Below are 243074 nucleotides of genomic sequence, written 5' to 3' on the forward strand. Positions count from 1 at the left end.
CAACTGACAATGCAGTCTCCAGAAACACACTCTTTGCACACATGCAGCAGCTTCTCCTACAGTCCCATGCATAATACTCAGCTCTGTGTTGTGTTTCAAATAGCAGTGTGTAACGCAAACAAAATGAACGTCACCAAGGCTCATTTCCTTTGCTCTACTCTAATCACTCACCCTGTAACACATGCTGATCGTCTCAAGTAGCTATTAGGACATGTGCTCTTTTTTGCCTCTCTAAAATATAAGGGAAATGTGTCAGGCTGTCTCAGTAATTATCACTTGCTCCATCCACAGTACTAAATGTGCTTTCAAATTGCCAAAGGAAATATCGTTTTCTGCCTAGAATCACAGCATGAGTCTGTGTGGCCAGAGGAATTGTTGTCAGAGATTTTATTTGTGTTGCTGTTGTTCTGTAAACCTTGCACTTTCAGGAAAGGGCCAGCTTGTTTTGTTCAAATGTGTTGGTTAGTACTCAGCTATCGTTTTCTGCCTAGAATCACAGCATGAGTCTGTGTGGACAGAGGAATTGTTGTCAGAGATTTTATTTGTGTTGCTGTTGTTCTGTAAAACTTGTACTTTCAGGAAAGGGCCAGCTTCTTTTGTTCAAATGTGATGGTTAGCACTCAGCAGAAATCACTATCAGAAAAATGAGAGGCAAATGGTAACACATTTCAAATCAACAGGGTAGATTGTCCATCCACTCCTGCAATGGGTGAGGTAGTTCCTACATGTACAAAACTCCAATTAACCTTTACCAAAGATGTACTCTTACACACATATCTGCAGTGTTCATGCACTTGTAAAAGTCTCCATGCAGATCTCTCATGCAACTGACAATACACAGTCTCCAGAAACACACTGTTTGCACACATGCAGCAGCTTCTCCTACACTCTCATGCATAATACTCAGCTCTGTGTTGTGTTTCAGATAGCAGTGTGTAACACAAACAGAATGAACGTCACCAAGGCTCATTTCCTTTGCTCTACTCTAATCACTCACCCTGTAACACATGCTGATGGTCTCAAGTAGCTGTTAGGACATGTGCTCTTTTTTGCCTATCTAAAATATAAGGGAAATGTGTCAGGCTGTGTCAGTAACTATCACTTGCTCCATCCACAGTACTAAATGTGCTTTCAAATTGCCAAATGAAATATCGTTTTCTGCCTAGAATCACAGCATGAGTCTGACTGGACAGAGGAATTGTTGTCAGAGATTTTATTTGTGTTGCTTTTGTTCTGGAAAACTTGCACTTTCAGGAAAGGGCCAGTTTTTTTTGTTCAAATGTGATGGTTAGCACTCAGCAGAAATCACTATCAGAAAAATGAGAGGCAAATGGTAACACATTTCATATCAACAGGGTAGATTGTCCATCCACTCCTGCAATGGGTGAGGTAGTTCCTACATGTACAAAACTCCAATTAACCTTTACCAAAGATGTACTCTTACACACATATCTGCAGTGTTCATGCACTTGTAAAAGTCTCCATTCAGATATCTCATGCAACTGACAATACACAGACTCCAGAAACACACTGTTTGCACACATGCAGCAGCTTCTCCTACACTCTCATGCATAATACTCAGCTCTGTGTTGTGTTTCAGATAGCAGTGTGTAACACAAACAGAATGAACGTCACCAAGGCTCATTTCCTTTGCTCTACTCTAATCACTCACCCTGCAACACATGCTGATGGTCTCAAGTAGCTGTTAGGACATGTGCTCTTTTTTGCCTCTCTAAAATATAAGGGAAATGTGTCAGGCTGTGTCAGTAACTATCACTTGCTCCATCCACAGTACTAAATGTGCTTTCAAATTGCCAAATGAAATATCGTTTTCTGCCTAGAATCACAGCATGAGTCTGACTGGACAGAGGAATTGTTGTCAGAGATTTTATTTGTGTTGCTTTTGTTCTGGAAAACTTGCACTTTCAGGAAAGGGCCAGTTTTTTTTGTTCAAATGTGATGGTTAGCAGTCAGCAGAAATCACTATGAGAAAAATGAGAGGCTAATGGTAACACATTTCAAATCAACAGGGTGGATTGTCCTTACACTCCTGAAATGGGTGAGGTAGTTCCTACATGTACAAAACTCTAATTAACCTTTAGCAAAGATGTACTCTTACACACATATCTGCAGTCTTCATGTACTTGTAAAAGTCTCCATGCAGATCTCTCTTGCAACTGACAATGCACAGTCTCCAGAAACACACTCTTTGCACACATGCAGCAGCTTCTCCTACAGTCCCATGCATAATACTCAGCTCTGTGTTATGTTTCAAATAGCAGTGTGTAACGCAAACAGAACGAACGTCACCAAGGCTCATTTCCTTTGCTCTACTCTAATCACTCACCCTGTAACACATGCTGATGGTCTCAAGTAGCTATTAGGACATGTGCTCTTTTTTGCCTCTCTAAAATATAAGGGAAATGTGTCAGGCTGTCTCAGTAATTATCACTTGCTCCATCCACAGTACTAAATGTGCTTTCAAATTGCCAAAGGAAATATCGTTTTCTGCCTAGAATCACAGCATGAGTCTGAGTGGACAGAGGAATTGTTGTCAGAAATTTTATTTGTGATGCTGTTGTTCTGTAAAACTTGCACTTTCAGGAAAGGGCCAGCTTGTTTTGTTCAAATGTGTTGGTTAGTACTCAGCAGAAATCACTATCAGAAAAACGAGAGGCAAATGGTAACACATTTCAAATTAACAGGGTAGATTGTCCTTCCACTCCTGCAATGGGTGAGGTAGTTCCTACATGTACAAAACTCCAATTAACCTTTACCAAACATGTACTCTTACACACATATCTGCAGTCTTCATGCACTTGTAAAAGTCTCCATGCAGATATCTCTTGCAACTGACAATACACAGTCTCCAGAAATACACTGTTTGCACACATGCAGCAGCTTCTCCTACACTCCCATGCATAATACTCAGCTCTGTGTTGTATTTCAGATAGCAGTGTGTAACGCAAACACATTCAACGTCCCCAAGGCTCATTTCCTTTGCTCTACTCTAATCACTCACCCTGTAACACATGCTGATGGTCTCAAGTAGCTATTATACATGTGCTCTTTTTTGCCTCTCTAAAATATAAGGGAAATGTGTCAGGCTGTCACAGTAATTATCATTTGCTCCTCAACAGAAGTAAATGTGCTGTCAAATTGCCAAGCAAATATCGATTTCTGCCTAGAATCACACCATGAGTCTGTGTGCACACAGGAATTGTTGTCAGAGATTTAATTCATGTTTCTCTTGTTTTGTAAGACTTGGACTCGTAGGAAAGGATCAGCTCATGTGATAGGATTTGAAAACTTGAAAAAAAAATTGTAATGAATTAAAATTACATAAAGGTATTTTTTTTTTAGTTTTTTCCAAGTATTGCTGAGCAACACTGAAAAAATATAAAGATGCCTATAAAGTCAAGAAAGAGAAAAGAAAAGAAGCAACAATTATATTTGAAGACGACTGGTAAAAACAAAATAGGAGGCGAAGCGTGTGTTGGAAAACAGAAAAAGTCTTCTGGTAAGCAAACTAAAGAATTTTTAAAAAATATCTTCCAAAAAAAAAAAAATGATCGAAACATAAATTCAAACAGTGTTTCAAGTACAAAACAACAACAGAGTCGACAGCAAAAAGAAAATGCTAATGTAGACTCAGAAGTAAGAAAGAGTAACTTAATACGGAAAATAGATTTTAAAAACATTCGTCGAAAAATGTTTCAGAGAAGAGTGATGTTAAATTTGCTAAAGGATGTGAAAAAGTATAAGAAAAAAAACAAATTTTATAAGAAAAAGAAATTAATAGAAAATATTGTTACCAAGGCATTAGAAATAAAAAAAAACTATTCATTTTAATTTTGAACAGGATGCGTAGATTAGATAAATTAGTCAATGCAAGAAGTCACAAAGGAAAAGAGAAGTAAAAAAACATAACTTTTGTAAAGTGTTCTTAGGAGAATGGAAGCATAGTTCAAGTACTGAACCATTTTTTAATGAAGAGAGTTATCTTCAAAGTAATAGTTTGTTGCATGCAGTTGAGATGAGGTTATGGGGAGACGTCCTAAAGCCCCAGTGTACACTTGGAATTGTAGTAGTATTTGTACTGTGCGTCAGGAATCTATTGATAAATTACGTGACTTTCTAAGAGAATATAGTAAAAAGAGTATTAAACAGAAAATTAAGGTGCTTCAAAGACTAGATCCATGCAGAGTGAGAGAGAATACTGGTTTGCAAGGACATTCTCTGGCTTGTCTATTTAGGAAAGTGTGTCAAAGTGTTTTTCACCATTTTAGGATGCTCGCTGTTCATCATACTGAAATGAGAAAGTTTGTGAGAACATTGTATTTTGCTAAAAGTCCAGCACTAAAGTTGAATGAGTTGAATAATGCTCTGTTCCGTGGATCTGTATCAGATGTAGTGAGATTCAGTTTTGTTACTTTGGTCCAGAACAAGAAAGTGCAGAAAATGATACAGTTATTGATGAAAATGTAGAAGAGAATGTAGAACTTACTGTTAGTAAAAATTTTGATGATGAAATGACAAAATTTGCTATCATCTCTAATGAAAGACCAAATATTACTTGTATATGTTGCCGGAGAAGCCATTACAAAATTCAAACAAGGAATGTTGATCTGTATAAAAAAAGTGAAAATGAAGATAATTATAAGTGGAAAGATTTTGCAACATATATATTTCTTGAAAATTGTTTTGAATTGGGTGAAGATCAGCGTATTTGTAAATACTGTTATAACAAGTTAGAAGAAAATAGAATGCCAGCAAGAGCTGTACATAATAAATTAGAATTGGTTGAAATTCCTCCAGAGCTTTCGGATTTAAATACGTATGAGTCTATACTTATTCAATGTGTCCATCCGTTTCAGACCATAGTGCGTATGGAGCCAAAAACTGGTAAATTACCACCTTCGGATTTACAAAGAGGTTTAAAAGGAAGAGTTGTCTATTTGCCATTGGATTTGAAAAAAAATATGGAAACAATTGATGCAGATACTTTGGAAACTGAACCATTAGTTATTCTGGTTAATGGTGTACCTACGAAGAATAAGAAAATTTGGCAGGAGCTGGTGGATGTACGAAAAGTACAAAGAGCAAATTTGTATTTGAAAAAAAATAATAAATGGTATGAAGCCATTTATATGGATGAAGATGAAGAAGAAATACTAGAAGACACAGGAATACCAACTGGGCAAATAGAAAAAGTGGATAAGTCAAAAGAAGAAGAAATTTATGAACATTTCAGCATACATCCTCTTCATTCTAAAGAAGTTATGGGAAACGCTATTGATCTGTTTCAGATGAAGAAAGCAAAAGGAACTCCTGTAAGTGTATGGGAGGAGAGCTTGGAAGCTCGTTGTTTTCCCCAACTGTTTCCTACAGGAGAAGGTGGACGATATGATGAACGTCCAGTATAGATTCCTGCTTCGGAGTATCGGACTACAAGATTATATGCAGAAGATCCAAGATTTCATCAAAGTATTCCTTATTTGTTCCATCTTTTATTTGAAAGTGACTTGTCTGCACTATCTTATGCAGTAAATCACATTTTAAAAACTGGAGTACATCTACACAATGTGTCTGCGAAGGATTTTATGAACAAAGTGCAACAGCGAGAAGATCATTTGGAATCTCAATTGATCAATCTGATGGCTTGTCAGCATGGAACTAATGAATATTGGTACCGACGCCATGGAGAATTGAAGTGTATGTTACGGAATTTAGGAACTCCTACATGGTTCCTTACCCTGAGCTGTGCTGAGTACGCTTGGGATGATTTACTGGATTTTCTGCGAGAGGCAAATTCAAACATTGAAAACATCCAATACAAGACAGCAGGAGAATTGTGCTCATTAGATCCAGTTAATGTTTGCAGATATTTCAATCACAGATTTGAGGCTATGATGTCCTTCATCTGCAATAAAAAAAATCCACCTCTTGGAGAAGTTGTGGATTTCTTTTGGAGAAAAGAGTACCAAGCAAGAGGTGCTCCACATATTCATATGCTGTTGTGGATCAAGGATGCCCCAAAATTTGGCACAGATGCTGATGAAGCAGTTTTATCTTTCATTGAAGGATATGCAACATGTGCTATACCTAAAAGCACAGAAGAGAAAAACTTAAAAGAGAAAGTTTTACGCTTCCAAAGTCATCGGTGTGGAAAATACTGTCGACGAAAGTACAAGAGTAAAGATAAATTCTACACAAAATGTCGATTTGGATTTTCCACGACCTGTTCTTTCAAAAGGAAGAGTAAACAGTTTTATGTCAGCTGTGCGACATACTATTACAAGAAAATCGCCTAAGAATACCTACAACCTAAGAAGAAAAGAAGAGTCAAAATATATAAATGACTACAACCCAGTCATTTTATCCATGTGGAATGCTAACATGGATATACAGTATGTGGCTGACAATTCTATTGCTGTTGCTCGGTATGTCACGTCTTACATCACTAAATCTGAGAAAACGGAATTGAAGGAAATGTGTGAAGAGATTTCTCACGAGAAGACTGTCAGTAAGAAGCTATACAGTTTCAGTTTAAAGATGTTATCGCATCGAGAAATTGGATCCTACGAATGCTCAGATAGGTTATCATCTGCAAGCCTGTACTCGAAATCCAGAAGAATAATTTGGGTAAGTTTAGGCCTTGCAGGAATGCGAAATCGGGTACTGAAATCTATTCGAGAAATTGAGTATTTAGCAGAGTTCGAACCAGAAAGTACAGACATTTTAAGAACAAACATGTTGGACACATATTACCCACAAAGAAGTCATCACCTTGAGAACATGTGTCTTTATGAAGTGCTGCAGAACTTCATTTTTAAACGGAATGCCACAGAAGATATCAACAATGGAAAATATGAGGAGGGATGTTTGGTGAAGCAAACAAAAGGAAGTTTGATAAATCACCGGAAGCTGAGTTGCGACACTCCTGACAAAAAGGAATTTTACTACTTGGCACTTTTGCAGCTGTTTAAACCATGGCGTTCAGAGGACGAACTACTTGGAGAATTCCAGAGTTATGAAGATTCCTTCAGTGCTAGCAAAGACAGCATAGAATGCAGTACTTTCACAACTTATGTTCAAATGTTAAATGAAGAAATTGAACAAGAAGCAACAATTGCAGCTGAAGTAGCTAGAGACAGTTCTCAAGACAGTCAAAGTTCTGGGACATTCAGTCAAGATCCTCTAGGACAACCAATCGTAGAAAATGAAGCAGCCATAGCCATGAATGAAGTGGAAACAGCTATGCATCAAGCTCAGGAAGAATTAGTAGACTTAACATATTTGGAGCAGCAACTGAATGAAGAACAAAAACAAATTTATGAAGAAGTCAGGAAAAAAATTGATCATGGATTACTACATGAAAAGAAAGAGTGCACATGCACATCATTTGAACCAATCAGGATGTATGTGAGTGGACAAGCTGGAATTGGAAAAAGTTTCTTAATTAATGTAATTAGAAGCTACCTACAGAAGAAAATGGATTCCATTTTGTCTTGTGTTGTTACTGCTCCAACTGGGTTAGCAGCGTATAACATAAAAGGAGTTACCTTACATCGTTTGCTAATGTTACCAGTAGAGCATGAGAATAAAATACAGTACCACAAACTAGCAGGAGAATCATGCTTGGAAGTTTCAAGCATATTGAAGAAATTGAAAGTACTCATTATTGATGAGGTAAGCATGGTATCAAACTTAATGCTTGCCTTTGTGCATTTAAGAATGCAGCAAATTCTGAAGACAGAAGTGTGGCTCACTGGTTAGAGGAGGCAGACCTGGAAGCAGAGGTCAGCCCGGGACCAGGGTTCAATTCCCGGCTCGGCTGGGTCTTGAATCCATAAATGTCCATGGACTCGATAATTCTCGCTCCAGTGCATTCTCGATTCATGGGTTCACACTCTGCGACTCTGGGCAATAGCTTGCTTAATCTCCACATGGGCCCCTCGCGGCGGGATGCCTGGCTTTCACCTTGCGGATGCCCTGCCGGGTTATCTCACAGGGGAATACCAGGACGGGTTCCCTATGCAAGCGCTTAGAGACCGCTTGGTGATTTGCGCTATATAAATTCCCTTACATTTACAGAGTATGACGTGTTATTTGGAGGAAAACACGTCATAGTTTTTGGGGATCTTTTGCAACTTACTCCAGTTAAAGGACAACCGGTATTCCATACTCTTACACATGAAGACACGAAAAAGTTGTTAGGAAGTATAGGCAATGTAAATATTTGGACATATTTTGAGTATAAGGAACTCATTACCAATAGGAGGCAAGCCAATGATGAGGACTATGCAAGTATTCTGAAAGATATAAGAATTGGACTACTCACAGAACATGGCAGAAAAGCATTACAGAGTCAATTGCTGAGTAATTTGTTTACAACAGAAGAAATAGTTCCAGAGACAATATACAAGAAAATTGCTGAAAAAAATACTGTAATCTGCTTAATGCCAACACTACTTGAATGCTCTGTATTCAATCAAGAACTTTTGAAATTGGAAAATGAAGAGATCATAAAACTGGAAGCTGTGGATAAAATTCAACATGAACGAATAACTATTATATTGACAGGCAAATTGGCTACTAAATTGGATTCTCTGGAGAAAAACATTTAAAAAACAGCTGGTTTGGAAAAGAATCTTTATGTGTGTATGAACTGTAGAGTAATTTTAAGACGCAATTTGGATGTAGAAAAAGGTTTAGTGAATGGAGCTATGGGTAAAGTTGTGGGTTTTGTAAAGAACCAGAAAAAAGATGGAATTGAATTCTTAAAAATAAAATGTGATCAGATTGACGAGGTTAAAGTGATTAGTAGTTGTTCAGTTCGTTTTTTGCTAGTGAAAGACTTATATGTACGTAGGAAGCAGTTTCCGATTTCTCTAGCATATGCTGTAACTATTCACAAGTCTCAAGGATTAACTGTTGATAGTGCTTTTGTAAACATTGGGTCTACTGTGTTCAAAGAAGGTATGGCATATGTTGCTTTGTCACGAGTGAAAAAATTATCTGGTTTATTCATGATAGACTTTGATGACTCAAAAGTAAGTGCTGATGCAAACTGTGTAAAGGAGTATAATAGATTAAGAAAAAGCTATGCTCCTCATTTAGGTCAGTATCCTGTGTTTGAAAAACATGTTGTTTGTCGGAAAAGGAGATTTGAGAGTATCTGTAATGAGGATGTACAGAAGAGAAAACAAAAAGACAGTTATGGGACTGCAAGCAAAAAGAAAAAGGACAGTGTGGAAGAGGTTGTTGGTTGTCATTTTGAAAATAGCTCTGGTGTCAACTGCTACGCAAATGTAGTGCTGAATGTTGTATTTTATCTTGAAACTTTGCAAGAGCAGATAATACTAAATCATGAGCAAAGATTCTGTTCTTTGCTGAGTCTCCTTTATGAGAAGCTGAGTAATGATAAAAATAAAATAGAAAGTGCTTGTGATGTTAGAAATCTTTTAGATGTATGTTCTGGATGTACACAGTTTACACAAAATGTCCAGCAAGATGCACAGGAATTCTTGATGTATATACTGATGGTACTGGAAGATGAAGGAGTAGAAGTAGAAAATTTGTTTGGTGTCTCTTATAAATGGGAACATTGTTGTGATAACTGTGTGAACACAAGCAGTAGTAATGTAGATTCTGAAAGGTTCATATATTTACCATTACCAGAAAGTAAAACAGTGACTTTTAGTAAATTAGTTAAAGATGCTAATCACAACATGGAATGTTCTAAATGTAAATCTGAAATGTTGTCAACGTTATTTTTAAAGAAATATGGACAGTATGTAATTTTAATGGTACAACGTTGTAGAGCTGATGGAACAAAATTGGAAACTTTACTAAAGAAGTTTGTTGGCAACCAATTATCCATATCTGGGAAAACTTTTGTTACAGTTGGAATAATTTTTCATGATGGTCCTTCTATAACTTCTGGTCATTTCACAGTTTATCTCAAATGTGAAAAAGGATGGACACTGTGTAATGATTCGCAATTGATTTTCAAGCAACGTTTGCCTTATGATTTACCCAATTCTTACTTAATTTTTCTGAAACCCAAATTTTAAATACTAATATCATCATCGGAAGAAAGCATTATTAAAATTTAAAAGGATTAAAATTGGATATTTCACTCAAAAGGGATTTTAAACTTACCATTTGGCCTTAAGGAAAGGTAAAACAAACAATTGTGGACTTCTTTGACAGATATTATTTTGGAAAATGTTCGTTTGCAACAAGGTTTACAGACGTTATTTTTTGAAAATTGTTATTGTTCTTAAAAGGTATTTTTGACATTTCTATTAAGGTATGTTTTAGTGAGGATACATTTGGGGCTTTTTTAAACAATCTTTCAGATTGTTTTTTTTTTTGCCCGCTGTTAAATGATGAATACAATTGATTTCACTATTTTCAGTGAAAATCAAAACATTCTGAAAACAGCAAAAAAAGGGCAAAAAATTGCTTTGCTAAATATGAAAAAACATGTACTGTTTAATAAAGTGTATTGTTGAATATTAATACTTTTTTTCTTTTTTTCAGAACTAGAAAGAAAATTTAGAAGATGTAATTCAGTTTTCTTTGCAATTAAATAAAAACATTTAATTCTAAATTACTTATTTTGATGGTCAGGTAAGTTTAACATATCTGTATGTGTCACTGCTTTTGTTTCATGCTTCCTTTTCTTCACCTCTCCTTACTCTGCTTTTCTCATTTCTCTTCTCACTCTCTCTTCCTGCTTTACTACTCTTTTGTAACTCCCTCACTCCTTCTCTACTACTCCCCTACCTTTACTACCTCCATCACTAATTTTTCATCCATGTTTCTTTCTCTGTATCCATATGTCTTAGTCTTTTTAACTGCCTTACTCCTTCTCAGTTGTTTGCTCTCTGTCTCTGTATCTGTCACTCTCGGTTTGTCTGTTATACCCTTAATTTCCTTAACATCTCTGGGGCACATTTACAAGCCACCTGCGCCACCACTACGTCACTTTTCTTGACGTACTAGTGGCACAGGGTGCTTTTCCATATTTACAAGGAGAGGATAAGCCTCTCTGTGTGTCTTTTCCTCTCCTTGTAAATACAGCCAATTCAAATGCAGCACTAAAATGAGCTATTATCTTTTTTGGGTACCTATACATAAGTACTGATGCAGAGTTTAAAGTTTAATAGGAAGACTCTCTTCCCTTCATCTGTGAAATGTACACCATCTCTTTTTTAATTACTTTGCCACTCCCCTCTCTTTGTCAGGGAGTCCCTGAAGGTTTACTAAAGGTGAAAGAAATGATTTTTTTTTTTTTTAAAACCCCATTGGGTGCGCGCAGGGTGCGCGCACCCAAAAAAACAACCAGAGAAATAGATTCAAAAAACAAGTTTTTGTGTTTTGATTTTAGGTGGCTCTAAAAAGAGCCCTTGAGTTAATGTAGGGACAGTGGAAGAGAAAACCGAAGAAAAAAAAATAACACAATTATGGCCTTTCGCAAGGATGCTCCTCAAATTTTCTTTGAATGAGATCAATACTGCTCTCACCCAAAGTAATAAGAGTACCACAATCCATGCAGTGTGTACTCATCCTCCCAAAACAAGGACGAATATCCAGAGGTGTGGAAGAAGGTGAAGGCACCATTGCAGAAGAAGTGCTCGCCTGAGCTGCCGAAGATGTGCTCGGCTGAGCTGCTGCAGATGTCGTCGGCTGAGCAGGTGGAGGGTTTGCTCCAGAAGCTTGACAAAAAGTCACAGGATGCATTGCCTCAACGTGCCTCATCATAGTGTGAATACTAAAGGAGTACTTCTTATTAGCATTCCCACGTGACAAAGTACGCTGACACAGTATGCAGGTGACCTTTGGTGCATTCACCTTCTTTTGTCCCTCAGGAAAAGTGAAAAACTGCCATATAAAGGAGTCTTTCTGCTTCCTCTGCCTCTGTCTCTCAAGAGTGTCCTGTTCACTCTCAGAAGGTGGCTGGTGCTCTGCCATTGTCTCACAAAAACAGAGTAGCTCCTTCTCCAAGGGAATCAGGACTAACAATGAGGGGGGTGGGTGTGATTTTGGAAGAATATGGAACTGAAAGTACTTTGAACCAATGAAAAGTGATGTTTCTTGATCACATGACTTGCCATGAGGGGATTGGGTGTGGTGTTGAAACAATCTGAAACTGAAAGTAATGAAAACCAATTAAAAGTGTTGTTTTATTATTCACATACCCGAGGTGCGCGCACTGAGCAAGCTCCGAGCGCGCACGGTGCAATTACGCATGCGCGAACGCGTACACGCGCATGCGCATATGTATTATGCGCGTACGTAACGCGCATACGCAGCACGCGCGTATGCGCGAACGTCAGCGCACGTACTCTACGCGTATAGGGAAGTGTACCGCGTGGAGCACGTACGACGCACGCATGCGTACGTACGCATGCCTACTGGGTGCGCGCTGCGAGCGCGCACTAAAACGTATGTATGCGTACGTAGATAACATACGCCTGCATACATGAAAACGTACGCAAACGTATTAGGTGCGCGCTCTGAGCGCGCACCCTAAGAATTTTTAGAAAAAAAAAAAAGTGGACATAACTTAATAGAAGATATTAACTATGCTGTTCAACTTTATCCAAATTCAAAGTAAAAAAAAAATGAGCCACACCAAATTAAAGGATACAGATAATTTATAAATGTATACATAGGGACATTTTTGAAAAAGAAATATATAAAAAATATAATTAAAAAATTCTAAAACTAGCATTTAAAAAACCTTTGAAATTCACTGAAAAACCATAGGTTTCACACACGTTATAGTTAGGAATTAGCATTTAAAAAACCTTGCAAATTCACTGAAAAAACCATAGGTTTCACACACGTTATAGTTAGGAATTAGCATGTAAAAAACCTTGCAAATTCACTGAAAAAAACATAGGTTTCACACATGTCATAGTTAGCTGGTCATTTTACTCGTAAAAAACCAATGAAATTCCCCCGTTATAGTTAGTTCAGCTAACTATAACTCGCACGCGCGCAATTCACTGCTGATGACGTCACATATTACATCACTCATGACATGGTCAGTGACATCACTCATGACATCACTGATGACATCTCAAATGACATCACTGATGACATCAATAAAGTCCTTGCCTCGAATTCCGGAGTGTGCTGTGCTTTTTCCTGAGTTGGAGGAGGCGTTGGACTCATATATATATATATATTCACTGAAAAAACCATAGGTTTCACACATGTTATAGTTAGCGGAAATTTTACTGATAAAAAACCAGTGAAAGTGCCCCGTTATAGTTAGTGCTGGCAACTATAACTCACGCGACCGCAATCCTCTGCTGATGCTAATACTGTATTTAGACACTTATTTGCCCATGTCTTCTTCCATACATTTTTAGCTATACATATATTACAAATATTTTTTTTTCATAAAGACACATATGTCATCAGCAGAAGATTGCGGTCGCGTGAGTTATAGTTGCCAGCACTAACTATAACGGGGCAATTTCACTGGTTTTTTATCAGTAAAATTTCCGCTAACTATAACATGTGTGAAACCTATGGTTTTTTCAGTGAATTTGCAAGGTTTTTTAAATGCTAATTCCTAACTATAACGTGTGTGAAACCTATGGTTTTTTCAGTGAATTTGTACGTTTTTTTAAATGCTAAGTTACTTTACGCCATTCGAGGCGTGCGCGCCCACTTAACGCAGTTCGTTCCGTGCACGGTTTTTATCAACTTTAATAAGCCCTGTACATTTGGTGGCCTTCGGCCACCAAAAGCACAGGGGGTGGGGTCAATGTGGATAGTGTTTTTTTTATTTTGATTTTATAATTTCATGTTGCCAAAATTTATTTTTTTTTACCTATTAATAAGCCCTGTACATTTGGTGGCCTACGGCCACCAAAAGCACAGGGGGTGGGGTAAGTGTGGATAGTGTTTTTTTTGTTTATTTTTTTTACCGTACGCTTACGGTAAGCGTACGGTAAGCGTACTCGGCGAAATTGCCGAAAAAAAAATAAAACCGTTTTTGCTCTTGGGGGATGTTTGGGGACTCCCTCAACATGACTATTTGGGAGGGAGTTGTCAAAACAGCCCCGTAACATGTTTTTGGCCATCTTGTTTGATAAACAACACTCAGTGCGAGAGACAAAATGGCGGCCGCCGCTTCCTGGTTTCAGCCGATTCGAATGTTTACTAAGATCTAAGAGCCAATCAGAATCGCGCTCGCGCACGCCACCGTACGCTTACGGTAAGCGTACGGTAAGCGTACCGTAAGCGGGCTCAGATATATATATTGATTTAAAGGCTATTTTCTCAGAATCTACTGAACAGATTTACACCAAACCTACAAAAGGCACTTCCTTGACCTAGGGACTACCTCTCTGCCAAATTTCTAGTAATTCTGTTCAGCCGTTCGGGCTGTAGCTCGTTCTAAAGGTCCTATGGAAAAATGCATGGGAAAAACGCGTTTTGGGACCCCCCTTTTATCTCAGCCCCCGCTTGACGAATCCCCCCGAGACTTTCAGGGTAGGAGCGGAGCGTAGCGCCCCACCTATTTTGAGAAATTCGCGAGGATTCATCGACCGGCGCCAAAGTTATTCAAAATAGAATGTTGAGGTTTTCCTATGGAAAAGGGGTCCTAACTATAACTACCTACTGGCGACCGCCAGTAGGTAATATATATATATATATATATATATATATATATATATATATATCCAAAACACTTTTCCCAGCTCTTCCCGCTTCCCATCCGGCAAGTCAGCGAAGAGAGAGTCACGGACACCCGTTTTCTTTGTGGCAAAATCAGGTCTTTATTCAGTTACAGCTTTACGACGCGTTTCGGATAACAAAGTATCCTTGTTCACATGCGGAAGTGCAGTCCGCCAGCAGTTTTTATACCCAAATTTTTTGTGTGTAAGTGCATTCTGTCACGTGATAATAGACATAGACAACACCTTCATTTAGCGCTGGTTACTTGCCAAACGATTGGCAAGTTTACAATCATAGACATGAATGCAGTTAGATTCTCAATTGACAAATTAAGTTGGTCACATGTATAAATACATTGTATATAGCGCCAAAAAATGGATGCATAAATGCCTGGAATATAAAACAGCATACATAAACATAACTTTTATATATACGGTGTATAGTGATTCTATGCAAAAATCCAGTAATATGTGGAATATTTGAGATGAAATATATATGGTATCCTGTGTTTCCCTCGCCTTCGTTACATCGCCATGACCAAGGGGCACAGTTTGGCAGCACTCCACAAAGCAGGACCACACTAGGTTGTAGCTCTTTGGAAATCTTTTTTAATGTTCTTCTTTCCGCACTGTTTTCTTCAATATAATGTGCAAAGTGCAATCAGTGCATCAGAGAAAAACTACATACGCATTTCGGCCAGAAGCCTTTGTCCGGGTCACCGAGTGTAAATTGCATTTAAGGAGGTAGGATAACCCCTCCCTTCACCATGGAAAAAAGAACACACATAACATTTTTGTAAACATCACAATTTCGGAATTTGAAACAAGGACTCCAAGACAAAAGTCGAGGTGAGGAAAGGGTAAGGGTAAAGGCATGGGATTACTGAGTGTTGACTGAACCATGCTATCGAAGGTAAAATACCCATTGTAAATCCATATAGCGCAATTGCCTAAATATGTGGCTCATGTGCTGATAATAAAGTACATATGTTTTTTACCTCTGCATCATGATAATTCTTTCATTTTTTGTTTATTATGAGTTATACAAGGATTTTCAAAATGTAAACAATGTTATTCTTAGAGGTTTCAATGTTCATCTGTCTATCACTGCGAATAAAGTTCAAATGTAAAAATGGCACAATGTTAGAGGTGAACAAGACGTATTGAGTATTCACTTGTATATATGAGAACATTCTAAATATAAGGTACGTATATTTGTGCTCTCTGAGATTATATAGTTTAATTATATAGTGCAAGTGGCTTCTGTTCTTTGAAGCTTCTATTTTCATAAGTCTATCAGTAAGAGTAAAGTGCAAGTGCAAGCAATATCATGGTATTTAGAAATACAGAGGAGACGTATAAGATAATGACTAATGTACATGAATCACATTCAAGATAAGAAGTATGTGTGCTTTTTCTCTCTAGAATCACACCATTTTATTAGAGATCTCAGTTAAAATTTTATAAAGTGCAAGTGACTTTGCTCTGAGAAGCTCCTATGTATGTTTGGTCTGTCAACCAGAGTAAGGTGCAAATGTAATACATCTTATTATATATGAGATAAAGTGGCTGTGCAATGCTTACAGGATGTTTATAACGCCCAAGTATTGCGCTCTTTCGAATGCCCATTATCGACTATCTGTGATCCAAGGTAAAGTGCATGTGCAGTAAAAAGTATCAGGGAAGGTATGTAAGTGAAGGGACTATATATATATATATATATATACAACCCAGTGGCTCTTGCCACTGGGTAGCTATTGTTAAAACCACGTTTAAATAGGAAATAGATTTCCCCATGCAATTTTTTATAGGACAATTGAGCAGCAATACTGCAAAAATGACTGAATGGAATTACACCAAATTTGGCAGAAAGTTAGATCTTTACCCAGAAATTGTACTTTTTGTCATTTGGCATAAATATATTTTGTAGTTTTTTTTTTAGAAATTAAGATTTAAAAATGTATGTATATTTAGAGACATGAATGTTCCACTGATCCAGCAGATCTAAAGGTAAGATCTGATCCGCTGCTACAACATCAACAAAGATTTAGCTGCAGCCATTTTATGACTCAGGGACTCAGTCCCCTGTCCTACAAAAAAGAATTTTAAAAAACCTTTCTTTTTTTATGTTACAGCAGATCCACGGAGGGCCAGCAGTAACACAGTCCCGTCAAAAAAAGAGTGAGCTCCTACACTATTGAAATATATGCCCCCCCAGGCTCATGTTTGCTTGGAGTCAGCGCAAGCATTTATTTTCGAGAGTGGGATGCAACCTCTCATCCCTGAGGGATTTTAAGGGCCCAGGGACCTAATCCCCCTGGCCAATATGCATATTGATGGGGAGGGGGCCTGGAGCCCTTCTCACTGAGCAGGAGCTGCTCATTTATTATGGCAAGGAGTGCCCCATTATGCCCAGAAAGGGCTTTTTAATTATATCTTTGATCCTGGTGTTGCTCCTAGAAGGTGCAGGGCCATAACCAAGGCTTCATTTGAATGTTGTGGGGGGCTGCAGGAATCTCAATAGCCCCAAGTAATATTTTGGTGCAGGGCCTGACCGCAGACCTGGCCCAGCCCCACATGGCACAAGGACAAAGGCTGTGTGCGGTGTGGGGTTGGTCACCTGCGGGGTGGCACAGTGATTTTTATTCGACTTTACAATAAAAAAAATAGAACTTTACTGAAAAATGGTTACAGTGACGTTACAGTTAGGAATTAAAATAATAGCTCACTTTACCTTAAAAGAAACCTTAGAAATTCACTGAAAAAAACCCTAACTAGTTACCTCACATATCAAATCACTCATGATGTTTTATGACATCATTGATTTCACTGCAACATCTGAAATTACATCATTGATAACACTGTGCATGGGGTTGCAAGTTATAGTTAGGGCATCAGTTATAGTTACTTCAGATAACAATAACTTGTGAATATCAATGGTTGTGAATATCCACATTCATCAGAACATGACTGACACTTACAGAAGGATTTGAAGTATTAAAAGCTACATATTCAATGGAGTATCATTACTTTTTTTTAAACACCCAATTACATGCTTGGATCTCCATATCATGTGCAATGCAGGTGTAAAGAGAAACCACATCTAATGACCAGATATAACTTGGTTTCCAGGGGATCTCCCCTATCTTTTATTAAATCAGTGCTGTCTCAACAATAAGATGGGGAATTTAATACTGAGGGCAATATAAAAAAAGGTTTGGATTAAAAGTGAAGGGTTCTATTTTCATCCTGGTTGGCAATTTTGTAGTGCTAAGATAAGGATATGATTCACGTTTTATTTTTTTAACTGGTGCAAAAACTCATTAAAGATTGTTTTAAAGATAAGATCTTGACTTCACCAATTGAACAATGGGTAAACTTTACTCGTAAACTTGTCAAACCCCAGGACACTAAATTTGAAGTTAAGGAGAATCAAATCACACAAAGAGAGAAAAGGAAATCAGATATTAATTTATCTTATACAATTAAAAAAACTGAGAAGGACTCGTAACAGCTTAAGAAGATAGATTACCAATTTCCCGCATAATGACGAATTACCAATTAAATTAAAAGCCCTAAACCAGAATTTGAGGATACTGATCTGGAATGAAATAAATCAAGCTAAGCAAAACTTGTAGTCAAAACTTTTTTACGCAAGTAACCAAACAAATTCAAGGGAATTTTGGAAAACGATAAATGGCTTAGTGAGACCTAATAAGTTAGTGGTTTCATCTACACTAACGGAAAAAGAACGGGCTAGCTTTCTTGTAAATCATCTAAATTCTGATTGGAAAAAAACAATAATAATAAGGGAAGGTACCCAGAGTGGGATAAATACACCAAATTACGACATTGATGGTCAAATTGACATATCTAAATCTCAAGTCACTAAATTAATTACAAAACAGAAAGATGGAGCATCAGGACCTAATGGTATTCTGTTTGCCCTCTACAAAGAAAAAATGGCTTTATGGTCAGAACACCTCACGGAAGTGTTTAAAGAAATAGTACGGACAGGAAATATGCCAGAATCTTGGAGAGGGTCATTAATATCCCCTATTTATAAAAAAGGAAATTGGGCCCACCCTGAAAACTATCGATTAATAACATTACAAGACATAGATGCTAAGTTGTTTGCAGGGATCTTACTTATAAATCTCGCAGAATGGGAAACGGATAATAAGATATTACCTCTGAATCAGACTGGGTTTGTTAAGGGACTTGGAACTACAACAAATATATTAGCCTTATCACTTTTAATGGATAAAACAATTTTAATGAAACAACCTTTGTACTTGTGCTTTGTAGATTTTAGATCTGCTTTTGATTGTGTGCACAGATGCCTTTTATGGAGGAAATTGCAGCAAAAACATATTCCGAAGCAATTGCTAAAACTAATTCAACTTTTGTACACCAATACATGGGTTAGAGTGCGGATGGGGGATGGTCAAACACTAACAAAGGAAATAATAACAACAGCAGGTCTTAAGCAGGGGTGTGTATTGGCCCCTCTACTTTTTAACTTGTTTCTAGCGGATTTAACGGAGGCCCTGGATGAAATAAATGCACACCCGCCTAAAATATCTGGCAAACAAATTTCTAATCTGCTATATGCAGACAATGTCATACTCCTAAACCAAACAAAACTGGGATTACAACGCCTAATAGATCGAATAGCTTCATACTCAAAAGAAAACGGAATGGGGATAAATGAAACCAAAACTAAAGTTATGGTTATCACTAAAAATGTGAGATTAAACTATAAATCCAAATGGTTTCTGGAGAATATCCAATTAGAACAAGTTGAAACATACAGGAACTTGGGAGTAATATTCGATGACAATGGAAAATTTCGCCCACAAAAATTAGATATACAAAGGAAAGCAAATGCTTTGACAGCAGCATTTAGGATTCTGCAGAAATCACTAGGAAATCTTACTTATCGCCCCCTTTTAAAGGTTATATCGGAAAAACTCCTCCCTACGCTGACATATGGTAGTGAGGCATTAGGTGGGAAAGATACTGTGATTATAAACAATGCAGTTTCAAAAACTTTTCAATACCTTTTTCATCTACCAAATAATGCATCGCCTGCACAAATAAGGCTGGAGTTTGGTCTAAATAACCAGTTGTATGCAAGAAAGGGCCAATTTATCAAAGTATGGAACAGGATAAAAAATGATCATGAAAATCAAATGTCTCAGCTACTGTGGCAAGAAATAAATAACAACAGATAATTAAAAGCCTGGAAATATTTAAATATAGCGCTGGAAGAATTTGATGTGACAATAAACAAGGAATTGTTCAAAAAGGCAATCAACAGATTAACAAATCAACTATCAATTGTACGAGATAAAGACCTATTGGCTAAAAGAAAACATGCATGGCCAATAATTAGTGGGTGTACAAAAAAGCAGATTCAAGCATATTTAGAAATACCATGGTCATTAAAAACAAACAAATCTTTATAAAGGCAAGATTTGGTGTACTACCTGGACTATGCTATCTTCCCCCATGGATAAAGTCGGAAGGGGCCACTTTATGCTGATTATGTAAAACCGGAGAGGAGAATATTATTCATTTATTATGTATCTGCCCCGAACTGCAAACTGAAAGAAAAACTAGACTTAACCCCTTCGGCGCTCATGACGGAACGGTTCCGTCATGAGCGTCGGTTGAGCTGTGCTCATGACGGAACCGTTCCGTCATGACCACGCCCGCGCAAGCAGCGCTCAGCACAGCGGGGGAATCCGCCCCGCATGGAAGGGGTTAAGATACTTTTTAATGCGCGAGGAGTAAGGTCATGTAGGCAAGCTTTGATAAGGTGTCTGCATTCTAATGATATAAGTATGAATTCTGCTTTTGTAAAGTTTTTAGTAAGAGTAAGAGCCAAATTGGAAGATCACAATTAAGAAAACATTAGCACAGTATGAAACTTTGTTTACATTATGAAATTGGTATATTTTTATTGTAACTGGTTTAGAATTTGATGCTGTATTTTTTATCTTATTTTTTTTTTTAAATAACAATTTTATTGAAAATAAAAACCACAACATTGCAGCAGTAATGACACTTAAATAACTCCTTCGCAGGTAAAATACACATCCGGACTTTGGAGACAGCAAGCCATACACCCAGGGCAGTATGCCTGGAATCAAATCGAGCAGTAAAACATTACAGAGGTGGTCACATACACATATTTGGATCGGGGTGCTCCCCATACACAGCATTTGAATGGTGGTCTTGAGCTATTAGGTCACAGCGTTTGCCCCTACTTGATCTAGGATGGCTTGTCTCTCCCTACTAAGTTCCACTGTTGGAGAGATACAAATGTCTCCCCGATATTTATTCCATCGCCCCCACTTGCGATCCCACCTCCGCGGACAGCCTCTACTTTTGTAAACCGTTTGCTCCGACACCATGGCCTGATCCATATCTGTAGCCCAGTCGCGCAGCCGCAGCATGGTGTCTACTCCCCACTTCTGGGCAATGTTCCTTTTTGCAATGGCCCAACCCCCCGCCACCCACTCCTGTTCCACCTGAGTGAGGTCTGTATCGTCCCACACATTAAGGAGGCAGAGCTGGGGGGAAGGGGCGACAGGTTTATCTATCGCCCTCACCATCTGTCGGGTGACTTCTATCCAGTATTGCTGGATGTGGGGGCATGTCCATAGTATGTGCAGGAATGTACCTGTCTGGTGACAGTGCCGTAGGCAGAGTGCGTCTGGACGTCTACCCAATGTACACAACAGTGTGGCATCGAAATACACCCGGTGCAGAATTTTGAGTTGCACCAGGCGGAGTCGCATCGGTATCGCCACCTCACGAGGGGAAGCTAGAGCGTCAATCCAGTCGTCATCAGCCATTTCACCCAAGTCCGCCTCCCATCTGGCCCGCAGTTTATGCATTGGGTCAGTACGATTATTAACTAACTTTCTATAGGTCAGGGAGATAGCCCTGCGGTCCATGGGATCCAGCAGCAGCCTGTCCTCCAGAGGAGAGGAGTCGGGGAGGGGGGTGCCGGCGGGGTGAGCGCCGTCGATAGCATGACTGATTTGAAGATATCGATAATATTCTGAGGGCGCGAGTTGGTATTTGAGCTGAAGCTCATCGAATGACGCCTTTTTGCCTTTAATCCATACATCCCCCACCGTAAAGATGCCAATAAGGTCCCATTTATCAAAAACTGCGCAGGTGCTCAGACGCCCCAGACAATCAGGTTCCCAGAGTGGGGTGGCCTTAGACAGCCGCCCACGCCAACCCATGCGCCGCTGGAGCCTGTGCCAGGTTTCCACCGTTCGGGCCGTAGGGCCAGTCAGGTCTAGTTTTTTGTGATTTGAGTATAGCGCCCTGTTGTACCCTCCCTTCCCCAAAAGCCCGTGGTCAGTGCGGAAGCTAAGATCATCGTGGGTGCCGAACACCCACTGGTTGATCGCGATCAGTTGCGCCGCTTGATAGTAGAGGCGTATGTCCGGCAGTCCTATCCCACCGTCGTACCAGCCCATTGTGAGTTTGTGCATTGCGATTCTGGGCAGTCCAGTGTCCCATAATAGACCTCGCAGTGCCGCCTCAATCTTCAAGAAATAGGTGTCGGGAATCTGGATGGGCGTATTTTGTAAGACATAGAGGAAGCGGGGGAGGGCTAGCATCTTGAAAAGGGCTGCCCGACCCAAGAGTGTGAGGGGCAGCATCTTCCAATGGGCCACATCCACCCTGAACCGCTGCAATGGGCCCCTTAGGTTGTGTTCATGAAATAGGGACGGGTCCAGTGTTATAAAAATGCCGAGGTATTGAAAACCCAGTGTTACCACCGGAATGTTATATCCCCTGGGACTATGAGGCGGGTCACCCCAGAGGGGGTACATCTGGGATTTGGACCAGTTGATCTGGTATCCGGAGTGGGCCCCAAAGATATGAAAAATATGGAGTACCCGACGGACCGAGCGCGCCGGGGAAGCCAGGTACAACAATATATCGTCTGCATATAAAGAAATGCGGTCTTCATGATCTTGTGTCCATTTAAGGCCTCTGATTTCGGGGTCCCCCCGGATCCAGACCGCAAGCGGCTCAAGTGCCAATGCAAAAAGAAGCAGCGACAGCGGACAGCCCTGTCTTGTACCACGGCACAGGGAGAAGGTGCTCGAGCGGTGATTGTTAACTGAGACGTGGGCCGTGGGCCAGTTATAGAGTAGTCTGATCCATCCTATCAGCCGGGGGCCCAGCCCCACACGGGCCAAGACAGCGAAGAGATACTCCCACGCCACCGTATCAAACGCCATCCTGGCATCTAGGGCGAGCAAAAGTGCTTCTTCTTGGAGTGTTGCAGCACGGCCCAGTGCCCCGTGAACACGGCGCAAGTTACGCGCAGTGTTACGGCCCGGCATAAACCCCGACTGGTCCGGGTGGATCAATGCAGTGAGATACGGAAGCAGTCGGTTGGCCAGCAACTTGGCCAAGATTTTGGCCTCCACTGTAATCAGGGATATAGGACGGTACGAGGCACACTCGTCCTCAGGCTTAACAGGTTTGCGGATAACCACTATGGTGGCAGTGCGAATATCGGCTGGGAGAACGCCAGCATCATAGCATTTATTATACAAGTTCAGCAGGTGGGGCGCAAGGTTCAGAGCCATAGGTTTCAGGAGCTCTATCGGGATTCCGTTGGGACCATGGCCTTGCCGGACCGGACGTCTCGGATAGCTTTTTGAATCTCCTCAATCGAGATATCAACCTCCATGGCCTCCTTGGCTTGCTGAGAAACACAGCGCATTTCAATAGTGGCAAGGGGATCCGGCGCCCAGCGTGCCTGTGAGTTCTGCGGCGCCGTATATATTTGCTCATAGTACTTTGCGAACGTCTCCGCAATCTGCTGAGGGTCAGTGAGCAATACACCCACCCACTGCGCTGCCAATTCCTTACGTTCTAGCCATGCCAACAGCTTACCGGTGCGCTCACCCAGCTCGTATATTCTGTGCCAGGCCGCCACACTGCGCCGATTGGCCTCCTCAAAGAGCAATTGTCTATAGTCCTGTCTCTTAACATTGAGTAAATGTTGCGTATCTTGGGCAGAAGTATGCAAAACGCCGCTCTCGAGGTGAAGTATCTCAGTTTCCAACTCGCTCACTCGCCGCCTATGCTCAGCCCTGTGTCCCACTATCATGGACAGCGCCTGTCCCTTGATGACTGCCCCGTAAGCGCCCCATAGCGTTACCGCCAATTCCACTGACCCAGTGTTTTCCTCAAAATAGTGATCAGTGTCTTGCCTCAAGGCGTCTCTAATGTGTGGGACTTTCAGAAGCCAGGGCTGAATCATGATGGGGCCAGGCTGCCGCCTCCGACGGGCGCCAAAGGTAGATTTGACCGGGGAGTGCTAGGATATCCCCTGTGCTAAGCTCGTGGACTCAGTGAAGTGTTGAATATGTTGCGCCTGGGTGAACAGGTAGTCGAGCCGTGAGTGACTGCCATGCACTCCCGATTGAAACGTGTAAAGCGTGTCCCGGGGAAGCGACCATCTCCAGATGTCAACCAGACTGAACGCCTCCGTGAAATTGCGCAGCTGCGAACCATGTGGGGCGTCCCGTCGAGGCGGAGTGCGATCTATGACACCGTCCATAGTTAAGTTAAAGTCGCCGCCCACGACCAGGGAACCCTCAGGCAAGGTCATCAAGAGTGTCCCTACATCCGCTAGGGTCTGGCGCTGAAGGCCTGGTGGTGCATAAACGGAGAGTACATTGAGGACCCTCCCTTCCCAGCTACCGGAGCAAGCTACATACCTACCCTGTGGTTCAGACCGTGTTGTGTGTATCACATATGGGCACCCCTTACGTAGGAGGATCCCCACTCCCCAAGATCCTGAGGTGAAGCCGGAATGCACTATCATACGATACCCCTTTCTATCCAAGGCCTGACATGAGTTCCCTATAAGGTGCGTTTCTTGGAGCATTACCAGGTCAAGCCGGTGCCGATGGATGTACTGTTGCACTATACCCCGTTTAAATTTGTCGCCCAGCCCGTTGACGTTCCAGGTCATTAGGCTAAGTCCCTGAGTCACAGCCATGAAATCCCATCAGTAATATCCTAGCCTGGTCGGAGTTCCCATCGCATTGCGGCCCCTCGGTCACCCCCGCACACACCGCACCAGTCCCCAGCTCGCCCCCCATGAAGACAAAGGAGTTAAGGCCCTGCGCCTGTAGGTAAGTATCCCACGTCACATATTGACAAAGAATTACCATTTAGTACTGCTGCAAGAAAACAATAAAAAACAACCCCTCCCAACAATCCCAATCCAACCAAGCGACACCCCTGAAAAGGCATCTCCCTCCCTGCTTCCCTGCATAACGGGACAAAAACCGCCCGCCTCCCCCAACATGCAGAGCACCTGTCGCCCCCCCCTGAACAATGTAAGGAAACGTGTGCCGCCCCACTCCCCTCAAATTGAATAACATCACATAGGATCCGTCCCCCACCGCCCGACCCCACCCCCCGCTAAAGAGAATCCGTAACACCGATTGGACTGCCCGAGCCCCTCCGGGCCAGCACCATCATAACCGCTATTGTCCCACCCGTGATGTTTTAGAAAACAGTGCCAACGAATGAATATACAGTTGAGAGCCCCTCAACGACTGTGAAGGCCAGTCTACTGTCTCCCCACAGTCTGCAATGGGAGTCCACATTGCCGACCTACCAAAGGGTAGGACACTCTTCAGTTCCCGAGGCACACCCATATAAACCACATCGTGAAGGTACCCACTCGATCCCTGCCTCAAGTTAGGAAGGTCCGTTGTGGCCATTCAAAGCACTATACCCTTTTACCATCGTCCAGAATTAGGGTTCCCCAGCTGGACCCGGGGCATCTGAGTCCGGTCATGACGGAGAACGCCTTTGCTGACGCCAATCTTCGGCCCTATCCGCCGCCGAGGGTCCCTTTCTCTTCCTTTTGTCCACAGTGCGCCAGCCATCCAACCAGTCCCAAGCATCTTCCGGGCGAGTAAAGAACCAGGATTTTCTATCTGCCTCCACGCGCAACTTGGCAGGGAACATCATAGCGTATTTAAATTCCTGTTCCCGGAGGGCCTTTTTTACCTCCAGGAAACTGCGCCTTTGCTTCTGGACTCTTAGGGTAAAGTCAGGAAAGAACGTGATGTTGCTGTTCTCAACCGTGACGGGTGGAGCTGCCCTCGCCGTTTGAAGAATAACATCTTGGTCGCGGAAGTTAAACACTCGGGCAAGAAGTGGTCGAGGAGGAGCCCCCGGTCGAGGGCGGCCCCCCGGCACGCGATGGGCTCTTTCAATCGAGAAACACTTTGATAGCCCTCGGGCTGTAGGTGCTTGAGGACCAGGTCCTCAACAAAGAGGTCCGCTGCCTGTCCCTCCGCCCGTTCCGGAACACCAATGATTTGCACGTTGTTCCGGCGCATCCTGCCTTCATAGTCATCCAGCTTCATGGGCGGCACGCATGTCCGCGACCTCTCGTTTGAGAAGGCCAGTGTCACTTGACAGTTCTTTGTTGACAGTTTCCACAGCACCCACCCGGTCGGCAATCTTCCTCACATCCTCCCGGATCAGACCCACCTCGGCGGCCACGGTATCGATCCGAATTTCAAGGGACGCCTTGACAGCAGTGATAGCATCAAGAAGGTCTTTGTTCGTAGGTTCTGTCTTGCTGTCGGAGGCCGGCATCCTGTCCCGGTCACCACCCTGCTGGTGTTGCTGCGCGAACTTCTTCAGTTTGGTCTGCGTCGCCGTTTTGCCGCTCCGCCCGGATGGCATGGTCACCGCTCAGGGGGTGCACCCCCACTGCAGGGCGCAGCCGCTATTCCCCGCCGCCTGCTGTGGAGACTTCCACCCGGCCTGTCGGCTTTCACTGGCTGCACCCCGGCCGTAGGGATCCCCCGCCAAAGTCCAGGCACCCAGCAGTGGGCCACGGATGTGGCCGGCTTCTGTCCACTGCACGCTCAATTCGCCTCTTCAGTGTTGCTACAATCTAGCCTTCCCTGCCCCCTCGGGGTAGCCAGACTCCAGCATTCAGTGTCAATCCGGCTAGCCTGAGTAGTCATCCACTCACCACCAGCGGCCGGTCCCCGCTCGTTGTGTGCACCCAGCACCGTGTCAGCGTCGGGCCCCTCACGGAGACCTTCACCCTCACCGGGTTTTATCCCACAGCCTGGTTCGGACCGCCGGGGCAGAAGAGCCGGAGGATCGTCCCCACCGCACGGGGCCAGAGCGCCAATCGCGCAGGGCTCACCGCCAGTCGCTCCAGAGCGGGACCTCCAGCCCCCGGGGAAGCGGAACAGGCCTCCGGCGCGCCGGAGGCGTCCAGCCCCAAACCGCCGCTCTCCGGTAGAACCAGGCCGCGGCCTCCAGTAGTCTTTACGCACAGTGCCGTCCCAGGGCCACTGCCAGCCCCCTCATTCCAGCCCAGTAGTGTCAGCTTCCACCGGTATCGTAGGGGGCTACCACTATCACCCCTTCAGCTTTCAGGTAAGTCGTAGTGAGGCAATGGCGGCTTACTATAAATCACTTCCTCACCCGGGCCTCACTGCATGCCGAGGTGAGACAGATCAAGGGGTCCCCCAGTGTGCACCCCCAGGACGCCCGTAGCCCTCCGCTTACTCCAAAGGATCACGCCCAGTTTAGTAAGGCCGCCTCGGGTCTACAGGCCCGTGTCTTCATGGTACCTCACTGTCCTTCACGACGGGGGCCGCCGCTCCAACCACCCGCCCCCCGGCACTCACGGACCTCCAAGGACTGTCCCCTCAGTCGCCACAGAGATCCGGCAAGGCTGGGTCTGACAAGGAGCACCACCAGTGCTTCGCTGAAGGCCCCGTCACCTTAGGCCTCAGCCGCGGCCCCGCGTGGCGCCCGATCGGCACAGCAACGCACTCCCGCGGGCAGGGTCACCCGCGAGGTCGCGGTCTCCGGAGCTCCCACGGGTGGATGTCGCCGATCAATTCCAAAATTAGACGGGCAGTAGCCGGGCACCACAGAAGTATTGCGGCAGCACCGGGGCAGGAATCGGGCCAGCAGGGGCGAAGTTATCCAGGATAGTTGGGGAGTGGCGCTCTGCAGTGAAACTACCAAGCGGCCATTCCCGTCGGCGGTTGGCCACGCCCCCCTTTTATCTTATTTTAGTTGTTTTATATTGTAGTGTATATTATGTGTATAATGTCGCATTGTAAGATTTTAAGTACTCAAACAATAAAAAATTATTATTATTTTAAAAAAAAGTATATATATGCAGTTTAACAATTCATTCCTGCAAATACACAATTTTAGTATATATAATTCTCATAATTGATTAATCAAGAAACAAGTGATGTATAACCAGGTGGTTCCAGAACAACTACCCTTAAAGCCACATTATGTGTGTATATGGCAACAAGTACTAGGTCTCCTTAAAACCAAATACTGGATTCCGGCCAAGTGGCCTTTCACCAGGACACATGCTAAATTCAGGCCAAGTGTCCTGACAGAAAATGCACGTAATAAATTAAAAATAACATAAAGTCAGTCCTTAACAGTAAATCAGCAACCGCGTTCCACAATCTGTAAACAATAAATATGTTTAAAGTAATATGTACAAAATAACCAACTGTTGATTGCAGGTTAATGAATGAACTACAAACAATAATGAAATGGTTACTGCTGGTCATTGATACAAACTCTCTAATACCCACGTGCCAAAAAATGTTCAGTTGCAAAGAATAAAACGTATTTTCTATCTTCGCTCGAGACCAAGTCTAAGGCCTGCAAAGTATCATGTAGCTTCATATGTGAACTAAATGTATCATCGTTGTTTTTTTTCTCGTAATTCCATTCTTAATCTTAGACATGCGTGCCTTATTTATGTTACAACTGTCTTAGTCCAAGAGGAGGCGTCCAGTGGAGGAAAGGATACATATTCATGAAAAAAATGCAGAATGTTCACACTTGTTGGCATGCTACAGTGCTATGGTTACTTTTCCATATTGATGTAAAGTGTCAGGCGCAAAAACCTTCTTTTTAAGAAAAAGTCATTTATGTTTTGTGTTTTTGGGGTTTTTTTATCTGGAAGTCATATATTTTTACTGGAGTCCGAAAATAGCAGTCGGTTTCCAGAATTTTCCGCAGCTCAAACACACACACGGTTTTGTCCAGTTCAGTGCTCCTTGGTACAGGCTAGTTCCCAAAAAACGGAAATATGTGGGGTTTCTTCTTTACAAGTTTCACAACATTTTAGCCAAGTGACTCACCCACCACTCTGCATTTAGCGCTATAAAGCGTCTGTATTCGCATTAGCCGAAATGTACCGTAAGTAAGCACAACAAAATGGCAACGTGAGATCTGGGTTGAAAGCCTCAGCGTGAAGCTGGCTACAAAAAGCAAAACAGAGAAGGATGTGGGATTTGAATGTATGTGCGTGTGTGAGCGCGCGGGCGTGTGCCGCACGCCAAGGAGGAAAGGTAGGTGCAGTGGAGACAGAGGAGAGCTTTGTGTCTCTCCCTTCCGCTGCCTCCGAGAGCTCACTATCTCCCAGTGACACGTTGGGCTCCACAGGAACATGCAGTGTCTCTTCGCCTCTGCTCTCCTCATCACATGCATGCAACAGGTAAGGTCTGCTGCGCCAGCCAGCGTCCATGTTATTTTTAATTCGCTGCCGCCTTTAAGTGCAGAGGTATGAAACATAGCGTGCATGTTGCAGTATCTTCTTTACGGTGAAAAACGCCTTTTTTGTTCGTATAAAAGCTCTTTTCATTTAACTGAAAGCAGCAGGCAGGAAAGGTTTTCTTTTGACCTTTTAGTTCTCGTGGTTTTCTTGAATTTTAAAGACCCTGTTTTAAATTAATTTCGAATATTTGGTTTCTTGTGGAGAAGGGAGCTGAGAGAGATAATGTTCGCATTCCTGAGGACAGTATTTCACAAACATCTCCTGTCTCCTTCCCAGATTCCACACTTAACTGGGCTAGACCTCGACAGGCCAGACTTTCAAACGCGCTTACTGTGCCTGGTATGTTAACTCTGCTCGGTGTGTAAAAGGACGGCGCGCCCGGCACGTCAACTCATATTTTCCAACATAAACATGTTTACAATGGGACGGTTTATATAGAAACATCAATGTTCACAGAGTTATATAGCCTGCAGTATGATGAATCTGCGTCTGTTCCGATGAATCGCGTGGAAACCTAAAGTGACATTGCTCAGTGACGCATTTCATGTGCTCTTTTTATTTAGAGTAGAATTTGTTGTCCTTCACTTCTCAAGGCCAAGGTCATATTTAAGCAAGGGTATGTAAATGTTGAATTCAGACGTAGTGATTTCATTCGCAGGGTTCATTTGCATTTTTAATGATTTCTGTTTCCTAAAAAATAAAAATAAACACGTTGTTGCGAAATCATACGCTGTCATACCTATAGATGAAAATCACACATTTCCGTGCTATCTGTACATTAACACAGCTGACTCATGACTGGGTAAACACAGTAGAACTGAGGGGCCATTGCATATACCTTGTGGCTACAGTGATTAAACAGCTTTAAAGAGGAAGGCCCGTTGAAAAAATACGAGAACTGTATGCAGACAAGCCCAAGATTTGTTTCCTCAGTTTGAAAGGCGCTGGATGCACACTTACTGCATTCAGTGACTGTATCAGCTAACCGTGGCGCCCGCTGTGGCGGTTGGAAAACTTTCAAGCAGGTGGGGTGTAAACACTCGGCCTGAACTCGACAGAACAAGCGAGAGTGGCACAATGTTCTCACCTCCTTAAGGGAGGCGTCGGGGGGAGATTCTTTTCCTGATCATTTTTAGAAAATGGTTCCAAAAGGTGCACTTTGTAGCTCATTTTTTTCCAGGAAATGGTCTAAAAATACATGGGTTTTACATGCATACCAAATAGTTTGCGTACACAATTTCAAATGACCTCCGATAATTTTTGGGTCTCACCTGAGTCAATACATATGCTGTTGCTTGCAAGACATTGTGTTAGCTTTCAGTGGGCTTAGAACCTGCCCTTTGCCTACCAGTGGTTAGCTACATCGTCACTCTCATATCCTTGCTTTTCTTTGATCAGCATGTGCTGGATTTATTTCTTATTTATGTGTTTGTCCCTCCCGTGAAGCATGGCCCAAGTACTTGTGAACTTCCACTGCTTTTGCTTTTGGAGCTACTTAATTTTTTTAGGGCTGCTCGGTTGACATCAGTTTTGTTAGATCTGGGGGTCTCTAGTTGGCAGGGTAGGTACCACTGTCCAAGTAGGGACCCTTGCTTCTAGTCAGGGAAAGGGGGATACACTGTTAAGATAACCCCTGCTCACCCTCTAGGTAGCTTGGCCTGAGCAGTCTAGGCTATCAAAGGCAATGTGTAAAGTATTTGTACCAACACTCACAGTAACACAGTGAAAACACCACAGATTTACTCCACACCAGTTTTAGAAAAATAATGTATCTTTACTAAAAACTTCACAAGACCAAATACTACAGACAAACCAACATATAATTCAAAAAGGTTACTTTAAAGATAGTTCAAGAGTTTGCAGAAAGTACTCCAGGATGTCAAAGTCAGTGTCCTGCACAATGCGACTCTCAATGCACAAAATGCGACACTCTCGTGCCCAACAGTACCTGTAGTTGCGATAAGGTTCCCAAAAGCTATAACAAGGAAGATGGCAAAGGCGATGCGATACTCCTGAGATCCTGGGGAGGCTTTGCAGCAGCCCTGCTTCACGCAGCAGAGGTGGATGCGCCGGCTCCGATCTGTAAGGGGAGGATGCGATGACTTTGGCCTTCGTTGCGTAGGTTTCTTAGGGGGAAGCTTCACGCACAGGTTCGATGCGACACTCTTCGATGTGGTGCGATGCGTGGCGCAGCGTTGCCTTCCGGCGCCGCAATTCTCGATGCGCCACGGAACGGGACTCTGCGTCGACGCACGCAGCGATTGGAGACTTTTCACGCACCGGCAGTGGTGCGGCCCGCAAACTGGTTCTGCGACAACCCTCGCAATGGCAGGAAGCTTCACGCTTCGGGACGATGCTCGACGCACTCGGCGATGCGGAGACCCTGCGTGTTGCGATGGTGCCGCGATGAAATTTTCCACGCACTCTCGTCTTGCGACACGCAATCGGATGATGCGTTGGGTACCAGTCACTCTTGTTCACGCTTCTGCTTCCCAGCTCCCAAACACAGCAAAACGACCTCCTGAGGCCCCAAGACTGGGCAAGCACTCCAAGGCAGGTCAGAACTCTCTCAGCAGAGTTCCAGGGGAGCTGGTGGTGAAGTCCTTTTGTTCCTGGGACTTCTTAACAGGGAGCCAGCTCTTCTCAGGCCCTTGGAGATCAGAATCAAAAGAAGGGGACACAGCAAAGTCCTTCCCCTCTCCTTGGCAGCAAAGCAAAACAGCAAGCAGGCAGTCTTCTCCTCTTCAGTTTCTTCCAGCTTTCTCCTTGGCAGAGGTTTCTTCTTAGTTCCAAAGTGATCTAAAGTTTTAGGTGTCTGGGGTCCTCTTCTTATACCCCTCCAAGTCTTTGTCTCTCTTTGTTCCAGTGGGGGGATTCCCCTGCTCAAACCGGTTCCTGGGTGTGCTCTGCTCTGGAGCACCTGGTTCCTTTCAGAGTGAGGGGCAGGGTCGTTAGACGCTCAGCAGGAGGTGGAGCCTTCTTTGTGCCAGCAGAGGCAGAGTCCTCAGCCTGGCCAGCAGGGGGTGGAGCCAGCTTTGTGTTTGTCAGGGACAGCCCTATTCAGACCCAGGGACTACTCCTCCCACCCATCTAAAGCAGATCTCCCTATTCACCCTGCTGCTGACTCATCCAGGCTCCTGGAGCCACCTAGCACATCACCTGACACCAGTCAGCCAACCAGCACACAGGCACACAGGAAGGTTAAACAGGAGAATAGCTACTTTCTAAAAAGTGCTATTCTCACACAGTGAATTTAAAAACCATCTTGCTAAAAAGATGTATCATTAAATTCTGAACACAGAGATACCAAACTTGGATTTTCTATCTTGCCCCTATGGGAAGATAGGCATGTAAACAGCCTTCCCCATTCTATCCTATGGGCAAGATAGCCTCTCAGCAGTGAAAAACGAAAATGGCTGTAATTCACTACCAGGGCATGTTACACACCTCAGTACATGCCCTACCTTTCAGATACACTGCACCCAGCCCAGGGGGGTACCTAGGGCCACCATAGGGATGCCTGACATGTACAGAAAGGGAAGGATAAGGCCTGGTCAGTGGGTGCACTGGCCAGGTCGACATGGCAGTCCTGGACTGCACATAGGCACTGCAAGCAGGCCTAAGACATCATTTTAGCGCTACTCCTGTGGGTGGCACAATCAGTGCTGCAGCCCACTAGTAGCATTTGAATCACCAGCCCTGGCACACTCAGTGCACTTTACTAGGGGCTAACAGGTGAAACAAATGTACCAATCATGGATAACCAATCAATATAATAATTTATACAGAGAGCATATGCACTTTAGCACTGATCAGCAGTGGTAAAGTGCTCAGAGTCCTATTGCCAACAACCACAGGTCAGAGAAAATAACGGAGGAAGAAGCAAAAAGTTTGGGGATAACCCTGCAAAAAGGGCTGTTTCCAACACAACCCCCTTCCAGCCTAAAGCCAGGGTAGACCAAGCGATACCTCGATGGGATTCCCTGCTTAGGGCGATAGAACACGGAAACTGGCCCAAACAGCAGGGTACTATTCCTGTTCTACGCCTTCCTGAACCCGGTTGGATCTCTCCATCCATACTCTCAGGGTCCACCAAGCCAACCCATGTGGAACCCTTCTCTTCACCTGTGGACACCACCTGTGCAGCACCTAGCCTTAACTTGCCCACAGGTGTGTCCCAACAGACAGACAGCAAGCCGCAGTGACCAGTGACACTGGTCAGGGATGAGACCCAGGCCTTATGCCTCTCAGGGCCCTCAAACCCCTGTGGCATCAGAAGGTGGGGGGCAGTAGCCCCAGGTGCTGGGCACCCTTTGTCCACTTCCTTTCCTGTCAGGTCGGGTCTGACAACCTGGCACTGACCGACCAGCCCCGGGCCTGTATCCGGTGGCTGGACAGGAGGCTGGGGTAGGCTTTTCCATACCCAGTCCTCCTCTTCCTTGGGGCTCTGCACCCTCCCACCTGGAGCGGTACCCCCTTCTAGAATAGTCAGGGCACCTGCGGCAGGTGTCCTGCACCATTCACCCACCAGTTCAGGGGTTCTATCCTGCAACTGGGATCCCAGGTCAGGGGGGACACCCTGGACCTGGCCCTCCAACCTAGGGTCTACACCCTCCAGGTGAACCGGGGTCAGAGGCGAGGACTCCCTCCCTTTGCACCCCCTTCCAGAATTCTGCACCCTCCTACTCGGAGTGGTACACCTCCAAGACAAACTGGTAGAGACACTGCTTACAGATGTCCCTCCCTCCAGTTCAGGACCTCTCTCCAGCAACTGGTCTCCCAACCTAGGGTCTAAACCCTCCGGTTGCACACCTGCCTGGCATGCCAGGACTTCTGGGGACTCACACAGTATCTCCCCGAGGGTGACACATGACTCATGTGTCTCGTGACAGTCTGCCTGGCACAGATCTCCCGGCCCCTGTCCACCTGACAGTGCGCGAAGATCCCCCAGGACAGAAGTGGTGTCACCATGGCCACTCCTAGGGGACTCAGCCCTTCTGGCTTGTCCCTGACACACTGGTTCTCCCACTGGGGAACACATCCCCCTCTCACCCCTCAGTCTGGACTTCTGCACCCTCCCAACTGGAGCGGTACCGCCAGACACCAGAACCACTGGAGCTCTGTTTACAGAGGCTCCAGGTTCTCCTGACACTAGGAGATCCTCCTCAAATGGCCTACTAGCACCGTCTAGGCCCCCAACCTGGTGTTCCCTTAAGAAACCCTCCAGGCCCTGAGACTGGGTTTTGGGCACCTTGGGACCCACAGTCCCACACTCACCCCTTCTCCACTGAGACAGGACGTGAGCCCCTACACCCCTCCCACTACACTGGGACCTAACCGGGCTACACTGAACCTCTTCCACCTCACAGGTCTGGAAGATATCTGGGCCACTCCTTTTGGGATCACTCCCCAATGCCTCTCCAGACCTTTTGGCATCCAACCAAAGGTCTGCCTCCAACGCAAGCTCTCTTGAACCAGAGAACTCACACTCCACCGGGTGTTGGCACAGCTCTGGAAAACAGGGACTTAAAATATGCTCTCCAACAAATGAATCACACAGCCCCCCACAGTTGTTAACCAAGCTACCGTTTGCCTCACCCTCCAGTGCCTCACACAAGTACCCCACACCACTCTCCTGAGATTGGCAAGACAGTACCTGACTGTCTCTGTCACACAACTCACACTCTTCTGGGCGGTCTTCACACTCACACACCAAGGTTTCTACCATGGGGGAACCCCTCTCCCTGTACCTCTCATCTAGGTTCAGTAGAGTGTCCCTCCCACCACTAGGAATATGGTCCCCTGTGCCAGTTCCCCAATCCACTTCAGGGACACTGCACTCCACTGGAACTACATCATAAACCTGAACCCCCTGGTGTATGTCAACCCCCTCCCTCAAGTTAGGCGCCACATCTCTGGGTGTTTGTACCTTTCTCTCAGCACTGGATATTACAATCTTGCTGCCACCATCTGAGCTGGACTCCACCTCCAACTCAACAAAGCTCACTTCTTGAGCTAACCATTCTTCTTCAGCTGAGACACTCATGGCCTCAAGCCTCTCGAGCTCCAAATCAAGCTCCCTCATCCTCAACTCATGAGCCAGAAGCAATTTCTTCTCCTCCAAGGCACGGGCATTCCTGCTCTCCTCCGCCGCCTTGTCTACTTCCGATTGCTTCATTTTCATTTTCATTATTTCCAATTCATGGTTTCTCACCCTTTGATTCTCCTCCAACTCCTCTGGAGTGAGCCCCCTACTGGAATGGGAGCTGCCAGCCCTTGAGACTGCTCTGCCCACGGGCAGATCTTGGGGAACAAAACCATTCTCTTCATCTGCATCATCTTCCTCTTGGGCCTCCCAACAGGCCTTCAAGAATCTTTGTAGCACATCCTTTCTAGATCCGCTTTTCACAGGGCAACCAAGGTCTTTGCAGAATTGCTTGAGCTCCTCAACTTTGTACGAATACAAATCCTCAATGGAAAACTCCAATTCTGCCCTCTCACTTGTTGCCACCTGAGACATGATGCTCTTGAAGAGTTACTCAAAAATAGAATCAAAAATAATACAGTATGTGGTTGTCTATTGGTCTGCACTCCTAGTGATGTACACCAATTACTGTGGGTCAAGTACAAATACAAGTTCAATCCTCACCGCTGACCACCAATGTTAGATCTGGGGGTCTCTAGTTGGCAGGGTAGGTACCACTGTCCAAGTAGGGACCCTTGCTTCTAGTCAGGGAAAGGGGGATACACTGTTAAGATAACCCCTGCTCACCCTCTAGGTAGCTTGGCCTGAGCAGTCTAGGCTATCAAAGGCAATGTGTAAAGTATTTGTACCAACACTCACAGTAACACAGTGAAAACACCACAGATTTACTCCACACCAGTTTTAGAAAAATAATGTATCTTTACTAAAAACTTCACAAGACCAAATACTACAGACAAACCAACATATAATTCAAAAAGGTTACTTTAAAGATAGTTCAAGAGTTTGCAGAAAGTACTCCAGGATGTCAAAGTCAGTGTCCTGCACAATGCGACTCTCAATGCACAAAATGCGACACTCTCGTGCCCAACAGTACCTGTAGTTGCGATAAGGTTCCCAAAAGCTATAACAAGGAAGATGGCAAAGGCGATGCGATACTCCTGAGATCCTGGGGAGGCTTTGCAGCAGCCCTGCTTCACGCAGCAGAGGTGGATGCGCCGGCTCCGATCTGTAAGGGGAGGATGCGATGACTTTGGCCTTCGTTGCGTAGGTTTCTTAGGGGGAAGCTTCACGCACAGGTTCGATGCGACACTCTTCGATGTGGTGCGATGCGTGGCGCAGCGTTGCCTTCCGGCGCCGCAATTCTCGATGCGCCACGGAACGGGACTCTGCGTCGACGCACGCAGCGATTGGAGACTTTTCACGCACCGGCAGTGGTGCGGCCCGCAAACTGGTTCTGCGACAACCCTCGCAATGGCAGGAAGCTTCACGCTTCGGGACGATGCTCGACGCACTCGGCGATGCGGAGACCCTGCGTGTTGCGATGGTGCCGCGATGAAATTTTCCACGCACTCTCGTCTTGCGACACGCAATCGGATGATGCGTTGGGTACCAGTCACTCTTGTTCACGCTTCTGCTTCCCAGCTCCCAAACACAGCAAAACGACCTCCTGAGGCCCCAAGACTGGGCAAGCACTCCAAGGCAGGTCAGAACTCTCTCAGCAGAGTTCCAGGGGAGCTGGTGGTGAAGTCCTTTTGTTCCTGGGACTTCTTAACAGGGAGCCAGCTCTTCTCAGGCCCTTGGAGATCAGAATCAAAAGAAGGGGACACAGCAAAGTCCTTCCCCTCTCCTTGGCAGCAAAGCAAAACAGCAAGCAGGCAGTCTTCTCCTCTTCAGTTTCTTCCAGCTTTCTCCTTGGCAGAGGTTTCTTCTTAGTTCCAAAGTGATCTAAAGTTTTAGGTGTCTGGGGTCCTCTTCTTATACCCCTCCAAGTCTTTGTCTCTCTTTGTTCCAGTGGGGGGATTCCCCTGCTCAAACCGGTTCCTGGGTGTGCTCTGCTCTGGAGCACCTGGTTCCTTTCAGAGTGAGGGGCAGGGTCGTTAGACGCTCAGCAGGAGGTGGAGCCTTCTTTGTGCCAGCAGAGGCAGAGTCCTCAGCCTGGCCAGCAGGGGGTGGAGCCAGCTTTGTGTTTGTCAGGGACAGCCCTATTCAGACCCAGGGACTACTCCTCCCACCCATCTAAAGCAGATCTCCCTATTCACCCTGCTGCTGACTCATCCAGGCTCCTGGAGCCACCTAGCACATCACCTGACACCAGTCAGCCAACCAGCACACAGGCACACAGGAAGGTTAAACAGGAGAATAGCTACTTTCTAAAAAGTGCTATTCTCACACAGTGAATTTTAAAACCATCTTGCTAAAAAGATGTATCATTAAATTCTGAACACAGAGATACCAAACTTGGATTTTCTATCTTGCCCCTATGGGAAGATAGGCATGTAAACAGCCTTCCCCATTCTATCCTATGGGCAAGATAGCCTCTCAGCAGTGAAAAACGAAAATGGCTGTAATTCACTACCAGGGCATGTTACACACCTCAGTACATGCCCTACCTTTCAGATACACTGCACCCAGCCCAGGGGGGTACCTAGGGCCACCATAGGGATGCCTGACATGTACAGAAAGGGAAGGATAAGGCCTGGTCAGTGGGTGCACTGGCCAGGTCGACATGGCAGTCCTGGACTGCACATAGGCACTGCAAGCAGGCCTAAGACATCATTTTAGCGCTACTCCTGTGGGTGGCACAATCAGTGCTGCAGCCCACTAGTAGCATTTGAATCACCAGCCCTGGCACACTCAGTGCACTTTACTAGGGGCTAACAGGTGAAACAAATGTACCAATCATGGATAACCAATCAATATAATAATTTATACAGAGAGCATATGCACTTTAGCACTGATCAGCAGTGGTAAAGTGCTCAGAGTCCTATTGCCAACAACCACAGGTCAGAGAAAATAACGGAGGAAGAAGCAAAAAGTTTGGGGATAACCCTGCAAAAAGGGCTGTTTCCAACAAGTTTGCTTCCAGCCCCTCCCTCACATGCTCTGTAGACCATGTTGCATAATGCCACTCATCCCTCCCGCACTAACTAAATCATAGCATGTTTTTCGCCAATCCTCCATTGTGCATGTTGCCCACCACCACACACCCTCCCTTCATGCTGCATCCCACCCCCTCACGCCACCTGTCCTGCTAGCAATAAAAAAAAGTGCTATGGTGTGTCAAGCGCTGGCCAAGTAATAACACTTTTTTTTAGTTAAATTTTCAACCAGGCTTTCCCCAGTGACTAGGCCACAGAAAAGAGGGTGTCATCAATTTGCACTGGTGGCAAAACGATAAAAGGATGGATTTTCCAACTGGATTAGATCTCCCTCGACAAATGCTAAACTACGCCTGGCAGATGTTAACAGGTTGAGAATCTCGGTCCTTGTAATACCCGTAGCAACCATATGGATCACTACCTCAGTATTACCGCTGTCAAGGTCCCACAAACATTGCTGAATGACTTTGTACCAAAGACTCCTGGAGCCTCTGCCTATGCCATACCTCATTAATAGTGCCTTATGTGGAAATACAGTTACCTATTAATCCGTTATAGTTGTAAACCCATCAGTGTCATAAAGCAGGTATTCTTAACTTGTGGTCCGCGGACTCGTAGGGAGTCTGCAACTCCTACTTAGGGAGACCGACACTCTTTAGAAAATTAAATAATATCAGGAGATTATAAAGTATTTATACTTAAATGTTGGAAAATTAATGTTTTAAAATGCTCTATAACTGTGAAGGAATCGAAAATGGAAGCTAAAAATTAAGTTAGTATTATTTACTTGATTTGTGGGGGGCAGTGCAAGTGCAGCAAAGGCAATCTAGTGTGGCAGATAGTTGGTTCAACTGTACCAGCCCTGGAAAAGCTGACAAAAAGAGAGCATTTCCAAGGAGGGAAAAAGACAAAGAGAAACGCTAACTTCTTGCATGTTGCTTCATCTTTTAGAAAAAAAAACTATATTTTGAAAATCTCCAACCTTCCCATTAAATTAAAAAAAATATTTTCGCATATATTTTGTTTGTGAATTAAATCAAATATTTCATAATTTTTATATGTATTGGATGTATACTTGTTTGTGAATATGTGTATATTATTTTGAGGTTCAAGTCATAGAAACTGCTTAGAAGGGGGTCCCCGGCTCCCAGAAGTGATTCAGAGGGGGTCCATAGAAGTCAAAAGGGTAAGAACTGTTGCCTTAAAGATTTATCAGTATTGCCTTGCTTCTGTCAGTAGCTGTTTCTTGAAGCCAGGTGGGACACTCTACAAACTATTAAATAAAACTCAGACAGTTCTCAAAGTGAGCAAAATTTGTCTGTGTTGCTTGAATGTCTTTGAGAAACATTCAAAATGTCTTCTTGGCAGTCAAACCCACAGTTAGGTCATGCTCTTGTGACAATATTCTGAGCTTAATATTGGAATCATTGGGGCTAAAAATAGGTGTTCCCCACTGAAAACTGTATAGTGACAGCTTTGATTATTGAGCAAAATAAGCATCTGTGTCAGAAGGAGTATCATAGGGGCGTTCCTTCCAACTTGCAATTTGGTATGGTATGTTTCAATGATTTGCATCCACAATTTCAGTTGAAAATCAATGAAAAATTACTGACTCCTCAAAGGAGATGATTACTGATTTGTTAAGGAGAAGGGGTTCCATACAGAATATATGGTGCTTTAAAAACAGGTTTTCTGTTTCAGAATGCAATCACTGGGATGGTGGTATGCTGTCCTTTGTTGCCAAGCAAAGGAGGCTGCAAATTGTGACCTGCCTAATAAATATTAAGATGAGTCATGTGATGGTGTGAATAGTTATGATCACTGCCTGTAGCCTTTTGAATCTCTCTTTGAAGGAGTCACTACTGTAGATATTTCTAGTCCATGGGTCTTTACATGTAGTGTCGATTGTCGGCTGTGGTTCCTGTTATAAGTGTTTCCAGGTATGGATTCCCCTTTTAGTAACTGCCCCTACTTAATGGGTAGCCGAGTTCCAAATGTCTCTGAGGAATATGTGTCCGTAGTTGGCCTTATTAGTTACATTTGTCAAAAGTTCTACATGTCCATATTTGTGTGCGCTCACTTAGTATGTGTGCTCCTTAGGTGAATATTTCTCTCCTTGTTGATTTCAGAGCTGCATATGTATTTTTATATTTTCAAGTTGTGTGTGCCAGTTGTTGCATACTTACCCATCTCCAGGTGTTTGCTCCATGAGGTGTAGGTTACCCAGATGAATTGTATTTCTGGGTGTATTTGTTCCTACAATATCACACAACAAAATGATCGTACTATGACAAAGAACACATAGACTATAAATAAGCAAGACCTATTGGCTTTACTGTAGCTTATTTATTGCAAAAAAGTATTTCATTTAGGAAATCTCTCTTCTGGTAAGCAGACATGTCTAAGCAAATGTAATTGTATTTCAGAGGCATGCACCCATAAAAGCATTCATTCAGAGACATATGATGTTATGAAAATCTACAGCTTGCCAGTACATAAAAATGTGAATGCGTCACAAAATGTCAGTAGACTGCATGACCACACCAGTTTATTTTTATGCACTCTATGTAAATAATATCTTTTTTAAGTCTGAGGTTAGCCAGGAGCTTTTGGTTCCACTCAAATTATATGTATAATATACTTAATTATAGGGGATTTCAGATAGCCTTCCTGGTCCACTTGTCCATTAGCCTGGTATAGTGTAACTCACTTTTGTCTTATTCAAGGGGCAGTGGGTTACCTCACTTCAGCCATTGGATAACTCACTGTGAGTCACAGTTTTGTCCTTTCACAGGCAGCGCATCCACGTAGAAAGTTGTTGCTTTAAAACTACTATGGCAATGTGTGCTTTTTGAGTGGATGAATGTACAGCCACTTTCCCAACAATAACGTTTTTGCAAAAAACTCTAACATAACAAAAGAAGCACACTGAAAAAACACAAAAGGCTTTCAGCCAAAGCCAGGCATATTTGTATTGACAATGTTAGTTAATTGTTGGCATCGATCTTCACATGCACTTAGCACTGCGCCAGACCACTACTGTATGCATCAATACTACTGTTACTTTAAAGTACAAGTAACAAATTATAAAATCACTTAATCTGATTTTTTCTGTGTCAACAGTTGCTTAACAACAGAATGTTTATTATTTGAAAGTAAATTAGATATAGCTTTCTAAAAATGATTTTTGACAAATGTAGATGGAATGTTCAAATGAATGATTGTTCATTTGTAAATAACAGGGACAACAATTAACTGGGCCTTGCCCCAAAATTTGTCTGTGATGCTTGAATGTCTTTGAGAAACATTCAAAATGTCTTCTTGGCAGTCAAACCCACAGTTAGGTCATGCTCTTGTGACAATATTCTGAGCTTATTATTGGAATCATTGGGGCTAAAAATAGGTGTTCCCCACTGAAAACTGTATAGTGACAGCTTTGATTATTGAGCAAAATGTCTTAGCAAATAGTGCGCATTGAATATTGCAAGCAACGCACTTTGGGATCTATTTAGGAGATGGTTTGTGTCGCATTTGCACCATGCAACGTGGTACATGCGCAATGCAAACCTAAAGTAAGATTTATGAAGCCACGCAAGTCGACTTTGTGTGGCCCTGAGTGGCTCTATAAATCTGGAATGGGCAAGTTGTTTGAGAGTTGTTTTACTCTGCCCTGAGTAGGCATTCCATGGGTGCTGCGTGGATGTCCCCACGCAATTTCCATGGTTTCTTAACCATTCCCAGATTTACCAGAACTGGAGTACCTGGGAATGGGCCACAAAAATACATCTTACCAAGAGAGGTGACCTCCTGCGGTTGGAGGCACTCAATGTCGCCTCTCCCAGTGAGGACACCCTGCATCAGTTGACTGTCAAATAGCTCGAATACAAAACCCTGGCGAGAGAGAAGACGCGGGCTAGACTACTGCGAACGCAGCACCGGGTATATGAGATGAAAGATAGGGCTGGGAAAATGCTAGCCTGGCTGGAGAGATGAGAGCAGGGAGAACGATGGGTGCCCATGCTGACCATCGGAGAAACGGGTCAGCTCTCTGATCCATAAGACATTGCTAAGACGTTTGCTGACCATCTAGCAAATGTTTATAGCTTCTCCACTGCGTATACGGCCGAGGACTCCCGCCAATTGCTGGCTGATATGGGCCTACTCACACTGTCGGAGTCTGATAGAACTGTCATGGAGGAGGATCTGACCGATGATGAAATATGCAAAGCCATTTATAATATCCAGTCTGGGAAGGCAATGGAGCCCAATGGGGTCCCTATTGAATTTCTTAAATCCACGGCCCAGCGGGTCGCGCCCCATCTGTGCAACATGTATAACAAGAGCCTAGAGAAAGGAGTTCTAATAGACGACCAGCGACTGGCCTCTATTGTTGTTATTTGAAAACCGGGTAAACCCGCTGACAATTGCAGATCCTACCGACCGATTTCACTGATCAATGTCGAGGCAAAGGGGCTGGCAAAGCTCCTGGCCTCCCGCCTGGTGTCAATAATTTCCTCACTGGTCCATGCTGACCAATCTGGTTTTATGCCATGGAGAAACACGGGCCTAAACATCCACGGCATTCACAATGTCCTGGGGCGCCAAACCTTTATAGAGGAAGATGCAGTGGTGCTCTCTTTAGACGCTTCCATGGCGTTCGACTCTATAGAGTGGCCCTATCTCTTTGAGGTGCTGAGGTGCTGAGGCGCTTGGGGTTCGGCCTGAAATTTCTGGGGTGGGTCAGGCTCCTCTATGCAGATTTGCGGGGACATGTAAAGGTTAACAACCGCACGTCCCGGGTGTTCCCATTGGGCAGAGACACCAGGCAGGGTTGCCCCTTATCCCCCCTGATTTTCTCCTTAGTCCTTGAACCACTGGTATCCTGGGTGAGAGGGGACATCTCATTCAGAGGGCTGAAATGGGCGGAAGGTCACAAAAATAAAATCTCGCTATATGCGGATGATATCCTGGTATACCTAGCGTCCCCGTATGCCTCAATACACTGCCACTTGAATATCTTTACAAATTTTGGCAAATACTCCGGGTATGCCATCAATTAGTCCAAATCAGTGCTGTTTGTCCTTCGCGGTTCGGTCCCCCGGCTTCCTTTGGGATGCGAGATTGAAATAGCCTTTGACATATTCTGCTATCTAGGGGTTTATGTTACACCAGATCCCCTTCTTTTTTATAACAAAATCGTGCCGCTCCCCTAGAACGACTGCGTAATGATGTTAAGCACTGGAGATCTCTGTCTCTCTCTCTGCTAGGCAGAGCCGCCCTGTTTAAAATGATGGCTCTTCGGCGATTTTTGTATATCCTCCAAAACTGCCCCTATAAGATCCCAGATTCTTATTTTAAAAGTATTGAAAGTGAGGTGCGATCACTCCCATGGGACAGGGGAGCACCTTGAATAGCGCTGCAAAAACTGACTAAGGGGTGTTATGATGGAGGGATCGCACTTCCGGATCTACGACTTTATTACTGGGCCTCGCAATTAGTGGCTGTCAATCACTGGCTATACTGTTCACCGATGGACCCAACGTACATGCTAGACAGTTACCAGATGGGAAGAAAGGGGTGCTTGGGTGCTCTATATATGAAGACCCGGAAAGGTAGGTATGTGGGCCCTACTGCTCAGACGGTTGGCATTTGGCATCAGGTAACAAAACGATTGGGGTGGACCGGGGTATTGACTCAGGCCACACCACTGTGGTCTACTCCGCAGCTTGGGCTTTTGTGTTATCAACTAGGCTTTGACAAATGGGACACAATCGGAATCTCCACAATAGGCCATTTAGTAAAGAAGGGCAAAATCCTTACATTTAATGAATTACAGCATAAATTTGACCTGGCTCAGGGGGAGATATTTCGCTACCTGCAGATTCGCCACGCACTTACAGCTGCTTTACCAGACCTAGGTAATCTGCCGGAATCGTCTGCCCTAAAGGACCGACTGCTCTCTGAGCCCATTCCGGACAAAGCTATATCACTGACGTATCGCAAACTTTGTAACAACCTGCCTGACTCATTTCAGGCTCTGAGGGATAGGTGGCAATCCGATATTGGCCATATTGAGGACAATGACTGGCAAACGGCACTGATGTTCCCATGGAAAGCAGCCATCCCTCTTCGTTTTCGACTAATCCAATTAAAAATTCTCCATAGAACATATCTTACGGGGGTGACCTTAGCAAAAATGAGAACTAGACAGAGTGCTCTATGTTTACGCGGATGTCATCAGGAGGCTACCTTCTATCATACTATGTGGGACTGTCCACACATACAATACATATGGGATGGGGCAACGACACACATGCAGGATGCAACGGGGAAACAACTAACACTCACACCACCGATGGGGCTCCTTAATATTTGGGAAGTGACTGACCTCACAGAAGTAGAACAGCAGTTTGCCACACTAGGGTATACGTTAGTCAAGAGACCAATTGCAATGCGATAATTTTTGGGTCTCACCTGAGTCAATACATATGCTGTTGCTTGCAAGACATTGTGTTAGCATTCAGTGGGTTTAGAACCTGCCCTTTGCCTACCAGTGGTTAGCTACATCGTCACTCTCATTTCCTTGCTTTTCTTTGATCAGCATGTGCTGGATTTATTTCTTATTTATGTGTTTGTCCCTACCGTGACGCTTGGCCCAAGTACTTGTGACCTTCCACTGCTTTTGCTACTTAATTTTTTTAGGGCTGCTCGGTTGTCATCAGTTTGCTTCCAGACCCTCCCTCAAATGCTCTGTAGACCATGTTGCATAATGCCACTCCTCCCTCCCGCATTAGCTAAATCATAGCATGTTTTTCGCCAATCCTCCATTGTGCATGTTGCCGACCACCACACACCCTCCCTTCATGCTGCATCCCACCCCCTCACGCCACCTGTCCTGCTAGCAATAAAAAAAAGTGCTATGGTGTGTCGAGGGCTGGCCAAGTAATAACACTTTCTTTTAGTTAAACTTTCAACCAGGCTTTCCCCAGTGACTAGGCCACAGAAAAGAGGGTGTCATTAATTTGCACTGGTGGCAAAACGATAAAAAGATGAATTTTCCAACTGGATTAGATCTCCCTCGACAAATGCTAAACTACGCCTGGCAGATGTTAACAGGTTGAGAATCTCGGTCCTTGTAATACCCGTAGCAACCATATGGATCACTACCTCAGTATTACCGCTGTCAAGGTCCCACAAACATTGCTGAATGACTTTGTACCAAAGACTCCTGGAGCCTCTGCCTATGCCATACCTCATTACTAGTGCCTTATGTGGAAATACAGTTACCTATGAATCCGTTATAGTTGTAAACCCATCAGTGTCATAAAGCAGGGATTCTTAACTTGTGGTCCGCGGACTCGTAGGGGGTCTGCAACTCCTACTTAGGGAGACCGTCACTCTTTAGAAAATTAAATAATATCAGGAGATTATAAAGTATTTATACTTAAAAGGGAAATGTTGGAAAATGAATGTTTTAAAATGCTCTATAACTGTGAAGGAATCGAAAATGGAAGCTAAAAATTAAGTTAGTATTATTTACTTAATTTGTGGGGGGCAGTGCAAGTACAGCAAAGGCAATCTAGTGTGGCAGATAGTTGGTTCAACTGTACCAGCACTGGAAAAGCTGACAAAAAGAGAGCATTTCCAAGGAGGGAAAAAGACAAAGTGAAACGCTAACTTCTTGCATGTTGCTTCATCTTTTAGAAAAAAAAACTTTATTTTGCAAAGCTCCAACCTTCCCATTAAATTAAAAAAAAAAAATTCGCATATATTTTGTTTGTGAATTAAATCAAATATTTCATAATTTTTATATGTATTGGATGTATACTTGTTTGTGAATATGTGTATATTATTTTGAGGTTCAAGTCATAGAAACTGCTTAGAAGGGGGTCCCCGGCTCCCAGAAGTGATTCAGAGGGGGTCCATAGAAGTCAAAAGGGTAAGGACTGTTGCCTTAAAGATTTATCAGTATTGCCTTGCTTCTGTCAGTAGCTGTTTCTTGAAGCCAGGTGGGACACTCTACAAACTATTAAATAAAACTCAGACAGTTCTCAAAGTGAGCAAAATGTGTCTGTGATGCTTGAATGTCTTTGAGAAACATTCAAAATGTCTTCTTGGCAGTCAAACCCACAGTTAGGTCATGCTCTTGTAACAATATTCTGAGCTTATTATTGGAATCATTGGGGCTAAAATAGGTGTTCCCCACTGAAAACTGTATAGTGACAGCTTTGATTATTGAGCAAAATAAGCATCTGTGTCAGAAGGAGTATCATAGGGGCGTTCCTTCCAACTTGCAATTTGGTATGGTATGTTTCAATGATTTGCATCCACAATTTCAGTTGAAAATCAATGAAAAATTACTGACTCCTCAAAGGAGATGATTACTGATTTGTTAAGGAGAAGGCGTTCCATACAGAATATATGGTGCTTTAAAAACAGGTTTTCTGTTTCAGAATGCAATCACTGGGATGGTGGTATGCTGTCCTTTGCTGCCAAGCAAAGGGGGCTGCAAATTGTGACCTGCCTAATAAATATTAAGATGAGTCATGTGATGGTGTGAATAGTTCTTATCACTGCCTGTAGCCTTTTGAATCTCTCTTTGAAGGAGTCACTACTGTAGATATTTCTAGTCCATGGGTCTTTACATGTAGTGTTGATTGTCGGATGTGGTTCCTGTTATAAGTGTTTCCAGGTATGGATGCCCCTTTTAGTAACTGCCCCTACTTAATGGGTAGCCGAGTTCCAAATGTCTCTGAGGAATATGTGTCCGTAGTTGGCCTTATTAGTTAAATTTGTCAAAAGTTCTACATGTCCATATTTGTGTGCGCTCACTTAGTATGTGTGCTCCTTAGGTGAATATTTCTCTCCTTGTTGATTTCAGAGCTGCATATGCATTTTTATATTTTCAAGTTGTGTGTGCCAGTTGTTGCATATTTACCCATCTCCAGGTGTTTGCTCCATGAGGTGTAGGTTACCCAGATGAATTGTATTTCTGGGTGTATTTGTTCCTACAATATCACACAACAAAATGATCGTACTATGACAAAGAACACATAGACTATAAATAAGCAAGACCTATTGGCTTTACTGTAGCATATTTATTGCAAAAAAAACATTTCATTTAGGAAATCTCCCTTCTGGTAAGCAGACATGTCTAAGCAAATGTAATTGTATTTCAGAGGCATGCACCCATAAAAGCATTCATTCAGAGACATATGATGTTATGAAAATCTACAGCTTGCCAGTACATAAAAATGTGAATGCGTCACAAAATGTCAGTAGACTGCATGGCCACACCAGTTTATTTTTTATGCACTCTATGTAAATAATATCTTTTTTAAGTCTTAGGTTAGCCAGGAGCTTTTGGTTCCTCTCAAATTATATGTATAATATACTTAATTATAGGGGATTTCAGATAGTCTTCCTGGTCCACTTGTCCATTGCCCTGGTGTAGGAAGGTGGAATCTGACTATATGGTTGCCTGCAACTTTTTGCCTGGTATTTGGATGGTTTTTGACTAGTCTGGCTGGGATCCTGCTATCCAGGACCCCAGCCTATCTGCTTCCTCCCTAAAACTGATGTGAGTACCCTAGGTACATATCAATTGAATACTGAGGACACCCTATCAGCCCCTTGTAGATGGTACCCTAGGTACCCAGGGCATGGGTACTTCAGAGGCCTACCAGGGGCCGCAGCACTTATTGTGCCACCCCTGGGACAGCCATACCAAATGACACCACCAGACCACTACTGTAGTCTGGGTAAGGGGTGCTTGCACTCCTTACAGGGATACAGGCATCCTGTATCCCACTTATTACAACACATATATCCTCATAGGTCACCCCTAAAGCAGGCCTTGCGAATCCTACAAGGCAGGGTGCTGAGATATGTGTGAGGGGGGACCCCTACCTGAGTAGGGCCCCTCTGCAACCTTCGTAAAATCATTGCTGGGTTGTTTGTAGTGTAGCCATACCATATACTCTTAACCGCATTATAAGTATATTGCAATTGCGTGATAACTTGAGAATGGCTACACAGAACCATATCATGTTTGGTGTCAAATATGTAGGAATCATACCCCCAATCCAGCCATGGGACTGAGGGCATGATTCCTCCCTGCTAGAGGGGCGATATGGGAAAAGCGGCAGAATTTAGACACCAATTTAAAAGTGCACGCGTAGTACAAAATGGATGCTACCCGCCACCCACACGGCTCTGGCTGCCTGTTGCTGGGCAGAACTCCAGCCACGGCAGCTGGACAATAGGGATCCTGTTGCAGGGAGGTGTTCCCACCTCCCCAGACAGACTATGTGGATTGGAACTGGGTGGGTGCACCATAGGATACCTTTCAGAGTTGCACATAGGCTTCTCCAGTGCCTACATTCTGCATACACCGCCTGGAACCGGTTCAGGGGCATCCTGTCCCCTGCCCTGGCGGGAAACACACAAAGGGGAGAGGGTGTAGCCACCCTTTCCCGCCTGACCTCTCATTGGTGGGCTCTGATCTGGACACTCCCCTAATCTTTGGATAAAGGTGAATACTGGGTCCCCAGAGCCTCAGATTATTCTTGAACTTCACAGTCTTGACCTTCGACTTGCTGCCGCACAGTTACCTGAAGAAATCTCCCTTGGGGTAAAGGAGTTACCCCCCTGCCTGGCAGTCACCTGAACCACTGCAAGTGACCCGGTTGGAACCTCGCTGCTCCTTCGGACATCGATTACTTTTTCCTACCTTGAGGTGGGTTTCCAAACATCCCAGCGGCCAGTGAGTGTACACAGCAAAGCTCTGCACCGTGGACCCCATGGGTGCCGAGATCCCCAATACCCCAGGTCACCAGCCACCTCTTGCATAGCACCCGACCTCGACGAGTGGGGAACTTGTGCTTTGGCCCAATATTCAGACAACCTCTCAGCATCATCTGTGCCAAAGATCGATGCCCTAGCCCGCTTCGGCGACCAGTGGGTGCACCTTTACGCACGCCAAAATGCTGCCTCCCGCAGTCCCTTGTCTCTCGACTTGTGGGCCCTAGTGGAAGTCAATTTTCGATTCCGAGAGTTCTCCTGGCTGCTCCAGGCCTGTTCTTCAGTCTCCTTGCTGGAGACCTCGCTCAGACCTCGTGGGCCTGCACCAGTAGCTGCTTTGTGTTTCTTGCGTGGGTTGCAGTTGCCAAGGCTTAGTGGATCCAATCCGGACACTAATACCGCAGCAACCCTCATCCTTTGTGGTACAGTTGCCCTCCAGAAGCTGGCCTTCCTTGACACCTCCTGGACCCCGTGGCTGACGATCCAAGCTACACCTCTTCCACCTGGAAGCACCCGACATTGAAGAGCTCCTTCTCTTGAGCCCCCTTGTCACTGTGCCGTGACCCAGACTCTGTCCCCTCTGCTTTCAGGTCCTTCTCTACAAGATCTACATTTTCATTCTTCACGACAACGACAACGCTTTTGGCTAGCAGCAGTTCTTCACGTTTTGCCATTGAAAATCAGCCCGCGACCCGACATCGAAAACGACCTATGCACCCGGCTTCCCTGGGGCAGGTAACAGTGGTACCTCGGTACTCTCGTGGGTGTGGGCCCTTCAAAAGCTTAACTCTAAAGTGTTGAACTTGAACTCCTGCTAGAAGTGTTTTTAAACTTGTAAAATTCAACCGCGACATTCTCCATAGGCTATAATAGAGATCCCGACAGTAACTGTAGTCACTGCACGCGTCTCCCGTGGGTCCCCTTCCTCACTACCTTGGGTGGTTTCACAAGGGGCCAGTGACCCTAAATGCCCTAGGCATTGTCTGTAGAATTGTCGTGGTTCTGATACCACTTTTTTGATATATGGTTTGGTCCCCCCCTGGGGCCTAGTGATTCCAGTGCTATTTATTGTAACTATCAATGCTTGTTTAAATTGTATCTTCACCTCTAGCCTCATAAAGAGACTAGTGGGGTTATTCCTAGAATAAATACATATATTTTATGTAAATACCTGTGTGGACTACTCTTTCATTTGGTTATTCAAGAGGTTATCTATGGTAAAACAATAAGTTTGTTATAATCAAGAAGAGAGAGGAGAACTAAAGAGGCTAGTCCGTTTCCCCAGTTTATATGTTAATAATCAATGAGAACTAGCTCTTGTTTAAATTGTTTGTATGTCTGCGGGTGGGGGAAAAACCATTAGGCTTTTATGAAGGCCCTCACCCACCAACCTAGTTGGTGGCATGCTTCATCATTGGGCCCCAGCCGAGGTTCCGAGTGTACCTCAGGTGTGCTTCGACGCCAGATTACTGCGGAGCGGGTTTTTTTGGTTCGTGAGGGTGCTGTGGGTGTGCTCTGAGTGAGGTTTAAAATACTGTCCTGGGTGTCCCAAAGACTGTTTTAATGGTGAGCCCCAGGCAGTCAAAAAAAACAAAGGCTATCGGACGTGCACGGTAGGCTTATGGCCTCCGACGTCCTGTGTGGTCAACTAGTTTCAGCCAGGCCTTTTCTTCTACTGGCTTTCGTCAGTGTGGGGTGTTACAGGGGTTGTTATGAGTTTGTCAGTGCCCTGTGTGTAAAGCACACGCTACGGTGCTTATATGTGCAAGAGGTGTTTCCTCTCGGGTTGTACCTGTAGGGGGTAAAAAAAGGGGACAGACATAACATTTAAGTAAAGGCTCCTAGTAGTGGGCTAAAAGCTTATAGTGAGGCCGTACTAAGTGCCTAGAGGTGACCACGGACAAGGCAGTAGTGTTGGCGTCAGTGGCGGGCAGTGAAAGAGTGGCCGGTCTCACAATATGCGTTATTGTGTGTGAAATTCGGCCTATGTACTGTAACCAGTGTTGGTAAAAACAGTAAAGTGGAGTTGCTTACACCTGATTATAGTGAACAACTCAGCATGGAGCTCAGCCGGGGGCCAGGACCATGTGCACTCTAAATAGGGGGAAGAAAAGGAAAAAGGCTGTTGGGGGAGGTGGGTGATATGCACCCAACAAGGTAACGGTAAAAAGGATTCACACACAGACACGGCCGGGGGCAGCATGAAAGGTGGCTGTACCGTTAGCTTGAACAGAGAAAACTCTACCCTTGCAATTTAGTGATGTACAGTGTATCATACATAAGGTAAAACGGAGAATGACACCCAGGTCAGATTGAAGTATTATGGCATACAAATACTTGAGAACACCCAACTGAATAATTTAACTCTTTTATTTATTTCATTTGTTAGTGTCACTTTTTATAGTACATAAATAGAATTTGTTAATTATTTATACAAAAATGGTCACAATGAACAAAACATAAGGTGCATTGTAGCAAAATATAAATGAATAAAGGTGTTGAACACACACAGTTAATATCAGAATTTTATACAAAAAGGAATATACCACAGGGAGTAATACAAACAACAGGTTCCCAGACGGGGGAGAAAGGTAAAGGAATATTCTTTGATCAGAACTGCATACACTCAAATTCAAACAGCTCACATTCATACAAAATTTCAAAATTCATCCAACAACAGACCAAAAGACTCTTGTGGGCCCAACTCAAAGCAGTAACATCAGTGATCCCACGATATTCCGATGGTTTTTCTGGATAAATGTCGAAACACTTATCTAGGGTACATAATCAGTGGGGATGGAGAGGGCCCAGCTAAACAACGCCGACGCGCGTTTCGTTGAGACAACTCCAGCTCATTTAGCCCCTTTTTCCATTCCTACGCAGGTCCCACTCTGTGTGGGTTTTGTTTTTCTTACGCCCTGAAGAAGGTGGTACTCCAGAGCTGGAGTACCACCAGCTGGAGTTGTTGGATGAATTTTGTAATTTTGTATGAATGTGAGCTGTTGAATTTGAGTGTATGCAGTTCTGATCAAAGAATATTCCTTTACCTTTCTCCCCCGTCTGGGAACCTGTTGTTTGTATTACTCCCTGTGGTATATTCCTTTTTGTATAAAATTCTGATATTAACTGTGTGTGTTCCATTATTCCCCTTTATCTCTACCCATATTACGCTATTAGGGGTTGCCCTTCGTTCTTTGTGTACCGTTAGCTTGGTCAAGTTCAGGTACTTACTGCGCAAAGTTGCTGGACCCTCAATGAACCTGTTGTCCAGGCAGAGGCTCCGTGAGAAATGAGCTTCAGTGTAGAGAGCGCTTAAATACCTGTGGGAAGGGCCAGGTGTTGCTTGTTAGCTGGGTCAGGTGTTCTGGCCTGGGCACGAATCATGGGGCGTATTCAGCTTCCTGTTGTCTTGAGGAGGTGCCTGTAGTAGAGGAAATGGAAGCAAGACTCGCATGCAGGTGTATGTAGCGCTCTCTCTGAATTATTTCCAAGGTGCAATTGGATGTCTAAGTTGCTAACATGTGCGTGCAAATCTGCTGATTATTTAGGGGAGTGCTAACCCATTAGGGGGAGTCGCGCTCCATCTGTGCACTGCAAAGGGGGGCACCCTCTCTATTTAAATGTAAGCGGCAACTAGGCGGGGCTAAGAAGGTAACGTGTGTTCATGTGCAGGGATGTTGCTGCATATTGGCCCTGCTAAAAAATGGGGGTGATGAACCCACTGTGTGGGGGCTCATGAGTATGTGTGTGAAGGGTACACCGTGGGGTCATTATGGTCTTGTGTGGGTGTATACCCTGGCACAGTGTAGTGGGTCCAGGCAAGGAATCAAGTTTAGATGCCCTGCCGGCTGCAGTAAGGTTCACAGGGCATCAGTTGGCAGGATCTGATGCCGTCCCTTAGATTGAGAAGTGGGGGGGGGCCTCATCTGCTGAGGCTGTTCCACGGAATATTATCATTCAGTCCCTCCGTGTGGGTGGACAATCTGTAGATCCAGCATTGTTCTTTGGACAGTAGCTGCTTCTCGTTGTCTGTAGGGTGGACAGGGATCTGTTCAATGACCGTCCATCTGAGGTCATTGGTGGTATGTCCAAACCTAAGGAAGTGGTCTGTGAGTTTGCTGATAGTCTTCTTGCACCAAATCGTACTTCTGTGTTCAGTGATTCTGGTGCGTATTTTTCTCGTGGTCATCCCCATGTAACGGAGCTGGCATGGTCATTAAATCAAGTACACTAGATTGGTTGAATTACAGTTTGTGTGCTTACGTTGGTGCCATGTTTTTCCGGTTTCCAGATCGAAGGTTTTGGTATGTGTCGTGAGGTGGCAGATGCTGCAGTCGCCACAGGGATAGTGACCTGTGACTTTAGGGAGGTTCCACACTTGATGTAGTGTGGGGTTGGTGATGGTTTCCGTGGTTCTCAGCCGCGTGGAGATGAGTTGATCCCGTAGGCTGCTCGATTTTTTATAGGCGAAAAGGGGCAGGTCCCAGTCTCGTTTGCCCCTGTTGATGATTCTCCAATTTGTCTTGATGATTTTAGCCACTGTATTGGAGATAGGGTTGTACGTGGTGACACAGGCCAATGGTGTTGTTGTTTCTTGACGGGTCGGTGTTTCCAGGAGGGCATCTCTATTTTGGTTCTTTGCCCGTTTTTTGGTCCTGTTGATGATCCTTGTTGGGTAACCCCATTGTTGTAATCTGTGGGAGAGGTCTGTGGCCTGTGTGTTGTAGTCCTCCTTATTGCTGCAATTGCGCCTTATGCGTAGAAATTGGCCATAAGGCAGGTTCTCCCTTAGTGGTCGTGGGTGGAAACCTTCAAAGGCCAGTAGTGAATTTCTAGCCGTGGGTTTGTAATATGTGGTGGTTGACAGTTTACCATTGGCGGCCTTGATCAGTAGGTCCAGGAAAGGTAACTGGTCTTTGCTGCTGGTGTACGTGAAGCGTAGGTGGGGATCACGTGTGTTGAGCCAGGTCAGGAAGGTCTTCAAGGATTCCTCCGAGCCTTCCCATATCATGAGGACGTCATCAATGTATCGACGCCAGAAAAGTATTGATTCCGTGAACGGGTTGTTGGGCTCGAGGATGTGTGACTGTTCCAGGTGGTAGACGTATAGTCCCGCCACGTTGGGAGCAAAAACACTGCCCATAGAAGTTCCGTTTGTTTGGAGATAGTATGTTCCCTCAAATTCAAAAAAGTTTTCTTTTAATGCCAGTCTGGCGCAGTCTAGGACAAATTCTCTTGGTGTGGTGTGTTCCCATTGTGAGTTGGTCAGAGTTCTCTCTAAGACCTTGAGGGTGTCATCTTGGGGCAGGCTTGTGTATAGGCTTTCAATGTCCAGACCCACAAGTAACTGGGTTGTGGGGTTAAAGTCTAGGTCTTGAAGGAGGGACAGGAGATGTTTGGTGTCCTTGATGTACGTGGTTGCAGCTTGTACTAGAGGGTTAAGAAAAAAGTCACAAAACCTGGAGAGGGGCTCTAGGAGTGAGTTGCAGCCTGAGACAATCGGCCGTCCCGGGGGTGGTCTTGTTTCCTTGTGTACCTTCGGTACTGTGTAAAAGTACGGGCTTGTGTGTTGCAGAGGAAGGTGGCCTCCTGGTTGGAGATGTGGTTGTTATTTGCAGCTGTAGTCACCAGGTTGGTGATTGTTAGCTTAAGTTGGTTGGAAGGGTCGCTGTCAAGGCGTCTGTAATTATGGTTGTCTTCGAGGAGTTTCTGGCACTCTGCTCGGTAAGCCTGGGTGTCCTGAATCACAATCCCACCGCCTTTGTCGGCGGGTTTGATGGTAATGTTGTCATTGTCTCGGAGGGTTTTCAGAGCTGGCCGTTCTTCTTGAGATAGGTTGTTGTAAGTCTCTGTTTGGTTGTTTTTCTCTACTTCATTGTAGACAGCCTGCTCGAAGGCAATGATTTCTACAGGTATACTGGAAGGTAGAGGCATGAATGTTGATTTGGGTCGTAGACCCGTCTCATTGGTTTCCCTTGTGTCATTGTTGGTGTCTTGTCTTTCAAAAAAGGCACGGAGCTTCAGCTTCCGGAAGAACTCAGCTAGTTCGGTGTGTAGGAGGAATTTGTCAACTCTCTTGGTAAGGACAAAGGAGAGGCCTTTATTGAGTACTTTTTCTTCAGTAGTGGTTAAGTCTATGGAGGATAGGTTGAAGACCAGGGAAGGTGTGTCTAATTCCCTGGTTAGCGGCTGGCATGCCACCAACTAGGTTGGTGGGTGAGGGCCTTCATAAAAACCTAATGGTTTTTCCCCCACCCGCAGACATACAAACAATTTAAACAAGAGCTAGTTCTCATTGATTATTAACAAAACAATAAGCTTAACACTCCTTCAAGACTAGCCTGAAGGCTGCTCTCCACAGCTACCACTAGGATAGCTTTCTTTAAAGGTTGTCTTTAACCTATCACCTTAAGAGTCGAATTGGACTGGTGCAAGGTGGTCACTATAACTAGTGACCACCAGTGGAGAAGTGTGGCTCACTGGTTAGAGTAGGCAGACCTGGAAGCAGAGGTCAGCCCGGGACCAGGGTTCAATTCCCGGCTCGGCTGGGTCTTGAGTCCATAAATTGTCCATGGACTCGATAATTCTCGCTCCAGTGCATACTCGATTCATGGGTTCACACTCTGCGACTCTGGGCAATAGCTTGCTTAATCTCCACAATGGCCACTCGCGGCGGGATGCCTGGCTTTCACCTTGTGGATGCCCTGCTGGGTTATCTCACAGGGGAATACCAGGACGGGTTCCCTAAGCAAGCGCTTAGAGACCGGTTGGTGATTTGCGCTATATAAATATCTGCACATTTACATTTACATATGCCAGGCCAACTTCTCACATTGGTGTGCAGCGGTTGGATTCAAGCTTGCCATTGTTTTACTAGATAACAAATTGAATTTCTAAAGTGAAAGCCACTTGGTACTAAGGTACAAATAAATTTAAGCTTAGAATACAATAAGTTCTACTGAACTTAGGAGTTGTGTGTAGAGGGCTTAGCACACCTTGACTACAACTCAAGAAAGGGTTCAGTAGGCCACACCTAGTGTAGGTAGATACACCAGTACCACTACACTAGAAATGTCTTCAGGTTCAGGAGCCCATAAGGCCCTGGAAGGACCCTCAAGGGTCCCAGTCGACAAGTATGACCACCTCTCTTTTGCAGAGCTTAGGGAGATGTGCACTGCTAGGCAACTGAAGACAAACAAGGGTGCCAACACTCAACGTCTCAGGGAAATCCTGCTCATAGCAGACTTCAAGCAGACTCCAGTGTCTGAAGGGGTAGACAGGTTGGGTGGGCATCCTGCTGAAGAGGACACCCAGGTGGTGGACTCTGATGAGGACCAGGAAGAGGAAGTTGAACTTGACCTGGATGATTCAGACCATTCACAACATGGAGGTGATGGCCCAAGAGGCACTCCCTCCATCCCTAATGGGAGAGTGGTGGATCCAAAAAGAAGGAACATATCCCCCTCAGAGGGGTCTAACCATTCTGAGAGATCCAAAAGGACCTCTGCCTCTTCTCAGAGAAGAGAATTCTCCCAGGAGAGGAAATGCAGACTGATCCAGTTTGAGCAAGCCAAGCTTCATCTCAGGAGAGAACAGTTAGCATTAGACAGGGAGTCCCTGGAGCTTCAGAAAGCTTCAAGAAAATGGGGTCCAGAGACCCTTGGTGGCAGTAATAATACCCCTAGAGTTAGAGAGAAAGCTCCTGACAATAGGAACCTGCATAAGATTGTGCCCCCCTATCAGTCAGGGGATGATATCCATAAATGCTATCCATAAATGCACTTGAGAGGGCCTGTAAAGTTCAGAGGGTCCCAGTAGAGCAGTGGGCAGCAATCTTATGGCTCTCCTTTGCAGACAAAAGAAAAGACAAGCTCCTCTCTGTCAGAGAAGAGGATGCAGATGATTATTATATCTTGAGAGATGCTTTGATAGATGGGTTTGGCCTAACCACTGATCAATATAGATTAAAGTTCAGAGATACCCAAAAAGCACAGAATCAAGATTGGGTAGACTTTGTGGATTGTGCTACCAAGGCTCTGGAAGGTTGGTTAAATGGCAGTAAAGTAAATGATTATCAAGGATTGTACAATCTCATCATGAGGGAGCAGATTCTTAATAATTGTCAAAACTAACTCTTACACCAGTACCTGGTGGACTCTGATCTGACCTCCCCCCAAGAATTGGGTAAGAAGGCAGACAAATGGATCAGAACCAGGATTAGGCCCAGGAACCAAGGTGGTGACCAGAAGAAAGATTCTACAAAGCCCAAAGAGAAAGGTGGGGATAATAAAACAGAAAAATCCCCTGAAGGGCCCCAAAAATCCAGTTCTGGGGGTGGGTCCCAAAATCCTTCCTCTTCCAATAAGAAACCATATTGCCATGTGTGTAAGCAACCTGGCCACTGGAAAACTGACTCCAGTTGTCCAAAGAATGGCAATAAAGAAAATGTTCCTCCCATTGCAGCTCCAACACCTCCTGTTACTACTAGTAGTAATCCCCCAGGTGGTGGGAGTGCACCCAAAAACCTAGTTGGGCTTTCTTGGGGAACCCAGGTGGACTCTGGCCTAACCAGGTCCCCTACACAAGCAACTCTAGTCTGTGATGGTGGCATGGGGTTTGCCAACTTTACCATGAGTCCCAATATCTTGGGCAGGTACAGACAAGAGCCCATGATCAATGGTCAGAAGGCTGTGGCCTCCAGGGACACAGGGGCTAGTGTCACCATGGTGACAAAGAGACTAGTGCCCCTAGAACAGCTTTTACCTGAGTTTAGCTACCAGGTGACCAATATTGATGGAATTAGGACAGACCATCCCATGGCAGTGGTAAATCTCAGCTGGGGAGGGGTCACTGGCCCAAAGAGAGTGGCAGTGCCCCCAACCTTACCTGTAGATTGCCTACTGGGGAATGACCTGGAAATCTCAGCCTGGGCTGAGGTAGACCACAATGCCCATTTAAGAATGTTAGGCATCCCTGAGAGAGTGGATGGGACCCTTAGGGCCTCACCTCCACCCCAGGAGGAATTAAAGGGAGTGAAGCCTGAAATTATGGATCACTCCACCCAAACAGAGAGCATAGGGGGTGAGGAACCGCCCTCCCCCCACCAGACTAAAGGTAAGGGTCAGCATTCTAAGGGAACTGATCCTGCCCCTTGTGAAGTAACTGCCCCAGAAGTGGTCAGGCCTGTCCTGGCCACATTCTGATTGCAGGGGATCCTTCCAAGGTGGTACCCAGTATGGAGCAGGTATCCTGCCCCTCTCTTCCCTGCCTCAGTCAGCCCAGGGCTGCAGAGGTCAGGGAGGTCAGTGGACCCCTAGTGGACCCCTGTCCAGAGGAACCCCCTCATCAGCAGATTAGGGACACCCAGCAGAGTAGTTCTAGCCAGGTGACCATTCCTCCACAAACTGAGGGATCCCCCTTACCCCTAGGTACAGGTACCCCCCAGATGGACTTTGTTGGGCACAGGGAAACCTGGATCATAGTTGCCCCAAACTTTCCAGTGCCCTCCACTATTCCAACCAGAGGGACCCAACCCCCAGCTGTAGGCAGCCAGAGGTTGACCCTTAGGGCCAGATGTGACACAGTCATGGACAGAAAGGCTTCCATGGTGACCAGTGACCTGTGGAGGTTGAGACCACCCCAAATAGGGTCTCACTTCCAGACTCAGACACCCCACCAGCCTGCTTCTGTCCCAAAACCCAATACAGGTAATTTCCCTAGACTTTGGAGAAACTCTAAAACCCCTTGGGGTAGGATTTCCCAAGTGGACCATGAGACAGGGAGCAACCATGCTAGTGCAGGTTCTTCCTTATATGGCCACTCAGGAAATGAAGGCTTATCTGGACAAGGTTAGTGTTGTAATCCCTTAAGGTATATGTTTCTCATGTAATGGTACATCCCTTCTTCCCCCCCCTGCCTGCCCCGGTTGGTATGTCCTGATGAGAGTTCATGATAGAATGTTGAGATGTGGCCAGAGAGCGGATGATCGGATTAAACAATGTCACATCTTACCTTGTGTACGTGTCATTTTCATTGAATACAACACTGGCGACGACCTGCGAAGGGGGTAGCTGATCATCTCCCCTTTGTTTATCTCTCATGGTTCCGGACATCTTGTTGGAGCACCCGTTAGCTGCCTTTGGTCTTCATTCCCGGCTGACCTGTCCATACTTACAGGCGGTACCGGCAGTCTTTCAACTCCGCTTCACACAACTTCGAGGACTGCCTGCCTTATGAGGCGCTTCAAGTGTCCTTTATCTGCACATGGGAAGCCGACTTTGGGGGCTATGTGAACCCTCAAATCACCACATTGCCTAGTCACCTCAGAACTTTTCCTGCGGTGCTCCAGCACCTTTCCTTCCGTGTTTCCTGCTACGGAACTGTTCATTAGCTGCTTTCAAATGGCTACCCCCGACGTCATAGTATCCTGCCTGCAGTGGGGTGCCCGCAGTGCTTCATCGGCAGGACTGTGGGGATTCCTCCGAGGCAGGGCGCCTGCTTCAAAGTCGTCAGTGCCTGTGTGCCGGGTGCTGGCGTTCCTGTCAGAAGCAAAGGCTCATGGGCGGTGATTCTTCCTGTTGAGGTTTCCTGCTCCGCCTCCGGTCTTCCTTCATCTCCGGCGCACCATTTCGCTGAGGGCCGGTCCGCTCCAATCCAGCTTCCTCATTAACCTCCGGCGCATCAACCTCAGAGAGCCGGTCCTCCTGTCTATCCCCGGCTGTTGCTGTATCGGATCTTCACGGCGTCTACAGTGATACAGAGTCTTCGCCCAAGTAAGATCCACCCTGTGTCTGCATGTACTGAGTGCCCTGAGCTCGTTCGTCTACACTGTGACACGCTCACATGTGCGTGTCATCTGGGGGGCTTCATCCTCATTCAGCGTTGTTCATGGTGATGCGCCCTCATTGTGTGCAACTTATGACCTATCACCCAAGTTGGTGCTGCGTTCTAGTGTTTTGCCACCCGGGTGGCTGTCTCACCCCTTGTGTGTTATCTCTGTGACACACACACACTCATTATCACTCTTCTATCGGGTTGTGTAAAGGACTGTTCCTTTGTGTTTGTGCCATCTGGTCCCTTTTCAACAGCATCTTTTGTGTTGCCCGTTACCTCACACTCCAAGATGGGTACTCCAGGGATGAGTCAACCACCATCTTTCTTAAATGAGTGTGGGGATCCCGAGATTCATTGGAAGGATTGGACCAAATTTTTGAGTCTTACCTAATTGCTATGGGGGGAGAAAAATGTTCTCCTTTGCGCAAACAACATATTTGGTTACATAATTTAGGCATTCATGGACGCAAGGTCTATGAAACCTTACCTGAACCGGAGTTGGAGGATGAGAACGATGCTGACGTTTTTGATATCACACTCATGAAATTAGAGTTACATTTCGGGGACAAAGTCAACGTTGTCCTTGAACGCCACAAATTCTTTAGCCGAGTTCAAGGGAGGAGTGAATCTATTAATAATTACATAGCTGCCCTAAGAGGTCTCACCCAATTGTGCGAATTTGGGAATCTCAACGATTCCCTCATAAGGGATCAACTAGTTAGGTGTACTAACAGCGGCAAAGTTCAAGAAAAGTTGAAAAACTCCACTTTAAGAGATGCAATTTATATCGCACAATCAATAGAACATACCGCTAAGTGTGTTAGAGAGATGAAAATTAAAGAAGAGGTAGTGGCGTCGGTTCAGTGTGAAGCGTCCAAGGGTGAAGTACTCAAAGTAACCAACAGAGAAGGCATTAAGAGTGTACCAACCAATAATGCGAGTAAGGAGGGCCATGGTTTGAAATGCTTTAGGTGTGGCAGCAACAACCATTTGGCCAACAGTCCCTTTTGTTCGGCACGCGGTGTCATGTGTAAAAAATGCAACAGAAGAGGACATTTAGCCAGGGTATGTAGAGACGGGGCAAGTAGTACTACTAATGTTGTTAGCATTAGTGGGGAACCACAGGCAAGATTCATTTATCAAATAAAAGACAGTCACGAATCATCCAGGCCTAATTATCCAAAATGTGTTATACTCATTGACTACAAACCCCTAGAGATGTATGCAGACTCATGTTCCCCATTTACGTTAGTAAACCTTATAGACTTTGAGAAATCTCTTGGTTGCAACAGATCTACCCTGGTTCCTCTTGATATATCGCCCGAAGGTTACACCAGAGACCCCATTTCTTTGGTGGGTATGGTTAGTAGTCACATAGACTTTAAGGGGAGATCCATTGTGGGTAGGGTGTATGTGGTTGAGAGAGGGGCGAATCTTTTAGGATGGCAACACCAGAAGGAATTGGGAATCATCCTAGACCCCAATGACAAAAACCAAGTCATTTTAGTAGACATTCCTACCAGCAATAAACTCTTGCAAGACGCTTTTCCTAACCTTTTTACTGAGAGGTTAGGTAAATTAAAGGATTTCCAACACAAAATCAAAGGGAGGAAAGGCGCGAAACCTGTAGTACACAGAGCACGACCTGTACCTTTTCACCTTAGAGAAACCCTCAAAGCCGAACTTGACAAATTGTGCGACATCGGGTCATCCAACCTATAGAAGCATCCGAATGGTTGGCTCCCCTTGTCCTAGCCTCTAAAGCCAATGGGAAGGGTATCCGCATCTGTGTGGACCTGCGCAGTCTCAACGAGAATATCTGGGTAGAGAGGTTTCCCCTTCCCAATATAAACGAGATGCTAAGCACCATGGGGAAGGGTTGTTTTTTCTCGGTCATTGATCTGTCGATGGCCTACCATTAAGTTGAGTTGCACGCAGAATCTAGACCTCTGACAGCGTTTTCCTCGCCGTTTGGGGCCTACATGTTTATCAGGATGCCGTTCGGCCTTGCCTCAGCGGCTTCTATTTTCCAAAAGGTAATGCAACAAATTTTGGAGGGCGTCAGCAATACCCTCTGTTTCCAGGACGATATACTTATGTATGGGTCGACGGAGGAGGAACATGACGTCATCCTTAACACAGTGTGCCAAAGACTGTCTAGGGCAGGATTAACTGTGAAACTTGACAAATGCAAGATCAAAGTAACTTCTGTAGATTATTTGGGTCACACCATATCCAAAGAGGGCTTCAAGCCGAAGTACAGCTTAATTCAAGCTATCAAGGATGCCCCGTATCCCTCTAATAAAGATGAGCTAAAATCTTTTCTTGGTCTGGTGGAATACATGTCCAAGTTTGTAAGAAATTTCGCTGATTTATGCGATGGATTGCATGAGCTCCTAAAAAAAGATAAAGAATTTTTATGGGAGGAGAAACACAACAAGATGGTGGAGACAATAAAGAAACGTATTCTTGAATCACCAGCTTTAGGATCTTTTGACCCCAAGAAAAAAAACATACTTACGACGGATGCATTCAATAAAGGTTTGGGAGCGATGCTTTCACAAAGAGGAGATGGACAAGAAACGGTTATAGCATTCGCTTCACGATCTCTCAACTCCGCAGAAAGGAACTACTCAGTCATTGAAAGAGAAGCGTCAGCATGCTTCTGGGCAGTGAATCATTTTAGATTTTTCTTGTGGGGGATACAATTTGTTATACACACGGACCACAAGCCTTTGACTTTTATGTTCTCATCCAAAAGTGTGCATAACAATTATCCACGCATAACGAAGCCTAGAAAACTACTGCTTCAAGGTGGAATACCTCCCAGGTCCTGAAAATGTAATTGCTGATTACCTATCCAGATCACCACTCTTGGACTATCCAAGTGAGGATCAGCTAGATGTTCCAATTTTAGCCATGCACCTCCCATCGTTAAGTAAAGAAGAGTGGGATGAGAATGTGAGGAAAGATAAAGACATGGGTGTCCTCAAACAGTTCATCCTCAATGGGTGGCCTGAGAGTCGATCGCAGGTTCCAGATTCAGTCAAAGACTTTTGGGAGGTAAGGTATGAACTTTCTTTGTTGTCGGATGTGATACATCGAGGGAGTAGACCAGTCCCACCTAAGGATCTGAGGAACAAAATAATCGACCTAGCCCATGAAGGTCACTTAGGCAGGAGCCTCACGAAAAACAAGGTCAGGGGTTGTTTTTGATTTCAAAGAATGGACTCTATGGTAGAACTCAAGGTTAAGGAATGCATTAGCTGTGCTAATAGTGACAAAAGTAAAAATCCACGCAATGCTCCTTTATCCCCTGTTGAAGTTCCGGAAGTTCCGTGGACCAAACTGGCAGTGGACTTTATTGGTCCCATGGACATTCTGGGTCCGCAAAAAAAGTTTATGTTCGTCCTAGTATATTACACCTCCCACTGGGTTAATTTTAAATTTACATCCTCTACCACGACAGGCAACCTCATCTCACTTTTGAAAGGTGTTTTAGTTTATGAGGGCATTCCAGCCACATTGGTGACAGACAATGGGGTGCAATTTACTTCAGAGACAATGAAAGCATTCCTGGAGGATCTGAACATAAGGCATGAAAAAACTGCACTCTATTGCCCTAAGGCTAATAGTTTAGTAGAGAGGGCAAATCGGTTGGTGAAAGACCACATCCAATTGGCCATCACCAATGGGTTCAATGTTGAAGATTCCCTAAGAGAGTGCATTTGGGCATACCACACCACACCCAATCTCATCACAGTAGTGTCTCCCTTTGTTTGCTTGAGTGGGAGGGAACCCTGTACCAAAATGAATCCATATTGGTTGGGTGGTGGAAAAAGGGTAGTGCCTGATCTAGAGAGGAGTAAAGAGAAGATTCACCAACACCAACAAAAGTATAAAAGTTGGTATGACCAGAGACATGGGGTCAAGGACCATGAGTACAAGGTTGGTACCACAGTGGTCGTCAAGAAACCCACACATGTGCAACCAGGGTTGAGCAAGTATCACGCTCCCCAACGTGTGGAAAGATACGGAAAGAATGTGGTTCGCCTAGAAAATGGACAGACTTGGAGTAATGACAGACTTGTGGTCTCATCTTAAGTGTATTGCACTGCTTGTCTTTTTGTTCCCTAAATAAGGAGATGTGTTGTAATCCCTTAAGGTATATGTTTCTCATGTAATGGTACATCCATTCTTTCCCCCCCTGCCTGCCCCGGTTGGTATGTCCTGATGAGAGTTCATGATAGAATGTTGAGATGTGGCCAGAGAGCGGATGATCGGAATAAACGATGTCACATGTTACCTTGTGTACGTGTCATCTTCATTGAATACAACAGTTAGCCTTATCTCCTTTTGTTTGGGGGGAGTTATGTAGGAAGGTGGAATCTGACTATATGGTTTCCCCCAACCTTTTGCCTGGTATTTGGATGGTTTTTGACTAGCCTGGCTGGGATCCTGCTATCCAGGACCCCAGCCTATCTGCTTCCTCCCTAAAATTGATGTGAGTACCCTAGGTACATATCAATTGGATACTGAGGACACCCTATCAGCCCCTTGTAGATGGTACCCTAGGTCAAGGGGAAGAAGACGAAACCAGGTCCATTGGGCAGATCAACAACTAGCAACCTCGTCCTCGGGTTCGAGAGAGACTCCAGTGGTCCCGAGCACGAGCACAACTTAGTCATCAATCTGTCTAAGAAAGTTCTTACACAAGAAGAAATGTCCCTCTTAAATAAAGGTTTAGGGTTTGTTCCTTCCTTCAGAGGCGATCTGTTCTCTATAAATCAAGAACTTGCTCTATTTTTCAGAAAGATCCGTTTGAATTTCTTCTTCCGAACAGATCCTGATACCTGTTCTGATGATCAAGACCTCAACACGGGCTTGCGGAACAAATCAACATTCAATCCTTGCCCAGTCAAGTTCCTTTACAGGTACTCACATATGAGAAAGCGGTGACTGCACAGGTGTTAATCACTTGTACAGCGGAAAGCCGTCAATATCAAAATCTCACAAAGTCTGAGCGACAGGCCTTAAAATCTCTCACTTCTGATGAGACGATCATGATCAAGCCGGCAGATAAAGGTGGTGCCACGGTAATCATGGACACCACCGCTTATCGCACTGAATGCTTGAGACAATTGCAAAACGTACACTTCTACCGACCTCTCACTGAGGATCCCACCAAAAGATTACAACAGACCATTCAGATCATGGTAAATGAAGCCAGCACCAATGGTTGGATCACTGCAAATGAAGCCCAGTACTTGGTCAAATCCTCCCCTATTGTTCCTTACTTTTATATTCTGCCTAAGGTGCACAAGAATGTGAGTCCCCCTCCTGGTCGTCCTATTATCTCTGGACTAGGGTCCCTCTTGGAACCTTTGTCGGCATTTTCAGATCATTTTTTACGTCCTTTGGTCGCCAAAATGCCTACGTACCTAAAGGACACCAAGGACATTTTGATCCTACTCAAAGATTTATCCTTTGATTGTGAGACAGAATTTTTAGTCTCATTTGATGTAGAGTCACTTTACACATGCATTCCACAGGATGAGACATTGGATGTCATCGAAACTCTCCTGTTGGCTAATCCACCGGACTCCATCACTCCAGTTTCGTTCATCATGTCATGTGCTAAGTTAGCCATGAAAGAAAACTTTTTTCAATTTGAGGAACAGCTGTTCCTACAGGTGTCAGGCACTTCGATGGGGAGCATTTTTGCTCCTAGCCTGGCTAATCTGTATGTTCATGTCTTTGAGGAACAGCATGTGTTCGGTACCAGTAATCCATACAAAGATCAAATAAGGATATGGAAGAGGTACATAGACGACGTGTTCGTACTATGGCACGGACCACTGGCTTCATTGTTGGCTTTCAAGAACTGGCTAAACAATTGTGACACCTTCTTAAAATTCACCTGCGAGTACTCCAAGACCCAACTTCCCTTTCTGGACATATTGATAACCCCCACTGAGGGTGGCTTGAGCACCGAGCTGTACAGAAAACCTATGGCGGTGAATGCCCTTTTGAAATATGACAGTTTTCATCCACGGGCATTGCGGGACAATCTACCTTTTGGTCAGTTTTTGCGCTTAAAAAGAAATTGCTCCTCAGATGATAAGTACAAGGAACATGCGAGCAATTTATCCAAACAACTACTGGCCAGACATTATCCCAAGCAATTGATCCGTAGAGCTTCCAAACGCGCCGCAAACAACAATCGTGAGGCTCTACTAGAACCTAAGGTCCCTAAATCCTCTGATAACAGGCTCACCTGTGTACACACTTACTGCAAATTTTCCAATCAAATTAAAAAAATCATCTTGACGAATTGGAAAATTTTGAACATAGGAGAGGTTAAGTTGCCGAGACCTCTCTTTGCTTTCAAACGCAGCAGTAATATCAGGGATCAACTGGTACACACCCGCCCACGGACTCATCAAACAGGCACTCAACATACCCTGTGGGGTCTACCACCAGTCGTAGGACACTACCCATGTGGTTCCTGTGCGGCTTGTTGCCATACTTCTGTGACTAAAGAGATCGACATTGGCACCGGCAGGCCGTGGACCCTTAGAAGTCACAGTAACTGCAACAGCTCTAATTTGATTTACTTAATAACATGTCCGTGTGGGTTACGATATGTTGGAATGACCACCCGTCGGGTAAAAACCCGAATTTTGGAACACAAAAGCACCATACGGTGTGGCCGTTCTTCAACTAAACTCACCAACCACTTTCTAGCAGTCAACCATGCTCCAAATGACTTACACTGGACAGTCCTTGACAAACCTTTCATACCTTCCCATCTGACAGATTGCTCTTCCTTTTTGTTTAAACGAGAGCAGAGGTGGGTTTACACACTTAACACGCATGTCAAAGGACTGAATGATGACATTCCTTGGTTGTCACTGTGATTTTCATACATTCTGTCTATTCCTAGTCCCGTACTACTTTACACAATGCACATGGGATCAGCCAAGAGAGTACGTTATGTGCAGGTCTGATTTACTTTTGTCTCTCGCTTACCATGTTTTCTACTCCTGTTGAAGTTAGTGCTACCTAGTGCTTGCCCCTTTTTGAACTATTACGTCCGACTTTTTGGATTGATTGAATATTTTTCATTGTCTCGCTGTTTTAGGACATCCGCTGTTTTCATGCACATCAGCACGTTTTGGCTTTGTTTTTTTCAATTTTTACACACCCTTTTTGGCGTTAATTATGTTTGTTCTGTGACGAGCATTCGCGCGTCAATTACGGAGCTAGTGCCTTTACAACTAGATTTTCTCCGTTTTCGCCAAGTGAGCTGGCGTTAAGCTCAATAGCATGAGCTAACACCTTTGTTTCTTCTTTTTTGCATTCCCTAACGGATCTAGTGTCTATCTAACTAGGATCTCTCCGTTTTCGGCATCTTACTTTAGTGCTCAGCCTAGAAACACAAGCTAGCACCTTTGGTCTTCGTGTACAGTCCCTTTAAGATAAAACCGCTTCGATGGCTGCATCACCCGTTGCTAAGACTACAAGCACAGCGCGGTAGAGCAGCTCAGATTGGTTTCTTTATTCTTGGTTATTTTGCAATGGGCTTTTCTATTGGCCACCGTTCGAAGACATTGACGCTTCTTATTACACGTTTACCCGTCCCGCGGGACCTCCGGCTTCAGGCTCATTCCAGCCCCGGTTCCCCGACGGATAGGTAAGCGTTTGGAGTAGCTCTCTGTGACTTTTTGAATTTACCGTATATTCACTATTTCTTTTGTAAGTTTATACTTAGTTGTCTCTCAGGCGGCTAATGACTTTTTAAGTACCTTTGGTTACTCGTTTTACATATCACGCACTCGAGTGCAAAGAACACTGAGTCCATTCCTCTATTGAACAACTTTTTGAATTAACAGAGGTTTTCTTGATTTGTCCTAATTGATTGTCTAATACAGCGAGAGTTGTTTGTAGCGCTTACAATGTGAAGAACGTGGCATTCTCTTTGGTTCTTCTCATAAACAGCACTTTGTGCATTTAGTGAAGATATCGGTCTCCCTTGTTTTTAGTTTATTAGTCCACATTCTCGAACATTCGCTCATGAGATGTAAGTACCAAATTCTGAGTAATCTTACATCCCTTTTCAGAGCGGTGTTCCCTTCCTGAGCGGATGCCAGGTGGAGGTTAGAGTCCCACCCAGTGCTTACGGGTGAGTGGTTTATGCAATTAGCTATTAAGTTTCAGTTTTTTACATTTGTATCACTTTGCATTTGGAACCAACTTGTTCTTACACTGAGTTCTCTTTGTTTAGGTGATGTTTGAGATGACAAGGTGACGTACACCCTTCTAGCAACTATTGGGTGTTCACAGTATCCTTTTTTCTGTGTAGTTATCACACAGTTTTTTTCATTTTGCAGTAGCTATTGTGGTCCTGATGAAAGCCGAGCCCATTTAGGCGTTTAGGCTGAAACATGTCGACCTTCTCTCATTGTTCAACACCATGGCCTACATTCGACTAGTGGTGTTCACGTTTTTAATCTAGCTTCGGCACGGTTGTGTCAAGAGAATCTCCCTTGCCGTCCCGTGACTAGTTTTAACACACTTTCACTGCACTATCAATTTGTCAGCACTGCACCCCTCACTCATACGTAGCTCATCATATGTGGATTTAGTCTATCCTTTAGTGCACAATCAAAACATCCCTGAGCTCCTCCCTCTCATAGAGGGGGTCGTAGCCCCCAGAGAAACTAGGATTTTTCTCTGGGAGGAGAATCCCATATGATGAAGCATGTCACCCAGGGTGAGTGAGGGATTACGTCCTTAAAAGGGATTGCCCTTTCACTACGTGAATTGGGCTTTTGTTTGTCATTTATACACCACCTTCTCGTTCTTCTTTTTTTTTTTTCCTTTTTGGTGATTTTAGACCTCAGGGTTCTTGTTGTTACGGAAAAAGGGTAGTGCCTGATCTAGAGAGGAGTAAAGAGAAGATTCACCAACACCAACAAAAGTATAAAAGTTGGTATGACCAGAGACATGGGGTCAAGGACCATGAGTACAAGGTTGGTACCACAGTGGTCGTCAAGAAACCCACACATGTGCAACCAGGGTTGAGCAAGTATCACGCTCCCCAACGTGTGGAAAGATACGGAAAGAATGTGGTTCACCTAGAAAATGGACAGACTTGGAGTAATGACAGACTTGTGGTCTCATCTTAAGTGTATTGCACTGCTTGTCTTTTTGTTCCCTAAATAAGGAGATGTGTTGTAATCCCTTAAGGTTTATGTTTCTCATGTAATGGTACATCCATTCTTCCCCCCCCTGCCTGCCCCGGTTGGTATGTCCTGATGAGAGTTCATGATAGAATGTTGAGATGTGGCCAGAGAGCGGATGATCGGAATAAACGATGTCACATGTTACCTTGTGTACGTGTCATCTTCATTGAATACAACAGTTAGCCTTATCTCCTTTCGTTTGGGGGGGAGTTATGTAGGAAGGTGGAATCTGACTATATGGTTTCCCCCAACCTTTTGCCTGGTATTTGGATGGTTTTTGACTAGTCTGGCTGGGATCCTGCTATCCAGGACCCCAGCCTATCTGCTTCCTCCCTAAAATTGATGTGAGTACCCTAGGTACAGATCAATTGGATACTGAGGACACCCTATCAGCCCCTTGTAGATGGTACCCTAGGTACCCAGGGCATGGGTCCCTCAGAGGCCTACCAGGGGCTGCAGCACTTATTGTGCCACCCCTGGGACAGCCATACCAAATGACACCACCAGACCACTACTGTAGTCTGGATAAGGGGTGCTTGCACTCCTTACAGGGATATAGGTATCCTGTATCCCACATAATACAACACATATATCCTCATAGGTCACCCCTAAAGCAGGCCTTGCTAATTCTACAAGGCAGGGTGCTGAGATATGTGTGAGGGGGGACCCCTACCTGAGTAGGGCTCCTCTGCAACCTTCGTAAAATCATTGCTGGGTTGTTTGTAGTATAGCCATACCATATACTCTTAACCGCATTATAAGTATATCGCGATAGCGTGATAATTTGAGAATGGCCACACAGAACCATATCGTGTTTGGTGTCAAACATGTAGGAATCATACCCCCAATCCAGCAATGGGACTGAGGGTATGATTCCCCCCTGCTAGAGGGGTGATATGGGAAAAGCAGCAGAATTTAGACACCAATTTAAAAGTGCACGCGTATTACAAAATGGATGCTACCCGCCACCCACACGACTCTGGCTGCCTGTTGCTGGGCAGAACTCCAGCCACGGCAGCTAGACAATAGGGATCCTGTTGCAGGGAGGTGTTCCCACCTCCCCAGACAGACTATGTGGATTGGAACTGGGTGGGTGCACCATAGGATACCTTTCAGAGTTGCACGTAGGCTTCTCCAGTGCCTACATTCTGCATACACTGCCTGGAACCAGTTCAGGGGCATCCTGTCCCCTGCCCTGGTGGGAAACACACAAAGGGGAGAGAGTGTAGCCACCCTTTCCCGCCTGACCTCTCATTGGTGGGCTCTGATCTGGACACTCCCCTAATCTTTGGAAAAAGGTGAATACTGGGTCCCCAGAGCCTCAGATTATTCTTGAACTTCACAGTCTTGACCTTTGACTTGCTGCCGCACAGCTACCTGAAGAAATCTCCCTTGGGGTAAAGGAGTTACCCCCCTGCTTGGCCGGCACCTGAACCACTGCAAGTGACCTGGTAGGAACCTCGCTGCTCCTTCAGACATCGATGACTCTTTTCTACCTTGAGGTGGGTTTCCAAGCATCCCAGCGGCCAGAGAGTGTGCACAGCAAAGCTCTGTACCGTGGACCCCATGGGTGCCGAGATCCTCAATACCCCAGGACACCGGCCACCTCTTGCATAGCACCCGACCCCGACGAGTGGGGAAGTTGTGCTTTGGCCCATTATTGAGCCAACCTCTCAGCGTCATCTGTGCCAATGATCGATGCCCTAGCCCGCTACGGCGACCCGTGGGCGCACCTTTACGCACGCCAAATTGCTGCCTCCCGCGGTCTCTTGTCTCTCGACTTGTGGGCCCTAGCGGAGGTCAATCTTCAATTCCAAGAGTTCCCCTGGTTGCTCCAGGCCTGTTCTTCAGTCTCCTTGCTGGAGACCTTGCTCAGACCTCGTGGGTCTGCACCAGTAGCTGCTTTGTGTTTCTTGCATTGGTTGCGGTTGCCAAGGCTTAGTGGATCCAATCCGGACACTAACACTGCAGCGACCCTCATCCTTTGTGGGACAGTCACCTTCCAGAAGCTGGCTTTCCTTGACGCCTCCTGGACCCCATGGCTGACGATCCAAGCTACACCTCTTCCACCTGGAAGCACCCGACATTGAAGGGCTACTTCTCTTGAGCCCCCTGGTCACTGTGCCGTGACCCAGACTCTGTCCCCTCTGCTTTCAGGTCCTTCTCTACAAGATTTACATTTTCATTCTTAACGACAACGACAACGCTTTTGGCTAGCAGCAGTTCTTCACATTTTGCCATTAAAAATCAGGCCGCGACCCGACATCGGAAACGACCTATGCACCCGGCTTCCCTGGGGCAGATAACAGTGGTACCTCGGTACTCTCGTGGGTGTGGGCCCTTCAAAAGCAAAGTGTTGAACTTGAACTCCAGCTAGAAGTGTTTTTAACTTTAGTCACTGCACGCGTCTCCCGTGGGTCCCCTTCCTCACTACCTTGGGTGGTTTCACAAGGGGCCAGCGACCCTAAATGCCCTAGGCATTGTCTGTACAATTGTCGTGGTTCTTATACCACTTTTTTGATATATGGTTTGGTCCCCCCCGGGGCCTTGTGATTCCAGTGCTATTTATTGTAACTATCAATGCTTGTTTGAATTGTATCTTCACCTCTAGCCTCATAAAGAGACTAGTGGGGGAGACGCTTCGTGAGGCTTGCCAGTTGCCTTGTCGCCGCCAGCACTGCAAGAGGGACTCAGGCTCCCAGGTATCAGCGGGGCCCAACACGGACCAGTGGCCACTCCCCTATCAGCGGGGGCTTCATCAGCTGCTCACGCCTCCCGCTTCGCGGAAGAAGCTTTGTGAGGCTTGCCAGTTGCCTTGTCGCTGCCAGCACTGCAAGAGGGACTCAGGCTCCCAAGTATCAGCGGGGCCCAACACGGACCAGTGGCCACTCCCCTATCAGCGGGGGCTTCATCAGCTGCTCGCGCCTCCCGCTTCGCGGGAGACGCTTCGTGAGGCTTGCCAGTTGCCTTGCCGCCGCCAGCACTGCAAGAAGGACTCAGGGCCCAAGAAGGACCAGTGGCCACTGCCTCCACCAGCGGTGTGTATTTAGTGAGAGAGGATTCCCGCTACGCGGGACGCGCGCGGGCGGCACCGGGCGAAGCTCGGGCAAAGGGCGGGCCGTTTGTGGCTGTTAGGGGCCGGAGGAGGCCGGGCAGGGCCACCCCCCTGAGAGCCGGTCCATATACCCCCTGCCATAGTTGACCATTGCAAGGTACTGTGATTTGTCATACCCCCATTATATCCGTTTGCTGGTTCTATTGACTGTATTGATACTCATCACTGGCCATTTGTGCTGTTATCTGGGATCATCCCCATGGGCAAGAGGAAATGCACAGAGGGAGGGTTGGTGACCTGCAGCAAAAGAGACAAAAAGGCTAAAAAAAACTATTCATGCCGCCATGAACTGTGTTTTATCTCGAATAGAGGACATTGTTAATGATTGTGATGAGTCGCTTGGGAGCGGGACTACCGATGTATTAACTAAAGGGGGGTGTAACACGCCCAAGCCCGCTCCAAAAAAAGGCAAGAAAATGATTCCCTCTATGTTCACTAATCATCATTACAAAAATATTATGCTTGCATCGAAGCCCACTGATGACCCCCCAGCTATTGTGGAACAGACCATGGCAAACGAGCATGTATTTGCACCAGATTTAGATAATTATGAGACCCTCCCTAATCCCATTTTATGTTCTAATAGGTTTTCTTTATTAGACCCTAATCCCGGCAAGCCCAGTTCGTTTTCCGAAAAGGCGCTTTCAATTTCTCCCAGCCCTGTCGGTTCACCAGCTGGTTCTTTAGAAGAACTTCAGGACAGGATTAAAAGGCTGGAAGAGTTGGTTGTAGTACTTAGCAGAAGGGTGGAGACCCTTGCTTCAGGTCAAGGCATGCCCCAGGTACTTCCTGCCCCGTTGCCTTCTTCGGGGCTTATATCTTCCCCAAAGTCATGTGACCGGGCCCCTCTCACTTGTCCCCACCTACAAGACCCTTCGGGTCCACCTAAAGGCAGGGCATCAGGGGAGGGCAATAAAAAACCAGCCCCTGCCTCTAGGTCCTTTGCCGAGGTGACGCGCAATCTGGCCTCCAATAGGCTGCTGAATACATACCCTCAAATTAGGCCCAATATCCATGCTACCCCTTCTTTGAAAAGGGGTGAGCACGGCCTTTTTTCCCGCTCTATGGCTGGTGGCCTTAGGCCTCATTACCCTCCTGTAAAGCCCACTGTTTTTATGACGCATGTCCCGAAATCGTACAATCCAGGGGGGTCTGAAGGAAGTGAGTCACTGCACAATAAAGTTATGCACTGGTTGAGGCACACCAGAGGATGTAGATCTATTATTAGAGATGACATTATGAGAGTGCGCCGGCTGTCTAGGGTGGACTCGCCATTGGATTGCGTGGAGATTGAGTTTACAGATCTAGCCCTGGCGGAAAACCTAATAATGCTTGAATTTAGGACATCACCTCCCGCACACTCCTCCATCCAAATTCGTAGAGCCCCGGTTTGGTCAAATTCTAGTGAATAGGATGATTCTGGCCTTAGACAGGTGGATTGACTAACCAACCCTTGTGCAATCTCTCTTTCACCAATTCCTGATTGTCCCTCTTTGGAGGGAACAGGCTTGACCCCCGCCTCTTTTCTAGACCCCACAGGAGCTGGACCAGCTGACCTTGTGACATACGGTGTAGCTCCCGGGGGGGGCTTAGATGGTGGATGCTTAGCACCCGCAGTTTCCTCATCCTTACTGCACTCCCCGAGAGTTATCCAGTTCTTATCATGGAATATCGCTGGTTTAAAAAGAAACCTTGTCGATCCCGAGTGGAATGAGTTTATTAATAAATTTGATATCATCCTTTTCCAGGAAACATGGAGCTTGGATCCTGTCCACAGATCTGGGTTTGCCACTTATTTTGTACCAGCGTCCAGTTCTCCGAGAGGACGCCCCTTGGGGGGTCTTTTAATTTGGGTGAGCATTGATTTGAATTGGTCAATCAAGCAAAATACAAGTATGTCCCAGGACATTCTTCATCTATCTACTGTTGGGATAGAATTCCATCCCTGTTTAGAAATTTTTAATGTATACGCCAGAGGTTCGTCAGGTGCACAACCATGCCCCACGTTGTTAATTCTCGAGTCTGAACTCTCAGCCATCCGTATTGCCTCGGGTGTTGTAGTCGCCGGTGATTTCAACTGCACCTTTGAGCCCCTTAGCGACGACAACATCTTGGGCACGGATGAGGCCGACTCCAGGCGAGGTATTCCTCTGGTCAGCCTTTTACCTCTTAAAAAGTGGTCAAAAAGGGCCGTGCAGATTAATGCCTTGACCCTGGAGTTCAATCTAAGGGCAACAAATGGCAGAACCCGCTCAGACACCAGGGGAGCACCTACATTCATTAGAACTAGGGCCCCATCGCGCATTGATTACATCTTGCTGGATGTCGAGCTGTGGCCGGATCTCATTGATAGGGAAGTCATCCCTAGGCATGAGAGCGATCACAACCCGTTAACCATGCAACTCAAGAGTGAGATGTTTACTACATCCATTGAGCCTATTAGTGCCCAGACACTCTGGTCTAGAGAGGTCGTCCCGTCTAATTGTAATAGACGGCTCAAATGGTCCGTAGTCGCCAAACGAGAGCTGGATTTGGGTAATATCAAAAAATTGTGAAAGCCAGCACAAACCTAATGGAGCTTGGTTTAGATGGTGCCCCCAATGCTTTGCCAACTAAGAGCTTTAATGAGATCTACTTGGAGACCATCACCAAGGTGGGGGAGTTTTTTCGATCTAATACCAAAAGGGATCGCAAAACACCCCGACCACATACGGAAAATCTGTGGTTTTCGAGCGACTGCAGGGACAAGAGACAGGACCTAGTTAGGGCTTTAAAATAAAGGGATCAGTCATCTATTACTCATGCGCGAAAATCTTACTATAGCTCTATTAGAAAAGCTAAGCGTTTATGGGACGAAAACCACTGGCAGGACTTGAAGTGCCCTGCACGATTGAAAGACTCTACTCGGTTTTGGGACCTCATTAATATCAGTACAAGAGGTGGGGTAGACCCAATTCCAAATCACATAACTGGGCATCAGTGGTTCGACCATTTTGCTGGCCTATATTCCCCGGGTGAAGAGTGCCCTCCGGAAAATAAGGGCCCTTCACCTGAGCCCTTAGTCCCCTTGAGGGGGGGGGGGGTCAGTTTAGCCTAGGAGAGATCCACTCAGCCATTAAAATGATAGCGCCGGGCAAGGCGGCCGGACCGGATGGTCTCCCTGGAGACCTCCTTCTATATGACAGAGAACTCTGGGCTGAGTTCATTCTTCTAACTCTGAATAACATAGTAATTGGGCATCCAGTACCAGATTCCTGGAAGGTGGTGGCCATCTTCAAAAAAGGTGACAGAGAGGACCCTGCCAACTACAGACCAAGTAGTTTAATTGATGTGATCCAAAAAGTGGTAGGCAGGGTCATCCTAACCAGGATTAAAGCCTGGATCAATGAAGATGGTATCCTGTCACACTTCCAGGAGGGATTCAGGCAAGGGGTCGGAACCATTGACCAGGTTTTCAGATTCTGTACAATCTACTGGAAATCCGTCATTATTGAAGGGGGTAGCCTCTATTTGGCATTTATCGACCTTAAAACAGCCTTTGACTTGGTACCCAGGTCAAAATTGTGGCAAGTCCTGGCTGATCTGGGTATTCCCCCCCTAATTTTGGACCTCCTTAAGCGGCTTCATGAGGGTAATTTCGCGAGAGTTACGTGGGGGCTTCAGGGCCAGATGACTGAGAGAATAGCAGTAAGGAGGGGTGTACGCCAGGGTTGTGTTTTGGCGCCGACCCTGTTCTCTCTCTTCATAAATGGGGTGGCAGACTATTTGAGAGATGACGGGGCCGACGCCCCATTCCTGAGTGGGGAAAGATCACCCTCTCTGCTTTTTGCAGATGACACGCTGCTGATCTCTAAGAGCCCTATGGGTCTCCAAAAACTATTGTCTCGCTTCATGGAGTTTTGCAATATTAGGGGTCTTAAGATTAACACATCAAAAACCAAGCTAATGGCCATGTCCCCCTCTAAAAGATTTAGGAATAACATCAGGGTGGACAACTGTAATCTGGAGCTTGTGACCGCATTTGATTACCTTGGGGTGAGGCTTAATAACAAGCTGAATTGGGCCCCTCACCTTTCTAAAATGCTCCTGAACCACAAACGAGCCACAGGAGCTATAGCCTGGCATCAGAGGCTATCATATAGCCGACCAATAGCTGCAGTAACTATGGTCTACCAGGGGAAGGCCTTATCAGCTTCTCTCTACGGGGCGGAACTATGGGGATTCGATAACGTAACAGAGCTGATAAAATCGGAAAATAAGTTCTTTAGAGATATTCTTTCACTCCCCCAATCTACACCATTAGTTCCTCTTCGCAGTGACCTTGGTAGACACCCTATAAATGATGTGGCAAGGCTGCGCCCTTTACTGTACTGGGTCAGGCTTAGAAGGTCTCCGGACCTAAGTCAGTATGCCGCGGCTCTGAACGACTTACTTCATCTTGGAGCATGCCATAAGATTCCGTGGTTATCCAAATTAAAAAAACTGGTGCTGGAGCTAGGTTTGGGCCAGTTTTGGGAGAATCAGCAGCCACCTCCCAATCCCATTGTAAAAAAAATCTACTGGGATTGGGTTAATGCTACTACTTTGAGGTCACAGAGAGGTTCCCTTACTGAAAAATGTCTAAGTGTTAAACCTGCTTCCAGTTTGGAGATGCTGCTGGACCTTATTAAATCCCCCATTGATAGGTCACTTTACCTCAAATTAAGGTATAGCACACTCCCACTACATGAGTTTCAAGCAGGGTGGAGTGGCGGGTCGGAGGTTGCTAAGGGTTGCCCGGGCTGTGCATCCACTACGGAATCTATTGGCCATTTTCTGTTTGCCTGTCGTGCCTATAAACAACCGAGGTCTAGATGGCTGAAACCCATATGCGTCAATCTGGGATGCAGGTCACATTTGGTGGCCTTGCGTATTCTAACGTATGAAACGACAGTGTCCAGGATCATCTGTGGGACTACTAAGTTTCTGGGCAGGGCTTGGAGGATAAGGCAGAGGCTTCTCGAGAAGTACCACTAATTGTGTAAAACTCCATCCTTCTTACCTCTGCCCCACCCCCCCCCAGCCCCTAAGTGAATACATCTGTTGTCCCATTTTTTGGGGGTAATGAATTACGTTGTTTTAATTATGTTGATATTTTATTCTTGTATATACGGGGAACCCGTCGTTGTAGTGGGTTCTTTTTACTCATTATTGTTTTACAATGTTTTATACTTTTATGATATTCTTATATATCGAATAAAGTTACTACAACGACTAGTGGGGTTATTCCTAGAATAAATACATATATTTTATATATATACCTGTGTGGACTACTCTTTCATTTGGTTATTCAAGAGGTTATCTATGGTAAAACAATAAGCTTAACACTCCTTCAAGACTTAGCCTGAAGGCTGCTCTCCACAGCTACCACTAGGATAGCTTTCTTTAAAGGTTGTCTTTAACCTATCACCTTAAGAGTCAAATTGGACTGGTGCAAGGTGCCCACTATAACTAGTGACCAGCATATGCTAGGCCAACTTCTCACACCTGGTATAGTGTAACTCACTTTTGTCTTATTCAGGGGCAGTGGGTTACCTCACTTCAGCCATTGGATAACTCACTGTGAGTCACAGTTTTGTCCTTTCATAGGCAGCGCATCCACATAGAAAGTTGTTGCTTTAAAGTATCAGGGACTACTATGGCAATGTGTGCTTTTTGAGTAGATGAATGTACAGCCACTTTCCCAACAATAACGTTTTTGCAAAAAACTCTAACATAACAAAAGAAGCACACTGAAAAAACACAAAAGGCTTTCAGCCAAAGCCAGGCATATTTGTATTGACAATGTTAGTTAATTGTTGGCATCGATCTTCACATGTACTTAGCACTGCGCCAGACCACTACTGTATACATCAATACTACTGTTACTTTTAAGTACAAGTAACATATTATACAATCACTTAATCTGATTTTTTCTGTGTCAACAGTTGCTTAACAACAGAATGTTTATTATTTGAAAGTAAATTAGATATAGCTTTCTAAAAATGATTTTTGACAAATGTAGATGGAATGTTCAAATGAATTATTGTTCATTTGTAAATAACAGGGACAACAATTAACTGGGCCTTGCCCCAAAATTTGTCTGTGATGCTTGAATGTCTTTGAGAAACATTCAAAATGTCTTCTTGGCAGTCAAGCCCACAGTTAGGTCATGCTCTTGTGACAATATTCTGAGCTTATTATTGGAATCATTGGGGCTAAAAATAGGTGTTCCCCACTGAAAACTGTATAGTGACAGCATTGATTATTGAGCAAAATGTCTTAGTAAATAGTGCGCATTGAATATTGCAAGCAACGCACTTTGGGATCTATTTAGGAGATGGTTTGTGTCGCATTTGCACCATGCAACGTGGTACATGTGCAATGCAAACCTAAAGTAAGATTTATGAAGCCAAGCAAGTCGACTTTGTGTGGCCCTGAGTGGCTCTATAAATCTGGAATGGGCAAGTTGTTTGAGAGTTGTTTTACTCTGCCCTGAGTAGGCATTCCATGGGTGCTGCGTGGATGTCCCCAAGCAATTTCCATGGTTTCTTAACCATTCCCAGAATTACCGGAACTGGAGTACCTGGGAATGGGCCACAAAAATACATCTTACCAGGAGAGGTGACCTCCTGCATTTGGAGGCACTCAATGTCGCCTCTCCCAGTGAGGACACCCTGCATCAGTTGACTGTCAAACAGCTCGAATACAAAACCCTGGCGAGAGAGAAGACGCGGGCTAGACTACTGCGATCGCAGCACCGGGTATATGAGATGAAAGATAGGGCCGGGAAAATGCTAGCCCGGCTGGAGAGATGGGAGCAGCGAGAACGATGGGTGCCCATGCTGACCATCGGAGGAACGGGTCAGCTCTCTGATCCATAAGACATTGCTAAGACGTTTGCTGACCATCTAGCAAATGTTTATATCTTCTCCACTACATATACGGCCGAGGACTCCCGCCAATTGCTGGCTGATATGGGCCTACTCACCCTGTCGGAGTCTGATAGAACTGTCATGGAGGAGGATCTGACCGATGATGAAATATGCAAAGCCATTTATAGTATCCAGTCTGGGAAGGCAATGGAGCCCAATGGTGTCCCTATTGATTTTCTTAAATCCACAGCCCAGCGGGTCGCGCCCCATCTGTGCAACATGTATAACGAGAGCCTAGAGAAAGGAGTTCTAATAGATGACCAGCGTCTGGCCTCTATTGTTGTTATTTGAAAACCGGGTAAACCCGCTGACAATTGTGGATCCTACCGACCGATTTCACTGATCAATGTCGAGGCAAAGGGGCTGGCAAAGCTCCTGGCCTCCCGCCTGGTGTCAATAATTTCCTCACTGGTCCATGTTGACCAATCTGGTTTTATGTCACGGAGAAACACGGCCCTAAACATCCACGGCATTCACAATGCCCTGGGGCGCCAAACCTTTATAGAGGAAGATGCAGTGGTGCTCTCTTGAGACGCTTCCATGGCGTTCGACTCTATAGAGTGGCCCTATCTCTTTGAGGTGCTGAGGCACTTGGGGTTCGGCCTGAAATTTCTGGGGTGGGTCAGGCTCCTCTATGCAGATTTGCGGGGACATGTAAAGGTTAACAACCGCACGTCCCGGGTGTTCCCATTGGGCAGAGACACCAGGCAGGGTTACCCCTTATCCCCCCTGATTTTCTCCTTACTCCTTGAACCACTGGTATCCTGGGTGAGAGGGGACATCTCAATCAGAGGGCTGAAATGGGCAGGAGGTCACAAAAATAAGATCTTGCTATATGTGGATGATATCCTGGTATACCTAGCGTCCTGTATGCCTCAATACACTGCCTCTTGAATATCTTTACAAATTTTGGCAAATACTCCGGGTATGCCATCAACTAGTCCAAATCGGTGCTGTTTGTCCTTCGCGGTTCGGTCCCCCGGCTTCCTTTGGGATGCGAGATTGAAATAGCCTTTGACGGATTCTACTCTCTAGGGGTTTATGTAACACCAGATCCCCTTCTTTTTTATAACAAAATCGGGCCGCTCCCCTAGAATGACTGCGTAATGATGTTAAGCACTGGAGATCTCTGTCTCTCTCTCTGCTAGGCAGAGCCGCCTGTCTAAAATGATGGCTCTTCCGCGATGTTTGTATGTCCTCCAAAACTGCCCCTATAAGGTCCCAGATTCCTATTTTAAAAGTAATATAAGTGAGATGCGATCACTCCTATGGGACGGGGGAGCACCTTGAATAGCGCTGCAAAAACTGACTAAGGGGTGTTATGATGGAGGGATCGCACTTCCGGATCTACGACTTTATTACTGGGCCTCGCAATTAGTGGCTGTCAATCACTGGCTATACTGTTCACCGATGGACCCAGCGTACATGCTAGACAGGTACCAGATGGGAAGAAAGGGGTGCTTGGGTGCTCTATATATGAAGACCCGGAAAGGTAGGAACGTGGGTCCTACTGCTCAGACGGTTGGCATTTGGCATCAGGTAACAAAACGGTTGGGGTGGACCGGGGTATTGACTCTGGCCACACCACTGTGGTCTACTCCGCAGCTTGGGCTCATGTGTTATCAACTAGTCTTTGACAAATGGGACACAATCGGAATCTCCACAATAGGCCATTTAGTAAAGAAGGGCAAAATCCTTACATTTAATGAACTACAGCATAAATATGACCTGGCTCAGGGGGAGATATTTTGCTACGTGCAGATTCGCCACGCACTTACAACTGCTTTACCAGACCTAGGTAATCTGCTGGAATCGTCTGCCCTAGAGGACCGACTGCTCTCTGAGCCCATTCCGGACAAAGCTATATCACTGAAGTATCGCAAACTTTGTAACAACCTGCCTGACTCATTTCAGGCTCTGAGGGATAGGTGGCAGTCCGATATTGGCCATATTGAGGACAAGGACTGGCAAACGGCACTGTTGTTCCCATGGAAAGCAGCCATCCCTTTTCGTTTTCGACTAATCCAATTAAAAATTCTCCATAGAACGTATCTTACGGGGGTGACCTTAGCAAAAATGGGAACTAGACAGAGTGCTCTATGGTTACGCGGATGTCATCCGGAGGCTACCTTCTATCATACTATGTGGGACTGTCCACACATACACTACATATGGGATGGGGCAACAACACACATGCAGGATGCAACGGGGAAACAACTAACACTCACACAACCGATGGGGCTCCTTAATATTTGGGAAGTGACTGACCTCACAGAAGTAGAACAGCAGTTTGCCACACTAGGGTATACGTCAGTCAAGAGACCAATTGCAATGAAATGGGGGGCAGCTGACAGGCCATTGACCAGACTCTGGGCGACTGAAATGGACAAGTGCATGACTGTTGAGAAAGAAGTGTATAAATCTCGAGGATGCCCCAAGAAATGGGATTAAAAAATTAGGCGGGTGGAATGGGCACAGGGTTGACTTGTGTATATCTCCATTTGTCAAATTAGAAATGGTGCGGCACAATGGACAATTATCGGATTCGCTAGACTGAGTGAGCTGTACTCTCTTTTGTCATACCTATATGATGTAACATATTCAGAGATATGCAAAATGATGTTCTATGAACTTTTACAGATTGAATTCAATAAATAAAACTTTTTTTTTTTTTAAATCCCTTTTTGGTGACATACCAAGTCAATTTTGTAAGTCTGAAAACATTTTCCACCTCTCAAAATGGGTTCTGCGACCCATACCGAATTGCAATTCAGAAGGAGTATCATAGGGGCGTTCCTTCCAACTTGCAATTTGGTATGGTATGTTTCAATGATTTGCATCCCCAATTTCAGTTGAAAATCAATGAAAAATTACTGACTCCTCAAAGGAGATGCTTACTGATTTGCTAAGGAGAACGGGTTCCATACAGAATATACGGTGCTTTAAAAACAGGTTTTCTGTTTCAGAATGCAAGCACTGGGATGGTGGTATGCTGTCCTTTGCAGCCAAGCAAAGGGGGCTGCAAATTGTGACCTGCCTAATAAATATTAAGATGAGTCATGTGATGGTGTGAATAGTTATTATCACTGCCTGTAGCCTTTTGAATCTCTCTTTGAAGGAGTCACTACTGTAGATATTTCTAGTCCATGGGTCTTTACATGTAGTGTCGATTGTCGGATGTGGTTCCTGTTATAAGTGTTTCCAGGTATGGATTCCCCTTTTAGTAACTGCCCCTACTTAATGGGTAGCCGAGTTCCAAATGTATCTGAGGAATATGTGTCCGTAGTTGGCCTTATTAGTTACATTTGTCAAAAGTTCTACATGTCCATATTTGTGTGCGCTCACTTAGTATGTGTGCTCCTTAGGTGAATATTTCTCTCATTGTTGCTTTCAGAGCTGCATATGTATTTTTATATTTTCAAGTTGTGTGTGCCAGTTGTTTCATACTTACCCATCTCCAGGTTTTTGCTCCATGAGGTGTAGGTTACCCAGATGAATTGTATTTCTGAGTGTATTTGTTCCTACAATATCACACAACAAAATGATCGTACTATGACAAAGAACACATAGACTATAAATAAGCAAGACCTATTGGCTTTACTGTAGCTTATTTATTGCAAAAAAGTATTTCATTTAGGAAATCTCTCTTCTGGTAAGCAGACATGTCTAAGCAAATGTAATTGTATTTCAGAGGCATGCACCCATAAAGCATTCATTCAGAGACATATGATGTTATGAAAATCTACTGCTTGCCAGTACATAAAAATGTGAATGCGTCACAAAATGTGAGTAGACGGCATGGCCACACCAGTTTATTTTTTATGCACTCTATGTAAATAATATCTTTTTTAAGTCTGAGGTTAGCCAGGAGCTTTTGGTTCCACTCAAATTATATGTATAATATACTTAATTATAGGGGATTTCAGATAGCCTTCCTGGTCCACTTGTCCATTAGCCTGGTATAGTGTAACTCACTTTTGTCTCATTCAAGGGGCAGTGGGTTACCTCACTTCAGCCATTGGATAACTCACTGTGGGTCACAGTTTTGTCCTTTCACAGGCAGCGCATCCACGTAGAAAGTTGTTGCTTTAAAGTATCAGGAACTACTATGGCAATGTGTGCTTTTTGAGTGGATGATTGTACAGCTACTTTCCCAACAATAACGTTTTGGCAAAAAACTCTAACATAACAAAAGAAGCACACTGAAAAAACACAAAAGGCTTTCAGCCAAAGCCAGGCATATTTGTAATGACAATGTTAGTTAATTGTTGGCATCGATCTTCACATGCACTTAGCACTGCACCAGACCACTACTGTATACATCAATACTACTGTTACTTTTATGTACAAGTAACAAATTATAAAATCACTTAATCTGATTTTTTCTGTGTCAACAGTTGCTTAACAACAGAATGTTTATTATTTGAAAGTAAATTAGATATAGCTTTCTAAAAATGATTTTTGACAAATGTATATGGAATGTTCAAATGAATGATTGTTCATTTGTAAATAACAGGGACAACAATTAACTGGGCCTTGCCCCAAAATTTGTGGGGCCATATATTTTAGAAAGTGCTCTGCACTGCATATGAGGGGTACCTTGGAGAGAGCGAATATGAGTTGAAACAGGGTGCACCCCTGCCTGGTGCCCCTTTGAAGGGGAATCAAGGCGGAAAGGGCACAGTTAACTTTAATGCAAGTCTACGGGACTGCATAGTTGGCCAGCATGTAGGCTACCATTTGTGGGTCCAGCCTGGTCTTCGAGAGAACCATCGAAGAAAACCCACTAAAAAGCCTTCTTGGTGTCTAACGAGGGAAGGATAGTCTTAGTCGTGGTGTATTCTTCCGACTCCACAACATTTACCACTAATCGTATTCATTGTCCCTGGCCTGCCTGTTTGTATGAAGCCAGACTGCCAACTAGACAGCAGTAATGGCCATACTGAATGCAGCCAAGTAACTAAGATAGAAGTAAATATTTGAACATCAAAATTGGGTAACATGAAGGGCCTTTAAAAGGTGTGGGCTAATGGATCCTTACCAGTTTCAGTAATAATGTGGCGACTAATTTTGTCATGGTTGGGGTTACTGTTTTAGTAAGGACAACGGAGTTAAAGACCCTGGAGAGCTGCTCTATAAACAGTTTGCAATAAGCCTTATAGAAGACTTAAACTAGTCATGGAGACCCGAGGTCTAATTGACTTTTAATTGTTGTATGGCATCTCTCCCCTCATCCGGAGTGATAGAGTCCTCCAACTCACGAAGAAGAGTGGGGTCAATATGAGGTAGGCTACAATTCCACAAGCTGTGGTCCAGGGTGTTTAGCTGATGTAGATTGCACCCAGTATAAGTGGTGTAGTAGGACGCAAAAAGATCAAAAACTTAGGAGGTGTCTGTGTGGGGTGTGCCTGCATCATCTTTGCTAGAGGAGATATGGTTTCTCATCCATTTCTGTCGCAACTTATATGCCAAAAATCTGTTGGCTTTATCTCCCTTCTTGTAATATTTCTGATTAATGTAAAGCAGCTCCCCAGCCGTGTCATTCATATACTGCTGCTCCAGCTCTCCGCAAAGGTGTTCGTCCTCCCTACAAACTCTATTTGAGCTTGTTGCTTTGTGTTGGGCCTAAAGCCAGGATAATTGGGTTTCCAGGTCCGCCATTTTAGTCTCTGCCAATTTAGTGAATGTGGACTTTTTTTATCCTTTCTTCCATGAACACTGCTTTAGCCACGCCCCACAGAGTAGCACATAACACTTCTCCAGAATCATTCACATTGAAATAGTACTCTAGACATTCCTGTATGGAATCTCTCAGTTCCAGATCATGAAAGGCAATTTCATTAATATACCAGGTGGGGGCCACATGTTCCAGGGGGACGTCTACATTTAACAATAGGAATTCTGGGGCATGATCAGACAGAGTTTGGTGCCAATGTTCGCTAATCAATTCATGGTTAGGAAATTAGGAAAAAGCTGATTTGTGTATGAGTTATATGAACGCTGGAGTACTAAGTATAATCCCTCTCTCCACCATGTGTCTCCCTATAGATGTCTAGTAGGTTTAAGTCTCAAATACTTTGAGTTAGCGATGGAGTTATGGGTATGAGTTATAATGTGCCAAAGAGTTGTCGACCGTGGAAGTCAGGACTGTGTTTAAGTCACCCCGAATAATTAAGTACCCTTTAGCAAAGTTTGTTATCAGTGGTAATATTGAGCTATAGAATTCATCCATATGATCATTGGGGCCATAGATGGAGAAAAGCTTAACTATGTAGGAGCCCACTTGGACCCTCGTGCCCACCGCCTGCCCTCTCTCTCTGCCTATGTTATGATCAATGTTAAGGGCAAACCTCGCCAAAACAAAAGAGTCACCCCCTTGGTCTTCGTGCGGCTAATCACATCGAATTGAAATGGGTACCAATATGGTTGGAGATGCAATGGGCCTGTTTTTGGTACTTCAATAGTACAGAGGGGGCCTCAGCCACTTTTGCCGCCACTTCTGTACTAAAGATCACTCTGGCCGTAAATGTGCACCTGCGTGATCACAAAGGAGGGTTTTATCATTTGCTAGGAAGCATGGTCCCATGCAAATGAGGGAAACCTTTTCCTCTTCACCTGCCCTATATTGCAAACATTGGAACACAGGAATTGAGCCGACAACAGGTGGCTTGATTGTACTATTTAGACATGGTGTAAAGTAAGTGTGACCAAAAGGGTGCCCTCTAAACTGGAAAAGGGGGTCCCAGGGACCACCTCCATACAGACAGGTGCAGTCACTCACTGGATCTGATTGTACAGGGATATTTAGGGCAGGTTGCAACCAGCACAGTAGATTGTGGGGTGGCTGCTTCAAACAACAGATCCACCTTATCACTAATTTACAGCAGGTTTGCAAGTACAATGGTAACAGGACACTTGTTGTGATACTAGGCACTGTCCTGTTCTGCACCTCGTGCACTAACTTAGCCATAGAGCAGAGTGGGACAGTGCACAGTAATTCTAATGCACCCTCAGGTGTCCACCAATGCCTGCCCTTTTTACATCTCTGATGGGAATAGTCCCTGGTGAAGGCAGGGGACTGGTGAGTGGTGGTCGTGTTAGACCTCGATGAAGACAGTGCTTCTGCTTGGGTCTAATGAGGGCCATAAAGTACAATGCATTTGAATGTTTTTAATTAGTTTTCATCTGGTTATCTTACAATAAGATCAAGATTATGTTTACTGTGGTCACAAGGCATTATTTTTGGTTTTGCCCAACAATGCAGATCCTCCATATTTGATATTTACACTTGATATTGAACAGTTATAAAAGTGCCAATATAAAAACTATTACTACTTTTTGGCAGGAATAATTCCTCCTCAGCCAGTAACACCATAACTCCAGAAATCAAGCTCGGCATTATTCTTTCCTGTTTGAATTTGTGTTTTTTTCATTAGTTTTGCTGTAACATGAAGTCAACTTTTATTTAATGGCATAATATACTTTTTGTGATAATTAATTAATATTGTGCTTTTGCAGAATAGCAATGTATAATTTCACATTTTTACTATATAGATCCATATTGTCATAGCAGAAATAAGAGCAGGCATGTGAGCCAAGTATTTGCACCTTGTGTTATGCCAACCATCAAATTGGAATGCATTTTCATAGTAAATACAGAGGGCCGGAATTAAAGTTTGTGGAAAGTTACTCCATCACAAATGTGATGGATATCCCATTCACATTTTTACAAGTGTTAGGATATAATGCACTTGTGGTAGGAAGGACAGGACATCTGTCATCTTTGTCATGGAGTAACCTGTCCACGAAACTCTAAACCAGACCATGAATTTGGAGGTATTGTTCTGTAAAAATGTGGAGCTATTCAGCAACTTTCTCAGTTTTTACCACAGTTTTTCAGAAGATGTTTCTGAGGAATATACTGCCAACAAAAAAAATTACAGCATTTTCTGGTAACTCATACCTGTAGTTGCTAAAATGGATCTGCAGGCTATAAAATGTTTAGGGGAAACATACATGACAGATTTATTACTGCAAACTTTTAAGGCAGAGATGATTGCCACGTGTTCACTTCCTAGAATGCATTCTGTTTAGCATGGTAGCACTAGCATTCAGCATCCTCCCCATGGGTTGTCTCCTATCTCAACTCTGTGTTTGTGGAACCATCTAGGCTATTACATGCATAGAACCGTGGGTATTTGGGTTCTGAGGTGACATTGGAAGCCCAGTGGGGCTGTGAATGATGGAGAAGGAAATGTAGAACTTTTGGGTGGGATTCACAAGCTGCACTTTCTGGTATGTTTGTAGTACTACATTAGTACTACAAACGTTGCTACAAAGTGCTATTCACAAACTGTTCTTTTGTAGTAACTTCCACTTTGAAATAAGTTTACTACTGTTCAGTATTAAAAAAATGCACTTTTGTAGTAAGTCAGCACTACACATTGTCAACCACTGGAATTGCAAAACTCTCAAATGAAAATGACGGAGGTAGGAACTTACTACAAAAGTGTGAGTTAGTACAAAAGTGCATTTTGTGAATACCGAAAAGTAGTAAACTTATTTCAAAGTGGAAGTTACTACAAAAGAACAGTTTGTGAATAGCACTTTGTAGCAACGTTTGTAGTACTAAAAGTAGTAAACTTACACAGAACAGTAAACTCACTCAAAAGTGTAAGTTACCTTTGTGAACAGGGTCTAAATTTGTAACTTTGTTGACTATATAAAATAATATGATGGCAGGCAAAATAAATACTTTTGTTAAGAAAATTAAGCCTTTTAACTACTCATATACATGATATCATGATATCTTCTTACTATGTGTATAATGAAAATGTTCTTTTTTAGGAAGAGTTTTCTTGTTTTCATTTGTACAAGAGCAATTTACAAATGCTATGTTATGCTTTTTGCATACTGATCTAGGTTTCTTAGATATGCACATTCTCAAAGAGTCAAACTCTGTGTAAGGTCTTCTACAGGGCACAGGGAAGTAAGAATGCAGCATTAAAACCGAGAGGACAGTCTTCAGAACCAGCTTCAGAACACCAGCGCAGAGAGTACTGTCATTGGCCCTGCAAATGTCCGCGTAAACCCACGTGCCCGCCTGGGGTGAGCCTGGTCAAGGATGGCTGTGGATGCTGTAAAACGTGTGCCAAACAGTCAGGAGATGCCTGCAATGAAGCAGATGTCTGTGACTCCCACAAAGGACTCTACTGCGACTACTCAGCTGACAAGCCTAGGTATGAAGTTGGAGTGTGCAAATGTAAGTTTCTCCTGAAAATGTATATCCTCACTCAATATTTGTGTACATTTATAGAAATCTGTATTTATTTTACACTCAAATTAATAATAGGTACATCTACAATGTGTTAGATTGCTGGATACTCTGTTCAGCACGCCTAGTGGCCAATGTAGTGATTCTACTTGAGAAGCAGTTTTTCCTAGATGTTTGTTAACAGGAGTAATGTTTATTTCACACTGTTAATGCCATATGAGGTACTGTTCTTTAGGTGTAGTGTCCACTGGCTTGCATAAGTTTCAAAGTCATCCATCTAATTGGACCTGAATATCTATGCGACAGCAATAAAACTTTCGGGTGCCATAAAGGATTTAAGATGTGATTCTCTATTAAGACTGGAATGGAGAAACTGCTCAATCCTTTTCAGAAGTAGCTTCTTCAGTTGAGTCGCCCTTCTTGACCTAAAGAGATGGCAGAAACATCACCTTAAATCTGCTAACAATGGCAGGAAATGGTAACACCTGCTTGAGTAGATGAATACCCATAAACTTGTGCTTTTTTGGATATTCACAAACTATTGGCATGAATGTTTTAGAATAATATAGTATTATATTATAATGGAACAGATATGGCCTAATCACCAAAGCTTTGGCACTGGGGGACCAGGTTGGAGTCCCAGCATTGGTTCTACATCCTGTTATTCTGTGCAAATTATTTAATTTTCCCATACGTAAAAAAAGGTAAAACAATTAATCCGACATTGTGTAACCTTGCGTAATGTAATCTGGTGCTCATGCAAAGAACTGTTATGCCAATGGTCCAAGTTCATGCTAAATAAAACTGCGAGAGAATATGTATATTTCCACTCTGGATATGAGATTTATTCCTGGCACGAGTAGAAGTAAGTAAAATTCATCTGATGTAAGTGCCAGTGTTTTCCAATGGAGAAAATATTTTCCCCAACGATAAACAAAGGAAATCTTAACAGGTGCATGTTGTGGTGTTTTTGGAGGAGGTGTTATGCTGCAAGGCACAACTCTCAATTTAATTAAGCCCAAAATTCATCAGAAAAGCAAACAGGGCGTGGCCGAGTCGGGGACCCAAGGGGGCGGGCGTTGCCTGAGTTCCCAGGTCAGGCATCCCGGTACCACTGCATAATCAGTTTTGCAGAGGTTGCGGTTGTCGGTCACAGTGGTTGAGACCAGTGTTCCCAGCAACGTGCACGCCCGTTCGCGCGCCCACGTCGGATCCCCCGAGCGCGCAGTGCTGCGTGTAGAGCGCGCATCCACAGCACACCTCAGGAGAGCATTTGCGCCGCCGCTTTTAGAACAGAAGCGGCGTGAAAAATGGTAATTTCCGGCTTGTGGTCGCTCCTGCACTTGCTGTTTTTCCTTTTTAATGGAGCGCAGCTGGGGGCCGTTTGTGGACCATTGTGAAAATATTCCTGTTAATTGCAGCACCGTCATGCGCTGCCATTAACATAAATATTTTCACAATTGCCCACAATCAGCCTGCAGCCGAGCTCCTTTAAGAGAAGAAATGCAGAAAGTCCAAAAGCATGACGTGTGCTTTACATTCCTCCCCTGCGTATCCAAGAAACCATCTTCAGAGCGTATAAGTGAACTATGATTATCAGTTTTAAAGAGTGGAGTAACCCTCGCCTTGGTAGAGCCAGCTCTGTTCTGCAGAATCTTGCTCTGATGACCTTGAATAATTCTTAAACATATTATTGCAAATAGCATTCTCCTTTCATTTATTTAATCTGGGTAATGTGTGAGAATGTGTTATAGAATTTTTTTTACAAATGTGGTTTTGTTTCATGCAGCATCCATAACAAATGTTTATTTTAGATTTAAACAAGATCTCGGATATGAGAAATGGGAGGATGTCACAGTGATTATTTGCAGTAGTATTAGTAGGCTTCTACTGTGTTACAATATTGGAAAAATACATCACTATCCCTGAATTTTAACTATAAACACATTTGGAATTTGAACCAGTGTGTCTGTGCACTGTTTGTGATCTGGCCAAAAGGACATGAGAAAGATTAAACTGGATCATAAATTCAAAGCTGATCTGCACAGAGGCCCTCAAAATACGTTTGACCGAGGGCGCTCAAAGTCCTTAAGATGTCCCTGAGCTGCCACTGTGTAGTTAGTTAGTAAAGAAGAGGTTCACTGGCACTGTGGAATGAGGCCGGTTGCCCCGTTTTCCTAATATATTTATTAGTGTAGCTTTGTCGTGGTTGCATATGCTCTGCACTGCACTTTCTCATTTCAAACATGACACAACCATTGTACGCCAGTCACCAATACGAAGGCCATCCCCCTGGCTGGACTAGCCTTAGCAGGCATCAGGCGTTTGCCTGGAAGGCTGGGGGTCAGTTATGGAGCAGTGGGGGCCAGTTGTGTTACTGGGGGCAGTTTTGCAGCGATGCTGCAATTTGGGCCCTCAGTAACAAAAGCACCAGTGCTGGGGACTGGGTTTAAGCAGTAGTGCTTGACACTTGCCCCCCCCCCCCCTTCACCCCACCTCTGGTGGGAGCCAGTGTGGCAAAATTGCCAGCCTTACTTTGGGTTCCCAGTCCGGCCCTGCCTGCCCCATCAAACAGGCCTCCTCCGTTCCAGTACCTAGGTCATTTATCTGCACAATCAAACAGGAACTCCAGTGTCAGAACCTCTGTCGCTACACCCACACACGCGGTCGGGTTCTTGGCGCACATTGCTGTGGCTGGAGCGCACAGAGACCTCACAAAAAATTAGAGGGAACATTGGTTGAGACTGTGGGGAACCAAAGCAGAACTGTCAGAAGATTCCATGCCAACCGCAGAGGTAACTGTGCCGGTAAGGGTGCGGTCGTGGTACGCCTGGGGTGGAGACCTGTACGGCTATGGATGAGCTTGTGGTGGGAGGCTGAGCCTGAGTACTCTTGCCTCGCCCCCATCCTGAATCTCCGCCGAGGCAGAGAGGCCTACTTGGGGCAGGGCTGTGGTGAATTAAAACCTCTGCGGCGCTCACATAGATATCGGCCGAGACCTCGAGAGAGTCCTCTCCCCACGGGCAATCCCCTGAGGGATTTCATGATTAAGGACCTGCTGAACAATCTAAAAGCTGCCAAATCTAGTTGCTTGGCTGAAACTGCAAAAGATGTACCATCAGGGGATGGTGCCCCCAAGGATGATTTCTCATCACCTGAAAAAAAGGGGGACATTCAATCTCTCTTGCAATGCATGAGGAAGGACATTGCAGCTATAAATGAAAACTTCACAAAAGTCCTCACATAGCTTGACCATTTGTTGAAAGGAGTTGAGAATCATCGGGAGGTGGTGGAGGCAACGGTGGCACAGCATGATCAGGATAATATAGCCTAAAGGGCCTCAGCACTGGAATCTCAACAGCAGGACCTTTCCAATGCCTTGGAGGATTATGAAAACCAATCCAGCTGCATTAATATCCAGATCCTTGGCATAAGCGCCATCATCTCGAATGCTGGGCTCGAGGGCCATGTACAAGCCTGGTTTCAACACATACTTCAGGACACCATGTATACAGACCTCACTCTAGATAATGCACATTGTGTTTTCTCCTCCTACCAGCAATGAAATCACCTTACAGCAGATGAACTTACCAGGGCCCACTTTTACAAAGTCAAGTAAAAAATCTTGCACTCAACCACGAAGCTAAATTCCATTACCATTATGGAACAATGCTTTTTATTGAATACCGCCAGACTCAACACAGCTAGCTGCCTACATCCTTTGGCTGGCAGAGCTTAGTAGTGCATAAGATGATACACAGCTTTGCACCTGCAACCCAGGGGCCGGCAGCGTTGTGCGGATTTTGAAACCAACTCCTTAACAGTAAAACGAGAGAAGGAAAGAAGGAGAAAAGTAACAGTAGGAGAGAAGCAAACCTAAAGAAAGACCAACTTGTCCCCCTCCCTCCACCCCACCCCATCCCCTCCGCATCTGGGTTACCGGGATGCAGCTCCCATGACCAGGGTTATGAGAAATCCCGGGGTAGTCAGCCTCGTAAGGAACAGCCTAGGATCTCATTGTGACCCCCTTCGGGAGTACCCATGGAATTTGTAAGTATTTTGGACATGTTAGTTACAGAAAATCACTAAGATTTTAATAAACGGGGCCCACAACTCCGGGTATTGTGACGCATTGTTGTACGCCACCATAGACATACGTTCAGTTGCCAGGGCCACCCATAATATATGCAGCCACAAAATCTGGTCTGGGATTTGCTCTGTTTCCCACTGTGCAAGAATTGCTTGCCTGGCGGCATTTAGGGCTAACGCCATTTGTCTCCCTCTGATTGAAGGCAGGAGGAATGGCAGGGGGTTGGGCAAGCCCAGAATCGTATATGCAGGAAAGCAGGGAGTGGACGTGTCTAATGTGCTGTCAATTCTGGACAGGACCCAATCCCATTATCAGGTCAGTTTGGGACAGTGCCACATTAGGTGGAGGAGAGAACCCATTTGCCCATAGTCCCACCATCACTTTTCAGAGCATCCTCTTTGCCATCTATGGAGTCTTTCAGGGGTTAGGTACCAATAGGAAGGGAGTTTAAATACAGCTTCTGTGCCTGACGTGTCATGTGCTGTGTGGTGCGCCCTATAAAATATGTCCTCCCATTCTTTGTAAGGGGGCGCCCAATTTCTTCTTCCCATCGGAGCTGGCCCTTGGTGTTGGAGGCACTTGCATCATCAGAGAGGAGAGCATAAATGTCTGAGATAAGAAGTTTGTCCCTGTCTGAGCATATTAACCATTTCTCAAATCAGGTTAGGGGTGGGAGGTACTGTGTTCATAACCCGGGGAGGATATCCAGTGTCTAACCTGAGCGTAGTAAAGCAGATTGGTCTCTGGTAAGTCATAGTCCTGCTGTATCTGATTGAAAGGGATGATCTCCTGTGGATCAAAAAGTGAGCCTATGCGTTTGCAGCCCTGATCTCTCCATCCCCGGAGGGAAGTCAGGATTGTCAGTGATCGGTGTCATTGGCGAGGGGAATGTTGTGAGACCATACTTAAGAGCCATCGCATCCCATACTTTCATGGTTGTGGCTGTCACCGGTGATGAGTATAGCTCCCAGGCTCTATGCTTACGGGGTAGCCAGACCTCCCTCCATATATTAGCTCCTGCGATGGTCTGGTGCATAAAGGACCAGTGCTTCTCTGAGAGCAGGCAATTCGATTCCACGACTTATAATAGTTGTGCGGCCTGAAAGTATCTCAGGATCGGGGGAGTGCTAGGTCACCTTCTACCTTAGGTCGGATAAGTTGTTGTTGATTGAGACGTGGTTTCTTGCCATTCCTTACAAACTGATTGATGGGGAATTGGAGGTTATGAAGGATCAACAGTGATGGGGTTAGCGGTATAGTTTGGAATATAAAAAGGATGCGAGGGAGTATTGTCATTTTAACCGCTGCCACACGTCCGGACCAGGACAGCCCCAAACTACCCCAGGATGAGAGTGTCTTGTTTGTCTGGCCAAGCAGGGGGCCATAGTTGGCTGCCAGGGTCTTCGCTGGGGTAGATGCTAAAGAGATGCCTAGAAATGGTATTGTCTCCTCTGCCCATTGAAAGGGGAACTGCTTTTGCAATGTTGCTGGGCAACTGAGAAGTTCAGTGTCTGGGATTTCTGTAGGTTGACCTTAAACCCTGAAACTTCGCTGTATGCTTTTTTCTTATCCATCAAGAATGGGAGCAAAGTGGACGGCTCTGTTAAGGACAGGATGATATAATCAGTGTAAAGACTAATAACATAACATAACATGTACTTTTGTATAGCGCACGTATCACCCGAAAGTCTCAAGGCGCTGACTAACAGATGTATATTGTTACCCAACTCAATGGTACTCATTTTATCGGCCTCAGATGGTTGAAAGGCTGAGTGGACCCGCCGGGATTAGAACCTGTGACCATGAGGTCGAAATACAGGCCCCTACAGTGGATGCATTTGTCCACTGCGCCACCAGACCCGGCTGTGTGTCAGCCCCCATGCGGATCCCGGAGACCAGGGTGTTGTCCCTGACTCTCTGAACCATGGGCACCATGTATAGTGCAAATAAGAGTGAAGAGAGGTGACAGCCTTAGTGGGTTCCTCTAGCAATTGGGAACATAGAGGAGGATGACCCGTTTACATGGACCAAGGTTCTGGGGGCGCTTTGTATGTGGCATATTCCAGCTATAAATCTGTCACCAAACCCAAACCGGCAGAGAGTGGTTAATAAGTAGGGCCAGTGGATGCGATAAAACGCCTTTTTCTGTGAGGATGGAGAGGAGGATAGCTTCCTTTTGCGGTCGCTGGATTAGGTCAGTGAGTTGAATGAGGCATTTTGTGTTGTCTCCACACTGTCTCCTCTGCATAAAGCCCGCTTGGTTGGGGTCTATCAGCCCTGGCATAATGGGGTTTAGTCGGGCCGCAAGAATGCCTGAGAAGAGTTTGGCATCAGTGTTAAGCAGCGGTATGGGCTTGTAGGCCCTATAGTCCTTGGGGTCCTTCTGTGGCTTTAGGATCACAGAGATGGAGTCCATAAGCATAGAATCTGTAAGGAAGCTGGATACTGGGAAGGAGTTACACAACCGAGTCAAAATGGAGCTAATTCTTGACAGAAAGTTTTGTAAAATAGCTGAGTGTAACCATTAGGCCCTGTGCTTTAGAGGGTTTAAGGCGAGCAATAGCTGCTACTACCTCATCTATATGTATATGTTGGTTGAGCTGTGTCGCGAGTTCCGGAGGGAGGGAGGACTGTCAAAGAAATTTCCCATAGATAGGCCTCTGCATCGTCAGTTGGGATGTCTAGGCCTGCATATAGCATGCAGTAGAAATCCTTGAAGGCCTCAGCTATCTCTAAGTCCGTGTGGACTTCTATCCCATTGCAGGTGCCAACGGAGCCACGACCCCGGCCATTGTCTTGCCGTGTAGCTTATGAGCCAGCATTCGGCCGCATTTGTCTCCACTGATATAGAATTTGTGCCTGAGTTGTAGTAGGATGTACTCCACCTGGTCCTATTCCAGGCACCTGAGGAGAAGCTGCTGCTTTTTAAGCTCCCTCCACACCCTAGGGTCCCCTGTGCATTTGTGGATGATCTAAAGTTCCGAGACCACCTGCTATAGGAGACGTCCTTTTTCTTGGTGAAGCCTGTTTTCAGCCGCTGTGATAGCGAATAGCTCACCCCTAAGTACGAGCTTAAGCACCTCTCATAGGGAGGATGGACAGGTCTCATTCTTGTCATTGTGTCGAAGGTATTCTCCTATCATCATGCGAATTGCCTCGATAGTCTGCGTGGATTAAAGCATAGCGTCTTGTAGGCGCCAGAGCAAGGCCCGGGGTTGCGTAATGTTCATTTGTGTTGTTTAATGCGATCGGGCATGGTCTGAAAACGATCACGGTTCTATGCTCGCCTCTCTGACATTGGCTGTAAGGGCGGGGGATGTGATGAAGTGATCAATTCTGGCGTAAGATTTTTGGGTCGCTGAATAATATGTATAGTCTCTCGCAGTCGGGTGAAGGTGTCACAGAGCGCCCCGTCAGCAAGCCACTTCAGGCCGGCAGTTGTAAAGGTACCAGACTGGGAGGAGCGCTGATTAGAGCGATCTAATACAGGATCCATAACCAAATTGCGGTCCCCCCCACCAGAATGGTCGAGTCAGGGGAAGTGAGAATAGTTGCCAGGGTATTAGCGATGAAAGGTTCTTGTCTGTCTTTGGGTGCATATGTATTGACTAGAGTGAGGGTGAGGGTGCCCCATTGTAGTCTGGTCACCAGCACTCTCCCTTTGATATCAAGGAATGTGGAGATAGGTTTGCCATGGAACTTTGAGCCAAAAGAATGGTGACCCCATTTTTTTTCACTGGGACAGAGGGAGCGCATACGGGGAATATCAGTGGCCAAAAGGTGTGTCTCTTGTAATGAACATATGCTCCACTCTGACTGTTCCAGGAAAGAGAGAACCGCTGCATGTTTCACGGCGTTGTTCAGGCCCCGAACATTTAAACAAACGCAAAGGTCTTGCATTATATGTCATGGGTCTGGATCGTATGCGTACTGCTGCCCCATATGAGATACCTATAGGGTACACTATGTGCAAGAGTAAGGGGGCATGGCTGGGGACCGCCGCATCGACTTAGGTGGCAACAGTGGTGCGGAGGAGAGAAAATAGCAAGAGGACAGGAAAGACCCCAGAAAAAAAACATGATAACAGAGAAAATAACTCATCAGAGTTGCCAGGGGGCAACATTCAACGGCGTCTACTGCCGGAATCCGGGTGGGAATTTTGGGGACTCGTGGTTACAGTCAAGACAAGGCAATGGGAAAAAGCAGTCCTCTAACACCCTGGTCCTTCCGACGCCACCATTCTAACCTGTAGCAGCTTCTGAGAGAGTAGATTCGCCCAAGAGTGCTTGCAGGACAGACTGATGTTCCTTGGATATGGTGTCTGGATCCGGCTTCATAATACTAAAGGTGCCTTTGACATGTTTACAGTCCGGCTTCCTTTGTCACCTGCAATCCTGGGAATGGACCGGCATCTGAGCTTCATCGTGGTCATCGATATAGAGCAAGGTACAAGCTTCCTTGTAGGATCACAGCTAGCGCAGCACTACCCTGTAATGAAAGATAATCCTGAAAGGATGGCCCCAGGAGTAGGTTATGCCTAGCTTTCGCAGGTGCTCAGTGACTGGGCGATAAATCCTTGCATTTTTGGAGGGTGAACCGGGTGAGGTCCTGGTAGAGCACCAGCGAGTGCCCTCGAAACTGGAGGGTGTGGGACCCTCTTGCTTTCTTCAGGATGGCCTCCTTTTTTTTAAAATTGTTGACACACGCCAAAATGTCCGCAGGCGGGTTCTTTACTGGTCTAGGAGGTCCCATCATGTGTACCCAGTCGATCTGCAGTGATGATTCCTACAGGCAGCCCAGTATATGTAGAAAGAGTGCTGTGACAGGTTCGGAGACTTGCCCCTTCCACCAGCGCTGGCACTACCCGTATGAAGATGTTATTCCTGCATGATCGTTTTTCTAAGGCTTCGTTGTGTGCCTGTAGGTCCAGGTGCTGTTCCTTAAGATGGAGAACCTCTTGTTGGAGCCATTCCATCTCTTCTCCCCTGGTCATTTTGCAGTCCTCCATTGCTGCCACTCTGTCTCCTATTTCATCCAGATCGCTGCGGATCTCATGTAAGTCTGATGCCAGCTTTGTCTTCATGGCCTGGAGATCGCCTCTAAGTGACGTGAACAGTGCCTCCACCTCTAAGTGACGTGAACAGTGCCTCCAGAAAAGACTTTGTGACGTGTCCATCTCCATACACTGCATCTGTCTTAGGCTCGCCCACTGCTCCTGGGTGCTTCTCATCCGTTGTCGCCCCTCTTTGCTTACCAGACATTTACTGGAGGGAGTGGTCTTTCTTTTCTCAGATTGACGACATGTAGCAGAACTGCCTGCGCCTGCTGTCCAAAGGTCCTGGTGGTGAGGAGTGGGGTGTAGCCTCTTGTTTTCCTCGGGGGAGAATCGAGATGCAATCTCCGTGAGGTGCTCTGTCCCCTCTCCTGTGGATCAAGGTAGGTGGGCTCTAGGCTGCACCTCCACGGAGGGGTCGGGCCCCAGTGCCCCTGGTAGTTGCCCTCAGCTACAGCTCCTAGGCAGGGGGAGGGGGAGATGCATACCCTTCAACACCACAGTGGTTTGTAGTGGTTCCTGTGGAGGAGGCCCAGAATGTTGGCGCAGGGCCTCAAGGACTCCAGAGATGATGTCCAGAAGGGGAGATATTGTGGATGCTGCACTTTTCCAGTTTCCTCTACCTAGTGCTACGTAGTGGGGCCGATGCAGTACTACATGGCTGGGGATGTGTCTCCTCATCAAGGGTTTTAGGTAAGGGAGACTGTTCTGGTCCTTCTGCACATGTGTCCGGTCCCTGGCAGGCTCACACAGCCCTGTAATACTGTCTCAAGGACTAATTAGATCAGCCCCTGCTCACACATTTGCCACACTGAGAAGAGCCAGGCACCGTCTGCCGCCGAGGTCTGCAATCCCTCCTTTGGGCCGTACAAGTAGGGAGGATATCGCTACGCCAATGAGGGGATGCACACCCACAGCTCCAGGCTCACCCTCAGGCCTGTTTCAGCCAGCACAGGCCTCACCGGGTGGCATGCGATGCAGGCCCGTCTCCGCACTCCTGGGGGCTCTCACCCATGCCCCCGTGGCTTCCTTTATGTCTCTGTGAAAAGGGGGGGGGGCCTGGCCACTCCCTTGGTGCCCACCCTGCTCTCCTCACCTCGGAGCCCACTCTGGGATCAGAGCGTGTCACTGGAGACTTCTTTTTTTAGCCCTGCTTCAGTGCCGGGGGGCCCTCAATCACTTTGTCCTGGGCCTCTGGGCTTGCCCACCATTGCTTGTCAATGGGGTGGGGGCCGGCTCCAGGTTCGGCGGGGCACCGGCCGCAGACTCACGCAGTGGCCGCTATGTCCTGTCCGCACCACAGATCCCTCAGCGTCTGCATTGTCGGTCTCAATACACAGCCGGGGCACCGCTAAAAATTGTTTCCTTGTCTCTTTGGAGGAACAGGGCCCCAGTGAGAGCAACTGGAAGGGGGCTTCTGGGCCGGAAAAATGGTGCTGTGGTGGCGGCGGTACAGAGAGACCAGAGAGAGCGTCTCAGCCGTCCGCCATCTGCGGACACGCCCTCCCATTACCTTTAGAGGTGTCACCATTACCCTGTTCTAGGAACTATTGGTCCAAACTTGGGCAAAGTGGCACAACTTCAAAGAGGTGCTCCTGCATTTATGTAAGAGGATGATCTTTTACCACTGGGGTTTACTGCTGCGCCTTATCTTCACTATAGACAACAAGCAGGTCACCGCACAGACACCAGACACGGCACAAGATTTATTACGTACTGCCCCCTGTCCGACGATGGGCAGAGACCCTTCAATCACTTGAGTTCCCCAAAAGTGACCAGATGGCAGCAGACCCAGCGGAGGGTGACCCAAAAGACACCCAAGGCAACTTCCCGCTGGTGTGACAGAAGAGTAGACTGGCCTTTGGCAGAAAGTGACTGAAGGGGTTGTGGAAACTCCTTTTGGAGACCTCCTTGGAGGGTGGTGATTTTGCAGGAATTCCCTGGGGAGCGGTGGCCTAGCATCCAGCATCACCACCTCTCCCCCCACTGGGGCTAATGTGCCGCAATTGCTCGCCCGTATGGTGGTGGCTGCTGCCTGGATACCACAGCCCTCCAACCATATCCTTTACAATGTCGACCAAGTGGTGGGGCGGGGGCCCCTGGTCTACCTCAGGGGCTGCTCCTTGAATCAGGCGATGAATACTGCTTAGCCTCTATTTCATATTTTTTCCTTGTTTGTAGCTTTGATTCCTTGCTATTGTTTGGTTTTTGTTCTGATGTTGTTTTTTTTGTATCTTCTGGACTTCTCCAGGGTGCATATGTCTTTTTACAGCAACCATGACATGGCTACAGGGTGCTCGCAGGGGATTGTTGGATACACTACTCTCAGTGGGGCTTACCACACAAATAATGACGCTGGTAACAATAGGGCAACAATTCCATCCTTTAAGTAATGCACCAACTCAACATAGCCTCACTGAGTATTCAAGGGTTGAACCCCGCAAAGAAAAGGAAGGGGTTCTTAAAATGGCTCTACATAAGGATGTAGGTTTTTTTTATGATACAGGACAGACACCTCCTCCCTTCTGACACTAAGAGGCTCCAATCATATTGGTACCGACTTCAATTCCATGCGACTAGACCAAATGGGTGACTCTTTTGTTTAGGGGAGGTTTGTCCTTAACCATTGATCGAGGGTCAGAGTGGGCTCCTACATAGTTACGCTTTTCTCCACCTATGGCCCCAATGATCCTATAGATAAATTCTATAGCTCAACATTACCACTGACAAAAAACCTTGCTAAAGAGGACTTAAGTTTATTGGGGAGGAACTTCACCACAGTCCTGAATTCCACAGTCGACCGTTCTGTGTCACGTTATATCTCATACCCATATATCCGTCCTTAAACCAACGTTTTTTAGACTTATACTTACTAGACATCTGGAGGGAGACACATGATGGAGAGAGAGGCTATACTTTCTACTTCAACGTTCATAAAACTCATACACAAATCAACTTTTTCGTAATTCCCCAACCACTCCGACCATGAATTCTATCAGCCACCGTTGATACCCAAACTCTGTCTGATCACACCCCGGAATTCCTAATATTAAATGTTGCCATCCCCCTGCAACATGTGGCCCCCACCTGGTATATTAATGAGATAGCCATTCAAGATCTGGAACTGAGAGATTCAATACGGAAATGTCTAGAGTTCGATGTCAATGAGAATGATACTGGAGAAATGTTGTGTGCTACTCTGTGGGACGTGGCCAAAGCAGTGTTGATGAAATAACTGATAAAACACATGTCCACATTCACTAAATTGGCAGAGACTAAAATGGCAGACAAGGAAAGCCCAATTATCCTGGCTTGAGGCCCAACACAAAGCAACTGGCTTGAATAGAGTCTGTAGGGAGGTCTGAGACATTTGCAGAGAGCTGGAGCAGCTGTATATGACTGATGCGGCTGGGAAGCTGCTTTACATTAATCAGAAATATTACGAAAAGGGAGATTAAACTCTCAGAGCAAATAGATTGTTAGCATATACATTGCGACAGAAACAGATGAGAAACCATATCTCCTCTAACAAAGATGATGCAGGCATACCCCACACATACACTCCTGAATGTTTTTATCTTTTTACGTCCTACTACACCACTCTATACTGGGATCAACCTTCATCAGCTGACACCCTGATACGATTAGTGGTAAATGTTGTGGAGGTAGAAGAATGCACCAAAACCACGACTATCCTTCCCTCGCTAGACACAGAAAAGGCTTTTGAGCCGGTCAACCGGCAGTTTCTTCTGCAGTCCTCTCAAAGACTTGGCTGGGCCCACATATGACAGCCTACATGCTAGCCAACTATGCAGCCCGAAGACTTGCATTCTAGTTAACTGCACCTTCTCTGTCTGTATTCCTCTTCAAATGGGCATCAGGCAGGGGTTCACCCGGTCACTACTCATATTTGCGCTCTCCATGGAACCCCTCATTTGCCATATAGAATCTAATTCAGAGATCTGAGGGGTTAAAGTTGATGATGAACACTACAAGCTAGCACTTTTTGCCGATGATATCCTATGCTTTCTGACATGGCCCACCACATCACTGCCACACCTTTTAGATGAGTTGAAACAGGTTGCGTCTGCTTCTAATGTCTGCATTAACTATGCGAAGTCCATGGGCTTGTGAGTGGCAGACCCTGCCAATGCTTCTCGGGTCTTGCTTGCAGCCACTAGCTTGTCATGGGATGCCGCCTACCTGTGCTATCTTGGGATCCTTTTCATAAATTCCACCTGCACACTCTATGACTACAACATACCACCTATACTCAAGGCCCTACTCAAAGATGTATACCACCGGGCTAGGCTCGAGATCTTATAGCTGGGTCACATCAACAGCATTAAAATGAATTATCTGCCTCGACTACTGTAAATAGCCCACACTCTGCCTCTGTGGATCCCCAGAGAGACTATACTCCAAAGCCAAATACAGCTGATTCAATTAGTTTGGTCAAACTCTACACCCAGAGTACCTATGGCTACCCTTTATAAGCGAACAATGATGGGGGTTGGGCTTTCCCAACATAGAATTTTACGTCCATGCCTCTCAACTCCAGCCGCCTTGGATTGGCATCACCTTTCCTATATTAAATCTTGGGTACTTCTTGAACAAAGCTGCTCCACCTGTCCCTTAAATTATGTCATGTAGGTGAGACCTCTGGCAGCTTCCCAGCATTGCAGCCACCACTTTACTCAACTGCCACCCACCTGAAACATTGGAACAGACTTTATAGCCACCGCATACCCCTCCCCGCTATTTCCCATCACAGGGAACCCTGAATCCCCACCGAGTATGATGGATATTAATTTTAAGATCTGGGGAGGGGGCACCCCCCTTACTAGGGGACTTTTATTGCAAGGGGAGCTCTATAGACAGGCTTGTTTGGACAGCAGCGGCTGATTCATCCTAATTAACTTCTCCACTGGGCAAACACACAGACAGTGCCGGACAAACGTAGTAAGCCTAAAACCTCTCTGGAACATCTGTTTACCCATAGGTCCACGAGGAAGGGCATCACCCGTCTTTACAAGGTCCTCTGTGGACTTTCCTCACCACAAAAACATGCCTATCAGACATGATGGGAGCGGGATTTAGGCGTCCCATGATTAGATGACATCTGGGCAGCTAAGACCTCCATTTGTTTGAACATAAAGCTAATTCTTACAAAATTCTCTCTACATGGTATTTTACTCTGGTATGACCTCACGTCAGGATAGGTATATCTGATATCTGTTGGAGGGGCTGTGGAGCCCAGGGCACATATTTCCACGTATGGTGGCAATGTCTCTAGGTAAAGCGCTTTTCCAACAAATCGTCCAAATTTGTTCAGTGACACTGCCACTGGACCCACTAGTGAGTGCTCTTACTGGGGGAGGCAGGAGAGAATTCAGTCTACTCTTATACTACTCCCAGGGGCAGACTGCTTACCCTCCTTCTTTTTGCAGCACGATTAACAATAGACCAGGAGGCATGGGGACATTTTTGATGATGGTGGAAATTTTCTTGATGCTGTTAGAGCCCACGTCAAGGTGATCTGCAAGAACACTTGGTGTTCCATATCTGCTGGTGCAAGCATCTTAGGACATATTTAAACTTGTCTTTATCTGTGGTGTCTTGACTTGTTCTCCGTTTGCGCTCCAATTGTTTAAAGTGGTGTTTTATCAGCAGGAGTTCCTCTGTATACCAGCTGGTCTGTGGTCGGGCTCTTGCTGTTGGGGTGTGCTTGAGGGGAACTAGTGCATAAGCACATGTAGTGATCCAGCTGTTGAGCTTTTTGATGGCTTTCTGCAAGTGCTGGTGTGCTCAGTCCGGTGAGTGGAGAGGGCTGAAGCTCACTCCTCTTTTCTGATGCTTGTGCAACTGCATTGGGAGGGTCCAGTCGTGGTAGGACTGTGGTGGTGTGGGATTGGTATGCTGAAACTGAGGAGGGTGTGGTCTGTCCAGGTCATAGCTGCTGGCTTATCAACTGTGATGTTGCTAATTGAGTAGAAAATTGGGTCCAACTGTGTCCCGCAGTGTGTGTCATCTTCAGGTCTGCATAAAAGCTCATTAAGTGGATTCTGGGGGAATGAGTGCAGGAGGAGGTGGGCGCAAAACTAGTAAAGTCACTAACTGAAGATATTTGATGGGTAATCCAGTGATGCCATTTCCTGTGCAGATGGGTGGTGGGAAGTGCAGTGATGTGACTTTCTGTGCACCACGTTCACGAAGGTAGTGCACCTGAAGGCATCTTTAAATCAGATAGTGACTTCATCTCCGGGCTTATGCTGACGGTCTTGTCTGGTTATCTTGCAGCCAGCAGGGTTGGCTGTAGCGAGGTCTAGTGCAGAGGCTGGGTTTAGCCATGTTTCCATGTTGAAGAGCAGGTCCGGATCGTGGTTGTGCAGTAGGTCCTATATCGTGGCATGTTTGGTGAGTAAGCAGGCCTTGATGCGCATGCATGAGAGTGTAGCATTTTCTGTGGACAGTGAATGGTCTGTGTGAGCATGAGTAGGTAGCTGGCTTGACGAACTGTGAGCGAGTGGTTTGCTGGGTGCTGTGATGAGAGTAGGGTGTGGGAGAATGCATGAGAATTTGCAGAAGGCTCATGTGTCCATATTGTGTGGTATGGCAGCAGTGCAGGCAGCCACGGCCGTGGTTGAGACCATGGAGGAGAGCGGTATGGTAACAGTGGGTAAGGGAATGACCATGGTTCCTGGTGCTTGGCATGATCTAGGTGTGGGTGGGTGCAGACATGTTTGCCTTTGGTGCTACTCTGGAGCTTCTGCCTGCACCCGCTGTGTGTATCTGCTGCAGGTCTGCACTGCAGCTGCCATTAAGAAGGTTCTGGTGGAATGAGTGCAGGGAATGGTGGGCATGAAACTAGTGATGTCACTTCCTGTGCAGATATTTTATGGGAAATGCAGTGATGCCACTTCTTGGGCAGATGGGTGATGGGAAGTGAAGTGATGTATCTTCCTGTGCACATGCATGATGGGAAATGAAGCACTCTTGCTTGGCTTCTTTTAACGATGGTTTTGGCAGGAAACCATAACTGTTACTTCTGGTGCATTTGGACGATGGCAAATCCAGTGATGTTGCTTCCTGTGCAGAAGGATGATGGTAAATGAAATTTGTCACGCACATCGGGGGACTTGAGGCTTGGGGAAACACGGGGTAAAGGGTATAGGTGGTAGACCTAAAAATCAATTATAGTATTTGAAGAAAATCTTGTTATCTGATAGGGAAAGTCATAGGCCATTCTGAGAGCAAAGGGGATAAAACTGTCACTATTTGAGAGCATCAAAGCATTGACATTTACCTATGCACCCAAAGCAGACACACCTTTCTTGGAGAAAATGTTATAATGTAATTTGATCTTTAGAATTCTTCATTAACTGTACTTAATGACCTTCAACTTCTATTTGCTTCAATGAAAGATGAATGCAGCACCTATGTTTTTCAAATACAGTCTATGGTAGAATATCCACTATCTTCTTCACGTGTTTCATATGCATTTCCTATAACAGAATTAATACACAACACCAATTGGCATGCCCCTACCTTTATTACACACAATGGCCAGCCCTACCAATAGGCCCCTATCTCAAAAGGCATCCTTGCCACAATGACATAGGTCCAAGGTTCAATTTTATCAGTATGATTGAAAATGAATAGAAAACACACAAATGTTTTTACAGAGGCACTTGAATGTAAGCAAAATTCCATATTATTTATCATGGGTTCTTCATATTTGTATCTGGCTCCAACTTTTATTAAATATCTAATTTGAATTGTGCTGTTCAATCTATTTTAAGTTCATATTTTAAAAATGAGAAAGAGAAAAAAGAGACATATGTATATAAAGCAAAGTAGAGAACAATCACAGTCTGGTCGCTCGAAAATCACATGTGGTCACTCTAGAATCAATCAAACAATGCTCGTAAATACTCTAACCACTAGAAACTGCTCTGGGTAGCATCCCAGCCCATTGATTTTTGTCCACTGTGCCACTCTAGGCAATTCTGCCTTATGCAAATAATTACTGACCCCGCTCCTCATGAGATCAATCTATCCCAAATTAATAGGCAAAGCCCACCCAGAAGGCAACACAAGCACCTCCAGACCGTTTATGGACTTTTAAGGCCGCATCAGTGAGGGGAAGCACGGATCCTACAGCACAGGCAGCAAGGGCCCCACATCTGGCATACTCATGGCCACTTAAGCCGTTATCTACTAACACAAAAGGTGTTTGGAAACAATGCTTGCAATCTCCTCTAGATCTCTTTAGGCTAGTCAGTACTGACCCTGCTCCTCATGGCAACAGTCCACCCTGAACTGCCATTATGTAACTCCCTAAGTGGCTTTGGGTATGCCCAGACATGGGTCCTTTGGTAACTAGACATAATATCGAAAAAAAAATATCGAGTAGCCAGAATATCGAGTTTTTAATATCGAATGGACAGAATATCGCCTTGCAAAAATATAGTGGTGAAGGATATCGAAAAACAGGTAAGAAATATCGATTGCAATAATATAGAAGTAAGTAATATCGACAGTCATAATAAAGTTGTTAAAAATATCGAATTTTTTATAGTGTTTTAAGTGTTAGTATATGTGTTAAAAGTATGGATTAATACTGGAATGTATGTTAGGATATTTTTAAATTAATGAATTTTATGTTTTTTTATTTTTTTGTAATTTAATTCCGTAGCGGGTAGTGGGTTTATAGGGGAGTAGGGTGGGAAGTAATTTAATTATAGTACATTAAATAATAATTTATAGGAATTATTAATTATTTTTAATTTAATTTTCCGTTTTACTTCTGTAGCGGGTTGTGGGTTTATAGGGGAATAGGGTGGGAAGTAATTTAATTATAGATTATTAAATAATAATTTATAGGAATTATTAATTATATTTAATTTAATTTTGCGTTTTACTTCTGTAGCGGGTTGTGGGTTTATAGGGGAATAGGGTGGGAAGTAATTTATTTGTTATTAGTTAATTATTAATTGGTATTGAAATTAATTGGTTGTTGATGAATTATTAATTGGTAAATAATTAGTATTAATTGGTAATTAATTTGTATTAATTGTTTAATTGATAATTATGTTAATTGTATTCATTTAATATTTGTAGCGGGCAGTGTGTTTATAGGGGAATATGGTGGGAAGTAATATAATTGTAAATAAATAATTATTTAATTTATTTGTGTATATTGTTAATTAATATATCTTTAATTTAATTTTGCGTTTTACTTCTGTAGCGGGTTGTGGGTTTATAGGGGAATAGGGTGGGAAGTAATTTAATTGTTATTAGTTAATTATTAATTGGTATTGCAAATTAATTGGTTGTTGATTAATTATTAATTGGTAAATAATTAGTATTAATTGGTAATTAATTTGTATTAATAGTTTAATTGATAATTATGTTAATTGTATTCAATTAATATTTGTAGCGGGTATTGTGTTTATAGGGGAATATGGTGGGAAGTAATATAATTGGAAAAAAATAATTATTTAAATAATTTGTGTATATCCGTAATTAATATATTATAAATTAATTATTAATTGGTATTATTTGCATTTATTAATGTTTGTTATTGAAAAACAATTGTTTGTTAATTAATTATTAATAGTTAATTAATTAAACAAAAATGTATTGGTATTTATAAATAATCAATTCTTGTGTGATTGGTAATTAATTGTAATACTTGTTTTTGTATTAATAATTAATTATTTTTAAAAAAAATACATTTATTATTTTCTCTACTATTGCACTTACGTGAGTGGGAATAGTAATTTTTACCCCTACGCTATCCAATGCTTTCCCTATTATTGCACTCTCTGGAGTGTGAATAGAAATTTTTACCCTCCCGCTATCCAACACTTTCCCTACTGTTGCATTCTCTGGAGTGGGAATAGTAATTTTTACCCTACCGCTATCCAACGCTTTCTCTAGTGTTGCACTCACTGGAGTGGGAATAGTAAATTTGACCCTCCCGCTATCCAACCCTTTCCCTACTGTTGCACTCTCTGGAGTGGGAATAGTAATTTTTACCCCTACGCTATCCAACGCTTTCCCTACTGTTGCACTCTCTGGAGTGGGAATAGTAATTTTTACCCTACCGCTATCCAACGCTTTCCCTACTGTTGCAGTCACTGGAGTGGGAATAGTAAATTTGACCCTCCCCCTATCCAACGCTTTCCCTACTGTTGCACTCTCTGGAGTGTGAATAGTAATTTTTACCCCTACGCTATCCAATGATTTCCCTACTGTTGCACTCTCTGGAGTGGGAATAGTAATTTTTACCCTAACGCTATCCAACGCTTTCCCTACTGTTGCAGTCACTGGAGTGGGAATAGTAAATTTGACACTCCCGCTATCCAACGCTTTCCCTACTGTTGCACTCTCGGAGTGGGAATAGTAATTTTTACCCCTACGCTATCCAACGCTTTCCCTACTGTTGCACTCACTGGAGTGGGAATAGTAAATGTTACCCTCCCGCTATCCAACGCTTTCCCTACTGTTGCACTCACTGGAGTGGGAATAGTAAATGTTACCCTCCCGCTATCCACCGCTTTCCCTACTGTTGCACTCTCTGGAGTGGGAATAGTATTTTTTACCTTCCCGCTATCCAACGCTTTCCCTACTGTTGCACTCTCTGGAGTGGGAATAGTAATTTTTACCCCTACGCTATCCAACGTTTTCCCTACTGTTGCACTCACTGGAGTGGGAATAGTAAATGTTACCCTCCCGCTATCCAACGTTTTCCCTACTGTTGCACTCTCTGGAGTGGGAATAGTAATTTTTACCCCTACGCTATCCAACGCTTTCCCTACTGTTGCACTCACTGGAGTGGGAATAGTAAATGTTACCCTCCCGCTATCCAACGCTTTCCCTACTGTTGCACTCTCTGGAGTGTGAATAGTAATTTTTACCCCTACGCTATCCAATGTTTTCCTTATTATTGCACTCTCTGGAGTGGGAATAGTAATTTTTACCCTCCCGCTATCCAACGCTTTCCCTACTGTTGCATTCTCTGGAGTGGGAATAGTAATTTTTACCCTCCCGCTATCCAATGCTTTCCCTACTATTGCACTTACTGGAGTGGTAATAGTAAATTTTACGCGCCCGCTATCCTACACAGAAAATATTGAATATTTTTAATTAATATCACGTTAAGATATATGTATTAATTGTTTTTTTTACTTACTTTAATTATTCATTAATTTTACTGTTATTTAAGTATTTTTAAGTATGTGTCAGTTAATTATATGTATTATTTCATTAATTTAACATTACTTTTAAAACATTTAAAAAATTCGATATTTTGACTAACTATATTATTTACAACGATATTTTGGATTCGATATTTTTGTAATTTCCTGTTTGGAGATAGGACTTCGATATTTTGGTATTCTATATTTTGGCATCGATATTTTTGTAAGTCTATATTTTTGTAGTCGATATTATGTCAGTGATCCGGGTCCTTTGTTTGTTGTGCAACAAGATACAAGCTATATCTTACAGATGAGGCCTAATAAATCAGAAACTGGTCTGGGGTTGTGTGTGATCCCTTCTCGAGGGGTCCTTGATAGGCAGTTCGTAACCGACTGCTCCCATGAGGAGGAGGGTTGCTACTGATTTGTATAAGTTGGGCCTTTGTCTAAAGCAGAAGAGTAGTTGAAAATTGATGGGTTGGAATGCTAATCTGAGCGACTGTCATTGGTAGGGCTATTTGAAAGCATTCCTCCTACCCCATTTTGTGTTTATTATGTAATGCTTTAAATCATACAATGCAGTTCAGTGGCATATATAATCTAGGTTTTTTTTCACCTCTTTGAAATAAGTATTTATGATTCCAGGTATTTGTCGTTTTATATTATTTTGTTCAAAAATATGTCTTTTGAAGTTGCCTATAGTATCTCAGAATGTTTTAGGTGTCTGACTTCTAAATGCAATATTGTGGAGAGATGGTCCACGTTTTCTTTTTCCCTTAACAACTGTTATTCTCTCTGATTTTTGCTGTCAAACTGGTTGCCCTTTTTGACAACAAGTACGTTTTTACTCTACATTGAACAGCTCTTTAGCCATTTGTTTAGAATATATTTGTTAAAAGACGTTTTGCCTGACCCATCCTGGACAATAAAGCACTACAAGTCTTGTAAATGCAGTAAATAGGGAGCTTAGTGGGAGATTGTGTGTTTTGTCTTTGAGAGCAGGATGCCTGAGCCAAAGATTCCGGTTTCTATGTCAGTCAGGTTTGCACTTGAGACCTGGCAGAAGCATTTAAAAATGTCTTTTGCAAACAAAAAACTCAAAGAAAAATTGTTTATTTCTGTTTAGAACACAGGTGTGAGATAAATGGCTGAACATGACAAAAAGTGAATTTTGAGTGTACTCTCCATATCTAAAACAAACTTTCATGCATTGCAATAGAACCACTTCCTTTGTTGATCCAAGACGCGCATTGAAGCAATACCTAAAGGGTGGGTGACCCAAATGAGCAACTAACTGAAGGAGAATGACCCAAAGCCTAATCTCTGTTTTTTAGATACAGTAGATCTTACAGAGACCTAACCTGCCAAGCCAAACCTAAAGTTGTCAGTGCTGCCAGGGTTATTCCCAGCTTACATTGATTCTGGCCATTGACAACTTCAAGGTCAAGGTTCTAGTCACTGTTGAATTCACAGTCAATGTCCAGGACCCCGTTGTTTAGACCTGTGTCACTTTCACCCTCAACTTCAGACGTTCAGTGTTGGGTGATTAGCATAGAGGGTCTCTATCTTCGACATTCAGGGACCCATCATTGAGTGATTTTAAATGTCCAGAGAATAACACCTCTGATCATTCTCTTTAACCTCAGGAAATGGAAAATGACCAAGGTCCCCAACCAGAAGATTCTTTTCCTACAGATCCAATATATTCTTTTGGCTGACCATGGCATCTCACTAAGGAATATTCAGATAATTTGTGATGTCTCTACAAAGGGAAAGCAAAAGATTTGATGGTTGCTATGGAATGTTAGCTATGTATAAGAATGCTGTGAATGGTGTTCTATTCATATTCTTTGGAATGTTTTAGTGGCAGTTACTGTGTGTCACAGGGTGTTGCTGCTGGATAAACCATTTCTTCTGTCAAGATCTGCATGCATCCTGCCTTTAATCACCAGACATTTTGGCGACTAGCTGGCCAGGCAACCAAGCAGCCTAATCCTGATGACAACGCTCTCAATTGCTATCTCATCTAAAACAAGTACAGATGTATGAAGATTTCTGCTTAACATACTTCCAGCCTACATCTATTGGCATTTTCACCCCACAGCAAGTATTGTTTTCATGGTTGAGCCACTTGGCACTGTTATTTCTTTGTTTTCAACCACCCAAGTATAATCAGCATGAGTCTATACGCTCGATTGCCCATACACACTCACTTAGCTGTGTGCACTCACTCCGCTTCCAGCGAACCTCATGTGCCACCGTTGTACTGATTTGTTTTGCCCTCATGCCCTCAGACATCGTATACAACTATACAGCAAAGAAACCATTTAAAGATCACATCAATTCTTTAACTCTTCAGATACTCACCATACAATTCCTGATGTTTTCTTCCACTCCTCCTCACTCCTAGAATCTGACCACTGAGTTGCTTTGTCTGCTCAGACACTCTAGCCTCTTTTATTTTTCTTCACTTCTGCACCACCAAGTGGACTTGCCTACATTTACAGAGACTTTCTGCTTAACTCTGTATGAACTGTGGTAACTTTGTAACTAAAACCCTCACTTATAAGAAAAAAAAAAGTTTTAATCAAAGCATTGTTATACCACCTAGTTTTTTTATTCTTTCTGGAAATCCTCCAGTTGAATGGGAGGATTCGATCAAAACTTTCGAGAACTATTTAAAGGCGCTGAATGGGGTAGAATTTCCTTTTATCAGAAAAAAGAGCTCTTCTTCTTAGGTCATTCAGTAAAGAAGGTCAGCATATATTTAAGTACTTAACTGCAATGCATGATCACCAAAGTAATCAGATCACTGGCGAGTATGAAGAAGCAAAATTACACTTACAAACCCGTTTTGAAGAGTCAGTAAACATTGTTATGCTGCATCATACGTTTTACACTCAACCACAGAAACCTAATGAATCAACTGATGATTCTGTGAGTAGATCATGAGAATTCGTAGACAAGTGTCAGTTTAGACAAATGATTGAGGTGTTAATAAGTCACTAACTAATTGTGTAGTGCTACAACAAGAAAATAAAAGAACAACTTTGGGCCGTGAGTAACCCTTTGCTTAAGGATGTCGTAACTATAGCCAAGGTGGTTGAGGAAAATGAAAGTGCATGAAGGGAATTCAATCATTACAGTTAAGAAATGTGGCTGAGGTGGCTGATCTGCATGATAATTTGGATCAGATTAACGCTGTGGGAAAGAAACCCGTTTTTGGTTTTCAAAGCATCAAAAACAAAGGAGGAAATGCTAGACCAATGGGTGTGTCAAATTATGCAAGATAACTGTCACAGTTTTGCGTCACAGATGGGAAAGCCAGTGCCATCTGGCAGATTAAAGAAATTACCATGCTATAGTCAAAGAATGCCATAAGTGCAGTAAAAAAGGACATTTCGCCAGAATGTGCAAAGCTGTGGACAAAGCACATGTTTCTGTGGTGCATGAGGTGAAGGAAGATGTAGAACACAAAGTGCTGATGGTTGGTGCTAGCAACATCAATGAACTTGATGGTGAGGCAAAGAGGATAATCTGTCCAAGCACCATTTTTAATATCAATAGTAAAGAAGTGTCATCAATGGCGGACTCAGGATCATTATTTACCATAATAACAAAACAGATTTTTGATGTCAGCTGGCCTGATGTTGGTCTCTATTCAACTGATGTTATGCTGAAAAGCTACCAAGGAGCAGACATAGGAGTGGTAGGTTTTATTCTAGCAACAATTATATTCCAAGGTCAAGAAATTGTGGGAAAGCTCTATGTGGCAGATTTTGGACCACTGATGCTAGGCTGGTCGCACCAATATGATTTGCATATTATTGTTAATCCAAGATCTGTGAATCAAGTGATGGTAGTAGAAGATGCAGAACTACACGCCGTTTTGAAAGTTTAGCAGTTGGTTTTTGAGAATAGAGTGGGTTTGGCCAGGGGATATGTCATAAGATAATTGTGCAGAAGGGTGCCATACCTGGCAGGCATGTTGCAAGGAAAGTTCTCAAGGTGGTCAGAACAGAGGTCAAAGCCATTTTTTTTTGGATCAGTTGGTTGATGACAATAATGGAAGCTATGGAAGCTGCCAACTGGATCTCTCTGCTGGTGATAATGAAGAAGGCTGATGGCTCATTAAGCTTCTGTGTGGAGTGACATAGTCTCAATAGGAACATTATCACAGGCTATTTTCCCCTTAGTAACGTTAATGAGATAATATTGTTACTGTCTGGAGGCAGGTATTTCTCAAAACTGGATTTGAGGAGTGCCTGCCATTAGATCATGCTACATCTAGATTTGAGACACCTGACAGCATTTATCATGTCTGAAGGTATGTTTCAATAAAATCGGTTGCTGTCTGGTTTGTCATATGTTGCAAGCATCTTCCAAAGTTTAATGGCAAATAATTTAGCTGGTGTTAAAAATGTTGTTCTTTTCCAAGACAACATATTGATCTTTGGGGACACCGTTTCTGCTTGCAGTGAAGCTTTGCCTGAGGTCTTGCTGCCTATTGCAAATTTGGGGTTGATGTAAAGAAAAATGTAAATTTTTGTAACAGGAGGTTGAGTATTCTGGATATCTCATCTCAGGAGATGGAGTTATGCCCAAATTGAACCTGGTGAACCTAGTAAGTGTTCTTGTGAATGCTGATATAGCGGATGACCGGGATAAACTACGTCTGTTCATGGGACTGTTGGAATATTTCTCTTAATTTGTGCAAGATTTTGCCCATAAATAAGAAGCTTTGAGAATATTGTTATGGGAGGGGAACAAATTCATTTGGGGGGAAGCTCAACAGACAGCTTTTCTTGAGTTAAAAAATAACATTGCCAATGCGGGGTTCTAGTCCTTTCAGGTTGGTCTTAGAACTATACTGATGGTGGATGCCAGTGGAGTGGAGATTGCAGCTGTGCTATCTCAGGTACATTGTGCTTCTGAGAAAATAGTTGCTTTTGCTTCTTGCTCGTTGACAGGAGTGGAGAAAAACTATTCTGCCATCGACTGATAGCCACTAGTTGCTGCATAGACCATAGACCACAAACTATTTTCACAAATGTATTTGGGGAACCAAGGTTATTTTGAGAACTGACCACAAACCTTTTCTCAGAGTCTTTGAGCCTTCAGGTCCACAAAAGTGTTCTAGGCGTTCTGTGAGACTGGCAGTGAAATTTCAAGAGTACGATTACATTGTGGAATATATCCCAGGTTAGAAGAACAAACTGTCAGATTGTTTGTCCCATATGCCGGATAGGGCAGCAGAGTAATGTGACTTAGAAACAGAGGAAATGGTAGCCAGTGTATTGGATGTTACGGAAGGTTCAAAAGGTATTGTTTCCAAAGTAGTTTGAATGGTGGGGATGGATGAACACAATTCACTGAAGTATGTGGTTACTTTAATAAAAGGGGGAGTCAGGCATGTAAGTATCCTACCGTAATTGAGTTACCTTTGTGTAGAAACAAAGTGGTGATGAGGGGTGACAGGTTATATCGCCATTTGAGGTAAGGTTTAAGTTGATTTACTTGGTGCATGAAGGTCATATAGGATAAGTGTTGACTCTTAAGAGATTGAAAGAAAACTTTTGGTGGCCATCACTGGATGGACAGGTGAAAAAGTGTGTGAAGGAATGTCACATTTGTCGTAATTCTGAAAAATGATTGAAGTTAGTTTTGGGAGCCATAAACGACAAGCAACATGTGTGTGAGGCCATTTTGGTTGGCAAAAAGTGTTTTTAAAGTTTATCAGCCCTTTTAGTTAGTTATCTGAATATGAAAGGTATGCTGCTGTCATTGTGGATGCAAAGTCTAGGTGGGTTAAAGTTTTATTTATGAGGAATGTTACCACTAGGTCTACTATTGCAATGCTGCGTGAAGTTTTCAGGAGAGAAGGTATACCAGCTTTATTGGTAACTGATAATGGGACCCAATTTACGTTGATGGAAATGAATGAGTTTCTGAATGGTATTGGTGGGAAACATTTGTGTAGCTCTTTCTGTAATCCTCAAGGAAATGGTCAGGTGGAGAGGGTTAATAGATTGGTGGCAGGAACTTTGAACTGGCTTGCAAAGCGGGTTTTATCATTCAGGATGCTGTTAAGGATATGATGTGGGGCCATCGGACTACTGTAAATGTGAAAATGGGGAAGTCGCTTTTTGAGATGATGGAAGGAAGACAACCAGGTACAAAATTGGTTCCTTACTGGGTGTGAGATTTGAATGTGCATGCGAGGAATGTGAAGGCAGCACAGGTTCCTGTGAAGGAATTCATCAATGTGGGGGATTGGGTAAATGTGAAACCAGGTGGTATGGTACATGGCTTGTCCAAGTTTAAAGTTCTGTATAAGGTGAGAAAAGTAAATGATAGTTGGGTGAAGCTGAAACATAGTAAAACCTGTAATTTAAGAAGAGTGGCGTTTCAGAAGAATAGTTTGAGTCCCAGTCATGGCGAAAAGGAAGGGGAAAGTAGTGGTTGGCTGTTGATGCATACCTGTGAATTTCAGGAAAGAGATGGAGGTGAGAGAAGGAGTAATGTGAGTGTGGATGCTGCTGTTGGTGACTTTATTTCTTCTGCGCATGGCCATGGGTTTTCTGTTGGACGCATGGTGAGATCTCGCAGACAGCTGGGGGGGTTCGGAGATTTTGTGTGTAACTCATTTAGTCATGTGGCATGCCGCTCATGTTTCTTATCAGCTTGTTGGTGTTTGTTGGAGAATCTTGTATGTGGTTTGTGTAGTTTGTTTGTTTTTCATTTTCCATAGGGTGGTCCCTTTTTGTGTGTTGTGCCTATGTAAAAGTGAGTTGTAATGTTTTTTGTTCTTTTTTGTTCTTGGGAAAGAAGGGGATGTGTTATATTCTTAGTAATGGTATTAATGGTTGCTATGGAATGCTAGCTATGTATAAGAATTATGTCAATGGTGTAACATTCATGTTGTCTTTAGAATGTTTTAGTGGCAGTTGCTGTGTGGTGCTTGGCCTTAGGTGTCACAGGGTTTTGCTGCTTAACAAAACTCTTACTTCTATCAAGATCTGCATGTAACCTGCCTTTAATTACCACACGGATATCAAGATCTAATCAACTCATCATCTTCAAATATGTGACTGCTACATAGAGATACATAGTAGCCATAGAAAATCTAAAGTCTCATGAGCATTCTTGAGATCATATTCCTACAGTACTGGTCTTTGTTTTGCTGTGATGGAAATGTTTTAGACACCTTCTTTCTCAAAATAATCTAAGCAGAAGCATGGTACAAGACTCTAGATCATGGCCCACTCTACTTGTCAAAGAATGCTTGAACACATTCACTAAAATTGGTAAAGAAATGTAAGAGATTCATCAACATCCTTGTGAGGAAGTGCCCCAACCCCCCACCCCTAAAACTCAACTTACCTCCTGTTTCACCCCCATGGTCTCCGTTCTTCCTGGATACAGCTGACGGCATCGGGGGCTGGAAACGCAAGCCAACATTAAAAGTGGACTTTGTTTCACCTTCGCAGGATGGGTGTGCATCGTCACAACAAATGGGCCAATCAAGGAGCGGGGGTGTGCGACAAAAGGGCCAATCCGCTGCCATAGAAGAATAAAATAAAAAAATAAAAGAAGGACTCGATCGAGAAGGAGGTGGGGAAGAAAGCAGCCGTGGAGAAAGGAATGACGGAAAGAGACGCCACCAAGGAAGGTGCCGCAGGAGAAGACCCGAATACAGGAGACGCTGGAGCCAGGGAAACCGCAGTTGAGTGGAGGTTGGAGTGGTGGTCATCGGAGGATGCCCAAGAGCTGCTGCAACTCTGGAGTGTTGCGGCAAGAGGCGGTATGTACGACCGAAGAGGGTGAAGGTTGGGTGGTGGGCTGAGGGACAAAGCTATTGCTATCTCACTGTTGTGATAATTCTTATTTCCCCTCTTTCTTTTCTTCGAGTATCATGATTCTTTTGCGAGACACGACCTCTCGCTACCTCCCATCACAATGCTTTTTTTTCCCTTTTCTTTTCCTTCATCCGCTCCATAAGGCACAACAGAAGAGAAGCTAAGAGACACTCTAAATTGGTTAGTCAGAAATCTAGCCACTGGGCACTCAACAAAAGACCCTCATAGTCTCACGTGTATGTTTATTTTCCTTTTTCTTACCACTGCATGATTCTCCCACTTGGGTGTGGAAAAAAGGATATAACACCGAATCCACTACAACCAAACTTACCGCATTTTTTTGTTGTTGCTCTTCTTCCTCTGCAAGCCTCCCGGGACCCCCTCCAGAATACCAGAACACCTGAAAGAAACCAGAAAGAGAACTAAGCGCAAGAACTACAACCTTTTGTCAAGACTTATTTGGAGAAGAACTCCTAATATTTTGTTTGTTTTGAGAGAACACTTGTGTACCTTTAACCTGCCTTTGACAATAAAACGCCCCAGTATTACACCGATACGGCCTCCTCGCTTCTGTTTCTGCCCGTCCCTCCCACAATCCTCCACTCTTCTCGACACAGACAGAAGGCAGAGAGAAGTGCAAAAAGAACAATTTATGGACAGAATGCTGAACAATATCATACATTCACCCCAGTACAAAGATCTGGGCCTAAATCCATGTTTTTTGCTCCCAATGCCATTCCCGTTTAGACCCAGCCATATTCAAATCAATCTTGACCCAGTTCACCATGGGAAGAGTCCAGCCCGAACTGCCAGGCCAGGTCCTGCCTGGACTGGTAACAAGCATCCAAGGACCGGTTGCGGGGTTTCAACCCTTATCAGCCAGGCTAGCTTGACTGCAGTGGCATGTAAAGCACGGGACTGACGTCTAGACATACCTGTCCCACTCGGGGTGACAAGTGCAGAAAGAATAATTGATGGACAGAATGCTGAACAATGTCATTCATTCACACCCAGTACAGAGATCTGGGCCTAAATCCATTGTTTCTTTGCTCACCATGCCATTCCAGTTTGAACCCAGCCATATGCAAATCAGTCTTGACCCTGTGCCTCATGGGAACAGTCCAGCCCGAACTGCCAAGCCAGGTCCTCCCTGGACTGGAGCCAAGCATCCTAGGACCTGTTTCGGGGTTTCACCCCTCTTCAGCCAGGATAGCTTGATTCCAGTGGCATGGAGAGCACGGGACTCACGTCTGAGCATACCCGTCCCACTCGGGGTGACAAATGCAAAAACAACAGTTGATGGACAGAATGCAGAAAAATGTCATACATTCACCCCAGTACAGAGATCTGGGCCAAAATCCATCGTTTTTTTTGCTCCCCGTGCCATTCCAGTTTAGACCCAGCCATATGTAAATCAGTCTTGGCCCTGTTCAGGCAGAGAGAAAACACATGGCAAAAACAGGGGAAATATTTGTAGCTCTACAGGCACTTCAACAGGAGCAGTAAAGGACCTTTTAAATCTGTTCAACAAATGGCAAAGTCTTTGACAAATGCCAGTAAAACAGAGATGGCCTAGGAAAGATTACAAAGTTTGCGTACTGTGCACAAAATAACTATTTCTGCTACAGGGCCTTGTAAGGATTACTGGCCTTAAATTACATGCACAGCCCAAAATTATACTCATTGCTTTTTCGAGAACCACATTATTTTGATCACTGGTGAATCCTGCAATATCTAGAATGAGATCTGTTACAGCAACACTCTAATCAAAAGGTCATTATAGTAGAAAAGAAAATTAGGCTGATCTCAAGGCTTGTCAAAGACTAGATGTAAAGACATTGGTTGAGTTCCATTCTTGATTGTCAGATTAAAGGGTGATGTCTTCAAGTGTCACGAAAAGTAAGTTCCAAAGACGATTAAAGTTGTATTTTTGCCACAGACATTTGCTCCAGAGCTCCAACAAACTTGATTGTTCTGTTAACCTCACAGCAAAAATAAATATTGATACAGAGTAGCACAGTGAGAGTCTCTCTCTCTGTCTGTCTGTCTCTCTCTCTCTCTCTGTTGAGCAACTCTGTTTCAGAAGTGAGAGATTTCATATTCTGGCACCAACATTTTGTTTGCTGGTACCTCGTTCTTCTGTGGCATGCTTCCCGAACTTCGCAATATAGTCCTGGCCCCATGATATATCTCCGTACAAAACATTGCTGTCCAGAGATTTTCATTTTTGATTTGTGTTTTTGTATTATTAGAGAAGCAATCTAGCTTGGGTAGACATTGCTAATACAGGCTGAACTTTTCTGGATGAAACATTTTTAAAAATGGAGAATGTGTTGCAGTGATGATGTAATATTTTAGGAACCATGAGACCTATATAGTTCATTTTTGTGTCAAAACATAGGTTTTGGGGTTCCGGTAGTCTTAATGAGACAGAAAATAACTCCTCAGATCAACCCTTCGTTCATTTTCCAAAATGGCGGCTATAATATAGGAAGAAGAGACATGTGTAGAAATAAAAAAAATAATAATCCTTTAATGTATGCACCAAACAATGTTTATGAACTGAATATGAAAAAAAATTAAGTTTAATATAGCTGTTTTAGGCACATTTTCATAGTTCACTTTATTTGTTTTGGCAATTGCTTGTGGTAAATTTGCAGAATGTTGAACATTTGAGAAGAGCACATCGACAGGGTAATTTTTTGGTAGCACAGGTTTTGCAAGTACATGTACATGTAAGTTATGTGGGTAGAGGCTTTAGAAATTTCGTAGGTTTCAGCACCCCATCCATATCTTCCCAACAAAATTCACACTGATCTTTTTTTACACATGCATGATCCAAAACAATTACTCATCTTATGATCAAGTAGAATGCTCTTTTTAATGTGTCCACACCCAGAATATGATGTCGGTGGAAGGTCACTTAGCGGGACTGATCTCTTGAATGCCCTGTACCAAAGAAGTCCAAATGCGTCACAGTCAGAACTCATTTTCCACACATGCACAAGGTATTTTTCTATGTCTTTAAAGTCACATTCTTCTTCTGACTTTTAAAACCTTCATGGGCTTTAGCAGCTAAAGCTCCAAACTTTGTTTTTTGTGCCCATAGTTTGCCCATAGTTTCAACACCCGTAAGAATATGTGCCTTGATAAGGAACACCGGGCATCTCTGGGTCAAGTTTCTTGTACAGATTATGAAGCGGGATTAAGTGTCTTTTCTCACTTATTCCATAACGTATCCATAACTCTGACAATCCTTGATTTATGAATATTGCAACAAATCTAAGTAGCACAATAATTACATCTGTGTCATTTGACACTACAATGACTTGATTGGAACCATTTCGAACAGCCCAATCAACATGTGGCACAACAAAAAAGGTCAGCTTCCTCCAATTCTCTGTTCTGGAAGCCAACTATAACGGCTCAGAGTCGCAGTCTAAGACGTCATTGCCATGCGACTGATAGACTAGACGATCAAACCCAACCTCTACTTAATGGAAAGCATAATGTGGACTGGAAGGACCACCAACACAAACAAAGGAAACAATGAAGTGGTAAATAGAAAACTAGACCATCAACTGACTGGGTGAGGCCCAAAGGAAATAAAATGATCAAAAGTGATTGACAGTCGTCATGAAGGACAATGCAGACACATAAAAGACAATAGAATAAATAAAGTAAACAAAACTATGAAAAGGAAAACTGACTAATCAAATGTTTCTGTTCGGCGTCCTCAAAGGCATCATACAGTATTCCTACTAATTGTTCCTAAGTCTATTTGTAAAATTCCCCTGTAAATCCATCTTTGCTAGAGGTTTTATTGTAGGGGAGATGTGCAATTGCCTCTGCTAATTCCTCGATAGATGGCTCTCCCTCCAGAAGTAGTTTGCCATCTGCATTGAGATATGGCAAGGTTAATTTGCCCCAAAAAAACGATCCTCCCTGATCTGAGGTCTTGTTATTTCTGGGCAGTCTAATGTTTTATAATAAGCAGCAAAAGTCCTGGCTATTGCTTGCAGCCTCCTGACCAAGTAGCTTGCATTATTTTGTGTTGCAGAAATAGATACCATCACCTTCCACTGTCTAAGACTCATCATTAAAAAGCAGCCGTCATTTTCGCCCTGCTCATACTGTTGTGCCTTTAGCCTACATAGCATGTATTCTGCATTAGAGTTGTAGAGATCACTAAGCTCCATCTTAACCTTCTCCAACCACTTTCTGATCTTTACTGTTGGGGTCGAGGTATGCTCATATGTCAGTATTTTAATGTTGTGTTTTATTGCAGCTTGTTTTTCTACTCTCTTTTTTGTTGCCTATTGCGGAATCACGCATGACTTGTCCCTGAATAGTAGCTTTAGTTCCAGCCAATAAAACTTGGGCTGAAGTAAATGATCCCTTATTCTGTTTGATATATGTGGTCAGATGCTATTTATTCATTTGGATTTTTCCAGAGGGCATCTTATAGTGTGAGATATTGAGGCGGCATGGTTTCCAATTGGGTTTGGAAGATGCCAGTCTGAGCAGTGATGGACTGGAGTCTGATCTGTGATGGATACCTCCAGAATATCGCAGTTCAGTACCAGTGGCACCATTGGGTGGGGCATCAGGAAAAGATCCAATCTTGATTTCATGCCATGTGCCAAAGGGTGCATGAGCATCCATATGTCTATGATGCCTAGGACGTCCATTATGTCTATGAGGAGTGTCCTAAAAATATGTAAAAGTTTTATATATAAGTTTTTAACATTACATTTATTTATTTATAATGCTTTAATTTAGCATTCTTTCCTATGGGGTTTTATCACTAATCGATTATTTGCTATGGGAGATTGTTGCAATACTTGTGGTTAGCCACATGTGGTGTTGGACATACTTCATCTCTGAAGTGGAGTGATTTATTACTGTTTTAGGTCCCTCTTTGGCTGTAGTAACTATAGAACTGCAGTTTGTGAGTAGCAAAGGACTTACTTCTTTGTGGGTTGGTCGGTGTCTCTGTAAATCTCTACCTGACTGTTCATAACCCCCTCCTTACTCATCCTTAAAGCCTATCCAAGTAAGGATAACCCAAAAAACACATTTGGGTCAATAGCTGAAGGGGGATGACTCCAAGCATATTCTATCTACATCATTATTTTCATTCAACATTTGCGAGTATTCAAGGCGTGAGCTTTCCCAAACATGATAAGTGTCTGTAGCAAGATCTAAGAAAGATGCTGCAGAACTGCCTAACTAAATATACACAGTTTTCCACGTTGAGGCTTATCCGCACTCTTACAGGTAACACACAAGGTGCATGAGAACTAGTAAGCAAATCCTACCTTTCCATCATGTAAATTAAAATGTTGTGATTTAGAAGTAAGGTTGTTTATCCCTACAATACAAAAGCAGATGGGTCCTTAGCCGAAGATGTACAATTTTCTTTAAGAATCAAGCCCTTATAACAATATATGGTTGAAATCAGCTGAGTCTAAAAAAGGAGAGGGGACTTTGAAAAAATAATGGGTTTTCGTGATGGAGACCTAGAAAGGTGAATGCCTGCCCTCTTGAGCCCTGAAGTACCAAGGTGAGGTTGCAAAGCAGTCTGAGATTTTTGCACATGACGTTTTTGCAACCCCAAATTTATTTTGTGCTGCAACTGATGTACCATTCTGTTGCAGTGTAATAATGTGATTCACAGGGAGTCACTGAATCTCCAGCTCCATTAATATTTATGAGGTGGGAGTTCTTTTGCAAATCCCTGCAAATGGTTGCAAATGCAGTGATGGAGGTCTGTTAGGGACAACAGACAGAAAAACGAAAGCAGGTGGAATTAGCAACTTTAAGTACTGGGATAAGAAAACTAGTTCTAGAGGATGCAAGAAATTTGCAAAAAAGCTAACAAAACACATGGCAGTTTGTTGGGGGGTCGCGTCGCAAGGAAAGAAGTTTAAGAACATCAGATCCTGTCCCTGAGTACAGTCTCAGGTATTTTGAACATTTAATATGGTTCCATGGATTCCTGTGTTATGTTCAAAACCAAGTATCTTATAGTAGGTTTAAGAGTATAAAGGTCACTCTATTGGTATTTCTTATTTGGTAAAAAGTGTTTGTTAGAAATGGGGATATCTAGTTGGCAGAGGTAGGTACCTTTGACCAAATAGGGACCCTTGCTTCTAGTCAGGGTAAGGGGTATACACACTTTAGATAACCCCTGCTCACCCCCTTGGTAGCTTGGCACAAGCAGACAGGCTTATACCAAAGGCAATGTGTAAAGTATTTGTACCAACACTCACAGTAACACAGTGAAAACACCACAAATGGACATCACACCAGTTTAGAAAAATAAAATATCTTAATCTAAACTAAACAAGACCAAAAGCTACAAAAATCCAACATACAGTTACTTAGTAGAATGTCTTTCAAAAGGTTGTTGCAAAAATAAGCTTGTAGATGATAAATGCGACACTTTAGACTCAAAGTACCTGGGATGCGCAACGCAAAACAAACAAAAGGGGCGCAGGGAAGGTGATGCGTCGATTCTTCCTGCGCTCCAGTTCCGATGTGACAAGATGGCGCCTCGATGCGTTGCGATGATCCGGTGCGATGCAGCAAAATGGTGTCTCTGATGCGATGCAACAACGTGAAGGCGATGCGTGTATGCCCGACGGCCATGCAGCGAACTCGGTGGTTTCCTGAGCCGCGACAGGCCCTGCGACGTGCTTCTCCGGTGATGCGATGGCGATCAGCGGTGACGGCGAAACGCTTCTTCAGCGATGCGACGGCCATGGGATGCGCTTCTCCGGTGATGTGACTGCGAACAGGGCAGCAGTGACACGCTTCCTCGATGATGCGACAGCGGCTGCTGCGGCGGCGTCACGCTTCTCTCTAATTGCGTCGTGCTTCTAACTCTCAAAAGCAAAAAGGCCTCACACACAGTTACAGGCCTTCCTGGCAGACTGGAACTCCCAGCAAGAAAGCTCAGGGAAGCTGGGGTGAAGTCCTTTTGTGCCTGGGACTTCAGAAACAGGAGACCAACTCTTCTCAGGCCCTTGGAGACTTTTCTTCAGATGGACACAGCACACAGCAAAGTCCTTCTTCATGCAGGGGACACAGCACACAGCAACGTCCCTTGGTCCTCTCCTTAGTAGAAACATCAAACTGCAGGCCAACCTCAGACACACAGCAAGGGCAGTACTTCTCAGTCTCTTCAGCTAATCTTCTTTGGCAGGGATTCCTCTTGATCACAAAGTAGGTTTGGAATCTTTTATATCCTGTGTTTCCACAACAGAAGGACAGCTCTTCTCAGGCCCTTGGAGACTTTCTTTTCAGGACACAGCACACAGCAAAATCCTTTCTTCAAGCAGGGGACATAGCACACAGCAAAGTCCTTCTCCTTCCTTTGGCAGAAATAGCAACTGCAGGCCAACCCCAGACACACAGCAAGGGCAGTACTTCTCTATCAGCTCTTCAGCCTTTCTCCTCAGCAAAGGTTCCTCCTTGATTCCAAAGTAGTCTAACTTACAGGGGTTTCAGCTCCAATATTTATACCCCAAAAGTCTTTGTTCTCTATGTGTGAGGGCACCTGGACCCAGTCCAAACCAGTTCTGGGTGCACTCTGCCAGTGCACAAACTCTTCCTTTGTTAGTGTGGGCCAGGGCCATCAGAAGCACCGCAGGAAGTGGAGCCAGCATTGTGGAAGGCAGGCACAGCCCTATTCAGGCCCAGGTGCTACTCCTCCCACCACTCCAAATGCAGATCAGCCTATTCAACCTAGTGCTGACTCACCCAGACTACTGGAGCCACCCCTGCCACTCTCAAACCAGACAGTCAATCCACAAACAGGCAGAGGCACACAGAAAGGTCGAACAAGAAAACAGCCACTTTCTAAAAGTGCTATTTTCAAACACCGAATTTAACAACCATCCTTCCTAAAAGATGTGTTATTAAATTCTGAGTTCAGGGATACCAGATTCCAATTTTCTATCTTGCTACAATAACAATTTACACACAGAGCATATGCACTTTATCACTGATCAGCAGTGATAAAGTTCCCAGAGTCCTATAGCCAACAACCACAGGTCAGGTAAAAGTAGGAGGAAGAAGCAAAACAGTTTGGGGATAACCCTACAAATAGGGCCATTTCCAACACAGTTCTTAGCTCACTTTTCATCTGATTCAGTTATAGTCTCAGGACTAGCAAAATGAATGGAACTGCCCTGCTCTTGACAACTTTTTACGATTTTATGTAACATAGCCATTTAGAGTTAGGATGGAAATCCTAGCAGACCTCGATTACCCCTCTGTTTAGGTCTACACGAGGACGAGATCAGGCAATCACTACAGGAGCGGGGAAAGCTGCATTCTATCCTGCAAGTAGGAAGCACGCAATTCTTGATGGTATGAATAATACAGACTACTCTGTGGGAGTGCTAGTTACCATCTACAAAATCTGTTTTCCTTGACCTGTAAAACTCAGGTATCAGAAAAGCCCCAAACACCTACACAGTAATACACTGAAAGATCACACTTCATATTGCATAATGAACCCATATGTGGCAGAGATTTGCAATCCACTCTGGACGCAAAGTTAAAAACATTAGCCTATAGGGATATTAAAGACCTTCTTAAGAACAGGTGGGGAGCCCAGCAGGTACTGTTATCAAAGATGAACCCCTAAGAAAGAGAAGGCCTTGACCTTCCAAAAAATATGATTATTAATTAGACAGGAGTGGGTCTTAGTGAAATTAGACCCTACTACCAGGACATAAAATGTTAATAGTTTTTGCTCAAATCTCTCCTTTAAATGTTGTTAATGTTGTTAAGGCCGTTAGTAGTGCCGGCCTTCAAAGCGGCATTATATACACACAAATGGGTGGAAATGAGTTTGGAACCCACCCGGTTTATGTCCTGGCACATTTTAAATAAGACGAGTTTGACATCATTAATATATATAACAAACAAGATTGGTGTCAACACATAACCTTGCCAGATAGCCCTATCCAGTCTACAAGACTCACTGCCCTCACCCTGGATACCATTACGTACCTCGGTAAAAATGTCACAATGTAAGTGATGCAAAAAAGTTGCACTGTCTGTGAAGACCCCCTTTTCACAATGAATGAGCAAATACATGCTTTGAAAGTAGGGCACTTACTTCCTCAAGAAATAGGTGTGGCTTTGCAAATCATGTAGATATTACTGCACGACTCACAAACGTCTCCCTTAAGCAAAAGGGGCAAAAATAGAGGCCAGCTTTGAAGGACAACCTTTCCTTTAAGACGCTTTTCATTAACACCTTGGGTGCTTTGACACCTCTCTGTCAACGACGCAACCAATCAGGTGCGGCTGACTGGGAGGTCAGATCAAAGCACCCAGGCCTGGAAATCCTTCTGGACCTGGCACAAGAGAGATTGCCGCTGCCCGCGTCCCACGCAGTGGGACATCAGCAGGGCAGCTTTCTAGTGGCCGCCCGTCGCAGCCTTCCCCCTCCCCCTTGTTCTGCCTCGCGAGCGAGGCCGCGCCCAGGGAGGAGATCTCCCAATGAGTGTGCAGGTAGGAGGCGGGCCGATAGGGGGCGAGGCTAGCCCCCCCCCCTACTTAGGCGTCCCTCTCACCCAGTTCCTCCTCTGCATCCTGCGTGCCGCTCCTGCCCAAACACGCGATTTGTTTCCCTCCTGGCCGCGCGAGATGTCTTTGCGCCGTCTCCCGGACACGCTGCGGTCGCTGCCCCACTGTACCTGGTGGTCTCGCGTCGGCCGGCGCGGTTTCTTCACTCCCCCCGCTTGATATGCGGTGTTTGCAGCACACTCTCGGGCTGCATGTTTCCGGGCCAGGGGGTCATCAGCATGCGCGGTGAGTTTTGGGGGGGCAGGGAAGTTCTTTTGGGTCTTGTTGGGCCAAGAGCATTGATTGTATTGCGGGCGGGCGGTGGTGCACCTACCGTGGATGCACGGCCGCCGCCGCCATGTTTTAGGATGATTACTGCGCCAGTGTGAAAAGGAAGAGCGGCTTCCTTCATAATGCCCTGCCCCGCCGCATGTGTGAGATCGCGGGTTCAACCGCAGAGGGCACGCCGCTTAATCGTGCGATGGTCGTCGTCTCCTGGTCATGTTGTCTCTGCGGGTTTGTGCTAAGTACCGTGTGTGTCGAGGTTTGTGGAGAGCGTGCAATGGGATTCATGGCTCCGGCATTTGCATCGGGGAGGCATTGCGGGGGTGCTGTTCGGTTACATTCATGCCCAGGCATGCGACCACTGGTGGGGTGAGCGCTGGAAGCTGGTCATTACAGTGTTGACTGCGCGAGCGCAGTGTAGTCGCACCCGTGTCTGCACCCCCCATGTTGAGTCCGTTCGCGGAGGCATGTTTTGGTTGAATTTGGGGCCCAAGTGACCTTCTGAGTTCTGGGGCGGCGCGGAGGGCCAGACACCCTGTTTGTGGAGCATGCAGATGGCACAGTGTCGGCAGGCAACAGGCATGGCCTCAGGTGTTTGTGTTGTGTGGTTGCGGGATGTTCTGGTTGCACTGTCGTTGATCCATGGCCGCCGCTGGGGTTCTGGGTCTGTCGTTTGTGACACTGTGCGGTGGCATTAGATGCTGAAAGCTGTGTGAGGTAATCGCAGGAAAGCACACCTTAAAGAACTTAAAATGATGACTGTATTTTATGTTCTTTTTCTTTCAAATGGGCATTTAATTCTGTTTTCGGAGGCTGAAATAGCAGCAAAAGAGAGAGGCCGGGGGGTTAGATTCACATCACAGGCAACTCGACCTTTGCTTTCGCAGTCAAAAAGAGATGGTGAGCAGCTTTTAGGAAAGAGTCTCTTCTCGTCACACGGGTCGGTTTCTATTCATTTATTGACATTTAAAAATGCTGAGAAATTTGAAAATGTGTATTCCATTTGTGCAGATGCTGCTACCTAAGTGCAACCAACTGTTAAAAGGTGTTTGCTCACGAAAGAATTTAGAAGTCAGGAAAACGAAGATGGTTCATGCTGTCTAACGCACGCTTTTCCATTTTCTGCTAACGGATTTGGTGTTGATTGGTCTCCAAAGCAGTTGGCACTGTAGTATTTTTAATCATTCATACACTGTAGGGTGAACGATTTATAAATAGCAAATCGCTGCGGCGTTTGGCAGACTGAGATTTTCGGCCTGAGAACCGTGCGTGGGAATTTCACGGATGGCCTAAGCGAGTCACTGGCCCCATGTGGCTGGGGGCTGGGAAAGCGACGTTTGCATTGTGGAAATGTCGATCATTGTCTTAGTGTCGCAGCGGGGGACTGGAGCCGGTCTTAGGTGTAGTGGTTGTTTGTGTGGGACCACATGCTTCGTGAGAGCGCCGGGTTTTGGGCGTTCACGGGGCCTTCGTTAGCTAAGGTTTTGTAATCTCAGCGAACTAGTCATCGAGCATAGGCCTGTATTTTTCACGGGGCCACTCATTGAAATGTATCTGTTTGGTTGGGAAAGTCCAAATATCTTCATGTCTAACAGCGAATGAGAACAGCACTTGTCCTTCCTTCCATGCCACCTTTTGGTGGTCTTCAAGGCTGTAGCATTGGGTGTCGGCTCTTAGAACGTGCTGTATGTCCAGGCCAGCACCCCCCCCCCTCCCCCCCCCAGCAGCTCCGCACTCAGCACAGGCTCATCTCTGCTCTGAGCCTCCAGTCTTGCCTGGATCTTTCCAGGGTCCGCGCCAGCGGCTCGTTGCTGCTCAGAGGCGATTGCGCTCCAGCCTGGTGTCGCACTGTAATTCTCCCGGTTTCTATCATTTATCGTCCCCCCTGCTATTTTGTTGTCGGTTTCAATTTTCAGGTGTAATTCTCCTATTTTTAGGTCTCGCCTGACCCAGCGCATGCGCTGGTCTGGCGAGACTGTTTGTGCGGGCTCAAGACAGTGCTACCACTGTAGCCTAGAGCTACAGTGCTTGTGCGCGGGCGCGCGCGTCGCGATTTACCGCGATTACTTTCACGTTTGCGGCCGTGCTTTGATGTTTGATCGAGTTCACATGCATAGTGCAGGATACAAACCAAATCATTCCCGGCAACTAAGTAATTTTCCAGGGATACCCAATGAAACAAGATAAGCTGTTTACATAGATGGACGGCAGTGATCTGGCTTTGTCATTCGAAGTCTGCGGCGTGCCCTTCACCTGTTTCGGATACTTGGGGTCCGTAACGAGTTATTACTCACACATAGTTTCAGCATGAGCACCCCCCCCCTGTGCCAGCTGGTTAGTTGATAGCCCTGGCCTGGACTGACACAGCCAGATCTCTACAGCAGCCGCCTGTGTCTCCAAATACCGTAAAATACGTTCTGTGTGACACCATAGGTGTCCGGTGGCAGTACTGTATTTTCTGTGACTTCCTGGCTGGCCGAATTGTGCGAGGGTAGCGTGCTTGGTCCTTACTAGATCAAAGGTGGAGACGGGTGGTGTCGGGGAGGGCCTTGTCACACTAAGCTACGTGTGAGTGGGTGGCTTGGGGCAGGGCACCACCTCTTATTGTTCACCCCCGTCGTTGGGGACAGGCTTCCAGTTAGCACTGTTGTCAAACATGACGGCTTGCCAAATCAGCATGGTTTTCAGAGTCTGATGTAAGATATAGGCTTTGTTGTCCAAACATCATGCTCATATTTGTCCCTGTTATGTATTCCTTATTGCAGCCCACACGCTGGTGGAACTACAATCCATGCAAGCAACCTATGGGGCAGTTTCCCAAGCTCGGGTTGAGTTAGTGGTCTCTCTTAACTTAACACCCTACACTGGTAGGAGTGGCGCTATATAACGAATTCAATGCATCTGAGAGTGTGGTTAGGGAAACGTGGTCAGTATTAACTTTTGGTATTTCTTGCCCTGCGCAAATGAGTTCATTTCTCTCCAGTTCCCTGGGAAAGGTTTGGGGGGCCAGGGTGACATATGATGAGTCTGTACTCAGTACGGTTTATGTTAAGCGTTTGAGAAACATATGGTCTAGTTTCTATTAGTTTTAGCTTTTGCCCAATGGTAGTTTTCGTTAGCCAGATTCGGAATAGCTGATATTGCAGGACACTAGAGGCGGTTGTGTGTATGTCCAAGTTGGGGAAGGTTTTCTTGTGATACAGGCAAGCTTGCATTGTGGTGCACCACTGCTAATTGCCTCCGGTATCGGCCCGGCATCATCGTGCATAGGCACGCACTTAATGGGAATAAAACCCACATTTCTTATGTCCTTATGCAGTGTCGTTTGAGGGCTAGTGGTTTTTATACAACTTCAAGTCATGATGATGGTAATTTGTAGAGACTTTTATGGGCAACCCCCCTTTATGCAAAATGCAGCAACCAGTCTAATACCTACATGAGACTCCTGCGCCACTGGTCATACATCAGCTTTTCATATGTACACATGTAGGGCTTCATCTTGGTGTAGTCAGTTAAATTAAATTTTGATGGGCAGTCGTGCCTGCACTGCACGGTCACAAAAGTCATGAGGCCGCTTCACTCAGCCATGTCTCTGGAACCATGCAATGCCGTGGCTCATTTTGTATATCCTTGGGCCGGCCACATATTCCTTCATCCCCACCATGCTTTGCTGATTAAAGGAATAAAGTCGCATGTTTTTAGCTCAAACAGAGCAACAGTTACCAATTGCAATGACATGGGTTCACACGCACTGGAAGGCCCTTTACATAGGTTCTCTGGTATCTTTGTCCCAAAATCCAGCATTTATTAGGGTTATCCGGTACTAGGGGGGAATCTCTTTGGCAGTAGTTCCATGCCGGTAGGTACGAAGTGACGAAGTTATGTGTCCCAAGTGGTGCAACAGGATAAGGGAGGGTATATATATATATGTTATCTTGGTAGCAGGACTACAAATATGTCAAAGGTTCAGCCTAAAACCCAGTCTCAACCGAAGTGCAATGGTCAGCTTGTAGAAAGGTGTAACACGGAAATTGATCTACCAAGGTTATTATTGTGATTCCACGCTTAAGTCAATAGATGCTGCTGTCTTTCATCTTTGCCTTGCTATTCGAAAACAGCGGGTGTAATGTTTCTTTCAAATCACAGCCACAGTGGCAGCTTGGTCTATACAGAAAAGTCAGCAGCCTGAGCTGTTTTGAGACCAGCTGTAGGCCTGGGTCTGTGTGTCATACATAACATCTTGAAGGTATTTATTAGTGTGAGTTCCACGCTTAAGTCAAGAGATGCTGCTGCCTTTCATCTTTAGCCTTGCTATTCGGAAACAGCTGGCGTAATGTTTTCTGCAACTCACAGTCATAGTGGCAGCTTAGTCTATACAGGACAGTCAGCAGCCTGAGCTGTTTTTGAGACATGCGGAAGGCCTGGGTTTGTGTGTCATACTTAACATCTTTAAGGTTATTCTCCCTGTTCCACAGGGAGGCAAGGGAAAGCCCAGAGTGACGTGGTCTACCGAGACTTAGCCTGGCTTGCCTCTTCTGCGACCTTTTGAAGTTCGTTTATGTATTGTATGAAGGTGACAGAGGCTGTCACTGTTGTTTGATAGGCACCAGGGCCAGATGACATTTAAGTGCATTGTGTGTTGGAAACTAAGGAGCGGGTCCATTTAGTAAGCACAAGGAGCACGGGGGCGTTTCTCGCTCTAAATGGAAAGTTGAGACGACCCAGTTAAGTTTCAGTGCAAGGCTACATTTGGTGGGGCAATTCCAGGCGTAAAGCATTTAGCCAGACAGCCCTGGGAATTAGGCAGGCGTACGATCAGCTAAGATTTTGTTCAAACTGAGGGAGAGCATATCGACCACAATTAATTGTGGAACCAGAAAAAGCTTTACAAAGCAATGCTGTAGAGTTCTGGTAGAATGCTGTATGGATAGGCTTCAGGGATAAGGCCATGACCTTTCTGGAAGGGGCATTCTTCTTCGACCTGCGTCGAACTGGGAAAGGAAGTAAGGCGGGCTGGATAACTCTTTATTCTACCTGCGTTGGCACATCTTGCCAGGAGTGATTGTCAAAATTTTGTGCCTTCAGCCAGCCTGGGTTAACACCCATCCACTCCAAGCAAATTGTTCATGGTGACATTGTGCCGCATTTACACAGCCCAGTATTTGGCCCCTGGGGTTGTCAGTGTCGTGAATTACTAAATTTCACTGAACTGGAGGTGTGGCCGGGTTTTACACTAGCAGAGGTTTGGGAGTGCAAGCCTCCACCTAGGGGGTGGCTGGCTGAATTTGATGAACTACTTCAAACGTTTCACAGCACTGCAGGTGGGAGAGTGTCAATGACCTGTGCATACTTCAACCAGACACCCCAGAATGAGTGTCAATTACCTGTGCATACTTCAACCAGACACCCGTGAATGGCATGCCCTCATCTACATGGTAATAATTGAGAGAGCAGAGAGCGACCATACCTCTTGAATTTTGCACTTAAACTTTCTAGTAATGGAAGGGGCTTAACACCTTCTGAAATAAGCATGCCCAGAGATGTGCTGCTCTCCACTGACATTTGACAGGTTAATGGGCAAGGCTAGCGGAAAAGCCAGATGTATTGTCATTATTTAAGGCGGACGTGACCCAGGTATTGGCAAGATAGAGACACTGCCAACCATGAGGATATGAACGAAATCATAACTGGGGCTCACAACAAATTATTTGATAAAATAAGAAGTTTCCCTTTCAAGCCACGATGTCGGTGCCACGACATACCTATAGCACAGCAACACCGGTATAACAAGGACTGTAGGCAAACCTATTAACTCATTTCAGCAGCATTAAAGTCCAAAAGCTAGCTTCTATTCAACAAGCAAGGAAATTGGATACGCTGTCCCAGTGGAGAGTAAGAAAAGATTGGGATAAACAGCGGGACTAGTATAAGACTCTATCGTCCAATTTAATGTAACTTAATCTGCAAGTAGAAAGGCTAAAACGAGGAGATGTTGCTAAGATATGGGTCAGTTTGTAGTAAACAATAGGGTAATACGATGTGAAAGGAAGCAAATTTAGGTACCCATGATGTCAGCTTGTGTCTATATACGTAGGTAACCTGGTTAACCCACACGTTACCTTCACCCTGCTTATTGTGCTGTAGCTGTTGGGAACACAATTCCAAGCCAGGAAGGCACCTAATTTGGCCAATTGAAAAATCTTAATAGGATTGCAGGTCCATAAGCGCCTATTTCACCAATGCCTTGTTACCCATGCCATATTTTCCAGCCTGAGAAACAGATTTAGGTGTTGCTCTTCTCGCTCAGCCTTTCCTTGGAGCCAGGGAGGTGGGGAGCGTTCACAAATTTGGGTCCTCGAGCTGAGAGATGTATTCTTTCGCAGCTCAGTCAGTCATATTGGCTTTATCCGGAGTCATGGTAAAGAATGCGTCCATTTAGCAGTTACGTCAAAATGTTTTGTCCTGCTGAGAAATCATGCAATCCCCGCAGCAGTAATTCAGGAACCATGACGCTATCTATACATCACCTTTGTAGACAAAGTGGAAGTTAAAGCCTTCGTGCTAGGATATGAAGGGAATCGATGGTTTGACGAATTCAGCTATGGTTCAGTTCTGGCTCCATATGTAGGTGCTAGATCTTCCCATAATTATGTTAGGAAGATCTGCAGTGGCATCGCTAAGAAAGCTAGGAACACCAGTCACGTCTAAGCTGAACGGCAGCGGGGCCAAACGATATCCTTTGTTAGTCTGCCCTGGGCTTCTGAGTAATGTTGCAAATTAATGCCGGCATTTACGGGTTACAGTACAGGACCCATAACTTAGCCCACTAAAAGCTGGCTCGCAGGGGCAGGGCACCTATAACAGCGAAGGGAGGAAGGGGGGGCTCTGGCAGCGACGGTAGCCTCCCCAGAGCTGTGGCGGAGTTACAGGGCGATCTGGAGGCAGACGGGTACAGTAAGGGTACCTCTGCGACAGGCGGTACAGTAAGGGTACCCCTGTCCGGCACAGTAAGGGTGCCCGAGCCAAGGTCCAGGAGCCGAAGGGGGTTCTGGGAAGACCGCGACGGCGCCCCGTTAGTCCTTCGGGCGGTTGGGGGGCCTGACCAACCGGGGGTGTGCCACAACACGCTCCGCCCCTGTCAGAAGGGGCGGGAGTAGGAGACAGATCACGTGACCCAGTGGATGATCTGAAAATAAATATGTGCCGCACTGCCGGGCATCGACCCACCGTGCGTGCTGGCTCACCAGGCGGGCGGAGCAGCGAGGGGCTGCTTGCCCTGGATCGCCCGTAAGATAACCCATTTATCGTCATACTTATGTTGTATGAAATAAACCTGCAGCAGTTCTTCACCCACAATGAAAGTGTCAGTGTAATCCTTGGGGACGTCTGTGCATGCGTGTTGAATGAAGCGGATGACGGTGTGGTCACTATGCCGCTGCCCGCGTCCCACGCAGTGGGACATCAGCAGGGCAGCTTTCTAGTGGCCGCCCGTCGCAGCCTTCCCCCTCCCCCTTGTTCTGCCTCGCGAGCGAGGCCCCGCCCAGGGAGGAGATCTCCCAATGAGTGTGCAGGTAGGAGGCGGGCCGATAGGGGGCGAGGCTAGCCCCCCCCCTACTTAGGCGTCCCTCTCGCCCAGTTCCTCCTCTGCATCCTGCGCGCCGCTCCTGCCCAGACACGCGATTCCCACCCATTCCACTTACCCTGCGTGGCAGAGACAGCGCGTTATTGGAATGTTTTAATGTTTCTCTTTTGCGTTGCAGGCGGAGTTACAGGGCGATCTGGAGGCAGACGGGTACAGTAAGGGTACCTCTGTGACAGGCGGTACAGTAAGGGTACCCCTGTCCGGCACAGTAAGGGTGCCCGAGCCAAGGTCCAGGAGCCGAAGGGGGTTCTGGGAAGACCGCGACGGCGCCCCGTTAGTCCTTCGGGCGGTTGGGGGGCCTGACCAACCGGGGGTGTGCCACAACACGCTCCGCCCCTGTCAGAAGGGGCGGGAGTAGGAGACAGATCACGTGACCCAGTGGATGATCTGAAAATAAATATGTGCCGCACTGCCAGGCATCGACCCACCGTGCGTGCTGGCTCACCAGGCGGGCGGAGCAGCGAGGGGCTGCTTGCCCTGGATCGCCCGTAAGATAACCCATTTATCGTCATACTTATGTTGTATGAAATAAACCTGCAGCAGTTCTTCACCCACAATGAAGGTGTCAATGTAATCCTTGGGGACGTCTGTGCATGCGTGTTGAATGAAGCGGATGACGGTGTGGTCACTATGCCTACAGAGGCCCTCACCTATAGTTGCAAAAAAAAGCTTTTCTTGCAGCCTGTGTCTTTTTGCTGTTGGTGATGATCAAAGCACCAAGCGCAGTGACGCTATCAACTGTGCCCTAGCCACCTATCTGAGGAGCTGGGTTTTCCGCTCGGAGCCCTCTGTCCTCCCTGCATAAGGACGCTGTACATGGGGCTGTGAATCAGACTACCAGTTGTGCTGGCCTGAGGGAGACGGCTGTACTGGACGTTGTGGACCTTATCCGTTGCCCTCGAGAGTGGGCAATACTTGGTGGTGTGTGCCTGGTCTCCACTGGCCCCACACTGTAGGCATGTGTACCGCCGTAGCACCGGGCACTGCACCTGGCCATCTGCGCCTATCAGGACGTGGGTGCTGTACAGGTTTGCCATCTCCTTGTTATTGCGACAGAATAACAAGGAGACTTGCAGTTCAGGGGCAGGTTTCGGGGGAGTGCAGAGACTCCAGCTTGGGGGACCTCTCCCTTGGAACACCATGGCACTCCCTCCTGACTCGTCGATACCACACTCTGAAACTTCCTGGTCCTTCTCTGCTTTGGTGATAAGAGTTGTAAGGCCCAGTAAGAAACAACCTCATGCGCTGTGTGGCATCGTAGTGCTTGTACAATAAGTGCTATGTGCTTCTGCTTTTACAATAATAAGTGCAATTTGATCCCTCAATGTGCTCCTCAGTGCTCTTCTGGACTGTGCTGTGCTCTTTTGTGCAACGTTAGCCCAGACTCTATACATCCTAGAGAATTGCTGTCTGTGCTTCGTTTAGTCTGTGTTCCTCCTTACTGAAATGTGGTGTGTTCTCATGTGCAGTGTTTCCTCCGGTCATTTTCTTCCGCGTTAAGCTCCTGTGCTCCAGATCAGCTATCTGTGCCTTCTTAGGTCATCGTACTACCCTACGCTGTGTATGCACTGTTTGTGTAATTCGGGTAGAGTATTTACCCAGGTCGTGCAAAACATTTGTTTGGGCTCGTGTTTAAAGTTGCGCTCCTCTGCCGAGTTAGACAGCACTCTTTCGCACCAGTACAGTCCACAGTAAGTGAGAGCAAAGTTAGGAGTGCTATAGTCATGTGAGTTAACACGTATGCTGAAGTTTTTTGTAATCTTTAGTTAATGAGTTAGAAGCCCGACACGCCAGTTCACACTTTCATCCTTCCATAGTGCGATGATAATTTGATTTTTTTTAAAAGGGAGTTAAAACGATAGACGATAACCACTGGAGCGCAAATGACTGAAGGCGAAAGATCGAGAAATGGCTTGTGAAAGAGGACTTGAAGTTAGCCTGGCCGGCTGTATGTAATATCATACGTCTTTTTGTATGCATCAGCCTCGTTTTGTTTCATTTAGTTATCTTAATTAGAATGTCAGCAGCCTTTGCCGTGCCAGAAAACATTGTGGTACGGTTTGAAAGGTGTAGAATGTGGACCTCAATGCAAGGTCAGAAAGCCCCCTTCTAACGCTTGGGAGGCATTAAATGAATTCAGGGAGCCCCCTTACCGGCGCTGTTTAAAGGTTATATTGTGATGGCAGGAGGTCCAATTGTCATGCCAACAAATTTTGTTTTATTGCTAGAAAGTCGGAGAATGGTGGCAGATGATCCTTCTCTGGTGTCACGATCCCCATGTCAAGTCAGAAATCCTTGTGTTGTTGTCATGACGCTCTCGTCATGTCAAGAAGACCCACTGTGATTGCAGTAAGGCTTTTTGTGCAGGCACAAATTCATATTGTTACATCAGTTTTTTTGTGATGTCATGAAGCGTTTTGTAATGTCATGATCTCTATTAGTAAGTTAGGAGACTTATTTTGATGGAATAAAGCTGCCTTATGCTGTTATAGGCTATTTTTGTATTAGAAAGACTTGTTGTGATGTCAGAGAGCTGCATTTGATAGCAGGAAGATTTATTGTGATGTCAGGAAGACCCTTTGGGTGCTGAATCTGATTACATTATTACAAAACCATTTTGCATAACTAGAAAACCCTTTTATGATGTCAGAAACTCAATTTTTAATACCAAAAACCTGTGTCAATTACAAGAGGCTGATTCTTGATGGGTGCTCGATAATTAATAAGTCGTTTACCCAGGCCTTTAAGTGACATTGTATTTCTCCTCTCTAATGTATTTTTATAGGAATTATAAAAATATTTATAGAATGAAAGCATGTTACAGCATTTGTTGATTTAAATGTTCATAAGTCATTCGCAGTAATGTTTTATGCATTCCAGTTAAATTCTGTGCATTCAAACCACGTACAAAGCTTTCTTTGCCCTTAAAGTATTCTGCAACCCTGTCATATGCGATGCATCCAAGCCATTTATAGCTGTTTTATTCTGCACCCCTGTCATAAGTTATGTATCCAAGTGATGGGGCGTGAACAATCCAATCTGTTTATGTCACCCAACACGAGCAGTTCAGACTTTATTAATCCCAGAAAGATGGTAAACCTTTAACATTTACACAGATTTTTGCAGAAGGCATTCATTCGAGCTGTATGGGAATTTTCATGTGTAATCTTGGGGAGCAATTTACATATTACAGTAACTTGAACAAATGAATGCAAGAAGATACGGGCCATTTTTTTATGTGTTTAATATTTCAGGACTATATGTCCCCACTGCTAAATAAGCCTTGCTGTATCGCTGCATTCATTTGCTTTAAAATGCACCATTTGCCAATCTTTTTTAAATTTCTTTCTCAGGCGAGGGACTCTCCCTAGACCACAGATTTGTCCATTGAACTTGTTCACATCGCTAACTAGTGTTTTCTATTGGAAAGGGTAGAGACAAAGCAGTCTTGCTTAGTACCCTGCCCCTCTTCAGAAGTCAGACTTGCTTGGCAACCCAGAAATTCTCTGAAATACTGTATGAGTTTTCTTTTATGAATGCCTAGAAGAACTGAATTTTTAGTCCATTTATCACAGAAATAGTGTTGAAAATCGCACCAAAAAGATGCCAATTTGTAAAAAATGTTTTTCACGGGGGGAAAACCCCCCTGAACCCCTGTTATTGCTATATATTCTTATATACGTTCATTCGGTCTACATACGCCTCACCAGTTCCAAATTCCACCAGCCGCCACTGTAAGCAGCAGGAAACATCAGGAATTACTTGGTTCGGAGCTTATGCGTAGCTGAGTTTTGGGTTTTTCCTTCCATGAGCCTCTTTGTCATTTCTGAATTAGAGGGAAGATTTGGGGGTCAGTGGTAGAAAGCTACCAATCGCTATTTTCAGTCTTCATCATCATGTGTCCACACTCACCCTACTAGTTACAGAATGACCAATGTTTTGATCGGTTGCCAGTAGTCGGGTTCATCACACACACAAACACACACATGCACACACACACAAGGGGTGAACATGTACTTTACATATACCCATGTTATATCATCATCCATGATATTACACCATCTATTATTAATGACTTCACTGGTGACATCGCATGCAATGAAAAACCCAATTAGCAGCTTCATATCAGCACAGAAAAAAAGCATGGAGAACTCGGATGGCCAGATCGTATCTCTAAAGTTAGTAGGGAATTTTCCGTAAAGGATTATCTCAGACTTCTCTTTGTTACACTTAAGTTGAGCAGCGGCTAGCCACTTAAATACAGAGGTCAAGCAGTTTTTTGCGAAGAAGATGGAGTCCGTGCTTTTACCCCTTGTGAAAAGGAGCTGGGTGTCGTCAGCGTAGGCAATGATTTTAGCCCCCAAGTTCTCAGCTAGTTGGACCAATGGGGTAACGTAGATATTAAAAAGAAGGGGGCTAAGGGAAGATCCCTGGGGGACGCCTGTGGCCACTGTCTGAGGGGATGAAGAGGACGGCGGAAGCCAGACCTGTTGCATCCGCCCTTCTAGAAAGGACCTAAGCCATCCCCAAGCAGTGCCTGAAACACCAATCTCGGCAAGTCGAGTGAGCAGCAGTGAGTGTGGAACCGTGTTGAACGCTGCCGACAGGTCAAGCAGAATCAATGCTGCCCTCCCACCGGAGTCCAGACACTCCCGAATGGCTTCTGAGATTTCCACCTGGGCTGACTCGGTGCTATAAGAAGCCCTAAACCCTGACTGGGCCAGATGCAAGAGGCCCAAGCTTTCGACGAACTCTGTGAGTTGTTTGGTCACCACCTTTTCGCACACCTTAGCCAGACTAGGCAGAAGGGAAATGGGACGGTAGTTCCCAGGGCTGAGAGGATCAAGAGAAGGCTTTTTTGATAGGGGAAGAATGTTGGCCTGCTTCCAGACTTCTCGAATGATTGGAGCTGTACCAAACAGATGGTCAGCTATAGATTTTAATGCAAATAAATGATGCATGGATAGCGTTGGCATCCCTCCCTTAATAGATCAATATACAGAAGTGACTGGCATAGCTCAACTTTAAGATTCATGCATTTTTTCGAAATTAAATGCATCTGTAAAGCCGCAGCATTACCAGTCTTAGCATCAAGACGCCCTTGCACAAAATACGGAGAGAACAAAGGTCGGCGCTGTTCAATACTCAAGTAATTGATAGCCTTCTAGACATAAAAGTTAGTTGCAAGATTGCTGTACCATTGTCAACGTCCACCTATCCTCCCAGAGGCTATATATAGGAAAATAATCTAAATTTCGACATCGAGTTCACAGCTGTGGAAAAGTGTACCCACAGTGCTTTCTCTGATGTCATTTACCAGGTCAATGATGATGTAAAATGTGACATCAACAGTGACTATACTGGGGGAGGAGCCAAGATGGCGACCGGAGCAGACGCTTGAGCGCCCGGCTCCGTCGGCCCTTGGCCTCGGACTATCATCCTGATTCCCATCCTCGCCGATTCTCGAGGTGAAACGTGTGCGACGACGCGCTATCCATGCCGCCGCTTCCCCGAAGTCCCAGCCCGCCCGGACGCCGGAGTTCTTGGTGCTTTTGTCCTCCGCCCTGGACCCCTGTTCCATTGTGGCCTTTGCCGGCCCCCTGGAAGCTCCGCAGTCACCGGACCCGCTAGCGCAAGCCCGAGCCCCGCGGTCCCGACCTCACCTCACACCACGGACTGTCGCCAGATGAGCCTGGGGAGGGACGGCCAGACACCTCCTGCACCCTGCGTCTGAAGGGCTGGGGCTGTAAGGTAAGCCCCGGTGCGGCGAGTCTCCTGCCCCGATCTGTGGACCGCGCTGTGGGAGGCTGCCGACCCCCTTCTTCTATTGCCTAGTCGGCTGCAAAGCGAACCCGAGGGAAGGGAGGCGACTGTTGGCTTTCTCTGTTGCGGCGCAGACCTGAGGGGAACTGACTTCTTGCTACGACCCCCCCCCCTGGCCATTGTACCGTCCGGCGGTAAAACATGGCGTTGTTTGCCTGCTCGCGGCTGGGGGGTGATACTCCGGTCTTGCCCGCTGCCCGCTTCGCCCTCCCTCCACCAGACACCAGCTCCACAGTGCCGTCCCGGATTGCTGCCGATGTGGGGGTGCAGCTTCCGCTGACATGCGGCTCCGTTCTGGCTGTCCTGCGGGACTTTCGTCTACAAATGTGTGCTCGCTTGCAGGCACTGAGTGAGCAGTTTGACTCCATGCTGTCGGCTGCGGGTCGTGAGCGCTCCGTTTGTCATCAACACGGCGTGGGTCTGCCAGTGCTTTTGTCCTCTTGCGGGGACACAACGGCTGTGTGTGATCGTGCTACACTGGTGCCTGCATCTGGCTTTCCCGGCACCCAGGATCAATTGCTCTTCAGCTCAACAGCGGATACTTTGTTTCCCCGTTCATTGCTGCCTGCTTCATTGTTGCCTGCCTCACCGCGCCTGCAAGAGTATCCAGCTGAGCAACACCTAACCTCCTCTAGGAATCGTTCACGGTGGCCTACTGCTTCTTTTCTGTGGAACTCCTGTACTCTACATGCCATGTCTGGACTTTATGTGGTGCACAAAGGGACCTCTACAGATGGTCGGCGGCCATTTTGTGATTCTACTTCACCATCTTCCCCCAAGCGGCCATATTGTCTTTGTCTGCACGGGGTGCGGGGCCTTCATGTAGGGGCTGGCTTAATCTCAAGCCCGCGATCGGGCCAGGGCTAGACTGATTTATATCGCCATGGTTTCACGGATGGGCTGGACGGGGACTGGAACTGTATGTCTATGTTGTGCGCACTCGTCGCGATCCGTCTTCCGTCATTTAAATTGTTGTGACAACTCATTTTCACACGACCGCTTTTGGTGTAGTGGGTTCTCAGTGTGTGGAGGCCATAGGGGGCCGATGGTTCAGGGCGCTCTGATGATACGTAGGCTCCTCCCCACTTTCTTCTTTTTGGGAGTTTAGATTGGAATAGTCCTATTCTTTTCTCACCCCCTTTATCATAGGTGTACTGTTTTCTTATCTTTTTTCACTCTATTCTTACTCTCTCTCTTGTCTACATTTCGGGTTTATTGGGCGACAGGCACTATGCTGGGGGGGGGGGCAGGCCGTAGCCTCCGCATTGGTGTAGGGTGGGGGGGTAATTTACTGTTTCTAATTAGTTCTATGGGCCTTTTTTTTCTTTTTATGTTTCTGTACTATACTTGTTTCGATTCTGGGTCCGGGTGTGGGGTTGACTGAGTGGGGGCGGCACTGGAGGGGTGCGTAATTGCTCATGTGACTATCCTGTTATATAACTGCATTGCCTCACTGCCTGAGATTTTACTTCCATTGCTGTTTTAATGATGCTGCTGCTCTCTCGTGTGGTGAAGATATCGTGCGGACTCGAATCTCCTTGGTTCTTACTCTTCACTGATTTTTTTCCTGATAAAATTATTTTGAAAAACTTTAAAATTAACCTTCACTTCTCCTCCCCCTGGTGTCAAGGATCTCTCCAGTGTATAATTCATAAATCGTTGCTAATCTTGACCGTTGAAGCACAGGGGCCGTAATGTTTGTATCAGTGCTTAACCGTATCGTGGCCGGCCTGAAGGTTGTAGGCCCGTATTTGTTCTTTTAATATGCACGAATAAAGGTTTTAAAAAAATTTAAAAAAAAATAAAAAAAAACAGTGACTATACTGATGAGGTAATTTATGATACCATCTGTGATGTCATGTGTGAGGGCATGTGTAGCATTGTGGGGATGTGGTTGGTTGTACTGCTTCTCATACCTATGAATTTTGAATGATCTTTACATATAGGTTGGTAACCATGATCAGTTGAAGATGTTTCTGCCAATTATATTTGTTATAATGTGTGCTAGTCACTGATCTGCACAAACAACTATACCATACATTAGAAGTGTTGTTCATTAAATTTTGATAATGTTTAAGTTACATTCCTTTACCAGTGTCATTATTTTATCGGCACATGTTGCCTTTTTGTGCCCAGTGCCCCAGCTACCTTCTCTGTCCAGTGCACCGGTATCTGCTGCACAGGATATTGGACCATGCTCAGAGAGAATTAAACACAGGGTCTGCCCTTTGAGAACGCCCTGTTACCTGAATCTCTTCCCCACCACCTAGTCGACATATATGCAAGCAGTGGTCGGTGGGCAAAGGTCTTGCCCTCTTCCCAGTACCCATGATTCCAGTGGTCTCTTGCACAGGCTGCGAACATTGTCAAGGGTTGGAAAGTTAATTTTTACATTTACCAACGCCTGTATTTAAAGTTAGAAAAATATATTTCATATGCCCTTTATTGTAACATAATGCTGGTTTGCTAACTGTGTGTTTTTGCCTTTTCTCAGATCTGCTAGCAGTAGGCTGCGAGCTGAATGGGGTGCTTTACCACAATGGCCAAGACTTCCAACCCAACCCCCTTTTCAAATGCCTTTGCGTGAGTGACACTATAGGATGCACCCCAGCCTTCACAAAAGAACTGTCAGCAAGTCAGTGTGTTGCCCATAAAGGTGTAAGAAAATCAGGCCAGTCAAAGTGTGACCCAGAGCTAGAAAAGAACCAACAGTCGGTAGGCTACAGACTGATGCCAGGTATGTATGTTCAGTAAAAACAGGATGTCATTTTTGTGTGTGCAACTAGAACACAAAACAGCAAAAAAATACATAAAGGGCCTGTGTATCGAATATAGGTGGAAAGTGTTACAGTGAAGAGTTTATGTTACTGGTTTCCATCCCTTGGAATTTACACCTGTACATAATTTACATAGCATAATAGCTATCAGTTTTCCATAAGACTTCCATTGGAATCATTGAAGTGCGAAAAACTCTTCTGTTTGTGAAAAGCTTCCGCCAAAAAATTGCTATAGAGAAAAAAGCTATCTTCCTCTTATGAATGCTGCCTACTTGTAGGATGAAAAGAGGTGATTAAAGTCATGTGCATATCTGTTTCCAGTTTGTCCATAAAATGGCTGTCCGATTATGGGTTGCCTAATACACTCTTTCGGAAAAATGGAATCAAAAATATTAATGATGCGAAAATATCTTGAGATATGTTGTTGTGGATGTTAGTGTAATACATGGAAGGATGGATGGATGGATGGCATGTTGTGTGAAGGTAAATATAAAGTGCTGTTTTCCTGTTTTATTTCCCCTGTTATACTTATGTATTTGCTTTATATTGATATGTCAGCGGTTTGTTGAGCAAAAAAAATCCCAAGGTTTCTCTATTGCTTTTCGTGAATATTTCATGCACTTCATGTTAGGGACAGCACTGCCTGCAGACAACTGCCAGTTGACTGTCACACGAGGCAGTCTAGTAAGAAGTCTTTGTAATGCCTGGAGCGCAAACTTAATGTGTGGCCCACTAGATGCTTTTTCGGTATTTTCCACGTGCTATATTCACTTTCTAAGTATTATTAAGCAATCTCAGCTGCGAGCAAAGGTTTAGTGGTGCAGTGAAGGAAGTGGCCCAATTCGGGTCACCCGGGTCACTTACAACCCCCTATATGCCTTCCTAATAAATGAAAAGTCGATCAGACAGTAGAGAATACAAACCAGTTAGTTTATTGCTACTACGCTGCAGCGGAGCCCCGTCTGACCTGTCTCCTGAGATGACTGCCGAGTGGTCTGATCTCCCTCTACACTGTAACACAAATTATACAATCCAACACCTCTAGAGTCCCGCCCAAACCAGAATTTTCCAGCTCAGGCCAAGGTGAACAAAGAAGGCACATAAGATGGGCAGTGACGCTGGACTGGGAACATTCTATCTCGGTCCCAAGGCTGTTCGACAGCTCTCTACCATGTAAAGCTGTGGGAACGAGTGTATCTAATCCTAAAGGTTTGCAACAATGGATAGTACATTCATTAGTACAGCAAAGCTTCAACCTTGAAAAGTATAAGCTGGAGGCGCAGGACAGCCTTTCTGCAGAGACAAGCATTTATGAGACAGACACTCGATCTCTGTTACAGAAAAACATGGCATCAAAAAAGATGGTGTCATGCATGCTAACTTAACAGAATAGAGGTTTGAGCATAGCAAAGGGAACATTTTAATCATGTGCATCATGTAAATAACATTTCAAATCTAACAGACCCTCCTTTTAGCATGCATGGTAAGAAGCTTTTTTGGCGCCATCAGGTCAGGGTCTTTACAATCCTAGAACTGAGAGAAAGGGAATATGCACACATGCAATCAGTATTCAAAGATCCCTTCGTCTACGTTTAATAAATACTGACTACGTTGCATCATCATTACTCTTGCATCAGAATCTCTCCACGGGGGCTTGGTACGCGGCTCAAACATTGATGCACAGCATGCAGAACAAGCAGGAAGGCAGTGGATACACAGGCAACATGTCAGAATCAAACCAGCTATGACAATGAGGAAATTAAGGATCTTCTAACCTCAAGTGGCAAATAAACCCCAGAACCAGCCTGTAAATGACCAGCAATCATTATCTTGGTGTATCTCTGATGCTATCTTATGCAATTTCTGTACGACAGTGTATACAGTGGGGGCGTGGTGAGGGATATATACACAACAGCTACTACCGATGACACGACAGGCCCCACCCCGGTCAGCCAGGATAACGTCTAAAACCTTACGGTTTTGAAGAGCAACAAGTCTTGTAACCTGGACCTCTACTGCGATGTTGGTCAGTATCCCTGCAGTCATGTTAATGACTCCTTCCACCACCCTTGTAAGCCTTCTAATATTGAGACTATTGGCTATGGGGCCCCAAATGGGTATGATGCCTTTCATGGCATCCGTGAACTGCTGCAACGTGGTGTCTGTCTGATCAATGTCATTGGTGTTAATCATTCTCTTAGTCCAGGGCACAGGGGCCTCTTTTCGTGGCAGATGATGATCCTTATTATAATTGGGAGGCGCTATATACATGGGTGGCAGGAGGTAAGAAAGGTAGCACCTCCCTGCCACCCTTCAGGAAGCCAAACATAACCATGGTGCCCGCAAACAAATAAACATTACGCGGCGGGATCAAGGGTGGACTTCTCATTACTCTCAAATTATAAGTAGTGTTGCATCAGCTCTCCCCCACCTCTATGTCTCCTACCCCCTAGACACAGAAAGGGGCCATAACGTCCACCACTGACAAGGGTATCGGTTTGTCCTCAGTAACGTTGCGGGCCTGGAAAGACTGGTAATATTCTGATGAATTGAACTGTAGGATATTATCTCTCTCTACCTGAGATCAATTCCCCCTCTCACTCCCTTGAATGCCTGCATGCAAGAGATCAGAAACAACCTGCCAAGCGGCTCTCGGAATGTGGGGGCACCAGGGGGAACTCTATGCTGAAAACACACATTCTGTGTCGCGGTACTAGAACTAATACTCTGTCATTCCAATATGTCAGCCTGGGGAAAGGAAGCGACCATGCTCAGCAAAGCAAACCACCCCTCGCAGCTATTACCATTTGACAAGGGCATGAATAACAAATTCTCACTTTTATGTGTCTCAGAGGGCAGTAGTCCACATACCCAGTATTTTGTCATATTGTAAGCAGCATGCGCCTGATGCAACGTTTGAATGAAAACATTATCTTTCTAAGACTTTCTTTGTTCCTCCTTGTGAGGAGCCAAAGTAACAAAGATATGTTCAGGGGGATAGGTGTATTGCCAATTAAAGCATTTGCAGGATATTTTTCCTCAAGGTAGTCTGTCACCCCATGTACCTATATCAAGGAGATCAAGGTAATCAGCACAAACACAACCTTGCTTCTAACAGACCAGTTGGACCAAACAGGCCCATTTTGCTCAGAACGCGGAGCAGTGAAAGACTGCTCCTCCTCCTGAATGGAGCGCCCAAAGGGATGCATGTATTTTTTTCTCTATTCACACAAAAACAACAGAAAGATCTTACACTTGGAGCCAAGCTGGAATGAACAGGAAAAAATAAATAAAAGCCAAGGCAGTATACTTTTCACTAATCGTTGGCACTTTTGAGCACCGGCGGTGGAGCTGTTCGTCCAGCTCGGATCCGGATCCCACGTTGCAGGGCAAAACACCTTCTTCTCGGAAACACTGTCCACTTGCCCTGTTCGGTGACTGTCCAAGCACTGCAACAATGACTCTGTCCCTAAACTATCGTTGGTACCACAGGCAAGGTACACGCACTCTATTCTTCAGCAAAGCAGTCCCTCCCTACTAACCTGACAGCCCCTCTGGTGCACTGTTCTTTTTACGGGGACGCAAATTGTATCTCAACACTCCAGGCACAGTAGGGTCAGAGAACAAGGGGTCAGGCTCAAGGGGACCAGGGGACAAGGAGGTAGACTCAGGCAGATTGAGTCTCAGTTGGAGGGGTCTCAATCAAAGGTGGGCCAGCAGGCTGGGACTCCTCGATGGCCTTAATTTCAGGTGGCACCGCTTCAGTCAGTACTGCTTTACTTTCTTCCTCTGACTGTACCCACGTGAGCCGGGCGTCCGAGAAAGAAATGAACTGTGGTACTTGCTCTCCTTCACAGTCCTCGACACATTGATCATAAGGCAGCGGAAGGGGGACCCGCTTACAATGGGTTCTATGTATCCAGTTTTTCCGACCATCGACTTTCACTGCGGTCCTAGTGGCTAGAAGGACCTGGAGAGGTCCCTTCCAGCATGGCTCCAAGCTGCTCCTCTGAAAGTTCTCGATCAGTACCCAGTCTCCGGGTCGAATTTCGTGACCAGGGGCCTCTGGATGCTGCTGCAGGGTCTCAGCGAACTGTTGGTGAATAGAACACAATTTTTTGTCAACTCATAAAGATAATCGTTCAGTAAGGGGTATTCTATCTCAGAAAACGTATGCGGCCGCAGGACGCCCCAAACATCCGCCGGGCGGCCGAACACGGCCTCGTAAGGGGACAATCCTGTTCTAGAGTGAGCCGTGACTCTCGCTGACATTAATGCTAGGGGCAAGGCATCGGGCCACTGCAATCCTGTACTTTCTTTGATCTTGGCCATTGTTAACTTGAGAGTACCGTTGTACTTCTCAACCAAGCCTGCTGATGGGGGTGGTTCGCAGCATGGAACTTCTGCCTAATGTGCAACCCATCGCAAACCAACTGGATAACCTTGGCATTAAAAAGGCTGCCGTTATCACCCCAAATCCAACAGGGCAAACTAAAACGAGGGAAGAACTCTTTCAAGAGTACCTTCGCAGTTGCCATGGCGATATTCTCCTTAGTGGGGTAAGCCTCAACCCATTTACTGAACACACAGACAACCACCAATACGTATTTCAAGTTATTGACCCGTTCCATCTCGATGTAATTCATATGGAGAACCTCCAAAGGGAAGGAAGGAGGTGCAAAACTGCCAACAGGAGTGGGAGTAGCCTTTCCAGGATTATACATTAAGCAAACCATGCTATACTTTACTAGGTGAGCTGCAACTTTGGGGATATTGTCATTTCACCAAACAGGGTCTAACAGTTTACAGCTACCTTTCGCACTAATTTGCGCTGGTCCATGTGCCGTGGTGACCACAGGGAGGACGTACGCATCCGGCTGCATCTATCGCTGCTTCCCGGATTTGTCCGTCCAACACCCCTCTTCGTTCAGGGTAGCCGTACTCTCCTGCCATACTGCTAATTCTTCAATTGTTGCCTCACTTTGGATCTCCTTCACAATCTTTAGGGTATCCTCAAACATCCCATTCTCAGGCACCCATCTAGCTGGACCCGCCGCAAACATCCTCTTCATTTTAGTCCAAGCTGTCTCCTTTGCTGTATGATCCGCAAATACATTTTCCCTCCCAACATCATCTGTGATTGCCTTATGAGCACTGCACTTCACTATTGCTAGTCTCTTAGGGAGCATCAAGGCTGACAAGAGTCTGTGTATTAGGGGGCCATTTTGAATCTTAATGCCATGGGACGTGAAGAACCCCCTCTCTGCTCAAAGCCTCCCAAAATTATAAGCCACGCCAAACGCATACTGACAGCCAGTCAGTCACTCAACTCGCAGGCCCGAAAGGAGGGCCACACGCTCTGCAGCGTGGGCTGATTGGTAGGGAACCTGTGATGTCTCAACTACAGTGCATAAGCTGCCATTGTTGTACCATCTGGTAACTTGAAACAAGAGCCATCGACATATAGCTCCCCTTGGGGTTCAGATAGGTGAACATCAGTCAGGTCTACCCATCCCTTCGTCTCTTCCTCCGTGCGGTAAATGCAATCATGCAAATCCGCCTCCTCACTCTCAGAAGAGAAGGGTAGTCACGTGGCTGGGTTCAAAGTGGCACATCTTTTTATGGTGACATGTGGTGCAAACAGGGTCAGCTCATAGCCAGTCAGATGTGCACTGATAAGGTGCTGTGTCTTCGTTCCGTTCAAAAGTTTGTCCACAGCATGCGGAACCATGACTGTGAGATCAGTATCACGGACGAGCCCTGCCGATTGTCGGATAGAAATGGCCACTGCCGCGGTCGCTCTCAGACAGCTTGGGAGGGCTCTGGCGACGTTGTCTAGTAAAGCAGAAAAATAAGCAAATGGCCTTTGCTTACCACCAAAGGCCTGTGTTGACAGAGAGCGCACAGCCAGCCGTTTCGTGTACATACAGCACGAACGGCTTCCTGTGGTCCAGGGTGCCAAGCACAGGTGCAGAGCAAATCGCGGTCTTTAACTGCTCGAAAGCATGCTGACAATCATGCATCCAGGGCAGGGGTTCATGCACATCAGTACGAAGTAATACCTATAAACGCTCGCACATCTGACTGCGTCTTAGGGATGGGCATTTATAGCAGCCACAGGCTCAGATGTTAGTCTCCTTCCACAGTAGACGAGGACACTTCATGTCTATGTTGTGCCAAATGTTGCAGCAATTTAACTGTACTCTGTTTGCATCCCTCCTCAGTGTCGGAGGCAATGAGGAGGTCGTCCACATACTGGAGCAATACGTTACACGAGGGAGTCCAACTGGGCTTTCAAGGCTTGACTATATATACTGGGACTTTCAGTATGGCCCTGAGGAGCTAGACAGAATCTAAAACTACTGCCAAGCCAGGGAAAAGAAGAATAAATACCTGCTTTCTGGATGAATGGGAATGCTGTAGAAAGCATTCTTCAAATCAATGATGGAGAAATAGGTAGCAGTGGAAACTGGCTTGGGGCGCTAGAGGGCGCGCACGCAGTATGGCCGCGCTTCGGTGAGGCTCCTGCTGCCTGGACACGAAATCCTACAATTATCCTGCTTTCCCGGTCGCCTGCCGGACCGTGACCGGGTGTACATGTGGCTGCTGGGCCCTGGCGGCCCGACTGAAGTTTTGAAGCCGAGAGCCCATCGAGGACGTAGGGAGACGCGTTGAAAGTTCCACCGGGCCGGTGGCTGAGGCGATGTGGTGACGGCGGCTGGATTCTGAAGCCACGCGAGCCCGGTGCTGTGCACGAGGCAGATGGGCCCCGGCCTGCCCCCTGGCTGCTGAAGCGACCGTTGCTGCGGTGAGCGTGGGGATTGTAGGAGGTGCGGAGGCGGCGAGGTGCGGAGGTGCGCTGGAATCTTCCTGTGCCTGGATTGCCCCCCCCCCCTGCTGCCGTGTGGATTGCCTGGGCCCTGTGGCGGAGAGCGGAGATCCTCCGTTTTGAGATCGGGCGGTGCTGGTGGCTGGTGGGGGCTCCCTGCGTGGCGCCGGGGGTGTACCGCCCCCCCCCCCATCCGGGACTGGAGAGACTGCATTGCTTGGCGGTTGGGGGCCCCCCCCTCCCCCACCTGCTCTGCCTGGGTGCTGCTGTCCCGCCGCCGGGGTTGCTCTGGACGCCCCCCCGTTCCTCCTGCTACAATCACTGCAACTGGACTCTCTGGCCTCCCGGAGGTGGCGCTGGGCCGCGACTTCGACGGTGCCGCTGGTGGAAGAGTGATATGCCGCGCTGGCCTGGCGCTTTACGGACTGAGCTTGCACTACTGCTGGGGACCCCTGGGGCCTGCTCTTTGACGACTCCCCCTGCCTCCCCTCGCTGTGGCCTGGAGGCCCCACTGCTGGTGCTACTCTGGGGTCCCAGGTGAGAGGGCTTCTCTGCGTGGGCTTGCATCCTCTCAGTACGCGAGCGGCCGGGGCCCACGTCGGAGTGCTGGCTGAGCTTGCCCTTGTGGCGGTGTGGACTGTCGGAGCGCTTGCCTCCTTTGCTGCTCCGGCGGTGCTGGGCTGGGACGGCGTCCGCACCGGCGCCTACCGGGGCTGAACTGCCCTTTGCTAGCCCCTGTTCCCGACCTGCTAGCTGCGGGGACGGCCTCGGCTGCTCTGGGGTGTGGGCCGGCCCCCCCACAACGAGCCCGCTATGGGCAAGCATGACGCTAAGCAGGCGAAGCTGTCGTTTACTGCCCCAGCTGCGAAGCCGGGGCTGCGGAGTGCGCTGGATGATGGAGGCGCACGGGCCCCCCCGGGGCTGGACGCGGACACGGCCCCACCGCCAATAGATATGCAGCAAATGATACGGGAGATGCGGCAGGGCTTCGCCACGGTGGTGGATAAGGTGGACCGCCTTACATCCCGAATGGATGCGTACGCGCAGAAAATCGATGCCCATGAGGAGCGCCTTGCTGAGGCTGAACGGCGGATCTCGGAGAACGAAGATGCGACCGCCTCCCACTCTACACAGCTCAATAAAATGGACAATGTCCTGCGCATCATAGCTGCTAAAAATGAGGAGTTGGAAGCCCGCAGCCGCCGTAATAACATCCGCGTGGTGGGTGTGCCAGAGTCCACCAACACGGGGCGCATGGAGGATTATGTGGAGAAGATCCTCATTGCCTCTATCGGCGCGGACGCCTTCTCCAAACAGTTCATCGTGGAGAGGGCTCACCAGTCACTTGGCCCGCGACCGCGTCCCGGCGCCCCACCCCGGCCCATCATCGCGCGGCTCCTGAACTACCGCGACCGAGATGCTGCGCTGCGGGCTGCGCGGGCGAACCAGAATTTGTCCTTTGAGGGTGTCAACTTCACCGTCTTCCCAGATTTCACGCCTGTTGTGCAGGACCAGCGTCGCAAATTTGTTGATGTTAAGAAAAAGTTGAGAGCCCTCCAAATCGACTATGCATTGCTTTACCCGGCGAAGCTACGTGTCACCCATCAAGCGAAGCAACATTTCTTCACGAATCCGCAGCAGGTGGAGGACTTTTTGAAATCTCTACGGAAAGCGCGTCGTGACCGGCCTGATGAAGAAGAAGTGGCCCCAGAGAATGAACATTGACTGCCAACCTGGGAGTTAACGTGCTTCCTTCCCTACATTACTGTGCCACTTCTCTGTGCCTTTCCTGTTTGCCTGCCCCTGTGAGCCACTTGATGGGCTATGTACTGACTGAGTGACGGAGGCCCGGTTACGTGCTGGACAGGGATCGGTAATGTATGCCAGGCACCACCCTTCTCCCTCCCTCTTTGACTATGGTGGGTTACGGGCAGGCAAGGGTGGATCTATGTGCCCTCTGGATGTCCCCTGTAGGGTGTACCCCCTGGACTCTATTGACTGAGTTGCTCCTGTTGAGCTTATTGGGGGATTTGTTGGGTGGGGGGAGGGTAGACATTTCTGGCGAGTTGGAGTTGCTTCAGTGGGTGGGGGGCGGGGTGGTGGGAAGCGGGGTTTTTTGGGTAGTCTTGACTAAGTTGAGATGTGGGTCTGTTTTAGGGGCGGTAGGGTGGGACCTAAGGTCAAGGTGCCTGAGGACTGAGTACCTCGCTTCCCCCTGTTGCCCAGCACTGGAGCCTGGTGCTGGAAATCTGCTAGAGCGGGCAGCTGGGTTGGGTTCGGGACCCTGGATGGTTCTTGATGTTGTTGTTATGTTTGATACAACTGTGTTCGGGACGCTGCCGTTCAGGGCATCAGTCCACGCTTTTGATGCTTCTTCGTGGCGTGGTCCCCTGTGGGGGTGTGGTGATTACCCATTTGCTAAGGATAGATTCGACCTCGGCTTGACTGGTGATGTGGGCGGTGGAACGCTTGTGGTTTGGTGCGTGGTGTGTAGAGCAAATCGCGCGTGCAACAGATGGGGGAAGACTGAAATAGGCCCCCCGGCCGCTGCACTTCCTACCTGTTTTGAGTCGACCTAGCTATGGGGGACACTGATTTGAATATACTCACGTGGAATGTCAGAGGCCTGGGGGACCCTAGAAAACGAAGAAACGTCCTCTCCTACTTAGATCGCCACGCTATACACATTGCGTTCCTCCAAGAGACCCATTTCCGTGCGCAGGCTGCCCCTACCTTTGCTGGCAGGTGGGCGAAATGCTCTGCCTTTTCGTCCTATTCCTCATATTCCCGTGGTGTTGCTATATTAGTTAAACGGACTACCCCCTTCGTGCTGGCAGGCATGAAAAGCGATGCCCAAGGCCGATACTGCCTGATGTGGGGGAGACTGGGCCATAGAATGGTTACTCTGGCCTGCTGCTATGGTCCCAATGTAGACGACCCTGCCGCCTTCGCGGACCTCGGTGCGGATATAATAGGTGTGGGTACGCAGCACCTCATCCTGGGGGGAGATTTTAACGTCACGCTTGCCCCGGCGCTAGATAGGTCCCACCCGGCCCCGCATCATTACACACGGTCTCGTGAGATACTTCTGGGCATCATAGCGGAACACAGGCTGATTGACGCGTGGAGACACCTCCATGCGGACGCCCACGAGGGTACTCATTTCACGGCGCAGGCGCGCTCCTGGGCCAGGCTCGATTACGTCCTCCTGACCCCACAATTTCATGCGGCGCTGATTGGAGCGCAACACCTTCCGCGTACATTCTCGGACCATGCGCCAGTGCGAGTCATGCTGCGGGCGGCGGAACTAGGCCCCCCTCTGGCGGCCTGGCGTCTGCAGCCCACGATACTTCTCGATGCCCTTTTTCAAGAGGAGCTGCGGGAGGAGTGCTTGGCTTTCTTTAAGCGCAACAAGGACTCTGTGCAAGACGTTGAGACTATATGGGATGCTTTCAAGGTGACCCTTCGGGGTCTTTGCATTGCCAAAGGATCGGGGGTACTGAAGAGCATTATGGCACGCCTGCGCTCCTTGGAGGATGACCTTCGGGCGCTGGAGACGTCGCTTGCGACCAACCCTGACGATGCAGGGCTGGCGAGCATTCGGGACAAAATTTCTGAGTATACCGCGGAGGCCACCCGGGAAGCTATCTTTCGAGGCAAATACTGGGTTGCCCGGAGTTACGGTGAGGGAGAGAGGCCGGGGAAAGCCCTGGCTGCAACGATGCGGCTAGTACGGCCGCCCAATACAATCATGGAGATTGTAGGGGTGGATGGCACAAGATACAGTGAGACCGCACATATCCTCAACGCATTTGTAGCCCACTATAGTGTGCTCTATGCGTCCACTAGAGTTGGAGAGCTCCAGCTGCATGATTACCTTGACGACGTGTCCCTGGGGTGGCTAAGCGATGCGCAACAGGAGTTTTTGAGCTCCCCTTTTGAGCTAGACGAGGTGAGAGAGGCCATTATGCAGATGAGGTCAGGTAAAACCGCCGGACTCGACGGGATACCCATTGAATTTTACAAAACCTATATTGACTTTATGGCCCCAGTGTTGAGAGAAGTCTACGAGGACGCATTGGAGGTGGGGCATCTCCCCCCATCGATGCGCATGGCCCTCATTACATCGCTCCTTAAGCCAGGGAAGGAGGCTAGCGACTGTGACTCCTACAGGCCTCTCTCCCTCCTCAACTGTGATGTGAAAATTCTAGCCAAGCTTATCGCCAATCGAATCAATCTATTGCTCCCCAACCTGATACTGCCTGACCAGGCCGGTTTTGTGCCCGGTAGGGCCACGACGCATAACTTGCGCACTTTCTTTTCGATCCTTAATTCTGTGCATGAAGATCTGCCCATGGCAGCCGTGTTCCTGGATGCCACGAAAGCCTTCGACTCCCTTGAGTGGGACTACCTGTTCCAAGTTCTGGGGCGCATGGGCTTCCCGGCTATATTCATCTCGTGGATTAAATTACTGTATACTGCCCCTAGGGCCAAAGTCTTAGTGAATGGGAGGTTGTCCTCTGACTTCCCCATTACCAGGGGCACCAGGCAGGGCTGCCCCCTTTCGCCTCTATTATTTGCTTTGGCCATGGAGCCTCTGGCGGCCAAACTGCGGCAACACCATCATGACAAAGCACTTCGGTGCTTCCAGAAGCAGATACTTGTATCCATGTATGCCGATGATATCACCCTCTATGTAAGGGAGCCGAGGGAAAATCTCAACCCGATCCTCCGCGAATTCATTCGGTTTGGCGTGATTTCCGGCATCCAGATCAACTGGAGCAAATCTTGTATATTTCCCCTGACTGCCTCCACTGGCAGATTTGTGCCCGACTTCCCCCTTGCCTGGTGTGACGGGGACTTTAAGTACCTGGGCATCCGCATTGAAAAAGACAGAGAGGAACTTATGAGGGCTAACTATGGGACGGCCATGTTCCGCATTACAGATTCCATCACTCGGTGGATCACCCTGCCCCTTTCAATGGCTGGCAGGTCCTCACTGATTAAGATGGTGATCTTGCCGCAGCTACTGTATCTTTTCTTGAATATTCCCTTCTATCCTGGTGCTTTTTTCTTTCAACAACTCCGCTCGGAGCTTACCAGACTAGTGTGGGGCGGTAAGTCCCCCCGGCTCCAGTGGGACGTCCTGATCAGGCCCTTTGAGCAGGGTGGCTTTGGCATTCCCAACTTCGAGCTCTACTATCAGGCAGCCCAGGCGCACTACGCTTACTACTGGATGCGGCAGCCCCGATATATGCCCCAACTAGCGGCTGAACATTGGTTGGCCCACCCCATTCCCATAGAAGGCGCGCTGTACATACCGGTGACAGGCAGAGATAAGACGCCCACGACATTGATCAGTACGGTGACTGCGTGGACCAGGCTAGCTACCGCTCCAGAGCTAGACATGGTGTACACGCCGCTCCTGCCTCTTGTTTATCATCCCAACATGCCCCTGCTGCAGGAGGCGGGTTTCCGAAAATTGCTTCAATCTATTCACGTGAAGACGTGGGGCGACCTGTATCACGGCGGCACGTTCCGGTCCATGGAGCACATGTATGCCACCATTCAGCCTACTCCCAACGATGTCTTCTTCTACCTACGCCTGCGGCAGGGGCTGAGGGCTCTCATGCCCTGCTTCCCCCAGGAACCCCCGAATCTGGCTCCGCTGCATCGTATACTAAGTGATGACACTCCAGCTAAGCTTGTCTCCAAAATATACCGATCGGTCCACTCCTCCATGCAGGCGCCAAGGTTAGCAGCCAGGGAGAGATGGGACCTGGAGCTAAGTGTCCCGTTGACGGATAAACAGTGGCAATTCTGCCTGATGCAGACGGACCGCGTATCCTCCAGTAGCCGCCTCAGGATTATCCATTATAAATACCTTCATAGGCTCTACTTCACGCCCGCCAGACTTCACAGATATCGGCTTCGCAACAATGACAATTGCGACAGATGCCGGGCTCCGGGTGCGGACTTTCTTCACCTGGCGTGGGCGTGTGATGCAGTTCACCGCTATTGGTGCCGGGTGTTTGAGGCGCTCTCCAAGATGATCGATACAGTATTGCGGCCCTCTCCTCTCCTGGCCCTGCTGGGTTATGTAGAGCCTATACAGGCGGCGCACCGTAAATTCATCGCGCTGGCCTTTCTGCTTGCTAAAAGGAGAGTGGCGTGTCGCTGGGGCAGAGGCAGGGCCCCAAAATTTAAGGATTGGTTGAGAGATCTCGTTTACTGTCAAGATCAGATCCGCACATACTCTGAGCTCATGCCGCCCAGGTCGCGGCCCGCTGATATATGGGCCCCATTACAATGTTATCTCCTTGCTGGGGCGACAGCCTCGGATAGCAGCCAGGATGCTGAATGAGCTCGTGCTGAGGGGTGCGGCGACTGAGGATGCTTGCTCGAGATTGGGTCTGAGATTTGCTGGCATTGGTCGCGCTTGTGGCGTGGGTCTCTTCTCTGTTCTATGGGAAGAATGTGTCGCTGTGGAAGGTGTGGTGTGGGTGCCCCCCTCTTCCCCCCCCCTCCCCCCAGAGGGGTATATACTCCTTGCAATGATCTCTTGGGTTCCGCACTTTAGCTAATGTTTTGCAATGAGGTCTGTATTGCTGTTCGCGTCACCCCCGCACAGAATATGTCTCCGCTACATCTTTCTGGCCTTCTCTGTATCGCCCATATTGTGATATGTGCGCATTGGCGCTCCTTGTAACACAGCTGTATGTTTATTTTTGTCTTAAACTATCAAAATAAAATTAAAAAAAAAAAAAAAAAAAGAAAGAAATAGGTAGCAGTGGGGGGAATCATTGTCAGGAGGGCAGTGATGTCAGGGACGACAGGGAACTGGGGAATGACTATCTTGTTCACAGCACGCAAATCAATCACAAAACGATAAATATCAGGGTGGTCATCCGGGGAGCCAGAGGGTGCCCTTTTTAGAATGGGAAGAATAGGGCTGTTGCACACATTAGCAGTCGTCTCCTCAACCACACCAGACGCAATCAAGTCCTGTATAATCCCCAGAAGCACCCGTTCCCCTGCCTGTGGTATCTTATGCTGGGGAAGACGAGGTAGGACAGTGTTGTGCTTAACACTGATGGAGACCAGAGGTATCTGCAACAGCCCTACGCCTGTGTCACCCATAGCCCATAATGTCATCTGCACCTCACTAAACTCAGCAGGAAGAGGTTTGTCTTTGGACAAACATTGCTTGGAATTCACCTCATTGGGTCCAATCGTCATATAGACCCCATCCAGGGAACACAAAATAATCACATGTAACTTCTTCGACAGGTCCAAACCCATTAGATTTTCCCCACAATTTGATGTTAACAAGAAAGGCGAGTCTGAAGTAAAAGGACCAATAGTCAAAGCCAGAGGCTCGGAGATGGGGCTCACAACTGGTATGCCTAAGAAGCCTAACAAAACATTATTTTGGCTGACAGGGCTGCCCCAGGTACTAGTGAATGAGAAACAGAGTTATTCATTGCACCTGTGTCCACCAAGAATTTTGTTCGCTGAGCCCTGCAGACCAGCGGTGACACAGGGTCCTCGCTGGTAAACAGGGATCTGGACTGATTCCCCCACCCTACCCCTGTCTGTCCTAGCCGTGGTTAAGTCCAGCTACTTCGTCCAAGTCATAATCATCATGGTAATATTGGTGTCCCCTTGGATCATCAAAATAGTTCTGCTCTGACCGCCCTGTCTGTTCCTCTCTTCCCCGGCTCCCGCCATATCCAACTGCTCCTCTGTCACTCCCGCATGAGCCCCACCCTCTCAGAGCCTCAACCCTTTGCAACAGCGTTGGACACTCACTTGCCCCTCCTCTTTACAGTACGCACATTGATTTGGTCCCACAGGCATGGAGATCCGGCTAGTGCGGGGCAACTGCCGGACCAATACCTCTACCTCTGCCACCAGCCAGGGACACCTGCTGCATCAACACCTTCGTATTCAAGTCTTTATTTTTTTTATCCACCCTCTCCTTCTCTTCGTTCTGCCTGTGCTCATAATATTGAGCCATGCCTAAGATGACTGATGGGGAGGAGGGAGTCCAAGTGCTTTCCGAAGCTTGCAACCAAGACGCAATCTCGGGAAGCAGGTTTGTAACAAACCTGTTAACAAACAATCAAATACCTCCATCCATTGACAAATCCTGTCCACTAAAATCCAAGAACACCCCTTCGAACTTGGTGAAAAGAATTAGACACACTATCATCCTTCTTCTGGCGACATGCTGTCAACTTATCCCAGTCCACTCTCCTCAGTTGGATCAAGGAGTGCATATACGTGATAATAAGGCCCGACAATGCTTCTATCTCAGCTCTGGGTTTGTCACCAGGCTTCCTCTCCTGATCCCATGCTCCAATCTCTTTCCAAGTGCCACCCAACTCCACTCCGTGGTCCTGTGTGTGCACCTGCTGCCAGTACCGGCACCAGTAAACCGGAATACATCTCAATGTCGGCCAGCGTCATCACCATGGAGGATGCAGCCTCTGTCAGTTCTTTATAATAGGTAGTCGGATTCTTTCGGGGGTCAGGCAACTGGGTCTTAAGAGATAAAACCTCACACCTTTTCCAAGGAGTATAAACCCACTGTTCCTGAAAACAGCCTTCTACCAGCTGTCTGATGGCCTCGTTCTGTCGGTTTCGTAGCTCCGGTATCTCAGGGTGGTAAATGGGATGCACCTCTCTCATAGGGAACTGGGACACTGCAATCGGACTCTTTTGGATCAACCTGCCTTGATATCCAATCAACGTGGTAACATTGCTGAAAACATCATTAGGAGCCATACATCTAATAGCAGTGAAAAATGCATGTGTGTCTGTTACACAGTGTTATACACAATGACCCCCTACTTTGGATAGTGGCTCATACTTCCAAATTGTGCATCTGTACCCTACTTTCAACACCAAGTGTGTGACAGGCCCACCTTAGCTTTGTGAGCAGCATTAGAATGCTTGCCTTTATGGAGCACCAGCTAATCCTTCAGTGACTTCAGTTTGGCATTCGTTTGTCCACAGCCAGGGTATGTAAACACAGCCATGTTGCATGCCTTTGAAAACAGGGAAATCAGTTTAGTTGGATGGGCAGAACAGCCCAACCGGCTGGGGTGGGCACCTGAAAGAGTGTCTGTGTGGATACTTACTTACTCCCTTAGAAAGACCCACCAGGGGGTGAAAACCGTAGACCTTCTACTAGGCAGGTATATGTGCCTACTCTGCATATTCATTGCCCTACTACATATCCCACATTAGGTTTGTGGGAGGGTTAATGGGATTCTCCTCATTTACATGTGCTTCACCCCCATTCAAATGAAGGAACAACCCTTTCGGACTGGAAAGGTATTTTAAACAGTGAATGCATGTTTCGTACCATAAAAAGTGGCAAGTACAAATGTTGCAATTTTGGTATTACAAGGAACAATGGTAAGTTAGAATAGGTATAGAGATACAGTGTTACAATAAGTTTCACTTAATCAACTTTCCGAATTTTACGAGGAGCCAGAGAATGTGTTCTCCCCTTTGTGCTAAAGCAATGGATGCATCATAAATGATGTGTATATATATATATATATATATATGGTATTCAAATTATATTGTAAATAAATCAAATAAACTATTGCAGAAACAGTTGAGAAATATGTGAATATGTGAAGGTGCTCCTGGTGACGGCGCAGCACAAGTGACAATGATGACCAAATTATACAGAGCACAAACAATATATACACTATCAGAACTGGCATCCGAGGCTGATACTCCCCAACCTTTTTGCCTTCTCCCGTTCTGTTTTGCTACATTCATTTTTGATGGCTTTAGGGCTTTGTGCACTTTATCACTGCTAACCAGTTCTAAAGTGCTTGTGTTTTCGCTTCAGCTTTCACTTCAAACCTGATAAAATTGGCCTACAAACTAATTGGTACTTTTACTTTACTTTTAAGTCACTAATAAATAGTACTACATGTACCCTTGGCCAGTAAATTAAATGTTACTAGTGGGCCTGCAGCACTCCTTGACCTACCCACTAAAGTAGTCTTTTATAAATCCTCTCAGGCTATAGTACAATTTTGAAAACTGCCATTTCAACCTGGAAAAATAAACCTTTAGCCAGGCCTAAACCTTCATTTTTAAAACTTATATATCAACTCTAAAGTAGGCCCTAACCCTTTGAGGGCAGGGTAGATAGTTTTTAAAAAGTAGGACATGTGGGTTTAACATGTCCTGGCAGTGAACAACTCCTAAAGTCACTTTTCACTGTTGCAAGGCCTATCTCTCCCAATAACTAACACTGGGCTGCCTTATTACATTTAATAAGTGCTAACTTTGGCTTGGGAGCAGAAAGAGATATGCCATGTTCACTCATAATTAATTGTAATTTAAAATAGACTTTAATGGTGAAGCCCCACATACACTTCCAAGGGCTTCACCTCTCACATACACAAGGGAAGCCGACACCAGGCCTGCCTTGCCTTTTGTCACCCCAGACGGTTTGGAGCCTTGACAGTGAAAGAGGAAGAATTTTCCAGCACCAGATGTCAGAGTAGGGCAGAGAGTCCCCCCCCATAAAAATGCTGACATCAGGTATAAATATTGGACCTCCAAAGTATCTGAACATTCCTGTACCTGTGGAAGTTACAATAGAATGACTGCCCTACTTCCAGAGGACTACCCTGCTGCTTGAAGGATTGCCTTGTCCGAGAGTAAAGATTGGACCTGTCTGCTTTCATCACAGGCTACCCAGAGTGACTCCAAGGGTCAGTTGGCTGACCTCTGTGTCATAGCTACAGGGATACAATACGCTTCAGAGGCCTACCTGCAACTGCCCAGCTGACCTGCTGACCTGGGCCTACCTGAACCTGCCTTAGTCCTGCTGGCCTCTGATGGAGTGAATACTGGTCCCCAAGAGGTGCTTACCCAGGTCCCAGACCCTTGTCTGGCATCAGAGTGTACTCCTCCTACAAAAAGGTGAAAATCCTGAAGTTTGGGCTCCTCATGATTGTGAATGTACCCATTTGTGCCAAGACTCTGCTACCCGTGATGACTGGCAATGCAAGAGCTGCACTTCCCACTACAGCAACGCCAGCACGCGATGATTGCCAATGCAAAGCTACAGCATCGACCATACTTCTCTTCGAGCTACAGTGACAACTGTTTGCAATGCTTAGCATCCTACTCGCGGCCTCCTCCACAATGAACGGAACTCTTCGCAATGGACTTTGAAGGTTACTTTTCCGTAGGATTAATCTCCATCATGGTTGGCCTAAACGTGTGACTTTCTGCAGGTCTTGTGCAACCAGATTACTGCGAGTGGCTCTTTATGCTTTTAAGCACTGTTTTACTAAAAACTTTAAAACTGAATAATTCTGGTTTTATCAATTAGGTTTTTGTCATTATGGAATAATTTTATTTCTTTAAATGTACTTTATTCTTCTAAACTATTTTGGGATTTTTCTTGCGTTATATTTTCACTTTACTACTGTTTGTGTGCTGCATAAATAATTTACACAGTGCCTCTAAATTAAGCTTGATTGCTTTGTGCCAAGTTACCAGAGGGTAAGCACTGTTTAATTTAGTGACGTTTGTGGTTCACCCTAATACGGATTGGGGCTGTTGCCTGAATGGGGCTCACCCTCCTCCCAACTAATAATCAATTTTCCTACATATTCCCTTTCATAGACCTAACTACTAGAACATCATTTTATCAAAATCCAGACAAATACTAGTTCCAGATTGTATGTGGTCCAGCAATGAATGAGTGGCTAGGATTATCAGGTTGTTGAAGTTTTGATCCCAATAAATGATTTGGATGGGGTCTTCCTCCGGACAAAAAGCAAATAGCTACCTTACTGACAAGCATAGGTGCTAAAAGATCATGCATCCAAGGAACCAGTAATCATGACTTTGAAATCAAGGAAAATCAATTATGGAGGCTCATTCTACACTTGAGCATTCTCACTTGTTCACAGCGGGGAGCTGTCTTGCTGATGAGCCATCAATTGCTTTTCTTCTTGTCTGACTGACAACAGCACCAAGTACACACATTCAGCAATTGACTCCCAGGATAGTTAGTCGAGTAGTCCAAAAATTCTCGGGCATGTAGCATTGGTGTAGAGACCCAATCATATGATAGAACTCAGTAAGGACAGTCCAGTCCCATGCTTACGATTTATGAAAAGGCAAAAGTACTTCAATAGAGCTATGTAATACAACATAGATCATGCAAGGGAGCACACAGTTTAATGAGGTGCTACAGGTAAGGCAATAGCGCTGCATGAAGGAAAATAGAGATGCAGGCTTATAGTGTGAAGCATGAGCTCGCTATTCTATTTGTGACCCACAGGTCTGTTTCTTAATGGTACCCAGTGTCATAGAAGCTAGAAATTAGTCCCACAGTATCTGAGTTTCACATGTTTCTGAGTTGTGTTCAGTCAGTTTTTACCTTGAAAAGTGAAGCAGGCTCACAATTATTGGTCCTTGCTGGATGCGCAGCATGTGTGAAGCAGTTCCTTCTGTCTTGGCACTGCCAAAAGAGCCCCAGATTCACCGGGGGGTGCTGAAATCTCTGATGGTGGAATGCAGGCCCTAACACAAACCTCTTCCTGCACAGTAGGTGTGACAAGCCCACCACAGGTCACTAGTGAGCTAATTGGGGTTATGGGCAGGCCAAAAGTTAAGAGTGGTTCCAATATGTGTCATAGTTCTTGGTGGGCCAGCATAAGGAAACCTGACAGAGGTGGTCAGGCTTCTATTTCGTGATGCGGTGTACCAGGTTGACAGTAGAGAAGCAGGAAGACTCAACTCACTCCAGCCTTCAGAAGGCCTCATATGGCATCCTTTCCCAATGGGCTGATCAATAATAGCAGTCATGCTTAGGAACTTTGGTGCAATGTGCCAAGCTCAAAAATTGGGTGATGTAGTGGCACACCCCAGCACTCTGATCAGCTCCTGAGACGTCCCCTATTGCAAGTCAGCTCTTCTTGGCAACTCCTTTTTCCAGAGCACTGTAGTTTTTGAGGCACCAAATGCATTTCCTCCTATGTTTGTGAGGAAGTGATTCTAATATTGAGAGGAAGTACCAGCTATTTTGTTTAATGTGCTGTAAGTGTGGGTAGGGTCTAAGGCAAGAAGGAGTAAAGTGAGTAATCAAGAGAAAGCGAGAGGAGCAGGAATCTGAATCGTGTTGCACTTTTAAAGCCAGTTTGTATTTTTTTCAATCAGTCTGTTTGAAATCTTTTCTGAGTGCCTCTTTTGAATAAAGTATGAAACACTAACTTGATTATCAGTCTCACACAGCACATGATGCTTTTATGTTCCAAGAGATGTGATCCTATTTTTTGATTGGTCATACCTATATATTTTAAATTGCGTGTATCTGTGATGGCGGACATTATATCCTCACGGTGTAGATTGAAATCTAAAGTAGTACTTTTTAAAAATTTTATACAAACACTACATGATCTACAAGGATGGTATCTCACTATTGCTGGTAGAAGGAAGGGGTTTGGGACGTGTATGTGCAAGTTATTCACGAATACTCTTCCTTCATATTTTAAAGGTAAAACATGGTGTCAAATATTTTCTGTCCCCAATTTCAAGGCTCTAATGTTTGCTAATTGTCTTTTTAGTTTGTGTGATAGTGTAGAAAAATTGTCATATGCATTAGTGTGTAACTGTATTATTTTCGGTAACCCGCAAAACCAGTATCCAATTATTTTTTGTAGCCTGTTTTCTAGCAGATCTTAGTAGTAGAAGTAGCAATCTCCAAGCTTCTTGTTTATTGCCAAGCCTTATAAGCAGTGTCTCCATACCAATACCAAAGCTGATTCTTTTTCTATGTACAGATTAGGGACTGGATAGATATTGTTTGTTTTTAAAGTATGCACATAAGAATTGTCTAGGCTTGGTGAACAAGGATTGTCCAGTGACACCTCACCTTCCACTGTAAATAAAAACATTTTCAAACTTGAAAAGGTTTTTGGTCAAGGCCATTTCCGCACAATCCATTACAAAACTGATAGACGTGTAACAAGACCACTCCAGGGATAGGTGTCTAACAAGACCACACCAGGGTACTTATGAATTCACCAATCACCTTTACTGTGGGTTCCCATGGAATTCTGATGTGAAGAGACTTTAAATCTAGGCTGATAATTATTTTTGAAGTTGTGTTCTATTTGATCATTTGAATCACATTCAGAACATCTGTGGTGTCTTTATGATAAGACAGAATCTGCTCTACCTCACGCCGCAAAATTAAGTCAAAGAAGTCACAACATTTTGATATGTCTTCTAAGATAGTACCAATTAATGAGACTATTGGTCACCCACAGAAACAATTTCTGAATCTGTGGATCTTAGGGAGTATGTAAAATTATAGAGATCTTATCAATCAGAAAACAGTCTTCTTTTTGCGGTTTCCTTGAGACAAAAGCTGTTAAGCCCCAAGCTGGCCTTCCCATTGTTAAATGCTTAGTCGCTGGACTGCAAAAGGTTTCGTATCAATGAAGAGTTATATTTGAATTTATATTATTAGTTTGATATCATGTCAATAGGGGAATACATTCCATTTTTATCTCAACATATCCATTAAAAAAAATAATGCATAAACATTCATAAAATCACCTATGGAAATATACTATATTTATGAACAGACATATACCTCTAAAACTGGACATCTGTAAGGGCCTGATTTTGAGTTTGGCGGTGTGGGAGCGAGCCGCCACCCCACTGCCCGCGCCCACACTGCCAAACCTCACCGCCGGCCACCCGCCATATTACGAGTTACCTCGTGATCTGGCGGGTGGTCCTTTGGCATTCCCAAGGCGGTGCCTATTAAAAAGGCACCAAAATGTGAGTGCCAAAGCCTGTTCCTACAAGGCATGGACTGTGCAGTCCATTCCATGCAGGAAAGGTGGTGCATGCAGACTGGGGGCACACCATGTCCACCCTGATTGCATCCCAGAGCCCTAAGGGAACAGAGGGCCTACAGGGCCCCCTTTGTTCCCTTTCCGCCAAAGTTTTCATGGCGACCTTGCCACCATGAAAACTGTGGCGGTGAGGAAACTCCAAATATGCTTTATTGTGCCGCTGGAGTACCACCAAGCATATTGGAGCTTCTGACCACTGCACCACCACCAGAGACCATGAATCACTAGCGGTTGCGGCGGTCCTTTTGCGGTCCAAACTCCATACTCCTAATACAGTGATCGAACCACTGGTGTGGCGGTACACGGCCGCCACTGCACCTCCACCATGAGCTTGGGGGTCCAGTAGACTGCCAAACTTGTAATTAGGCCCTAAGTCACTAACACTTGTGCAAAGTACAATCATCCCAAATGCTCTAAAACAGGTGGGAACAAGGTGGGAACAAGCCTCAAATCCGTGTTAATAAGAAAAGAACAAGTAAGATCTATAAAGGTAATTACAACACAAACCGAACCCCAAATACAAGACCAGGGGCTGTATGAGCTATCAGATGCCATGTTCTAGGATTACCCTCAGGTATGCACTATAGATGGAATTGTGCAGATCAACTGAATTTGTTTATAGACAATTTGATTATAACGTTATAATTCATGTAGCCGAAAGGGCAAATCTTTTTTACAAAGAGCAATTATCTCCTAAAAATGCACGTTCTTCAGTTTTGGAAAATGAAGGTCTGATATAATTTATATACGCAAAAGGGCCAGCATTTTGTGCAAAAAACAATCAGCACATAAAGAAATTCACATTCTTCAATTATAAAGAATGAAAAGCTAATATAGACGAAAAAAGGATGAAAAAAGAAAGCTTAGCTAAATGCGTGCATGCACTAGTTACAGCCATGAGAAACCACACATAAGTAAAATCATTTTCATAAATATCACAAAATCATATACCTCAAAATAGTCAAGGTAGCTAACTTTTCAGCTACTACTGACAAAAATGGTCCTAAAGCACAACATACAATCATATAATTGCACTTTAAAATTATCCTCATTAAATCATTGATGCCTCATGCCTGCAAATTTCTCAAAACCAGCAGTAACAAGGTTTGTCTTGTTTGATCAAAGTGTATACAGAAAACAATTATATGCAAGGGAGTCAATGCAGCAATTAGACAAAAGGGGCAAATATTTTCTATCTCGGAATATATGATCCCTTTCCACCTGATAAAGGAAGGGACCTGACCCAGCCTTGCCTTCAAGGCTCACCTCCTTACATATCTACTTTTTTATGTTATGCAGATAAGGCTGGATCAGGCCACTATAATCTGCCTTCAATAAATGCTGCAGATTAGTTCTTTTACTCACATCTCCTAGGTCGCTATTGCGCGAGTACTCTCTAATCAGACACTTTATTACTCATTTCTGTTGGAATGTAGACATGTATAGGGCTTCATACCATGCTGGGAGATTCAGAGAAGATTTTAATTTCCTGAAGGTTAGCAACCCATTGACCAACATACTTCTCATGCAAATGGGAATTTTATAATATGCCTCAAAGAGCCTTCTTCTAATTTTAAAAGACAGGCCCAATAATTAACCATCCACTTTTTATATTTAAGTAGAATGTAAGTGAGGCCCAGCTCTAGCCTCTAGGCACTATTCACTGAGCCTCTAGGTAACCTCAGCCATGTTTTTCAGATATTGGTCTCAATAGTTTGCAAATGCTTAATATTCTCAGCTGCCATAACCTCATAACCATAAAGTAAAACATTTACGATTTTCGCGATGTACGTCTCTCTGAAGACTTCTTCCGACTTATGGCCCAGGGTTAAATCCACTCTTTGTAAAGCAACAGGGATGGACTTGGCACACGATTCCTGGAGGTCAATATGAGCTTTAAAATGTAGATTTTGATTAAAAAGAAAGACTAGGTATCTATATTTGTTTACTACCTCAAAACCCCTCTCAAACACCACTTAAACTTTATGGGGCTACCTCATTCCTTTAAAAAAACTATGACCTTAGTTTTAGACGTATTTATTTTCAAGTCATTCACCTTACAATATTGAGAGAAAGAGTCCAATTGCCTCTGCAGACCCACCGGCGTCAGATCTTATAGCACCGTGTCATCCACAAAAAAGAGAGCAGATACAGCCTCCGTTCCAAGTCTAGGCGGGAAAGACCAGAGCTGATTAAAGCCTACCATTGACTCCACTATATAGATTGAAAACCAGAGTGGTGCCAAGCTGGACCCCTGCCTAAGACCAGTAGGGGTAAAGATGTTTTTGGACAAGGCCCCGTTGCTTGCCCCCAAGTTCCACTCTAGTCCACGAGTCATCATTCAATTGAATTATCAACTTCAAAAGTCCTGGGGGGCAGTTCCATCTGGCCATCATTTCCCAGAGTAGAGTCCTGTTTAGAGTGTCAAGCGCTGTTGACAAACCGATGTAAAATAAATAAAGGGACTGTTTCCTTTTCAGGGCGCATTCTTCAGCCAACAGGTTAAATATCAAGCAGCCATCCGTGGTTGAATACCCTTTACAAAAGCCCTTTGGGCCATAGGTAGAATTCTAGCCCCACTCATCCTGTCTTCTAATAATCCCAGCAGATGCAGCACATACATTTTACCAGGGATGTCCAACAGGGTTCTCATATGATAATTCGAAGGCAGGGCTCATGGAGAGTTGGGAAGTCGAAGTTTCAACATTTTAATAGGCAGATGTGTAAGTTATTGCATCATCTTGTTTCTGAAATTGGTCCCAACCAATTAGGTTCCAGGAACACCATTTTATTGAGTCAATTTAGTGGTATTGTCTGAGCCGTTAGTTTTTTCACCAGTTTTGTTACAGTAGAAGATGGAATTTGGGTTAGATGCTATTGAAAGCCCATTATATTTATGCATTTATGTATGCATATGGTATCACAGTTGTTAGTCTGCAGTCTCATGGAGTCCTGGCTGTGGGTGTTGCGAGAACCACCAGATATGGTCAGTTTTCCTGCAGAATAAGGGATGTGCTGGTCATGATGGCTTTGTAAATAGTGCCACTGGTTTAGAAGATGGTGCAGGGCAGCAAGGGGAGCCAATGGAGTTCCATCAGGTATGGGGGGATGTGATCAGATTTGTTCAGATTCTGGATAAGATGTTACATTAGGTCCTGGATGAGACATTAAGTAAAGCCCCTCACCCTGGATGAGATGTCACTTGTAATCAACAGTAGTCTTGCTGGAGTGTATTGCTGTTATCTGTTTTAATCTGCAAATGCATTTCCATGAGTAAGTGACTGACTTTATTTAATCTCCTTTGTACTTTAGTACTTCTGGACCAAATATTGATTTAAGGGCTTCCTGTTTCGTGTCTTGCTGAAGTGAGATAATTGCTCTGTGATCCTTTGTTCCAACCTACGCTGAGATGTTTTACTCTCCCTACATTGATCATTTTCCATTCTCTGCTGAATAGTGGGGTTGTGGAGTCTGCTGCTGTTTTTCGGAGTCCTCTTTTTCTGGTTGGGGAATTAAGAATATGGAATAGAGTTCATGTTTGGGCTTTGACACCATGATTCTCCCTTCAACAAATATGTGCTTTTGAGATAAAAAATCTAACTCTGTTTTACTAGTCAAAGTTAATTCTGTTGATTACTGGTTTCTCCGAACTGAGATGGTAAAAGGAAACACTGACTATTGATGAGTTTACAAGTGAATGATGTGGTTAAGTTCTAGTACTTGTAAAATATTAAATCGCTTTAAATAATCCTGTGGACTTTTTGAAATATAATGGAGAGTTAAAAGTATAGTTGAGTATCTTAATTGAGAATTAAATATAATCTCATTAGTGCAAGTCAGTTGAGTTGTTAACGTGTAGTTTGCCTCGACTAAGGAATTGTATTTTGATTGCTCTTCTTCTTCAATCAATCATGGTGATAGTGCTGTATGGGCAGATATCACTTGCATGTTTTCGATAACCAAGGACAATGTGAACAAACTGGGTGCAACAATAATAGTATCTTGATTTTTGCTGGCTGTGTTATATTATGTTGATTGACTTCGATTAAGACAAGCAAAACTGGAATTGGTTTTCCTTGGCATTGCATCCATTTTGGATTTCGATAGCACAATGATATCGTCTTGATTTTTGAGAGCTTGAACATACTGTATTGACTGCCTTTATTCAAAGCAGGGAAATGGAATTGGCTTGCTTAGGCATTACATCTGTCTGGAGAGTCAGTTTTGCTTACTTATGGATCCTTTCCCAGACTTTGTCTTATAGTAGTTTTGAAGTTATCTATAGGTTTTGCTATTTTGCCTGATACTTTGAGGTGTATGTTTAGTGATTTTATTTTTTGGGGTACAGTTTTTGTTGTGGGCAAAAACGTTTTTGGTACAATCTGTAGTTTTTAACTGATTGTGGTGACAAGGCTTACAGCAAATTCTACACTAAACGTTCAATTAAATATTAATGTCATAAGAATTTACTTGTATTTAAAAGCCCTTTTAACAAACAAGAAACACTATGCTCCTGTGTTAATGGAAACTGTGCCAGTGTTGAAAGTATTGAGATACAAAGGCATAAAACAGACTACTACCATTCTGCAAGGATATTAAGTAAGACGTTCAAAATAGACTCAATTTTAGTCTGGAACATAACTTTCCTCTAGTATATGTGTTGTTTATGAAACAGTCTCTTCCTTGAAAAGCTTTATGGAGAATGGAGGGTTGAGAAGAGTGGTACGACCTTCAGACTTCGTCTGTCTGGCAGATAGACTGCTCATTATTGCAGAATCAGCTGAAGCGATCCATCAATTGTTTCATGATATATTTGATTGCTAATGTCTTTTGTAGAACCTTAAAACCCATAAATCTATTCTCAGAAGCCAAAGAAAGGAAACACTTCATCTTTCACAACTCCTAATGCATTAAAGATTGTTGTATGCCTGGCTTTGCTGCACACATTTACAAGACTTATAGCCCAGTAAGAGAGCCCTGAGGTTTAATGTCACAACTAGAGAATTAAAGGTTTATGGATATTGTCACTTGGACCCATGAGTTGGAAAATTCTCTCTGATGAAGACCAGCTCTAAAAACTGCAAAGGGTCAGTTGAGCAGGTTCCTAGCAGTGGCTGTCTCTGAGATAGTTGAGAGGCGGTGTTGTGCTGGCATTGGTTCTGTCAGAGATGCTACCTAAAATGACAGAGATCCACTGTCTGTCATAAGTCTCTATATAGACAACGGGTACTCATAGTATGGCCTGCGGGCTGCCAGCGGCCCGGCAAACCTTCCTTGGCGGCCCACGGACCTTGCAGACATCGTACCTGTGTTTTTTTTTGTTTTTTTTAAAGTGTGTCAGCAAACACCGCCGGTTGCAGCAGCGCGGACGCCGAGAGACTCTGCTCTATGGGGGCCGGGCTATTCCAGCAATAGTCAGAGTGGAGATGCAGGGGCGCTAAGAATAGGTGAAATATAGCAAAGCCTCATTAACAAGTAAATGGTCTTTTAAAGACCTGTGAAGTACTCGGGTGCGGCTGTGTGTGTGCCCGGGAAGCTTTCTCAGACCGGGCTGCCACACACGCGGAGTGAGGTGACAGAGGGTGACAGAGGACAGCAGGGTGTGAGAGCCTGGTGAGGTGACGGAGGGCAGCAGGGAGTGAGAGCCGGGTGAGGTGACGGAGGGCAGCAGGGAGTGAGAGCCGGGTGAGATGGCAGAGGGTGACAGAGGGCAGCAGGGAATGAGAGCCGGGTGAGGTGACAGAGGGCAGCAGGAAGTGAGAGTCTGGTGAAGTGACAGAGGGTTGCAAGGAGTGAGAGCCGAGGGAGGTGACAGAGGGCAGTGGGGAGTGAGAGCCGGGTGAGGTGTGTATTAAGAGCCTGTGATGTAATGTTTCCCGCCAGCCTGTAGTCAGAGGGTTAAGCAAAGGCCAGGGAGCTCAGGCCTCTGCTCTCACAGCACAGCACACATAGGCTCGCCGCCAGTTTGGAGCTATATATAATTGATGCATGCATACCTACACGGACGGGTGACTGGCGCCAAAGGGGGGCTTTGATCTGACAGCTCGGGGGTGAGAGTCATAATTAAAGCCAGCGACAAATGTGACCCCAGGCCCAGTGGTGGGACACAAACCCCGCGAAGCAGCAAATTCAGAGAGAAAACTAGCTGGCTTTTACATTACACAGGGGGAGGGTGGGGGGGGGCTGTCTCTGGGCTCGTGACAGGGACGTGTAGACACAGTACGTGTGCACTGCCCGAGGCACAGAAACAGAGACAGATTGAGACAGAAACAGACAGAGACAGATAGAGATAGAAACAGACAGAGACAGATAGAGACAGAGATAGACGGAGACAGAGACAGATAGAGGCAGAGACAGGTAGAGACCGGGACAGACAGAGCTAGATAGAGGCAGAGACAGAGACGGACTGACAGAGGCAGAGACAGATAGAGACAGACAGCGATAGAGACAGAGAGAGAGAGAGAGAGACAGAGATAGAGACAGAGTTAGAGGCAGGGACAGATAGAGGCAGAGACAGATAGAGGAGGAGACAGACAGAGACAGATAGAGGCAAAGACAGACAGAGATAGAGACAGACAGAGATAGACACGGAGACAGACAGAGACAGGGACAGATAGAGGCAGAGACAGGGACAGTGGCAGACAGACAGAGAGACAGAGGGAGAGAGACAGGGACAGACAGACAGATGAAGGCAGAGACAGGGACAGACAGATAGAGGAAGAGACAGCGAGAGACAGAGACAGAGCGATGGAGATGGAGATGGAGAGGGAGAGAGAGAGGGAGAGGGAGACGGAGGGAGAGTGAGGGAGAGAGAGGGAGGGAGAGAGATGGAGAGTGAGGGAGGGAGAGGGAGGGAGGGAGAAGGACAGAGAGAGAGGAAGACAGAGGGAGAGGGAGACAGAGGGAGGCAGACGAAGACAGAGGGAGGGAGTCAGGGGGACACAGAGGGGGAGAGGAAGACAGACAGAGGGAGACAGACAGAGGGAGGGAGACAGAGGGAGGGAGACAGAGGGAGGGAGACAGAGGGAGGGAGACAGAGGGAGGGAGACAGAGGGAGGGAGACATAGGGAGGGAGAGAGAGAGGGAGAGAGAGAGAGAGGGAGACAGAGGGAGGGAGACAGAGAGAGGGAAACCAGAGGGATGGAGACAGAGGGAGACAGAGAGAGGGAGACACAGGGAGACAGACAGAGGGAGGGAGACAGACAGAGGGAGGGGGACAGAGGGGGACAGAGGGAGGGAGACAGACAGAGGGAGACAGATGGAGACAGACAGAGGGAGACAGATGGAGGGAGACAGAGAGAGGGAGACAGAGGGAGGGAGGGAAACAGAGTGAGTGAGACAGAGGGAAACAGAGAGAGAGAGACAGAGACAGAGGGAAACAGAGAGAGAGAGAGAGACAGAGAGACAGAGAGAGACAGAGACAGAGAGAGAGAGAGAGAGAGAGAGAGAGAGAGAGAGAGAGAGTTGTGTGTCTGGTGGCTCAGTGTACGAAGGCGTCTGCTGCAGGGGCCTGTGTTCAACCTCATGGTCACAGTCTTTTTTTGCTCTAACCCCGTCCCCTCCCCCACTGCCCCCGCCCCCACCTGTGCGGCCCTCGGCCACAAGCCACACTGTAAATTTGGCCCCCGAGAGAAGGTTTGTGAGTACCCATGATATAGACCCATGAGACTCTTCGAAAATGGTGACAGAACCATATCTCATTACATTGTCCCACCTTTCTCTGGTCTATTGAGAAGAAAGTGTGGCTGAGCAGATGTTGATCCTTCATCTATCATTTGACCACACTTTCAAGTCTATGGTGACTGGTGGGAGGTAAGAATGACCCTTTCCCCACTTTCCTGAGACCCAGGTAATGCAATGGAGGCTGGTATACTGGCATTCTCATAAATGACATAGCAGCAGTAAAGTAACAGTGGTTCACCAGATTATTATTCCATTCTTCACACTGAAGGTTTAATTAATTAATGTGTTAATTTTTTTTTGTTCCAATATCTTTATTGTTATTTAAAAAGAGTTAATACATTTATAATATAATGCAATACAACATAGTTTTATGAGATATACAATAAGTTAAAATCGAATAAATATAGAATCGAAAATAAAGTTCATAGCAGAGAATTTTGCAAAGCATGCGATTGCCTACAGGTCTCCTTGACGCCTACAGACCTGATGCCACACCACAGCTACTAATGAAAGATTGGAAAAAAAACCAAATAATTGCCAAATAGCCAGGTCTTCAGTTGTGTACTGAATTTTAGCAGATTTTACTCTGATCAAATGAGTAAAAGAAACTTACATCAGGCTTTAGCCAATAAATAGGCACAAAATCAGCTTCAATGCTGTGTTGTTCATATTCTAGGCACTTGTAAAGTAGAGGCTGAGAGAGAACATAGTAGTCTTGGAGGAAAGTAAACACAAACAGCTGATAAATGAAGGAGGGCAAATGTTATTAAGAGCCTCAGAACAAATACAAAGACTCATAGGGACATATATACAACAGAACGGCGGAGCCTGGTGTTAAGCCATAATTAGTAACGCCTTTCTCCGACATTATGAGAACGCAGGTATGTGCCATATTTTTTTTTTAAAAAGCGCACCCCTGCCTTAGCCCTAGCGCTGGAGCAAAGTTTAGCTGACTAGTGCCAACGCAGGCACCCATGTACCATAGTGCAAGGGTGCCTGGGTTACAGGGAATGATTGTTCATGTGCAGGAAGGTGTCCCTTCCTGCACATGAACAATCACTAATGGCGAATTGTAACTTCTATGTTTGCTGCAGAATTCAACTCGTCACTATCTAATGATTGCTCATGTGCAGGAACGGACACCTTCCTGCACATGAACAATCACTGAAGGCGATTTGCTCTTTCTATGTGTGCTGTATGTGTGCTGCAAAATGCAGCCCACGTAGAGAAATTAATCATTTCCCCTTGTTGCGCCAGTTTAAGATCAGGTTCTCCATTGTCTTATTTTTGGCGCTGAATCATATTTACACTAGCCTTGTAAAAAGGGGGCAACGTCAGAAAGCAATGGGTGTTGCAGGGGGACGCACACTGCAACACCCATTGCCTGCCTGTTTCACGCTAAGTGCTGCATGGATAGGGGTATTAGTTACAAGACACGGTTACGCCATTTTACGTGGCTTAACGCCACCTTGTAAATAAAGCAAAGGTGTTAGCGCCACCACAACGTCAAAACAAGCATTGGCATAGCCAATAGGTCTCACTTTTGGGACCTTATAAGTATTTAGTTATGCAGCACAATATCCTTTGTGCAACAACATCAACTGTTGCATGGCTAAACATTTATAAGGTCCCAAAAGCGAGACCTATTGGCTATGCCAATGCTTGTTTAAAAAGTTGCGGCGCAGTTAAAACAAAAGGTCCAGAGCCTGTGTCTGCTCTTAGCTTCGTGGGTTCTTACTGCTAATTCATCGAATGAGTGGAAGAGCTTTATGAATGGGTCTGGTTCTGGAAAGAGATTGAGATTTCTCTCTGAGAAAGGCCATCGGCAGCTTAGCCTTTCTCCCACAGAGTATCTTGAGGTGGATGTCGGCAAACAGATGAAATGACGAGGTATCATGATCTTTCAAGACTCCAGGTGAGCACCTGTCGCTAACATGTGCTAATGGCCGAGCTGCTGGGCCTGAAGCTGGAAGATTTGTGAAAAGAGCTGCTCCTAAAATCTCAAGAAAACCTGACAAAGACGTTGGGAAATAGTTGAGAAATGTCAGCTCCGAAGAATTACACAAATACTGGGACATAGTGAAAAAGAAACGGATATTACTCTTTCCTGTGGCCCCGTATGTGCATCACTGATGTAACTTCTTGTAAAGACGTCATCATTCAGTACCAACCGGACGCCGGTCACTAGGCCTGGGCTAAAATTCCGTTCCGCTCGCGGAAATTGCGATAATTTGACATTTTCGCGTTCCGCGGAGAGCGCGAAAATGTCAAAATTTCCGCAATCCGCATTTTACCGAAAATTTTTTGCTTGCTCGCGCTGTAAAATAATACATTCTCGCGTGCGCGCGATCGCCTCACCTGAATCCCCGCGTTCGCCGACAAGTTTTCCCGATCCGGTCGCGTTCTCCACGAGATGTTGGATTGTTGGTAGCAATTTGCGCTGTCTCGCGACAGTTCGCGCCTGCAGTAATGTCATTCGTCGCGCGATCACGTCTTTCTTCTTGCGATCATGCACCGCAAGACAAGTGAAAACAAGATGGCCGCGCCCGCGAGCAACCGCAAGGGTAAGTTGGCGAGCCGCGACCACGCAGAAAATACCGCGAACGAGCGGGAAAAAAACGTCTGCATCTTCGCGATATTTCCCGTGTTTGCGGAGATTTTTTACATTTTCGCGATAATTTGCGAAAGTAAATTTCGCAAATTCCGCCCACCCCTACCGGTGACTGGCTATTGCTGAAATAATTTGCACCTCATACCGGGATGAGGATTCACTCAAGGAATATGTGGGAGAAAACATCCATTAGAAAGCCATTAATAAAGGCCATTTCATAGCAACTGCTTCCACCCTTAAGGAGATGAGGGAAATGTCATTTCAGTTGTGAGAAGCTAAAGAAAAACACGAATAAAGTAAAATCTGAAAGGTATGGCACAACATCCTTGCGTAAAAGGGGCTGCACAAAACAATAAAACTAGATAAGGTCGAAAAATGTACTTGCAAAACTTAATTAAAAATACTTTGGACGTGGGCACACAGCATGCCCTATTAGCAAATAAACTGCAAGCAAGCAGGGAAGGCACCTTTGTGACTTAGTGACGAGATCAAAAAGCATTGGCATAGCCAATAGGTCTCGCTTTTGGCACCCGCGATTTACTTTTAACATTAAAAGTGAAGCGCAGGTGCCGCGATTATAAGAAAAGTAAAGAAATAGATGTTTTTTTCTTTTTCTTTACCTTTGCATGCACTGGGTCAGGCGAGACCTAAAAAGGAGCTAGGATCCTTTTTCTTCAACAGTATGGGTAGACCAAACCCCACAGCGACAGTGGTCACTTAAGCTATAGCCACTGAAAGAGGCCCTGTGCCATGTGAGAGATCCGAAGGTAACCGTTCTAGGTCAAATTAAGAGAACATTTGGGAAAAGTGTTAACATCGGACTTAAACCATCCAATTCTATTGTTCAATAGTTTCCTTTTTACAGTGATATGCTGTCTCCTATGTAATTACACACTCTGCAATCATGCATTGCAGCATCATTCCCAAGTATTTTACACCCCAAATATTCCATCAATTCTCTCCTATGTGTGCTTCACTTAAACTTGCAGTTCAAAAATCAATAACCCACTTCAGGCAGAGAAATCAAAATATTACGATTTTAATTAATAACGTGCAACACTTTGTGAGCACTGCCACATGTCTTCCATGGCACCCGCTAGTATATCAGGCATCATGATTTGATCAATATTTCTGCTAGTTCAAGTTTCAGATTAAAAAACAGAAGTGAATGAATATGTTGTGAAGTATCCGTGTTATTTCAATTCACACTGTGAACACGGTCCACTGTGGACATCAATTACAAGCTGTTAGTGTTCAGGTCTTAGCTAAAATAAATCCAGTCTTTGACACGGATATAAGACTGCTTTGATGCACATCTGTAGCATTGAAAGAGAGCACTAGTAACACATGCTTACGTTTAGTTTCCTTCTCTGGCTAAACCTGCAATTTCAAGCATAAGTACCCAACAGCCCATATTAATTCATCTGCCAGCGTGAACTGAAATATCTGTCGGCAATCAGCAATGCACGCAAGTCAGCCCACCGACTTCAAAAACTAATGATACAGCCAAACCAGACAACACCAGCAGGAGGATATTTGAAATGTGGCATGAAAGCAAGAGCAGAGAAGGTTTCAAAGGGCAGAGCAGAGACCATGAGATCACAAACAAAAAAAACACAGGCCTACCTGTATATTTCCGTACGCGTCAAACAGCACTGCCAGGTGATCTACCCTATAATTTGCAACCTAGCTCTCAAAACAAAACTGGTCAACAACTACATGGTATCAGCCACAAACCCTTGTAAATCCCCGGCGCAGTCTCTTGACTCACTTCCTAGAATTTAGACGTCAGAAGAGTCAGAACACAATTTCAGCAAGCTTTTTTCTAGGCAATCACTCAATGTATTAAATGACTAAAGAGTCTAAATCGACTACTGTGACAAACTCGAAATAAACATGGAAGCAACATAAAGCAACTGACGTAGGCATGGTTGCTTCTTCTGTATCTCTGTAAAGTTCCACTAGGATCATTGAAAATTTAAGTAGGACTCACAACATTTAACCAAACTTCACCTCTAGTGCTCATAGTTTGATCAAATGAAAGTGAGGATTTATCACGAGACAAAAAACAGCATGAAGATAAAATGGCAGTTCTCATGCCCCATGATCTGGAGAAGAACTTCAACAAAACTAGAGCTACAAAAATGATTTATGAAGATTAGCTCAAGTTTGGCCAGTGCCATTAACAGAGAACCACTTTTATTTTTTATTTATATACAATCTGCAATTGACTTTTTAACTTCCCTATGACGCTGCATTTTTACAAGAATTGAGAAGCTTACGATATGGTTTCCAAAAAAAAATAAGAACCACTCAAGGACACCACACCAAGGTACTGGCACGTCCTTTATGATGAGTAGATGTTGTGAAGTCCAGAGCAATCAATACACTTGTATCAAATGCAATCTGAGTTTTGTACTATAAAGAGACTTCCAGATACACACATAGCAAATGGGTATGCAATGTGGTGGCGTGGGTGCAAAGTACTTTTCAAGGACACTTTAACCTCAGTGGAGCAATGAATACAAAACTAAATAGTCAACAGCAAATTTATACGGGAAGAACCAAAGAGTGCTGAAAAAGGCTACAGAAGAGCTGTCTTAAAAAGATAAAGGGCATCAAGAAATACATTTGGCATCAACCAAAAGGGGATTATGACACCTTAAAAAAGATCTATATACGAGCATAGACAATGCCAATAGGTCTGGCTTGAAAGGAAAGTTGCATGGTAATGAGAAGCATTACAAGTAATCAGCATGGGAATATATATGTATTTGTGTGGAAGCAACAATCTGTAGAATATTGGTGTAGGTTAAAAGGTCAGGTGACCATTGCACTGTTAATCCACAAATAAAGATCCATGTAGGTTAATGGCTACCTCCTACCATATGTGCTTCTGCCAGAGGAAATAACAAAATTATCTAGTTATCTAAGACCCTTTAATAGAATTCCAATGTCATGAATGTGCCCCTGAAAATTCAAGCTCAGGCAGCTGGATAAACAAAATGATCACAGCTGTGTGGCGGGCAAGCGCTTTTAAGGAAACCCACATCTTCTGCCCAATCAAAACTTACTCCTGGTAACCAACATGCAGGCAAAGCCAAAGTCCCTCTCTAGTGATGCTCACATAATTGTCTGGCGACAGCTGCACTGTCAAGTTACACCATTAAAAGCAGCATACAGAGTGCTGACAGCCTGGAACACCAGAGTACAGAGGAGTAAAGACTCGCCATGATGGAGCAATCACGTCAATCAAGAGTCAAACCAGGAGACTGTTTACACCAAATTAGGGTTTGTAATTCAGCACAAACTCCGGTGGATGGCTGTAAGCTACCCCCACATTTAGTCTCCTTTCGCTGTTGCCTAAGATATGCTAATCACCTTTTTAGCCTCTAAATGATCTGGCATGACAAGTTAATGCTCAATTACATGGTAGCCTATATCCTAAACATTCTAGAGTACAATTGTATTGATTAACCTTAAAAATGCAGTCTTTGTCTCAATTAACCCATCGACTGGTTGGTTTTCTGCCACTGCATGGCAAGTCGCTCAGCATTCCAAAAAAATCATCAATTTCTTCTTTGACATGAATTACCAAATATGCAACCTCTGGCTCCCAATTTATTTAATGAGAATCTAGACAATTTCCATTCTTAAACCAAATTAATACAGACGTTTGCACCTTTTCTGCACATGGGGTGCAATCCAGCAGCAGATACTTTGCAAAAAATAACTTAGTTAATTGCTGTAATCAGCCGTTTAAAGAGGTGACCGTATGGGCTAGATAGTGAAAACATCCTCATTGCAGGGACTAGGGAAAAGATGGATTTGGTCTTCAAAAGGGGACTAAACATTACATGCTTAAATGTCTTTGAAACAGAGTGGATAGAATAATTTCTTCATTGTCATGATACCATTTGTATTTTATAATTAACACATAGTAGTTTGAATCACAAACACTCCTTTAAGCCTCAGTTATTTCAAAAGTGCACATTCGAAGAATCATATACATGTTGCTTCAATTTTTTAACAGATCAGTGTTCTAAAGTACCTCTTATTGAACTATGTAATATAAAGAATATGAAATGTACTATTCTGTATTCTACAGCTATTTTTTTACTGGAAGGAGGTGCTACACAAAAGCCACAATGTGCCTTTCTATGCTGCATATTGGGTAGGGGTGGGAGAAATTCATTTTTGCGTAGTTATGTGAAATTTAATGAAAATTAAATAAGATTGAGCAAAATAGAAATTCATTTTTTAGCAGTATATTTTATCATGAAATACGTTGAACAGCTGCTCGTGTTCTGTTCATGTGCATTTACGGTAAATACATTTTTACTGCGAATGGAGAGTTATTTACACAAGGTGCCATAATTCACATAATCTTCTGAATTTCACATAACACCAAAATAACAAAATTACATCCAGGACTAATATTCAGTCAACCCTTCCACATAATTTCGTTATCAGAGGAGCACATGAGGGAGACATAAAGAGTGCACTCTTCTAGAGTGTTTATATAAAAAGGGGAAAAAGCATTGGCATAGCCAATAGGTCTCGCTTTTGGCACCCGTGCTTTACTTTTAACATTAAAAGTGAAGCACGGGTGCCACGATTATAGGAAAAGTAAAGAAATAGATGTTTTTTTCTATTTCTTTACTTTTGCTATAATCGCGGCACCTGCGCTTCACTTTTAATGTTAAAATTAAAGCGCTTGCTGTGGTTACAGGGCGCGGGTGGGTGAGCGGTTTTCAGTGAGCGAAGCGCAACTTGGGGGGGGGGGGGTGGAGATCCGAGACTATACTATAGATCGAAGAATGTAATTGCTTGTTTTGTTCTTGGTGTTCTATTCTATCTTTTCAAAAAACACAAAACGAAAATTGTCCTTTGCGTTGTATCTCCATGTAACTCTGTGCGGTAGTGGCTTCTGGGGTCACAGAGCCCTGCCTCTTATGTGCAAATGACAAATAAAATCTGTTGTTAAAAAAAAAAAGTAAAGCGCGGGTACCGCGACTATAGCAAAAGTAAAGAAATAGAAAAAAACATCTATTTCTTTACTTTTCCTATAATCGCGGCACCCGTGCTTAACTTTTAACATTGAAGCGCGGGTGCCGTGATTATAGGAAAAGTAAAGAAATAGATGTTTTTTCTATTTCTTTACTTTTGCTATAATCGTGGCACCCGCGCTTTACTTTTAACGTTAAAAAGTAAAGCGCGGCTGCCGCGATTATAGCAAAAGTAAAGAAATAGAAAAAAACATCTATTTCTTTACTTTTCCTATAATCGCGGCACCAGCGCTTTACTTTTAATGTAATTGAGGCGCGGAGAGAGGCACGCAAAGCGCGCGCCCGCGCACATGCACTCAAGCTCTAGGCCAGCCATTTTTTAAGCCCTTACTAAAAGTCTCGCCAGACCAGCGCATGCGCTGGGTCAGGCGAGACCTAAAAAGTGATGTTCTGGTGGTGATAAGCCCTTGTAAATATGCCCATGCATAACACATTTCAGACTGGAACCTTTGCAATTTCTCAACCTTGGTGCCGGCAAAAAACCATTTGGATTGATTCCAATGGAGAATTGACTGCAATATAGACTGTCAATTGGATGTAAATGAGCATTTCTTCAATCTTGCTGCAGAAAGTCAACAAGAATAATGGACTATACCTGCTCACTGAAAGAGGGTTTACTGTAGCTTTTTTAACAAAGGAACCGCACATGCAGCTGGAGTTCACTCCTACACCACCCTCCACAATACAGGACCAGTGTACTTCAATGACCAACTAACCAACTACAACTCTACCAACCCTCCAGACAGCCATGGTCCACCTCTCTCTCCTTCACATGAATCCCCTGCATCCACAGACGCAAGACAGGAGGGCACGCCTTCTCCTTCATCACCACCAAAAAATGGAACGAACTTCCTCGACACATTAGGACTGCCACTCCACTTCCCATCATCTGAAAGAAACAGAAGACCTGGATGTTCAGCTGGGAGCACCGCTGAGCCTTCGCTCCTCTTCCAGTGCCTGAATAAGGCACATTCTAACAGTGAACAGGGTTGGAGATGTACTCATGTTATGTTATGTTATGTTAATAACACTTCTATAGCGCACAGCTGCCCCAGCCAAGGGGCGTCCCGGCGCTTAGAGAGAGGTCCCAAACACAACACAGCTGTACAAGGGCAGAAGAGCACTGGCAACTCTCTATCCAGGGTGAGAATGGGTAGGCAATACCCCCTAATTTGGAGGGTTTGTAGGCGAGGGTGTTTTTAACGGGGAAAATTGGTTTCCAATGGAGACAATAAATCAGTGTTACCGTGCATTTGTACTACTGGAACGTATTTAAGTATGTATTAAGTTAGACCCGCTACATTTACAAATGTGAAAATGTCTTGGCGTAGGAGGAATTTGAAAATCATAAAGGAATTACTCCTTGGAAATTGCTATTTTCGCATCTTCCCAGGAGTGCTCCTGGAATCCTGTCTTAATGCCAAAATAGTCTCAAATGTAGTTGAAATGTTGTACACCTAAGTGAGCAAATTTCCAACTTTTTAGAAAGCATGGGAATAGCCTGGTGATCACGAAATTTGTTTTACCCTTCACACAATGCATGCTGACAGAAGCTGCTTCAAGGCACACAATCAAATGCTAAAGCTTAATTTATAAGTCACATGTTACTGGGACTGCTCTAGTTCCAGTTTGTTGCTCAACAGTTTTGTTTTTTATAATGATTCAATAAGGGGGGTGCACCTTTAATTGTTCTGTTGAACTGCATTGTCTTCCACAGAAAACAATTTATTTATGCATTTCAGCTCACAAGGTTCTCCCTCTTGTGCGGAAAAACAAATGCCTGGTGCAGGCAACTCCATGGACCATCTGCTCCAAAACCTGCGGCTTTGGGATATCTGTTCGGGTCACCAATGAGAACAATAAATGTAAAATGAGGAAAGAACAAAGGCTGTGCTACGTGCGACCATGTGACCCCAGTACTTTCAAACATGTAAAGGTAAATGATTAAAATGACCGTCTATGTTGGGCTACAAGAGTGCCCGTGGCATTTAGCCAGTTAAATGCATCCTTCTGTCGTAGGATGCCCTAGGCATTTTTTAAAAGCATGCAAAGAGGGCTGTGGTCTGCACTACTTAACTGTTTTCCTGTATATTCCCCTTTAATGTGAATTCACTCAGTGGCAACTATAATATCTGTAACTACTGTTTGTGTGGAAAACATACGCGAGGTTGCAGTTCGCGCTTCTTGTCCCTGGTGCCTTCCACGTGACCCCGAGCGTTCCTATTCAATTGCCGAACGTTTGTTTTTAGGTCTCGTGAGCCAAAGGCTCGAAGAGACATTTTATATGTGGGATTTTCAAAGTGCTACCCAGTCTTTTGGCTGGCCTAAACCTTGAGTGCACGAGATCACATGCACGTGCACAGCTGCTCCTCTGCTCCTCTGCTCCTCTGCTCATTGCATTCCCCCCTCCCTTCTCACCCAGCCCTTTGATGCTCTGCTCGATTACTTTCCCTTTCGCCGCTTTGACCCTTGCATTCCCCCCTCCCTTCTCACCCAGCCCTTTGATGCTCTGCTCGCATCTCCCTCCTCCCTGGGCGTGAAGGGAGACAGAGCCATCCTGCTTGATTGCCGTGTCTGCGATCACTTTAATGAAATGCAGCGCTCGCTCCCCTGCTTTCACTAGGCCCGTTTGGCTTCCTCGCGTGTAGATTTTATAAAAGCTTCCTCCTCCCCCTTGTTAACTATGTGAGTTGTTCTTAAGCACCGTTTTCCAATGAAGCTCTTTAATTGGCGGTTAAGACACATGCAGGGATTTTGATGGCTAACTTGCATGAGAATGCATATTTTTCTGCAAGAGATATCAATAATTCGTGTCAAAGTGTGTTATACGATTTTTTCAATGGACAGGGTCAGGCACTAAAACTGTTTCTCTTAGTCCACCGGCTTGCGATAGTTACAAAATGTACATTTTTTTCAGCTTCTGTGTGAACAGGTACATACATGGTAGAGGTAAATATAGTGCCAAATTTGCACACACAAAAATATGAGCGCTAGGGTATCAGTAAGATTGTCACTGTAGTTTGCACCACCCACTGCCCCTGTCAGTGCTGTCAAATACCAGTATCCGTCTCCTGGACACGCTAGTCTTTTAGTGTATATTAAATTGATAAACTAATGTGTTCTGCTAAATATAGGCAGGCACCGCCACAATGTGGTGGGCTGTTATACAAAAAGGCCGGTGTTAAGAATTACATGCTGGTGCCAAACACCAGCATAAATTAAGCACTGGGTATATATGTCATTCCTTTTTAGCCACCGGTGGATTTGGAGCTATCCAAGCGGCGAACTGCTCAGGTGCAGGTCTTGCATTGACTTCCCGGAGGGTCGGAAGCCCCCTACCAACAATTGACAAGTGGAGTGTTTTTTATCGGCATGTTAAACAAATGGGAATGGTGTTCTAGGGAGAACTGCGAGAGCAATAATTGGGCATTATAAACACCAGTCTGTGAGGAGCAGTGGGCTGAAATCGGAGATTACTTTTTCTAGGTCATGTACTCTAATGCGGAGGTCACTACCACAGGGGTGAAGACCAAATGGATGTCACAGAAGTTAAGTCATGGCGTTCTTGTTTCCTACTAACAGAGGAAGAAAAACCTACAGTAACAACCGTTGGCAAAGTCAATTGTTCTGACTTTACAGTGCCAAAGTTTGCAAAGATATATCATATATTGGATTCTGTTTGCATGTATTGCATGAATAAATGCTGTTTAGGACGTTAAAGTTAGATTTATTGGCTTTTCTAATGCCAAGGGAAAGAAAGAAGCAGAAAAGAGCATGAATATAGGAAAGGAAGAATTGCATCGGACCAACAGTGTGATGATTCAGGCTAGTTTTCAAATGTAAAATGGTCTCTCATGCGTTCCAATGGAAGCACTTCCCGGAAAAGCTGAATGACACACCAAACATCCAATGGCATGAGCCAACACAGAAATATTCCTCTGGTTGGAGGCAAACCCACACACATTTACGATACCGATAATTCCAGCAGCAGCTGCACTGTCAAGCCAGACCTAATAAACGAGTTAGGAGATATAGAATAGCTAGTGCATAATTCTTACTCGTGAGTAGAAAGCATATAATACAGTAGACCGACATTTCAACAATGAAATGAGATAAGCATGGAGTAAGACTTCAACATTAATAAGCATGAAATTAGTCATTCTAGATACAATGTAAATCGTTTGATGCAATTAGTTCTGAAAACTACGAGTAGCTCTTGACTTTGATATAGTCTGTCTGAGTGAGTGATACAGTATCAGCTAGTTTATCCAATAGCTGACAGATAGAGGGGCATCGGAGACACCATTGCAAAGAGGAGGGAGAGACCCGCCCAATTCATGAAAAATTGCATCTTTTTCTTTGTCAGATCTCAGCCTAGTATAATCACATCATGCTACTAGCACACATTTATTTTATTGTATCAAATTTCCTGCAGCCGAATACAGACAGAAGAGCATTCAGCAAACATGTGGGCCATATCCGCCTACTCTTCACAACAGCAGGGGAATACCGAAGATGGCCAAAGCTTACGCTTGAGCAATGAAGAGTTTACTATATCTGAAGATGGAGACTGAATGGATTGATAATACTATAATTCTGAGGTGTAGTGTTTTGCTGTTAGAAGTGGGAAAGACTTATCTTACAGGAAGGGATTTGTACCCCTGTAATGTATTATAGACAGAACCATATTTATTAAGAGGGTCACGCCAAAAAACTTTGTTTATGGTCCCTAGGGACACAACATGAGTGCAGAGCCTCCATCTAGCACCAACAATACAGATAAGGCATTCATTTGCTTTTTCCAACTAACAATATACTTTTTCAGTTACAGGGAAATTTGCTCACCCTATCAAAAACCTTCTAAATCATCCTCCTCCTCATAATATTGTTTACAACACTTTCAGCAACAAATGTAAGGGATCTAAATATACCCTAAAGATGTTTTATGATTCATTATAACATTTTACATTGGCAGGGATTCTGCTTTCAGTTTTCACAAGTGTTTAGATATCTGGCCCATGTTCTTGAGTACACTGGTAAAAACATATTTTGATTTTCTATCCTCCACTGATTTACAACCAGTAGTTAGAGTTTGGTAGAAGCTGGAAAGGGTGGCAGACGAGAATCTTCAGAGGGAAGAATAAATAATTTTGTGTTTCACTTATCCACCATACAAATAAAACATCACATACCTTCAGGTATTTCTAGTTCATACCATGGCTTAGATTTGGTTAGACTTTGTGCCAGTTATAGCGTGATGCAAAGCAACACCAGCGACATATGCTATTTACTCTTCGGCCAAAAAGGTGTTTTGCACTGGTAAGGTGAATCTTTTCACAGTTCAAAAATCACCTCGTCCACATAGCACCATAGGGGCCTATTTGGGCAAAACAATGCAAACACCCATTGGTTTAATGCAAAGATCAACCTACTAAGATAGCTGACTGGGCTTTGCATGAAAAACGAACGCCTACTTGAAGGAGGTGCAAGTGTGATCATTTTCCAAAACACAGCCCACTTTCAATCTAGGCCTCTGTCTTCCAACAGATTTTCCACCTGATAATACTTCACCTTATGAATAGCCTTTCAGTGCCTGAAATGTTACCCTCATCAATAGCTCTCCAACTCCACCAGGTGGCGCCACAAGACTCCATGCGCAGCTTCATTCACCCTTATGTGGAAACATAAGGTTATATATGACACCGGCTTGTGCACTGGCATCAGTTACTTGTACATTTTCTGTGACCAATTGAGGCACATAAAAGGACACAAGAAAGTATGCAAAACCTAAGTAGAACCTAAAGTTTAAATAATTTGTATTTTTACACCTGGAAATACAATTGATTAAACAAAATGTTTTTTATAATTCAGTACATATATCTTGATTATTATCTTTTGTTCTTTTTAGATATGTATTAGTAAAATATAGAAATTATCAACAAAGGTATTGGGATGCACACCATTTTTCTATTCATAGTTCATCCATGTTTGTCCTCAATCATCGTCCAAGGGTGCGTGTTCACTGGGCTACTGCCTTGCCCTAGGTGGCAAATGGAAACTAAACTCTGTAGTAAGGGGCAGCATTTTGGCCCCATCCCAGTCGCACAGCTAAATGTATATATACAACTTTTCTGTATATACTGTGATCCATTATATTCCTTGTACTCCATACTTTTCGCCGCTTTTCACTACATCAATCACATTTATTCCACATGTCGGGTATCATGCTATTTTCCAAGCTTCTCGTGCCCATGAGTTTAGTAAAATATAGGACATTTGTTCCCCCTAACAAAAAAAGAGGCTTTTAGGCTCTATTATGCGGAGTAGTGTAAAATAGCAGGTCGGTAGGATTGAACAGTCCAATAGGGTTTGAGTACCTGTAGGGCCACGGATACAGGATATTTAGGCTTTTGAGGAATTAATACAGGTTTGAAAACAGCTACAGAACAGCAGATAACAAACTTTTTATTATGCATGGTACTAACTGAACAGGGAAGGAAAGAAATGAAAATATGGGAGGAAATAGTACAGATACAAATACTGTTATGGAAGATAAGTAACTTATGCTTCTGATACACACTTTTTCCCAGAGATTCCTTACCTTATTAATAATCCCAAAGCAATACCACTTGTCCCGGTGGTGGTACCCAGCATCCAAAAGAAGTCATGTATTAGAACCCTGAATGTTCTGCACAGATATGAAGAGAGAACCAAGAGTTCGCCCAGTAGATATCAGTACGTCACTATTAAGTGCAGGAAAAGGCATCACCCCTTGTGGAGTGTAGATTCATGCCAGCAGGAGGATCTTCTTGGCTAAGGTGGTGTAACAGATATTTATACTGAGGCTGACCCAACATGAAATCATTGATTAGAATTAATCACTGGTTAATAATATTTCATAAATACAGAAAAACAGCTTGCGGACGCCCTACTCACCAGAATTAAGAACAGTGAGGACACATTAAACACCCAAATAAAGATCACAGTTTTTAAGAAGAAACTGGAAGAAATTAATAAAGAGATTGGTGAATACAAGGATTACCTTATGCAGAGCAAGATCAGTAACCTACAGAGAGACCTAAAAAATAATTTGCATGAGAGAGTATATCCGTATATTAAAGATGATTATAAGAAACAACCAGACTCAGAAGCAGGATCATCAAATAGGAGTGACTCAGGCTCATCCTACTCAGATCAAGAAGGTTGGTCCAGCGACAACTTATCTAAGAGCTGGTGAGGAAAACAAAGGTGCAGAAGAGGCATGGGGTACAAGCCCACATACCCTCCATTACAGATGTTTGCCTGGCCAGGACAATATGGCCCCCAACAATATCAAGGACCCCACTCAATTTCACAACATGCCATATTTCCAACCCAACCAGAACCAGCAGTATTTTTTAGGATGGGGTGGCAGATGAAACGGCAAACAAATTCAATAGTACGACACATTGAGAGAAGGGATGAATATGAGGAGCCAGATGAGGGACCAAAAAGCAGGACCGAGCTCTCTGTAGACCTAGTGGTCAACCTTACGGATGAAGCACTGACACCCGATGAACTGGCATTCCTCAATAAAGGACTCGTTATGTCCCCCATATCCTATCCTAACGAGACTCCCGTGGCGGATGCCTGACGGAGTGAGCTATACTCAAGGAGCTTTTTAGTAAATTGTTTTTTGCACTTCTTTGCGCGCTGTTTTTAAACTGTATTTAAATTGTATTGCACTGTGTCTTACACTCGTGCCACTGTTGGGAATTGCTCACTGCTATTCTCTCCTGAGGCGAAAAGCCGGGAGATCTCTCGCTGTACTCTATTATTCTTTCGTGTGGGGGACTCGGCTTCTCACCTTTTGGGGGCAGTTGTGTACCTCGCTGCAAATCTTGTGGCCGCGCCGCTCTTCCCCTGCCACCTCTCTGCCGTGCTTTTCTGGGCGCCCCCCTCTCAGCCGATTTGGAGCGGAGGGATAGACGGGGTGGCTGCGCACTAGTACGGCGGCCATCTTGGGTGTGGCAGGCCTGCTAGTCGGCGGACTAGGCTTGCTGCCTCACTGGCGGGAAGTATAAAGTTAGCTTCCTTTTTGGGCTCCGGTCAGACCTATCCTAACGAGACTCCCGTGGCAGATGCCGGACGGAGTGAGCTATACTCAAGGAGCTTTTTAGTAAATTGTTTTTTGCACTTCTTTGCGCGCTGTTTTTAAACTGTATTTAAATTGTATTGCACTGTGTCTTACACTCATGCCACTGTTGGGAATTGCTCACTGCTATTCTCTCCTGAGGCGAAAAGCCGGGAGATCTCTCGCTGTACTCTATTATTCTTTCGTGTGGGGGACTCGGCTTCTCACCTTTTGGGGGCAGTTGTGTACCTCGCTGCAACTCTTGTGGCCGCGCCGCTCTTCCCCTGCCACCTCCCTGCCGTGCTTTTCTGGGCGCCACCCTCTCAGCCGATTTGGAGCAGAGGGATAGACGGGGAGGCTGCGCACTAGTACGGCGGCCATCTTAGGTGAGGCAGGCCTGCTAGTCGGCGGACTAGGCTTGCTGCCTCACGGGCGGGAAGTATAAAGTTAGACGGGGATGGCTCCACGCAGCGGACGCGAGCAGCGGATGCGCCTTTCCCACGCCAAAGGAGCGCCTAAGGAAAGCCCGTCTGCGCCCGTCAGCGTCCCGGAAGCGGACGGATGCGGACGGGTTGGCGACCTTCGGACGCTGCACCAGGGAGGAATCCAAGGTTACTCTGCTGCACAACTCTTGGGCTTAAGACCGTTAATTAATAGAGGCTGCATCATCCATGACCAATTATTTCAGGGTAACTTCCTTAGCACTGGCTGTGGGTGGACATTAAAGGAAGTGCGGACTGAGATGGGCTCCGCGGTGTCTGGGCACCACGTCATTTCGACGGTGGAGCGGGGTCCCTCTGAAAGCTATTTCAGCTGCGCCCTTCTAAACACTCGGTCTGCGTGCAAACATGCTCAGGATCTGTTTAATTTTCTATCTGATTCTAATCCCGCCTGCCTTTTCCTGACGGAAAACTGGCTTGGCGAAGCATCAAGCCCAGATGTAGCGAATGCCCTGCCCTCTAACTATTTTATGCAGCGGAAAGACCGACGCATAGGCAAAGGAGGGGGAGTGGCTCTGGTGATAGAGAGACGCTATGAGTGCTCCATCGTACCTACAGAAGACATTTCTGGGGCAGAAGCATTGGGTTTCTGTCTGACACTTTCACCCGCTCAATCCTGTGCAGGTCTGCTGGTCTACAGACCCCCAGGTCCTATTGGATCGTTTCACGAGGAGCTGGACTCAGTGATTTCGGCAATGAGTGTACAATTTAAGCACTTTATTCTCCTGGGCGACTTTAACATTCACTTTGATATAGCGGATGCTGCGGATACCATCAAAGTTTTAGACATCGCTACTCCACTGGGCTTGTCACCCTACGTAGTGTCTCCTACTCACAACAAGGGGCATATATTGGACCAGATTTTCTCTACCGTGCCTATTGCAGTGGCGCCCCCCTTTCCCGTGTTATGGTCTGACCACCTACTGGTGATTTTTCATATCCAGTTTAAAACCACTGTGACGATGAGAGGCAATGGGTGTCAACCCCGGATGTCGCGTGCTCTCCATCGAGTAACACCGGATTTGATTGATCAGTATCTGCTAACTCACCCCTGCTCCTCGACGGGTGACTTAGAGGAGGACCTAGTCCGCTTTCAAGCGTGGCTCATGCAGTGTTTGGGGGATTTGGTTCCGCCTGGGTGGACTTCTAAGAAACCTACACGAGCGTCAGCCCCATGGTTCACGCCTGCGCTCAATTCCAGTCGACGGCTCTGTAAGAAGGCCGAAAGAGCATGGCAAGCAAACTATCTTGAACCACTGAGAGAGGCCTATAGGTGCTGTACTAAGGCCTATCACAAAGAAATCTATATGGCTAAGAAAGCCTACTTTGCTCGAAGGATTGAGGAGGCCACTAACACCAGCAAAGAAATCTTCTTGATTGTGAAGGAATTTACATCACCAGCCTCCGTCACTCCGAAGTGCTCTTTTTCGGAACCTTGGGTTACGCAACTGGCAAGCTTTTTTGCTAACAAGATCAAAAGCATCCAGGCAACTTTTCCAGCTGTTGTGTTAGGGGGAGTGTCTAATCCAGAACCCCTTTCCGTTGTGTCTAACTCGGGACAGCCCAGTTTGTCGATTTTTCCACCTATTGATCCTCAAGTCTCACTGGATTTTCTTTCTAAAATTAGATCTGGCTCTCCGCTGGACCCCTGTCCCGCTAAGTTTCTAGCCAAAGTGGCTCATTTCATTAACCCCATTGTTAATCCGATCTTAAATCGCTCATTGGAGACAGGGATAGTGCCGCTTGCCTGGAAACTGGCGCTGGTTCTTCCTCTTTTGAAGAAACCCTCTCTGGACCCTGCCATCCATGCTAATTACCGGCCTATCTCTCTGCTCCCGGCCCTGGCTAAGGTGGTAGAAAAGCATGTACAGTCCGTTCTCTCTGACTTTGTTGAGTCACACGGTGTCCTGCATTATACCCAATCCGGTTTCTGTGCGAATATGAGCATGGAAACGGCACTGCTGGAGGTGGCGGAGGCCATTAAGGAGGTCCAGGACTCAGGAGGGAAGGCACTGCTGGTGTTGCTTGATCTCTCGGCGGCGTTTGACACCGTTCCACACGATCGGCTACTGGCCAGACTCGTGGAGATTGGCGTCGGGGGAATGGTGTTCAGATGGTTTAAGTCCTTTCTTTCCAACCGGCAACAGACAGTCTGGGCTCCTCCGTACTCGGCGGCAGTGCCGCCCCTGGAGGAGGGAGTACCACAAGGGTCGATATTAAGCCCCACTCTTTTCAACATATATATGTCCCCTTTGGCGGCGCTGGCTGAGTCTTTTGGAGCCCAGATTGTCTCATACGCTGATGACACTCAGCTTCTTTTCACATGTGGAAAGAATATGGACTTGCACGGAGACCGCATTAAAAGTTGTCTGGGTGAGGTTTTTGCCTGGTTTCAATGTAACCAGTTGAAATGCAACTCGGACAAATCCGAGGTTATTTTTTTTGGCTGTCCTCCGAATCCCTGTTGGAAGTCCTGGTGGCCGGCGGACATGTTTCCTCCTTCCGCTGTGGCCTCGGTGGCTAGGAATCTTGGTGTTAGGATGGACAATTGTCTTACTCTTAAACCACAGATTATGAGCCTGGTAGGTCAGTGTTTTGGGATACTGAAAATGCTTAGGAAATTCCTTCCTTTCCTATCCATTTCCCATAGGAAAATTACGGTGCAGGCTATGATAGGTTCAAGGCTGGACTATGCTAATATTCTCTACCTGGGTCTTCCGAAGTTCCTTCTGTCACGCTTGCAGGTAGTGCAGAACTCGGCCGCACGGGCAATCTTTGGCCTTGGCCATCGCTCCCATGCGGCGGGACTGTTGGAGTCCCTTCACTGGTTGCCAATTCAGAAACGCATTGAATTCAAGGCTCTCACCATGGCGTTTAAGGCACTTCATGGCACAGGTCCCCTCTATTTGAGGAAGAGAATTGGTTTTCATTTGCCTTCTAGAGCCTTGCGTTCGGCGTCATTGTCTTTGACCACGGTCCCGACAATTAGGCGTGCCCGGATCGGTGGGCGGGCTTTTAAATATCTTGCACCCCGGGCCTGGAATGCCCTCCCGTTGTCCTTAAGGAAGTGCGAGAGCTTACTGTCATTTAGAAAGGAGCTCAAAACGTGGCTGTTCGGCCATTAAGTCCCTTCTTTCTCGCCGGGGCTCTGCTGGTATGGGTCTGATAGCGCCGGGACACTCTGCTTGAGTAGCTGAGCGCTCAATAAAACACCTGATAACATAACATAACATATCCCAGATTGAAAAATTTAAGAGAAGATGCGTATTGAATGAATTCTTCAGAAAAATCCGAGTCAGAACCTATTTTGAGGGCAACCCCCTTTACAGAGGCAGACACTGGTTTTACCACTATGCAGAGGAAATCCAACTTTAACCCTCCATCATCTATGATGCCACCAGAAGTAACCGCATTTGAGGATGCGGTCGTAAATGAGGTGGAACAATTACAACCTAGGAGAGACGTCTTCTATAACCTCAACAGAAGGCAACAGGAGGCGTTAAGTAGGGGTGGGCGGAATTTGCGAAATTAACTTTCGCAAATTATCGCGAAAATGTTTAAAATTATCGCAAACAAGCGGAAATATCGCGAAGATGCAGAAGTTTTTTTCCAGCATGTTCGCGAGATTTTCTGCATGGTTGCGGGTCGCCAACTTACCCATGTGGTTGCTTGCGGGCGCGGCCATCTTGTTTTGAGTTGTCTCGCGGTGCATGATCGCGAGAAGAAAGACGTGATCGCGCGACGCATGACGTCACTGCGGGCGCGAACTGTCGCGAGACAGCGCAAATGGCTGAACGCGACCGGATCAAGAAAACTTGTCGGCGAACGCAGGGATTCAGGTAAGGCGATCGCGCGAGAATGTATTATTTTACAGCGCGAGCAAGAAACAAATTATCGCCAAGCTGCGGAAACCGGAAATTTTGACATTTTCGCGCTCTCCGCGGAACGCGAAAATGTCAAATTATCGCAATTTCCGCGAACGGAACAAAATTTTCGCCCAGGCCTAGCGTTAAGATAATTGAGTGGAAGAACGAACCTTGTGATAAACCAGCAGATAAAAGTGGAGCAACCATTATCCAAGACCAGAAAAGCTACAGGGAAGCCTACCTGGCCTTACTTTCAGATACACAAAACTATACTAAACCTCAAAGGGATCCTACAATACGTCTGCAAAAAAAGATTGCGAAAATCACGGAAGAAGCATTGGAGAGAGGTTGGATATCAAAGAAGGAAAAGGAATTCCTCAACACAGCTGAATCCAGAACACCACAGTACTACACCATTCCAAAGATCCATAAGAGCATAACCCCACCTCCAGGCAGACCCATTGTGTCTGGGATAGGATTGGTTCTAGAACCTCTTTCCTAGTACACGGATTGGTTCCTACGCCCATTGGTCACACAGATTAAATCCTATGTGAAAGACACGAAACATCTAATTAACATCCTGACAGATAATGATTATGACCCTACACAAGAGAGGATGCTATGCTTTGATGTAGAGGCTCTGTACACAAGCATTCTCCAAGAGGAGAGCCTACGCGTCATTGAAAACATATTCCGTACACATGAGTGGCCATGGCATGCACCCATAGACTGGATCGTGACATTGATGCATATAGCCTTGACTGAGTGATTGTTTCAGATTTGAGGACCAACTCTATTTACAGAAACATGGGACTTCCATGGACAGCACTTTTGCCCCAAGTATTGCATGCCTGTACATGAGCCAGCTGGAGGAAGAACATATCTGGACCAACAATCCCTTCACCAATGAAATTCGTATCTGGCGGAGATATATAGATGATATCCTGTTAATATGGCATTGTGATGAGAAAAGCACTGAGACATTCGGCGAATGGATAAACCAACTAAACCCATTCCTGCGCTTCGCCATGACGACTCATGATACAAAGGTATCATTCCTTGATGTAAACATCATAGCCAGAGATGTAAAACTGGAGAGCACTCTTTACACTAAACCCACAGACCAAAATAGCCTGCTTCACTTTAACACAACACACCCACAATCCCTGAGAGAAAATCTTCCAGTGAGACAGTTCTTAAGGATCTGTAGAAACTGCTCAGACCTGGACAGCTACAAGGAGGAAGCAGACAAACTCACCAAGAGACTACAGGAAAAGGCACATCCCAAAAGGATTATCGAACGAGCGTGGAAATGATCTCATAATACTTCACGCTCTGCCTTACTTGAAATTAATCTGAAAAAAAGAAACCAACTCACTGATATGTGTTACCACTTATAACTCATCATCAAACATCATAAAGAAGATAATAAATAAGAAGTGGCACATCTTGATCTCAAACCAACTGGAGTTTGAGAAACCTCTTTTTTCTTTTAAATGTAACAAGAGTATCAGGGATGCATTGGTCCACACTGGTTGCTGGAAAAACCGACAAGACACAAAAATGACCCTCTGGAACAAACCACAAGTGAGGGGACATTATCCACTAATAACATCTTTTTTGAAAGGAGTATGAGATGGTTTGAATTCCGTCAGATGACAATGTCAGCCGGTAGACCTGGACCACCAATAGTGCCCGTGATTTGGAAATAAATACATTACTCGACACTGTCTATTAGTACATTTGCACCATGAGTAATGTCCTCTATTGGCAATATGGTATACTGTACCCCGCCAATACTCTTATGTACAGTACAGCAAGTGATGGAGCACTGGACACTAACAGCACTATCTGATATCCCATACCAACCAACTATATGCCCGTGTCTCATTTTGTGTACATTTGTGTATTTTTGTATGTTCTGCTTCTTTTGTAGCAAAAGTCATAAAGAGAATCAGCAGTAATATACGGCGTCATCAGATATGCCTACTACAAAGGTTTAAAGAAAAACCTTTTAGGACTGCATGCCCCATGCAACCATGGGAGTTTGTAGTCCTTGTCTACTGGTCACACGAAAACAGCCGCTGCAACAGTGTCATATCTTTTCAAACAACAAGAGGACCCAAGTAAAGACAGCCAGGGACCTCGGGAATCAATTATTTTGTGCTACAATGGTCCCTAGGGAGGTAGGGATAGAAAGTAACAAATGAATACAGACCCAATCAGTGCTCTATTGGTTAACTTATCCAGCCGGACAGAGGTTCAATATTTAATTTATCAGCAAGTTTTCTGGATATAAACAAACACAAATACTGAAAAGTGGGACACAAGCCTGCATCCTACTAAACAAACATACAAACATAAAATAGGGAGAACATTTAAGCGAGGCTCAGGCAACGCTTACGGTTTGTTTTGATAAGTAGTATGAATTTTAAGAAACAAATCGCAAGTAACGTCTCTACACAGTTAATAATGACATCACATTTAGTGCATGAGGCCTTTTAAGGTGTCGACGACGTTTCGATCCAAGTGAGCAATGCGTGGATCATCTTCAGGACATTATATTAGCATGCTTGTATATAAGTGCCTAAGATAACTGTAAATTAGACATAGGCCAAGAGAAGGGAGGAAGAAGACATAAGGAGAAAATTAGGGGGGTGTATATCATAGTTATACAGGCTCCAGAGAACACAAACTAGTCTGAACAAAAAAGTTTTGCTTCAAAGAATTATCAAGACGCATTGGTAAAAAACAGTGGTAATAATGAATCACGTGGCGCAGTGAGAAGGAGTAAGTGACTGAGTGAGATAATAAGTCTTGGATTTAGCGTGACTGCATACATTTAATGCTTGGTCAAAACAATAGTGGCATGTCGATAAGGTATCAATACATTCAGCAGTATGAGCTTTTATGGTAGTAAACTAGCATTTTAATAAACAAGAAAATTGCGGCTCAGTGGATACGTGGAGGAGAAAAAGAGAGAAAATGATCAAGAATGTCGCAGTGAGTGAGAAGAAAGGTTCTGTTTCGGGTATTAAACCATATTTAAGCATAAAAACACGGCGCAGTGACTGGGTAATTTAAAAAGGACAAGAGGATGCTGTAGTGAAAAGGTAGGAACTCTAGAATGACCGCCGTGCTTGGCAGACAAGGGAATGTAGCAGCAAGAGGATAGGGGCTCAGAGATAACCGCCTTGCGAAGCGGACGGGGTTGCCGTGGTAGAGGATGAAAGAAGATAGGCACAGAAAGATCCTTACTTGGGGGAGTCCGAAGGGCCTGCATGAGACTGTGGGTGTGACAACACCGGATGCTGGAACGTCCGGGCTCGGTAGGGGCTCCTACGGGAGTGGGGGAGTAGCCAGAATCAGCGCCAGTGAAGAAGCGGGAGTGCGAGGAAGAAAGTGTGTGCGATGATGCTTACTGGCCGTCGCAGATATGCGGTACTGGCAGGTCGAGGATCAAGGGGCACTTCAGGAGGGGCTGCGTGTAATAAGACTTCGCGATGGCAGCGAGATGGCTTGAAAGCAATGAGGGTGTTAGTTTGTACTGGAGAGAGGTCATGTAGTGTGGCGGATGCACAGGACAGGGACTCACCTCAAGTAAAGAAATTGGAGGGATTCACGGGAGTGGAGCCACAGGCGTGTGCTCGGACGGCGTAATGACCTGGAAGGAACTGACAAGGGGTCAATTCGGCGGACAGCAACTGGGAATTGAGGAGCTAAAAGAGTGCTGTGGAGGCGTGCTTACCAATAGTCGATGAATGCGCCGTGCTGCTCAGGGGGTCAGCATCCGGGATAGCGGAGGGAAAGGTGAACTAAGGCTTTGCTTCAAGTAGTGAGAGAAGTGCCCTGATAGGTCGGTAGAGTCATGTGATGGAAGTTTATCAGAAAGTGAAGAAGGGCCTGGAAGATGGAAACGGTGGCCATATTGGAGTGGGGTGAGTTCCATCGAGTGAGTGTAGGAAGACTTGAATTGAGTGCGATGAAGAAAGGGTGAAGGCGGGTGGGAGGACAGAAAAGAAGAATGGGTGACATAATTCCGTGACAAAGTAATAATGGCTAAAAACTTTTTCAACAAAATTGTAGGCTAAAAAACCTATGAAACAGAATTACATGGAAAAATCTGCGAGGGGGCAGACCAAGTTCAGTCCTTGAATTTAGATAAGACTGGTCCAGTCCTCAAGGCGATTCAACCCTGTATGTAAACTGTTGGTTTTCAAGATTCGCTTGAGTTCTTCTTTGTTTAGAAGTTTGCCAATGTCACCTCCCCTTGGCGGGAGTTTGACCACAGTTATAATAGTCCAGCGAATATCATCCTCGGAATGGCCATTTTCAGTGTAATGTTCAACCATAGGTGCATTGGGTGTCTTTCATCATATTCTGCTCCGCTGTTGGCAGATGCGAATGCGTGTTTTTTGGGTAGTCTGTCCGATATAGATTCTGTTGCAAGGACAAAGGATCGCATATACAACATTGCATGTGTTACACTTGTTAAATGTTTTTAATTCACAACGGATATTCTCAAAACAAAACTCTTTGCCTTCAATTGTAAAATCACATGCAGTACAATTTACACATTTCGCGTGTCCTGTGAGGGGTTGGAGCCCCCAGTGATCATTTAGGGTACTGGGAGGTTTTTTTGATGGGTAAGGATGCACAGACCAGGTGATCTTTGATATTTTTGCTTTTCCTAAATGCAAACATAGGGCATTCTAGATTCAGCGTGCCCGCATTTAGTACATCCCAGTTTTTTAGAATGGATTTACGTACAGGGTTAGAGACTGGGGAGAAGGTAGTGACACAGACCAAACGATTTTGGCATGGTCTTGTTTTGGTTTCAAGCAGGACCTCACGTGGGCAGTACCAAGCATGTTTCATTGCCTTACGGGCCAATCTCCGGGTATAACCTCTTCTGCTAAGTTTGTTGCGTAGTAGCTTTGCCTCGTGGAAGTAATCCTCCTTTAAGGAGCAATTCCTTCTAATTCGTAGGAACTGGGAATACGGTAGTGAGTCACGTAACGTCTTGGGGTGATGGCTGTCATACCGTAATAGGTTGTTGCGTTCTGTGGGTTTGCGGAATAGACTGGTGATGAGTACACCCTCTCTATGTGTGATGTTAAGGTCAAGGAATGGGATTTATTGTTTATCCCGTGTCAATGTGAATTTTAAGCCGCCACAATTGTTATTAAGCCAGTGTAGGAAAGGCTCTAGGGTTTGTTCAGTGCCCTGCCAAATCATGAAAATGTCGTCTATATACCTCTTCCACTGTTTAATACCAGTATGGAAGGGGTTGGTGGCAGACAGAATGTGCTTCACCACCAAGGAGTCCATATACAGTATAGCTAGATTTGGGGCAAAAACAAAAGACTGTTTACCACCTAAGGAGAGTAGTGCCCCATATAATATACATAAACAGGGTGGGATACTTTTTCGTTTGGCTAGTACTAAATAGGAGGGCGTATCCCTCCATCACCTCTTCCAAAAAGCGGAAGCACCTCTCCACCCTTCTGACTTGAAGTAAGGTTTCCCCCACCCCTCTCTAGGTCAAGACTTATCAGAATGTACATGAATGCCAGCAGGAGGATCTTTCTAGGGTTAAGTGGTGTAACAGATCTTTATACCGAGGCTGACCTAACATGATATAATTTTGTGACTGCCTTCTCTTTATTGGATCTGGCAAAGTTGACAAACAGCTGCTTGTCCACTCTGTTGAGTCGTGTGTGGTCAATATAATAAAAGAAAACAGCCCATCTGGGTTCAGGAGGAAAGAACGATTGAAGAGGAATGGACTGATACATAGGAAAGACCGATTAAACCATTGGCCAAATAGATGAGCACGTTGAAAACACCATATTGTCTGGTTAAAAACAGTATATGATGGATGGGACTGCAGACTGTGTAAATCGGCAACTGTGTTAGGGTAGCGATTGCCCCCAAGCATACAGTCTCCAAAGAAAGTAAATGAACTGAGCAAATATGTAAGGGTCCAATAGCGAAGTCATAACGAAGGTTAGCACCAAATTCAAATACCTCAGCAGAACATTGACAGGCTTTAGAAGAAACCTGTATAACATACTCTCTGTAAAAAGAAACGACTAAATAAATCTGAAATAAGGCTTAGCCAGAGAAGTACCTGAAGGTAGACAACACAGCCAAATACTCTTTCACAGAGGAGACTTCCAAGTACTGTTTGGCAAGAGAAAGCTCAAAGTACAGAACATTGGAGAAACAAGACTCAGAAGGGTTCAAACCCTCTGACTCGTACCATGGAATAATTTTGGACCAGGAGCTCCTATAGATCAATGTTATACCAGGTTTCTGGGTAGCCAGTGTAACATTTGCCACCTCCAGTAACCTCAAATTGGCAATGCTCATACTCCACATACACAGCTGAAGCACCTGAGGATTGGGAGAGGGGGCATGACCATTCTGCTGTGAAAGTAGGTGTACCCTGAGCAGCATTAGACGAGAGGGATGTATTCTGAGTTCCAAGAGATTTAGCATACCACATCCTTCTCATCCAATGTGATGGGATAAGGATAAGACAAACTCAGTGATATGGATTTTGTGCTCACTATGCAACTGGCACCAAGCTACTCCTGATTGATGAGCCCAATCAGGAAAAAACATTCTTGAGTTGCTTGTATTACAGTTCAGGGAGGACTTAGCCTGGCAGTTCAGGATGGACTGTTCCTATTGGAGCAGGGTCAAGACTGATTTTCATATGACTGGGCCCAAACTGAGGTGACCTGGGAGGCAAAAGAACAATGGGTTTGAATGGTACCCTAAGTGATTGCCGGTGGTTAACCAAATTGCAAGCATTTCTCCCATCACCTTTTACGTGATTGGTGTAATTCTCTAAGTGGTGGGCATGCCCAGACATGGATCCCATGCTCAATGTACCACTGGAACCAAGTTGCTCCTTACTGATGAGTCCCAGTCAGGGAAAAATTGGTTTGTTGGTTGCTGTATACCAGGTAAGGGAGGTCCTGGCCTGGAAGTTCATGTTTGCCTACATGTGTAGCCTTATTACTACAGCTTTTGAACCTGCAGGCAAACCTGTCAAAATAACCCTTTTTTCATGGAAGGGAACCACACTTTTCAATAATAAATAACTCACCCCTTATACTCCAAAAGTTATTTTCATTGTAAAAGCGAAAGTTCAGAACAAAATCATAACCCTGCTATCTTTGGTTTGGGACAAGCTACTGAAATGATTCAACCACTATATTTATGTTTATTTGAAAGCCAATTTACTGGTCAAGTCCGATTTTAATAACTATTTCAGAAAAATAACTTTTAAAAAGTTAGAGTTTCTCTGCCTGAATCTCCAGCAGGATAATTAGCATTAGCCTGCCAGCAGATGGCCCCTATTAGTGGTTCCCCAAAAATAGAAATCTTGCCCAAGTGAAGGGGGGGAAATTATTTGCCCAAACAAGTGGACTTTGGTGGCCATGACATTTGAATTTTCACACTCAGACCTTTTCCTGCCAAAAAAACAGATTCTGCAGGACCTCGTCCATAGTGTATCCAACTTGCTGAAAACAAGTTGCCTCACTGTAGGATTTCAACTTCCATTTCAGAGACTAAGTCGGAAGATAAAATCTTAAAGATGACTAGCTTGGTGTATCCGAACTACATTGCTTCATTTTTTCTTAGCACTTTTTGTCAAAAAACGTTGAAAATTCATATCTCCGGTTCCGTTTATTGGACTGTAGTGGTTTTGGTGTAATTGTTCCAATTAGTTTTTCTCATTTTTCTATTTTTAGAAATTAGGTGTGGGATTTTCATTTCGTTTGAGTTTTGACTTTTTAATTGTTTTTGTAATACTAAATCCTTCACAAATGTTTCCTTAGGTAAGGCTGTCTGCTCTGAGTCATATCTACAAGGTCTTGAGCCCATCTTCATTTATTGAAATTCTGTGTTGGATCTGACAGGATTTTAGATTTAGTACTCGTGAAGGACTCACAGCCTCACCAACTAATAATCCATTTTCATACACTGATTGATGGCTTGTAATTATGCCATAATAGACTGATGTTTTATAATTATGCCATAATAGACTTTGCTTTTTAAACCAGTTTTTATTAAATATGATATTAATTCTTGAATGCAAGTCCAGGAAGTTTTAAATTATATGCTCTTTTTACATGCGACCAGCGCAGAGGGAACATTTTTAAAGGCTGTAAAAGATATCAATTTTTTTTAACGGTATTAGTCTAGCTTTACAAAATGTAAGTCAAATTGTATGTTGAAGGACTGAACTGTAGGTTAAAGATGTTTTCTGGATTACAGTCTAAATAAACTTAAATTTGAACTGAAATATCAGTGAATTGAGCTACTTCCATTCTAATATGGTCAACTCATGCCCAGTTCAATTGCTTCCATTCTTGTCCTTTCGCTGGCATAACGACATTCAAGCAGCTAACTAGGGGAAAGCAATTAGTTAGAATTAAAGCAATATCATTCAAATATAACAAATGAACAAAGATGTCACCATAGTGGAAAAGGAAGAACCATTCTGAGGATCCTGGTAGAAAGCTGGTATTTTTTTTCCCACTGATAATATGTTGCATGAAGAATAGTTCAACATCAAAACAATTTTTTTGTTGCTTTCCAGCTCAGATGGCAAAGCAAACAGTAATGCTGAATCAACGGAATCATCTGTAGTCGTCTCCCTTTAATTGAGGGGTCATAAGTAGGTGGAAGCCGAGACAAACGAGGAATAGAGCATAATAATAACATAATAAAGAAAACAAAGTTAAAAATATCTTCACTTGATGCCTAGGTACTACTTGTTATGTAGTGTTGACAAATAGGGATATGGTACCTCGAGCCTTTTCTCTCCCACTCTCCAGGAATATATAATTTGTTGATGAAACCTTGAACAAATGCACAGCATCTGTCAAAAGCAGCAGTCTCTCTTGAACTAATTTACAGGGCTGGCCTACAGGGCAATTAACCAGGAAGTGCCCAGCGGGCTGGTATGACAGGTCAGTGTGTAGACCAGGTATTGGCATTTTGTGGGCCTGTTTTATGGTCTTCCTGGTCTTCCTGGTCACTTTGCACTGTTGATTTCCCTGATTTTAAAACAAACATTCCCTGCTGCAAGCTAAAATTCCGCTGTAGGATGGCATGTTACTTCACTTTGAGATGCAGTAACCAGTGGCTTAACAACTTTGAGTGGGTATAAGTGCTATGTTCCTTGTCCTTTTTGACAATGTAATTTAGATTTTGTTCTGAGTTCTTAAGCGGCAGCACTTTTTCTTTACAGAAGCTGTCTGATACTTATGCTCACTCAATAGCCTATATTCACCTTGATTTGGATAGATAGGAATACATGGAAAAATATTATTGATCACTTCTATAAGTGGACATTTTTTTCCATTAATATTGTAGTTTATAGACTACAGTGTAATTCACTTAGAGCCCGATGTAGGTAAAACCGAAATACCGAGTCCTTAATAGCGAATTTTACCGATTCACTATTAAAGACTCGCAAAATTGAATATAGGTAGGAATTGCTAAAATATTAGCGATTCCTTAACATTCCTTAATAACGAATCCAAAATTGAGATTAGCTAATAAGGAATACCTACCCATTCATTCCTATGGACTAGGAGGCCCATAGGAATGAATGGGAAGATATTCACTATTAGCGATTCGGTATTAAAGAATGGCAAATAGCGGGCGCAATTTCAAGGGTGCCAGGGTGTCAAAAGGACACCCTGTTGCCCCCCTGAAATGTGCATGTGTGCACATGTGGCGCACATACATGCCCTAAGGGCATGAATGTGTGCCACATGGCACTTTAAAAAAAGTTAAAAAGTGCTTTTTTAAAGGAAATCGCTAATCACCACCAACTTGAAATTGGTGGTAATAAGCGATTCCTTAAGGCTAAAGTGCACTTACTTTGTGCTACTTACATTGCATTTAAGGAATCGCAATTCCCGATTCCTTAAATGTAAGAGCAAAATAAGGAATCGCAATTTTGCGATTCCTTATTTTGCTAGTAGGTTTGAACTCACCTACATTGCTCGCAGCCAAATAGCGATCGGTAACGCTGGAATTCTGCTAATTTCAGCGTTACCGATCGCTATTTGGCCACCTACATCTGGCCCATGGTTACTTATTGTAAGTTAACACTTTCGCATTTTTTATTTTTAGAGATTGGAATTGGAGTATTTGGATATTCGAAACCACTAATATTTTGGGGGAAACATTTTTCACTTGGGGTGTTTTCTAGGAAGGAAAGGTAGTACCGGTTGTCAGGTCTACAGCCTTTTAATTAGGTTCACAAATCAGGGAAGTTAATAGGATTCTTACAAGGTAGTTTCACTCACAATGACACGGTTTGTACAATGCTTAGCCATGCACTAGAATTAAGCTTGGGCCTAATTGACAAGTTACTTACGTTTGGGAACGCCTTTCTCGTAGAGACATGATCTAGCTGCAGATTCTTTACCTATGCATTTCCCAGGCATCAGAATGGATCAGGAAGATTTTTCTTCAAGCAATACCCTTGCGTGCTGGTAGGTGGCATCGGTTTACTCAGCCTGATGTCATCCGCATCACCTATATAGGCACCACCTCAGTGCACTGACGACAGTTATTTTTCATGGCTTTCCATGCCAGGAGCACATAGTCATGAAGTGCACTGACATTGGTGTGCTTCTGAACAACTAGCGCCCTGACCTTAGAAACCTGTACGCAGTGCGGGGAGGATGGGTGTGTCGGTAAGGAATATGCGGCTAGATCATGTCTCTACCAGATAAGGCATTACCGAAGTTAAGTAACTTGTCCATCTGATAGAGACATTTAGCCGCAGATACCTTACCTTTGAATAGATAGCCAAGCAATACCATCCCCAGACGAAGGAACTATGTACAAGTTTAGACAAGGAAGTCCTGCAGGACAGAGGGCCAAAAAGGCCTTCCCTTCAGACTTGAATTGTCTAGGCAGTAGTGTTTGGTAAACGTGTGCAGGGATGCCCACTTTGCTACCTGACAAATGTCAAGGACTGGAACACCAAGTTGCAACATCGCGGTAGCAGCCTTAGCTCTAGTGGAATGAGAACTTAAGCCTTCAGGAGGCTGCTTCTTGGCCAGAGCGTAGTAGATTCTTATGCAGAGGACAACACATTGTCCGATAGTCCTTTTTTGTACAAATTTGCGCAACTGGCAGGCGTACACGGTCTTGGTAGCGGGATGCCTAGCTGCCAAAATAACATTACCGACTTCGGAAGGAAGGTCTAGTGCTGTCAATTGCCCCTGCTCAATCTCCATGCAAAAAGGCTTAGAGTTTACAGGTTTGGGTGGATGACCCTCCCATGCTGCTACGACAGAAGATCCTATTGAAGGGGCAGCCTGATCGGGGGATCGATGCTTAGTTGGAGAAGCTAGGGATACCAGACTTTCCCTGCCCAGTCCGGAGCGACAAGAAGGAATTGTGCCCTGTCGCTCCTGAACTTCTTGAGCACTCTGGACAGGAGTGGTATTGGCAGTAATCCAAAACTACAGAGCTCTTAGTCAAGATCTGTTATGCACACCCACACATAACCTGAATTTAACAATATATATAGAGGAGATTGAATTCACGTTTTATGCACCATTAGGAATAACAAATTGCCTGGAGATAGACTAAAGATGATGCTCTCTGCTTTGTAAGTATAATCTATAGGACAGCTCAGTCCTCTGTGGATACACTCTCCTTTGATGATACTGCCTCCTCTGTGGGTACCATCTATTAGATAGTCTCCTCCCAGCAAATACGCTCCCTGTCAACGTGAATTTCTCAATGAGCTGCAGTTCCAGTAGTAAGATGCCAAATGGACTTTTAACAATGCCCCCCACACCTAATCAACAGCTACCCCAGCTACAGTGAATCACACACAAATCATCAGTTCTCCCTTGCACCTGTCCCACATTATTGTAGTAAGTGCCAAAGCAAACCAGGCACCACAAACTAATAATGAAATGAAAATTTGTACCACGTACTACTCCCCCGAAGGTATTTAGGTGCCCGAGGTTTTGACCGAAAGGTAGCAAGGAAAAAACAGAAACAGAGAGTTAGTTATTGAACAACCAGGTTTTTAAAGATTTCCAAAAAGACAGAAGGTCAGATAAGTCTTGAGAGAGATTGGCAGAGAGTTCCAGAGTCTAGCTGTACCCACTATCAAACTCCTTCCCCCCCAGCAAGCTGTTTTGGCTTCCGGGACAACAGGTTAAAAGCGGATGAAGATCGAAGATGTCTTGAAGGAACATATTGACAAAATGTATGTATAAAATTATTTGGGCCATGCTCTAGCAGTGCCTTGAAGGCAATACACAGGGACCTGAATTGAAATTGTTTTTTTACAGGGAGCCAGTGCAATTGTGGTAAAAGATGGGATACTGATTTATATTTTGGTACTGCAGCAGCAGTCGAGTGGCTGAATTTTGCAGAACCTGCGATTTATTCTAGCATTTAGTCAGAATATTTAAAAATAGAGCAATACAGCAATCAAGTTTTGATAATATTATGGCGGATAGTACAGATTTCCTTAAGTCCAGAGGAATGAATGGAAGATCTTTCCGGAGAATTTTTATTGCTAAAAACAGGAGGACGTTATGGTGTTGATTTGACCTTCGAAGGAGAGTTTGTCATCAAAGTAGACTCCCTGATTATTTGCCTTCGCGACCGGGGTAGGAAGTTCTCCGATCTCTGCAGGCCACCACATTGGTGACCAAAAGGAGGTGTCCTTCCTGAACAGGAGAACCTCTGTCTTACAATGCATATCTCTGTCAATGCAATCATAAATAGCCCACAGCAACCCTTGCTTTTCTGATCAGTGTTTTAATGCGCCTCACACTTGGACCACATCACCCATAGTTTACAAGAGCACTGCATAGGCGTGACAACAAGCCTCACATCAGACTTGTTTCATACCTTACTAAAAGCAGCACTTCATATTGTGGTGTCACAGAGGGCCTGTGGCACAGAGTTCTTGGCTGGGCACTTTCTGGGAATACACAGCACCATGAGCCTTCAAAATGTGCTTACAAGAGCTGCTGCTCAGCCTGTGCTCTCCAGAGATGATGTGATAATTGTGGATGTGGATGTGCCAGAGAAATACATTGTAACAAGCCGGGACCAGAGCAGGTTTCCTTGGAAAACCAAGCCACCTTTTCTCTGGGCGTGGCTCTCACTGCAGAGAGGTTACAAACAATTAGCCATGCTGAAATCAAAGCACCTCAAGCACTGTTCAAAGGAGCTAAAAAAGTGTGAGAATGAATTTTAGTGTGGGAATGTGGAGGATGAGCACTGAAATGCATTACAATAACGTCTGCATGCCTGGTAGTTGGCAGATCTGGAAACGCTGTTGTGCTCGGAGGTGGGACCATTCACTAAATGTATTGCTTAATTCCCATATTTTAAAGAATCAGCAAAGCCTAATTTCAGCCCAGAGTCACATTTGAATAACCAAAAATATTAAAACATGACTTGTTTGCATGGATGTATGGCCCATCTATCCACTGGTCATTTGCTCAGTGGTCGAAGCCATTGGAGGCTGGTTTTTAAAGGCAGAGGTCCACCAGTACTGGCCACTTTCTCCAGCTCATACAGGCAATTACTGCACACATGAGAAAGAGAGTGGATAGGAAAGCGAGATGAGAGAATAGGGAGTGTGGCTGGTTTGAACATTTTTGCCATAGCTGCTTTTCGTTCCCAGTCCTTTAGCCAGAGGGATTTACAAACTGGAAAGGAAGAAAGGATTCAACAGATGAACAAGTTACTTACCTTCGGTAACAATGTATCTGTAAGAGACATACATTAGTTATAGATTGCTTACCTTAGAATTATCCCCAGGCGGCAGACTAGATCCGGGGAATTTTTCTGTAGCAGTACCCCTGCGCGTCGGTAGGTGATGTCGGTCCACTCTGCGTTCGCCGTTGTGGTCGCCGGGATGAAGTCGCGGTGTCTACTTAGATGCCGCCCCTGTGCGCTGACACAACTTTCCACGCCAGAAACACAGAGCCATGCAAGACACTGACCACTGGTGCACAAAACTAGAGCCCTGGAAGGGAGTCCCTTTCCCTAGAAGTCAGATCGTGGAATAGGGAGGATGGGTGGGGAGGTAAGGAATTTATAACTAATACATGTCTCTTACTGATACATTGTTACCAAAGGTAAGTAACTTGTTTATTTGAAAGAAACTATTAGTTATAGAGTCCTACCTTAGAATAGATACCCCAGCAGTGGCAACCCCAGAGGTGGGTCTGCGAACTACATTCACACCAGAAAGTCCTGCCGTCTCTCCGGACTTGGCCATCCAGGGAGTAATGTGCTGTGAACGTGGGCAGGGATGCCCACGTGGCTGCCTGGCAGATGTCAAGCAAAGAAACTTCACGTCACAAAGCAGTAGAGGCTGACGTCGCCCTGGTAGAGTGGGCGCTTTGATCCATAAGACAACCCATCACGATGGTACGTTTGTGCACAGCCCGACCTTTCTTGGCGCCCACATAACCCACGAAGAGTTGACAGCGGACGTTTTGGGTCCAGACAGTAGAGTCTCTCCTCCTCTTTGGAAGGGTGCGGAGGCAGGAAGAAGGTGGGCAATGTGATGGTCTGACCTATGTAAAAGGGGTAACCACTTTGGCCAGAAAAGAGGGCCAGTGCGAAGGACCACTTAGTCCAGAGGAACTGCAAGAAAAGGAGGCTTAGAGGAAAGAGCCTGAAGCTCACTCACCCTGCAAGCAGAAGTGATGGCAAGCAGGAAAGCGGTCTTCAAGGTAAGAAGATGATGAGGACAATTATGAAGTGGCTCGAAGGGAGCACACATAAGATAAGTAAGAACAAGATTCAAGTCCTACTGGGGCATTACGAGAGGGGAGGGAGGCAAGAGATGAGTAATGCCCTTTAGAAATCTCTTTACATTCGGAGACTTGAAAAGAGAAAACTGATACGGAAGGCGCAGAAAGGCAGAGATAGCCAAAAGGTAGCCTTTAAGAGTGCCCAGAGCAGAACCCTGATGGGCCAAAGATAGAATGAAGAGGAGAACCTCTGAAAGAGGGACAGACAGGGGATCCACAGTCCTTGCTTTGCACCATGCGACAAATTTGTTCCATCTACAGGCATACACAAATTTAGTGGAGGGATGCCTGGCTGCCAAGATGACATTATAGACTTTGGGGGGGGAAGGTTGAAAGCTGTCAACTGTTGCCACTCAATCTCCACACAAGGAGATGGAGGCTGGACAGGTTCGGGTGGAGGACCGTCCCCTGCTCTGTGACAGAAGATCCTCCCAAAGAGGCAGTCTGATCGTAGGATCGATGGCCATGCTCAAGAGTTCGGGGTACCAAACTCTTCGTGCCCAGTCTGGAGCCACAAGAATGACTTGGGCACGGTTGCGCTTGATGTTCTTCAGCACTCTGGGCGGAATTGGTAAAGGCGGAAAGGTATATAGGAGGCCACAATTCCACTCGCGACAAAAAGCATCGCCAAGCGAGTGCCACCTTGGAAACTCCAATACTCAACAATAGGGCAACCCACTCAACCCCAAGGAATTGGGTATAGTATATCAACACAATAATAATCCTTGAGGATTTATTCAGCTACTATTAATTATTTGAACAGTCACCGTGGTGAACTTGATTTATCAAAAAAACTCAAGTATAAACAACAAAATACAAAAAAGACATAGTTCATTCTTTTGTATTGTTTTTTATCTGAAATTAATCTTTTCTAGAATATTTCATTGATTTCATGCACAAACGTGCGTAATATACACAACAAATTTGAACATTGGCAACACAAACTACTGTTTCAATAAAAAACATCAGCAGTAGTTATTGACACTTTTCCTCTTAAATATGTACCATCCACAGTTGGTCATATAACACAAACCATTGGTTTCAATAATTATAATGTATATAAACATTAAATGGCTTTTTCTTGTATCAAAACAGTGTCAAAGCGTCGACGTTTCGGTCTCCTTATCTGCAAGATTATTCCTCGAGACCATCATCAGGACAAAAGTTGCACCATGTATCTAATGTAGAAGTACATACGTATAAATAACAGATAACACACATTTTTATTTTTAAACAAATAACTCATAAATTTCAGCACATAATTTTAATTTTACATATCCGAGTTCAACTTATAGTATTGTCACTACAGTGAAGGAAGACAGGTCAACAGGTGTGTCCCAGTTACACCACCCAAAAGGTGTAGAGATACCCAGTCCCCAAACGATATGGCCACCAAAATAATATGTGAACCACAATGTGAAAAAACATAAAACACAATCCATAGTGCCACTAGTCTACCATCACAAAACACCATGAAGTGCATCTAACACTTATATAAGGAAGACTTGTAAGTACTTACTCCCTTATTCTAATTCTTACTCTCGTTATCCTGTCTTGTATTTCACGGAAACACTAAATATCAAAAGACAGCAACGAATGAAAACGAGAGAACAAAATCCTCAAACCCAATCACCTAAATCAGAGACAACAAAATCAAAATCAAACGCCACTGAAAAGCAGCCGTTTTTACTTACTAAGAAGCAGCCGCTTACATCTGTGTTTCTATACTCTGAAACCAAGTAGAACACAACATCAAGTTGTTAAAAACGCCAAATTTTAAGTTGTAAAGAATCTGACCAAAGGCCATCCATCTATACTCCCTACGTGCTACATTTTACGGGAGTGACACTTACTTCGTTACACACCAGGTCAGCTTCTCTGGTTCAACTCGCCAACACAAGTCCGAGCAACAAACTCGGGTAAAGGCGGGAGTTATTTATAAACAGGTGCCGTGGAAACTCCAACGCGCAAAACTGCTGACACTGTGCGTTGTCTTCGGTGGCGAACAGATCTAACCGATGCTGAAAAAGACCTTGCACCACCTCCGAGTGAAGATGCCATTTGTGATCCACCATGCACCGGCAGCTGAGTTTGTCCGCCCTAGCATTCAGAGAACCTGCTGGGTTTGGAACCACCAGGGACATGCACTGATGTTCCAGCCATGTCCAAAGGCGAAGAGCCTCTTGACTTAGGGTCCACGAGCCAACCCTGCCCTGTTTGTTGCAGGACCACATGGCGGTGGTGTTGTCTGTGAACACCTGCACTACTCTTCCTTTGACAGAGGTAAGGAATGCCTTCAGTGCAAAACTGATTGCCCGAAGCTACAAAAGGTGGATGTGGAGACCAGACTTCGCCGGAGACCAAAGAAACCTGATCTTGCCTCTCACAGGTGGCCACCCCATCCCAGGAGTGACGCATCTGTCACTACTGTGAACTCTGGTTGGGGAAGAGAGAGGGATCTGCCGCTGACCCAATCCTGGTTTGTGAGCCACCACTGCACTTGACGTGCAGTCCCCTCCGAGATCTGGATGATATCGGAAAGATTCCCCTAATGCTGCACCCACTGGAACTTCAGGTCCCACTGAAGAGCCCGCATGTGCCACCTGGCATGATCCACCAGCAGGATGCAGGAGGCCATGAGGCCCAGCAGCCTCAGGGTCATTCTCACCAAAATCTGGGCTAGAGGTATCGTAGCCTGAATATCCCAGACTCACTGCTCAGGAGGATAAGCCCGCAACTGCGCTGTATCCAGACCTGCTCCGATTAAAAGGAGTTTCTGAGAGAGAATCAGGTGTGACTTTGGCATGTTGATAGGGAACCCCAGCGAGGGCAGGAGGTATGCCGTAGTCTGGAGGTGGGAGACAACAGCCTGGGGCAATCTCGCCTTCAACAGCCAGTCATCGAGCTAGGGGAAGACTGGAACCTCTGATCTGCGCAGATGAGCTGCGACCACCGCCATCACTTTTGTGAACACCCGAGGGGCACTGGTAAGGCTAAAAGGCAGCACGGTAAACTGAAAATGCTCGTGGTCTACCGTGAACCGTAGGTAACGCGTGTGGGCTGGCAGGACGGGGATGTGGAAATAGGCGTCCTGCAAGTCCAACGCTACCATCCAGTCCCCCATGATCGAGGGCCGACAGGACCTAAGCCAAAGTGAGCAATTTGAACTTCTCCTTCCTGAGGAAGCGGTTGAGGGCCCTGAGGTCCAAGATAGGACGCAAGCCTTTGTCCTTCTTGGGTACCAGCAAGTAGTGGGAGTAACAACCATGATCAACTTCTGGCACAGGGACCCTTTCGATAGCTCCCTTGGCCAAGAGAACTACAGCTTCCTGGCAGAGAAGGGCCACATGATCCTCCGACATGCAATGGAGTGTTAGTGGCATGGGGAGGGCTAGTCTCTTCGGACTATCTGAAAAACTCACCTGTCCGACTTGATGTTTTGCCAGTGGGAGAGGCGATGACGAACCCTGACACTCACTGGCCTCTGGTGGCCCTGAAAGGTCAGACTAGGAGGTTTTGGAGGCTGCTGCAGGGGTGGCATGGGTGGACTGGCCTGCCCACTGGCCCCAAAACCTGCGTTGCTGGGTCCCTCGTCAGCAGCCACGCAGAGGCTGGGTAACTTGCGTGGCCCTGTGGATTGGGTGGAACATGGTGGGGCACCCTCTACGAAAGGGGCAAAAGGCAGACTGCGTGGGGCGAGAGGTGGCCGTCAGGCCCAAGGATCTGGCCGTAGCTCTAGAATCCTTGAAGCGCTCGAGTGATGAGTCTGCCTTGTCACCGAACAGGCAATGACCATCAAAGGGCATGTCCAGAAGGGTGGATTGGACATCCCCCAAAAAACAGACGTCCTCAACCAGGCATAGCTCCTCCAGGCTACTGATGTGGAAACTGTTCTTCCCCCAGAGTCAGCGGTATCCAGCCCACACCAAATGGAGACCTTAGCTGCGTCTCGACCCTCTGCCACTGCATGGGTGGGAACGGCCCACTCCTCCTCCGGGCACTGTGGCAGAACATGCGCAACCGTATCCCACACCGTATGGGTATAACAGCCCAAGAGGCATGCGGTGTTCACTGACCGCAGGGCTAAGCTGGTGGAAGAGAACATCTACTTCCCAAGGTGGTACAGCTTCTTGGATTCCCTGTCTGGGGGAGCAGTAGGGAATGCGCCGTTAGAAGATGAGGCTTGGACCACCAAGCTCTCGGAAGTAGGGTGTTGGGAGAGGAAAAGTGGGTCGCCCGGGACTGGCGGAGGCGTCGGGAAATCATCCTGTCCACAGGTGCCCCTGTGCTGGGCTTGGACCAAGTACTCAGAAGGAAGTCGGTGAGGGCTTCATTAAAAGGCAGCAGGGGTTCCGAAGAGGCCGCTGATGGTTGAAGTACCTCTGTCAGAAGGTTAGTCCTGACTGCCACCGTAAGAAGCTCCAGGCCCAAAGCCTCAGTCACCCTACGCAACATCACTGCATACAAAGCTCCCTCTTCTGTAGCTATGGTAGGTAGGGAGAGCATGCCAAGTTCCAGGGAGGTATCCAAACCACTGGCATCACCCAGTTCCTCTCGCCAGTCCGGCTTGTCAAGCTGGTCAGATAAAGGGTCTACAGACCCCTCCCAGTCCTCCTCACCCTCCTCTGGCTGCCACTGCGGGCGATAGGGAATGCCAGGGATGAACAGCAGTATGAAAGTACCATTCGGTGCTGGTACCAACATTGAGAGACGTCGATCCGGCACCGTGTCCAAGTCGGGGGTGAGGCTGGGTTCGACGCCAGTTGGGGCCACAACTGACATCGGGTGCGTCGTCACTGGAATCGGCGCCAGGTAACGAACCGTGAGGTCGACCAGCGCAGATCTGGATCCGGACCTAGTCTGCCGGGCCTGAAGGAGCGCCGGCGGAGACGGGCTGCCCAAAAATACTATGGAGCGCTTCGTAAACAGCTTGAAGCTGGGCAGGGGGACGCTCCAGCTCCGGGAAAAGGAGGGAAGCGCAGAGCTGTCCCAGAAGTGGGCTCTGAAGACGGATCCAGAGAGCAACGACGCTCCGGGTCCTGCATCTCGTCAGCCGACGGACAGGGAGAAGGCGAAGAGCGACGATGCTTCTTGACCTTCTTCTTGCGCTTCGACTTACCGAGGGGTGTGAAGACTTCGATGAGGAGTGGTGGTGGCTCTGTGACCAGTCCTGAGACCTTCCTCTTGACCAGGACCTCGAACAACGCGGAGCGGACTGCCGGGTCACCAAGAGCTTTCGGGGCCGCACCCGCAAGGAATTCGGATTGATGGCCCGCATTCGGAGCACGAATTCGGGTCGTGGTCACGCTCCAGGCATTAGAGGCACACGAGGTGCGGATCCGTGACAGGCACCGATTTGTGACAGGAGTCATACGGCTTGAAGCCGGTCCGACCATCGGAACATACCTCATGCTACCAGGAGTCGAATGACTCAAAAAAAGATGTTGAAAAAAGTTTCGTCAAAAAATGACTAAGGGCAACCTTCTCTCCGGATCTGCGCTGGCTGGCGTGGTAAAAGAAAGAACTGACATCAGCGCGCAAAGGTGGCGTCTAAGTAGATGCTGTGATTTCATCCCGGCGAGCACGATGCAACGACGGATGCGGAGTCGACCGACACCACCTACCGACGCCCAGGGGTACTGCTACAGAAAAATTCTCTGGATCCAGTCTGACACCTAGGGGTAATTCTAAGGTAAGGAATCTATAACTTTCAGATTGTGAAGTTAATGTGTCACCTAGCAATGGTATAATATAATATATATAATATATAAGTGTACGAAGAGTATTACACAGTTCATCAATTTTTTTTAAGTATAGCTAGCTGTGAGGTGAACAGGGAGCTCACACCTATCTTATTGTATGTTATACAATGTTAGGGATGTACCTCCTCGTCACATAGGTAAAACATTTTACACCAAAGATATTCACTATTATGATGGTTATTCAAACACACATGATCTGCAGGAAAAGAACATATAATCAAAAAATTAATCACTATAATATATATCAAGATTTATATGCACACTTGTTCAGGGATCGCCCCCCACCCTGCGGAATTTCCCTTTGAGAGCAAGAGGCTTCGATGACAATATTGTCGGATTCTTAACCCTCCTTCACTCTAGTAAAATTAACTTACCGGTTTAGGTCTCTCTTGACAGTACAGATGTCTGTACAATATTTTGTTACCAATTTTACATACAGAGGGTTTTGACTCCACCCAAAGGAGTATCACAAACTCCCCTTGTGCTCTTGACTAATTGGATTGTCATTCCACCTTCCTTTGGGGTTTATAAGGAACATTTGTGCATCTCAAAAGCATACTCAATCATCAAGCTTTTTGTCACATTCAAATATGTATCACCTTTGTGCATGCTATACAGCCCTACAGGGCCATACACAATACCTTAAAAGAGGTTGTGTGCTTTATATGTTTATGAAAGTGGCCAATTGAAATTAAGAGAATTTGGAGCCACAATTCAATAATTTCAATAAAAGACTCGACCAAGTTTAGTGCAGTAATTCCTCAGGAAACAATTCGAACAAGGAGACAGAGTGGCGAGCTATGCTTCTAAGAGCCTTACCATACAATCACGTGACTAATCAGCGAATCTTAATCCACTATTTCTAAAATCCGTTTTTTGATTAAACACATCCCTGACCTGACGACCGAAGAGTTTATTTGTTCAAGCACGAAAGATTAATTCTGAAGGGTTCTATTTATAGTGGTATGTTTACATCAAACATGTTTTGCTTTTATTATAGATCCCAAAAGGAAAAACATGTCAACCCACATTTCAAGCAGCTAAACCTGAAAAACTGGTTCTGTCGGAGTGTTCCACCAAACGGAGTTACAAACCTACCTACTGTGGCGTGTGCACAGACAAGAGGTGCTGCGTCCCCAACAAGTCCATAATGATCACCGTACAGTTTGACTGCCCAAAAGAAGGGTCCTTCAAGTGGAAGATGATGTGGATCACATCATGTGTTTGTCAGAAAATATGCACTGATCCTGGAGACATGTTTGCTGAACTTAAATTTATGTAAAATGCCAGATTATTGCTACCTCTCTAAACCGATCACAACATGCTACCTGACGTTCGAAACCGGAAACGAGGATGTAAACATTCTTGTTGCCCTCCATTATTTTGTATAAAACAAAAAGAAAATTATGTGTGTTTGTTGTCACTATTTCTCTCACTGTTTCTCCTTTCATTTCCTCCTTCTCAATCTCAAATTATTGTGCCTGCTTTCTTGCCTGATTCTCTATTCACTTTAGTTTAAAATTTCACCTTCCATGCTTTGTCTTCTTATATGTAGGCAATGTTGCCCAGAGCAGGCAGCTACAGACCGCGACATAGCTATCAATGATGCAGCAGGTGCAGTGGTACCTATTTTACTACTGAACGAGCAGACGGGGGCGGGAACATTGTTCTTGCTTGCACTTAGGCCAATGGCACCTTTACTGCGCCACCGGCCACAGTGGCCAATAAGCACAGCTAAAAGGGAGGCAGCTGAGGATAGTAGCAAACAGTGTATCTGTAGTGGAAAATAAAACTCTTAAAGCCTCTTTGACTCACCAGGTAGAAGTGAATGATAACTCAGGACGAAACTCAATATAAGGTGTGTGTATTTTAGTAGAGTATAACACAAACATCAACAGTGTAATTAAGTTTGACTGTCCAGTCCAAGTTGTGGGCTGCCTGACACTGTATAATAACTCACAATATATTAAGTGTGTATATTATCTACTGGCGGTCGCCAGTAGATAGTTATAGTTACAACCTAGTTTCCATAGGAAATCTCAAAATTCTATTTTGAATAACTTTGGCGCCGGTTGACGAATCCTCGTGAAATTTTCAAAACTAATGGGGCGCTCCGTTCAGCTCCTACCCTGAAAGTCTCGGGGTGATTCGTCAAGCGGGCGCCGAGAAAAAGGGGGGGTCCCAAAACGCGCTTTCCCCATGCATTTTTCCATAGGACCTTTAGTCGCAGCTACAGCTTACAGCTTGTGGAGCCCAAATCTATAATGATGCAGGGTACAGGAACAAAATGTAGCTGATCAAAATGGGTAATTTGTAGTAATGACTTGGAGCTTGAATTTGGACGTTGGTGGACAGGATACACGGTCATCCGCCTGCCTCATTTAGAGACAGGGCCTTAAGAATTCCACCAACAGAGCTGCTGTCAACAAAAAACTTCCTCCGTCGGCCCAATGGAATTCAGGCAGTGGGAGGAAGGACTATACACCACCCGCCCCAGTTAGGGTGGATGGTGTAATGTATTTTCTTTTTTTCTTTACTGTTTGTGAGGGACAATAAAAAAAACTATAATAAAGTCCACCCCTAGCAGGGGAAAACTCACGTTTTTCAAAAACACATTTCTGCTTTGGGAGTTTGATTTTGGAAAACAAAAAAGTAAAAAGTTTGGTGCGGCCCACAAAATCGACCGTGGCCATCCACCGATCTTTTAGTACACTGAAAAGAACCAGCTTGATGGCGTTTCCTTTCAGTGTTCAGAGATGACCACTGGGCGAGCAGTCATCTTTAAATTTGACAGACAGTAGTAAGATTAAGAGTAGGTGTAAGCAAATGTGAATGCCAGCAAATGAGAGCAAGTGAGAGTCAAGTAGTGAGAAAAGAATGAGAGTGAGTGAGAAACTGTCTATGAGAATGAGTGAGTGCAGGTGAATGAATGTAAGTGAGAATAAGAGAGTGAGAATGCAATGTTGTGCTTGCAAGTCTGCAGTTGTCCCTAGCACACTTAAGGAAATATTGGCTTACAGACAACCGTTACAAAAAGCCGCCACTAGTATGTTGGAGGTAATACTTGGCACTGGTGTGTTAGAGGTAATACTTTGAACTGACAAACTACAGGTAATACTTTGCATTGGGATACTAGAGTAATGCTTGAGTAATAGTTGTATACCACGGCAAAATGCTGGCACTGGTATACTGAAGGTAATTCTTTGCATAACAGGCATCTGTGTCAAAATACTGACACTGAGATACGAGAGGTAATTCTTGGTGTCTGGGCCACAAAAATCAAATGCTGGCGCTGTCATAATGTAGGTAGTTCTTGGCATGTATGAGGATACCAGTTCATATGAAAGAGACACAACAATGACAAGGTGCTGACCCTAACAAACTAGAATTACTTTTTGACACAAGGTTCACCCATACTATGTGGACAACAATTTCAACATTCTGACACTGTCATATTGCATGTCATTTTTGGCATAAGGAGGCACTCAGGTGGCGACCATGACTAAAAGATATCGATTACATAATGGATGTAATTATGACAATATGTTTTGGAGAAAAATGGTCTCGACTCCTTTGAAGGGTTTCACTAGTTTGGCACATGATGAAAGGACTAGTGTTAGAAATTAGGTCTCTAGTTGGCAGAGGCATGCACCCCGTCCAAGTAGGGACCACAACACTAAAAGATAACCTGTGCTCACCCTCTGGTAGCTTGGCACAGAGCAGAAAGGCTTATCTAAAGAGGCAATGTGTGAATAATTTGTACAACACACACACAAATACAGTAACGCCAAAAAACTAAAAAATACTCCACATAGGGTTAGAACAATAGATTATATTTATATGAGTAAAACAAGACTAAAATGATAAAAATTAAATAAGTAGAACCAGAGTTACGAATTTTTAAAGAATAAATCACAAAATGTTTCTTAGAAGCAAATAGCACTTGGGGGTTACTTGAAGTCCCACTGGACCGGGGTAAATCCAAAGGGCAGGCCAGCTACAGGACTCATGCAGGTCTTGCTAAAAGAGTACCTTGGATGGCGCAAGTGTCGACGTCTTGATGTGTCGGTTCGGATCTGCACAGGCGATGAAGGCATTGGCGACAAACCTCTTTATGATGCAGGTGCTACATCTTCGTCAAGCCGCACTGTCCGTTGCCGTCGAACCGCACAGTCCATCGAAGCAATGTCATCAATCGGCTCCTGCAGTGAAGGGCAACGTGACGATTCCGATTGGTGTAAAGTCGGCACTGAGTCTATTTTGATGGTTCTGAACAGCTTGAGCTCACTTTCAAGGGCCCAGGACTGATTTAACACCACTTGGCAGAATGCAGGTGCTGTTACAGAGTTGTGTGAAGTCTTTGACGGCCCTGAGACTTCAGAATTTGAGGCAAGCCAGCAAGGTCTTGGAGTCACTATGGGTTCAAGTGAGATGTTTCCGGTCCTTGTCCTCAGCAGGGTAGACTAGCAGGCAGCACAGCAAAGCAGAAATGCAGGTATTTCAGAGCAGCAGTCACGCAGAGCAGCAATCCATGTAGCACAGCAGTCTTTACTCCTGCCAGAGTTTGTTATAGGTCTAGTTGTGTAATGTTTGATAGGGTCAGAGTGACAGTACTTATACCCAGGTGTACCTTTGAAGTGGGGGTGATTTCAAAGCAGGCCCTTGAAGGGCACAGGTCCTCCTTTCTTCCCAGCCCTGATTCCAGACTATCAGTAGGGGTAATCAGCCCTTTGTGTGGGAAACAGGACACTGCCTATTCAGGTGTAAGTGTCCGCTCCCACTCTCTCTTCCTCCCCAGGAAGAGCTATCAGAATGCAGATGAGTTATATGTGACACCCACCCTTCCTCTGTTTGTGGCTGTCTGGAAGGGAATGCACAAAGTAAAGCTGTCTCTCACCCCACACATGTATTAGAGACAGGCTGCCAAGGACACAAAGCAGTAAAGTAGAGAAATGTCCACTTTAAAAAAGGGACATTTCTAAAATAGTAGTATTAAGTCCAACTTTACCATTAAAGATGATTTATCATTACCATTCCAAAGATAAAAAACATGATGCAGCTACTCCTTTCTGATACAAGTCAAAAGAAAGGAGGGAGGAAGAAGCAGAGGTTCAATAAGCTTCCAAGAGGTACTGGCTATCTATCAGAAAGGGGGAATGAACCACATAAGTTTCAAAACCAAAGTCTCAGAACCTTTTGTCTTGGAGACCTTCAACCAAAATGTTCACAGACTGCGGTGTATATAATCTCCCCTTATTGTGGTTCGGTGGATAGCGTCATCATCTTGTCTAGCCACTTGAGTGTCCTGTTCTGCAAGTGACATTAAAACCTCCACCAGGAGGGAGACTGTCTGGATGTGAACAGCAGTGAGTGAATTAAAATAATCTCCTACCCTGTAGGAGATTATTTTAATTAGGGAAAAGAACAGGATAGGGATAAATCTAAAAACAAAGTAGTGATTTGTGGATGAGTCACTAGTCCAAGACACCTAGTGGTCGGTTCGACATGTTTCGGCCTGGAACAGCCCCTACGGGACTAAGGCCTTCATCAGGACCAAAGGAATATGTATGGAGGCGTTATACTTCAGGGCTTCGCGGATAGTGTGTTATTAGTGAGTGGAAGTACTCACCCATCTCCATCAGTGAGCACAATTTGCTCAAGACGGAACGTGTTTATAGGTGACTTTTTCAGGCATATTACTTAAATATTTCATTTGCATCATGGTGTTGAGAAATGTAGGACAGGAGTTTGAGCTTGGCTTTAAACTGGCACAGACGGGTTTGAAAGGCTGTGGGAGTGGCACAATCAGTGCTGCAGGCCCAGTAGTAGCATTTAGGATACAGGCCATGTGTATATGGTATACCACTTTAGAAGGGACTTGCAAGTAAACTAAAGAGGTGAACTGTGTATAAACCAATGTTACCATGTTTAGGGGAGAAGCATATGCACTTTAGCACTGGTCAGAAGTGGTAAAGTGCTCAGAGTCCTAAGGTCAACAAAAAGTAGGTCAGAAAAATAGGAGGAGGAAGGCAAACGATTTGTGGTGACCCTTCAAGGAGGGCCATTTTACAACAAAAAGTATATTTAATGACTCCTCTTTCAAAGTCTATGACATGTGGGCAAGTTTATGGGAAAATTCGACTTTAAAATGCTATATTTGAATCCATTATTTTGCTAAATGTTCACAAGGGGAACACTGCCCAAAATGTCCATGAAGAATTTAGACTCACACTCTTAACTCGCTTGCTGGAATTAGATCCAAGTATTATGCCCCATCACTTTCATTGGCCACCAGGCACCACTTTGTGTCACAGTAGTACAGAAAAGTATACTGCTATTAACTCCAGATTTATCTTAATAGGATACAAATTTTGCAAATGGTTATATAATGGAGCAAATTGTCTCAGCACCAAACTTATATTAAGGATTGTACTAAGCATTCAATCACTCCTCCACTCACATTTTGCCAAAAGCTTTTTCTTTCATTATAATGTAAGGATAATTATTTGATAATTGAAGACAAATTCCAAAGGAACTCCAGCACCCTTCCCTCAATACCTGGCACACTCTGGACACTCTCTGATGACATCATTTATACTGGCCTCCTGGTGTCTCCTGGCCAGAATTCCGCATTAATTAGAAGTCCTTTTCTTTCAACACTATAGGGTCTATTCAAGGCTAACCATACTTTCGTTCATAAAATGCTCCCTTGCATCTTTAGTTGTGCCTCTGTCCTTAGCTAAAGGTGTCAGAACGAACTGCTGATTCCTTGGATCCAGCAGACTAATACAACTTTCATCCAGTTCCCTATCTACATCTTCAGCCACATTTAATAAAGAGTTTAATATTCGTGACTCATTCCAGGTAGGCTTCTGTCTATAAATTAAGCATCCTTGGTCATCGATGACCTGAAGTTCCAAATCGATGGCTTTGGCTCACTGATTTTATTGTATATATATATATCAGCTGCTTTAGATGATATTGATTCATCCCTTATTGTCAGATAAACCTAGGGATTAGAGCCACACATTTTCAACTACTGGCATTGCCCTGCCATTCTCTAATTATCACCTGTAGACTCTTGCCTTGCTACTACTTATTGCATACATACAGCACCAAATATCTCATGCACATCAATGATATCCATATTTTTTAGAAATTTCCCTGCCTCAACTTGAACTTGTTTTCCAATGGCCAATTGGGGGAACGTCCAAACACATTCTCAAATTAAATGCAATTAAATCGAGCTCCACTTGTCAGGAATTCACACATTGACCACATTCAAAGCCTTTGGCAATGGTTAGACACCTATGCATTTTATTAGACAGATGTTTATACTACATGCACAAATTAGCTGCTTTTATGCTCTTAAGTTATTAAAGCACATCATCATTTTCCACTTCTTTAGTCATCAAATTGCTGCTGTTAATAGGTTAATCTCATCCAATTTAGATGATTATTTCCTTAGCAATTTCTCAATAATATTCAATGAACTCAGAAGGCAGCTGCCTTCCCTGATTGATATTCAGTCATGTAGTTCAAACTTCACATTCAAATTTATTTATGATAGGTAATTAAAACAACTGAATAAAACAGTTATAAAAAAAAAAATCATAAACATGCAATTAAAAAAAAACTATACACCCTAAAATGATTAATTTTCTGTAGATTGTGCCAGCTTTTTTGGGAAAAAAATTCTTAATTTTACAGAGCGAAGGCTCAAGCAAACATGAAATGAAGATACTAATGCGTGCCTGGACGCGCGGAGCCCCATCTGATTGAACAATTGCTTAAACCAAGCTTGTCTCGCTGATGCCACAGCGGGACAGGAACACAAAATGTGCTATATGATTTCTGTTTAATACCCGCGCAGTTAAAGCTGCAAGCCATTGGGATTGCACCACTTGGGCCTAAGGACCAAAGTTGGAAGTCCTCCCAAGTGATATAACAAACGGTTATTGTCTGAGAAATATTCACTTATGTAATTTTAGTAGAGTGTAGACCAGGTCCACTAGGAAGTCAAAGTACTGCACATGTTAAAGAGTAGAATAATGCAATAGTGCACAGTGAGTGATAGTTCAGAGGAAAAGTGCATCAAAATCATATTGCGGAATACAAAGACTATACAGTAATGGCTATTCAATCTAGATTGCAACAAAAGTGCTTTCAATAACAGGAGAAGAAATTGACATAGGAGATTGTAGATCAGGAAAATTAACAAAAGATAAAAAGGAGAAACAAGTTACTAATTGCACCATTGCAAGTATCTGTTTTATAACAGTGTTAAAGGTCTTTCCTGGAGTTGGAGAATGTGTGCATGAAACGGAGAGAGCGTTACAACAAACAAATGATGGACGGAATGCTGACAATGCAGACATTCTCCCCCAGTCAAGAGATCTGGGTTAAATCCATCGTTCTTTTGCCCACTACACCACCCCAGTTTAGACATGGCCAAATGCAAATCAGTCTTGACCCTGTGCCTCATGGGAACAGTCCAGCCCGAACTGCCAAGCCATGTCTTCCCTAGACCGGAATCAAGCATCCTAGGACCGGTTTCTGGCTATCAGCCGTCATCAGCCAGGATAGCTTGACTCCAGTGGCGTAGTAAGCACGGGTCCCACGTCTGGGAATACCCATCCCACTTAGGGCGAAAGCGTTACAACAAACAAATGATGGACGGAATGCTGACAATGCAGACATTCTCCCCCAGTCAAGAGATCTGGGTTAAATCCATCGTTCTTTTGCCCACTACACCACCCCAGTTTAGACATGGCCATATGCAAATCAGTCTTGACCCTGTGCCTCATGGGAACAGTCCAGCCCGAACTGCCAAGCCATGTCTTCCCTGGACCGGAATCAAGCATCCTAGGACCGGTTTCTGGCTATCAGCCGTCATCAGCCAGGATAGCTTGACTCCAGTGGCGTAGTAAGCACGGGTCCCACGTCTGGGAATACCCATCCCACTTAGGGCGAAAAGCGTTACAACAACCAAATGATGGACGGAATGCTGACAATGCAGACATTCTCCCCCAGTCAAGAGATCTGGGTTAAATCCATCGTTCTTTTGCCCACTACACCACCCCAGTTTAGACATGGCCATATGCAAATCAGTCTTGACCCTGTGCCTCATGGGAACAGTCCAGCCCAAACTGCCAAGCCATGTCTTCCCTGGACCGGAATCAAGCATCCTAGGACCGGTTTCTGGCTATCAGCCGTCATCAGCCAGGATAGCTTGACTCCAGTGGCGTAGTAAGCACGGGTCCCACGTCTGGGAATACCCATCCCACTTAGGGCAAAAAGCTTTACAACAAACAAATGATGGACGGAATGCTGACAATGCAGACATTCTCCCCCAGTCAAGAGATCTGGGTTAAATCCATCGTTCTTTTGCCCACTACACCACCCCAGTTTAGACATGGCCATATGCAAATCAGTCTTGACCCTATGCCTCATGGGAACAGTCCAGCCCGAACTGCCAAGCCATGTCTTCCCTGGACCGGAATCAAGCATCCTAGGACCGGTTTCTGGCTATCAGCCGTCATCAGCCAGGATAGCTTGACTCCAGTGGCGTAGTAAGCACGGGTCCCACGTCTGGGAATACCCATCCCACTTAGGGCGAAAAGCGTTACAACAAACAAATGATGGACGGAATGCTGACAATGCAGACATTCTCCCCCTGTCACCCCGAGTGGAAAGGGTATGCCCAGACGTGGGTCCCTTGCTCTCCATGCCACTGAAATTCAAGCAAGCCTGGCTGAAGACGGCTGAAATGCCAGAAACCGGTCCTAGGATGCTTGTTTCCAGTCCAGGGAGGACCTGGCTTGGCAGTTCGGTCTGGACTGTTCCCATGAGGCACAGGGTCAAGACTGATTTGCATATGGCTGGGTTCAAACTGGAACGGCATGGTGAGCAAAAAAACGATGGATTTAGGCCCAGATCTCTGTACTGGGGTGAATGTATGACATTGTTCTACATTCTGTCCATCAATTGTTATTTTTGCAATTGTCACCCCGAGTGGAAAGGGTATGCCCAGACGTGGGTCCCTTGCTCTCCATGCCACTGAAAATCAAGCAAGCCTGGCTGAAGACGGCTGAAATGCCAGAAACCGGTCCTAGGATGCTTGTTTCCAGTCCAGGGAGGACCTGGCTTGGCAGTTCGGTCTGGACTGTTCCCATGAGGCACAGGGTCAAGACGGATTTGCATATGGCTGGGTTCAAACTGGAACGGCATGGTGAGCAAAAAAACGATGGATTTAGGCCCAGATCTCTGTACTGGGGTGAATGTATGACATTGTTCTACATTCTGTCCATCAATTGTTATTTTTGCAATTGTCACCCCGAGTGGAAAGGGTATGCCCAGACGTGGGTCCCTTGCTCTCCATGCCACTGAAAATCAAGCAAGCCTGGCTGAAGACGGCTGAAATGCCAGAAACCGGTCCTAGGATGCTTGTTTCCAGTCCAGGGAGGACCTGGCTTGGCAGTTCGGTCTGGACTGTTCCCATGAGGCACAGGGTCAAGACTGATTTGCATATGGCTGGGTTCAAACTGGAACGGCATGGTGAGCAAAAAAACGATGGATTTAGGCCCAGATCTCTGTACTGGGGTGAATGTATGACATTGTTCTACATTCTGTCCATCAATTGTTATTTTTGAAACGGAGAGAGAGCATGAGGAAGGTATGTTCAGATTTTTTAGACAGTGTCAGAAAGTGATTGGAAGATGGTATGTTGTTTTCTAAAATTGGGGTTCTCAAATCAGATGAAGTCTAAACCATGCACTGCGAGTTCCCCTCACACAATGAATAGCTTACAGTTTAGATATTGACATACCTTACGTGTACTGCTCTGTAGACCAAAGAGAGTTTTGAATACCCATCAACCATTAAAAAAGGTAATTTATCAGTATCGGTTTGGAGAGACATTGTCAAATCAGAGGTCCCAGAGATAAGCTTTGAAGTGACACAAAGAGTTACATTGAAAGCAGTTAATTTGGACTTTGGGAAACAAGTGAGAAGAGATTTCCTATAATCCAATCTTGACAATACTGGTGATTGCTCAACAGAATTGAATATATTTTTAGGTCAAGCCTGTTGCCATCAATAATACCACGTTTTACCAGCCTCCTACTTACTGTTGGCCCAGTCTGATGTTGCTTTTCTTTGGTGCCTCCTAACTCGTTCACTTTGGCCATACATCATGTCCGTTCAAGGCTCAGTCGCACCGGCCAATCACAGTTTCCTTACGCATTCCCTCTTCAGATGCTGTGTGGGAGAACTCTTTTTTACTTTTTGCAGTACTCTTTGCAAAACAGGTGAGGAAAAACTCCACTTGTCGCAAAACAAGTGAGGAAAACGCGTTTTCATTTGAATATTTAATTTTTGCATTATGTCTGCTTTTTAAAACAATAATTAACTGTGGTAAAGACCCTCCATGGCCACCACGCTTCACATTTCAGCACACACTCATGCACGCATAACTTTACTTGCATTTCCTCAGCAAAATGCCATGTTACAGTTCCAGGTGCCTTTGATCAGTGCTGTAGCAGTGCTTTTTAATATTTTCGTCGGTAGCCAGCAGCAGAGGGATTTGAGCGAATCACATCGGGTCCGGAAGCAGTGTCCTTCCTGTAAAGCGGTGAGTTTGCAGCCCCCCTTTTTAGGGATGACCCTGCTAAATAGGGGGTCATTACTCCTACCCCTGGTTGGCACCCGTTGGTCCGGCTCCTCCGGCCTCTTGGTGTTGCGGGCTCATATATGCAGCGCCATCGGTCAAGACTGTAAGGTGGGGAATCAGAGTTTCCTACGGTTATCGGACTGTCAGCACTGGTCGGTGTTTCATTGTTGGCAGGCGGCTCATGCGCCGGGTCCTTGTGTTGCCCGATGGAACCGTTTGCCTGGTGGCACATTACCGGTGTGGGCATTTTCGTCCCACTCCCCATTCCAGTCCGCTTCAGGGGACTGGAATGTTTGTCTGTTTGGGTAATGGAACCGTTGGGCATGTATAGCACTCCGATACCTTTGAGTTGATTTGGTGCTAAATGAAAACTTCAGAAAATCCAAAACCTAACCTTGCTGTGTTGGGTAAATCATAGCTTGTGATGCTAGGCACATATGTCTGATCCCGCTCATGCCAGGGGCCTTTTAAATTGAACAACAGGCCCAAAGTGTTTTCACCAGGCAGAAGTCAGCATCCGATATGCAAATTACCTAGTAACATGAGGCACGTGGGTTGTAAACAATGTATATGACCATTTGTCATGTACCCAGTGCTCTATGAAAGTGCTATGAGACCTTCGGGTCGCGTTCACTCTACATTCTGCATTTTATAATAGTTTTGAAGGGGGAGTTTTGTAATGCTCAATAAGGGTGTTTTGTTAATCAACAAGATGAAAGTGTTTTTGCCATGCAATGCAATAGGTCTCGCATTTATGAGAGTTTGAGCCATTGTAAATGACATTGCCTTTTATTTATGTGTTGATTTTAAAAACATAAATAAAAGGCATCATCATTTACAAAGCCAATAGCATAAAACTCGTAAATGCGAGACCTATTGCATTGCAAATGCTTGTTTAAATTTGTACTGAGTTGAAAAGGATTCCTGTGCACGAGTCACTCTCCACTGGCTCACAGTGGGCTGGTGTATTCAAATTAAGGTATTGGGAATGCTGGGAAAGGCACTTTATGACACAGCGCCCAGATTATTAAATATCAATTTTCATCATTATTTGCCCTGCCATGCCCTACGCCAACACCTACCATTCAGGAGTTCAGAGATACCAGAGTCAGCGGAAGCAGCTTGCTTAGAATGTGTATGGTCCCTGCACTGCTGCTCCGAGCATGGTTCTGTGAAAGTGCATAGTTGTTGTCTTAATAATAGTAGACAAAGAGTTTAAATGGTCTCTAGGATGGCTGTGAGTGTGTGGCAGAGGAGGAAGTACGGGCCTGTAGTCACATACCTGAAAGGCAGGTTCTTTTAAGCCCTAAATCTACTCATTCCAGATTAATCCACCACAGCCAAACACAACCAACCACATACTGTGAAACCAGTCCATGCCACGAACATGCTACTCGGCATCACGACCCGGCCTTCAGACTATTATGAGCCAGTCAAACCTGTTCTCAAAGATGTGAATTCGAGAGCAAACTCTAGAATTTAAAAGGCAATCTGCAAATAAATAGGGAAAACACCAAATACACATCCAACTGAAGGGTTTCACTTAGTAAAGAACAAAAGGTGAGGGTAGGGGCGGTCAGACAAACACGATTGGGCCAGCCTGATGCAACAGAACAGTGGACAGTTTAAAAACAAGAATCAGCAAAGCTAATAGGTCTAGCCCATGGGTGAGCTAATGACTGGCAATCGGTTGGGGGTGACTAACAGGGGGTGGGGAAGGGTAATGAGTGGATAGCGGGATTATTTTAAAACAGTATAAAGCAGCCAGTACTGGCTGCTTCATTAAGTTTTTAGGTCAAGATTGCAGAGACGGGGAGCAGGGGAGGTGGGAGAGGAAGAGAGAAAATGGGTAGGAATGGGAAACGAGACAGTGGGAAGGAGATGGCAAGAGAGGAGAAAAGGGGAGGAGAGAAAGAAAAAGAGAGCAAGGATGTTAGGGGGAGAGAGAGAAAGATTGGAAGTGGATCAAAGGAAAGGAAAATTATAGGAAAAGAAAGTATGGGAGTGTGGCATCGGAACAAAGCTGTTGCCAAAAACAAACAAGCATTTACAATGTAATAGGTCTCGCATTAATAAAAGTTTGAGCTATTGGCGTTCCATTATTAATTGCAACCCCAATAGCTGAAACTTTCAGTAATGCGAGACCTATTGCATTGCAAATGCTTTTTTTTTTTTCAGCTGGTAATTTTACCTGTTGTGGGTTTGGGTTGCAGCAGCTTGAATGTGCATGATGCAAAATATCTGTTGTTCAAGGCTGGCCTTTTATCTTTGTCATATGCATGTGACTCGTTATGTCAGTGTTTCGTTCTCTAAGCGCGCAGTTTTATTCTGTACCGATTACGCCTGATTGCAAGACACACCAACAACAGAGCTCCACGCAGCAGCAGACAAGGCTGCATCATACCACCAAATGTGTTCAAGATCAAAAAGCTTGTTAGTAACAGAGCATGTTTGCAATAGAGCATGAACAAAAGCATGAAACGGACGTGATGCCTCTTACTTTTGATTTGTATCGGATAGGTCAATGGGAGCTGGCATGAGCAGGAACGGTGCAAGTTAATACAGTGCAAGTGAAATGCGCACCTAAAGGAAAAATAAAAAAAACCAAAAGGCCGGAAAGTGAAGGTGGTAAATCAAAGCTACAGGCAGGGTGAGAGAGAGGCCGGGGAAGGGGTGGAAGATCAGGAACCTGGACGACGTGCACCACCTGAAATCGCAGAGGCCGCCCCCAACGGGAGCATCGAGGGCCAGTGCCATAACAGATGCCGAGCCCCCGAACAGAACCAGTTCTCGGCATCTGGAAGCGCCAAGAGAGCAGAAAAACACCAGCACCCCACCCCCGCTGCGGCCGCCAGAGAGGCACCGCCCCCCCGGCCAATGGGGGCCCGGGTGCGCCATACAAACCCCCCAATGAGGGGAAACCGCGAGTTGAGGGGAAACCGCGAGTTGGGGGGTAAAGTGCTGGTGGGGGGGGATATAAGCCCCTATCGTCTGGAGCGGGGAGCAGCATCAGCGAGGAAGTTTTGAAATGCCGCAGAGGAAATGCCGCCGACCGCGGCCCCCGCAGGAGGCCACTACAGCGGTCGGCGCCCTAGTGCCGCCGGGGCACCGGTCACCCCTCCATATCCCCTCCCAAAGGGAGGGGGCAGGGACGCCGGCCGGTGTCCCCCTCTCCTCGTGCTTGCCCGGAGGTGACGCACAAGTGCGTCACTTCCTGGCCCCTGTGGGGAAGGGGAGGCTATTTAGCCTTCCCCCACCCACCTGGCAACCTCTTTGTTTGCCCAGGACGCCGCACTCGCAGGATCGTCGTTCGCGTCGTCAGGGTCCTCAGAAACCTGGTGAGTCTTGATGCACCCAACCCCCGCCCCGGCCCTGTCCCTGGGCAGTACCAGGTGAACGGGGCCCTGTGGCACGGATTGCCACGGGCGGGAAGAGCCCTAGATTAGCTTGGCGGTACAGAGTGCGGCGTTAACGGGGAGCAGCTCGAGGCCTGGCGTAGCATTCCAGGTGGCCAGCTTGGCGGTACAGAGTGCGGCGTTAACGGGGAGCAGCTCGAGGCCTGGCGTAGCCATCCAGCTGGCCAGTCTGCGGCCTCAATCTTGAGGGTTGGGCCTTTGGACCCACGGCCTCCCCACCACCCTCGCTATTGGGTGTTATAACAGAGAGGATTGGTCCGTCGGTTGCGCTGCCGCCTCTGGTGCAGGAAACCACGGTTCAAGTCTCGAGGTCGCGTCCACATCCTGTGATTCGGTGCAAATCACTTAAGCTCTCCGTACCTGAATGTGTAATGTAAATATGGCGTTAGGCAAAGCGCTCCAATACTTTCGGGTCGAGTTGCAGGAAACCACGGTTCGAGTCTCGAGGTCGCGTCCACATCCTGTGATTCTGAGCAAATCACTTAAGCCCCCCGTACCTGAATGTGTAATGTAAATAAGGTGCCATGCAAAGCGCTCCAATACTTTTGGGTCGAGTTCGCGCTATCGATACTCCAGAGAGTCCTTGCGACGGGCATTTATGTGCACAGACAGGTCTCCGCTCCTCCGGCCGACAAAGAGGAGAAATGCCGTCTATGGGGCGGAAACGCTGACATCACAGTGCTCCTTGGAGCTCCGTGTGTTGCCTTTGTGCACCCTACATTTCACCGCGCGGTGCACTGTGCGCCCGAAATCCTTTTTCTCTAAACGTGAGATCTGGACAGGGCACTTTAAAATGGCTGCTCTCAGATAATGTAAATTCCCATCTGTAACCAACATTAATTGCGAAGTCAAAGAGAAGCTGCGAAAACCCCATTGACTTTTCCACCGATGCTATCAGTGCGAGGGGCAGACCAGAGGACGTCTCCGGGCAACGCATCGAAGGGGGGAGGGGCAGGAAGGATTAATTACCATTAGCCAGGTTGCGGAAGAGTCGAGGGGGCATTGATGTCTCTCTCTCTGCCCGCGTTATCTACTGTGACCTGATACGGACTGGATTGTACTTGAACCGAGCACTTAATTCAAAAGCTCTGGTTGCCAAGGAAACCTCATACCTTTTTACTGTGCTGTACGCCCCTGGCCCACCATGACTCAGGGCGCGTTGCATCCATTGTCCTACACAGCGACCCGTTGCCCACTAAGGATGGCAGGCACCTTCACTACAGGCCCCGCTGTGCACTTACGTGTCGGGGAGAGGAGTTGGCCTGACGGCTAGGGCGGTTGACCTCGAACCCGGGGAACTGGGTTTGAGTCCCGGCAAGGACGCTGAATAACCGGTGATTCTGGGCTAATCACCAATGCAACTGGTGCTAGGTAAAGCGCTCTGATACCCTCATTTTCCTGTGCCAGCACCCCGGGGTGTCAGCGTCTTTGTGGCAGCGGCTGCCCGACCTCAGACCTGGGCAACGGGTAGGTTGGTTGGATGGTTGGAAACTTGTAGGTGGTTGCGTTCGCCATCGGGTAGTTGAGGCGAGTCGTCCCCCCCCCCCCCCAGTAATGCACTCGCCGTCGTCGGCCGGAGCTCGCAGAAGCGGCAGGCTCCGTGGATTCCTTGGGTAGGCCGAGCGGAGGCCCATTACGCTGGGCTTGCTGTCATAGTGAAGCGTGGGGCCGAGTTGGGGGGCTGTGGAAAGGGGGCGGCCTGCAGTGGCCTGCCCCCATTTCCAAACTGCCTAATTCATTAATGATCCCCCCCCCCCTTTCAACCCACGCCGGCGTGGTGGGGTTAAGGCTCGGGCCCTACACACTGGGTTAGCCAGGCCGTTGTTTGGTCGAGTGCAACGAGGCCTTCCGTTCCCTCAACATAGCACGATTGGATGAGCCCGCGCAGGACCCCCCCACCCAGGGCTTATCACCGCAGTGCTCAGCGGGAAGTGTCCCAGGCCCGTCGGGGAGGGGAATAGGCCCGTGGCGCCTACCCCCTGGCGTGTTGCGCTGGTTGAGAAGTAGGGGGGCCTAACGGCTAGGGTTTGAATCGCGGCAGGCTCCGTGACGGTGGGCAAATTACCCAACCTCCCTCGTGCCAACAGAATTCAATGGACCCCGCAACTGGTCACGCATATTGGAGCCATGGGAGGTCATGCGGGGGAATCCGGTTTCGAGGCGCACCACGGCCTGGTCACACGATGCCACGCAGGGGAATAATGCTGCCATGCGGGTGTAACAGGGTTTGAGTGCGGGAGGGCTCCGTGATTATGGACAGATTACCGAATATTTCTCGTGCCCAACAACATTTACTGGGTTCCGCAACGGGTCACGGACAATGCTTCCATGAGTTTTGGTACAATGGGGCCTCGCGGCACGTCTCACCCGGTTTGTGTGGGCTTGGCTAGAGCTCATCCAACGTCCTCTCCACCCCCTCGCCTAGCGAGGAGCGCTCTCCCTCCATTGCATTATGGGGCGTCGCCGGACGCACGGGGACCTCGGGCTAAACTCCCCGGCGCTTTTCGACCGCCCTATTGCGACCAACACGGTGCATAGCGGCCGAGGTTTCAGATTGCGATGTGTGACATTTCCATATGCACCGTCTCGTCCCACCGCTGGCAAAGGTTAGCGCTGATGCGGATTTCTTTTCGCATAGGAGGGAGAGCTGCGAATAGGGCTTGCAAGAGCCTCGTTAAGTGCGCCGCTACCTTCGGTTCGAGCTCGTGCGATATAAATATGCGTCCGGGGCTACTAGGAGTCGCGCGGTGGGGGAGACAACTGGGCAACTTGTGTGCACCTGCGGTTTCGAGGCTTCCTGTCTTTGAAAGACAAAGCGCCTGCACGCCAGGTGCTTTTAGCCGGGGCAGTTACGGTGCCTAGTCCAGGAAAAGGACACCGCACGATAGGCGGCCCAGGCACAATCCACGGTCGCCAATTGAGTTGTTTGCTAGAGCAAAGGTAGGACATGGTTGAGCGCAGAAGTAGAGTCTCCTCTTATGGGACGCTCTTGGGGGTCCCAGCATTCGGGTAGGTAGTCTCCAGCACTATGCCCACAGTGTGGTCACTTGCACATCACTGCGGGGGCACTGGAGGGCGAGGTCGACCACGCTTTGCATATCATGTCCCCCTCCCCCATGCCCACGTGGGGCAGGTGGAAATTAGGACAGGCGCCCTGCGGTATGTTTTAGTAGGGTGAAGTCCCAAAGGTTACTAAAGCATATGCGCCACTTTCACCTTTCCAAATGGATGCACTTTCTATATACGACGCACCACAGCCATAAGTGCTGCCCAGTATCATATGCAACTACAAGCATTGACAAAGCCAATAGAAGGGATTGCGTTGGTGCAGTGCTCCTTTGGTAACATATGTTGGGATGCATCTAACAATGCGGCAAATATCAGGCAACTGTAAAGCGCTGCATCCTTTAGGACGCGTGGGGGTCTCTGACCAATTGGTCAAGATTTAGGGCCAGCATAATGCAGAACCCAGGGGCAATTCCTTAGGGACCAATGGCCAGCTGTTTAAGCTCAGAACACCCCCGGGCGGCAGGCCATGTGTCCAACCTCTCCGGAAGCAAGGCCCTCACAGTGAGGTAGCCCCCACCTCCCAGTCGCGGCCAGGTCTTATGGGCCTCCAGTCATGACCATTGGCACTAGTTGGGCAAATGTTAATTTTAGAAAGGGGCGTAGGTCATGACACCAGATTAGTCAGGGCCAACTGGCGATTGGTTGACTCAAGCAGGCGAAGGCTTAACACAGTTCTTTCCCAGCCCGTCAGCCCAGAATGGAAGCGTACCTGAGGTATTCCGGGGCCTATCCCTGATAGGGCAGAGGACAATGGTTCAGCTCTAGGAAACTGGGACCTTACGCCCTGGTTCCGTCTTCCTCGGCCGCTGGCTACTTGCACATTGCCCAATTTATACTTTCCATGGCTGCCCCGATGCTTGGCAGCGCTGGAGGTTCTAGGTTTATGTTGAATCTGTTTACATGCTTCCATGTAGGCATGGAGCCCACCGCGGGACAGCCATGTTGCGCTGTTGCGCTCCAGCCCACTCGAGGCCATCGCTACATTGTTGTAGTCTCTGCAACGATGCCCAACAGCCTGGAATCCTGTGCAAATTACTTAACATCCCTGTGCCTTACAATATGTAGGATCCCCGGGTAACGGAATTGGAGCTCATGTAAAGTGCTAGGTGTCCCGACGTGTCGGGGCGCAGCTCGCGCCATACAAAAACTCTATAAAGAATTTAAATAAACAAATAGTCGTAGTCCAGCCCTGCGGGCATACTAAGATCCAGTGACACAGCTGCCCACAGAAAAGGCAGTGCCAGCACACAGGGGACACATGCTACCGATAAAATGCAAAGGCTTTTATGGTTCTTGTCAGGGACCCTAACGCACGCTGCAATTTTGCACTGGCCAGTCGCAAAGGGGGACTAAAAGCAGCTACTTTGCCTCAGGTGCGCTTACCATGGCATTTTAAGGTTAGAGGAGAAATGCCCACTTGCATACTACAGCACAGGCGGTAGTATTAGCAGCTGGAGCAGCATTGGTTTTGATAAAGCCCAGCACCCCCGTTTTATGCCCACTCAAGGGAAGGTACTGACAGTACACGGGCGTGGCGCGTTTTCAACATGGTTACACAGCAGCAACTCACTATTAGTACAGAAATAACAGGTACCCTCCCTCTTAGCATACAGGAGGTTCTGTTTACCAGTGAAACCGGCTAGTGATGGTAAGTGTGGAACACATGGCCTAAGCAGCGCAGGGGGAAGCTGGGCAGGTAGGCATACCAGGGTCGTTAAGCGAAGGACCGAACTGAAACCAGTTCTTGGCCAGCACCAGCGGATAAAGGACGGCGTCCTTTGCGAGCAATCGGAGTTGGATAACCAGCGGGTTGTTACATACAATTAGGGGCCATCCACGAAGGGGGTAATTCAAAGGGTGGTCCAAGCAGACCCAAGCATCATAGGTTAAGGCATTCACGAAGGATATTGAGGGACCAATTTGAACATCCCCGATACCCTAAAGGCGTCGTTGTTCCCAGGACCAAGCTTTGCGAGTACGAACTCCCGGAGCTGCCCCGGTCCACTGGTCTTCGGTTAATAAGCTTTCATGGCTGCAGCTCCAGGGTTTTCAATTTCTGTAGGTTCAGAGATAGCTCTCCACCAGTCAGGTCACATGACCGCAGATTATGCGGAGGCAGGTAAAGAAAGCACCTTATGTTAGTCAGCTCCAGATACCACCGTGGAAAGGTATTCAATTAGTCAGAAGTGGAAAGGTGAAGGTTTTGTTCCCACTAGCACAGGAGCTTTTATGCAGGGGTGCTGTCATTCGCCAGGCTAGGAGGTTAGCTTCTCCATTTCAGACCAAGGGCCGAGTATGTTACTCCCTGCCCTCTCATCCAAGTAAGGGCTAACTTCTTGGCATATTGGGATACTGTAGCAAAAGGGTTATGGGACACATAGGCTGGGTAAGGGACGTACTCAAGATCAGTTTTCATGCCCAGGGCCTGCCTGCATTGCCACCGGTCAACAGCCCTCCAGTGGGAAGTATAATTGCATTCTCACCCTGGTAGTTACAACCCAAAGAGAGGCGCTGGGAAACGCTGATAGATAAGTAACAGCAAGTGGGTAACAGTCTCCGCCCCTTCAGCGACATCGTACCCTGGGAGCACGCGCGCTGTGCAAACACAGACCTCCGACCTTAAGGGTGCAGAGTAGCAAAAACCAGTAAACAGGTTCAAGGGTTGCGTCTCTGGCCTCAAAGCGGTGTGGAACCACCATCATTTAGAGGTACGCCCAGGTGAGAATGGGGCGCTTCTTAATGTTCGGAGGACCATTGCGGTTTGTGGTATCTCCCAGCGGATCCACTGTGAGTGTACTGCAGCCAGCAGTAAACTGGGAACCTGGGACACCGACACTTGTGCCACGCTTGGAGGGGATGCGGTCAGCCAACATAGTGTGCTGCCGTCCCAATAACTGGGGTAGCAAGGTGTATCAAACACAATGGGACACCATGGCAATAGAACATTTGGCACGTCCAGTGGGTAACCAAAGCTAAACTTCAATGGAGCAGGTAATTTGTCACCGCTAGGGATGCCCCGGGTTGGCAGGAGGTACCCCCCCCCTGCCGCCCCCATATCAGGGAGTATTTAGGATGGGGGGAGTAGGACGTAGTCAATCCTTAATATTTGGACCACACTGTAGACAGTGCGCACTGCTCAAATCAGACAGATTCTCTAAGCTGGTATGCCTAGGGGGTTTCACCACAGAGGGAACTGAACGGGCATACTTCCCATAAGGAATAAGGGAAACAAGGCAAGGGCAGGAGGGCCCCTTGCCCATTGATACGCACAGCTGGTTATGAGCACTCCTGTGCGTCAGGATTTAGCAAACAACGGGACTGTTCAAAGGTTAAGTATAATCCTTCTTGCCTTAATAGCCAAAGTAGGCAGGCGGGTGGGGGAGTGGTCACCTAGCTTGGGGGCTGCTGTCCCATAGATGGGCCACGCAGGTGTTCAGGCACACACGGTGCCAAAAAGACGGCAGCCAGGTGAGATCAGCAAATAGATGGGGCAATGTGAGCCTTGGTGATGCATTCGCCCTGCCCACAGTTGGCACGGGGCAGAGGCATGTGATGCAGTGGAACATTCTCGCAGGAGTGTGAATAGTTCTTGGCACAACTTCTCAGGCTTAACGGGCCTTTGGTTTCATCAGACACTATCTGTCCCAGGCTAGCGTCAAGGGCTTTGGGATACAGATGGGGCCATCCATAACCAGTAGGGATGGTTCTCTGCATCTAGATTTGCAGGAAGCTCTAGACAGAAGAGGCTGCAGCTGCTCTGGTGGGGGGCCCTGGCGGCGATGGTGAGCCACCTCCAGGGCAGTGGCGGAGTTACAGGGCGATCTGGAAGCAGGCCGGTACCAAGGGTACCTCTGCGCGGCACCATAGGGGGTGCCTGAGCCAAAACCGAGGAGCCTCAGGGGAGGGTCCCGGAAGCCGTGTCGGCGCCCCACTAGTCCTGCGGGCGGTTGTGGGCCTGAACAACCGGGGGGTTTGCTATGCGACGCTCCGCCCCGAGAGGGGGGGGCGTGAGTAGAAGTTACCAACAGCACGTGATCCTAGGAAAGAATCACCTGGATGGCAGAAAAAAAAGGCTTTCGCTCCAGCGCTGCCCGGCTCATCAGGCGGGCAGGCGGCCCAGTTGGTTGCCTGCCCTTGGATCGCCCGTAAGATAACCCACCCATTACATATTGTATATGTAATAAACCTGCAGCAAATTTTACCCAACTCAGCAGTCTGTGTGTGTGTTATTTGGGTATGCATTTTGGGGGAGGGGGGACAGAGGGGTGCTCCTGGCGGTACTATGCTCCAGCAGGTACACATGCCTTTTGGACACTTTTCAAGCTAGCCTTTCGCTTATTTTACAAAGTTTTTCTTAATTTGAAAGTCTTCAACAAGAAGACTCTTATTTCTTACAAAAAAAAATTTCAACTTGAAACAACCGGGATTCATTTAGTTGTACGTGAAGTTCGCATTACTTTGAGTGTTTTCAAAAGTATATCTACAAATGTGAGTGGTTAGCTTTTAGTACATTTGAAATACTTATGTTTGTATTATGTGGTGTTTTATATCTAGCGTAACTTCAAACTGCGATGGCAGCTGAAACATGGCAGAGACTTAACTATTTCCCCACCTCCCTGCAAGATTTAAATGCAGATCCAATAATGGGTAATGAAACATGGAGTGGAAGTAATTAGAAATACTGCCCCGATTTAAGGAGCCACTTACAAACTTTTATTTCAGCACGTCTCGAGCAGTGTCTGTCAGGCAATAACAAAAAGGCGCCTTCTGACATTTAACCTTGGTCAGGCTAATAACAAGCAGCAGCCACGGACAGAAAGCATCAATTTAAAAATAGAAAGAGTTCTCCAACAAAATACATAAGTAATAAAACGGGAAGGAGACTGTAATCAGCTGGTGCTCCTCTGGCTTGACCGGAAGTGAGCTATCCGCTGCCAAAACAAGTCAAAATGCTGCAATTAAGAGGGGCACTGGAGAGGACCTATGGCAAGCAGCAGGCGGGCATAAACTGGTGTAAGTAATTACAAAAGATCTTGCAGACAGCGAATGCGCTGTAGGCTCGACCTAAAACAACACATTTTGACAGCAGCGTCATGCAATGACAAAGAGACACAAGGGCATGTGGGAGGGGGAGAAGAAACAGGGACAGGATGAGAAGAAACAGTGAAGGGGTGGGGATAAGAAAAAAACAAGCATTGGCATAGCCAATAGGTCTCGCCTTTGGGACCTTATAAGTGTTTAGCCAGAGCAATTGGCTCTGCCAATGTCTTAAAGCTATGTTGTAGAGCAGCGTGGCTGCTCTGCAGCATGTTGAAAAGTTATATTAAAAAAGTGGCATATGCATTTTTGTTACCTTAGATATAACCAAGAACATATTATGTACAACTGAACAATCATATTAAAAAATCTGACATGTACAGCACAATCGTCCGTGCTTCTATCTGCTGGAAGCCTGTAACAAGCCTACAAGTGTCAGCTTGATCTACCTCAGATTTTTGTTAGAAAATGTACATAAACCCATATATGTATCTGGGAAGTGCACTTTCACACTTTGGGGCATTTTGAAGTTAAATAACAGATCTTTATTGTTACCCAACTCAATGTATCAACTTTGGAAGGATGAAAGGTTAAGTGAGCCCTGTTGGGATTTGAACCTCTGACCATGAGGTCAAACATGCATCACAGGAGGGGATGCATTAATCCACTAAGCCACCAAGCTTGACGACCAACCCCTAATTCAGAAGTTGATATGATGGCACACAGTAGCAGTGGAAGTAACGTTGCCAAGTCTGTATGGACCATCCCTACATCTCAGACCTTGATGCACTAGCTACAGAGCTGTTTCTGCTAAAGAGGGAAGGAAACCTATAGAGAACTATATCACCAAGACAAGACCAATAACGGAAGCCTGTTGCAATCTCCTACTTTCACCCCTCCTCCAGTATATTTGCACTTTTTTGGATCGAGCTGCTCTTGGGTCTATTACTTGCATAGAAAAAAAGCATTGGCATAGCCAATAGGTCTCGCCTTTTGGATCTTATAAGTTTGTAGCCATGCAAAGATAATATAACACATAATAAATACACTAGTATATAGACACTTAAGCAGTTGTTGCCCCCTCTGAATGGTGGTGACCTCCAATCCACATATTTTAAAACATAGGGGGTGAGAGGGGCGGAATAGAAAAAAACCCTGTGCCTAATAAGCAATAATCCCCCATATATACATGTGACTGAAAGCACATCCAGCACTAGTACAAATGACTGCACATAACCGCATGAATATTTTGGCAATACCGTGTCTAATACAATAGGCTGCAGAAAGAGTTCAAAGGCCGAGTTAAAGCAGTCTGCTCTGATACATTGTGACCAATCTTTGAGAAAACTGTAATTCTCGGTCTGTTGCATGCAAACCAATAGCTCTGTGTATTATCTTCTGTATTAACACGGACTACAACAAATATTTAAAGAAAGAACGAGCAGAACAAAATCTATGTGCTCTAATGACGTGTTGTCAATAAGAGACACAGACTATAACACAGTGTACTAGGATGACCAAACTGAATAATACGCATTCTATACGGTATGCTCTCCATTCTCTTTAATCGCAGAGACAACATTAGTAATGCCAATGTATACATGAGTAAACCATCTGCATCGACAACAATTAACAACCAGCTTTCCTCCAAATTGGAAGCAGTGTAAACTAAGTGGTATACCAACTCTTATATAGAATAACCAGGGTAAATGGAAATATCAGATTTGGCGTCTGTTTTCCGCATAATTATGAACTTGCCGTACCAGCCACAAAATCCATCATCTTATAGTTTGTTGTTTCTAGCTCAAACATTTCTAAAAAATGCTGCTATCCATGTTGCTGCGCAGTGACTAGTCACATTTCAGTTACTCAGTGTTGGAGTTACAATGTTAACCTAATGCAATGAAACACTTGCCTAGACACTATTATTTTGAAAAATCACAAAATAGTGCGGTTATACTGCCACAAAATGTGCTGCATAAATTTTGCTTTTTATGCCGCATATTTAGGTCATCCCCTAACACGTAATTCCAGTGGTCCTGCACATTATTTATGATCAACTGCACCAGTTACAACTAGCAATATGAACTAACACTGGGCTTTACAGAGTTGTATGCTGCCCGTCAGCAAAGGGCTTCAATGCCTTGCCATAGGTAGCATTTTGAAATCTACAATAGAATACCATAATGAAAGGTCAAGGAGCAGCAAACGCAATGCAGTAAATGTATGAGGCAGAGGTTAGCTATTTGAAAACCTGTTACGACACAATGTCCATTGCCAAATCTAATGGCTGCCCTTCTATTATTCAGTTTTAATGGGTTTTCAAATGTAATGGCTATTCAATCTTAATTATGTGTTTTGACAAATAAAAAAAAAAGTTTTCTATAACTATAATAAGTACAAATTAGTATTTATAGAACAGGGTCTTTGTACTGGTTTTAGCTACAAATTTTGATGATGACATTTTAAATAATGCAAGTTTTAATATTTAAATTTGCTAAAGTTATGTTAGGTGATTTTATGTGTTATTGTGTTGTTTAAAGACCACTGCTCAAAATAAACATTTCTTTGACTGACTGACCTTCTATTATTCGAAACCATGTTTGCCATGTACCAGACACAAAGGATAGAGTGATCAAGGAAAGGAAACAGAGTTAGATATCATTAGTATTGTTATTCCCTCACACTAGGGATGGAGCAGTATGACTCCTATCTGCATTCCATCGGTATGCAACGCTGACTGCACCGCCCAAGCTGCAACCAGTATAAATAATACATTCTTCACGTTCTTGGCTCTATTTCCACATCACAGATGAGCCGGAAAACATTTTCACCCATTCCCACTCGTGACTGAGAATAGCCCTCTACAAAATGGCACATAAAAAAGTTGTGTACACTGGTATTAAAGGAACGCACAACTTGCCACTGAAGCTATGATAGGGATACTGGGTGACTCCGAGTCCCCAAGGACTCAGTGCTCCAATCTTAACCTTTAACAACCACAGTACCTTTTTCTTTCAGAAGATGCTTATTTTTCCATCAGAGAAAGCACTTCCGACGTACCCATAAAACGCATGTGGTTTCAGTGTGTTAATTGCACCCTCGTATCATTCAAAACACCAATTGACTTCTTAATTGACAGTTTGCATTTCCTATGTGTAAAACATTTTGTATCAAACCCTATCTGTTCAAAGGGCGAGAAGAGGGGTCCACTAACAGACGTTCTTTTAAATAAATTATGTAACTAGCAAGTGGCTAATGCGCCGATGCCCAAAACCCTCATCACAGGCAACAAACATTAAATGCTTTGGTAATGTGAGTGCATTAGCACAGTCACTCCAAAACGTAAACAGAACAGCGAAAATCCCAGTGATTACTGATAAACATGCAACGCCTGAGCCATTCAAATCCAGATAATAACATCCAGTACAAAAGGCGAGCCATTGAAGGATTTCCTGATACCATTACACAGATCTTTGCCCCAGCCCCTCTGTTCTCTGCATGCTTACTTCCAGCTGCCATGCCTCCCTTCCCAGCTTTTGCCCCACCCGCACCAGACAACGACCCCCTCCAGCTTACAGCCTTTGTTGGGCACAGACACTGCAATGAAACAGCGATATACCCGAAAATAAAGATGAGCTTAAGCGCTACAACCCCTTTCACTGCACTTAATAACTATGGAAGAATAGGCAATAAATTGTGTGTTTACAACGCATTTTAAAGCAAACTCTGCTTACAGAGTGGAGCAACTGGTAGGAAAACAAGCAAAAGCACGGCGCGCTGTGTGTAACCTGACCCACGAGGAATGCAGCTGCCACCCTGCACGCCGCTGCTCGCTCCCGAGAGCAAAACGCCGTGGAAGTGAACATTAAAAAAGAAGGTGGGACATGCACCCGCCTTTAGCCATTTGCGTGCTTTCATTAGTGAAAGGAACACACAAAAGCCAGTCCTATGTGTGGGAGGAGTCAGACCCACACGGAGTAGTTTAGAGTAATTACAAAAAGCCTCGCAGAGCCGCGCATGCGTCCTGCCTCAGGCTCAATCTAAAAAGGAAATGCTTCAGAATTATGGTGATTCTGCTTGCTAGATCCTTGCACTTTGTCATAGGTCAGATCACAAGTTATAGATGTTTGTCTTTTGGATCTCAGAACCAGCTTCTAAGTGCTTCCACAGCCAAAGGACCAGTAAGGTCAGCAAGTAACAGATTGGTCTGGAGCCGCAGAGGCTGTTTCCGCTATATCTCTTACCTATCAACGATCACCTCATGGACAAAAAGCTGCTTTAAAGTGTTGCTCGGATCCACCTTGCCTACTACTCGCCCTGAGACCGAAAAAAGTAACTGACGTCTATAAATATGATATGGGATCACACTGACAAGCAGGGCTTACTCTGGCAAACTCTAAACAAGCATAACCATATCTTCCGAGTGTGTAGGCGCAAGCAGCTGAACCGGCGTGAGTGGGTAAGAGGCAAGGGTAGGGGATTCCCAGGGTGGATGGCAAACAAGTCTCCCCCTATGCAACTTTAGTTGGTTCCTGGATGCTTCAAACTGTTCTGACAAGAAGAACAAGCACTGCAAAGGCAACACTTCTCATCTAATAATTCCGTTTAATGGCTTTATATCAACAGACAAAGTATGAGCTGCCTTACACAGAATGGTAGCGATAAAAACATCATAGCAGAGTGTGCTTCATTTACAGATGATTTTAGCTCAGTGTGTTATCAAACGGGCAGTAAACGAATGCCGGGCGGTTACAACGGGTCTCGGCTCGGTCAGCCCTTCCTGCTGCCAGTGCCTGTTGGAAGGTACGAGGCAGCATGCACATACACGCCAACATATTGATATTACAACAAGCACTGCAAACCAAACAATTCCCATCTAATAATTCATTTTAATTGGAAGAAGCAACACTACTCAATGCAGTATAAACAGTGCTGTGGGGGGAAATGCACATGATGAACACCAGCGCTAGTCATGTGACGCAGAGGACGTCCAATGGGAGAGCAAGTAGGAGGGAGGAAGGGCCATCACACTCTGTACAGTGTGATGGCCAAACAAAACGATCTCTTAGTGATATTGCCAGCGAGGGAGCTAAGCTCACAAAGGAGGGCCATTTAAGCAAATGCACCAATAACAAACCAGCATATTAATGACCGAGATAACAGCCAATAGCAACTGGTGGGTGTGCCAAACCCCACAGAAGAGAAATAACAGGTCGATCAAGCTCGACCTAAAAAGAGACAGGGCATGTAGGTGGGAGAAGGAGAAGAAACAAGGAGGGGAGAAAAAACAGGGATGGGTGGGGATAAGTTAAATAAAAGAGCTATGACATGGCCAGCATTGCCAATGTCTCAGCTCAGAAACAGTACCTGAATTCCAGTGCGAGCAGAAGCTGGCCAGCGGAAGGTCAATCAATCAAAGCTAATGAATCTGTACTTGGCCCGTGCACCACAGCAAGAAAAGCACTGCCTAATGAGAATGACGCAAAGAACAGTGACAATGATGCCAATTGTAAGCTATGGGCGTGCTCCAAGCCAATTACTGAACACAAGAGTCTTGCAAGCGAGAGTGCATGCCCTGGTGCATGCTCTCACAGGCTCGACCTAAAAAGTGCCCTGCTATAACCAAAGCAGCTATACATGCTGCAGCATATGGCCTGAAAGGCCATATCCTCAAACACATAACCGCTGGCAAAGGTTGACATCTGTTTTGGAGTTGCAACGGCACAGAATGACATTCTTTAGCCATCAAAGGTCAAACATACCATATAAAAACAGACAAGAAACGGAGAGAAAGAGAATGCGTTTACGCGCGCACAAGCCCCACCCACTGTTGATTTGGAATGTACTTTCAAATTACAGGTTCCAGAGTCGGGGACACATTTCAAAAGATGGTTCATGTAGGTGGAAGGCATGCTTCTCTTTAAAGCCAATTAAACAAAAGACCTGCAGTTAAGGTGGTTATCTGAGACAAACTGGTAGGGGTTAAACATCTAAACAATATTTGTTTATTTCGAAATGTATATTTGGAACCTAAAGCACAAAGTGCCTATGCGTACTTAATGAACCTATAGTCCCGCAGTCATCAAATTCACTTTAAAAGTCCACAGTCAGAGGAAGTAATGCATGTGGCCAGAGGCAGAGACAAGTTGCATACAAACATTAATATTTGTAAATTCTTTTGTAAATGAAAGTGCTCCTTTATTGACTGGCACATTTGTGTGGTTTTGTGAATGAGTGGGATAATGGGTAAAAGCTTGAATGCGTGAATGAGTACATGAGAAGATTGTAATGAGTTTCCAAATGCATGAATGGAAGAGTGACTACATGGATGATAATGTAAATGAGACTGAGGATTTCTACATGGTGTAAAAGTATCTTGATTGAGCTGGAAAAATATTTTCCACAGAATAAATTCAGTTCGAGAAATGTGCCATCTTGTTAAACAAATGACAAGCTGCAACACATCAGTGAATGGGTCAAAATCGATTTACATAATGTCAGTAACGGCTGCAAATAATCAATTCCTGAAACTATTATCAGGTGTAGGCTCTCCCCGGACCAACTTGGAGCATTATCCCAGCTACAGGGTGTGCCGAGTTGTATCCTCTATGTAAGCTATCCCTGAAGCGCCTTGCAGAAAATATTCAGTGACAACATATTTATGGCAACATTTAACT

General features: G+C 45.4%; 1 protein-coding gene across 2 annotated transcripts; it reads left to right on the forward strand.

Moving 5' to 3' along the window:
- Window positions 1-29154: 29154 nt before the first annotated feature.
- CCN6 (cellular communication network factor 6) lies at window positions 29155-214590 on the forward strand. 2 transcript variants are annotated; one of them, XM_085609264.1, is made up of 5 exons: window positions 29155-29298; window positions 88362-88633; window positions 142710-142952; window positions 181851-182044; window positions 214202-214590. In XM_085609264.1, the coding sequence occupies exons 2-5, from the start codon at window positions 88519-88521 to the stop codon at window positions 214481-214483; spliced, it is 834 nt and encodes a 277-aa protein (XP_085465390.1). In that variant the 5' UTR covers window positions 29155-29298; window positions 88362-88518; the 3' UTR covers window positions 214484-214590. The 2 variants fall into 2 exon arrangements, with proteins under 2 accessions (XP_085465390.1, XP_085465389.1); XM_085609263.1 differs by having other exon boundaries at window positions 29206-29298; window positions 88362-88656; window positions 214202-214564.
- The last annotated feature ends 28484 nt before the right edge of the window (window positions 214591-243074 follow it).

This window comes from Triturus cristatus, chromosome 6 (assembly GCF_964204655.1).
Source record: "Triturus cristatus chromosome 6, aTriCri1.1, whole genome shotgun sequence".
Classification (NCBI taxonomy): domain Eukaryota; kingdom Metazoa; phylum Chordata; class Amphibia; order Caudata; family Salamandridae; genus Triturus; species Triturus cristatus.

What these genes read in the sequence shown, in the direction of transcription:
- CCN6 (XM_085609263.1), top strand. Translation starts at nt 29,251, where the DNA reads ATGCAGTGTCTCTTCGCCTCTGCTCTCCTCATCACATGCATGCAACAG. An exon ending in TGAAGTTGGAGTGTGCAAAT is followed by an intron (nt 88,657 to 142,709) that starts GTAAGTTTCTCC and finishes GCCTTTTCTCAG; the next exon opens with ATCTGCTAGCAGTAGGCTGC. An exon ending in GTACTTTCAAACATGTAAAG is followed by an intron (nt 182,045 to 214,201) that starts GTAAATGATTAA and finishes CTTTTATTATAG; the next exon opens with ATCCCAAAAGGAAAAACATG.